This window comes from Drosophila sulfurigaster, chromosome 3, assembly GCF_023558435.1.
Source record: "Drosophila sulfurigaster albostrigata strain 15112-1811.04 chromosome 3, ASM2355843v2, whole genome shotgun sequence".
Taxonomy (NCBI): Eukaryota; Metazoa; Arthropoda; class Insecta; order Diptera; family Drosophilidae; genus Drosophila; species Drosophila sulfurigaster.
In genome coordinates, this window is record NC_084883.1 from 22,316,027 (window position 1) to 22,553,549 (window position 237,523).

General features: G+C 40.6%; 30 protein-coding genes and 1 long non-coding RNA gene across 37 annotated transcripts; 12 read left to right on the forward strand and 19 right to left on the reverse strand.

Annotated features, from left to right (window-relative positions):
* Positions 1 to 1,231: 1,231 nt before the first annotated feature.
* On the reverse strand, positions 1,232 to 19,996 carry LOC133842522 (uncharacterized). 2 transcript variants are annotated; one of them, XM_062275643.1, is made up of 9 exons: positions 19,842 to 19,996; positions 17,553 to 17,973; positions 3,805 to 6,237; positions 3,584 to 3,747; positions 3,077 to 3,199; positions 2,347 to 3,015; positions 2,129 to 2,283; positions 1,921 to 2,059; positions 1,232 to 1,854 (listed from the first exon to the last, which is right to left on the reverse strand). In XM_062275643.1, the coding sequence occupies exons 2-9, from the start codon at positions 17,746 to 17,748 to the stop codon at positions 1,654 to 1,656; spliced, it is 4,080 nt and encodes a 1,359-aa protein (XP_062131627.1). In that variant the 5' UTR covers positions 17,749 to 17,973; positions 19,842 to 19,996; the 3' UTR covers positions 1,232 to 1,653. The 2 variants fall into 2 exon arrangements, with proteins under 2 accessions (XP_062131627.1, XP_062131626.1); XM_062275642.1 differs by having other exon boundaries at positions 1,921 to 2,062.
* A 2,681-nt stretch (positions 19,997 to 22,677) lies between these two features.
* LOC133840148 (inner centromere protein A) lies at positions 22,678 to 26,474 on the reverse strand. The gene is made up of 6 exons (XM_062271814.1): positions 26,149 to 26,474; positions 25,916 to 26,084; positions 24,741 to 25,857; positions 24,581 to 24,677; positions 23,384 to 24,029; positions 22,678 to 23,318 (listed from the first exon to the last, which is right to left on the reverse strand). Exons 1-6 carry the CDS (start codon positions 26,215 to 26,217, stop codon positions 23,125 to 23,127), a joined length of 2,292 nt encoding a protein of 763 aa, XP_062127798.1. The 5' UTR covers positions 26,218 to 26,474; the 3' UTR covers positions 22,678 to 23,124.
* A 328-nt stretch (positions 26,475 to 26,802) lies between these two features.
* On the forward strand, positions 26,803 to 32,704 carry LOC133840147 (bromodomain-containing protein homolog). Its single transcript, XM_062271813.1, is given in 5 exon segments — positions 26,803 to 28,227; positions 28,284 to 29,542; positions 29,604 to 29,902; positions 29,957 to 31,517; positions 31,519 to 32,704. Coding segments are annotated over 5 exon segments (4,338 nt in total). The 5' UTR covers positions 26,803 to 27,089; the 3' UTR covers positions 31,600 to 32,704.
* A 4,587-nt stretch (positions 32,705 to 37,291) lies between these two features.
* Positions 37,292 to 39,736, forward strand: LOC133843049 (putative uncharacterized protein DDB_G0271606). Its single transcript, XM_062276407.1, has one exon. It carries the CDS (start codon positions 37,433 to 37,435, stop codon positions 39,446 to 39,448), a length of 2,016 nt encoding a protein of 671 aa, XP_062132391.1. The 5' UTR covers positions 37,292 to 37,432; the 3' UTR covers positions 39,449 to 39,736.
* Positions 39,737 to 42,412: 2,676 nt separating this feature from the next.
* Positions 42,413 to 43,301, reverse strand: LOC133843050 (uncharacterized). The gene is made up of 3 exons (XM_062276408.1): positions 43,083 to 43,301; positions 42,708 to 43,025; positions 42,413 to 42,653 (listed from the first exon to the last, which is right to left on the reverse strand). The coding sequence occupies exons 1-3, from the start codon at positions 43,149 to 43,151 to the stop codon at positions 42,492 to 42,494; spliced, it is 549 nt and encodes a 182-aa protein (XP_062132392.1). The 5' UTR covers positions 43,152 to 43,301; the 3' UTR covers positions 42,413 to 42,491.
* A 1,908-nt stretch (positions 43,302 to 45,209) lies between these two features.
* LOC133843051 (uncharacterized) lies at positions 45,210 to 46,157 on the reverse strand. The gene is made up of 2 exons (XM_062276409.1): positions 45,519 to 46,157; positions 45,210 to 45,462 (listed from the first exon to the last, which is right to left on the reverse strand). The coding sequence occupies exons 1-2, from the start codon at positions 45,780 to 45,782 to the stop codon at positions 45,277 to 45,279; spliced, it is 450 nt and encodes a 149-aa protein (XP_062132393.1). The 5' UTR covers positions 45,783 to 46,157; the 3' UTR covers positions 45,210 to 45,276.
* A 196-nt stretch (positions 46,158 to 46,353) lies between these two features.
* Positions 46,354 to 47,040, reverse strand: LOC133845661 (uncharacterized). The gene is made up of 2 exons (XM_062280168.1): positions 46,714 to 47,040; positions 46,354 to 46,657 (listed from the first exon to the last, which is right to left on the reverse strand). Exons 1-2 carry the CDS (start codon positions 46,975 to 46,977, stop codon positions 46,472 to 46,474), a joined length of 450 nt encoding a protein of 149 aa, XP_062136152.1. The 5' UTR covers positions 46,978 to 47,040; the 3' UTR covers positions 46,354 to 46,471.
* Positions 47,041 to 47,472: 432 nt separating this feature from the next.
* Positions 47,473 to 49,997, reverse strand: LOC133840285 (uncharacterized). The gene is made up of 3 exons (XM_062272036.1): positions 49,769 to 49,997; positions 47,857 to 48,177; positions 47,473 to 47,800 (listed from the first exon to the last, which is right to left on the reverse strand). The coding sequence occupies exons 1-3, from the start codon at positions 49,961 to 49,963 to the stop codon at positions 47,615 to 47,617; spliced, it is 702 nt and encodes a 233-aa protein (XP_062128020.1). The 5' UTR covers positions 49,964 to 49,997; the 3' UTR covers positions 47,473 to 47,614.
* A 1,859-nt stretch (positions 49,998 to 51,856) lies between these two features.
* On the reverse strand, positions 51,857 to 55,932 carry LOC133840286 (growth arrest and DNA damage-inducible protein GADD45 alpha). Its single transcript, XM_062272037.1, has one exon. The coding sequence runs from the start codon at positions 55,586 to 55,588 to the stop codon at positions 55,109 to 55,111; it is 480 nt and encodes a 159-aa protein (XP_062128021.1). The 5' UTR covers positions 55,589 to 55,932; the 3' UTR covers positions 51,857 to 55,108.
* Positions 55,933 to 60,243: 4,311 nt separating this feature from the next.
* On the forward strand, positions 60,244 to 61,668 carry LOC133842423 (adenosine kinase-like). Its single transcript, XM_062275499.1, has 3 exons — positions 60,244 to 60,416; positions 60,500 to 60,655; positions 60,721 to 61,668. Exons 1-3 carry the CDS (start codon positions 60,310 to 60,312, stop codon positions 61,580 to 61,582), a joined length of 1,125 nt encoding a protein of 374 aa, XP_062131483.1. The 5' UTR covers positions 60,244 to 60,309; the 3' UTR covers positions 61,583 to 61,668.
* An 856-nt stretch (positions 61,669 to 62,524) lies between these two features.
* On the forward strand, positions 62,525 to 64,250 carry LOC133842424 (adenosine kinase). The gene is given in 4 exon segments (XM_062275500.1): positions 62,525 to 62,924; positions 63,034 to 63,189; positions 63,255 to 63,270; positions 63,272 to 64,250. Coding segments are annotated over 4 exon segments (1,098 nt in total). The 5' UTR covers positions 62,525 to 62,844; the 3' UTR covers positions 64,118 to 64,250.
* Positions 64,251 to 66,725: 2,475 nt separating this feature from the next.
* LOC133845042 (odorant receptor 43a) lies at positions 66,726 to 69,117 on the forward strand. 2 transcript variants are annotated; one of them, XM_062279378.1, is made up of 6 exons: positions 66,726 to 67,602; positions 67,670 to 67,937; positions 67,999 to 68,098; positions 68,156 to 68,257; positions 68,321 to 68,502; positions 68,620 to 69,117. In XM_062279378.1, coding segments are annotated over exons 1-6 (1,101 nt in total). In that variant the 5' UTR covers positions 66,726 to 67,154; the 3' UTR covers positions 68,621 to 69,117. The 2 variants fall into 2 exon arrangements, with proteins under 2 accessions (XP_062135362.1, XP_062135361.1); XM_062279377.1 differs by having other exon boundaries at positions 68,321 to 68,428.
* Positions 69,118 to 72,455: 3,338 nt separating this feature from the next.
* Positions 72,456 to 73,094, reverse strand: LOC133846065 (uncharacterized; the record flags this gene model as incomplete). The annotated part of the gene is made up of 3 exons (XM_062280789.1): positions 73,029 to 73,094; positions 72,653 to 72,970; positions 72,456 to 72,599 (listed from the first exon to the last, which is right to left on the reverse strand). Coding segments are annotated over exons 1-3 (528 nt in total), but the record flags the coding sequence as incomplete, so codon positions are not given.
* Positions 73,095 to 74,074: 980 nt separating this feature from the next.
* On the reverse strand, positions 74,075 to 75,042 carry LOC133846069 (uncharacterized; the record flags this gene model as incomplete). The annotated part of the gene is made up of 5 exons (XM_062280806.1): positions 75,020 to 75,042; positions 74,852 to 74,913; positions 74,694 to 74,741; positions 74,272 to 74,606; positions 74,075 to 74,218 (listed from the first exon to the last, which is right to left on the reverse strand). Coding segments are annotated over exons 1-5 (612 nt in total), but the record flags the coding sequence as incomplete, so codon positions are not given.
* Positions 75,043 to 75,048: 6 nt separating this feature from the next.
* LOC133846075 (uncharacterized) lies at positions 75,049 to 75,697 on the reverse strand. Its single transcript, XM_062280816.1, has 3 exons — positions 75,632 to 75,697; positions 75,256 to 75,573; positions 75,049 to 75,202 (listed from the first exon to the last, which is right to left on the reverse strand). Exons 1-3 carry the CDS (start codon positions 75,695 to 75,697, stop codon positions 75,050 to 75,052), a joined length of 537 nt encoding a protein of 178 aa, XP_062136800.1. The 3' UTR covers position 75,049.
* Positions 75,698 to 77,667: 1,970 nt separating this feature from the next.
* Positions 77,668 to 78,205, forward strand: LOC133846076 (uncharacterized; the record flags this gene model as incomplete). Its single annotated transcript, XM_062280817.1, has 2 exons — positions 77,668 to 77,994; positions 78,053 to 78,205. Coding segments are annotated over 2 exons (480 nt in total), but the record flags the coding sequence as incomplete, so codon positions are not given.
* A 12,753-nt stretch (positions 78,206 to 90,958) lies between these two features.
* Positions 90,959 to 161,085, reverse strand: LOC133840980 (protein prickle). 3 transcript variants are annotated; one of them, XM_062273207.1, is made up of 7 exons: positions 119,258 to 119,911; positions 109,001 to 110,434; positions 96,430 to 97,075; positions 94,782 to 94,895; positions 93,612 to 93,740; positions 93,336 to 93,539; positions 90,959 to 93,242 (listed from the first exon to the last, which is right to left on the reverse strand). In XM_062273207.1, exons 2-7 carry the CDS (start codon positions 110,251 to 110,253, stop codon positions 91,347 to 91,349), a joined length of 4,242 nt encoding a protein of 1,413 aa, XP_062129191.1. In that variant the 5' UTR covers positions 110,254 to 110,434; positions 119,258 to 119,911; the 3' UTR covers positions 90,959 to 91,346. The 3 variants fall into 3 exon arrangements, with proteins under 3 accessions (XP_062129191.1, XP_062129193.1, XP_062129192.1); XM_062273209.1 differs by lacking the exons at positions 109,001 to 110,434; positions 119,258 to 119,911 and adding an exon at positions 160,042 to 161,085; XM_062273208.1 differs by lacking the exons at positions 109,001 to 110,434; positions 119,258 to 119,911 and adding an exon at positions 135,967 to 136,553.
* On the reverse strand, positions 126,635 to 128,347 carry LOC133840930 (uncharacterized). The gene has a single exon (XM_062273127.1). The coding sequence runs from the start codon at positions 128,279 to 128,281 to the stop codon at positions 126,635 to 126,637; it is 1,647 nt and encodes a 548-aa protein (XP_062129111.1). The 5' UTR covers positions 128,282 to 128,347.
* LOC133840928 (uncharacterized) lies at positions 128,387 to 130,657 on the reverse strand. The gene has a single exon (XM_062273125.1). It carries the CDS (start codon positions 130,612 to 130,614, stop codon positions 128,446 to 128,448), a length of 2,169 nt encoding a protein of 722 aa, XP_062129109.1. The 5' UTR covers positions 130,615 to 130,657; the 3' UTR covers positions 128,387 to 128,445.
* On the reverse strand, positions 130,650 to 132,965 carry LOC133840929 (uncharacterized). Its single transcript, XM_062273126.1, has one exon. The coding sequence runs from the start codon at positions 132,733 to 132,735 to the stop codon at positions 130,774 to 130,776; it is 1,962 nt and encodes a 653-aa protein (XP_062129110.1). The 5' UTR covers positions 132,736 to 132,965; the 3' UTR covers positions 130,650 to 130,773.
* LOC133841260 (antichymotrypsin-2) lies at positions 152,390 to 155,480 on the forward strand. Its single transcript, XM_062273630.1, has 3 exons — positions 152,390 to 152,595; positions 152,657 to 154,018; positions 154,081 to 155,480. Exons 1-3 carry the CDS (start codon positions 152,580 to 152,582, stop codon positions 154,224 to 154,226), a joined length of 1,524 nt encoding a protein of 507 aa, XP_062129614.1. The 5' UTR covers positions 152,390 to 152,579; the 3' UTR covers positions 154,227 to 155,480.
* LOC133841261 (serine protease inhibitor 42Dd) lies at positions 155,566 to 158,088 on the forward strand. The gene is made up of 4 exons (XM_062273631.1): positions 155,566 to 156,847; positions 156,914 to 157,064; positions 157,136 to 157,365; positions 157,992 to 158,088. Exons 1-3 carry the CDS (start codon positions 155,774 to 155,776, stop codon positions 157,252 to 157,254), a joined length of 1,344 nt encoding a protein of 447 aa, XP_062129615.1. The 5' UTR covers positions 155,566 to 155,773; the 3' UTR covers positions 157,255 to 157,365; positions 157,992 to 158,088.
* LOC133841263 (serine protease inhibitor 42Dd) lies at positions 157,391 to 159,783 on the forward strand. The gene is made up of 4 exons (XM_062273632.1): positions 157,391 to 157,643; positions 157,992 to 158,887; positions 158,949 to 159,093; positions 159,158 to 159,783. The coding sequence occupies exons 1-4, from the start codon at positions 157,625 to 157,627 to the stop codon at positions 159,277 to 159,279; spliced, it is 1,182 nt and encodes a 393-aa protein (XP_062129616.1). The 5' UTR covers positions 157,391 to 157,624; the 3' UTR covers positions 159,280 to 159,783.
* A 134-nt stretch (positions 161,086 to 161,219) lies between the features above and the next one.
* On the reverse strand, positions 161,220 to 164,644 carry LOC133840981 (serine protease inhibitor 42Dd). The gene is made up of 4 exons (XM_062273210.1): positions 164,482 to 164,644; positions 163,514 to 164,391; positions 163,311 to 163,455; positions 161,220 to 163,251 (listed from the first exon to the last, which is right to left on the reverse strand). The coding sequence occupies exons 1-4, from the start codon at positions 164,504 to 164,506 to the stop codon at positions 163,127 to 163,129; spliced, it is 1,173 nt and encodes a 390-aa protein (XP_062129194.1). The 5' UTR covers positions 164,507 to 164,644; the 3' UTR covers positions 161,220 to 163,126.
* A 13,872-nt stretch (positions 164,645 to 178,516) lies between these two features.
* LOC133846077 (uncharacterized) lies at positions 178,517 to 179,170 on the reverse strand. The gene is made up of 3 exons (XM_062280818.1): positions 179,105 to 179,170; positions 178,730 to 179,047; positions 178,517 to 178,669 (listed from the first exon to the last, which is right to left on the reverse strand). Exons 1-3 carry the CDS (start codon positions 179,168 to 179,170, stop codon positions 178,517 to 178,519), a joined length of 537 nt encoding a protein of 178 aa, XP_062136802.1.
* A 433-nt stretch (positions 179,171 to 179,603) lies between these two features.
* LOC133840661 (uncharacterized) lies at positions 179,604 to 180,394 on the reverse strand. Its single transcript, XM_062272613.1, has 3 exons — positions 180,271 to 180,394; positions 179,896 to 180,213; positions 179,604 to 179,756 (listed from the first exon to the last, which is right to left on the reverse strand). Exons 1-3 carry the CDS (start codon positions 180,334 to 180,336, stop codon positions 179,604 to 179,606), a joined length of 537 nt encoding a protein of 178 aa, XP_062128597.1. The 5' UTR covers positions 180,337 to 180,394.
* A 4,672-nt stretch (positions 180,395 to 185,066) lies between these two features.
* LOC133846080 (uncharacterized) lies at positions 185,067 to 191,129 on the forward strand. Its single transcript, XM_062280821.1, has 8 exons — positions 185,067 to 185,291; positions 185,353 to 185,863; positions 185,926 to 186,562; positions 186,625 to 186,783; positions 189,285 to 189,552; positions 189,612 to 190,119; positions 190,181 to 190,817; positions 190,880 to 191,129. The coding sequence occupies exons 1-8, from the start codon at positions 185,089 to 185,091 to the stop codon at positions 191,041 to 191,043; spliced, it is 3,087 nt and encodes a 1,028-aa protein (XP_062136805.1). The 5' UTR covers positions 185,067 to 185,088; the 3' UTR covers positions 191,044 to 191,129.
* Positions 191,130 to 191,778: 649 nt separating this feature from the next.
* On the reverse strand, positions 191,779 to 216,012 carry LOC133840660 (protein espinas). 2 transcript variants are annotated; one of them, XM_062272611.1, is made up of 6 exons: positions 214,512 to 216,010; positions 200,899 to 201,484; positions 199,679 to 199,792; positions 199,206 to 199,334; positions 194,534 to 194,737; positions 191,779 to 193,865 (listed from the first exon to the last, which is right to left on the reverse strand). In XM_062272611.1, exons 1-6 carry the CDS (start codon positions 215,639 to 215,641, stop codon positions 192,378 to 192,380), a joined length of 3,651 nt encoding a protein of 1,216 aa, XP_062128595.1. In that variant the 5' UTR covers positions 215,642 to 216,010; the 3' UTR covers positions 191,779 to 192,377. The 2 variants fall into 2 exon arrangements, with proteins under 2 accessions (XP_062128595.1, XP_062128596.1); XM_062272612.1 differs by lacking the exons at positions 199,206 to 199,334; positions 199,679 to 199,792 and having other exon boundaries at positions 214,512 to 216,012.
* On the forward strand, positions 194,733 to 221,805 carry LOC133840663 (uncharacterized). Of its 2 annotated transcripts, none has more exons than XM_062272614.1 (4): positions 194,733 to 195,338; positions 221,133 to 221,293; positions 221,353 to 221,526; positions 221,588 to 221,805. In XM_062272614.1, exons 1-4 carry the CDS (start codon positions 195,299 to 195,301, stop codon positions 221,735 to 221,737), a joined length of 525 nt encoding a protein of 174 aa, XP_062128598.1. In that variant the 5' UTR covers positions 194,733 to 195,298; the 3' UTR covers positions 221,738 to 221,805. The 2 variants fall into 2 exon arrangements, with proteins under 2 accessions (XP_062128598.1, XP_062128599.1); XM_062272615.1 differs by having other exon boundaries at positions 221,353 to 221,433.
* On the reverse strand, positions 205,199 to 211,484 carry LOC133840664 (uncharacterized). The gene is made up of 3 exons (XR_009894204.1): positions 210,726 to 211,484; positions 210,436 to 210,655; positions 205,199 to 210,378 (listed from the first exon to the last, which is right to left on the reverse strand). It is a non-coding gene; the product is annotated as an uncharacterized LOC133840664 (long non-coding RNA).
* Positions 221,806 to 221,966: 161 nt separating the features above from the next.
* LOC133846087 (uncharacterized) lies at positions 221,967 to 226,452 on the forward strand. Its single transcript, XM_062280835.1, has 5 exons — positions 221,967 to 222,300; positions 222,360 to 222,530; positions 222,593 to 222,730; positions 226,076 to 226,246; positions 226,303 to 226,452. The coding sequence occupies exons 1-5, from the start codon at positions 222,079 to 222,081 to the stop codon at positions 226,450 to 226,452; spliced, it is 852 nt and encodes a 283-aa protein (XP_062136819.1). The 5' UTR covers positions 221,967 to 222,078.
* The last annotated feature ends 11,071 nt before the right edge of the window (positions 226,453 to 237,523 follow it).

Below are 237,523 nucleotides of genomic sequence, written 5' to 3' on the forward strand. Positions count from 1 at the left end.
ACAAAGGTGTCGATTAATTAGTTGTGGCCGCTGCCGACGCTTTGAAGCTCCCCCCCCCCCAAACGGCATTGAACTTCAAACGCATCACAGAAAACCCAAACATTAGCCAGCTAATACCTAACATTTGACTTGAAATACATTTGATGGTTAAACGATGATTGAACGTGTTGATCGGTTGTAGATAATGCGGGACTTTTGACAGGCCACCCGCCGTAATACACCGAAAATAGACAGAAATAGAGTGGCGACTGTAGATTATAGATTGTATAGATTGTAGGCTGTATGTTAGGCTTTGGAGGTTACAGAGGAGGTACATCGTGAACATCGTTACAAATGGTAGACGCAGACGCAGCATATTTCTTGGGGTCAAAAGATATGTGCACGCTCATTGTTTATGAGCATGCCAGTCGCCTCGGCATTTGTTGCCAGTCGCCTTTTGGCAGTTACCACCTGTGCGAGAAATCACTTCAACTCTTGTGGTTGCATAAGAAACACCCGCAAAGTCCGAATACCAAGAGTTCCACTTCCACCTCCAAGTCTGAGCAGCGGTCAGTCTCGTAACACGCAAACGAAACTCACACACACGCACACACACGCATACTCAGTTCACTTTTCATTTTCTTTTTCTAATAATTTTAATTTATTTATGCGTGTGAACCAAAGCAACTACCGCATTGGGCGACACTCATAAATCATCAAGTCTCGTTTTCTTTTAGCCCAACAAAAATAAAAGTGAAATTGTCATAAATAAGTATATGAAAAGTAGTTGTTGTGTATGTTTATTATTGGTTTTTCAGTGACTCAACGCAATGCAAATAAAATATTGTCAAATAAATCAGTTGGAAAATGTTGGTTGTAAAACATTTTGCAAGGTAATAAAAACAGCAGCAATCTACAAGATTCAAATTATTTTAAACTGCGCGCCAAAGTTCACGACGCTTCTCAGTTTTAACGACTGTTCAACACTGCTGAGAAAGCTACAGCAGCTGTCTCGCTTCTGCACATTATACACGGATAGTTTTCATTTAATACTATGTGCTGTATGTAAAAGCGAGATGGTCGTCGTAGCTGACTACAGTTTGAGAGTCACTGCATAATGACGATCGGCGGTTATTTTCAAATTTATACAGTTTGAATTGAACCAGTGAAGATTAATGTATTGATTAGATTTGTATCAAATATTGGATTTGATTTCTGATTTTTAAGAAAATAAAACCAAAGGGAATTTTTAATTTACATTACTGTCTTTATTTATTTATTTAATCATATTTACACTCACACACATTTAAACTTAAAAGAAATCGATAGATAGATAAATACTAATGCTTGTTTTGTTTGACTTTCAATTGAAATGTAATTACTTCTAGGGTGCAAATAATTTAAGTAAGTATTATTAAAATTAATGATTAGTGATCGTTTACATTGTATTAAACTATTGTCATACTCGTATCTCTCTGTGATGCTTACTTAAACTAAGTCTTTATTTTGCTGGGATGCTCGAAAACGCGTCTCAGCTGCAGTCACCCGAAATCTCTTCGGACTGCAGTGGAAAAGTGTTTTAGGCGTCTACTTAACTAAACTACGCATAGAGTTCATTATTTACAGGCTCCGTAAAGAACTAGGACAGGGCTGGGAGAAGATGAAAGAGGCGTCTCACTTCATATAGTAACTGCTTGGGGCACGACCCGAGGTGTAGGTGCTCATGGGTATGCCCTGTGGGCCGGGTATATGATTGTTACCCGACGAATGCGTCACCGATTGATTTTGCGAGCCATAAAGATGATCGACACTGGTGTTGCCAATGCCATTGCCAGAGGGCTCGTAGTCCACATCATAGTAGATGCCCGACTGGTTCTGCAGTTCAGACAAAAGCAATTAAAAATTATATTGAAAAGATTGTTAGAGTGTAAATATGTTTACCGCAATGCTGCCGTTACTGCGACTCTTGGGGCGTGGCACTTGAAAGTTACGACCCAGCAGATCGGCACGATCCTCCTCCTCGCTGGAGCTGGAGTTTTCCAGCGTGCGCATTCCATTCGCACGTGGACCAAGGCCAAGTCTTCTGAAAGCAATGCAAAGAGTCAATATAATGTGCAAACAAAATGAAAAGGACCTGACGACTCATTACCTGGGTAATGGCACTGGCGGCGCCAGGCTGGCGCTGGGATGCATTTGCATGGTGCTCTGCAGCGACATGCCACCAATGGTGCCCATGCCTATGGCACCGAGATTCGGATAGGCAAACATTGCCGACGATGGCCTTGTGGGTCCAATGGGTTCCGCCTGTCCAAGCAAAAGAGAAAATTACATAACTAAACGGGGTCTGGGTAATATTTTTGAACTCACCCCGTAATGATTCGTCTGCGCCATCACATCGGCTATCTGTGCCCAGCGCATGCGATCCTCTAGTGTCACCTGATAGCCTGCTTGTGGTAAACCTGCTGACTTCAATGGCGCTGTGTTCATATAACCAAACACAGGCGAGCCCATGGCATTCTTCTGCTCTCGCTGCCAGCGACGTGACCACATGATCAAGCACACCAACGTCAGCACAATGATGATCACCGCGGCCACCGACGCACCAATAGCCACGCCCAATACCTCGCCATCGATCTCACACTGTGCGCCATAGTGACTGGAATCGCAGGCACAAGTCTGAGTGCCCTCGTCGTTGTAGCTGCAGGTGCCACGATTGTTGCAGTATGCATCCGGACAGCTCTGACACTCCCGTCCCGCACGCTGCGGTTGATCAGCCCAGGGATCACGCAGTCCAGCCTCGCAGGCGCAGTGGAAGGTGCCCCAGCTGTTGCTGCACGTGGCACTGGCGTGACAATCGTTCAGTTCCGGAGATTGGCATTCGTCCAGATCATGCAACGCAGAGACTGCGCCTTCAGGTGAGCTCACATACAGCACCGAGTTGCCAATGTTGTTGTTGCGACGATGCAGCACACCGAGCAGATGCTTCTGCACATCGCTGCGCAGATTGGGACGCAGTGTCTCCACGCTCTCATCAAGCTAGTGATAAGAAGAAGGGAATTGTTGATTTGTCAATTTAATATTCATTATTTTTGCTTACTTTCAATGTGAGATTCACATAGACGCCACTGCCGCCCAGATTGGGATCGCCACGATAGATATTGTTGACCTTGGCCTCCATGAACTCATCCGAATAAGGTGTCATTGACATGGCAGAGTCCAGCTGCGAAAAGGTTAATAAGTGATTAGTTTTATGATATTATTAATTAACAATTATTCAAAATATTATTAATGATTTTTAATGAAATCTTTTAATGTTTAAATTAAACAAAGCAACTTTATATAGATAAATAATTTTCTGTCATTTTAACCGATTAACTGTTACTTTAGAATCTCTCTTTACGTCAACAAAAATAACAATATATCAATACTTAATATTCATATTATATTTTATTAATATTATATTATATGTATATATACATTTTGCAATTCTGATATTAATATTAATTTAAGCAATCGCTTTATTTATAATTCGCAAGCATTAATTTTGTTTTAAGTATTAAATACTCATAAATATTATTTATTAACTATTTCCTTTGATACTTACCGCCCTTACTGATTCATAGCTCAGTTGTCCATAAGGTTCGCTATTGCGATCCATCAGCTTGTTGTCCCAGACGATTCTGTGCTCATAGATGCGATCCACACGCATGCCCAGATGGAAGGAGATGACACGACGACACGGCTCACGATGCTTGCGACGCGAATAACCTAAGGATTAACAAAGATTAATGATAAAACATCAATTTAGATTTCCATTTTACTCACCTGGTCGACAATGACAGCTGGAGACGCCGTTGTCGGTCTTGCAGCGTTCGTGCTGCGCCTGATCACAGGTGGAGTCATCGCCCACAATGCAGGTGTCAATCCTCACCGGTGGTTGCGTGGGTCGTTGGCGATAGTGTGGTCTCGTGGGTCCCGCATTCGTTGTGGCCGCTGTCGCTGGTTTACTCTGTGCCTGATTACCACCTGACTGTGGCTGCAACTCGACTACTTCGGTCTCGGGCACCACATAGCCACTGCTGCTCTGTGTGACACCATGATTGGGTGCAGTACCTCCACTTGAACCACTACTACCACCATTTCCAATTCCATTTCCAGCGGCTGCTTGTCCTGGCAGCTGAGGCAACCGTGTGGCCGGCGTTGTAGCGCCCGCGGGCGGATCTGTGGGATCACCAAATAGATTGATGTAAGTGCGTTTGCCATCGATCGAGACGAAGCCTTCGTCACCTGATGCCGACACTATGATGTCCGCCTGTGCTGCGCCACCAGCTCCAGCTCCATATGAACCATAAGGCTTAATATTGATCGTCTGCTGTGAGCCGCTGCCCTTCGGTCCAGGTCCCTGAATAGCCGACAATGTCACATCAAAGATCTCGCCATAGCCTGGTGGCAAATGCTGTCGAGTGGGTTGTATGGGTTGCTGGGGCGGCGGTGGTCGCTGGGCGGGACGTGGACGACCGCCGGGCTTGAATTCGGGATCGTCGAGCACGATGCCGGGTCGGGGATGATAGGAAGCGGGCGGAGCTGATGGATTGGGCGTTGTCGGGGCTTTTTCGGTGCTGGTTGTCGAGGTGGTACTTGAGGTGGTAGTTGAGGTGGTGGATGAGGTGGTGGTAGTAGTAGTAGTAGTAGTGGAGCTGGTACTGGTAGTAGAGGTAATCATGGGCAGATTGGAGGTGGGTGCAATGGCAGCCACATCGGGCAGCTCGCTCAGCGGCAACGTTAGAATGCTGCTCGTTGTGCTCGCTGTCGTCGTCGATGGGGTTGCTTCCAGACCGGGTGTACGATTGGCGGTCATAAAGATCACCTCCTCGGTGGAGGGATCCAGTTCGTGGCTAATGCTCTCCATCGGCATGGCCACATAGCTGGAAGGCATGTTCATGACAGTGTTGACTTCCGAGCTTGTCTCTACGATGGTCGTGTAGCCCACATGCGATTCAGCCTGCGGTTTCTTCTTCTCATGCTTGTTCTTCTTCTTGGGCGGTGCAGTTGGCGCTGGTTCGGGTGGCGGCTGCAGTTCGTCCTCCACCTCGCCACCGCCCTCTGTGTCTTGATCGGACACTTCGATGTATTGCGCATTGGCATCTTCGTTCGAGAACTCCGAGTCGTAAGTGGTGTCCGTGGGCTGCACTGCATCCAATGCATCGCCAGCTGTCTCGGGTGCCTGCTGTTCCGGCTGCTTAACGTCCTCCGATTGTGCTGGCGTTTGTTCGGGTGCTCGCTGGGGCGGCAGCTGTGGCGCTGGCTGTGGTTGATACTGCGGCAAGGGACGGCGACTGCCATTGACGCTGGTCGTAATCGGTGGGCGCGGCTTGTTGCGATACCAAGGCGGTCGATTGCTCACGAAACCAGGACGCACAGGCACAATCTGCTCGGGTATGGGGACGCCTGTGATGAAGGGACGTTCGGGGCGATCGAAGGGAAACGGTGGCGGTCGCATTGAAGTTCCCGGCTTCTGGGCCTCGTAGTCCACGGGCAGAGGTTGCACATCGGCGATGCGTGGCGGTCCACGATTATTGATGCGACTCGCCGAGGGACGACGCACAACTCCTTGGGTGTTGGCATGCACATTGACGTTGCCGTTGAGTAGCTTCACGATGCCTGTGATGATGTCCTGGATGTCCGGGTTGCCGTTCTGGCGTGCACTATGCGGCGCCTGTGTCGCACTGGCCGCTGCCACTGCCGTCGAGGTGGCAGTACTGCTCGGACTCAGGCTCAGGTTCGGGTTGATAGGGGACCCCGACGTAGGCGGTCGAAGGTCCCCTTGCACTAAAAAAGGCTGCTCGGTGCTGGACGTCTCTAGGTTGCCAGTGTTCCCGGTGCTGCTGCCATTCGCTGCCGCCAAAGTTTTGCCAGCTCTGATGCGTTGTGTGCGCTCGGGTTGCTGTTGCTGCTCCTGGTTGTCATATGTGCCCGTTGGCTTAATGTTGTAGTGGAAATAGCGTCCGGCAGAGACGTCCTTGTCGCTCTCCTGCCCGTAGCTGACATCATTGCGTCCCGAATAGTGTTGTTCGTGCAATATCGGTGATGCAGAGCGTTCCACACGTGCTCGCGTCTCGTTATCTTCGTGAGCCAGCGATTGCGCCTTCTCGGGAATGGTGTTTGACTCGGTCATCGTGCTCTCGATGCTGAGACGTGGCGACGAGTTGTGGCTGCTGGATTTGGGTGAGATCTGTGAGATATCATCGTGCTGGGCAACTGCAAGGAAAAGCGAAGAGAAGAAGCAGGTGAAAATCTGATGGTGAAATTCTTTACACAATTGAAAAGCTTCAATTTCACTAATTATTGTGAAAAGAATCTGATGCAAATGCTGCCGAAACAAAAGCAAAAGGCGGTTTCACTTTTCAGTTGTGCCCCACCTGCCACATGCCGCATGCCACATGCTTTGTCTTTGTCATTGTCACACACACATTACACACACACCCATCACACATACATTCTCAGTCTCAAGCCTTTCGATGCCATATAACATATAATATGCACATTTGCATTTCTTAGAAATCCAAACCCAGAGAGCGAGATCTCAGTTTCAGTCTCAGCCTCGGTCTTTAGTCTCTGTCTCAGTCCCAGTCTTCCATCACATCTACTGTATTCAGTCTTCAGTCTCTGTCGCAGTCCCAGCTGGCAGGCATCATTTATTTTCGATGTCAAGTTTGTGTCTTGAGTCTTTTGTATTCTTTTCACTCTCGCACATCTTGCAATGTGTGTAATGTGTGTTTTTGTTTTTGGGGCCTTGCACATATGTACTCTTATTGTTTGTCTAAGCAGCGACATCTGAAATTACTGGTTTCAACCTCTTCAAGCCAAGGCTGCGGCAACTCAGTATCTGTCACAAGTTTATACAGCCTTATTACTTATTACATTTCGCCAGAGCCATCATTCCCCTTCCCCTTCCCACTGTGCTCGCACAATTGCATAGCAAACTCCCACTTTGGAGGCCGGTGGAGCTTAAAGACAAGAATTTCACAAATTGCTACGTCAAGCGTTGAAAAGATGCCAACTTATTCGCATTGCTGGCAAACAAACTTAACGATAGCATGCCGCAGTAAAGCTACTTATACGATACGCTTACACACTTTCGTATACAAGGGGGATGTGCATGTTTGCGTCAGTTAATCAATGCAAATCAAATGAAGAAATATTCCTACAAGTGATATGGTCAATGAACGAGCCCTAACTGCAAATTAGATAATAAAGTGAATAAGTGAATGATAAAAAAACTGCAAAACATTTTTATTACCAGAAAATACTAAAGAAAGGAAGCAAAGCATTTAAAATCTTAAAATTTCTTAATGAATTTGATTTGAAGAGTAAATTACAGCAGATACAGGTGAATCAAATATTCTATAAGAGCTAAAATTATATAAATAAAAAAAAAGCTGAGTGTTGCAAACAGAAAGAAGATTCTCATTTAAAAATGAATTCTAATGAAACCATTACAATAGATAATAAGATTTTATAAGAGGTAAAATAATAATAAGAAAAATATCAAAAATTTTGGTAATTAAACAAAGTTGCGTAAATAAAAACAAAAAAAAAAACAATTTTAATCAAGTTAAATTTCTATGAGTTGAAAATATAAAAATAAAATAAAACCTACAAGTATAAACTTTCTTAAAAGTCTTTGCGAAATAAATTGACCAACTCTAATGTCAATACAAATATTTATATTACCTCTTCAATGGCAGTCGCTTTAACCAACTTTACTTCAAGCAAATAATTAAAATAAACTCATTGCAATTATGATTACTTTCAGTTCAAACTAAAACCTCACATAGGGCTTTTGTCTGTTGCTTTACGCTTAGGAATTTCAATCACAATTTAGTGAAAAGTGTGATACACAAACCCAAGATGTATAGAGAGGTATTAAAATAAGTGCAGTTCGCTTTCTACACATTCACGCTTCACACTAATTTCTAGCTACATATTTGAAGTGCTTTCTTTTGAAAAGCTTGAGAACGCTTAATGAAATTGACACCTGCTGATCTTCTGCATCAACTTTGACCCACTCGAGCTCAATATCTGTCTCAGACTCAGTTCGAGTGTGAGTTTTGTGTGCATGCATTCAATACAGTGATTTATCAATTTTCCACTCCTAAGAGGTTTTTGTGTGTTTCTGATAAATTTATTTGACTACAAACTTGCTTCGTTACTTTCTTTCTGTGTGTCTCTCTCGACGCTTGTGATTTATAACAGAGATCGTTGACTTGCCGCCGGCAACTTGCCACAACGCCAACACCAGCTTCAGCTTCAGATTTAGCTGGGACTCTTCGCAGGTGCCACAAGCATGTGTCAGGCTGCCAGACAATGCAAATGTTTAGCTGACATATTAGCGAGATGCTTGAGCTATTTGAGGGCTTTAAGGCCTGAGGTCTGGTGGCACGATGAGAAGTGGGCGCTGGTAAACACAACCAGTTTATCATAATATGATTTTAGGTTTATGATGCCGCTCATAATTCACACGACACGACAACAAACACGTTTAGTTATTGAGCTTAACCCAATTGTGATGCGGTTTTTTCTTTTTCTGATTAAAATTTGGCACACACACACACACTTTACTTTCACCTTCGCGCGATAAATGCGACAAGTGATGGTAAAAAAAAATAAAGCAAAAATGTGGATGTGGAGCAAAGTGGTTGCTGATTGATAACTGAAATGCGGTTGCTTTTGTTATAAATTCATTTCACTTTCTATCACAAATTCGTTCAAGTTTTTGATATAATTAGCGCTTCCTTCAACGACCAAAGCAAAACAAACTTGGCCCATAAATATTGCTATGATTGAGCACATCGCACATTTTCACTTTCGTTTTGTTGTTCGCAATTTCCACTTGTTTTCCAGCATATTTTGCTGTGTTCGCTTTATTATTGATACCAAAATTGAATTTGTTGCAGGCTCTGTGTGGCAAGGTAAAAGTGTCTGCTGGCGGCAAGTCTTCAATTACCAGCAGAGACAACTATGTATAATGCCAAAAGTGGAGTGGCAAGTGTAACACAATTTCGAAAAGAAAGAAAAAAATTGAATCTTGTGGCATGCAACACTTTCACGGACAACGAAAGTAAAACTTTAATTTTGCTGTCTCTTTAACATCAGACAACTCCCCAAACGTTTGACCAGAAGACATTCGAGTTCAATGCACCAAATCAATGATAGCTTCGGATCCAACTCTTGACAACGACAACAGAGCGAAGGCAAACAACAACAACGATGACAACTTCGACGACAAGAGAGTCATTAGTTCCAGCGCTTGCCTACACTAATTTAAACGCTACTTGGGCCCACGTCGAGGACAGGACAGAAGGCGCACGACTCGCAGCCCTCGATCCACGTCGTCGCAATCTGAATTGCGAGACAGAGACTGCGACGTCGACGGCAACTGTGACGGGGACTGATACTCAGTCTCTGCAGGCAACCACTCGTAACCCACACGCGGCACCAAATTGCCAATTTCAGCGCCTTCAAATTGCCGGCAGTCGCCCGGCCCGGCCCGGCCCGTCTCCGACAAGCAATCACTTTCTATTTCTAAGCCGTTGCACTCTTCAACATTTTCGGTCTGACGCAAATCTAAGCACAAAATAACACAGTCTGAGAGACAGACACAACGGTGTTTCACAATCACAGCATAAACATACTTATAGTACACACTGTTAGCGACAATAATTACATTTTCCACGCTTATGAAATGCAACCAAATTTTGATTTCGATATTTAAGACACGTACGCAAGCATTACGCATACGCCGTGTACGTCCGACTGTCAACTGACTTAATTTGGCAGCTGTTTGCTGTTTAAGCCCTGGCAGTAAGTGCTCCGTAATGTCAGCCTAATGTTCACGATTACATAACACTTCAGGTGCGAGCGGACTGTGTGATAATACGTTGTAATTTCTCTTTATTAATAAAATAAATTACCTAATAACAAAAGCAAAACAAGACTACGGAAAAATGTCAAAATAATACATTTATTTATTAAAATATTTTAATCTGTTTATTTTTTTGAGCATAGTATAATTTTATTTACCTTCAATTATAACTCAAAACAAATACATTTTTGAATATAAGATTCTTGTACTATTTTAAACTCAGATGAAATTACTTTTTCTGACAGTGTATTTACTTTTAGATAGAATTGAATATTCGATATAATGCGATGATATTTATTTGTTTTCACAGTTCGGCTAAGAAAAATCTACTTCTGAGAGAAACTTAATAAAAAAAAAAAAGGATTGAATATTGTGAATCAAATAATACAAAATATAGAAATAATATAGATAAAAACTTGTGTATTTTACTTTTTGTTAAGACCCTATTTATAATATAAGCTGCAAATTATTTCAGCTTAGATCTTATTTACTTTCATATGTAGCGCTTAATTTATTTATATTAATCTGCCAATATTTATTGTAAAGCAACACAATGCTTTTGTAGCTAATTCATTTTTATATTTAAATTTTATGTTAAGAATCTATTTATATTTTGAAGATAATACGATATGCTCCATCATACATTTAATTTACTTTCTTACAAATTTCATATTCATTTTCATCTACCAATAGCTATTAACAAAAATTCTTTTATAGCAAGCATTGTTTTTATGTTATTAACAAAACAGAAGAATGGCTTGATATTAGGCGTTAGAAAGTACTTTAGTTATAGTCCAGCATTCAGCTCCAAAAATAACTCTGCCATAATCGAGCTTGAACAATTTGATTTTATTTCGGAATTTTATTTGCCGCTTTGCAATCAAAACTCTTTCAGCTTGGTCAATTCAATTCTCTTTGATGCGGCTTATGAATAGCTCTCTGCTAGATCTCTCTGCTAGATTTGTTGTCTATAAGCCCCCTAAGGCACGTCCAGCTGAAAAAACATACAGAGAAGACTCACACACACACACAGATGTGCATTTCAAAGTCAAAGAACTGAAGGCAACGCCTCAACCATAGAAAAAAAACAGATATTACAACAAGTTTAGCGTTTCGCATCTCTTTCATTCCCTACGAAATATCGTTAGAGTTAAGCCGGGACTTTATAGACTGCGGAGGGCGTGTCTGGCAGCTGGCTTAAAACTGTAGCATTAAAATTTTGATTTAATGCTAATTGATTCAGGCATCTCCGGCAACGCTTGGCTAACTCAAAACTGTGGTGGGCGTCGGGCAAAATCTTGTTTTATGGCCAGCCAAAGAAAGTTTGTGTAATAAATATTTGTTATTTGCTGTGCTTGTTGTTTGCGTGTGTTTGTTGTTTGTTTGTCGCAAAGTCATGCAGAGGCCGAACCCAAAAGAGATTCATTAACAACGCAAACATCTATCCCAGCTGCGGTTGCACTTGAGCAATCAAAGCGTTTTTCTCGCTTTTGTTGGACTGCTAAAAGAACCCTAAAGTGCGGTTCATTGTCGCGCTGTCAGTTGAACCAACAATTAACAAAGTGACGAGAGTGACGTTGACTAAGACTGAGATCTCTGTTGTTTATCTTCAGCTCAAGTGAAATTCAAGAATTTCACAGCCAAAGATTTGAGGAGACCATGACCATGAAGGTGTGTCATATAAACTTTGTTTTGCCAGCGTTTGCCGCACGCGCGTGTCCAGCAATTAGATATGTTAATTTTCCAACTTGCAAAGCCTCACAGCGAGTGGAACTGCACCTCAGCGTCTCGACCTGCAACTGCAACTGCAAGCATTGTGTCAGCAGAAGCGAATGACCTTAATCAAGGTCTACGTCTCTAGCTCTCTGACTGTGGCTGCAACATCTACTAGACTCTGACTCAGTGGCTGCAAGTTGCATTTTAAGTTGGGGCCTGGCGGCTTTTGTTTTTTGTGTTGCTTCTCTTTTGCTTGTCTAAGCCGAAAAATTTATTAGCCGCCTTCTTGGCCAGGCTTGGCTGGACTTAGTTGGGCTAAAGCTTGCTGGGGAATCGTGGAAAGTTACGAACATCCATATCCACATCCACATCCACATCCGCGACTGAAAAAGGCCTGCAAAACTGTCTAAATAATAGACACACTTAACAGCATAATTGTCTGATATTTATAATTAAAGCCCAAGCAAAAGGCAAACTGGCAACTGGCAACTGGTAACAGGCAACAAACTTGCAACTTGTAACTTGCAACTATAACAGATTCCAGCGGAAAACAAAGCAGGCACTAATAAGCAGCAAATGCCAGGCAGATACAAGCAAATGCCTTTAAGTGGCTTTGCCAAGAACACACAACAGCAACAGCAACAGCAACCACAACGGCAACAACAATCGTGGCTTGTAAATTGAACTAGCTGCAATTTAGTGTAGATTGCTTATCTTCTTGCCACAAGACAAGGCAAAGCAAAGGCAAAGGCACAGACTCGCACACTCGATGCTAGGGCGAAATAGTTGAAATATTTGCTTTTCATATATAAACACGCAAAGCGAATATTTGTGTTGCGCCAAAGGGTTGCAGGTTGCATCGTGTTGCAGGGTCAGTGAACTGCAACGAGAAGCAAAAAGCAGTTGCAGCCGATCGAAGATATTGTAAAATAAAATCTATCAGTGGACTTTGCTCCATATACTGTGATCACTAATTGAACAATTAAAGCTGATTAAATGCCAGTAAAAATGGAGCAAACACATTGCTCAGAATGGGAACAGTAAGCGGCAGCAGCAACAGCAGCAGCAACCGCGTATCTCATACGCCCCTTTGGCAAGCAGCGCAAGCAAATCCGCAACTGGCCGCAAATTGTAGTTTGTCGTTTGCTATTGCTGTGACCAACATACAAGTCCGAGTCTAAGTCGCGAGTTGCGAGTATTTCCAGTCAAGTTCAATGCTAAAAGAACGCAAAATTTATTGATTGAAAAGCGTAGCTGCATCTCGCTCGCACTCGTAGATAAAACTGTGTCAACTTGCCCCCTCCGAAGAAAACGGAACAAGTTGCGGCCAATATGGACAAACGGGTGACTCGCAATGGCGAGTGACAAGTTCAAAACCAATCTGAGTCTGTTTTAAGTGTGTGTGCGTTTCGTTTGAAGCCAAAAGTTGAAAGAGGAACAAAAACAAATACGTTTAGGTTTTACAAATGGCCCACAGAACCGGCTTATATATTAGCCACAGCCAGAGTAGCAGTCAGTCAGTCAGGCAGCTTTTTATTAGGCTATCGTGTGAGTGTGCGTGTATATGTGTGTGACTGTCTGTAGATAACTGCACGTCTTTAACGGCATTCTATTTCAAGTTTTACACAATATTTTTTCCTTCCTTTTGGTGTCGACGACGCCAGCTGAAGTTCAACTTGCCACTTCTAAGTCAGTCAATTGGGCTAATTGTGTATGTGTGTGTGTGTGTGTGTGTGTTGTGATGCCACACGAATTTCTTGTCTTTTGGCCAGCAGGTGTCGCACCTACACATCGTTTGGGCCGAGTTTGTTATTTTAGAAATTTCGATTAAATCAACACAAGTCAAAAGCCAAGTTCGTTGCCTAAGTCTTTTGTTTATTTGGCGTAGATTCTGGTGATGAGGCCAAAGAAAGCTATTGCCACAAAAGCAATTTGGACACACTATATATGTAAATGAAATTGGCATATTCAAAAAGCAGACAAAAAATGAGAAATAATAAAAAAAAGCAGCAGAATTTCAGTTCAACCGGTTTTCGACAACTGCGAAATGTTTTCATTGATTACCATTCAATTGTATCACACACAGCATACAGACATTCTGTCTACCTGAAAGTTGCAGCTTCATCAACCGCACAAAAAAAAAGGTGAACGTCCAACTCTCTTCTCTCTCTCTCTCTTTTGTCTGTGCGGTTTTCGCTGCCTTTGTGCAATTTTGCGTACGCCTCAAGAGTCCTCGTGGCCAGGGCCAAGAACGAACTTGACCACAACCGAAATCAAGATAAATTGTGGGTTCGGGCTGCTGGGTGTGTGTTTATGGTTATGTAGCTGTGGCAAACTTTCGTTGTGCCGAATTTCATTGTACAATTTTTGGCCCTGTCTCCCGACTCTCTGACTGTGGCATGGGAAAGGGAAAGTACGAGCATGCGCATGCAGTTATTGATACGACTTTGGCTTTAGCTCTAATTGAATGAAAAGGGTGGAGAAACGTTTAACTTAATTGGATATGCTAGTCTGATCTGATCTTTGCCTTGTAATTGACATTTCTTTAAAGGCTAATGTTCATTGTTATATGGTGCGAACAGTTAGCGGAATTAGATTAATAAATTTTCGAAATTTTTAAATATAAATGTAAGAAATTTAAATGGATTTTAAAGAATTTATTTAAATCGGATCGAGCTTGTAGAGTATTTGAGTAAATATATTGCTTTATAATGAAGCAAAAAATAAATTTATTCAAACTTTTTATTAAGGAAAACTTGCGGATTTTTAAAATAATTGTATTACTTTGTATTGCAGATAAGAATATGAAATATGTAAATTCATTCGAGTAAAAAATTGAAATGAATTTTAAAGAATTTGTTTGAATTTTTTTTTTTTATCATATTTATTAACTTACTTATTTTACTTTATATTGATGTGAAAACTTAAATTTATTCGAGTTTATGTGTAAACTTGCACGGTATTAAAATAATTCTATTACACTGTTTTGCAGTAAAAAAATTAAATAAATTTCAAATAATTTATTTGAATTTATTCGAGTGAAAAAAAGAAATGAATTTCAAAGAATTTATTTGAATTACTTCGAGCATGATTGTTAAGCTAAACATGCAGCCAACTGTGAGCAGCTGTCATTAATAATTCCAGCACTTTTTCCCTTGCAACAACGCACCTGTTCTGCGGTTTGCTGCTGCATTTCTTTGTAATTAATTGCGTCAACATGCCAGGCAAGCGTGTGGCCCACCAGGAATGCAGTCAACAACAGCCAAATGAAACCTGCCACTTGACCCAATAAAAAGAAACGCGATAAATTTGTGAAGCGGCCAGAATCGCGGCATCTTCTTCAGTTCCTGACCAAGTAAGAAACTTTTATTACAGTATCTCACTACCCCCCCTTTTTCTCTCTCTCTCTCTGTCTTCCTCCTTTTGCGCTCATCATCATCTTTCACTTGCGACTTTGCTGCAAGTGGGCCATGTAACAGAAATGTGCCAAAAAGCAGCGTGGAAATGAAAGAAACCAAAAAAAAAAAAAAAAACTTTGTGTGGAATAAGCAAAGCTAATCTGAAAATTTAAGCAGCTTTAAGCATCAACAGAGCAGAGAGAAAACAAGGGAAAATGAAAATCAACGAAAATACACAACAAAGAAATATGTGTGAGTGTGTGTATGAAGGTGCAACAGGTTATTGTTGTCAATGCGGCTCGTGACTTTATTGCGGCCCAGCGATCGAACGTATCAAATCGCATCCCATCGAATGATGAATTGCACTCAACTCGCTGCTTAACTGTTTGCTAGGTTTTCTTTATAGATTTTCGGTACACACACACACACACAAACATAGACATGAACATGAACATATATTCAAACTCATCACGCTTTCTAATGGCGTTACCTTGACGATGTTGCTGCTGCTGCTATTGCTGCTGTCGATGCCTCGCTTCGACGAACGACACTTTTCCAATGCACACACCAAACGAATTTCAATTCTTTTGGCGTTAACATTTCGAAAGCCCAGACCTGAAGCCCCGTTATTACCGTTGTTACCTGTTACCTGGGCTAAAGAATCTCTCAATTGGTCGAAGCCGCCGTTTGAATTTTTTTTTAATTAAACTGCCTGGTTAAAATGATTTTCACTTCACCTAATTTTTGCGATCCATGAAGAATGCAGCTTCGTTTTTCTACTTCTTCTACTTCTACTGTTTTTATGTAAATTTCCAGTTGTGTGCGGTGCACTCAATGGACAAGACAAGACTGTTTTTTATGTTAATAAGGCTTATTAACTGCATGAAAGGTTTGCTTTGGAAATGCCAACATATTTGCTTTAAATGGCCCAGTAAACAGTAAAACAGTAAAGTAGTTGGCTTTAATTGATTCAGCGGCAAACCGTTGAGAACCATTCACTGCGCTGTTTGCTCATGTGGTGCATCTTAACGGCGCCCGTCAGCGGTTGTGTGTTGATTTATAATTGAAAATGCCTACACTAAAGTGCATAACAACACATGATTGTGGTATGTTCTTTGTTACAAGAAGCCAAGAAAGCGTGAGCGAAATTAATTAGAACCCTAAACAGAAATATATACGAAGGAAAAGTTGAATAACTATTCAAGTGACTTTTCCATTTTGAAGCATTGCATAAAGTTAATTATTCAATCAAACGATTATCGAACTTTAATTAGCTTCAATTCACGCATGTCACGCACTTACACAGTCAACTGCATATTAACAAAACCAAAAGAGGGTAAGGCCCAAGCTCAGGTCGCTGAATCCGGTATGAATAATCACAATTATGCAACAAAAGAAATAAGCGAATATACAAGACATGTTCAAGAGCTCTTGTCGAAGCTCTATGACGCATTTAACACCAGAGTTGAGCCACAGATGACACAGAGATGAGTGTATATAAGTAAGTTAGATAGCACAGTGAGTGTATTTCATCATTAGATATAAGCAGCAATATATCCTAAGTTAGCTGACACAGAAATGAAGGTATGTCGTACTTAAACTTTGGCTAATAAAACAACGACAATGCACAAAACTTTTATGTTACAGAAACGTGTATAAAAACAAACAAACAAACAAATAAAGAAAGAATGAACCACGACATACTCTAGAAAAGAAGTCACAGAGATAACTCATAAAGTGCCCTTAAAAAGCAAACGTAGATGAGCCATGAAATGCTCCAACTCTTCGAGTATGTGTGTCACGCGTTGACACCTGTCAAATAAAGTCGAAAAACAGCCAGATCAGAGTTTGGTATTCTTTTTTATTTTTGGGTCAAGCCCGTATATTCGAGCAAAAAAATGTGGGGGCAAATTGAAATTAGCATAACTCTGGTATGCCAAAAGAAGCGGAGATTGTGTGCGGACAATCGTAGTAGTTGTCTGTACGGGTGTCTGGGTGATGTCTTGGGTGCTGATGGTGTTCGTTGTTGGCATACTTTGGGACACAGCAAGCAAACAAACAAACGCAGCAAGTGCGAGTACCCATTCATGTGTGTGAGCATCTAGCTATCTGGCTTTATGTATATATTCATTCTGAGTAGCGCCCAATAAATTATGTAGCAGAGAGCGAGCTTTCTAAAGAGAAAGAAATACGAAACAAAAATTTAAAGAAAAAAGAAGATATGTCTAGCTCACAGCATGCGGCATTTTCGTGTTCAGCTTCATAACGAACTGTTTAATCTAATATTTTAATTGAAATTCCTCCAACAGCAATTGAAAGTTGCATAGTGGAATGTTTAAAGCTTTTGCAGTGTATCCCACATACAACTAAGTAGCTAACATTCTGCATTTTGGTGTTAACTTGTTTTGTTTGTCGACTGTGAAAGCGGCTGCGGCTTGGGCTGCTGCTGTACAGTGTGAACAACAATTAAAATTCGCATTATATGTTCATGTGAAATTCTTTCGGCGTCTCCCTTGTCAGGCGACACTACTTACCCGCCGTGTGGACGTGGAGCAGCAGCAGCAATGAAATTGACAGCACTGTCGCAGCTGAGAAGTGCCAAATGTGCCGCTGGTAACTTGGCATTTTACTATTGTTGTTGTTCTTGTTGTTCTCGTCGTTGTCGTTGCTAGAACTTCTACTTGATTGTTTATTTTTGTGTGTTAATTTTTGTGGCTTTCGTTGCCACATTTTTGCATAAATTTCTTTTGTTTGTCTCCTCACTCTTTTCTTTTTGCGTCACTTAAGTTCTCGTTGAATTACGAATTTTTTTCTTGCTGTTGATTTGTGTCTGAATGTTGCCTAAACGCTCCTCGGCCGATGTCCAATAACTTGTTGCTGCTCGGAACTTTGGCGTGGCATTTTTGACTTTTTCATTTGCAGAACGATTCTTCAAGATTTACATATTTTAATGAGCTGCAAAGAACAGGAAAAAAAGAGAAATGGGTTATAAGAAAGATTCAATGTTCAAGTTTGTTGCCTAAGTCTTTTGTGTGGCAGTCTCCCAAAATTCGAGAGATGACCGGCAGCTTTCATAGCTCTCAAATTCGCGTGAGAACTGACAGTGTCGCTGGTTTAACGGGGAGCACTGCCCATTTAAGTGCCAAGTGAAATAAGTAGCAGCATTACGTCAGCTAAAAAGGCCAAGACAAAAAGAAGCAAAGGCCACAGAAATGCGCTTATAAATCAGTCTGTGTGCTCCACAATTGCCCCCAAAGAAATACTTGTAAAGTGGCTTTCTAAGTCACCTTTACATAAGATAACATATGACACCTGCCTATGGACGAGCGACAGTTGAAAATGTGATTGAAATGCTAATTTTGATTGATGTAAAAAAGCATTCAAAATAGTTTTTGGTTTTTTTTGGGCCCGGCGCAGCTGCTGCAGCGAAAGTTTAAGCACAATTTGAACTGCGAGAGGTGTCAAAAAGAAAAGTGAAATTCGAACAAAATGAAACGAAACAACCGATAAATCAACTCTAAGTATATTAGCAAACGTTTACAAACTGCTGGCTGCCCAATGATCAGAATGGTTGGTAACAGTAACTTTGGATTACCCAATAGCTGTAACAGCAACAACAACCACAACAACAAGAGACACAACAACAGTAACAACATCAATAACAACAGCAACAACGACGCCCTGCAATTGTCGATTAGCGGCTAATCAGAAGCCAAAGCAACGATCGTTAAAAACGACCAAAAAAACAATTGCGAGTTCAACCTTAGCTGAAAGTGAAAGCACTCAGAAAGCAAGCAACCAAAAGAGACACAGACCGAAAGAGATGAAAAGGGAAAGATGTGGAGTAAAGGTTGCTTGGTTGCTTGCGACGTGAGTCGAACCGAAGACTCGAAACTTGAAACTCCGATTACGATTACACATACACAATAAGCGAAAGATACAAGATACAAAGCGAAGCCCAAAAACTGAGGCACAAACTCAAACATGTGCAGCTCAGATCCAAAGTTGAGTCATGGAAAAACACTTTTTGGCAGGGCTGTTAATGTTTTTATTGCTGTTGCTTCGAGTTGTTGCTGTTGTTGTTGTTATTGTTTACACCTCGAGTGCAGGAAGTTTTTCCTATATGCCGAACCTTGAATATTCGGCTGCCCCCAAAGTGAAATAGAAAGTTTTTAATAACAAAAACAGAGCAAGCACACAGCAAACAAACACTTTTCATCGTGGGCGTCTGTTGTTGTTTTGTTTTGCTTTAAGTCGTTGTTGTCATTAAACGACTCCATTTTTGTTTCCAATGACTGATTGCTAGGCAATGTTATTGTTGTTGGTTGCCCACGCACCGTCAAAAGGCGCCTGTCAGCGATAAGTTGAGCTGGGGATTTGCTTGCCAAGCTTGTTAAACATTCTGTGTAGAGATTGAAGACACGACGACTTCGGTTGTTATTTCAACGGAAGTGTTGCATTGGCTCATAATTAGTTGAGCTGTAAATGACTCATATGAATTTTGGTTGCCATTGCGTAACCCAAAATGAAATGAAAACGAAATGAATCCAAAACGATGCAGGTAACGCAAAGGGTGCTGAGTTGTTCGATGTTGTTGTTGTTGTTGTTGTTGCTGTGGTTGAAATATTGCCAAAATGCGCAGCGAAAAAGAAACGCGGAGACACGAAATTGCATAAGTCAACCGGTGACTGCTTAATGGTTCCTTTAATCGCAGCGAAAGACGCAGTTGGAAGTTCCCGCATTTCGATTTGTAACGGAAAAACTCATCACAAAACAAAAGACTTAGGCAACGAACTTGTTTCATTTTCATGTTTAGTGCTTACCTCGAATAGAAACGAAATCAATCATTAATCCAAATGCTTTATGAGTATTTATATTGATCTTATGATGGATTTGTTGTTTGTTTTCTTTGATTTTTTTTATTGTGTTTTCTTCTGTCTATCACGCTTTGTTTTCAATTACATTTTGCACAGATTTCACCAAAAAAAACAAATTGCCAAACTGCAAAAAAAATAGCAGAAATTTCTTTAAGCATAATGGTCGATTCAGAGACAGAGTCGGACAGTGGGACGCTGGAACTAAAGCCGTTTGACAGCCAACGAGTCAGACGCGGACGATGGATGCAAAAAATGCGGTTTTGTGGCTTCAAGGAATGCAGCTAAACTTTAAAATTATCGAAAACTGAAATCTACGGCTAGCGATAGCCAGCAACAAAACCAAGTGCGAGGGAGAGAGAGAGTGTGTGGCGCGGAGACAGCAGCTGTCGCCAGTGTTGCCACAGCTTACACAAAAAATTGGCACAAATGAGCAACGTCGCCAAAATGGAACAACTAACAGTATTCAGCTGAAGCTAAAGCTGTGAGCTGGAAGCTGGAACTTGAAGCTGGGAGTTGATGTTGCAGTTGCTGCAATTTAGCGACCGATCCCAATTGCAAATAGTGGCCAACATGTGTAGGCCGTATGACCGGCATTAAATGAAAGACAGGTTGAGGTTGTTCTCGTTGTTCTTGTTGCTGCTGGGGACAGCAAGAAATTTGGTTGGTGAATGAATCTTTTCTGATGTTCGCCTGCTCGGCATGGATTAATGGCGAGGTTTTATTACAGCCGTGGCTATGGCTATGGCTGGCATCCGGCATGGATACAAAGTTGCAACTGTCTGTCTGCGATGTGGCATAAACCGGATCGAGTGGCCAATTAGTGGAGTCTGCCCTTGTGCAGTTATGTGATTAAATTTAATCAACGTTTTGTTTGCTTCCCATCTGCTTCAGCTTCAGTTTTGGCTGCAGCGCCATTTATTTTAATTATCAGTGAAAATATGTGCACGAAAACAAATTAAAAATGCTTGCAACAAATTTCACAGCGCGAAATCCACGTAATTTGCAACAATAGCATAAAACAGCAACAACAACAACAACAACAACAACAAAAGCAAATTCAAATACGAAGACGGAGACGGAGACGCAAAGACTAAGTTTAATACAGTGGCAAAAGGTAGCGCAAAAAAAGAAAGTTTTGTTTTTTGTCTCGCTGTTGCTGCTGCTTTTGCTGTTATTGTTGTTTGCTGTTGTTATTATTGCTGTTGCTGTATTTTTGCTTTTCTACACACAGCTGCACACACACACACACACGCACACAGTCGAACACACGCACATTAAGTTGGATTCCGTTTACATTTCGCCTTTTGCGGCTGCTTCTTCTTTCATATTTTGAATTTATACGGCAACGGCAACATCCACGGCAGCTTTGAGCTCGTTTTAGTTATTCACTTTTCATAGATTAACGCACACATACACAAGCAAAGCTAACGCACACACTCATACACGCACGCACTCACGACTAAGTTGGCCGGCTTAGTTGTTGTTGTTGCTGCTACTGCTACTGCAGCGGCTTCTTTTAGTTGTATCTCTTGCGTTTTTTATTTCACCAAACGCTTTTCGCTTTCTCGTTTACCGTCAACAGGTGTGCAACGCACGAACGCCAAACGAAGACTGAAAACCGAACGCGTCGTGTTAAAACGAGTTGCGCTTGAGCTCGTGGTGAACTTGCGCCAAGCCAAGCGCCAAGTGGTGTGGTGTGGTGAGTTTTGCCACCGACTTCAAGTTGAACTTCAACTTGGGATGCCCAGCAACAACAATTGAAAGTGCCAAGTTATCGAATATGTTAGCATTGCAAGTTGCGACTGTTATTAGGCAAAAAGAAGAAAACCAAAAACACGGAATAAGCAGCCCATTTAAATTGTAGGCCCACTGGCCATCGACATTAGTCACTAATAGCACCCAGCTAACAAGTCGTTCATTCAAATTGCTGTTCACCACGCCCGCCCATCTGCCTTAAACTCGTATTGCTGGCAGTTAAAGCCAAGTCCAATCTTAACAATTACCAGCTAAATTGCAAACGCACGAGATCAAGATTAGGCATAGTCCAAGACAAAGACACCGCATAGCAATTGAAAATGAAAACTGCAAATGTGCTGTGCATAGTGGAAAGCCGCACCACAGTTACCCTAACCTACCTCAGAACGTACAGTGAAACTTCCCTAAGTGCACAAACTCATTTAGGTGTTCTAGATGGACCTCTTATATTTATTTTATTTTACTGCAATTATAAATTTTATTTAATTTTCAGCAATCGACAAATTTAAAGTTTTTATAATTAAGTTACAAAATAATCTTATTTGAATAAAGTATTAGTATTGTCTAAGGACATAATACAGATTTCACTGTATTGATTGGTGTAAACAAAAAGCTAGACGAAAGCATGAAGGCTGCTGCACATTCCCTTTCCCTGGCAACAAGCATGTCGAATGTTTTCCATTTCTTTGGCAGCTTCTATCGACTGCTGGCAATTGCAATTGTGGCTTACCACGAGTATTCGATTGCATTGTTGTGGCAGCGGCAACAACAGGCCACAGGCACTGGCAACAACAGGCGGCAATCACGAAGCGTTGGCGGTATTCGTTTTTCATGTCACCTCATTTGGCAGCCAAGCGCGCTCCGCTGGCAAACGCAAGAAAATCCCCCATCGACCAGTCGTCAGACCAGACAACAGACAACTCCTAAAGAGAAGCTGTCGAAATCGAACTGCAGCCAGCCAACAGCACATGACAGAAAACCATGGGCCATGACCAGTGAAATTGTTGTTTACTTATCATCTCTTCACTTATTCTCTATAGTATGGTATTTATTTTTTATTATTTTTACACTTTTCATATTTCATTGTTTGGCTAGCGCACCTGTTAATGGAAAAACTTGGCAATAATTGAGCACGTCGGCGGCTTTAATAGTTCTAAGCACTTGGGTATTAATGTCAAAACTATAAGCTCAATCTGTGACTGCGATTCCGTTTTGCGGTACTTCTCGTAACCCATTAAACAGCGGCATACTTGACCAATGCATTTTGCGGTCACTGGACGTATGTCCAGAGTTTGCTCGTATAATTAAGATAACTTAGTTATTAATGAATTAAAAAATTGTAATGAAAACATTTGGCTATTGCCGATAAACAATGTACGATAATGGGTGACAGCTTTTTGTGCATTCTAAATAGTAATAATAATAATCATAAAAAGATTGCTTACTAATTGCAAATTTTGCCTAACTCTTGTAATTAATATTTTGGCAACTCGGAGTAGCGCGGTGGCGTGGACCACAAGACACTCGAGTTGCGCTTCAAATGACTGGGATCGATGTTGGGGAAGATCTGCTTCAGATCCGGCGTGGTTGGTTCCACCGAGAAGAAGCTGTCAATGACATCGGTTGGACAATGACTCTGCATAGAGATTGCAGGACCACGAACGTGTGCTGCAAAAGAAAAAATTGGTTGTTAGTAAATGAATGATTAATCAGACATTTTAATACAAACTCACAGCGACTCCAGTTGGGCACAGGCGGACGCTTGTGGGACACCTTGCCTTCGTCGTCCGTGGAATCATCTTCGTGCAGCATTTCGAACGTATACTTGGACTTCGGTGGCGGTGGCATCATTGCCTTAGCTGAATTTTGTTGCATCTTCATGTGATGCAACATTTCGCGTTCTTGCTCTTTAAGCTTCGCCTTCTTAAGACGTTCTGCCTCATCCTGTTGCTGCATTTTACGCTGCAGTTCCTCCATTTCCTGTCGCTTGCGTTCTTCCATTTTTTCCTTTTTGAGTCGCTTCTCCTCGCGTTCCTTGGCCAATTTGGCCAAGCGTTCGGCACGTTCTCGTTCCTTGACCTCGCGTTGCTGAGCTGCCTGCAAATGTTTCTGTTCACGCTGCTTCTTCCTCTCCTCAGCCAGCTGATGGAGGCCCTTACGAAAATCATCGCCGCTGTTCTCTCTGGACAACGTTTTGCTCGACGTCGACATCGTGTTGGCCTTCATTAGTGGTGCCGCCTTGGCGCTCAATGGCGCCTTCTTGCCCACCGACGAGCTCACGGGCAGCGCAGTGGCGCTTTGAGTTGGGGTGAGGAAACGTCCCAAAGCAGGTGCTGGCAATTTGCCAATAACGGGAGTCGTGTTGCTACCGCTTGCGGCCTTTAATAAAATTGTGAAATTTATGTAAGTTTTTATATATGATGCTTAAGCTTAATGATTGTAATTATGTTTAAAAGACCTAAATCATCGCTCAAATGAAATTTCATACTTGCAAATTAACAAAAGTCAAGAAAATTGTGATATTTTCTTTTGGCTATGGATTATTGTTGTACTATACATGTATGTATGCAATTCATATATTAATAAAATATATCTCGAAGAATTTTAAGAAAAGATTTTTCGAGTATTTAGAATTACATTACATCTTAAGTGTTATATATGAAAGGGTAATTACTTTAGTCAAATGTTAAGAATTTTTTTGTCAATGCACATCCTAAACGGTATGAGGCAAAAAGCTACACTTTACAAACAAAACTAAAAGTTTTTTTTAATATATAAGAAATTTCTCAGGCTTTTCCCTGCATTTTGTAAACTAGTAGTCAGCAAAAAACCATTAACAATAATTAAAAATCTCCATATAATTTGATTCTTGCGTTATTTCTGAAGTGATTGCTCTATATTCTGTGATAATATATAAATAGGCAACTTACCACTTCTTTGACACGCTTTGAGCGAAGAGTAGACTGCGCATTGGCTGCATTTTCAAACGCTTCAACGCGCATTTTGACCGGACTCTGCAACAAAGGACTGCAACAATGGAAATGAGATTAGAATTGGCAGGCAAAAGAAAAAACACCAAGGCGGACTTACTTGAACAGCTCGTGAGCTCGCGTTGCCATCTTGGTGGCCTTGAGGGCTGCTGGTGGCATCTTGCTTGCCACATTTTTGCTGGGTTTCACATCAACAATCGATTCGTCATCAGTTAACAGACTATTCTCTTGGCCCGTCTTGGGCATGCTGCCCTGTCGCGCTGTCTCCATAGATTCTTCTTTCTCGTCATCTCCACGGTCATCTGCCACTTGGAATGTGGCATCAGAATTTAGTGTAACTGTGGCATTTCCTGTGGCCTCTACATTGCCCACATTGGGCAGGGTCATTGTTTTGTTGACAACAGCAGCCCCTTGAGGTGCTGCCTCTTCAATGGCATCCTCATAAATGGAACGCTGTGATGGCGCTTGTGATTCCTGGGAATTGCGTGCTCCTCCATTGCTGCCTTGACGTGTGCGCGAAGAGACGGGCAATGGCTTGTCGAGATCGCTAAAACGTTCCACTTTAATTGGCTTACACACTTCCTTCTTTTTCCGTCCCCTCTTAGCGGGTACTGCCGCTACAGTTGCCGTTGAATTGGCCACCGTTGTTGTGTTAGACAGCACGGTTGTCTCATCCGTGAGCGTTGTTTTCGTTGCCTCCAGCGTCGCCGATGAATCACAGCTGAGCTTCTCCCGCTTCACCATGACGCGTACTCCGGTTGTGTTAGCTGCGATGCTGGATTCCTTGGTCTTTGCCTGAGACACCTCCAAGGGCGCTGCTTCAGTGCGTGTGACGTTGGTCTCCATATGGGTCAGATGGGCTTGTGAAGCACGCTGTTCACACTCTAATTTCACTTTGATTAACTCATCGTTGCTCGGCCGACGTAATTTGCTATGTAACGATGGTTCCTTGAGGTTCTTCTCCGAACGTAATTTGGCCGCACGTTGTGGTCGACCGCTCATGCTAGTCTCAGCTGCTGGTGTTCCTGCAACTGGAGCAGAAACTATAGCATGAGCAGGAGCAGGAGCTGGAATTGGAGGCGGCGGCATCAGTGCTCCTGTTGTATTGAGCTCTTCTTCAGGCTCTTCTTGAGCCACGGCCAACAGCTGCGAATTGTTCTTGCGCAGACTCGAACGCTGTGAAACATTCTCGCCCGTGGCAGAGGTATCACTTTCATCTAAAGATGCGAACGCATTAATTATTGGGATGTCCTATTGTATTTTCATCATACTCACCATTGTCCTCATTTTCGGCCAGGGATGCCAAACGCTTTGGCCGCTTTTTCGTCTGCTGTGGTGTAATTGACGTGTTTATTGGCTTCGGTGCTACAATTTCGGGCGCTTCGCTGGCCGATTCTGTTGGAGTTATGCCATAAAACAATTGATCCAGTTCCTCAAAATAAGTCTGTGTGTCAAAAAGGAGGGGGAGGTAGTAAGGACTTCCAGTTAAACAGTTTATAATTAATTACCTGGCGTAACGAATTTAATTCGTCCTCCAATTTGAGGGAATTACGCAAAACTTCGAGTAAATCTTCCATTTTACAGCAGCACAAAAACACAATTTTTACTGTAAATGCCTTCCTTCACCGTTTATTTCAAATGGCGGCAATGAGAAGCGCGTCACCAGCCAAACACAAGCGCAAGACAATGTAAAAGCATCGATAAGCGTCTCAAATACCTATCGATAGATGGACTAGTCCTGGCAACTCTACAACTGAGTGTTGCTGAACACTACTGCCAGCTGTTTTCCCGCGCAAATCTATTTGTAGTTGTAATTATCGCCGCAATTTGCTGCTTTTCAATTGTTCGAATATTTGACGCAACGCTAATAATATTTTAGAATTCAAGGGAATGACATTAAAGCGGCGGCAATATTGTTAATATGAAATGTGCTCGTTGCAGCTGCTGTTTTTAATAAGTGTTGTATAATACTTTATTACACGCACTTAACGCGTGTTGTGGCTTAATATAGCAATTAAATTGCAACCTAAATTACTTAAACGCTAAACATACATTATAACGAGTATTCCTAATAAAATAACTCAAAATAAATCCAAATTCGTCATTCTCGATAGAAAAATATCGAGTAATCGAATGTTGAGCTCAGTGTTATTAGCGTGCTGATAGGCATGCTGGGGCCCAACCGGTGCTGTAAAATACTCAAATACATTGTTAAAATTCGCCAGAAATTCGCAAGCCAGCGAAAATTGAGGAATAACCAAAGGTAAACAACACAAGCCAAGTGCGCGCGTTGCGTTAACAACAAATTAACGATGTATATATGAGAAAAGTGCACGCGGCACACGCAGACGACACTTGTCACCACAGAGGAACCAATACTACAGCGTATTTAACACGCACACACACACAATCACGGAACACACACTCACACGAAAGCAGAGAATAAGCAATGGGCCTCGACTTTGATGTCGTGGAGTACTGTAAAGGTGTGAAAACAAAACAGTCGCAACCGCCATTTGGTTGTCCGGTGCGCGACTGTGATCGCAGCTACAAGACGCTCGTTGGCCTCCAGGGCCATCTCACCAACTACGATCACGACAATCCGCAACCCTTGACGCCCATACTGAAGCCCAATCGAAAAAAGGCGCGCTCATCTCGCGCTCTCCATTCTACGCCCAAGGGCAATGACAGCGGCAGCGGCGGTGGTGATGGCGGCGGTATCGGCGGTGGTGGTGCCACCAAGAACAACGATAGTGAATTTTCCAATGCTGCCCATCGCAACGTTCACTGCAATCCCGAATCCCTTGTGTCCTACAATGAACTGGAGGCCACGGTCACCTTTAACATCGATGGAAAGAGCGTGCGACTGGGCATCGATGATCCGCTGCCCATCGTGGATGACGAAGAGTTTGTGCGACTGGTGGAACGCGGTTGCATATTGAATGCGGATGCGCCGCCGCTGGAGGAGAAGGCGTCGTGGGCCAAGGTGCAGGTGCCCGTGGCGAATGTGCGTGAAATTGCTGACTACCATGTGCCTGATGCTCCAGCTCGTCCGCTGGCCTATTATCGTTTCATTGAGAAGTCCGCCGAGGAGCTGGATGGCGAGATCGAATACGATGTGGATGAGGAGGACTCCGCGTGGCTGGAGCATATGAATGAGCAGCGGGCCAAGCAGAATCTCAATGCCATTGGCATCGATACTATGGAACTGCTGATGGATCGCCTCGAAAAGGAATCACATTTCCAGGCAGCGGCCAATGGCACGCCCACGGGCGTAGAGGTCGATGACGATGCCGTCTGTTGCATTTGCCTCGATGGCGAGTGCCAGAACACCAACGTGATACTCTTCTGCGACATGTGCAACCTGGCTGTGCATCAGGATTGCTATGGCGTGCCCTATATACCCGAGGGTCAGTGGCTCTGCCGTCGTTGCCTGCAATCGCCCAGCAAGGCGGTTAACTGTGTGCTCTGTCCCAATGCCGGTGGCGCCTTCAAGCAGACGGATAACGGGCAATGGGCGCATGTTGTGTGCGCCTTATGGATACCCGAGGTGCGTTTCGCCAACACCGTGTTCCTGGAGCCAATTGGTAAGTGAAACTCTAATCTACTTTCATTCATTCAATACTAACGCAATCTCTTCTAGATTCTATTGAGACCATACCGCCTGCTCGCTGGCGTCTCACGTGCTATGTGTGCAAGGAGAAGGGCCTGGGTGCGTGCATTCAGTGCCATCGGAACAGCTGCTATGCCGCCTTTCACGTGACGTGTGCTCAGCAGGCGGGCCTCTATATGACCATGGACACGGTCAAGGATGGCCACAACGATAGCTCGGTGCATGTGCAGAAGTTCGCCTATTGCCACGCCCATACGCCCGCCGATGCCAAGCTTAAGACCAATGTGCCCGACTTCGAGGACACGCGCCTCAAGATGCGCGAGGCACGCAAGGCGCTGGCCAAGAAGCGTTCGACGGCGCCGGTGGTCTTGATACCCACAATACCACCGGATCGTGTGCAGGAGATTGCGAGCATGGTGCACATGCAAAAGAAGAAGGAGTTCCTCGATCGCATCATTGCCTACTGGACGCTCAAGCGACACTATCGCAACGGTGTGCCTCTGCTACGACGCCTGCAGAGTCAGGGCAATAATCATGGCGTGATTCAGCGCAACGGCATCGAGGGCTCGCCAGACACCAAGGAGCTGTACAGGCAGCTCAAGTACTGGCAGTGTTTGCGACAGGATCTGGAGCGAGCGCGACTGCTGTGCGAGTTGGTGCGCAAGCGGGAGAAGTTGAAGGTGGCCTTTGTGAAGATCTCCGAGGAGGTGGTAATGCTGCAGCTCAATCCCTTGGAGTCGGCTCTGGGCAAGCTGCTGGATGCGCTGGAGACGCGCGACACCATGGAGATCTTTCGGGAGCCAGTGGACACCAGTGAAGTGCCCGATTATATGGATATTGTGAAACATCCCATGGACTTGGGCACAATGCGAACGAGGCTCAAAGATTGCCGCTATACATCGCTGGAGCAGCTGGAGGCAGACTTTGATCTGATGATACAGAATTGCTTGGCGTACAACAACAAGGATACGGTGTTCTATAGGGCAGGCATCCGGATGCGCGATCAGGCGGCGCCATTGTTTGTGCAGTTGCGCAAGGAGCTGCAACGCGATGGACTGCTGGAGCGCAATCAGCGCTCGCATGTGGATCATGTGGAGGGCGAGGTGGAGCAGGAGTTGCGACAGCTGCTGGCGGCGCCACCCAGCGAAGATGTTGTACAAAAGCTGCTCATACTCGCCGACAAGTCGCAGGTGCTTAAGAATCCCAGCTATCGCACCAAGAAGATCAAGCAGATTCGTTTGGAAATCACGCGCATGCGCAAAGCGCTGCAAAAAGCGCGCTTTGCAGCGGTAAGTTGAAGATAGCTTTAACTTTATTCGATGTACAATTAATAATAATTACTATTTGCAGCGACATGCGGCACATGCGCATTCCCAGAGCGACGACGATGAGGACGAGGATACGGGCGTGACGCCGTCCAAGAAACGCACACGCAAACGCCTCAACAGCAGCGCCATGGATTTGGACGAGTCACAGGATATGCAGGTGCATCACAACGATGACGACGAGGACGATGACGATGACTCCGAAGATGATTCAATGGCCGAAGATAGTATCAGCAAAAATGCTGGCCACATGGCACAAACGCCGCCCTGCAGTCCCGTCAAGAGTCTCAACAACAGTAGCTCTCCCGTGGGCATTAATCGAAGGTAAGAAATCTAGTTTGTTATCTTGGATTAGTCTAACATTTGTTCATATTCTAGGACGGCAATACTGTTGACGCGCAAGGCGCAAGCGGCGCTCAAACGGCCCTCTGAGCAACTGACAACGCCCGTCAAAGAGGAGCACCACAATTCTCAGTCATCCAGCGCACAGTCAACGAGCGCCAGCTCGAGTTCAACAACGACGGCAGCCACAGCGGCATCCAGCATGCTGAATGCATCGCTTGCGACTGCCACGCCCACGGCTGCCGGCAACTTTGCGTTGACGCACAACAGCACAATGGCTGCCGGAGTTGCGGCCGCTGCAGCAGCTGCCTCTAACCTGACGCCCACGACGTTGTCGGTCAATAACAAGCTTAGCTTAAGCCTGGGTTCCAGTCTGGCGCTGGCCAAGTCACCGAAGCGACCTGCGCGCTATCGTCGCCTGCCCTCGATGTCGCCAAAGAAGTCACCGAATCCAGCAGCAACGCAACCAAATGCTTCGGCAATTGGATCAACAGCTGCAGCTGCCGTGGAAGCGGTGCCCTTTGAGCGCATACCGGATAGCTTTCGAGTCTATAGAGCGAACAATCAGCGCGACGTCAGTGATAGCGACGATGCGCCCTCCCAGTCAAGCAGTCCCTGCAGCAGCTGCTCCGACTTTAGCATGTCCGGCAGCTGCTCGGACTTTGACAGCGACGAGGCGAGCGACGGCGATGCGCATAGCGATGATGGTGATTCCGACAGCATGAAGGGCAATGTGATGAACGATGACTCGCAAGGGGATTGCACAACGGATGCCATGGACTTGCAGCATGCCACACTGAATAATACGCAGGGCAACGGCAACATGGCCATCAGCAGCAGTGACAGCAGCTCGGACAGTGATGATGAGAACAGTGCCGACATGCTGGATGCCAGTGCGTTGGCCAAACAGCGAATCACACGTAGCACGCCAACACCCACGCCCTTGCAGGGGCGTGGCGGTGCAATGGCTGCGGCCAGAGGACGTGGTAAGCGACGCAGTAATCTCAGTGAATCTACCAGCTCGACAGCGACGCCGCCGCCCCTCATACGCAAGGCCGGCAAGCTGAGATCAGCGACGCCGAATGCATCGCCACTTGTAAATAATATAAAATCGCGACGCAGCACGATGACAGCAAGCGGCGGTCACAACAATAGCAGCAGCACAGCCATGACAACGACGCTGACGAACAACAACAAGAGTAAACTGCATCATGAACTGGAGGAGACGGCAACGGTGGGTGTGGCTGGCGACTTGCTGGTGCGGCACAACAGCAGCTCACAGAAGGCATCGCTGGAACCGCTGCAGCTGGTGTGGGCCAAATGTCGTGGCTACCCTTGGTATCCGGCGCTTATCTTGGACCCCAAGACACCCAAGGGTTTCGTGTACAATGGAGTGCCATTGCCGGCGCCGCCAACGGATGTGCTGGCGTTGCGCAAGAATTGCATCGATGACGTTGTCTTTCTGGTGCTGTTCTTCGATGTGAAACGAACGTGGCAATGGTTGCCGGCGAATAAGCTGGACATCCTGGGCATTGACAAGCAGCTGGATCAGCAGAAGCTCGTTGAGTCACGCAAGCCCGCGGAACGGAAGGCCGTGAAAAAAGGCCTATCAGGATGCGCTGCTTTACCAGAGTCAGGTATCCGATCTAGAGGGTCAAGGGCCCGATCCAATCATGTGAAAGCTGTTTGCCCAACTGCATTTGACGGTCAACTATTAACCTGTTGAATGTGCCGCCGACGCCCCCCCGCCTTGTAATTATGTTAAATCCATATTCGTTCCATTACGAATATCATTTCGATTCGCTCTCGAAATTGCCCAGCCATATGCAGAGTTAAGACGTTGCTCGGATCGGATCAGATCGGTTGGAAGTAAGCTGAGCTGAGCTGGGAGCTATTTGTATTGTTACTGAAAAGGCCCTCCATTAGTGTATTTCGTTTACATGCATATTTACTTTACTCTATATACATATATACGATCATTTCCTGTTTTATGGGTATTTCGAATTCGAATACGATTTTTGAGTTTTCCACTCTTCGAATTTCCAATTTACACTGCAAGTGGCAATTTTCTTTGTTTTGCTTTTAAACTGGCTTCTTAAACAAAAATCTATTGAATTCTTCATTGTACAATTTTGTAAAGTTTAATTCTTTCCCTTCATCCTTTCGCATAATAGAGACAACAACAAGAACAGCAACAAATGGAATTTAAAACCTCAAGACGTTTCACTAAAAATCAAATCAATGTTTAAGTTAAATAGTTTTAAGCAAACAAAATTGAGAAATTAGAAAATAGTTAAGCGTATAAAAAAATTGAAAAAAAACAAACAAAAATAATGTAAAAAGCAGCAACAACATTTACAAATAGCATTAAATTGTGTATGTCAGTGCGAGTGAGAGTGCGTCTGTGTATATGTGTGTAAAGTGTATGTATGTTTTGTGTGTGTGTATGTCTATTAAGCGTGTTCCGTTTATAATTTCCGTATGAACAAATATGCAAAAGTTTGATTATTATTACGATGTATTACGACGACGACGACGACGATGACGATGATAGTGAAGATAACGCGACGATTATTATTACTATTATCATTATTATTATTATCATTATTATTATTGTCATTATTATTATTATAATTACATTGTGTAATTAATGCAAATTATTAGGGTTTAAGTGAAAAGCGTAGACAATTAAGTATTGTAGTAGTTGCCCATAACAAGATTGAATATTGTTTAAATTTAACGGTAAAGTAAAGTGCAGAAAATAAATGTTTTAAACAAAAAAAATCCAATGCATTTCATTCATGCTCAACTGGTTACAGTTTGAGGAGCGCACAGTTTGAGAGTCACCGCGCAGTGAGCGTCACACACAATCACTCGATATAAGCCAATTTAATTGGACAGAAAACGTGTTAAGCGAGCGAAATAAAAATACAGAAAAATGAAAAGAAACAAAACAATACAAGTACAGATCAGCATGCCAGATGACAGATTGGACAACTGGCGAGACGACGACGACGACGACGTAAAAATACGCAAACATACGAAATAATACAAATGTGTTTTGTTTTGTTGTTTTTCTTTGCTGTTTTCAATAAATTCAACGTAAAAGCGACGCGTCATTTATGGCTTGTGTATTTAGGCTGGCAAAATACGCGTAATCGAATTGCATTTGTCAAGTGTGACTTAAATCTGGTAAATGATTGTCTTGTTGTCTCTGTACATTTAACATATGTATGTATCTCCCCATTCGTGGCATCGAAAATCTCGTAGACAACAACTTAATAGAACGCCCAAAATCCCAGCTCCATTTGGCCTTAATTACTAATGCAAATTAATTTGCGACTGTCTGCGATTGAAGTTTATTGATGTGGCTGTTAAGTAGTTGTTGTTATTGTTGTTGTTAATCTTAGCTGCCGTTTTATGTTCGTTTGTAGTGTGTTCACTTGACAGTGTCGTGTAGGTCACTGTGCGTTGGCGCTCTAATTGATGTATTTATTTAATAATTGCTTGTACACGGGGCAACATGAAACAACATGAAACGGAACTGCGTCTTGGCCAGTTAAACAAGTGAGCGACAACAATTCAATGTTTCGGGCCAGGTTAAAGTGTGTCTCCGACAATTGGAGCACGCTTCAAATCGCTCAAATCGCCGCTGGAACTTCCCAAAAAATAAAAAGAAATATAAAAAACGAGTTCGCTGACAATTTCAATTTGGCCAAATGACGTAAATGCGACTACCAATGGACCGTAACAAAGGTTTAAAAAAAGAATATTTTGTGCATGAAAATAAATGGCCTTGGTTCGCGCTTTTGTTTTTCATATTTATTTTTACAGAAATTCCAAAATGATTAAGAACCGCTTGTATCTCACATAGTATACAATATTTAAGGCATGAGTGTGCCAGTTTTGCACGTTTCCCATTTACCCCGCCACTTATTAGCAAATTTACCCAAATTATTCATTTAGTTGTGAGTTAAATCCTAAATAAGCAGCTTAGCAAATCGTTGGTTTTTGCTGACGCTGCTTTTTTAACCATTCACAAATATATTCATTGAAGTCACAGCTTTCGCTCTCGCGCTTGCTGCTTCTTGTTGTTGTTGTTGTTTGCTTTTATTGAACTGAGTTGGGGGTTAAATGATTAAATTAATTTGCACGCAGAGCTGCAGTTCGGTCAAGTTTCCGTACTATGACGTCGTAGTGTGACTTCTCACAAAAGCGAAACATAAAATCGAAATTGGGAATTGGGTTTTTCTACTGCTCGTCTCGACGCACGTGAGACAATCAACGTGGCCACATAATAATAATGCGAATCAAAAAGTGAGAAATCAATATTTTTTTTTTAGGAATTTTGAAATTCGCGGTTCAAGTACGTTTATTGGCCATTAGCTTTTGCCTTGTCTCCGAATTCGGCAGAAATGATTTACATAAATTGGCAGACACTCCGGCTGATTATGTGTAAATGTGTGAGTAGAGGTGTGTATGTGTGAAGTTGTGTTGTTGTTCTCTTACAGCAAGGTTCAGCGACAGCAACAGCAACAGCAACAGGAAAAGTATCTCAAACATCGACAGATGCTGAACTTATGTGTTGCTGATTTTTTGTATCTGGCACGACAGCAGACGTCTTAATGAGTGCGCTAATTAAATGTAATTAGCGCATGTATCGTGCCACCGCTCACACATTCGCAACGCAAACGCTAAAACAGCACATACGACAAAAAAATTAGCGTATACGCCGCGTAGTCCGGAGCATGTCAATCGTCAGCTAAGCGAAGTTCTTAATGCACAGATAAGATAAGGAGCAACGTGCATATCTCACACGTTGTATGTAGTGCGAATAAATATGTGTATCCCACAATTGGCTGCTCTAATTAAATGGGACGTGCCTCCGTTTTCATTTCTCCAATCGATTTGCCTTTTATGTTATGGTAATCATCATCAAATAGAGCAGCGCGTGGACAACAGAAAAATTAAAATAAATTGCGCATCTGACGCACATCTCCCGAAAATTCTCATCCAGACCAACCATGTGACGTCGCAGTCGCTGCTGGCAGCGTCGTCTGCGTGACTGTGGTCAGTTCAAGAAGGCTACAATAAGTATGCTTATAAACAATAACAACAAAGAAATCTATATGCTAGATGGGCGAAGAAGCAGACACGAGGCGCTTGGCAACAAGATTTCTAAAGCTTTTTGAAATTGCACGCTAAAACTGAGAAAGTGGCTCAGCTGAAAAGTAAGCATTTTGTGTACCGTATGGATGATTACGCGGTAAGGTGAAATAAATGGTATAACAATGATAATACACGCACCTTGTCATGTGCTGTGTATTGTGTACGAAGATTGACATTGAGTAAGGAACAAGTGTGTCAAGTGAGTGGGGCATGTGATCTGGTCCACAGGATAACCATCTGATGGCTGGAAGGTGTAATGCCAACATTTGGCCACTCAATTCACACTTCTATTACACGTTTAACATTCAGCTGTGAAATTTACTTCAGTGTCAGTAGTTGGCAAGTAAATTGACGCAGTTCTCCATTGTACTTAAGGAACAACTGTTCAGCTCAAGTGTAAAACAATTTAGAATAATACATGTATTATAGCTGAGCAAATGCGAAAAATATAAGTGCTGTAGTACTTAAATTTAAACGTTAATTAAAAGGTAATAATGTATATATTTTGGTATAAGTAAATGAAAATTATATAGGTGGTTTAGTACTTAAATTTAAACGTTAAATAAATCAGAACAATTATATATTATTTTAGCATTTATATTTATAGGCAAATGCTAATGAAATGAGACTAATCTATTTGCTGAAGTATTTAGAAATAATATGTATACTATATTGTAGTAATTAAATGGAAATTTTCAGCAACTGAACTATAAATAAATGCAAATAATAAATAGAATATGAACTTTAGTATTATCATCTAAAGAATTGGAATATATGAGTTACAGTACTTACAATAAATCAAAGTATTTATATTTGTATGGAAATGTTAAGGAAATGAGAGAAATATAAATTTTTTGTAGTATTTTTAACTAAAACTTTAAACAGTATTAGTATGGAAATATAATGCAGTATTATTAATTACACTTATATAAATGAAAATAATGAGTAAATTTAAACATTACAAAATGAGAAGAATGTCGTTCTTTAATTTAAATATTTTAAAAATAAGTATAATATATACAGTGTAGTATTTATGTGTAAATGCTAAATGAATGAATTTAATATATACATATATACACCATACTGTTGTCAATTCATTGTAGTATTTATATGTTAATGCGTTAAGCAGCTGCTGTCAGCTGGAAGCCGCCTCATTTCATTGCGACTGAAACCACAAATATTTCCAATTGATTTTCACATTCTTTATGCCCGGCAATATAATTTAATTTGCATATTTTTATTGTCCACCCTTATTGCAAATTTTCTCTTGGCGACGCGTCGCGACAGCTCCCCATATATAGCATAATACACATATGTACAGTATATATACGATATTATATGTATGCAAGTCTGTGAATTGCCCATATAACGGCGCCGGCTGAAATTAACTTGAATTTATTATTAAAAGCGGCAAAAACAGTTGAATTGTTGTTGTTGCACACTAAACCGGTCGAACACTGAGTGAACTGCCTCCCAAAAATCATGGCACCCCAACTTCCAGAGAAGATCTGATCTCCTCACTGCCGGTCAGCGTCATGCAGGCGCGTCCCAACGGCGACTGTACAAAAACAGTTCCGGCTAAAAATACTTTTGCGAGCCTTTTTAACCATATTTGGGTCTCGATTTGTGCACTGCACTACATAACTGAATTGATATTTTGACAAATGCCAAATCGCATTTAAATAATTACCAAAGTAGAGAAAAAATAAACAACTGTACAGCTGCTATGCAGCTTTGCTGCCCTTCGCATCGTTTAATTTATGGATGCAGCTATCAATTGACAGGGCTGAGACTAAAAATATCCCAGACTTGACCTTCGCTAGTGAATGGAACGGGCTTGCTGCATAACGGAAGAACAAACAGGATGAACACGACAACAGATGCCAATGAAATGGATGGGCAGCCAATTAACCGCCTGCCTCGCCTGACAGGCTGACTGTCAGAGGTGCCTGAACTGCCTCAGCTTGCTAAGGAGCAGCTTAAAGTAAAGCGTTCAGAACGCACAGCATGTAAGCGATAAGAGGCCAGGTTGTGAATCTGAGACTCAGTTTGGACCTAGGGTAAGAAGATATTTATTGGACAGGAGAGAACGGGTTCAGTTCAAGGACAACGACAACGACAACGACAACGGCAACAACTCGACAGCTTGCGGTTCTTTTCCACGAAAGTACACAAGTATAAAAGCCCTCGACTGGCGTCCAGCCAGGCAACAGTCTTCCTCGACAGCGAGTCGAAGTTGTAGCGAAGTTTTGGTTGTTTGCACAGATCGCACACCAAAAGTCCTACAAGTCGTACTTCCAAATTTATAACACTTCGTTTGAACCAACCACATCCAACTTTAGGATGCGTCTGCTGATCCTCAGCCTGCTGGCTGTGGCCGCCCATGGTCATAGCATCAGCTATCGCAACAATCTGCAAGCCTTTGCCCCGGCACGTGGTGAGTTCCCAGTTCGGAGTGAACTAGCCCAAGGCTATCTACGCTATCTGGACAACACGGGCGCCGAGCGTTTGGTTGGCTTCAACTACCCGGAACCATTGTACGGCATTCGCAGCGAGATCTACACGCCGGAACAGTTACGCGTCGCCAGCAACAAATTGGAGGCACAACAACAGCACTTGGCTCTCTTCCGCGCCTGGTGCGAACAGCGTTACAATGCCCTGCGCGTGGAGCTGGAACGTCTGCGTGCCGAAGGCAAACAGCCCTCGGCCAACATTCTGTCGCAATTCGAACCGCTGGAGCAACTAATTAAGACCAACGCCTTTGAGCCTGTGCCTGGCCTGAGTCCCGAAGTGCAGCGTGCACGCGATGAACATTTGCGCATCTGGAATGAGAGTCGCCTGCAAGTGTTGCAAGCTGAACTCGCTCAAGGCGGACAGCTGCAGTCTATAGATCAACGATTCACACCCGAGGGCGTTCTACTGAAGACCACTCCAGTACAGCCAATCGCAAAGCAGCCACAGGCAACTCAGGCGGCTAAATTGTCACCAGAACCATTGCCAATCAAGCCAGCCACCAGCAATCTTGCAGCCCAGCAGCCCTATGTGCCCCTGGAGTCACCGAAGCCAGTGCAGGAGACCGCCGAAGTGTTGCGTGCTCGTGAGGAGCATCTCAAGCTCTTCAACGCAGCTCTGCAAGCTCAGCAAGCTCAACCTGCGCAAGCCATAACATTGAAGAAAAGCTCCTACATTCAGCCACAGCCGCAGCAGACACCACAGATTGCACAGATCGTTCCTCAGGCTCCACAGATTTCGCAGACCCCCAAACTCGCTCCTCTACCCGTGCCACAGATTCCACAACTCGCTCCTCTGCCCGTGCCACAGACACCACAGCAGGCTCCGATGCCCGTAGAGGAAACGCCCGAGGTTAAGCGCGCTCGTGAGGAGCATCTGCAACAAGTCAACGAGATTCGGCGTCAACAGCAGGAGCTCAAAAAGCTACAGCCTCTGGCCCCATTGTCAACTGCCACAATAAGTAGCGAGTACAAGAAACCTGAAGCGATTGCTCCCCTGCCTGCCGTCACCATCAAGAGCTCCATTCCCCAAGCACAGCCTGCAGCTGCTCCGATTCCCACTAAGAATATCCATGAGCAAAAGATACAGTTGCTGACACAGATCAAACTTAAAGCAGAGGACAAAGTTGCTGACTATGAGGACAGAATACGCTTCGAAGAGCGCGAACGGGAAGCTGAGCTTTTCCGTGAAAAGGAATTGCGTCGCGAGGAACAGAAGCAGGCCGAGTTGGAAAGGGAACGCGAAGAGTTGCGTCTGATCGAAGAGCAGCAGCAGCTGGCAGCAGAGCGTCAAGCGCTGCAGATGCAGGAACAGCAGCGACTCGAGAGTGAACGTCAGCAGGAGGCGAAGCGTCTGCAGGCCGAGCAACAGTTCATCTTTACCGTTGACTCCACACCCAGCCAGCCAATCAGCAGCTACAAGGTGATTGCCCCGACGCCAGTGAAGCCCCAAACTCAGCCTCAACCTCTGGTACAGCCTCAAGCTATTGCCCAGCAGCAGCAGGTGCAGAACGGTTTCTTTTTGCGCATTCAGGCTGGCGGCCAGCAGGGTGCTGAAGCTATTCCCGAGACCATTGCCCAGAATCCCTTCCTCATCCGTTACATTCAGCAACCCGAGCAGGCACAAGTGAAAGTACTCAGCTCTTCCACCGGCTCAAGCAGTTCCTCAGCCGCATCCGCATCGCTTTCAAGTTCCAGCAGTAGCTCCACTTCGATTACCACCGGACTCAGTGAACTGGAGAAGGCGACGCGAGAGCATTTTAAAGCCCATGAGATTGCCTTGGAGCAGCTGCGTCTGGCTAATCTGAAGAATCCTGAAGCGAGTCCGATTCCCTGCCAACACAATTAGTGATTTCTCGAATACATATTGATATACATATACACTCACACACACATACAGTTACACAAAGACACACAGACACGGATGCACAGACTCAACGATTAGTATTTGCACAATTCATGAAAATTCGATTCCAATTCATATGCATTCATTACTTTACAATACATTCGTAGGCTTAAATACTCGTACTCATTCACGTTCACGTTCACACTCATACTCGTACACCTGTACCGATTATTCGATTCAATGAATATAAGTTTTAAATGCATTCAGTTGAGAAACAACGCAAAAAAGAAATGAAGCGGCGATAAGTAAATTATCATTTGGGTATTGGGGAGACAAAGGAAGTTGCCCCCAAAAATGAACAGTTATTCCGCATATAACTAACAGAACGTTCTCTCTTCAAATGCAAATTGATTGACTGTCGCCAGTTTGTCGCCAGTTTTGTCTCCTGTTGCTTCCTCCTTCGCCTGTTTAAATTCGAAATTGAGAATGCGCATATTGAGTTAAGTGGAGCAAACCAACAGATGAATCTGTTATTCAATTGATCCGCTATGCGAGGTACACTTGCCGCATCTACGAATAGACGTGATGTGGGGCAGGTAACTAGCTACACAATAAATGGATAGTACGTGTATGCAAAGTGTGTGTATAAATTTGTCAAACCTAGCAGCAGCAGCAGCACCTACAAAATTGTGGCAATTAGCATGTCGAGCCACAACGACGAGCCGTAACTGACCTAGCTCAACGACAACGACAGCAAAAGTTACGGTATAATACAAAGAGAAGCAAAAAATCACCGTTAGTTTTGAATAGTACCGAGCAGTAAAATTGCTCGATGAAATCTGCTGCGATAGGCCAGCGAAAGGTGATTACGTGGCGTATGAGTAATCACAGATGGAAGCGCGTGCCCGTCAGCCTGTGACTAATTGTTGAGGAAACTCTAGTCAAAAATGTGTGTCGAGGTGCTTCGCAGATCTTGATGTAACAAGATACCGCAGCCGCAGCAGCTGCAGGTCTGTTGATAGAACAAATCATCTTATCAAACAGGGGAAAAATGTGTATTTCCTGTTCGCTGTCTCATCATCATCAGCAGCATTGTATTGGGGAGCAAAGTTCTCGCAAATGATTCATTATTATTTAAACATTTGATAGCATTTTGCGAAAGACACATCACACAAAAACTGGCAGTAATTGCCTTGAATTGTTTTCTACCTAATCAGCGGCTGGCAGAGACTAGCTAATCAAATGCCAATTTGAAACGTAATACGAATCATGTATCACTCATACTAGTTCGAATTGGCTGATGAAAGAGTCGTCTATTCCGGCACTAAGCCCAAAACATGTCTGCTGTCTGCTACAAATGGGGTTATGTCTGATAAGTTGGTCTTTTTTCATTGCCATTGTCCAACTCGTAATTGGATAAATGCGCAGTTTTAATGCTAATGTAGTACACGGGCCAACAATTGCTCTATATGATATGTTATGCCTTTATTGCTTTACGATATCTTCAAAATACTCGAAATATATGTTGACTATAAAGGTTGGCTTTGGCGATAGACTAAAAGTGAGCAGCATTACGTATTCTCCTGTCGGCAAGGGCAGTTTCACATCCGCTGGAGAAATATGTAGGTTTTTTGAGTAAAAGTTTCCCTTTAATAAAAGATTAAGTATTATGTATAGTTGAATCGCAATGAAAAAACTCCAACTCTCTTTACACTTACCACATATGGACATGGATGATTGACATTGGTTTTCTTTTTGATTGCCTCCATCAAAACCTTGGCAACGGGATGCGATGCCTTTACCAAGTTAGAGCAGAAATCAAACGAGTGTTTTACCAGCCATGGTTTATAGCCACTTGCTTTCTTTTGTATCTCAAAAATCATACGAAGTGTTTTTGCAGGGTACAAAATGGTCCCATTCAAGTTTAAAATCGTCAGATTGCGACTTATGGCTTTGAGACGGCACTGCTCGAAAGTAACCCACGATTTGTTGTATGATTCGCAGACAGCATTCGTTAGCTTCATCGTGGTTTTGCACTGAACGATGTGAACAACAGACACTCTTAATGTCCACTCTTAATGTCCGCTTTAGAAATTTACTTACATATCGATATTGCATTAGAGCTGAGAGCAGACCCAGTATAATTAGCCTTCGATGCATTTTATATACTGATCTATTGTTGACAAGATTTTATTGTTTATTCACACCGATGAGAATTATTGAATATTAGTAACGCATGAGGAAATTATTTTCGCTAATGCCCGATTTTCGCAGTTTTCAATAATTGTTATTTAATTGCCTTACGAATATTTTGCTCTTTGCTAATTAAGGTTTGATTTCCATCAAAGGTTAGAAAAGTACATTGACTAGCGAGCTTGACCCGCAGTTACACTCAGGATTTTTTCATATAAATATGCTTCGTTCTTCAAATTAGCTTGAAGCGATAAATTAGTTGTCATGATTGATACAACGATTATAAAAAGAAAAATATTATCAGTACTATTGCAACGAATGCATTGATTTATTGTTTTATATTTATCCGTTTAAATTGAAATTCATCATTATCAAGGGTAATTTCAAAGCACTATAATAACTACTATCTTTATGAGTACAATTTTATAAGTACTAATCAAATAACCATTTTTGATGTTATTTAAGAAATAAATTTATATGGTATACGGTATATTTTGAATTTAAGAAATATATAAGCCAAATATAATCTATGGTATAATTTGAGCATTTTTTCGGTATGCTAATTTAGTATACTTAAACAAGAATATATATTTCGATATGTTAATTTAGTATATTTAAGGAATAATTCAACTTTCGCGCTATTTTACTGTAATTAAAAATGCGTGACGGGTATCTCATAGTCAGTCAAATGCACTCTACTGCAGCTTTCCGTTTTTTTGCTTTTTTGATAAAGCCGATAAAGAATTGATAAAGCATTTCTGACAATTATGCATGATTCTTTATTATTTTGCAAATAACACAATATTTAAAACGTATGACTTTGATTCTCATATAAATATAAGAAATACAAAAATTATACATTGATAATATCCTGGTAGAATGAGAAGTAAATGTTGGTGAAAAACTGTGGTTTCTTATCGAGAATCCAAGTGAAAAGCACAACATAATCACCGCTTGGTATTGGCAGAGTTAAATTTGCTGGATCATAGTAAAAATCCTTTACAATTTGTTTACCCTAAGATGGGATTTACATAAATTTTGCAAGTTCAATAAATATTACGTTGCTTACCACATAAGGACATGTATGGTTAATGTTTGAGAAGTCCTTAAAAATACGCCAAAACATCATGAATACTCGATGCTTGCGTTGTCGTAGAAATGTGCAAGCATCGATTGTATAGTTGAAAATTGAGGGTTTGTATCCAAATGCCTTGGTTTTTAGCTCCAACCTAAGATCGATAACATGAGCGGGATGAAGAAAAGTGATATCAATGTTTAATGTAGTGATATTTCGACTGATCGCACGCAGGCGACACTCATGGATGAGGACCCAAGATGTGTTCATAGTCTCACACACTGCATTCGTCATTTTGCAGAACGTTTCCATCTATGCAAACAACAAATTTGTCATTTAATTTATTTATTTTTTTATTTAATTACATACGTTGCAATTTGTAATCAACATCAACGTCCAAATAACTGCACAAATCGCAAGCGACAGTTTTGATTTCATAGCTTCAACGTTTCTCGATATACTGACTGAATATATGATATAATATGAGTACTAAGTATGTTTTAATGTTACTAACCAATTATATATCCATTCACACAGTTTGGGTCATTGATATGCATCGTTAAATGTCTAAAATATTTCACATAATTTTTAAGTATAATTGAGTGTAGGTAAATGTAAATCAATTCAGAGAGTTTTATTATGGAATTTATTTTATTCATTTATTATTTAATAAGATATGTTATACTACCAGATATTTGCTTTAGGAATATTAAATATTTTCTGATGGTACATTTTTGATAACAATTACCTTTCTAAACGCATTGCAAGATTATTTTAATGCGCCTTAAATAATTAATTTTTAATAGCAGTACAGATAAAACACATTCCAAAAGAGGAAAACTTTTGACATCGTTATATAAATTATTAAAATACGGTTTCACTTGCTATTAAAATTACAATCATTCAAAGTATTTCGCCAGCTTAGTTAATATTTGATGTTGGCTTATTTTTAACTTGGCCACAAGAGGAAATGCCTCTCAAGTGATTCCCCTGACAGCCAAATTGCAAACAACGTCGCTTTTGGCTTGACTCTCTCTTCACTCTTTTGTTTGCTTGTCCTCATGCACTGGGGTTTTGTTTTTCTGAGGAACTGCGTCGTCTGATAACAAATACTTGATATATATACATATTCAATTCCATATATGGTGATATACATTTTCCGCGATTACTTTTTATTTTTAATGTGTTTTTCTTTTCTTCTTGTTGTTATTGTTTATTTTTTTATTTTGCGGTTATTTACTTAGTTCTTTATGCAGAAGTCGGGGGCTAATTATAACTTTGCGACAAGCTATTTTTATCGACCTATTTCTGTCCCAGCCAGTCTGTTAGCGTAATATCTCTCTTCAGTAGTTGGGGGCCACCAAAATGTTACTTTCGTCGCGAATCGCTGTTTGTTTATGCCGGTGATCAGTCAAGAATTCAACGGGTTGCTAACCCCACACAAGGCGTAAGGTGGAGATAAGGTTCGTTCACGCTATTATCGCAGTTGAGAAAGTGGGTCTGCAAGCATGCTTGAACTTGAGCATGAGACATCAACAGAACGGCAGAAAAGCAAAACAAACTCAAGTGATTAACTGATAAGTTATCGGCTCAATAGTCAGCATGGGTTGTCTTAATATTCGAGCGAATGCATTTTATTATGACATTTATGACAACAAATTTGCCAATCGAACAAATTCCCTGTAACTTTGTTGTTTTTAATTATAGCCACAATCGAGTTGTAAAAATAGACTTCCCATTATTCCCGGAAGGGATTCGTTATCATATATTATTTATACTCGTAGATGGTTAAGTGTAAAATTGTTGAGTATTGACGAATCTCGTGATATATTCCACAAGTACACTTCGTTTAACAAATGTAATTTATCTACACAAAAACGTTAGCTAATATGATACTAATATTGTTTGCTGTGATAAGATTTATGCAAGCTTTGAGTTGCTATGCAGCGAAATGTTTAATCATGTGGGTCGCTAGAAAAACGTGATGTGCGATAGTCACATGATTGCTATCACGTTTTTGATAAGCTTAAATAATGACATTAATTGCGATTACCATAAATATTTATTCAGAGCATGGGTTCAAAGGTTGTTTGCTTATACTATTCTATAATATATTGTGCGTTATTGTGGAAAGGTATCAATTTTTACTATGTTATATACCCGATACCGGTCTATATTTTTGTACCAGAGCAAATTTTTGTAACAGTCATTTAAATGTAATTGTTCAAAATATGGACTTCGGTAAATTTCAGTATTTTTCAGAATATGAATTTTGTGTATTTTAAGAATAATACTGACAACTGCAGAAAATATAATATGAAATTTGTATCTTTTGTAAATCGGACTTGGAATGCTTTATTTCATTGATTGATGATGGGATTGTTAGAAAAATATAAAGATTGTTTAATAACAACTTAACAACTTTATTATTGTAGAGTCAACTTTAAGTGCTTTTTATATTTCACAACAAAATAATACAGATAAGTGTTGACTTGAAAATTTAAAACTGTTCCATTTCTGTTCTGTTCTGTTCGATCTCTAAGACCTCAAAAAAAAAAAAACTTTAGTGCCCGGAAAGACTTTTTTCAGTGTCAAGACCAAAGTCCTCGACAAATTCAAATGTTACATTCAAATTTGATGTTAATTTTTTGTCTAAAATCCAAGATGTTGCCAGCAAATAAACGCCAGTTGGCAGAGGAAGCTTAAGTCGATCAAAATTCAGATTAAATCCTAAAACCGTTATATTTCCCTAAGAACAAATATTAGTTGGTAAGAGTTATACTAGTATTAAACAGATTAACTTACCACGAGAGGACACGTTTTGGTTGCCAAATTTGTATACTCTTTGAATAGATTAAAAATAAGAGTAAAAAGTCGATGGTTCTTTTTCTGTAAATATTCACAAAAGTTTATGGTATACTTAAATAGCCACGGCTTAAACCCATTGGCACGTTTGAAGATTTGAACTTCGGTGGAAACTTCTTTAACGGAATATCGCCAAATGCCCCAGAAATTAAAAACATTTTTATCCCGGGCAACGGCTTGAATTTGGCAAATCGGCATAACCATTAAGGATTCGTTGAATGATTTGCACTGAACATTTTTGAATTTAAATATTAGTGCAGACTACAAAAATATATTGGAAAAATTTAGTTAATATTACAAATTATCAGTATATTTTTAATATTTCGAACTTTCTTTACATTGTAGTTTAAATTTAGAGCAAGGATTAGAATAATAATAACACTGCGCTGCATTGCGAATGCCTTCGGAGTCTATCCATAGCTATAACAACTGAGGAAAATTTATAAATTGTTCCCTCCTATAAATATAACTTGAAATGCTTCAATGCTTTGATTAATGCTGGGGTTGTTAGACAAATTTATTAATAACCATCTTGATACGGTATGATAAACTTTAATTGCTTATTATATTTCACAAATATATTTACAAAAACAATAAATATTTAGGAATGCTACGCCAAATTTAAAATGAAAACATAAATAGCGGAAAAGTAATTGTATCTTAAAGAAAAACATTAAAATAAATTGAACATTATATACTGTCTGATTTCTGCATTTATAAATGAAGTTATTAGAGTTAAAAGTCTCCAAAATTGGATAAATTTAATTAAACAATTTATTTAAATCAAATTAATGTTTTAAGCATACATATCACAATGTCTATTATTGGTTGATTTAGTTCATATTGGTAAAAAGTCGAAATAATTATATATTTATATACTTCATTTTGTAAATTTAATGCCCATTGAGTCTCTTCTCGGCTTCAAGACCAAAATCTTCAACAAACTCAAATGTTACATTCAAATTTGATGTTAATTTTTTGTCCAAAATCCAAGATGTAGCCATCAAATAAACGCCAGTCGGCAGAGGAAGCTTAAGTTGATCAAAATTCGGATTAAGTCCTAAAACCGTTATATTTCCCTAAGAACAAATATTAGTTGGTAAGAGATATACTAGTATTAAACAGATTAACTTACCACGAGAGGACATGTTTTGGTTGCCAAGTTTGTGTACTCTTTGAATAGATTAAAAATAATACTAAAAAGTTGATGGTTCTTTTTCTGTAAATATTCACAAAAGTTGATGGTATATTTAAATAGCCACGGCTTGAATCCATTGGCACGTTTGAAAATTTGAACTTCGGCGGAAACTTCATTGACGGAATATCGCCAAATGGCCCAGTAATTTAAAACATCTTTATCCCGGGCATCGGCACGAATTTCGCAAATCGGTATAGCCATTAAAGATTCGTTGAATGATTTGCACTGAACATTTTTGAATTTAAATATTAGTGCAGACTACAAAAAGATATTGGAAAAATTTAGTTTATTATAAAAATTATCAGAATATTTTTAATATTTCAAACTTTCTTTACATTGTAGTTTAAATTTAGAGCAAGGATTAGAATAATAATAACACTGCACTGCATTGTGAATGCCTTCGGAGTCTATAACAACTGAAGAAAATTTATAAATTGATCGCTACTATAAATATAACTTGAAATGCTTCAATGCTTTGATTAATGCTGGGGTTTTTAGAAAAATTGATTAATAACCATCTTGATATGGTATGATCAAGTTTAATTACTTATTATATTTCACAAATATATTTTCAAAAATAATAAGTATTTAGAAATTGCATCTTATAATATAAATAAGGTAAAACATTACAAAAAATCGAACATTAAATCGATTTCTGCATTTTTAAATGAAGTTATTATAGTTAAATTTCTCAAAAATTCGATAAAATTAATTTAACAATTTATTTGAATCAGATCAAAGTGTTAAGGATAATACAATATTTTTAATACTTATATATTTAGTTTATATTAGTAATAAGGCGAAATATTTATATATTTAGATATATCAATTTGAGCAATTAATGCCCGAAAAGACTTTTCTCAGAGTCAAGACCGGAGTCCTCAACAAATTCAAATGTTATATTCAAATTTGATGTTAATCTTTTGTTTAAAATCCAACCTGTTGTCACTAAATAAACGCCCGTTGGCAAAGGCAGCTTGAGTCGATCAACCTTCAGACTAAATCCTAAAACTGTAATATTTCCCTAACATGAAAAATGGGTAAGAATTTAATAATTATTAAAATAATATACATACGTACCACAAGAGGGCAGGTTTGGGTGGCCAAGTTGGTGTACTCTTTGAATAAATTAAATACAAGACTGAAAAGCCGATGGTTCTTTTTCTGTAAATATTCACAAAAATTTAATTTATATTTGAATAACCATGGCTTGAATCCATTGGCACGTTTGAATATTTGAACTTCGGTGTAAACATCATTGACGGAATATAGCCAATCCGCTCTATAATTCATTACGTTCGTTTCCCGGGAAATAGCGCGAAGTTGACAAAGTGGAATTAGCATTAATGACTCATTGTATGATTTACACTGTACATTTTTAAATTTAAATAGTACTGCATCCTGTAAAGATGTATTGAAAATAAATTCATTTTATAATAGTAATTACTTAAATTTTTGTATTTTATAGAACTTTTATTACACTATAGTTTTTATTCAGAGCAAGAATGATGAAGATAATAGTAAAACTATACATTTTCAATGTATTCTGAATCTGCTCGGAACTACAACAATTCTGTGTAATGTATAATTTTTACTTTTTCGAAATAGGACTTGAAATGCTTCAATGCATTGGTTGATGGTTGGATTGTTAAAAAAATTTAAAAATTTATTAATAACAATAATGATGCCCTATTGCACAAACAAGTTTAATTGTTTTTATATTTCACAACAAATATATGTATATACATATATGAAAAGTTTGATAAATATTATTTGTATGAATATTTCTAATTGATAGCATTTCCTGACAGCTAAGTAATAAATTAATAGTGAATACTACTAATGGGTATATATATGGTATCTACATATGAGAAGATTTAGATTTAGTAATAAATAAATAAATAATAAATATTTAAGATTATAATAATTAGTATATATTTTAAATTATTATAATAATAATATCTGCAATGCACCGTTTTTTTAATGCCTTTAGTGCAGAGCCGCATTTTGAACAATTTCATTCAATGAATATTTTAAATTATTAATTTTAGAATTTGAACGCTTCAATAAGTTGTTTAATGACAGGAAAGTTTAAACCCATATTCTATGAAAATACTTGAAAATTTTCCCATTGATTTTATTCCGAATGAATCATAGTTGGAGTTGGAGTTTTGTGATATTTGTCAATCACTTTAATTAATTATTTTTGAAAATGAAACTTACTTTCAACCTATAAAATTGTCAAATATTTTGTATTAGTACAAATTTTAAGAAAAGTGTAGAACAATGAGAAATATTTATAAAGTTGAGTATTATTTAGTTATCATAAATATAAAAAAAATAAAAATTGATTTATAAATCAATGTTGTTTACCATATATTTGTATACCCAAAGGAACAATAATGTTTAGATAAATTCAAACGCGAATTGTGAATTATATAATCCATTTAAACACATGCAGCCGCGGACGCAAAGAAAAAGCTTGCGATATGATGTTTTGACGTCATTAAATTGCTTTCGTCATTAGTTTTGGTAGACTGGCAAAGCACACCATATTTTGCTTCTATTCCTTGCGTAAGATATTTATTGCTTCAAAAAGTTTAAAATATATTACCTCGTGGGCTGTTGTGGTTCCCCCGTTGAAAGTCTGTGGGGAAATGCGATTCTTGGAAAAAGTAGGTGAAATCTTAATTAGTTTGTTATTGTTTTTTTTATATTGTTATTTACCGCATTGAATTAATAATACGCCCCCACATACGCAGAAGCATTTAAGCATTACGATAAGCACTTTGAATAACCACAAGTGAGCGCATTAAAGAGTACCTGTAGTATGAATATAACTTTATTAAACATGCACTTAGCGTTATATAATCGATAAGAATCCATTTTTAATGCCGCTGTTAAGTCGTATTAATAACCGTGCGGAGACTGAACTCGCAGATGATCCGAGATTTTCGACATGATAAGTGAAGAACAAGAGATTTTGACTTACGTGAGAAAGTTTTATGACATTGACGCAGTTACGGGCGTTACTTCTGTCTCTGTCTCTCTCTCTCTTTGGGGTGGCTCCGGCTGCATAACGGTTAACGGCAAGCTGTAAGCGGTAACACGCTGCGTATGCGCAACGATTTGCGTAAGCAAACAGACAAATGACAACTGACAACAGGCACACAATCGTGCGCGACATGTGCACAATCCGCCGATTGTACAGGAATCTGAAACATTCTTTATTCATACGCCCCGCGCGATCAATAAAATAAAAAAAAAACATTCAATCGTAACTGTAACTGTGTATTTACAGCAGCGCAGACAAAACGTGCTTAAACTTGACGCGATCAGGTGCCGTCGCCCCACCGAGAGCCACAGACCTTGAGATCGACAGCCCTCGCTTACTCGATCACCCTCTCTCTCTCTCTCTCTCTCTCTCTCTTGGGCTCACATTATGAATTTCGCTTATCAGCGAAATGGCAACAACGTTTCTTTGGCCCGTCTCGTGGCACGCGCTTTGAGAGAGTTTCAAACTCTCACACAGTCATGCTTGTAGAGATAACGATGCTATCAGATATCGACTGGCTCTCCCAGTCGTCTGCGTTCTTGTGAAATTCAACGCTGTCATGTTAACTGGCGCCACACTAAACACCAACAAAAAAGAGTGCCCAATTCCTCTGCCCTTCGGCAAACATCTAGCCACCAACCAACCAAAAGTGAAGAGCAATCAATGGGGCCAAACAACAAAGCGAATGGAATTAAATATACAAGCACGACCAGACAGGCAAATTTGTATTATTATTATGGCTATTTATGGACACGCACATATTTCACAACTGTAAATGTGGTGCTAATTTCTCGCCCAAAGACTTTGTTTAAACCAACAAGGGAAACCAATTTGCTTTATGCGTCCTGCAGGTGCAATTGCGTTTCAGATATACAGTGTACTCGTAGTTTAAATAGACAAAGTGCTCGTGTCCATATTTGCATTGATGTTTATTTTTGTAATTCGTAGCTTTACTATCATTATCATTATCATTATCAGAGTGTGCAAGTTTTTGCACTTGATGCGCATTTTATGGCCAAGCTATAGAGAAAGAGAGAGAGAGAGATTTCAGGCAATGTGCCCCATGTGATAAATGTTTAGATAAATCTTTGGCAACTTGTCTAGTTCTCATATATACAAATCATTTTTCAATTGTTTATGTACATTTTATGCATTCCAGCGGAGATTTTCCTTAGAATTTTGCAACAATTCATTAACATCATTTCGGAATTTGCCAAACATTTTTTGCCTTGAGCTAGGGAATTTCCCAAATATTTCAAAATTTGCAAAATTCTTTTGTGTAAAACACAATACGAGTATTAAGCATTTGCCCCACTGAACAAATAAATCTTATCAGCTCTTTGCATACGTTTCTCGCTATTCATGATTATACACGATTTTGTTTTTGTTAAACCTTTTCTTAACAAATATTAACCTTTAGAAGTGATTTAGATGTTCCCTTTCAGGTAAATAAGTGCATTTCGAGGAATTGTTATTTGCTTTGCTTGTTAGCTGGGATTTCCCTCATGGCCCTTATGCAATTTAATGTGAGTTCCCAAACTGGTTCTCGAGATTTACAATTTTGAATTTACAATATTCATTCACAACAAACAATTCCACTCGCGTGATTCTGTCAATGATCTATTAGTCTCGTGTCTATTGCGCAGCTCTCTCTGATTGACTCTAATCAATTGATTAAGTTGTGGAAAGCTTTGGCATTTCGGTCACATACAAATTAGCTAAATATAGTAGTAAACAAATCGAAATGCGTGCTATCAGAAATAGTATGATAAATGATGGAAATTTTGGCAGTTATCAATGTTATGTTTTGCCTGATTTGCAAATTGAAGGTTGAAGTTGGCACAAAATGGCACAATTTTCTCCCAACGAGGGATGTTTAACTAGTTGAAATGCAGATGTGTATATTATTTTATTCCAGTGTAAATAAATCTACTATTTGATTGTCTTAAGAAATTCTGCAAATGCGTGAATAAATCCCTCTTGATATTTTTTTTGGGAAAAGTTTTTATGACTTTTGGATAACTCAGTAAACGGCACTCGTCTAAGCTTTGTTATCGTTTGCTCTGGTTTTAGTGTTCTCTTGGTTTTTGCCAAACAGCGACAGCAATTCCGTAGAAATCCCCAGAGATAGTACAGAGGCGTAATCCGTGTTTGGGAGCATACAGCAAATTGATAACGCGACTTGTTTTATATTCGCATTTATGAGGAAAACGCCATCAACACAAACAACAATGGCACGAACGTTCGTACGCAAATAATAAAAAAAAAAAAACAACAATAAAATTTATAATAATTCGTATTTACAAGTAAAAACAAGTTTTCCAGCTTAAAACGGAATTATTAAAATCAAAACAAATAACAGTTAAATACGCGTTAAATCTAGTCCCAAGTATATTGATTCTCTCTTGAAAAAAAAAAAATCGCTCAGCGCTGAGCTCAAGTGGTGCACGCCTCGTAATTAGCACGCTTTCATGGCAATCACATGTACATACAGTGGTTGGCATCGCTTCAGCTGGGTCTCACGTTGAGTATCGGTGTGGAGAGTTAATGGGTTTTGAGTCGCTGTTCGATGTTCGGTTTGCGTTTCTCGCTGAGCAATCACGTATCAAACTAGTTTGCTCTGAGCGGTATTTGTGGCTACGGTTATTCCATTTGACGTATATACGATCTCAGTTTAGAATATGCTAATTTTGGGGATAGCACCAAAACGGCAGCAGCGTTATTTATATGAATCATTTACCTTCAACGACATCACCATTGTCGTTTGTGAAGTTTGCACTCTGTCATGTTCAATCTTGTTCAGTCTTTGGCCCGGGCCAGGCCGAGACGGGCCGGGGGTCGTCTGCCTTGACAACTGCTGCTTCAGCCTCCGTTTTCATATCGATCATTTTGCATTCTCAGATTCGCATCGCAAGTCACGCTAAATGCTTCCCGCTATTGAGCAAACACAATTGAGTAAATGTGAACTACCCCCAGAGATTTCTCTGAGGTTAGGCCTCTTATACACCTAATGCCTTTTTACACCAAACACCGAACATTGAACAAGTGCCGGTTATTGTTTTGCAATATGGGTAAAAGGTATTCCCCTTGTATGCAAAACCAAATTCAATTCAGTTGCTCAGAGTCAATGAGCACATGTCTCATTACTCAATATATCGCATGACTCGGCCAATTCCAATTGAGATGAGAGCGAATCATAATGAGTGTGAGATCTTGTTCTTTGGAATTAACGCTAAATTTACGTGGATCCGCAGACTGTGAAGGTGTAAAGTCCGGCGTACTTCGATTGAATTATTAATCAAGTACCAAAGTCATGAGTATCGAGTATTGATAATTCAAACAGAGGGCCTTAGTTAACACTTTGTCTGGTGCTAGTACTTTGGATGCCGCTTATCTAATTATCAGGTTAGCGAACCGCTTTGAGTAAATCATTTCCTTAATTACATACAATTAGTTAATTTCCCATATAAATATTGTAAGTAAACTATACTTTCATTAGATACGTGTGAAACAGTAGTAAAGCTAATTAATGCACTCTTCAATTATTTCGTACCCTAGGAATGAAAATCAGAAAGATTTATTATATAATTATCTTTAAGAAGAGGTCGAATGATTCTGCTACTTCTTTCGTTGTCTCTAAGCGATCTGACCTATAATTTTGTATCCAAGCCAATCAAACAAGGGATCATATGGAAACGTTTGCTGAGCTGCTTAAAATTTTTCCAAATTGTTTGGCACGATTGTCTGAGCTGTCTGGACATTGATTAACATTCAAATCTCGGTGGCCGAAACGTGCCAATGCTCATACGATTATTTAATTGCCATGGCTGGCAATCTGGTAGCATTTTACGGGACAGCTGCTCGGATCCAGTTTGCTGTAGCGATTCCGAGCAATTATGTTCACTTAATTTAGCGAGTATTATTGATAAGAACGTGCCTCTGTTTGTCGATTCATTGGGGAAACACCGTTGATAATGTGGCCAATAGATGGATCACTTCCACCAGCTTTTGATATATCTATGCTTAAGAGATTTGTTATGCTTGACGTCAGGATAATTTTTGGTGTGTTCGTCACACCAGAAATATTGAAAAACTTCTATCTGAAAATTGGTAAAAGCGTCTAAAATGTTTTAGGACTTTATTTTCATTTTATTTCCAAGATATTGGGAAAATTTCAACATCATATCAAAAGGTACAAAGAATTCCCCAAATGCTAAAACAATGTTCTGTTTGTTCTTTGATCTTCCAAAGTTTTTTCCCCTAAACTTGGTCTTATCTGTAATTTTGACAGATAACCAATAAGTTCGTCATTCAAGCAAAGTTCAGAAATCGCTGTAAAAAAGAGCTGAAAATTTGAAATTGATAAGACTGAAAAGTTTTTGGTTTTTTTTATAATTTTTATTTATATTTTTTTTTTTTCAAAAATTCTTTTTTTAATTTTTTCTTAAAATTAAATAACATTTTTTTGTTGTACTTTCTTTTGTATTTATTAATACGCTGGTTTTTAAGAAAAGCTAACATAACAAAACTTTAACTTTAAAATACAAATTACAATACATTTTTTTTTGTGTTGTATTTTTCTTTTTGTTTATGTTTAACAATTAGAATGGAAATCTGTTCATCGTAAATCTCAATTATTTAATAATTTGTTTTACGCTTAAAGCGAACTGGATGAAAAAAAAACCAGCAGCTGGTCACGCGCTTATGTGTGTGCGCATGGCTTTGTGGTTGTGTGCGTGTATGAATTGTATTTGCCTCTGGTTGCGAAATTGCTGCCAGATTAAAGAGAGAGCCAGAGAGTGTAAGTCCCAGAGTGTGATGGTGTGTGTGAGGCGCACTTCCGCAGCAGCCGTAGTTGTTGTTGGTATTGTTGTTGTGACTGCTGCAAGTTCCATTGCATTCTCGGCTGCTGCTGCTGTTGATGCTGCTCCAACGAAGGTCGTCGGCTGCCTCTCACGATCTCTGCTCTCTCCTTCACTCTCCTTCAATCTAGCGTATGATAATTGGCCATCGTCGCAGCTACTCTTCTGATTAAGCCGCTCCTCCTATATACACTTATACATATGTATGTGTATGTATATTATATGATATATAATATGTATATGTAATTGGGATATGTCCCAATACGTCGGTTTCCGCAGAACTCTCCAAACGTTTTGGGTACATTAACCTTGTCTTAACTGGTTGCTGTTCTTATTGGTTGTTGCATCAATTTAAACCATGTTTTGCCCCACTGTAACGGGCTGTTCAATTAAATCGTCTGATCCATCTCATAGTTTATACGACTGGCAGCTGAACGATGGGATGTTGTGGTGCATCCCAATGGGCCTCGCAGTAGTCGACCAATTGATTCTCGGCCTTGTTCAGATGCTCCTCGATCTGATCGCCAGCCCAGGTCTTTTGCACCAGGCAGCATGATTCGATGCTTTCCTGGCCCAAAATGCGGCTCAGCTTGGTGGCGTCGTCCACCTTGATCACATAGATGTCGTTCTCGTAGCAAAACGCCTCCAGTAGCACCTCGTGCATGTGTGTGGCTGAATCGCCGTCCTTGGGCACGGCCATCAGGCAGAAGAGTGAACCCTCCGGTGACTTGGAGAGCACATTGATGGCTGCTGATAGTCCGACGATCACTCGAGATTCAGATTGGGCTCGCAGAAGAGCTGATTTGACGGTGCGACCGATTGGCGTATCGCAATCGGCCAATTCCATGTTGTGGTTGTGTGTGTAGTGCATGTTGACAGATTCCTCAACGACCATTTTGTATGAGTTGCTAATTTCGGAGCTTGTCACTTGATTTTGAGCTATTTTTACAGCTTCTGTTTGCACTTTTGGTTTGTGGCAAAGTTTTTTTGCTTCAATGTTTGTATAGTTTGTGTGTGGCACTTTTGTGTGTTGTGGTATCACTGCTTTGTTTATTGTTGCTTTTGTTGCTGTTATTAGCGTTTGCCCGTTGATTGTATTCCTCGGCAATTTGCGGTCTATTAACTTTTGATTATGAAATTCTTTTCACGTTTACGCAGCGCGCTTTAAAAATCCGTTTAACCGTCTCGGTCTGTGCTTGTTTCAATTTTGAGTTGCAATTTCACAATGAATGCCCAACGTTGGCGAGCGCGAGCTTTTATAGCTGCCCTCTCGCCGCCATTGAATTTCATCAGAAGAGTGCCTCGCGAGCACATATCGCTCTCGCTCTCACTCTCGTATTCGCTAGCGCTCTCTGTGACAAAAGCTTTTTAGAGGGGCCTGCTCACGCATACCGAAGCAACAGTTGGCAAAGGCCAGCCGGCGTAAATCCCAATCGACTGTCTCTCTCCGGCACTCTCTCTGATTTTATATGTGTGAGTTTTTTCCAAGTAATTTTCGCTTGACGCCTCCGCTCTCATTTCAAAAGTGAAGATTCAGCAAAAATTTTTTTTTGTGTTGTGCCAAGCACATTTTTGTACCTTTATTATTATCATTTTTTTTTGTGGGGTAGCAAAAGATTTCCGTTAATTTGAGGAATTAGCAAGTCTTTGTTTTTGGGTTTATTTTCTGTCTGTAGCCAGACTACGATCTTTGACGTGAGATGCAATATGCGCTATGAAACTGGCCTCTTATCAGTATTGCAGCTTTAACCGTATTTTTTTTCCATTTCACCTTTTGCCTTGATTCAAGAGTTTTTCAATGAAAACCATTAATGTTCACGTTTCCGTCAAATTGCATTTTGTCATAGGTTTTCGTACAAATTTTTCTCACTAAGTTTAATAAAGCTGCCAAGTTTATGTCAATTTATGGCTCTTTCAAAAAACGATATACTTTTTAAAGATTTTCCGGCAATTTTCGCATGCTGTTTTCACGCGAACTCAACGAATTTCGGCATAAGATGGTGAAAACCACGTTTGTTGGTCATGAACTTGGCGATGGGCCAAATGGTCAACAGGTCGTGTAAGTGAAAATGACTCAAGACATGCAAATAAAATATACGTATAAATATATGCTCGGGCCAATGTCTGTTCCTAAGCGATCACTCATGACAATAGCTGACGTCAAGAAGCCACCCCGCCAACGTTGCGTATACGCTATATATGTGTTATGTATGCCTCAACGATGTTTAATTAATGAGCGCGCGCGACAAACACTTGGGATTGAATACAAGTTTGTTATTGTGTTTCGCGTGAAATTTAGTGAATGAAATCGTCGCCCCCGTGGGGGGTATCATCGGGATTTGGAACATTGCCCAGAATGAATCCGTACTATTACCCTGAGCTAAAAAATCATCTTTCGGTGAACTGTCTCGAATCATAATAGTTGCCGGAACTGTTCTTTTGTCAACTTGACCAATTAACATTGTGGCGTGATGCTTCTGTTGAACAGTAAATGGGGGAGAAACCAAATACGCCATTGCCGGAGTTCAACTACCGCGCAATAAAAGTGGCGCGTATATTTTCAGATCGTTAATGCACTTTTTTAATGAATTATTTGGTTGCGGTTGATTTTTTGATTTGCCAAGCATATTTTTTTTTGTTGACGAAGGGTGAACTGTTATTGTTTTTGTTTACATATGTCGAATAACAAGTTTTATAAATAGCCACCTGCAAAACATATGTATGAGTGTATAGATGCAATATAATGTATGTAAGTGTATAAATAATTTATATAGTAGATACTATATGTAAATAAGTTGAATGTACTGTTGCAATTTCGGCGGATTGAGGTTGAAGTACTCTTTAACTCTTTCTGGGAATGGATACGGATACTGAGACCACACTCTGTAACACACACACGCCTTTGACTCATCTGTCACCCTCCGTAGTGAGCTTTAATCAAATCGAACCCATCATCTGTGTCAACAACAAATTCATTCCCACCTATAAGGAAAGCGTCAGCGAAGTTTAATGAACTTCTTGGAAAAAATGGGAAATGGAACTGCGAATTTGAATTGCATTTTCACACATGTATATGTAAAATTTGGCATAAACAACAAAGTTGGTAAACAACATGTAAATCATTGAACCCTGCTACCCAGAAAAATAGTTAAGTTGGCGATTTTTGTTGTGGCGCGGGTTAATCACCCGAGGGGCCAAAACTTCTCGTTGAACATCTGAGGAAAGGGCCTGCAATGAAAGCACTGACCTATCTGAAATCTAAATATAAATATTGTTAACTTGCTGCGCATAAACACCAAAATAAACACGGCTTGCAAAATTCTGCTTGCGATAGCTGTAAATACAAAACTGCAGCACTTGACGTATTTTCATAGTACTACGTACTACGTACTATACTATACTATATTGTATATCGATATCAGAATATCAGGCCATACAATTTGCGCGCCAATTTTGGCCAATGAACTTGGAACTGTCCCCAGCTCTCAGTTGTTTACTACTTTTATAGTTACATTTATGAGTAAGTACTTCAAACGCAGGCCTATTAAATTACAATTGGCCTAAGTTGATTCTGAATTCGATTCTTGCTCTGTTTCTGCTTCTGTTTCTAGCTGCATGCTTTCGCTGCATGGCGTGCAGTTGGTATTTGGGTCGGGGAAGCTTTGTTTTCATTGTCGATTGCGCTCGATTGTTTGGCACATAAACAAGTGGCCAATGCGTGGCTGGGAAATGCTGCACTTGGCTGGGGCAGATGCACAGCTCAAAGTGCTGAGTCATGCTAGCGAGCCAAAATCCAAAAGCTTTACTAAAAATATGGTCAGCATGACTCAAATTCACGATTCGCTTGTCACTCAACGGGGCAGCCACAGTACTGCATGGCGACCAAAACAGGTTTTAGAATTCCTCGAAGCACACATGAAACAGATACAGACAGGTATTGGACATTGAGTATTGGCATGAAATACATTCCGATGCGAAAGTCAGTCCAAAGTTCGATTGTAATACATGATCGTCACTGCGTATGACTCTGACGAGCATCGCGTTTCGACTCACGTGCACAGGTTTGGAGACCAGTTAAGAGCCGAAATGCGTTAAGAGCGTGCCATGGTTACTGCAAAGACATGCAGCTAAGGGGGAATTATTTGTTGCTGGGGAAATCCAAGCAGAAGTAGAATGCTTATATGTTGGCTTGGGAAATACCCCATTGCCTTTCAATTTGAGTGTGGTTGGATAAAAACTCAATTTATCTACGCACTGATGTGTGATTTTTCTGCTTGAATAATGATGTTGAAATTCAAAATAAGTATATTTTTTGTGTGGTATAATTTACAGCATTCAAATGTGCTTTTTCATTAAATTAAAACATGATTAAAGTACCATCTTCGGGTTTCCCCACACCGCCAAGCCTTTCGCTTTGAAATTGGGATTTTCTGTTGATTAGCTCTGCATGATATAATAATATATATCATACAACAACAACAAACACATTTATCTGCACACAAAAGTGGATTCGAAATATAAATACAAAACCGGATAGAAATATTAATTTAAAAAGCCCCTCTAACGGTCATTTGAAAGCGGCACAGGTTGGCAGCACCTTAGACAAACGAAAGCTCTGGCAAAGCTAATTAGAGCGAGAGAGAAAGAGAGAGCTTTAGCTTTGTTTTTTTTTCCCGTTTGCCGGCATTTGAAAAAGCGTATGCTTCTTCTTCGTAAATACTCTTAACAAACAGCTGTGCGCATTGGAAAGCCAAGCCAGTGTTGAGTAACGACAAGTTAGCACGCAAGCTTTTGCACACATTGAAATAGCTCCGTAATACACACAGTTACAAATATAATTAAGCAATTTAACGCATTCTTGATATTTGAAATTGAACTTCAAAAAGCGTCACAGGGTGACCTACTGGATAATAATTAAATTAAGTACAAATTCCATGAATTAATAGTTACTAATTATTATTTGTACTTAATATTTTTAATTATTAATTAGAAAACAAATCTTTATTTAATGTTACGGTCACATGCTGGTCTGTCATACAACTAGGGAAGTCACAAACAACACACTCTATGGCAGAAGCCAACCGTTCAGATGAAACCGAACTACCAGGCGTGATTAAGTAACTTAATGCCACCCTCGCTAGCACGGGCATAGTTGACATTTGTGAGATCAACAATTCCAACGGATTTGTCACCCAACTACAAAATGGCACACTAAAGAAAAGCTGCACTTGCTTTCATTCGGAACTCTGGACTGCCGAGTCTGGGAGTCCTATGGTTATTTTGTGCAGATCTAGAAAACTTTCCTGTACGCCTTTCAACCATCTGTTTAATACGTGAAGAGGCATATCAAGCATAGTAGTTTTCATCAGTATGTTATTCTGCAGCAAATCACTCAATCGGAAATATCATCTCAAAAATATCAATATTGCCTATTTTTGCCCAATAAATATCGCGATGATATTTTTTTAAAACGAAAAATATCGATATATCGCTATTTAGATATTTTTCCGATATCCCTATCACGGACCAGCATAGCAACGGACTGCGGAGAAACTCATTTGAAATAGAGAGCGGCTATTGAATCAACAATTTTCAAAAGCGGGAAAATCACATTTGATGAATCGACGACGCCAATCCGAAACAATGAAGAACCTTCGTTATGCTTATAAGAAAATTATGAACACTAAAAGCTCGACAGATGTCACGCAAGTTGTCTACGACACGTGAGTAAAGTTCTTTCCCATTGCAAGTGTTCCCCCACGGGATTTTCCCATTTCTCAAATCCCTCTCTTTCTCGTTTCGGCAGACCCCGCAAAGTGGTCTGTTTTGGCAATGTGCTCCTAGATCGCGTCGTGATGTTGGACAATCCCAAAGTGCATGAGAGTTACCAGCTAAAACTGGGCTCCAAGGGCGAATTGGATCTGGAGATCGCAATTAAAATCGCCCCAGAGGCTGCCGACGGGTAGGTGACAAATGCCATTGAGTTGTTAATTATTTGTTTGTGTTAACCTATCGTGAATTCATTAGCTCCAGCTGCCTCTCCAATCCCGGTGGATCAGCCTTGAACACTGTGCGCATACTCAAACTCTTGGGCACAGAGGCTCAGTTCTTTGGCGCTGTTGGTGATGACGGAACAGGGGAATATCTGCGTGCCATTATTGCCGACCGACAGATCGATGCGCGTCTGCAGGTTATTGAGGATATGCACACAGGACACTCTCTCTGCCTTATGCGCAACGATAATCCCACATTGTATACCAATATTGGTGCCTCGGCAAAGTTCTCGTTGCAACAGCTGAAGCATGCCGCACTCCATGGTCATGAAAGTTTTCTGCGTCCCATCGGACGCAAACAGATCTTCTACATCGAGGGATTCTTTGTCCCACATCGAGCTGAGGTTATCGAGTATATACTGCGTGATCTGGTGCGGGAGCGTCGACATCTGGCTGTGAATCTTAGTGCACCCTACATAGTGCGGGAACATTCGGAGGAGATGCTTAACTTAGTCAAGCGTGCGCTCTTTGTGTTTGGCAACCGTCAGGAGTTCGAGGAGCTGGCCACCGCAGCTGGTTGCAAAAGCGTAGATGAGTTGGGAGAACAGCTGCTGCAGGCGGACAATCCAAAGATCATACTCGTCACCAATGGAGCGAAGGGCGTGCAGCTGATCACCAACTATGTGGCGGAGAAGTCTCCAGCAGGTCAATGTGTTTTCGAACAGTACCAAGGACAGCGTGTGGATAAGGTGGTGGATGCCACCGGAGCAGGAGATACGTTTGTCGCTGGCTTTCTGCATGCCTGGCTGGAGAAGCGTTCGCTGAGCGAATGTGTGCGTAAGGCCACCGATGTGGCTGCCAAGGTGGTCACACAGGTGGGCTGTAATCTGCCATAGATGCCTTAACTCAATACCCCGACTTACCCCCTCCCCCCACATATGTATGACGCGTTCTTGCCTTAGATGTCTATTTTGGTGTGCAGGCCGAACCAAAAAAAAAAACAAAAACCACACAATGCGGGTGTGACGAATCGAATACCAGTGACACCGACCCTTACTATTAACTATAATACTATTTATATACATATTATATGTACATATTTATAATTACTCTCAGTTTTTTATGAAGCAATGCACTTATTAATCTCGTCTGAAATAAAGCAATCGTCATAGATTCACAAGCGTATCATACTTGCTCTCGCTGGTAATTATTTCCAGAACTTTAGCATAAATATGTATTTATAAAATTTTGTTTACATATTTTATACTTTTTTATGTTGAGTTGCACGTTGGATTGCACATTCTATATAATTTTGTTGTTATTGTTAAAATTGTACAACCCCTCCAACGGTCATTTGAAAGCGGCGCAGGTTGGCAGCACCTTAGACAAACGAAAGCTCTGACAAAGCTAATGAGAGCGAGAGAGAGATAGAGAGCTTTAGCTTTGTTTTTGTTTGCCGTTTGCCGGCATTTGAAAAAAGCGTACGCTTCTTCTTCTACGTAAACAAACACAACGAACAGCTGTGCGTATTGGAAAGCTAAGCCAGTGTTGAGTAACGACAGTTAGCACGCAAGTTTTTGCACACATTGAAATAGCTCCGTAATAAACGCAGTTATAAATATAATTGAGCAATTTAACGCATTCTTCTTATTTGAAATTGAACTTTAAAAAGCGTCACAGGGTGACCACTGGATTATTCAACACAGTTGAATGTGCCAAAAAAAACAAAGAGAAAAAGCTCAATGATGTAATAAGTACAACAAAAATCAAAGAAGTCCAAATAAAAGTTCCAAAAAAAGCTAACAACCAGAACAAAAAACAAAGCATTATCAAGATTGCCAAACGAAACAACAACAACGCAAAAAGGTTTGCTTTGTAAAAGGTAAAACAAGAAGTTGCGAACTGGAAACTAATTGCTTCAAAAGCATGGGAAACGCCACAACAACTGAGATAAATACGCCGGCAGAAACCGGCTTTAGCATTCAGTGTGTCGCTGGCTGACGGATGTGACGGATCACGGACCAGCAGAGCAACGGACTGCGGAGAAACTCATTTGAATTAGAGCGCGGCTATTGATTAAACTTCGCACAGTGTGAATCAACAATTTCCATAAGCGGGAAAATCACATTCCGAGAATCGATAACGTAAATCCGAAACAATGGAGTACCTTCGTTATGCTTATGAGAAAATTATGGGCACTGAAAGCTCGACAGATGGCACGCAAGTTGTCTACGACACGTGAGTAAAGTTCTTTCCCACTGCAAGTTTTCCCCACTGGATTTTCCCATTTCTCAAATCTCTCTCTCTCTCTCTCTTTCTCTCTTCTCTCTTTCTCTCTTTTTGGTAGTCCCCGCAAAGTGGTCTGCTTTGGCAATGTGCTTCTAGATCGCGTCGTTAAGTTGGATAATCCCGAAGTGCTTGAGAGTTACCAGCTAGAAGTGGGCTCCAAGGGCGAATTGGATCTGGAGATCATAAATAAAATCGCCACAGAGGCTGCCGACGGGTAGGTGACAAATGCCATTGAGTTGTTAATTATTTGTTTGTGTTAACCCACCGTGAATTCATTAGCTCCAGATGCCTCTCCCAATCCCGGTGGATCGGCCTTGAACACTGTGCGCATACTTAAACTCTTGGGCACAGAGGCTCAGTTCTTTGGCGCTATTGGTGATGACAAAACAGGGGAGCACTTGCGTTCCATTATTGCCGAGAAACATATCGAGGCGCGTCTGCAAGTCATTGAGGATATGCACACGGGACAGTGTCTCTGCCTAATGCACAACGATAATCCCACATTGTATGCCAATATTGGCGCCTCTGCAAAGTTCTCGTTGCAACAGCTGAAGCATGCCGCACTCCATGGTAATGAAAGTTTTCTGCGTCCCATCGAACGCAAACAGATCCTCTACATCGAGGGATTCTTTGTCCCACATCGAGCTGAGGTTATCGAGTATATACTGCGTGATCTGGTGCAGGAGCGACGTCATCTGGCTGTGAATCTCAGTGCACCCTACATAGTGCGGGAACATTCGGAGGAGATGCTTAACTTGGTCAAGCGTGCGCTCTTTGTGTTTGGCAATCGGCAGGAGTTCGAGGAGCTGGCCACCGCAGCTGGTTGCAAAAGCGTAGATGAGTTGGGAGAACAGCTGCTGCAGGCGGACAATGCAAAGATCATACTCGTCACCAATGGAGCGAAGGGCGTGCAGCTGATCACCAACTATGTGGCGGAGAAGTCTCCAGCAGGTCAATGTGTTTTCGAACAGTACCAAGGACAGCGTGTGGATAAGGTGGTGGATGCCACCGGAGCAGGAGATACGTTTGTCGCTGGCTTTCTGCATGCCTGGCTGGAGAAGCGTTCGCTGAGCGAATGTGTGCGTAAGGCCACCGATGTGGCTGCCAAGGTGGTCACACAGGTGGGCTGTAATCTGCCATAGATGCCTTAATTCAATATCCCCACCCCCAATATATATGCCACGTTGTTGCCTTAGCTTTCTATTTTAGTGTGCAGGCCACACCAAAAAAAACAAAAACCACACTATGGGGGTGTGACGAATCGAATACCAGTGACACCCACTCTCACTTTTAACTATAATACTTTTTATATACATAACATATTATATGTACATATTTATAATTACTCTCAGTTCCTAATAAAGCAATGCACTTAGTAATCCAGACTGAAATAAAGCAATCGTAATAGATTCACAAAGCGTAATTGCTCTCGCTGGTATTTATTTCCGGAACTTTAACATAAATATTTATAAAATTTTGTTTACATATTTTATACTTTTTTTATGTTGAGTTGCACGTCGGATTGCACATTCTATATAATTTTGTTGTTATTGTTCAATTAGTACAACCTTGGAGATAACCTTTTCGTCTCTAATCACACTGTTTAAAAAATCTTATCTGAGCAAAAGCCCATGATACTTTCTACAAAAAGATTAATTAATTTAATTAGGATTAACTAAGAGAAGCTGCAACGCAAAAACAAATATTAAAATGGTTTGATGTACACAAATTCTCTGAGTGTAGGTTTCTCTATGTCTGAAAGTAGATGTTAATTGAATGAGAATGATTCGCAAAAACATTTGGCGAATGTTAATGAACGCCTACTTTTGAAAAATATTCAATTGTGATTGATTCAGAGCATTCACCAAGTTACAAGTTGCAGTTATAATAGCATTTTAAGTGTACAAAACTTTAGGGTATTTTATTGTTGTGTACACAATCGCATTTTATTATCTTGGAGCGAGTTACTCATCTCGGATCAGTCAGAGATGGCGATATGACGACATATAGTAGTTATTTATTTAGTTCAGAAGCATGTGGCATGCCTAGATATCATCAAAGCGAAAAAAGAAAAATGTTCGTTGTTGTTTATCGTTCTCAGCTTCAAAGGGGGTTGCTCCGGCATTCGATTTGGACCTTTGCTATGGGAGTCACACTCACACGTGTTTGCAAATCGTTAACAAAACTAAGCCGCATTAGCCATGCCTCGCTTGAGTTTTGGGAGGGTAGCAAAGCGAATTCAGTTCACAGCTGATGCAAAAATTTCATGCTAAGTATATATAGGAATTGCCCAAATTAGAAGCTTAGCAAAGCAATTTCAGTTTTCAAGGCAAAGGCAAAGGCAAAGGCAATTCGCCAAGTAAGCCAAGTGAGCTGCTTAATTGGCAAAAGCTGCTTACGCTACGCCCCCTCAAGCACCACAACTACTTGCTAGAGTTGGTAAAGTCAATATGAGAACGCCCACACAATGGAAGTTGGAGCCTAATAACGGGCAGTTGACTCGCTTAAATCACGTATAAAGGAATCTGTTGTCGCCGTTGCTGCTGCTGCTGTTAATTACTTGGTATTAATTTTGTAGGAGTACAAGGACCACAAGAAGGTCCTGCAACTGAAAGTATACGTAATTAATGTCATCGTGTGGCTTTTAGGGTTAACAGGCACTCGACATGGGGTTTGCTGTTGCTATTGCTGTTGCTTTGATGTGTGCCACATTGTTCGAAAGTCTTTTGCTTGAATGTGATAATTAAATGTCGTCAATTTGCAGGGCTTAGCTTTTAATTTATAATAAATTCTGCCCCTGGCAAATGTGTTGTGTTCTGTTGCCATGCAACACGACAAGAATGCATTTTTGCCATGCAACCCAAAAAGGGAAGCCCTTTGATTTATGTGCAATGCTGTCGCATGAGCAGCTGTAACTGACATTGCATATTTGCCGGGGGAATGGGAATGGGATTGGCCTGGAGTCTGCTCGAGGCTTTGGTATTGCCCATGTTTGCACAAAATATTGCGCATACGCCACCGATGATGACGACGACGACACACACACACACACTCACTCACACACAAAGTGGACACAAGGACTCTAGCTACCATTTGTGCTGCTTGAGCTTTTGGTTTTGTCCTTTGCCTTTTTTGCGGCATAACGCGCGGTTAAGTGGCCATAATGTGTGCCTTTATGGGCTTGGTCGGTACATTGGTTGGTCTCGAGGTTTACTGTCCTCATCCCTCGTCCCTTCTGGCCTTGGCCAACTGCTGTATACAGGTCTCATTTTAATTCCCCGCCGTATTTGCTGAGCTGGCATTGTTGCTGAATTATGTTATGCCGAGCGCTTGTTGATTTTTATATTGTTTTTTTTTTCGCCCGTTCGTTTTTGTTGGTCTGTTGTTTGTTGTTGTCTCTGTCCTTAATGCATGATAAGCGGTCTGGCCAAAATATTTGGCTGTGGCATGTTTGCTCAGTTGTTTACGGATAATCCGGTTTTATTGTTTAATAAGTCATGCCAGGCTAGCCTGGGCAATTGTTGGCCACGTTTGCGCCTCGTTAACATGCTGACTGCCACATTAAAACCATTTTTTGTAAACCAATATTCTAGATAAAAGTGTAACAAATGAAAAATTCAGCATTAAAGCTCAGCAGTTGCAGCCAGAATAAATTGTATGAAAAAATCTTTATTGCATATGATAGGTTTTTTTCATGCAAACAATATATACGTATACTTAATATGAAAAAATATTTTTTATGTCAAATAATTCATGAAGATTGTATTACAATGTTCACATAAAAATATTTGGATTTTATAGTATATATAATAATGTAAAATTTTGCATATGGCAAAAAGTCTTTAATTCCCTAGAATCTCATTTCAATTACAAAAGCAATTGACACGGATAAATGGCCAATTTGAAAGTTGTCTTCCATCGCCTACGAATTGTATTGACATCTGCAAACGGAAATCCAGCTGTTGGCTTAATACTTGCTTAACAATCAACGAGAATTGTCAGCAAGCAATTTGCCAAATTATAGGCTATGTCATGTCGATTACATAGGGAACAATTGGCCAACGCCTTCGATGGCGTCAATTGGCGAAATAAAGGAGGTTTGCCGAGCACTTTGTGGCCACAGTTTCAAGTGGCATCCAGACAGACAGACACTCGACACAGACTCGACAGCAGCTGAAGATGGCAGAGAACGAAGATATTGCATTAGTGGCCATCAATGTGCGCATCTGGAGATACTTTGCAGTGCTCTATCCAACGGCACAGAGCAATTGGCGAAAGTACGCGTTTGTGTTGCCCGTTTGTCTGATGAACGTGATGCAATTCCTCTACCTGCTTGAGATGTGGGGCGATTTGCCCGCCTTCATATTGAATCTATTTTTTCTATCCGCCATTTTCAATGCTCTGATGCGCACCTGTTTGGCCATCTGGAAGCACAAGGAATTCGAGCAATTCCTGGCCAAGCTAACGCTCTTGTATCGCCAGATTGAGGCATCAGGCGATGAGTATATCCAGAGCATTCTGTTCGAGGCTGTGCGCGAAGCACGTCGCTTGGCGGTCTTCAATTTGTCGGCCTCTTTTCTGGATATAACGGGTGCATTAATCTTTACATTGTTCCGGCAGCAACGCGGTAAGCGAGCAACTTCCTTACAACGGAATTGAGTGCGACCAATAACTTGCTTCCTTTTTGGGTGTAGCGCATCCTTTTGGCATTGCGTTGCCTCCGCTGGACATGCAGCGTACGCCATTCTACGAGATTTTCTATTTATTGCAAATACCCACGCCCGTTGTGCTCTCCATGATGTACATGCCCTTTGTCAGTCTGTTTGCTGCATTTGCGCTCTTTGGTAAGGCGATGCTGCAGATTTTGGCCTATAAATTGTCGTGCATTGCAGAGCAAAGGGAAGAGGAGGAACGCTATCAGATGCTGGCTGCCTGTATTCGTTATCACATGAGTATCATGAGGTATAAAAGGACGTAATGTTCAAGAGAGTACACGACTTTTTTCACTCTTTAAATCTTGCAGCTATGTAAAGGAGTTTAATATGCTAGTCACATTCATTATAGGTGCCGAAGCAATTATCTTTGGCTCGATCATCTGTCTGCTGCTCTTCTGTTTGAATATTGTGAGCAACTCTTTAATGTTGTATGTAGTTAACTCATAATTTAAGTGAACTTTGTAGATCGACTCGCGAACTCAGATGATCTCGATAATCATGTACATAGCGACGATGCTGTATGTGCTATTCACCTATTACAATCGGGCCAACGAGTTGGTTATTCAGGTATGTCGTTGTCTATGTTTCGCGCATTCGGGCATCTCATTTCAATTAGGCTCTCATTCATAGAGCTCACTGGTCTCGCAGGCTGTTTACAATGTGCCCTGGTATGAGTGTGGGATGCGTTTTCGTAAAACTCTCTTGATCTTTCTGATGCAGACGCAAAGGCCTTTGGAGGTGAGTCCTGAGTGTGGTTCGAGTGGTTCAAGCGGTTGGTTGGTTGGCTGGTTGGGTGTGTCCTTTTCGAATTGGTATGCATTTCATTTGGCAGATTCTAATCCCAGCCTTTATGTGTGCGCTCCATTTCACCATTTCATCTCTCGTTTCGTTTCGTTTCGTTTCGGTTTGTTTCGTTTCGCCTTTTGCAGATAAGAGCTGGCAACGTTTACCCCATGACTTTGGCCATGTTTCAGAGTCTGTTGAATGCATCCTATTCGTACTTTACCACGCTGCGTGGCGTGACCAACAAATGAGCTGGAAGCCAAAACTTTTTGGCAACGCTTGGACTACAGAGCTGCAGAGAGTTAGTTGTTGGAGGTGTAGCTGGTGTGTGTTGATGCTGGGCAACTTGCAATCTGAGTAATGCAAAAAGTTGTTGTGCTTGTTTTATCCCGGCATTTGCATATGCTACTCGTTTGCGTAGTTATTTTGAAAGGATTTAATCTGGCTGTTTGTAGCTGCAGCTGTAGTGTTGGCATGTAGACATGCTCATAGTTGTAGTTCCAGTTGTAGTTGCAAGAAAATAGTTTGTTGCATTAAGGCATGCACTGCATAGCTTGTTGTGTGTTGTTTGCTTTAAATCTGTTGAATGTGCTTAGAAATATTTCACTCAGTTCATCGCAATTGTATTTATTCAAGAAATACTTGGTAATACGAATTAATACAAACTATGTGAAACAAAAAAGATTGCTATTTAGCGTCAGCCTAAAAGTAGGCAACAATTATTTAAAGTCCTCTTAATGGATTGTTTATGGATTAATTGAGAATTACTACAGTAGTTTATGTAAAACACAAATAATAACAATCCTTTTTAATAAAATTTAGCAGCTTTTAAAACTATAAATCGATCCGTAAGTAAATTTATTTAATTGAATTAAACAAAAACCGTTGCATATTTGTGGCATCTAAAAGTAAGGTTAGTTTATTTGGTTGAACAAAAACTGTTGCATACTTTTGTGCTGCACTTGAATTTAATTCCATGAATTTACTATCCTAGTGAATGCAGTTTTTAATTAAAACCAGTAAAACTGTTCTATTAATACTACTAGTCTGACGCAATTTAATTAACATTACTCATGTCCTTTATTATGCAAATAACACAGCTTCCACAACCGAAACAGGGCGACAGCGTTTAATGCTGGCAACAATAACAACTTAATTTAAAATTCATTATAACTGACACCAACTAGTTAAACAATTGCCAGGCAGCAGCAGCAGTAGCAGCAACAGCAGCAGCAAAATGCCCAGCAACAAAGGACAATAACTAAAACACGAAGAAGCAGAACAACAAGAACAACAAAAATAGAAACAACAAACTGGGTGCGCTTGAATATTGAAATGAGTGGCGGTCGCACTTGAAATACGCAAATAAACTTCAAAGGCAAAACGCTGAAGGACTGCACGCTGAGTCCTGGCTCTGTCTCCTCCGGGCCTCCCGGTGAGCGCATAAATAACGGCAGCAAGCAGAAGCACAAGGCAGCACAACTGCTTCGCTGAGGGCATTTGGTTGGGGCTCGAGTGGCGTATACTTAATTTTATTATGAGGTGTCAAGTGGGCCGTCGACTTTGCAGCGTTGGACGCCTTTTGGCCTTTTGTTTGTGTAATTTATGTTCTTGCCATTTGGCGGCAGGTGAGCGCCTACCATCCAAAGAGGCGTGGCCCGTTCCGCCAATGGGCGTATCACTTGCCACCTGCGGTTGCTCGCGTTATATTGGCAAAATGTAAACTTCCTTTAGGCATTTGCTTTTTACCCACCGACTCCTGCATATCGTAGTTTTAAGCCTTGATTTTTATGGTTAACAGAAAGAGGAATATGCAAATGCCATCCGAAGTGTGACTGCGGCGCAGAGACAGACACAGACAGAGAGTCCTTGCTGTCTGGGTGCTGCATAAAATTAACAAGTTTTGCCGACTGCTCTCCTCCGCCCACACAAACAAAAGTTTGGCAAAAAATGTTTCATTAGAGCCACGGCCATGGCCATGGGCATGTTATTTACCAACAGCTGGCATTGCCACCGATTCTATTGCCCTCCCTCACCCACAGTGTGGCTGCTGGCTTTGTTGTGGCGTCGCGTCAAAGGTGGCGCTGTTTTATAATTGAATTCATATGCATCAATGGAAGCGGCGTCGGCAGCCACAACATTAAGCTTGGGGTTGGACTGGGATTGGGCTTCAGTTGGGGTTCGGGTTGAACTTGGATGTGGCATCCCTTAGCTGAAAAGGGAAATATTTTCAACTCGTGTGTTCGCTCTTGTCTCACTGCCATTTGGCGGCATTTCATTTAAATGGATTTTCAATTGCGGTTTGAACATTTTGCATAAATTGTTGTAATGAGTTTATATCGTTCCCGGTGCCACGACAAAGTGGCTTCGTTTGGCACTGTCCTCGCTCCGCTTCAGTTGCCTCATTTGCAATTGTCAGCTGGCTGTCAGCTCTGGCAGTTATATTGACAGTTTGCTTTTGCTGTTAATTTTAATTGTGGCATTTTGGTTTCAGTTGAGTGCTGATATTTGATGAAATTACAAATGACATTTTATTTACTAAGTATTGTGATAATGGAAACAATGCCGAAGTTGTCAATACTTCAAATCAAATAGTTTAATACGTTAACTAAACTTTATTTTAATTTTTTTGTCCTATCTGAAATTTATTTTTACTTTGCCTTCAAAAAAATGTTTGTTGGAATTAAATAGATTGATCAATAATATTCTTAAGAGTAAGTTTTACCTTGGTAACATTTAAATCCTAAAATATTTTTAATTTGTGAAACATTTTAAGACAGAAGTATACGGGTTAATTTAATTAATTTCAAAATTGAGAACAATCACAAATATATATTTTATAAATAATGAGGTTAAAAACCAAAAAAAGTACAAATCAATCATTAGACGAATGTTAAATATAATTTAATGTACTACAGGCCAAGGGAATAGGGAATCTTGCAGTCGAGAACTCTTAACTAACTAATTCTCACTTATATTTTAAATATAATAATGAAACTTAAGTACTTAAGTACTTAGCTTATTCAAGCGATAAATATAAAACTATTTTTTATTTCTGAATATTAGTAGAATTTATTAATTGTGTTAGCGGTTCAGTCGAAGCTTACGTAATGCGTGCTATACACATCAGTTGTGGAATTTTGCTCTTTTGGGTTTTTTACAAATTGAACTACAATGTGAGTAAGCATCTAACCAATTGTAAGTCTGCGATATAATTTTAGCATATTGACAGGCTGCAATCGTATTTAAGTTCACAAATGCAGTTTGTGAGTCTTACAATGAATCGTGGTTTCTTATTCACAAATGCCGTTTGCGCGCTATTAGTCGCAATAAGACGGTGTTTAACTTTAATGGAACTGTTCTGCATCCTGCTTACAACATTTCTCTCAATGGTCAAATCTTAAAAAAAGCCAATGGATACAAGCCATGGATTTTAAAGACATCCGTCGATGTCTGTCGATTTGTGAACAGGCCTTACGATCCAACAGCAATTCTTTTTTTTAATCTCTTCAAGGAGTACACTAATTTTAATCACTCTTGTCCTTATAACGTAAGTAAAAAATATAATAAATTGGCTTTAATTGTAATAATGCTTTATTCTTTATGATAGGGCACACAATTAGTTAGAGGAATGTATCCCCGTCTTGAATTATTACGATTGCCCTTTCCAAGTGGTGAATATTTAGTATCAGTGATATGGTTATTCAACAATAAGCCGCAATTTATTACAAATTTGTACTTTACGTTTACCGAAGACTATTAAAGACTTGATGTTGTTTTAAAGAAAACCCCATTTTCAATATTTATGCTTTTTTAATTTTAATAAAAATAATCGATTATTGATTTTAGATTTTTTTTTTATAATTTATTCAGGATTTATAAAATTTATAGCATTATGTTTACTAATTTAATAACGAAAACAAGCTGTTGCAACCTCGGCTATCTATAATAAAAATTGCTTTTCATATTTTTTTTATGTATCTTCTGTGAAAACAAAATATACATCTGTTTTAAATTGAGGTCTTCTATCAAATAACCAATTTATTGCTAGTAAATATTCGCCAGACGGTAAAGGCAGTTTCAATAGTTCATGACGAAGATAAAATCCTTGAACTAATTGCGAGCCCTAAGTAAATAGAAATAAATAGTCTGTTAATTAAGTGCAAGTTATGCGCTTACCATATAAGGACATGAGTGGTTAAAGTTGGAGAAATCTTTAAATAAATTAAAAATTAATTTAAAGAAGGGGCTGTTTGGCCTCTTTATATATCGACAACCATCAACAGTGACATTGAAAAGCCACGGCTTGTATCCATTGGCCTTCTTGAATACTTGTAAATGAATAAATATATCGTAAGCAGGATAAAGCACAGTTCCGTTGAAGTATAAAGTATTCACATTGCGCTTAACGGCCTTGATTCGACATTGGTGAATAAGAAACCATGATTCATTGAACGACTTACAAACGACATTTGAAAACTTGAATATAACAGCTTCCTGCAAAGGAAAGAGAAAATATTTTATTTATAATTTAAAAGCAGGTTATTGGGCTTACATTGCAACTTAGATCATAACAAATCCAATAAAAGAGGAAGACAACGGTAATTCGAGTGATACGCATAGTATGTGGCGTAAATAATCTATGAAAGCTTTCAATTGAATACAACATTTTAAATCTAATCGATTAATACAGATTTAAAATGTTGCATCACAACCTATTTAAAAAAATCCCATTTAAAAATAATTTTATATATTATATCTATCATTAAAGCTAAACGAGTTTTTAAAGACATGAACATAGCCAGACGCATGCATTTCCGACCCCATAAAGTATATATATTCTTGATCAGCGTTAACAGCCGAGACGATATAGCCATGTACATTTGTCCGTATGAACACCTAGATCTCAGAGACTATAAGAGATAGAGCTATAATTTTTTTTTCGACAGCATTTGTTATGTTTGCACGCAGATCAAATTTGTTTCAAATTTTTGCCACACCCACTTCCGGTCCCGCAAATCAATAATAACAAGTAATATTATATAACAATGGCGATTCCTTGAAATTTATGATTCCTGAAAATTTGGTTGAGATCAGATAAAATTTTTTTTAAGTCATTAAAGAAATAGTATTGTATGGGCAAAAACGCCTGCAATGTATGTATTGTATGTATGCGTATACGTAGATACATGTTCGCTTCTATATTTGTATCTGTATGCATAGAGGGTTCATAAGCAATGCGATAGCTTTGGTGGTAGAGTGCAAGCCGAGCGTGTTGTGGTGCTCGGACTCGAGCCCGCTCGGGGTACGAACTTTTTTTAACCACCCGGTCGGTGGTGCTTGAGTTCAAATCCTGATCGAGCATTTTTAATATTTTGAGATTATTACCGAAATATTTTGCTTTTATTAAAAATGCGTAGCGGGTAGCTTCCTTACTTGTTTTACTATAGATTATTTATAATTTTTTCAGATTTTATTTGTATCGCTCTGTTAAGATTATAAAAAGTATAGCATTATGTTTACAAATTTAATAATGCAATCAAGATGTTGCAACCTCAGCTACCTATAATAAAAATTGCTTTTCATATTTTTTTATGTATCTTCTGTGAAAACAAAATATACATCTGTTTTAAATTGAGGTCTTCTATCAAATAACCAATTTATTGCTAATAAATATTCGCCAGACGGTAAAGGCAGTTTCAATAGTTCATGACGAAGATAAAATCCTTGAACTAATTGCGAGCCCTAAGTAAATAGAATTAAATAGTCTGTTAATTAAGTGCAAGTTATGTGCTTACCATATAAGGACATGAGTGGTTAAAGTTGGAGAAATCTTTAAATAAATTAAAAATTAGCAGTGCGACGGGACTGTTTGGCTTCTTGATAAATCGACAACCATCAACAGTGACATTGACAAGCCATGGCTTGTATCCATTGGCCTTTTTAAATACTTGTAAGTGAACAAAAATATTGTAAGCAGGATAAAGCACAGTTCCGTTGAAGTTCAAAGTATTCACATTGCGCTTAACGGCCTTGATTCGACATTGATGGAAAAGAAACCATGATTCATTGAACGACTTACAAACGACATTTGAAAACTTGAATATAACAGCTTCCTGCAAAGGAAAGAGAAAATATTTTATTTATTATTTAAAAGCATGTTATTGGTCTTACATTGCAACTTAGATCATAACAAATCCAATAAAAGAGGAAGACAACGGTAATTCGAGTGATACGCATAGTATGTGGCGTAAATCATCTATGAAAGCTTTCCATTGAATATAACATTTTAAATCTGTATTAATCGATTCATTACAAGCTATTTAAAAAGTCCCATTAAAAATACATTTTGTATATTATATCTATCATTAAAGCTACACGAGTTTATAAAGACATGCACCCGGTCGTTGGTGCTCGAGTTCACATCCCGATCGAGAATACTTGTTTTAGATTGTTTATAATTTCTTCAGATTTTATTTGCATCGCTCTGTTAAGATTATGTTTACAAATTTAAAAATGCAATCAAGATGTTGCAACCTCAGCTACCTATAATAAAAATTGCTTTTCATATAATTTTTATGTATCTTCTGTGAAAACAAAATACACATCTGTTTTAAATTGTGGTCTTCTATCAAATAACCAAGTTATTGCTAGTAAATATTCGCCAGACGGTAAAGGAAGTTTTAATAGTTCATGACGAAGATAAAATCCTTTAACTAATTGCGAGCCCTAAGTAAATAGAATTAAATAGTTTGTTAATTAAGTGCAAGTAATGTGCTTACCATATAAGGACATGAGTGGTTAAAGTTGGAGAATTCTTTAAATAAATTAAAAATTAGCAATACGACGGGACTGTTTGGCTTCTTGATAAATCGACAACCATCAACAGTGACATTGACAAGCCATGGCTTGTATCCATTGGCCTTCTTAAACACTTGAAAGTGAGCAAAAATATCATAAGCAGGATAAAGCACAGTTCCGTTGAAGTTCAAAGTATTCACATTGCGCTTAACGGCCTTGATTCGACATTGGTGAATAAGAAACCATGATTCATTGAACGATTTACAAACGAGATTTGAAAACTTGAATATAACAGCTTCCTGCAAAGGAAAGAGAAAATATTGTATTTATAATTTAAAAGCAGGTTATTGGTCTTACATTGCAGCTTAGATTATAATAAATCCAATAAAAAAGGAAGCCAACGGTAATTCGAGCGATGCCCATAGTATGTGGTGTAAATCATTTATGAAAGCTTACAACATTTTGAATCTGTATTAAGCGCTTCATTATACAAACTATTTAAATAATCCCATTAAAAATACATTTTGCATACTATGCCTATCATTAAAACTACATGAATTCATAAAGATATGAAGATAGGCAGAAGCATGCATCTCCCACCCCATAAAGTAAATACATTCTTGATCAGCGTGAACAGCCTAGATGATATAGAAATGTCCATCTGTTTGTCTATCTGTCGGTGTGTCCATATGTACACCTAAATCTAGAAAGGTAATTCGGGTGATGCGAATATTAACATATATGGTGAAAATCATCTATGAAAGCTCTCCATTTAATACAACATTTTGAATCTGTATTAATCGATTCATTATACAACCCACTTAAACAATCCCATTAAAAATACATTTTATATTTTATGCCTATCATTAAAGATACATATGAACATAGTACAACATTGACATTGGAGCTTATTGAGCTCTTAATAAAGCACTATTTGAAATTTAAGATTTTATAATAATAAAACATACTATATAAAGTGTTAATTGCAAATGAAACAAAAATAACGAGCTTAATGGTATGCATCAGAATAACTTGAGATTGAATTGTTGCCTACATATTCAATAAAAATGTTTCATTTGTCTTAGCAAAATCATGTCAAGTATTGGTTATTATTGCTCAAAAATAATAGTAAATAGTGATTTTAGTGCATGGACTTAATAGTTTAGTATTTTTTTTGGTACACTCGATTGTATATTTTATAGGGTCGAAGGGAAACGTAACTTTGTGACGGCAGGAATGTATCTAACTGACAGAAGCATGCATCACCGACCACATTAAGTACATATGTACATTCTTGATCAGCGTGAACAGCGTAGACTCTATCTGCTGTTCTCTAAGTGCTGTTCAAAATTATAGCTCTATCTCTTAATATTATATTATATACATAAATTTGAAGCAAACTTGATCTTCGTGCAAAAAAGTGCTGTTAAAAAATTATAGCTCTATCTCTTACAGTCTCTAAGATATAGGTGTACATATGGACACACCGACAGATAGAGGCTAGATAGAGATAAAGTCTAGGCTATTCACGCTGATCAAGAATGTACTATACATATATACTTAATATACTTGGTCGGAGATGCATGCTTCTATCAGTTACATACATTCCTGCCGTCATAAAGTAATAACTATAGTATTTATAATTTCTGTTTAATGTTTTGAATCTATTTAAAATCGATAGCGGGTATCTCACAGTCGAGCCTAGTCGACCGTAGCTTTCCTACTTGTTTTAGGCTCTTTTTGGTGTGCCTTTCCTTTTTAATTGTGCTTTAAAAGTAATTTGTATTGTAAACAAATTAGAATGAAAAATTGTTACAACGATTATTTCATAATCTTGGTTGAGTTACTAACATATGCATTTATCGAACATACAATACTTTAAGCAGAATTATGAACTATTAAATGACAGTTCTTATCAATTATGACTACAACAAAAAACATAATAAAATCTTAATATTTTTTAATCTGCTATTTAGAAAATAAAAACCAATCTATAGTTGCAAAAAAAAAAAAAGAATAATAACGGAGTGATGTCCATGTCATCCACCTAATACCAGACAGAAAACATCACTATGCATTTAAAAAGCTTTCAAAATAGAATACTACAAAATAATTGCCATAAAAAGGTGTTTTTTTTAGAATATTCTGATTAATGTCAAAACTAGGCACTAATTACCGTATTGTTATTATTTGGTGTGTTGATGCGAATAATTTTTAATTTTTATCAATGCCATCCAGATTTCTGTTATTTCACATTCCGATCTGTCGCAATGCGTATTATTTTAACGTCTCTTGAAATATGTTTCTTTTTGGTATCCCTAAAGTTAAGTTATGATGTAAGTTAATGATTTTTCTTCACAAAATATTGTTAATTAATTTAATTTTTTAACTTTCTTCCGCAGCAAGCAGTTGTGTTTAAGTTTTCGAATGCAGTGTGTGAGACTTACAATGAGTCATGGTTTCTTATACACAAATGCCGAATTCGTGCTGTCAAACGTAATATAAATACTTTTAATTTTAACGGAACTGTGCTCCATCCTGCCTATGATATTTCTATTAATGGGCAACTCTTTAAGAAAGCCAATGGCTATAAGCCATGGCTCTTCAAGGCATCTATTGATGGTTGTCAATTTATCAAGAGAGCGTATAATCCAGCTGCAATACTTATTTTTAACCTCTTTAAAGAATATACAAATTTTAATCACTCATGCCCCTATAATGTAAGTATATATTATAAAATATATTCCAATCAAAAAATTCATATTTTTTTATGCAAAGGGAACTCAATTGGTTAAAGGTTTTTATCTTCGACCTGAACTGCTAAAACTTCCAATACCAAGTGGCGATTATTTGCTGTCATTGACTTGGTTATTTGATAAGAGACCACAATTTGTAACTAATATATATTTTGTATTTGAAGAGGATTTATAGTGAATATAACAATTATATTAATAATTATCTTTGTAACAATATAAATATGAAATATATGTTGAATAATTGTGGCTAGAATAAATTTGAATTAAAAAAAGAATCTGTTACTTTTATTTTAGATTGGACTATAACAAAGTTGAAATACATTATTAAGTAATTGAAATTAAAGTATTTAGTAATTTAAATTTATTATAGATAAGATAAGATAGAAAAGATTTATAATCTTTATATCGGTATTACAGGAACTAAATTATTGTCACAACTTGATAATTGTATTAATAAGGCTATGCAATATTATTTTCGCCATTATATTTGTCATTTCATTATCATTCAGATAACATTACACTAGTTAAGTTTTGCAATGTGTTTTGATAATACCAATTAATCTAACAACAACTAAATTTGTTAAATTCCTTAGGTCATTAACCATTAAATGTATTTCAATTGAAGTCTTACCTTGTAATATAATTAATGTAGTATTATTATTTTTATATCGATGTACCATTTATGACATTCGATTGAGTTAAGTATTTTATATGTATATTAAGACGGTATTTTTTTTTTTAAATAATACCGCAATATTTTCCTTTTATTAAAGACAGGCAGCGGGTATCTCCTAGTAGAGCACTCACGACTTTAGCTGTCTTGCTTATTGAAAATCAAATGTTTGGTTTAGTGTTTAATATAAAATTGATTTTTTGGAATGTGAACTTGATGAACTGTGTTGCTCAATAATCAAAGAAGAAGTAAATCGTCGTCTAAATACATATATAGAGCAATTGCAAAATGTGCGTGAATATAATATGGAAAAAATGGTATGGTTGGAAGTACACAATAAATGATTTCGATTCAAAATTTTAATCGATAGATATTGATATTTGACATTAAATAACTGTAATATTGACGTTTTCACAAAATTAAATACCCCAATAATATCGTCAAATTAATAATGGTAGCTTTCATACATCGTAGCAATTTTAGGTAAATTTTGCATATATAGTATAAAGTTTACTGTTCATATAATAATACGATCAATATTATTTCTTGGCCAGATCATAAAGTTTTCTGGTACCAATTGGTTATTGTAAAATGACTTTTGACTTCGTTCCGTTCGTAATAATAATAGCTTTATTTACCTTGTACCTCAACTGTTATGTAAGTATTAAGACTTTCTGATATTATATGAGATAAAAAATTATAATCATTTGCAAAAGGATGCTATTACCTTCAAAATGACAAATGCAGTGTGTGTCAGCTACAATAAATCCTGGGTTATTATTAATGAGTGCCGAATACGTGCTATAAGTCGGAATAAAACAATTTTTAATTTTAATGGAACTATCCTCCATCCTGCTTATAGTATAACGCAAGACATTCAACTCTTTAAGAAAGCTAACGGATACAAACCATGGATGTTTAAATTTAGTACAGATTCCTGCAAGTTTATAAATAAACCTTATCATCCAATTGCTCAGCTGATCAATAGTCTATTCTTAGAATTCTCAAACATTAACCATTCCTGTCCCTATGTGGTAAGTAGTCTAGTATTGACAAATACATATAACTGAATTATTTTTTAATAGGGTCCACAAATAATTAAGGGTTTCTACCTTCGGCACGAATTATTGCGACTTCCATTCCCAACTGGAGACTATTTATTGGCGATTAATTGGACATTTGGCCAAAAGTTACAATTCAGTACAAATGTGTATTTTGTATTTATTGAAAATTATATTGATATGTAAAAAAAAAAATTTCAACATATTTAGAAACATATTGGTGAAGGTACTTAAATTTTGAAACTGACCGTGCAAGGAAATAAATTTAATATTTGTAACGAACATTAAAATCATGCGAAACGTTCGAGCTTTTGACCGGAATTACGTACGATTTCGTATCTTGAATTTTTGAGTTGTGTATACATATTATTAAACCTTACTTCAAACAGCTATAAATATGATAAGTTTTAGAGTAAAGAAATACATATAATATTTAAAGATGATTCATAGTATCAGAGTGACATCAACACATAAAACTGAGACGTCTATTTATCTCGGATAAGTTTACAGTTATAATATACGGCAACAAATTGTCTACAAAATGTATGTAATAATGTCTGATATATGAAAAGACTAAGTTTCTGTTTTAGTTTAGAAACCCTCTTTTTTTTACATTGTTGTGAATATTAACATTATTATGAATATGAAGAACTTTGTTTTCGTTCTGCCACTGGGCGATGCGATTTATACACGCACATCTAAAAGTGCATATGGACAGCAACAATATATTCAATAAACATATATAGCATTTTCTAGAACGCAATATCGTTGCGATTATACAAATATTTTATATTAAATATTAATCCATTTTTTATTGTTTTCATGTTGAAATTTAAGTTTTTGTTTTCAATAATTATTGAATACAAAACCAACTTTTTTATAACTGAAAACATTCCAGAATTACCTTCAACATTTTGTCTAAATATAATATTTCGGTTAAATGTTTTGTGACAAGTTTAATTTAAAAATGACGGAGCTTTACAGAAGAATAAATATTCTGATGTCTGGCTTTAATTGAAATTTATATGGGCAACCTTTAATTACTATAATTTGTTGTATATATTGTTCTATTTTTTCAATCTGATTGAAAAGTAATCACTGTCATAATTGGGCAAATCCATAACAAGATCATCTACGATAAACTATGATCAATTTTTAGAAACCGTTGGGTGCCTATCCTGGTATTTTTTTTATTTTAGATATTTTGCAATTATGTTATTCATTTTCATGCTATTTATATAATCTTTAAAGTATGTTTTGTTTTTATTTTAACGAACACATGATTTTATCAGCTTCTTCACAGAATCAAAATACGATAATTATGCTTTGCACACGCAATTAAATAATGTTGGATTTGTAGATCAATTGTCAAAAAATTTCTATTGACGTGATGGTTAGTAAAGTTAGTGACTATTTTTGTGTCGGCTGTATAGTTTAAAATGCGTTTAAATATAGCTATTTTCGGAATAATGATATGTTTATTCATCATACACCTCAAGTACAATGTAAATATTAAATATTTCCTGAGAATTTATGAAATAAAATATATATTTATTTATAAAAGGATGCAATTACCTTCAAAATGACAAATGCAGTGTGTGTTAGTTACAACCAATCCTGGGTTACAATGCACGAGTGCCGAATACGTGCTATAAGTCGGAATAAAACCACATTTAACTTCAATGCAACTATTCTCCATCCTGCTTATAGTATAACGCAAGACATTCAACTCTTTAAAAAAGCCAATGGTTATAAGCCATGGTTGGTTAAGCTTAAAATAGATGCTTGCAAGTTTATAAATAAACCTTATCATCCAGTTGCTCTGCTTATCAATAATCTATTCTTAGAATTCTCAAACATTAACCATTCCTGTCCCTATGTGGTAAGTTGTCTAGGATTGATAAATATGTATAATTATATAATTATTTAACAGGGTCCACAACTAATTAAGGGTTTCTATCTACGGCACGAATTATTGCGACTTCCTCTGCCAACTGGCGATTATTTATTGGCAATCAATTGGACATTCGGTCGAAACCTACAATTCAGCACAAATGTGTATTATCAATTTGTTGAAGATTACATTAATATGTAAAAAGTATAATGATTATATTGCCAATTATTATTTAGAGCACTCGATTTATTGTGTGGCTTGTTCATAGCTTTATTAGTGTCTTTTTGTTAAGTCTCATGCATTGGTAGTAATTCTGTAAACAGATTCTACTGCTAAATGTAATGCAAAGTGTTAGGCAAAAATGATCGATGAATCCATTTTTGAATTGCAAATTTCACGACTTTTATTATTATACAGGTAAAGTTCTTATTTGTTAACCAAGCAAATGGAATTGAATTGTGTATGCATGGCTCCATTATGTCTGCGGGCAGCTGCAGGCCAGTCTAAACAGAACTTGGGCATTGTTAGTATTGGGGCCATTTTGAAATCTCTCATAAGCAAAGCATTCATTTTCCAATTATTTATTGATAAGTGTGTGCAGCCGGCAAGTAGACCATTGCAAGTGGCCTCCGTTTCGCCCCCTTCGCCAAGTCAACAGCAATAAATCTCTCATGCCCTTGCTCAGGACTCATCTGCGTTGGGGGAAACAACAACAAGGTCTGGGCCAGAGACAGAGACAGCGACAGATATAGAGACTGAGTCTGCGTCTGCATTCTCAGTGGCCGTTGTCTGGCTGCCTTACAACCTGCAGCAATGTCTGGTAGTAGTTGTTGCCGGCAAAATATTTGCATTTTCACTTTTGATTTATTATTGTCATTGCCATGTGTAAATTGCCAAAGCAAAGGTGCAAACAAGCATCAGCCACAGCCACAGCTTCGGCTCCACCTACCTTACAATACACTATACATTTATCTATCTACGTATCTATGTATGCATAGAAGTGTGTGTGTGCTGCGTTGACAAGGACACATTATGTTGGCCAAATGAATGGTAATTGCGGCACTGAAACAAGTAATTGAAGTGCAACTCAGTGAGCTACTCAAATAGATACGTTGCTTGTGGCTTACCCCAATCCCCATGGATACAGTCTTGCTGTCTCTTGATTTAGTTAGCCACACTTCGATTTGTGTACCTTTTGTTTCTCTGTTGCATTTAAAGTCTAGCTTGAAGTTGTCTTTGCCTTTTCGAACTTCATGTTCCACAAAAAGGTCATTAGAGTTGCTAATTACAAGCCCAAATTAGCCTGGCCAGAGAAAGAGCAACCTCAACTTCTACTTCAACTTTGACTCTCCAACTCCAACATTAGTTTAGAGCTCTACCTCAACTCCTGCTGCCGCCAGAACCAATTACTTCCGCTTCTATGCAATTTCCGGTTGCGAAGATTGGAGCGATGCCTAAGCAGCTTTGCAGCAAAATGTCAAACAGCGACAACTTTATATGGCCGCAAGACGAGGCAAATGGCAATATGCCATACAATAAGCGACAATGACAACGAGCATGAGAATGAGAATGAGCATGGCAAAAGGGAACGAAAGGCAGGGCAAAACGTAAGCAGATAATTACACGGCAGCCCTGGACCCGGAACTGCTGATGTCCATGGCTCGCAGACTGCGCCGAAAGCGCCAACCACAAAGTAGAAAATTACAAAATAAAAAGCCACAAGCGGAAAATTAACAGAGCAACTACAATGACAACAACGACAGTATCAACAGCCAAACGTATTTGTCAAAGATATTAACGTCTTTCTCGCATATGGCGAGCGTGTGGAGCAATGACTCAAAGTGCTCTTAAAGTCACATTCAGTTAAAGACGAATTCGATTTGGAATTGAGGCCGCAGGGGCAACAAAGAACTTTATCAAGATGCTTATCGCTCCAAATGCAAAATTCCTGTTTACCAAAAATTCCAAACAAGCAACCGACGCTTCGAGCTGAAGAAACATTTCCAACATTTTTGACTGTCTGCAAAGCTGTAAGCGAAAACCAAACAGACAACACTTGCTTCCTTCCCCAAACTCTATCAGTCTCGCTTACATTCTCTCGCTCTCTCTCTATTCGTGCGTTGTGAAATAGTCAATGTAAGCCCGGCAGCTACATTTAAATGTGCCGTCAACTTTTGAGCAGCGGCTCGACGCCGCAACCAACCGAAACACACCACCTAACGCCACCTCAGCCCCCAACCAAGTGACTGTTGCCGCTGCCGAGTCTGGCACTGATTTTATGCTTTATAACTTTCGATATGCGAATGGCAAACAACGTTTAGCGCTTTGCCAGCCTCGGCAAGTGTTGCTCTGCCACCTGAGGGGCCAAAGCACACACAGCTCTAAATCCGTGGCGTATACGCAATATTTACGATTGTGTGCGCTTTTCCATATAGATTTCTCTTCATTTTTTAACTGCCGCGAGGGTTGTAAGTGCTCTGCCATATCTGCAACTGTATGTGTGTGTGAGTGTTTTCTTTTTTTACATTTTCATACATCAAATATTTATGCCATATTTTAGCTATTGCGACAATGAGTCAAATCTGATGGAATCCAATGTCTGAGCCCCTCACGTCTAACTCGACGTCGACGTCGACGTCTACGTCTGCCTGCCTGCCTGTGATAATAAAGTTTAAAGCTGATAAACGATTTTGCAATCAAATTATGCGCATATCGAGATTAGGAGGGGTTGTTGCTGTTTGTAAAGGTTGTAAATTTTTGATGGGCATTGACTTATGAAAGCTATGTGTGAGTGTGTGTGTGTGTTTCTGGTAAATTGAGTGAATGTAACCGAAACTAGTTTAAATTTGCCACAATGTTACGCAGTTGCATGTTGTCAATGGTATTATCTATTGCTGGCATCTTTTGTCGGTTTTTCCAACATTAATTCCCTTTGGCAGTGACAAATTTATGCATTTATCTAAAGCCAAAAGACAAATTGAATTTGTGCAGCAAGTTTAAGGCATTGCGGTTGCTGCTACCTTAGAGCTCTGAGAAAATCCGTTGTCCTGGCAATCCTTTACACATGATATTGTTATTTTTGTCGTAATTAAAAACCCATGAAAGCGACGACCAAACAACTGGCCACAATCGCATGAGCAGACAGACTGTCTACACACATACTCACATGTGGGCGAGTGTGTGGTAAAATAAACATGAGCGTATTGATGGGAGCAGCTCTGACAGCAAAAACTTTCATATCAATTTTAAGCCAAAGTAATGAAAAAGTAGCAGCGAGGAGTTCGAGCTGCTGCAGTTGGAAGCAAAAAACCAAAAAAGAAATAAAATCAAAAGAAACGTTGCGAAACGAATGCCATAGACAAAGCATATTTACACAAGCTACGTTCAAGTGCACGCAGGACGAGACGCTGCCCGGACCTGGTATCCTGACGATGATGATGATAACGATGACGATGGCGTCGATGTTGATGATGATGATGATATTGTTGGCAACATACAAAGCAACGCTTATGACAGACAGCCCCAAAAAGAAGAAGCGACTCCCACTTCTAAGGATGCTGTTTACATTTGAACGGCAGCAGCAGCAGGACTCTCGGTGTGGACGCGTCTGTGGCAACGAAATTAAAAACCAATAAAAAGCTGCACGCCAAATTAAAAATTATGTTTTCCTTTTTACATTTTATTACAAACATCGCTGCACAACAAAAAACAACAACACCAATAAAAAGAATGGGAACACGCATTTGAAAAAAAGAAACGAAAAAGTTGAGAATATAAAGCATAACGTTGCCGCTTTAAAGCCGTTGCAACTTTGTAGATTTCCACATTCTGCAAACTTTTACAATTAGGCAAAACAATAAAAGTTGCCGGTGCCTAAAATGTAGCAAAGCGTTTCGATAATTGAATAATTTAGCCGAGAACTTTAACAGCAAAAAAGTGTAGCATACATTTCAGCATATTAGTTAATTGCTGCAAAGTATACGAGGAACTCGCTTCTATATATACTATATTCGTAGTTTATCATAGGTACAACTTTCACTTGGCTGCCTTCAACCGTTTTCATTTTCTCCAATTAAACGAGCATTCAGCCAAGTCATTCACTTAATTTACTACCTGTGTTACTGCACAACACCTTTCTTTCCCTCACTTTAGCCATAAAGCAACTGTATAGCAATGGCTATGAATAATTTAAGCAAATCGCTGGCTGTTTTGTCTGTACGTGTCGCTGCGCCGGATTAGGCGGCATTTGCATATTTTAATTATTTAGATTGTTGTGTTGAGCTACTTACTCCTAGACCAGTCGCTCGCTCTCTATCTCTGCCTCAATGCGTTGAACCGGATGTGAAGCGGAAATGCTGGCGACGCCATTGTCGAAGGACAGACAGATAGACAGTCAAAACAGGCAAAACTTAATTAAATGCCACTGTTTTTAAAGGTATTCCTTTGAACAGCCGAATTGCAATTGAAATTCCATTCATATGAATATTATTAAGATTTAATTAATTACTCGAATTGCAGAGATTCCGATGCTATTGCAAAATCAATTGAACATTTTGCATAGCACAATAAGAAATGAATTCTCTATTAAAGGGATTCCATTGCCATTGCATTTCAACTTGTTGTTAAAGTCAACACAAACATAAAGTAAACATTCATAAGCATTTGCGGCTGGCTTTTGCCAATAAACACATTACAGTTGCCAGAACCAATCATAAATTCATAATGAAATATGGGGGCGACTGGCCAAAAGATAGTCCAGAAGCCAGTCCAACTATGACTACAACTACGACTACGACTTTACGGCAACAACAATGTATAGTAATAAATACGCACAGGGGAAGCATGAGGGGAGGAGGAAGATACAGTTGCAAGGTCTGGTTTTTGGCAAGCGTGGAAAAGTGTAGCAGTAAACCAGGCGCTGGAGACCGACCGGCTGTGGCATTACTTTTATGATTATTTGTGTCGTTTATTGTGTATATACTAGCCAGCAAACTAAAAGTGACTTTAACAACTCACACATATGGCTGGCAAAGACTAAAGTAGAGTCAAGTCGAGTCTAGTCCATGTCCGGTTCAGCGGGCTGCTTTAATTAGATTTGCACATTAGACGACAAACGCTGCGCGCTGAGGCTAATGACATCTCGCTTTCAGTATGCGATGCACGCAACTTGCTCTCTCGCTTTCTCGGTTTCTCAGTTTATGACCGTCGTTGGACTTACTAAACGCACACACTATGAGGTGATAAACACCAGACCGTAACAGCATAAGACGAAGCGAGTGGAAAAGCTCCATCAATAAGGCTTAATTTAATTTGAGCCTCACTCATTGCGTCGCTATCTTTAAGCCTGGCAACAGCAACATCGCTGTCCAGACTCAGCACGTCCACACGTGTCCTGCACATGATTATTATTATTAGCTGCGATGATGTATTCTTTTTGTGTGTGTGTGTGTGTGTGCCTGCCTGTGTATTGGTGTGTGTGGGTGTGGGCTGGCGGCCTGGCCTGGCAAATATTAATAATTGTTGCCTTTTTTTTCTATTTTCGGGCTCGTCGACGTCTGCGAAACACGCTAAAAATTAATTAAACGTTCTTGCCTAGCGGGCGTGGCAGTTGGCCGAGAGTTTGCGGGGTTGCGGGGCTTGGGGCTGAAGGGGAGGTGTAAATATTTTTGCTCGGCCATTTCGTGGTTATTTATGCGCTTGATGTTTTGGCCGTTTTTACAGCCACACTCTTTCCCTTTCCTTCGCTTTCCCTCATAATGGCATACGCTCGACACTTGATTCATGTCGTTGTTGTTGCTGCAGCCTGTCGTTGTTGTTGTAGTTGTTGTACAAACAGCACGCACTCATATTGGCAATTTATATTTGTATTAATTAATGGGCCAGTAAACAATTGCTGAAAGCAGCGCCATTAGCACGCATCAAGGGTTTGTGTATCCACATGGACTCGATGGAATCATTCTGAATACCCATCACAAATAGGATACGTATGGATGGCCAGATGAACATTCCTGGCTGTACACAAAAGGGTTCTGGGTCACTTTTTTGGTGAATTAATAACATGTTTCTGTTGCTGGCATTTTGCTGGCCAAAATTGACTTTAGTAATTTCATAATTTTACAGCAGACATCATAAATCTGCAGTTATTTAGCAAATATTTGCGCATGAATTTTGATTAACAAAGTTATGGAAGGAGAATAACAAGTTGTTGGGTAATTTGATAAAATATGTTGAAGAGATAACTAAAAACAATAAATAATAGATTAAATTAAATTACATTATATGCGAATCTAAAACGAATTTGCTCTAATTTATTTTGCAAATTCAAAATTATAAAACATACTTTTAGGCTGAACTAAAATAGTTCGAAGTGCTCAAAATTGATGTTGTGGAAATATGTAAAATGGAATGGGAAAAATTTAAATGTAAATAATTTTATGGTTATTTGTAAATGAGAATAATTTAAGAATTATATGCGTTTGCAAATTGAATTGAGTTTATTTTATTTATGCGAGTGTGCACTTAACTTATTTGCCTGGCGATGGTAATAAACCGATGGCTGCACTATATTGTGTTGTGGAGCCAAACAATTGCATTGCAAATAAACTTGAATGTAATTTCGTAATAAAAAAATGCTCAAAAGCGTATTGAAAACGCGTGGAACAATCGCTGAAACGAAATGCGCAGCTACGTTAAGAGCCAATGTCCTGCAGCCTGAACAATAAAAGTCCCCAATGTTCAAGCGGAAGCGGATGTGGATGTGGATGAGGCCTGTGTGTGACATTCCTTGGAGCACTGAAGGACCTCTTGCCAGTGTACTTGTCCCTTGTTTGCAAGTCGCAGTCCTGCAGCAGCGCTTTGGGGGCATTGTAATAACTGCAGCTGCACGTTCACAATTTGTACGTGGACGTGTGTGTGTGGTTTCGGTTTTGGTTTGGACTCAGTTCAGTTCGGGCTTGATAAAAATGAGCGTCGGAAATGCGAATATAAATTTTGCCATATCTGATGTACAACTGTGTGTGTGTGTGTGTGTGGCAGGATAAACGTAATGGCTGCATTGCATTGCCAGGAAGCCGGGCAGACAGCAGACAGAGACAGCAGACCAATCATCAGAAGTATGCATCGGGCAGACCGACAGACAGCGGGGACAGACACACAAAAGAGGAAACGGAAATGACATGCAATAAAACACAAAGGCACACGCATGTGGGGGGAGCAACAACTCGATCGCTTTCTATTTCTAGGGGTCTGAGGTTGAGGTCAGCTGTTGTGCTGTCCTGTCCGTTGTGGATTATAACACACAAATGGCATCTAACAACAGAAATCTATCTGGTAAATGCATCGCCAGAGAAACTTTTACAGAAATTACAATTGCAAAAGTTGCGTACTTAGGCGAGAGATGAGAGAGCTAAACAGAAACAGAGCAACCGAGCTAGCCCGCAGCTGCTGCTGTCCAGTCGCATTACCTCACTCTCTATTAACATTCCTTTCACTCTCTCTCACTCTATTCCTGTCAGTGAGTGCGTTGTCCTTTGTGTGTATGTGCGTTAACGCCAAGTCATTTGGCTTATCAATGCCAGACGCAGACAATTTTGGTCGCTTATCGCTTGGTCGCATCGCGCCCTTCATGCAGGTGGCCAACGACTCAGGCTCAACTCAGCTCAGCTAAAATCGATGCTCATGCCCATCCTGATTTAATGCCACACTTTAGGGTTTGAGTCTAGTGTATTATTAAGCAAGCATTTAGCCTGACATCCAGGCGACAAACTGAAGCTAGTTGTGAGCTGTTTAGGCGCAAATTGCAAAGGGAGCGAGCTATTGCTGCTGCAGCTGTTTGGCCAATGGTCAGCCCATTGACATGTATGCAAACATTGCACTAATGATGGTCAACCAAGTGGCCACTAATAGCCGTTTCTAACGAACTCGCCTCCTCTTCACTCTCCACTCTTCACTCTTTCTCGTTCGTTTTCCTTGACAACACAAGTTGGTGCCTGCTTTATTGGCTAATTACGCCCTGCAGCTAGCGGGTTGCTGCTGTTGGTTGCATGCATGTGATTGCTCGTTGCAGTCTCCCAGTCTGAGTCCCAGACCCAGTCCCAGTCCCAGCCACAGTGCCAGTTGCACTCTCCACTTTCGATGGCTGTTGCAGCCTGCCATAATTTGCCATAAAATGCTGCTGTTTTATTTTCGATTTTAATTTCCATGCTACTGCCGCCGCCTGTGGTAGTTTCGTTGTTGCATGCATATGCTCGACATGCGCCTAATTTATATTCATTATCTGATGCATAATTATAGATAGCTTGCATATCAACATAACCCAACGCGTTCCACACACCGCGACACTTCACTCTTCCATGTTTGCCAACTTACTTCTCCAACTTTGTCGCTGGCATAATCTGGGTCTCAGATTTTGTTGCTGCCTCATGTTTATCCTTGAGCTTATGCGCCATCCGAGCGGATGCTGATTCACAGTCTAAATATTTGGCTAACGCAATTGGAAGCGAGCGCTGGCAACCCTGCTCCCCCTTCTATTCCTCCAAGCGTTCTAGCCAACTTCTTAATCTTGTTTGAACTTATCTCAATGTTGCCCCCCAATTTGTGCTGTTGCCGCAAATAACTGCCAACAAGGTGCTACAAAGGTAAATCGGGGGAAAGGGTGCACAAATATTTGTAGCACGAATCATGTAAAATCTAATTTAAACAATCTTTTCGTATACTTATTTGAGAGTGTAAAACGAATTTCGTTAAAGGGGAACGGAGCTGGTTATGAACGTTTAATACATGTGATAACGTAATGTTTTGTAGTATTAATTGCAAGATTTCATAATATTGTCAGCCTCAACTAAAGTGAAGATTCAATAAATAAAAATAAAGTATAAATAAATTTATAGCTCAGCCATTTTCAGAAATGTAAATACAGAGAAGCGTTCATTTTTATTAACTTTATTGTATTTAAAAGTATGTTTTGTTAAAAGTATAGTGTTTGCTTTGAACTCTTTATTTATAATCGTATTTGTATATTTAGAACTTAGTTTCGTACAGTTGTTGGACTTAGTCTAGAATTATTGTAAGTTTCTTTAGCCAAATCATATCGCATCGTGTTTCCTACTTATGCATTATGCTACATAATTATATTTATTGTTGTAAATAGTTGTAGTAAATAGTTGAAACTTATGCGAAATAAATAGATATATCCTCAATGATAGTTTTCATCAACTTTAGTTTATATGTATCTTGTATAAAAATATAATTAAATTATTTATGTATAGTATTTTGTTAGTTTGATTCGCTTAACTATGAATGTTCTCTTATGTTTGTTTTTTTTGGAACAGCATTGAGACCCACTTGGTAGGGGGTTCCATATTGTGATTTGGGGTCTTAACTAGGCGCCTTAAACTCAAGTTGAACTTTATTGCTTTGTTGAGTGCGGGATATGAGAGTTCTCTATTGCTATTTGTAAATCTGTATCTGTAGATAGACTTCTATTTGTATCTCGAATGCTATTTGCATTCGTATTTGTATCTGCCACTGTCCATAATCCTTGTGCATTAATAATTGATGCCCACCTGGTGGCTGCTTCGTTAGCAACCTGGCCCCTGGCACATCTCATTTATTAACGACCACAAACGCGCCAGGTTGCTGGCGCAGCTGCCGCGCAATCAGCGCTAATTAAAATGGCTGCCGGCGACCATCACGAGATTATGCAGTTCTTGTCCTTATCGCCGGCCATGTCCGAGGGCTTGCGCTTGCGATCGTAGGCGAGCGCATCGTTGGGCACATAGCTGACGCGAACGCCGCCATAGTGTCGCCGTTGCGGTAGCTGGTACATCATCATGTAATCCTCGGAGCTAGACGAACTCGATGAGCACGTGGAACACACATCCGACTCCTCCGATTCTTCGCGTTCTCGTTCTCGTTCCCTTTCTCGCTCTCTCTCACGCTGATGCCGCGGCGATTTGTGTGGCAACGTCATCGCCTCGCTGTCTGCCATTGTCGTTGTCTGCAGCACCGATGGCGGACCTTGGTAGGAGGAGGACAATGGCTGGGCCGGCGCATAGGTGTCTGCACGGGTTGTGGAATGCGAGCGATGACCGCTGCCGCTGCGATGATGACTCGACGACTTGCGACGTCGACGCCGACGCGACCCATGTCCATGTCCATGTCGATTGCCATCTCTATCACGCTCCCGATCTCTGTCTCGTTCACGCTCTCGTTCCCCACCGCTGCCGCTGGTGCCGGCGCCATTGCCCGAGTAGCTTCGGGAGCGCGGCAAGGTGTCGGGAATGCCCTCGAAGCGGACGCCCTTCTTCTTGCCCGGCTCACCGCTCATGGGCGAGGATGAGGAGCCGCCGCTCAGTATGGACACGGGATGCGTGGGCGGCTGTGTGGCCGACTGCGTGGACAGTGGCGTGTTTAGCGAACGATCTCCTGCTGAATGCGTAGGCGAACCCATCAGCTCCGGCGGCAGCGCCGTGGACGCAACACTCAGATTGGGCGTGGGCAGCTCGGGTAGCTCGCCGCACGTTGTTGGCGGCGGTGGCGGTGGATGCATAATGTCCGCATACTCATGCTGCGACGCATGGAACTGCTGAGCGGAGGCATGCAGCGGTGGAGCAGCGGGCAGCGGCTGGCCAAAGTGTGCCATGTGCTGCACTCCGCTGACGCCCAACTCTGGCATGCTGGAGGTGATGGAGTTCTCCATTTTGGAGACCTGTTGCAGCTGTCGTTGCATCTGATAGCCATGTGCAGCGCCCAGCGGCGGCTTGGCGGGCCACGCGGCATCCAAATTGGTGGCCATCTCGTTGAAGTTGTAGACGCCGTCGCGTTGCAGCTCCATGGGCTTTGGCATCAGATGCGGTTGAAAGTCGCCGGGCGAATTCAGCGGCGACATATTTTGCGAGCTGGAGAAATCGGTGAAATCGCCTCCAGCATTGTGTCGACTCTGCTCCAGATCCTTGACGACGCCCGCATCCGAATCCGAGGTGGGATAACTCTGCTTGCCATGTGACACCAACAGACCGCCGGCTGCCTCGTTGCCAACGCCTGCGGCCAGTTGCTGGCTCTGCAGCTGATACATGGCCTGATTGAAGCTGGCCTGATGCTGTTGCTGCTGCTGTGGCGACATGGGCGGAGAGCTGGAGGCGTGGCTGCTCGGTATGCGCGTCTGCTGCGGCCGCACACGCTGTGCAGGCGGCGTGGGCGTGGTGTACATGCCAGTGCCGGAGCTATCCGAGGGCGTTGGCGGCTCGCCCTTGCTGCAAGCTATCGAACAATAGATGGCGCCACGGCGCGGTAGGAAGGCGCGACCCAGCAGCGAGCAGCGGCAGGTGTTGCACGAGAAGCACTCGTCGGTGGCATGCCAGTGCTGACCGTCGTGACTCATCTGGCCCTGGTCGACGCCAATGGCCTCGCCGCAATAGTCGCAGTACTCGGCGAACATGGCGTCGAAGCAGAGCAGACAGTACGGTTTCCCCTCGCGCATGATGTAACGCTGGCCTCCGAGTTGCTTGTCGCACTCGTGGCAGGCAAAGTGATTCATGTGCCAGGCACGTCCCTCGGCCTCGGTGCACTCATCCGCCAGGATAATCTAGGAGTGCGAAAGTTATGTTAAACACGAAAAGTTATGCACAAGTTGCACAAGTAAAAGTTGAGCTGGTTGCAATGTTCCCCTCGCACTTACCTCATCACAGGCAGAGCAACGCGGCTTGAGCGTCTCGGCATGATGACGGCCACAGTACATGCGTCCATCGCGATGAAAGTAGATGAGATCCACGAGCAGCTCGCGGCAAATGCAGCAGGTAAAGCAGCCAGGATGCCAGCTGGCATTTGGTCCCAGTCGCGTGGCAAACACAGCGATGTCGCCAGTGGAAATCAGTTCGTCGCACTGCGAGAAGGAGAGAGAGGGAAGAAAGTTGTAGTTTTCCTCAGTTGCTGGGGGAATTGGGGGCTGACTTACGCCATCACAGGGACGGGCACTCATCAGTTGTCGGACATTGCCGCGACCAAGTGCATCACGTTTGCGCTGTGTGGAGAACAGGCGCAGCTCCTTGCGCTCCTCATCCGTCAGTGAGTGACAGTAACGAACCTGCAATGACAGAAGGTAAGAGAAAGAACCGTTTTGTTTTTTTTTTTATTCTTTATTTTTCTCCAGACAGCCAAATCATATGTTCAAGTTGAGTTGCGTTGAGTTGAGTTGAGAGATGGATGCCTTGGGTAGGCAAGGCTGCAACTTGAAGCACGCCCCGTGGGCAGCAACAGCAGCAACGAAAGGTAACGCAAAAGCTTAAAGTGATCTTTCCCAGAAGTCAACTCAACCCGAAGATTGTTTGTCTACAACAACAGCTGCTGATGCGTGGCTCAAGTGGCCAGTGGGCAGGGCACAGACAACCGCAGACAGAGACCGGTAGCTGGCAGACAACGCTGCCCATCAACTCCCAACTGCTTCTAGTCCATCTCTCCATCCAGCCAGCTCCAGCTCCAACTGCGGTCAGCAGCGTCTCGTTTGTGTTGTATGCAAATTTTTCGGCTGCCTCTTTTTTGTTTGCTGCACATTTTGATTTGACTTTTCGGCTTGGAATTTGGGCATTTGCCACACATTCCCTCAACGCATCGCATCGCAGTCTGCTCTGCTCTGCTAACTGGTCGTTAACATGGCAACCCCCAGTTAGTGGCAGTGGTTAAAATGCTAACAAACGGTAACTGATACTCGTATTTGCAACTTGCAATTGCGAATCCGCTCAACGTACTTTTTGTCGTAGTTTTTTGTGGTTTTATTTTTATTTTCGTATTTTTTTTTTGGGTTCAGTTAGTTGCACTTGTTTCCTTGATTAATTAAAAGGCAAGCGGAGCAGCAGAAGCGGTGAAAATGTGTGGGAAAATCGCTGGCATTGACTTTGATATGCCGTTGCCGTAATTTGAGTTGTCGTTGTCCAGGAGGGACATCGACTGCGACATCGACATCGGCTCTGGCACTGGCCATTCAATCACGATAAAACGCGCACACATTTAAATAAATACCAGGAAATCGACAGGGCAGTCTCTCTCTCACCAGGGACACAGCACCACTACAACAACTACTACTACTCGCAGAGTCGTAACTGAATACAAGTATTGAATATACACTCACCTCGTTATCATGCGGCGGCAGTTGATGCAGCAATTGTCGCACACGATACTGCTCTCCGGGACTGTTGACGTATGGCACTTTGTCGTCGGGTATTTGGGAGAAATACAAGCGTACCTGCAATGAGACCAAACAAGAAGAATGTTGAATGAAGAATGAAGCATGTGGCATGAAGTATGGATAAGCTGGAATGCAGTCGGCAAAAAGGCAGAGCAACAGAGCGCACAGCGAACAGAGGTCACACACTGTGAGCGAGGCGAGATAAACTCAAGCTAAAAAGGGTTAAGCCCGACAATTCCCCTCAGTCAAGTCCCCAGTTGCAGTCGCTTCATCATCATCATCATCATCATCCTCATCGTCATCGTCATCATCACGTTGATCAGTGGGAATCGGAGAGGTAGCCCGTCAACTGGCCACATTGCCTTTGCTTGGCACACAGCAGGCAAGCTGCCAAAAGATTTTTGATTTTATTACGTTGATTTTCCATTTGGCCAGGTTGAAAGGTGCTTAACGTGCAGCTCGGTCAACTTCTAAGCACAATTCTTTATTGGCCACGTTTTATGCAAGTGCCTGTTAAAGTTTTCAAATGACCGCAAACTCTCAGAGTCCCATTCCATTTCCCCATCTCATTTTCAGCAGCATCCGCCACATTGAAGCTGGCCAACTGTTCGGCGACTGGCAACTGACTGACTGCCTGACTGACACATGGCTTATGCTGCGTCAACGTAAATGGCTGTAAATAAATTTTCAATTCTGTTTGTAACGTTTGCCAAAAATACAATATGGCATTGGCCATGGCAATGCCAATGGCAAAACAAAAACTTCGACTGCGACTGCGAGACATTTGATAGGCGGCGTTGTCAGTGCATGTTGAGCGAGGATTAACGCGAGTCCTCATGTGTGTGTGGTGTGCTGGAGATTGGTGACTGGAGACCGCCAAACGTCTTTCTCACTCCTCTCTCTCTCTCTTGGAACTGCCAAAAAAATTTTGGTAGCGAACTTTTAGGCGAGCAACGGGTCGAAAGATTGCGCAAGATTTATACGCCATTGGCGCATATTTTACGCAAATAATTTATGTGGCGTTTATGTCAGCCGAAAATAATTGAAAAAATCGGCTCAAATGGTAGCCGATTTTTTACAGCATTGAATTGGCCATAAAAGTCGCAGTCACATTGAAAAATTGCCAAGCCAAAAAACTAGCGCAGCTGCGACTGCGAACACGAGTGGGAAGCTGTTGCTCCGATTAGAGTTTCATTAGCGCAATCTAATTCACAATACTTGGCAGATATAGTAGGCTTTTACTTGCAACGTGTGTCTCGCCAGAAGATGCAACCAAAAGATGCAGTGACATTCGAGGCGAGATGCGTGAGGGTTTCGAAGCGTTGCGATGCCAACGCCTGACTGACTGGCTGACTGATTTATGGCCTTGTATTGCATATTTATTTACAGCTGGCCCTCGACAACGTTGACTTCCACTCTGTACTCTGTGCTTTGTGCTGTGTGGTGACGCACAATAAGTCAAGTGGAGCGCTTGCCGCTTATCGGTGGTCACAAATCAAGCATCAACAATCAGAGATCAAGCGAAAATTTCAAAATCTTCTTCTTTGCTGGGCTCTGGGGACACAACAACAGATCAGACCTGTTCACTTACCTGATCTGGTCGCAGGCCAGGCGGCACCCAAGTGTACTCCTCGAGCGCGCAGCCGCTGTCATCGTCCGAGTGCGATTGTCGCTGGATATCCATGTGCGGGCCGGCCAAGAATGGTGCATGTGCCGACGCTGACGAGGAGCCCGCGGCTGGATGATGCAGCAGCGATGGTGGCGAGGGTGTCGATAGCGCCGGTGACAGCTGATGATGGCCATGCTGTCCATGTTGTTGATGCTGCTGATGTGGATGCGGATGACCATGCGTTTGCTTCAGCGAGGAATTCGAATACTTGGAGTTCGAGGAGCAGCCCGAGGCAGCTGGCGAATACTGTGTGGATGCGGCACCAGGTGGACCAGCGGGCAACTGCATCGGTGGCAGCTGCTGATGATGGGGCGGCAAGTATTGCTGATGTCGTTGCAGCGGCAATGGCGATGTGGGCAACATGTTGCCCGCATTCTGTGCCCCATACAATGCGCTCGCCGATGAGCTGCTGGGCAGACCCAAGTTGCCCAATGCCGGGGGCAACGGCAGCGGCAATGTGCCAGCACCAACACCAGGCTGTTGGCCATGGCTGGGCGAGAAGTGACGCGGCAACGTTGGGATCTTCTGCAGATACGAAATCTGCGTTAGCGGCGTTCGGCTGATGGGCCTAAAAAACAGAAAGAGAGAGAGAACGAAAGCGGAGATTAGTTGTGTTTAGCAATTGCTGATTTTTGTGGCGTAGCTAATTTAAACTTAATTAAAATATTTCCGATATGGCATGTTGGGTTAAAGGTGCGCATAGTTGGGTCTGGGAACCAAATTATTTAAGCTGGCAAATCATATTTTTAATGTAATATAAAACCACATAAAATGTGTTTTCCCTTTGGATTTTTTTACTTTGTTTTATGGTGCGCTGTTGTCTTTATTCCTTTGTAATTCGCCGGGTTGGATTTATGCGGTTTTGCACTTCCTATTCATATTTTTTTATATGTTATTTTACATTTATATTGTTTCTTTTTTTCGCCAGAGTTTCATTTGAACAAGCTGTCAATTTTAGTTAATTTTTTATGTGTTTTTTATGCGTCGCTCAAAAAAGGATTGTATTTTTTTGTTGGTGTGCTGCGAAACGTCAAAATGAAAATACAAATACGCTTCACAGCATTTGCACAAACAAATCGACAGTTTTGTTGTGTTGTTGTTGTTGCTGTTTGTTGTTCGTCTGATATATTCGTGTGTTTTACTGTTGTCTGCTTTCCGGGCCCTTGGGCTGTCGCTGTTTGTCATTTTGTTGTAGCCTGACATTGTTATCCTAGCAAACGCCCTAAATACTCTGCAAAACTGGTCGTGCTGTCTAGTTGACGTTGTGTAGGAGTGACAGCGTATGTATTAATGTGTTTTTTTAAAGCTTAATAGATCATAGACACAACATTAACAAATGAGCCTGTATAAATGAACTTTCGTAATAACATACTGAATTATAGGTTAGCTTTTAAAAGCGTCACTGATCGCAGCAACAAAATTAACAAAATAAGCTATCGGTATCAAAAGCATCTTTCGTGTTAACATGCTGATGCATTGGTCGGCTTTTAAAAGCTTCACTGATTCTAGCAACAAAAGAAGTGTCCATGAGATTTAGTCGTAGAAAATAATTTATTATACAATAGTATATAAAAAAAGAGTCACTTATTTTCATATCATTATTATTATTTAATACTCGTCATTAATTAAAGAAACAGTATTAAAAGGATTTTAACATAGATAAAAATAAAAAACAGACATTTTCGATATTGTATATTCACCATTTCGCCCCTGGACCTTAACTTCAATTTAAAAGTTTAAACTAAATTTCAATTGTAGCGCATACACAACTCGGGTTGTGGTGGCATTCAGCCGTTGCATGCACCATTTCATGCCAATGGTTGTTGTTTGTTGTTGTAGCTATCAAAGGATAACTGTGCATTGTCTGCGCATATGTAACTGTAGCTTCACTCGATTTGGTATGGGCGTAACCGCCTCTGACTCCGACTCCCACTCCCACTGAATATATACTATAGTATTCATGTGAATGTGTGAGTGCATTTGTGAGTAACTCACAACTGACTGTGTGTGCGTATGTGTGTGTTGCTGTGTGCTCATGCGGGCTTTTTATCAAAACAATGTGGCCGCCCTTTTGTTGTTTTTTCGGGGCCATGCGAATTCTTTTTGTGTAGTCGCCATCCCTTTTTGCCAGTTGCCAGTTGGCAACGCTGTTTCCGTATCCGTATCCGCTTTAGCGATTGCAATTCCATTTCTAGTCCGCTGACTCTCTCTCTGTGGAGCTGCTGATGTGTCAATATTGTGCGAGGCGGTTGCGTTTGCGGTTTGCCAGCAATTAATTGCGCAGATTTTGGCTTTTAACTGGCTGCGAGTGAACCCGCTCGGTCTAAAATGTAGTTTTCCCATTGTTTTATGGAGCGTCGACATTTGCATTTTTAAAGCGCATAACACACTGCGAACAGAGGGTAAAGAATGCGTGGCATCGCATTGCGGGCGTGGGATTGCCAAAAGGGAAACATTGCACGTGCAGCATCAGCTTCAGCTTCAGTTTCAGTTCGAGTTCCAGTTCCAGCTTTGCAGTCGCTGTCCCAATCGCAGTTGCAGTCACAGCTGGAGACAGATGCCAACGTCGGGGACCAAAAGTGTTGGCTGCTGTCAAATCAGCCGCATTCAAACTCAAATTACAAGCCAAACAAACGGCTGGCGGCACTCTCTGGCACACAGGGATTGCAATTGGGATTGGGATTGGGAGACTGCCGATTGTCCGACTGCCGGCAACACAGACCACAGACTGCCAGTTGCTGGTTGCTGGTTGCCAGTTGCCGTGCTGCAACTGGGGACTGTTCGCTGGCTCTTTTCAAATGAAAAGCGCACCAAATGGCATTGCACAAAAACTGGGCCTAAACACAAATTTGTTGCATTGGAAAATGAGAGGATAGCTGCGCTGTTGCACTGTTGTACATTGAAGTCTTTTGAATTTATTGTGCGGTCAGTCAGCTGGGGCCGACTGTGCGGGCTCCAACTACTCCAAGCGGGGCTGGGCCGGGCCGTTTGGCGACCTGCATTTCTTTTCATTCGCGCGGCATTTTTGCAATTTACAAATTTATTGTTGACTGCAACGAATTGCGTAAAATTGCCAGCAATTGTGGCAAGTTTCAATTTGGTCTGCGCGTGTGTTTTCCGTTGAGTTGTACAGCACTCTTTTTTATTTTTTGCTCTCCCGCTCTCTTCAGGTTTATTAAGCCATTAAAGCTCGACTCGGCTCGAATTGCCTTTGAAAATGGAAAGTGGCAGACTACACAGCACAGAGAGCGGGAGATGCTTAACATGTTTGCCTGGCTTAGGCATTAGTGCAAACGCACAATTCGCAACAATGTTGCTGGCAACATGCTGCTGGCAACATTGGCATACCAAGAACACCCTTGAGATACATATGTACATACGTAAGTTTGCATAAAATACAACACAATAAATGCGGGCATTGCCTGAGGGCAGCTGTTGCCAATGTTTGCTTTTGCATTTACCAAACTTTGTTGAGGCAGGGGAGAAGCAAAGGGAGAAGTTGGTAAAGTTGAAGTTGAAGGAGAAGAAGGGTTCAGTTTCAGGCTCACTTTGGCAGTCGTTGAACCAAAAAAAAGAAGAAAAAAAAGAGGCATAAAACTGGTTTGCCACTTGGCCGATACATGCCGTTGATTTCTCTAGGCCCAATGCTTTTGGGCCCTAAAACTAGTTCAAAAGCGTTGCCATTGATAACCGCAACATTGCAACAGCGCTGCTTGCTGCTTGCAGCTGCCCCCAGCACGATCGTGTCAAGTGTGGCAACTACTACAGCCGTGGTGGCTTAAGCACTCGCCATCTCCATTATGGCTTCAGCCTGAAGATCTCTCTATACTATATTTAGCTGGGCTGCTTATCGCTTGGCTGGCATCTAAATGAATGATCATTATATACGGCACGGCGAACGCGTTGACAAATTGCAATGTCGATGCCGCATTCGTTGCCTCAGCTCTGCTCTGCTCTTGATGGACGCTTCAATGACTGCTCCATGGACAGCCCAAGCAACAATTGCCAGAGTTACTCAGTCAGTCAGTCAGTCTGTGCGGTTTCTGACTCATTTGTTAGCTAGGCCACAAATTTAGGTTAATGTCGAGCAACAAGCACAGCGAAAGTTTCCATTGATGCTTCTGCAGTCGCTACTGCCTACAAATACTCAAATTATTTTCCATATCTCTGACCCCCACTATCAATTGCCAGCGACACATCATCTACCTACAGACCGACAGGTGGTCCCTTAAATGCCACAACGTCCTGGTATTTGACCGGTGAGACTTGTTTAGTAAGTTTTACGATGTTGCTGCGACACAACAATTATTACTCGAGTTCCTGACGGGACGACTCCTCCTGGCAATGTTTAGTGGCTTTTATTGTTTCACAACAGCAGCAAATAACAAAGGATGATTTCAAGATACCGTGTGCTTAGATAAATTCTAATAAAGGGCATATACAGTTTGCGTATTGAAAAGGTAAATTTATGTGTTTTAAAATTGCGAGTAATAAAATAAGATATATTTTAAATATTTCTTTTTGAAATCTTCAACTTTAAATGATAAAGAAAAATGTTCATTTAATTTTAGATGTATTTCCGACATATTAAACATTTCTCATTGATCTGTTTGTCATTAAACAACATTTTTTCTCGTAACCATTTTTATTATTATTTTATATTCTTTAAATAGATATCTCATGCATATATTTCTCATTAAATTTTCAAGCGTTTTAAATTACAAAACCGCCTATGGTCATTCTTTTAAAGGGTATTCTCGTATATATGAATATAGTATCTGTGTAAAAGTTTTAGTGTCTGTCCATAACGAACTATTCGTACACGAACTTCAGCAACTGCAAGTGGCTGGCTTTATTAAAAAAATCCTGCCGGCAGCAAGCTCACAACTAGTGCGATTGTCATAAACGATTTTTGAATTGACAATAAAAATTGCCGTAAACTTTATGGCGAACATGCTGAACACACGAACACACGTACACACACACACACACATACACATATTACTTGCGTCTAGAGCAGCAGCCCCCAGGTCCTCTTACAGCACCTAGATCCCAACTTCCAGCCTCCAGCTCTCTTGGTCCCTTCTCCCCTTCCCGGCTGCTGTTGTGCATTGTGTCTGGCAGCAACGAGATACGTTACTCGGCATTGCAGCTCTATGTGGCACTGTGGTTGTCTGCCTTGTCAACATGACATTTGGCGTGTTGACATTTTTATTGACTTTGGCATCTACTCGTACTACGTTCCCTGGCAAACATTCCAACTTGTTGTTCTGTTCGCTCGTTCGTTTATTTGTTTGTTTGTTTGTGTGTGTGTTGCAGCTAAAAGTTGATTAAGAATGTCTGCCTGTCGAGTTCTATAGCCAGTCAGCCAGCCAGGCTGCTGATGGGATTGTGACTGGCACTAGAACTATGGACTGAGAACTCTACTACTGCTAGAGTGCAGGGACTGCGTGTGGTCAAGTATTGCATTTATTGCGTATACGTCAAGTGGCACTAATTGCAGCTAGCTGCGAAATGAGCATGCACACAAATAGAAATCAATTAAACGGTTAACTGTATATGAAAGTCAGCTGTTAATTTGTATGTTCAATTTAGAAAGTCGCGCATAAGCAAAATAATTGCATAATTTGTTCGGATCACAGGCAATTTTCACACCAAAGCACCGAAGCCCATGTTGTTGCCCGCCCAAACGAGCAGACGAACTTGTTGCTCCCAGGCTAAGAAGAGTCGAGAGACCAAAGAGCCAGAGTGAGAGGCCTCTGGCAAGAGAACAAATTGTTTGCTTATCTTTGGGTAACAAAGCTGACCAATTAATGTTGTTCCCTGGCAGCGTCAACAATGTTGCTGCAACATTTTCGCAGTGTTGCATTTTGCGCTTTTGTTGTTGTGCTCTGCTCTGCTAACGGCAACGAAAATTGTTTTCTGAGCGTGCAAATTTTCACAGCTGCTGCAACAGCAACAGTAACAGCAACAACTATGCCAGTAATTTTCCAACTGTCTGTCTTAGTATCTGTGTTGTGTTTGTGTTGTGTGCGCCAAACATCGAAGCAAAAGATGCCCCAACACTTCAACTTTAGCTTCGGCCTGAGACAACAGCATGAACAACACGAACAGTAACAACAACAACAACAACACAGCAAAGACAACAACTTGAATGCGGGATCTCTTCAGTGCTCGCCAGAGTGTTCGTTGGAAACAAAAGCAGGTTTCAGAACTCATCTCTGCCGGAAAATGCATGGAAAACATTGAAGCGCAACTTGACTCCGTTCGATTCGGTGTTTTGTCTTGTTGTTCGTTGTTCGTTCATCGTTCAACGCTGCTTTGGCAGTGAAATTGCATCATCAATGCAAATTTGGCGCGCTAAATGCTGGTAACAGAGTGCTGCTGACATAACGGCCAATAATGTTGACCATGGTAATTGATTCGCAACGATTTTCTTTTTTATTTCTCCCTCTTGCAACTAGCCAGTTTCACTCGACGAGTTCTAATTAATTTTTAACTCTTTGTAAATTCATCAAAATTGAAACGCATTTGTCTCGAGACGCCCACAGATTGACTGTCCTGCTCAGTCACTCTCTCTTCCTCTCTATCTCGTGCCCCCTCCTCGTATTTCTCTCTTGCTCGCTGTCTGCGTGTGGCGGCCAAGTTGAAGTCCACATTCAGGCTGGCCCACGGGCAACAAGCAACCACCAACCAACAGCCAACTACCAACAAATACAGAAACAACATTCGATCGGTCGTTGTCTTTGGTCTATGAACTTGTTTTCTCATCTCCTCTCGTAGTTTTAATTGAAGCTGTGTCTTTGCTTTTTATGCTTTTTGTCTTCGTCGCCGTCGCCGTCGTCGTTGTCGTCTTCATCTTTGTCGCTCGTCGTTGTCTTCCTTTTCTTTTGCTTTTTTCGTGCTTCGTCTGGCTATTATAAATTATGCGGCTGCTTCGATTTTTATACATTAATGTTTCCTCAGTGCGTGGTGATTATGCTCAATTTTGTTTTTGACCATAATTACTTTGACGCTTGGCCCATCCGTGTATCCGTTAACATTTCGGTCTTCATCTTCTTCTCTTCCACTTTTTTTTTGTAGTTGCTTCGTTGTTGCTGTGTGTTTGTACAACAAATTGGCATTGATTGATATTTATTCCAGCTTTGGCACTCCAAAAACCAATTGTTCAACATGTAAGCACATAATCGTACGGGAAATGTTCAACGTTTTCATGCTGTGAATACGAGTGCTGATACTCAAAACTTATATTCATACACACAGTGTTATTTGCAGACCTTGAAATGTTGCCAACAATAGTGATACTCTGAGCACTATTTAAGTGTTTGACTAAAACTATCGAATCGCGCTTTGAAACTTTTTGAAGGTCAAAAAGATTGAACACTTCTCGAGGTCAGATGTGGGAAAAATGAAGCAAGCCCCATGGCTATTAATATCACAGTCAGGCGAGTTATTAACTCTAACTTAATTTCAACATTGAGTGCAGATAAATCATTTGATTAGGTAAGCCAAGAGAGTGCCAATAGCTTGGAGTCCGCCACAATTATTAATGACATATCCAGACGTTAAACATGTCCACCCCACCGAACAACAACAGCAGCAGCAGCAGCAGTAGTAGTAGAGTCAGTTCGGCTGTGGATGATTTATGTGCAACGCTTCTTAACAAAACTGTTCACAAATTAACCGTAATATGATTTACAGAAAAGCCGCTTTGCTGCTGCTGTTGCTGCTGTGGTTGCTGCACCTTTTTCCCAGAGTGCAAGTTGCATGCTTTGATTTATGGCCAACTGCAATCGGAATCTAATTTCTTGGCCATTAACAAAACCAAACCTTGCTTCGTCTGGCCAAAACTGAGTCAAAGCAGTGCGGCGTCGAGTCTAGTAGGAGAATCTGCTGCCTACGCAGCATGAAAGTCTCTGAAATTTAAACTCCAACTGCGCAACATCTCGTGCTTGATGTTGTTGTTGCTGTTCGGGATGCAACAACACACGACGACGACGACGACGACAAGCTCAAAAATTAAGCAAGAACTTTTGGCAAAATGTTGACAAAGTCAACGGTAACTTTAGTCTCTTGAACTTGGTTGTGTGTAACTGTAATGCTGTTGCAACTTGTCAGCAGAACATGGCAAATAATTAGCTGCTAATTGCTTTTATGAGTGCATGACATTCCCAATCGATGGCTAATGATAAACGGAAGAGGCTCCTCGAGGATTCACTCGACTGCCATGATTGGCAGTTTAAGGGGCAGTCATTGCTAACGGTAAACAATCATACGATTTGCGGCTATTACGAGTGGTAGCTTGATAAGGTCGCCAACATATCAAATGCATATAAACAACGATAAAGCGCAACACCTTGTTGCTGTTGTTGTTGCTGGCCCCAAAAAAAAGCTCTTATCATGATTAGAAATTCACCGCCTTGTGCTGCACTTGCATTGCAGAAACCAGAAATCAACTGAACAGTGGCCATCAGCTTGGGGCAAGAAGCAGCAGCAACAGCTGGAGCAGCAAGTTCAACGGCTAACGAGGCAGGAATGCAAAGAGTGTTAAAGCTGTCCCTCTGCCTCACTTGCCACTTTGCAACTGCAGCACTGACCAGTGCCACTGCCACTGCCAGTGCCACTAAGTAAGTGGCTCGTCGAGTGGCATGCAGGCAATTTAAATGCAAAGCCTGCAAAAGCCGTCTCCAAAGTGAAGCTGTCAATGAAAATTACGCGCGGTTTTTCCTTTCTTTCTCCATCTGCCTCTGTCTATCAGGCAATAAATTTATTGCACTGCGTGCGTGTGTGTGTATGCGTTAAATGTTTAATTAATTAGCGAGAAATGCATTAAGTGATTTGTTGTCTCTTAATATGCGCCATCAAGCCATTAAGCTGCTCCTGGAATGCCGCCGCCTCGGAATGTTGCCCAAACAATAAGCCATATCAACGAAAATGTAACACAGATCGTTGGTCTGTCATTCAACTGTCAACTTTTTGGCAACAAAAGCCAACAGCGAGCAATCTGCATAATGCCAAAATACGCACTTCTCTTCGAAGAGTTTAGCTGTGTATTTCACTCCATGGCCAATTGGTTTTGACGTGGGCGCAGACAAGTTGAAGCCCAAACAAAATGTATCATGAGTCGGCAGAAAGGGGAATTCTACACGGATTTTTGGTTTTCTAAACTGATTTCAATTTCTTTAGAGCCTCAGTCGAATCAGACACGGGCGCTCTGACACTTTGACAGCTGCTTAAGCGCTTTGAAAAATGCTGCGAGGCAAAGGCAAAGGCAAAGCCAAAGGGCTAACTCACTCTTATGGCCATTATCGCAGCTTCAAATCACGCTTAACAAAATCTACAATTAATATGCGACGCAATTGTTGAGCCTCTCTCTCCCTAGCTCCGTAATTAGCATGGTGAGCATGCGCGAAAGCGACGGACAGAGAGACAGAGGGAGACGTAGCGAGGCGGCAACATTTCGCAAAAAATTACTTTAATGGCCTGTCTTATTTTCACATTACTACGGCAGAGCGACAAAAAAAAAACAAAATCATATTTTATCGCTTTGCATAAATAAATCACGAGGCGGCTTCACTTGTTTGTTGCACCTCTCACTCGCTCTTGCTCCATCTCTCTCGCTCTTGTCTGGCGCCGTCTTCGTCTGGCGTTTGTGGCAAGCAAATGGCAAATGGAACTCGGCAAGTTGGCAACTTGGCCAATTGTCTGGCAAGTCATACAAGTTTCCAGCACACTCACAAGATTTGTTGCGTTTTGTTATTGTAATTAAGTTGCATCTGCAATGACCGCATGCCGCATGCCGCATGCCACATACAGAAATGCCTCAGTAACGCCCCAAAGTCATTTGTCAGTCGCTTTTGGCTCAAGAAACAAAATGTGCCAGTGGAACTCTTGACTCCGAGTCTGAATTTGTTGCAACAGTTGTTCGTTCAACAACTGCAGCGCCGAGTGCCCTTAATGGCTTTGTTAATTAAAAACAAAATCAATATGAATGTGTGTGCTTGCCAGCGTGGTATGTCGAGAGGCGTTTGCAGTGACAAATAACTCTCTTGCCATTGCAAATTTATGCCGATCTAGGATTGATAAGATCCCACAAACCACACAAATCCCACAAAACTACAATTTATTCATAATAAAAAAACTGCAATTCAATTTTTATTACCAACTCTTGGTGCACATTTTATTACACTTCGCGTTGTTTAATAGCTCACTAGTAAAATCTATGTACTCCGCTTTTCTAGTTGATGTGGTAAATCAGTTGGTTGACACTGCACACAATAAAATGGCAGATTATCTAAAATTCTCTTTTAGTTAATTGCTACGAGAATTCTTATGCAAGTACTTAATATTCGTCTTTGGCTAATAATGTTTTGAGACATCATTTTTGTCATTTAAAAAAGCAAATGAATCGAGAAAAAAGGTAGCTAACATGCTATAAAACGAATGACTTGAGGAGATTGCTTTAAGCCAAGTAAAAGACGAAGTAAAGCCAGAGATTTATGCAACTGTCGATGGTAGTTAAGATTGAATTGAATGCTTAGACACGAGCTGAGCACAACTTCATTGCTAAGCCAACAGCAGAATGTGGATGCGACTGCTAAATGCAATTTCTGGAAAACCTGAAGCTATTAACAAGAACAACAACAACACGATGGCAATGGCGATGTCGACGACGACTTTAGGATCAAGTTGGACGACCAGAGCAAGTAAATGCTGCAACTTAAATGATTGGCTGGCAATTTTTTAATAACTTCATTAACAGTTGCGCCGTGGCCAGCAATTAAAATGCTCGCTGTATCAGTGGGTGCATTTAAAACTGGTGGCAAACGCGATTTGCACTTGCACAGCAGCAAGTTAAATGCCACTGCCAAATCTGATCTGAGCGAACTAAGCCAGACAGACGCTCTCTCACGTCTCTCACTCTCCGCGCCTCACCGCGGGCTAATTTGCTTATTCTCGCGTGTGGCAAATAGCAGCAGCGGCTACTGAAAATTCATAGCCAGATTCTTAGTTTGTTGCCGCTGTTGGCAGTTGGCTGTCAGGCTACATCAAAACGGCGTCTGTTATTATTATTAATTATGCTTTGAGTGCGTTTTGTACTACATACATAAAGCTCTACAGTTAGGGTTACCTTTCCTGTTGGCAGTCCATTTGAAATGCATTGATTTGGCAGAAAATGCCGCGAGAGCCTGTAATTTAAATACTCCTTCTACCTTTTCTTTTGCAGTTCATGTTGCTCACACGGCAACAGCATCAACTAATTGAGCTGTGTTTTTTGTGCTGCTGCTGAGCATTAGCTTTAAGTTTGCCCCGTTTGGTCGCATATATTAACTTTGACTCAAGTTCGTTGCCTAAGTCTTTTGTTTTGCCATGCATAGTAAATCAACACAAAATAGAAGCAGCGGCAGCAGCACAACGATGACAACGTCTATAACGTCTGGCCTCAGAATATATATGCAATATTTTTGCGCTCGACTGCGGCCAAAAAGGAAATGTCATGACACTGAAAACAATTGCAGAGCTTTGGGCTCCTCAAAATGTTTGAATGAAATACTTGACTGCAGTTCCACCAACGTTCCAGGCGCTCTTTTTCAGCCTGGATGTCTGGGCAGCGCCCATATTTCATAAGCTGCGTGCTGCACAAACACAATAACTTAGGGCCAACGATATTTGCATGGCATTATGCACAATCATGACATGAGCCGTAACAGCAGCAACAACAATAACAGAGGCAACAACAGCAACTCCTGCTCATGTTTATGTAAAGCGAGCCGCGCCAGACAAAGGCACTGGTAAATCACACTTTGGCAATCGTTGTTGCTATCGCTTAAATATTGCTATTGCTGTTGATATTACTATGGCCATTGTTGTTGTTGTAACAGGCGGCGTATGCGTAACTTGAGAATGAAACGCCATTGTCGCTATGGATGTCGCTGTTGTTGCTGCTGCTGTCGCTCAGTTTGCTGCTGTGAGTGATGCGCATGCACGGCAACAGCGCGTTCAATAAACAAGCGAAACCGGCCAGAAATTCAGCCAGCCAAGCAAAACAGCAAACAGCCAAGAGCCAAGAGACATGAGACACAAGACAGGAGACAGTAGACAAGACACAGGAGACAGGAGACAGAAGACAAGAGACAAGAGCCACGAGAGCTAACAGTCAGGCATCTCGCAGTGGTTTCAATTTCAGCCAAACCTATAGAGAACAAGTTGTTGTTGCTGTTGTGCGTTGCTGTTATGCGTTGCTGCTGCTGTCGTTGCGTGCAGTTTGTGGTTTCGTAGCGAAGCAGAACACGCAATGTGTGTTCATTGACTTCTGGCTGCCAACTTGCGCAACAAGTTGTTGCTGTCTCTGCGGCTGCCGGGTAATCAATCATTATTTGCACAGGGCACAGCAGCAACCAACGGCAGCAACCACTTGAAAAGTTATGCATTTAAATTGTCAGGGGGCTAAAGCGAAATTGCATCTGACAAATGATCAGCAAAAGTTACTCACTCATTTGGCTCCTGCTGAGAGGATCCATTGGCTGCTCCTTCAACTCCGGCCGCTGCTCCTGTGGCCGCTTCACAATTGCCGACAACCACTTCCGGTGTCAGTTGAGCGGCCTCCGAAATGACGGAGCTGTCCAGCTCATTGAAAGTGAAACTGATATCATGCGGATCCTTAAACGGCTTCATGCTGCGCGGCAAACTTCGCTGTCGCAGGCTCAAATTCAGAAACTTAAGATCACTGTCGGTCAACGGTTGCAACGGTGCCGAAACTGTTGCAGTTGCAGTCGCTGTTGTTGTTGTGCGTGCGGGTGGCGGTGGTGCTGCACGTTGCTGCTTCTGCTTCGGTGGCAACGCTGGCTTCGGCTCCTCCAGTAGCTCCTCCTCCGACTGCTCAATGATCTCCAACACCTGCGCCGTGCACGCCGATTCAAGCTCCATGCTGTAGTACTTCGCTATGTGCTCGGTGGCATCGGTTGGATTGTAGTTTTTGCCACGTATCAGATCGCCCAAGTGATCTGCATCGATGCCAAAGAGAAACGGGTCATCGAGCACCGTCACCTTGGCATTCCTCTGAGTTGGTTCATCCTGCGACTGCTGCTGCTGCGATTGTTGCTGCTCCTTTTGTTCCTTGGACTCTTTCGAGTCTTTGTGCTTTCCCTCGCCCTTGACATGGGCACGCAGCGAGCGTAGCAGCTTTTTACTGCGCCTCGGCGTTGTTGTCGAGGTTTCGCATTTGGCGGGAAACAGCGGACGATTCGATGTTGGAGCTGCAGCAGCAGTTGCAAGGCGCTTTTTGCTGTGGCTGCTCGTCTGTTGGCCGCTATCGCCCAGATCGATGCCATCGTCCGCATCTTCGTTGGCATCTAATTGCGCTGCGATAAAATCGCTAAAGCCATAGCCAATGCCAACCGTATCGTAGTCATCGACCGTTCCCGTCAATTGGCAGTTATTGTTGTTGCTGTTGCTGTTGCTGCCGTTGGCATTGTCATTTTCATGATTAGCCTCGTTGGCGCTGCCGCTGGCCGCCAGTCGCTGGGCAGCCGCCTTGCTATAGAGCTGTCGATAATATTTCTGCTGGTCGCCATACAAGAAGCAGACGCGCCACCATTGTTTGCATGCCAGCAAATTGGCGGTACGTGGCACCACCGCTGGCTCCAGGTTGCCCGTTGTTGCAGCATTTGCTGTTGTTGTTGTGGCTGCTGCTGCTGGTGCTGTTGCTTCTGTGGATGCTGCTGCTGCTGCTGACAGGCTGCTCATGTTGCCAGCTCTGCTTATTATTATTGTTCTTGACTTGTAATTACTTTCAGTGCTTCACTTGGTCTGCTTACAGACCTTTGCTCGTTAGCATCTTACTTGTTTTGCTTTCTTTTTTTTGGTTAACTTCGTTTTGGTTAATAAATTTTCATGTTGTTGTTTTTTGTTTTTATCGTTTGCTTTTCTGCTTGGAAAATTAATGTATATTTAAATTTTTATAGCTTTATTTTTTCGTTCGGCAATTTATTGGCCACATTGTCACGAGTTGTCAGGCGATACACAAATACCACACTAATTGCCCTGAGCTCAGCTCACAATTTATTATTAAAAGCTTTTTCCACTTTCACACCGAAGCTGAAAAGGAAAATTGAATGCAACTTTGATCGATCGCCCCAGCGGCCCATACATAATCGACTTTCGAATGCCAAAGGCTCATTTGGTATTCAAGAGGCTTGGCTCAGAACAAAGCCGAAGTGGCCAACAGAGAATCTAACACTTTCCAACTGGCATCGATAGATAGCATCGCATCGGAGTCTGCCTGTCAGCTAGAATGGAAAACAACACAACACAACACGAAGCGAGTTGCAGTTCAAGTTGAAGTTGCTGCTGCACACGGAAGCAATCGATCGATGCAGTTGCTGCTGCTGTTGCAGTTGAAGCTAATCAAATTTGCAGACATTGCCTCCGTTTACACAGCGAAAAGTGCTGCAGAGTCGCCTAATAATGATGGCTTGACTTCACTTCTTTTTGCTTCGCTTTGCTTTGCTTTTGCTTTGCAAATAGCAAAGTGTACACATTTACCACTAGACGATGGTGGGATGGAGGGCGATTAGTCACGCCTCTAATAAAGATAGCAAGCATGTAGCTGCTGATGCTGGTGCTGTAGCTGCTGGATAACTCTGAGCCAAGTCAGTCTTCCATGCAATGGCGATGCCCTTGTCAGATAATAATAACTTCATCTTCATCATCATCATCATCGTCATCATCCACCGCAGCAGCAGCAGCAAGAGCATCAACAGCGGGTAGCATCCCATAAGTTGCATTGGCGGCCACTTTGAGTGCTGACCAAAAGCCTTGGCAGCAATTGCAGCTTAGCAACTGTCAGCCAGTGTATGCGTGTGTGTGTGAGTGTGTGTGTGTAGCGTGTGCATTAAGCCGCTTTGCGCTTAGTGCTCTTAGTCTCTCTTTTTGAGCCATCAGCAAAGAAGGCGTTGTCCAGGCGACTAATGGATCCAGCTCATATTATTGGCATTAGCTTCGAGTTATGAATGCAACTACAACAACAACAACCACAAGAAGAAAAACTTTAACAGCTCAGCATGTGTAAGTTGTGTGTGAATAAGATATGAAGTGAGTTTGACACACAGCTGCCCATCTAGGCAAGACACAACAAAACAAAACAAAGAATTCAACTTCTGTTTGCGTCTGACTTAATTTCTGTGAAATGAACTCGTCTAACCGAGTTAGCTGGCATACGTGCACATAATTGAATTATAAACAACAATAACAACAACAAGAGAGCGGCAAATGCAATCATAACTGGACGACGCCTACATAAACAAACCAGAAACTGGCATTTGGCTTCCGGTAAAAACAGAAACTGAAGATGATTTCCAGCCAAACAACTGCATTTCAAATAACAACATCAGCAACCACCACATTGAGAGCAATAACGTCAACAACAATAACAACAATGTGCTGAACAAGCAACAGAAGGAAAAAAAAAACCACAGCACGCGATGTGAATGTGGGCAGTTTTTTGAATTCGCAGTTAGAGAACGATGCAACAAGCTTCACTTGCCGCAGCGGGTGTGATTAGCCCGCTGAACGAGAGTTGTTGCTGCTGAGAGCTGTTTGCTGCTGGTGGCTGGTAAACCAGTTCATCCCCCATCCACCAACCAAACAGCCAGTCTGCCAGTCAATGATTTCCCAAAGAAATGCCGCAGTCTAGGAGGCATCTCTCTCACATTCACATGCAGCTTAGAGTCAGAAAAGAGTCTCAACTACGTTCAATTGCATGTGATTAAAACGCGATCACACAATAATCATATAAAAACTGGCAACTTGAAGAAAATTTGTATGCTTCGCTTCACATCGAAGCACTAATACACTTTAAGCTTTTAAATTCATTAGATGATATTTATATTTTCCCGTTAAAAACATATTTTCCACACTTCATTTAAAAAGATGCAGATTATGGCAGACTTTTATGTTGCAACTAATTTAATAAACAACTTATCTCATCCTATAAATTTAAAAGATGTTTAAAACCAAACCATACCATAATAAAACCATACCAATATAAAAAAAAACACTCCCATAGCTTATAACATCATTAATGCAAAGAATGCCATTAAAGCAGCTATTTATTTGATTGAAAATTCGGCGCATATAAAAGCCATATTTATTGTTAATTTCTTTACGTGAAATACGATCTATTATTCTCTCTTCGATTTATTGAATTATTTTTGAAGAAAAGCATAATAATAATTAATAGCTCGGCATTTCTTTTGGTTCCTTTTTGTGTGTGCTCGATTTCAATGACCATCGACATGAAATACCTTTGAGAGAAAATTGCTGTCAGCAGCAAAAATAATAATTAAATAAAATAATATTGAGCATCGTATGTATATATCCGGTAAGAAAGTTGGACATAATGTGTTACCAACATAATGATGAAGCTGTTTTAACCCAGTCTGGCCCAACTAAATCGAGTCGAGTGCTTTGTGATCTTCTCAGCAGACAAACAAAAAACAGCAAACGACTTGAGCATTTTGCCGCACAAAGACTTCCGGCGGTGCCTACGTCGATCTCGATGTCGATGCCGATCAACTTGATGCGATGCTGTGTGTCCAAGTGTGTGTGAGAGAGATTGGGAGGGGTTAGGTGACTGCAGGCACCGTTAGTATTTATTGATACTAGACGGACGGACGAACATGTGTAAGCGACGCGATCGGTGTCGCGATAGGCAGTGCATAATTTATCAATAAAATACGATAGTTTATGTTAAGTGAGTTGACCCAATGGCCGGCAACGGCCAACTAATTGATTGGAATCGATGCTGCTGTTGCTTTAACAGTTGCCGTTGCCAACGAGTCGTATGAGCTATGCAACATTTTGCATTTGCACTAAATATGATACTCAAGTTTTGACAGAGCAAACTGAAAGCAGTGGCTAGTAACTTTTTTCTCCTACTTTAGCTCCAACTTCATTGCTGGCGGCGCTGCCATCAATCCCCAGCTGCAATTGCAGCATGTCTGCTATGTCTGGCTAGTTTTATTGTGCCTTTTATTATTCTGTACTTTTATTATTATTATTACAATTGTTGTTGTGCAGTTGCTGGTGTTGCTGCTGCTGCTGCCGCTGCTGAAATGAAACATTTGTCAAGCTTCAAGTTGTTCAATGCTGCTGGCGGTTTTCTCCTTGCGTGGAAAAATGCGTGGCGAATGCAGACAGGCAATTAATATTATTGTTATTTATGCATATTTCTGTAAGTGCAGCTCACTTAATTTGTGGCAATGCAGGTTATAAAGTCAATTGCTTTGTCTTGGTTTACTTTCAGCCACATTCGTAATGATGCCAAATTAAGGCAGACAGACAAACGATTAGCTTAGAGTAGACCGGAAATCTACGGTGGCTTCATCAGCTTGAGGTCAGTTGAAGATTATTATTGTAAGCCGGAAATCTCAGCTCATTCACTCTCTCTTCGCTCTCTCTCTCTCTAAGCCACTCTCTTATCTAGGACATCTAGCAACCTGAAGCATTTGAAGCCCACGCCTTTTCACGACTTTGAACTAATAACGCCCTTTTGTTGCAGTTTTTTGTCTCGAACGCCCACTCGAAACATGGTCGCCAGCCAACGCAAAGAGCGCAACAGAAGCCGCATCGAGTAACGACAACAATACAATCCTCAGACTTGACTATAAAAAAAACAAGTAAGAAAGCTACAGTCGAGAGTACTCGACTGTGAGATACCCGCTACCCATTTTGAATAAAAGCAATATATTTTGCGGTATATTTCTCAAAATATACCAAATATACTACAAAAATACTAAAAAAATATACCAAATGGTATATGTGGTATATCGATATAGTACCGCATTCAAAATATACCATCGACGGCACAATATACCAGATTGTCAGCCAAAGCAACTCAGACCCTAGTAAGTAGGCGTTTTTGCCCATACAAAAGAATTTCTTTAATAACTTCGACAATTTTTATCTGATCGCAACCAAATGTTCAAGAATCATAACTACTATAGTAATTATTGTATATACCAAAATTCGTAACTCTAGCTTTAAAATTACGCTTGTTATTCGATTTTTTTTGATTTGCGGGGGCGGAAGTGGGCGTGGCAAAAATTTGAAACAAACTTGATCTGCGTGCAAACATAACAAATGCTGTCGAAAAAAAAAAAAATTATAGCTCTATCTCTTATAGTCTCTGAGATCTAGGTGTTCATACGGACGGACGGACAGACGGACAGACACACAGACACACAGACACACAGACACACAGACACACAGACGGACAGACGGACATGGCCAGATCGTCTCGGCTGTTGACGCTGATCAAGAATATATATACTTTATAGGGTCGGAGATGCCTCCTTCTACCTGTTACATACATTTCCTGCCGGCACAAAGTTATAATACCCTTCTACCCTATGGGTAGCGGGTATAAAAATGGTAACCGCAAAGTCGAATTCTTAGTATGTGAAGTGGCAACCTAGAAAGCCGCACTTATGTTTGACTCAAATTGTGTGTTATCAGAAATCTCTCATTTTCGAGTCAGACAATGCCACAAGCTGCACAAGTTTAGTTATCGGCTTAGGCCCAATGTGACTCTAGATTTGTAGAAAGCCGCAGACATGACAACTCATTTAGCCTCGACCTCTCTCTCTTTCGTTCATTCGGCATTGGAATACTCTGTAAAACTGTAAATTTCATAATTGTATACAACGCAGAGAAGTGGAGTTGCAGATGGATCAAAGTCATAACTGCGAGCCCCCAAATGGTATGGAATAGAATAAGAATAAAGTGGCAGCAGCAGCAGCACACAGAACGCTACAAACAACCAGCTGACACATATTCGATATTAACATACGAATGCCATGAGTACAAAGAGAAATATGTATTTAATAACAGGCGCTACAATGCACAATTTTCCAGTTATAACTTAACTGTACTCCCCAAGCTACAGAGTTAGTTAGCTGCTGCTTGCTAGAACAGATCGTCAGAGTGGAAGAGTTGAAGATGAAGACGACAACCGCGCCCGCTAATGGATTAACTTGTTTGTAGACTTTATGTGGCTGCGCTGCTTGAACTATAATTTAAGAGTGTGCCCAACTCTGGTCTCCCAACACACATACACAGAATGTCTGCTGTGGAAATTCTAATAGCACAGTTTAGACTTGGGCATCGGCTTAGTCTTAATCTTAGGCCCAAAAATGCTTTTAGCTCGCCTGGCCAAACTAGTTTCCGTCTGAAGCGGTCTAATGAGCCATTGTCTTGCTGGCGTTTGTTGCTCTTGGCTCATATTTCATTTGGCTGATAATAATCTAACGCCTCTGCTAATGGCCGAGGCCCCCAAGTTGGTCATTAAGTTGTAGCAGCGTGCAAAACGCTTAATGTTCTGGCAAATTGATTGCATTTTAAATGAGTTCGGGGATTTTAATTGAATTAAAGAAAAAGACAAATACGGAAAATCGCATCCAATAAAATTCACACTTTCAGCGAGTGCAGCGTGGGCGTTGTTGCAATTGCAATTGCCGTTGCACACGTTTTAATTTAATTAAATGTTAGGCAAGTCTCTTATCTGTTGGAAGACGAGCGCATCCGTGTAGAATGTCAACTGCAATCAAATTGCAAAACATGCGCCGAGTCGCGTCTGCTCCATTTACACATTTGAGCAGATTGCTTGCGATCTATTTGCGTTTTGCAACAAAAAAAACAAAAATCGGCACAAGCCGCCCAGAGCGATGGATGTGAACCAGTTGTTATCTATTTGGAAGATGATTTGCACGCTAACACAAGCTGACAGCTTGACAGCTACAATTGCACTCGACTCATCAATGGCGATGATCATCGCATCGGTGATGATGATGATGATGATGTTGGCTGGTCAGTCTGGTCAATTGAAGCAACGGCAACTTGTTCGAGTTGACTGCAATATCATTTATCATCGCTCTAGAAATTTGCGCCCATTCTCAGCAGCTCATAGTGGGGCATCATTAGCGGTCATAAGATATAACTTCCTCATTTAAATAGTCGTAATGTTGCCTATTTAATTTACGAGCAGTTTTTTTTTTGTCTTTTTTTGGTCTCTCTTTATGATTTATGACTACACAAAGCAGTTTTCATGAAATTCGCTACCAAAAATAAAATAACAATAGCAACATGTTGAACAACGCCAAAGACAACACAATATTTGGCTAATTGCGTGTGTTGTTGTTGTTTTGCGATGGCCACGCCAAAAGACCAGCTCAATTAGCGTCAGAAAAAAATAAGAAGGCATACATACACATATGATGGCAATAGCAATTTTTATATGTAAATGATTAATGCGTTGTGGCATTTATAGATTGCCAAGAATTTGTTGAGTTCTTTATAGAAATAATGCGATGTCTGAAACAAAAGACTTAGGCAACAAACTTGATGACGATGCTACGAGATTGCCTCTTTTGCTGTTAAACGGTTGTTGACCCACTCCATACACACATTCTACATATGCTCAACATAACATACATCACACATTCACACACACTCGCACACTCTCAGATTCTGTAGGCACACACTCACTTCTTGCACCTCGCGCTTTCAATCGCAGAAGCGGGCGCTTTGTTATGCTAAAACTATGGATAACTGTAAACGATTTCAAAGTTTGCCTCGCGATTGAAATGTGATTGTTTGGCGTCAGATAATAAATCTGTTGAATTAATGCCATAGATTTTTCACGCTTCGCTCTGGCAATTGCGTGAAACGTACAAATTAACACAGCTGCTTAGACAACTGCAATTGGGGTTAAGCAAACCAAGTGAGGGTGCTCAAGCGGAGAAAGTCGATCGGCAGCCGTAATTGGCTGCCTACCCCGACCAGTTGTGGCAACTTAAAGACTTAAAGCCAATGATCGCTGCCATAAACAACAGCTTTGCGGTGCTTTTTTTTTTGGTTTTTTCGCCGGCGGCTGCAGCGGGCATCAGCTGCATAATTATCGCCAAAGCGAAAACATTTGCCGCAAAGAATTTCTAAATTAAGCGCAGACCAAAACGCGAAACAACACAAATTTTTATTAGCAAAAGTTGTTGTTGTTGTTGCTGCTGCTGCTGCTGGTGTTGGAGCTGCGTAATCAATGTGCGGCCGCATAAAATATGGTCGCAAATTGCAGGCCAGCTGCCTTGGCACTTTCCTCTATTGGCGTCGCCTCACTAAATGGACACAATTAACCTGTATCTAGGCGCGATGGTCAGTCCTCTCTCCCTCCTCCACCCCATCACGATGCTGTTGTTATGGGTTCCGCTTGTCAATCAAATAGACACCAAGAGGCTGCTACTGTAGATTTACACTCGGGCTGCCCAGCTACTCGCACTTGTCGTGTTGTCGTGGTGTCTGCTTTTAATTAAAAAGTTAGTTGCCAAGAAGAAAATGGTAGCATCCACAGTTGCCAGTTTTAATTAAGGCGTTTCGGCTTCGCTGACTCCCATCCCGTTCACGCACACACATACGGGGCGGGCGGACATGCCACCTGCCTCACAACTTGTTGCTCAATAGACGGACGCATAGCAGAGCAGAGTCTGCATTGCATTTTGCATAAGCAATAAGCAAGAAGTCTATTTCAAGTCAATTCACACTCTCGCTGAAAATGTCTTGCCATATAGTGTAGTGCCATTGCCATTTAACCCAATAAAACTATTGGCAATTGCCAATGGTCAAAACCGCATTAATTGGCATGTCAGGCAATTAGAAATCACAGATAATTTACTCAGCGCCCACACGCGAATAACTGAGTTGATTTTGCGATTTGAGTCAAGTTTTCCGCTGTTGTAGTTGTGTCGTTGCCGTTGCCGTTGCCGGGTCTGGGGTCTGGGTCCATGTCAATAAGGTGTTCCAAGTCTTTTACATGTTTCACTGCAGCCCACACACAGAGAGCACAGTGTACACACATGTCAATTGGCAATGGCTGCTGGGCTAACAAGGCATTGTTGACACATTGCAGCCATGTTAGCCATGTCATTGCATTCGGCAGCTGCTTAGCTTGTAGCTAGTACATGACTCTGTTCGCCTCGAATTGCCAGTGGGAGTTTGGTTTTTTCGTCGTGTAATTGGATCAAGATTCCCAGAGAAAGCCGCCGCAATAATCAAATTTTGTGTTTTCGTATTTGTTATTCGTTTGCAAACTCCTCTTATACTTATATGGATGGACTGCATGCTTAGCGACTAGTTGTCGTTGTTGTTGTAACAGGTCGTTTAATCGTTTTATGGAGCTCAGCTATAGCTTGTCCAGTTCGCTAGCTTATTTGGTTATGACTTCATTTGCTGACGGTGAAAGTGCGCGAGATGATTACAAATAAAATTTGAGCGCATCAAAATAAATCAAATAAAGTGCGCTGACGTTGCGCATAATGTGCATGGCTTTATGAATGTCATTAACTTGATGCTGCTGCTGTTTGTTTCGTTTTTTTGTATGTGGTAATATTAAACATCAAGTTCGTTGCCTAAGTTATTCGTTTGCCCAGTGCACACTAACACACAGCCCAAAAAAAACACAAAATTTCATAATGATCGTTGGATTCTCAGCTCTTGATAAAGACGAGAAAAAAAATCGTTAAGCCAGCCGAGCCGACGCCTGTGCTTGGCATTCCAAATCAGTTTCGAATTTCATTTGGTTTTAATGTAATTTTTTTTTATGTGAACTTTTTTTTGTTGCTTGTTTGTGTTGTCGATGTTGTTGGTGCTTGTGTATCATACTGTGACTGTTGACAATGTAGACAATGCCCGGACGACGCACCTTTAACACTTTGCCCCTGGACAGCGACTTATCCATGCCGCGGCTAAGCGGCTTGTATTGCTTTATGAATCGAGTTACTTCGAATCGAATTGGCTTCAATAACTGGATCAGCTATTCAATTTGCGAGGCCTTAACCAGAGTCTGGTTTTCGTATATCCTTAGAGCTGATTTTCACAACACTGCACTGAGCCACTATTCGGCGTAAACGATTTTTAATTTTCCGGTCAAATTTCATGAGTTTTGCTTGATTGGAAATTTGGAGGGCTTATTATTATTTCTTTTCTTTTTTCGAGATATAACAATTATGCTGCTTCTGATGAACTTTGGCACTCAAGTACGTAAGCCAACGGTAAACGACAGATCTGGCGCACGACAACATGAAGCGTGATCGACCCCGAGACCCGATCCACTACAAATGATGTTGGAGTAAAAAAGCGCGCTGGCAACAGGTGCAAACCGTTCGCGTTCGTTGTCGCTCTCAAACTGCGGGCACTCTCGAGCAACGGCAACTGTTAAGCTCATTCTCAGAATGGCACTTCTGTTAACTTTTTTGTTGCATACTTTTCAGCTGCACATTATGTTTGGGTTCAAAGAGAAATGTTAAATGTACTTCAAATGTATTGCATACTTTTGGGCTGAATTCATTAAATGTGCAATTAAAAATAATACTCTTGGAAATTAACTCAATTAAATTGAACAAATCGATTTTCTATTATTAATTATGCATTGTCTCCGTTTCGCTTTACTACAAAATTATGTTTTTCGCTCTCTATTATAATCTTTTAATTAATTCATGTACTTGACAATTTTACGCTTGACTTTTAACAAGTAAATTTCCTACAATTAAAAAAAATAATGTCACCGCAAATAAACGTCTAATTGTAAAGCGTATATTAGAATTATTGAAGCATAACATTATTGAGTATAAAATTGAATGTAGCATAGGAATATTTAAAATTGTCAAGTTCTTTCACAATGCGGTTTCAATTTATATCGATTGGGATTCTTTCCGTTTTTATATTGAAAATGTATACTAGTGTAAGTGACTTTTGAAGAATTTAAAAAAATATATACGTGAATTTTGACTTATTTCAGAAAGCTGTGCAACTCAAATTCACTAATGTGGTGTGTGTGTCCTTTAATAAATTGTTGTGGGAAATACATTCGTGCAATATAAAAGCAGTAAATCGTTACAGAAATACATTTAACTTGAACTCAACAATGCACTTGCCAATTTACACGGAGCGAGTTAAAGCTCAATTTTTCAAAAGAGCCAATGGATATAAACCTTGGCTTTATAACTTTCAAATCGATGGTTGCAAATTCCTTAGCAGACCATATAATCCAATTTTTCTAAGTATCTACAAGCAATTTAAAAATTTTTCTAATTTTATGGATATGAGATGTCCTCTGCTGGTGAGATTACTATAAAAAAATATAGTATTACAATTTAAATTAAGCTGTATTTCTATTTCTCATATAGGGGCCAGCCATAATACACGGTTTTTATCTCAGATCTGAATTTCTTCGAGTCCCGTTGCCAACGGGTGACTATTTATTATTTATGGAATGGCATTTCAACAAAAAGCTTTCAGCTCATACAAATATATCTTATCAATTTATCGACGATTTCAACCCTATGGATGCCGAGAAGAGCCTTCCTCGGATCTAGTCGAGATGCACTATTATTAAAAAAAAATTTAATATACAAAAGTTGCTTGAATTTTTTGTTTGGGTTTTAGATGGCTCACCGCCGTCAACTGGACTAGGCTCAGTCAGTTTAGGTGTTGAAACTATTGTTGTAAACACATTTAGCTTTCAATAACTTTCAATTTATACATGTATAGTATGTACATATATACATATGTTATCCACACATTAGTAATTTATATAATTTATTAAAAGAAGCAATATATACGTAAAATGTTGACATAACTGATTATGAACGACCGAAATATCCACCTATTTGAAGACCAATCAAATATGAGAAAATATAATCAACTATTTGGATCATTAGTTATTAGTTGAGTCTTCAGCTAAGTTAATTTAGGATTCTGTCTGATAAACTCATACTATCTTTATATTTATGTTATTAAAATTTGTTCTCTGATCACAATAAATTTAACTTCAATTACATTAATAAACGCACATAAATTAAGGTCAAAAACTATTAAAAACTATTAACATATTTAAATATGTTCAATAGTTTAACAAAACAGTTAAATTCTTTATAAGCTCTATTCAATTATGTCATCAATTGGAGTGTAATTATGCAACTTATATTACAATTATTGAAGCATGACAAGCTCAGAGTATAAAAATGGATCATGTATCATAGGAATATTTAAAATTGTCAAGTTCTTTCATAATGCGGTTTAAATTTATAGCGATTGGGTTTCTTTGCGCAGTTCTTATATTGAAAATATATACTAGTGTGAGTGACTTTTCAAGACTTTTAAAAAATATATACGCAAAGTGAATTTGTAATTATTGCAGAAAGCTGTGCAGCTCAAATTTACTAATGCGGTGTGTGCGACTTTTAATAAAACGTTATGGGAAATACATACGTGCAATATAAAAGCAGTAAATCGATACAAAAATACATTTAACTTGAACTCAACAATGCACTTTCCAATTAACGAGGAGCGAGTTAATGTTCAATTTTTCAAAAGAGCCAATGGATATAAACCTTGGCTTTATAACTTTCAAATCGATGGTTGCAAATTCCTCAGCAGACCGTATAATCCAATATTTCTTATTATCTACAAGCAATTTAAAAACTTTTCCAATTTTATGAATATGAGGTGTCCTCTCCTGGTGAGATTATTATATATTATAATCCAGTATTATAATTTAAATTTAACTTTATTTCTATTTATCATATAGGGACCAGCCATAATAAGCGGTTTTTATCTCAGATCTGAATTACTTCAATTGCCGGTGCCAACGGGTGACTATTTATTATATATAGCATGGCATTTTAACAAAAAACTTTCAGCGCATACAAATATATCTTTTCAATTTATTGAGGACTTTAACACTTTGGATGACGAGAAGAGCCTTCATCGGTTATAGTCGAGATGTATAACTATTATTAAATAATTTTAAAATATAAATGTTGTTTGAATTTTTAACTTTGGGTTTTAGATGGCTTACCGCCTTCAACTGGACTAGCCTCACTCAGTTTGTCAGGTGTTGAAACTATTGTGGTAAACACATTTACGTTGCATACTTTTTAGCTGCATGTTTATTTGAGAACATAACTTAGTAATTTATACAATTTATTTAAAGAAGCAATATATATGTCATTCACAAACATATTGCAAAATGATGACATAATTAATTATGAACGACCGAAATATCCACCTATTTGAAGACCAATCAAATATGAGAAAATAGAATTAACTATTTGGATCATTAGTTATTAGTAGTGTGTTTTTAGTTAAATTAATTTCGGATGCTGTCTGATAAACTTATACTATCTCTATATTGATGTTATTAAAATTTGTTCTCTGATCACAACAAATTTAACTTCAGTTACATTAATAAACGCACATAAATTAAGGTCAACAACTATTATTTCATATTAAAATATGTTCAATAATTTAACAAAACAGTTAAATTGTTCATAAACGCTATTCAATTATTTCATCAATTGGAGTGTAAACTATTACTTTTATAATTGTATAAAGCAAAAAGAATATTAATCAAAGTTACATCGATGTTAAACGAAATTAAAATCATTTTAAACCATTTTTTAGAATGCAAAACGACCAGCCAGAGAATAGAAATATATTTAATAAGAAAAATATCCCCTCTCGTTTTAAAAAATAATATTTAAATTTAAAAATAAAATAAGCTAACAACTTCTAATAATTTCTGGTAAATTTTATGTTTTAGATATGTTAAATGCCAAGGCCACTATTTTCTTTGAATGCAACTCAGTTGCGTTACACGATTACCCAGAAAATGCCATGGGATCATTAAGCCACAAACGAGATATTAACACTTGATGATTGTTGAGGTCTGTGGGTTAATTAGTAGTCAAACGCACTGAGATCGTGAGCGGATGTATTTGTGCTTTTTTCCAAGCATTTTGTGAGTGGCCTTATGATTTATGGAGCATCTGTTAAAGCGGTGCAGCGTGTGAAGCTAGCACCTAAGGGGCCGCCCATCATGGCGGTGTCTACTTTTATGGCTTACCAAGAGTACTGAAGTATTTTAATGGGAATGCAATTCTTAGCTTACCTGCAAGTGAAAAGAAAATGAAAATAGTATATATTAAGTGAAAAAATATCAGTATGAATATGTATAGAGTATTTCCGATGGGGTTGTCTTAACGTTATCAAAAAATCAATTTGGCTAATTGCAAGCATAATGGCCTCGTTTGTCGACACATTTCAACAGACACCCATCGAGGGAGGGACGGAAATGTGCAGACAACTTTTTGACACGCAAAGTTGCTTTGGTGGGAGCGTTTATTAGCCAAATAAAATAACCCCCAAAGTGTCATCAAATCAATGCAAACTAGCAGAAATCGAAGCGGGAATCGCAACCCAAAATAATAGATACAACACAGAAGCCCAAATGGGAGGCGAAACTTTTTTGTGCAACATTTGCTACAGCCATTAAAGTGCTTTGGTCGAAAATGGGAATGGAATTGGAAGTATGCTTCCCGGATAGCCTCTAAACGAGAATGGGCAATTCTGTTGCTCATAAAACGTCGTAATAATGGGAAAAGTTTGGGCCCCAGCACGCTTCTAGGACACAGGTGTGTCCTTAGGCATGAAATAGTTTTTGCTCCCCTTTGCTTTGTTCGCTAATAGATTTTTTTTGTGTCCGTCTCACGAAATCAATAGGCCATCCCCAAGGAGTGTGCCGAATCGCATAAATAAGTTCGATTAAAGGTGATTTATGAGTAATTATCTTTTTAAATATAGAATTAAGAATCATTTTAAGAAAAGATTAATAGCATAAATCAATAAATACAAATTGTTAAAGATTAGAAATTAATAACCATTGCACTTTAAAAAATATAAATATAGAAATTACTCTTTATTACTCTAAAATTTTTCTTTGGCCACCTAAAAGTATGCTACATTTTATGTGCAGTGTATACTTTCTTAACCCTTAAGCACACGGTACAATTTCACTTCGCTTCGCAGACATTTTTTGTGTACATGCCAAAAGAACAACAATTCGGGACAATAAAGTCTACTCAAGTCAAATATACTCGGTGCTCTCGATGATCGATACGATGTTCTCGGCAATATCACACATTAATGTATACGTCTGCATATAGAGCGAATCTCTGTAGTATTTCTTTGCCCGCAGTTGCGTAAGCAGACACTTGTGGATATTCTCATATGTCAAGTGCAGCAGACATGGCTTTTCGACTTCCTCCGTTAAGAAGTTGGCATATTCTGATTTTAAACAGCTGCTCTCTATGGACAACATAAGTTCCTCCCATTCCTCAATACCATTGGCAATGCAGCCTCGCACATAAATTAAACGTGTGCGATTTCGGGCATTGCTATGATCAAAATTGTCAACGTGTTTATCACCACAAGATTTCATTAATTCCTGAATGTCGATTAGCTTTTGAAAGTACTCTGCACGAACCTCAGCCACAGGCAGACGCAGAATAGTCTGCCTAATAGTTTCCAAACGCAGATCCCATGCTGGAGCACGAGGTACTTTAATGCTGTTATACAACGTTCGCAGATCTTCGAGATCTTCATAGCGGTCGCAATGGTGACCCACATTCTGAGCATTGAATATCTCTCGATCATCTAGAGCTCGCTCATAGGGACACAGTAACTCCGGCGACTGGATGCTTGGAGCCAGTTTACCCTGTCGAATGGGCAATCTACTTAGCGACTGGTAATTGCACTTATCGACTACAGTCCGATGAAGACGCTCTATTTTGTTCTCATACATTGCAGATGGCACGCACTTGCCTTGCAAATTTATGAAAAATGTTGGACGTCGTATGCAAAAGATATTTGGAAAGAGTTTCAATTCCCAACGCTGTTTGCCTAGCGATACGACACGGGGACAAAAGATGGCCTTCGCTATGTAAACTTCGCCAGGAAAAAGCATAGTTAGACTGTGATCGAATAGAAAACATCGTTCGCATTCGTTCCAAGCATATCCTGGCTTCAAACCATCATAGTTTCTTGTCCAATCACAGACCATCACTTTTTTGCCAACATTCTCCAGGCGCAGCACTTCCTTCACTTGAATTTGATACGGTTCGCATTCAAAATCGAAATACAAATCACCAACCGGAGGATAAAGTTTGGAATTCGTGCTATATATCGTGCCATTGATCTTCAGGCCCACTTTAATTTCTTCTGGAATAGGAGACAACTCAGGAGTAGCAATATTCTCTTGTCTCGAGTCTGAACTTGAAGAACTTGTTGTTACGCTACTAAGTGTTCTCAGATCTTCAGAATCAATCAGATGAAGAGGTTCTGTTTCATCGATACTAACACCATGAATGCCAACAACCTCAAGTTTATTGATATCCGGACAGTGGGGTAATACTCTCTTTATGTCCTCTTCCTTTCTTATCAATTCCTCTTCGAGTACTTTTGAGTTAAGCCACTTGTTCTTCTCGTTGGGAGCCTGTTGCCTGAATGCTCGAGCTGGCCAAAACAATTCTTTTTTAATCGATTTGGGTATTCCACTGACTTCCACATTAACTTCGCCAGTTTGTTCAGGTGTGGGCAACGTTTCCATCACTTTGGGAGCATACATACAAGTGTGTTCATTAAATACCTCCGGCAAAGTGGACGGTTCTTTCTGACTTAAAGCTGCGGGATTCATGCGAGCTGCATAATCCATCAAACGTTGAATTGTGCCTTTATCACGCTGCTCAATAGATACAGGCAGATTGAATAACATTTCGTTGGGCTTTTTGCCCGTCTTGTGCCATATTTTCTTCTGAATCTTGAGACGATCTCTAAGCACATTCTGCCAACACTTTAAGCGATCGTCCATATCCTCAGAGCCTTCAAACGCGTCAGTGATCGATACTCGAGAACTGGAGACATTTGCCACGCCTGTATTGGTGTTAAACATACCATCAACAATGCCCTCTACTAACACTTTGCCATCTCGCAATGTAACTTCTTTCAAGCTGCCAGTTTCATGGTACATTTCCATGGTGCTAGTCGACTTCATGGAGAAAGTGTTTTCCTTGGATACATTGCCCGACTTCTCGACGGTTTGCAAAAATGATATCATACGCGTGCTGTAGGGCATTTTCAAGTTTTTCTATATTTTTTCGCTTATGTGTTATATTTTTTATTTACTTTTAACAAGTATTGGTGTGTTGTCAAAGTAATTCTGTGTATGTGTGTATTTTTTTATTTATACATGCTCAGTGCTTTCAATAACAGATACAATATCCTCGACAACATTGCACAGCTGTTCGTAGGTGTAAATATATATTGAGTCTCGAAGTCGCTTTGAATATATCAGACCCTGTAACTGGCCGGTCTTCAGCATCTGGGCGCCTAGTGCCCAGATCTTTTCCTCCCACAGCTCAATGTTGTTGGCAATAACGCCACGCACATAAATAAATCGTGTACGTCGACGCTCTGCTAATTTTGTTGGTTCATCGCTTAAGCTAAGAGGCAATGATCTGCCACGCAAATTGTCTAAGAGAGTCTTTAGCTCAGCGAAGAGCGCAATACGCTGTGATTGCTGCTCATTGCAACACACCAAATGAATCAGCATGCTAACGCTAAAGTCCCACGGAATGTCATATGTTTTGGGCTTGACTTGTTCAAAGAAGTCTTTGATAACACACAAGTCAGTAACACGATCACAGTGGAAGCCAACATTGCGTCGATTGAACGCCTCCCTCTCCTCGATCTCCCGAGTAAAGGGACATAATCCAGTGTCCTCATCTGGTGGAAGAGATCGAGTGAGCCTGTGCATTTCAGAGAAGCGCCTACACTTTCGAATAGGAACCTTCATCATGCTATCTATCCGTTCCATATACTCCAATGGTGGCTTGCATCTGCCATGCATATCCAAAGTAAGAGCGTAGGGATGAGCTTGGAATATTTTGGGCTTGGCTGTGAGCATCCAGCGTTGCTTAACTATGCCCACTTTAATCGGTCGAAACAACACATTAACCTTGCGAATTTCTCCCGATCGTAGCTGAAATGGTTCCGTATCAAATACAAACTCATCTCCCGTACCAGTCATAAGTGTGTCATTGTAGGCAAAGAACTGCGAGGATTTCCAGTAGAAATTAATAGGTCGCTGACCATTATTCTCAATAATTATTATAGTGCGCAAAAAGTTTTCAAAGGGAGTGCAGACAAACATCTTTTCAAGTATCGGCGAATAACCTGGATCGTTTAGACTAAAATGTATGCCATTGATAATGGCTGATAACGTTGCTGTCATTGTGCCCCTATTTTGCGTAGAGTACGGAGTTGAATGTAAGCGCATTGTATTTGACGTTACACTGGATATAGTGTGCAAAGAATCACTTCCAAGTAGCATTTTGCTCCAGCAATTTCTTCCGATTACCTCCAGCTTTTTAATAACTGGAGAAGACTTTGGATAATGATCAGAGCTTACTTCTGAACTCCTAGTTCCCTCTTCACCCAGTAACTCTTGGGTGGTTCGTCTAGGTACTCCCACAATTTCTAAGCACTCCGCACAGTCAGGAGACAGAGTTCGTCTTATAGTTTGATGTTTTCGATAATCCATATTGAAGAGAATCTTTTGGGGTTGTTTGCCTATGTCCTGTGTCAGTCTTTTTTGCAGTATGCGACGTTGGCGCAACATATTTTTCCAGTACTGCAATCGTCTGTCTACAAAGCACTTTGAGGAGTGAGAAAGGGGTTGCGAGTCAACTTCCGAACCGGATTCCTCATAGTGACCACGACGCAACTGCAAGATATCGTCCACAATGTCGTTGACCAAGTCATCGCTTTTTCTTGACTCATTACCCGATTTTAGGTTGGCAGTACTTAAATTGCCATTTTGGCAATTCATAATTCGCCCCAAAATTATTTATATTTATGTGTGGTCAGTCAGTCGTCGAATATTGAACTGACAGAAAATAAAAAGCAAGCCATAATAAAAGCAATACAAATGAAGTAAAATAAATCTTTAGTTATACTCGTTTTACAGCAATTAATTTAAAATTAATAACTATTTCAATTGGGAACATCTTCGGTGCTTTCAATGACCGACACAATATTTTCGGCAATGTTGCAAAGATGCGAATAGGTTTGTATATAGAGAGCATCGCGAAAGAATTTCGAGTGACGTAGACTCTTTTGGACCTCAGCCAATACGTTATTATCCTCTTTATCCTTGCCAGCTAAAAGTGCTGCAATTTTCGCCTGTATGTCAGTATCACCCTCCCCCTCCTCCTCCTCCTCTTCACCTTCTTCCAATTGATTGATAAAGTATTGCTGCATCTCCGACTTGAAGAAAGACTCCTCAATGGTTAGCATGAGATCCTCCCACTCTTCGAGGCCATTGCAAATGGCGCCACGCACATAAATCAAGCGTGTGCGATGCTTTTGCACCTCCAGTTGACCCAGAGACTCCAAGCTGGGTGCACCACCCAAAAGTGGTTCCAGCACAACCATAAAGTTTGCAAACATTTTCTTGCGCAAGTCTACGCTTTCGAGTCGCATAATCAGCATTTTAAGTGTGTCCAGTCGGAGATCCCACTGCGGTTCGCGTGGCTTCTTTAGCTGCTTATGCATGGCCTTGAACACCTCCAGATCATCGAAGCGCTGACAATTGTAGCCCGGATTTAGCGAGTTGAACAGTTCACGCTCATCCAAGGTACGTTCGTAGGCACAACAGGTCGCAGGTGGCACAATAAGCGGTGCCAGTGAAGCCTGTTCATTCATTATATTAGTCATAACTTTGGCATTCGACTTGTCGATGACTATCGCTTGCAGCTCATTCAATCGATTCATATATTCCTGTGGAGGCGTGCAGCGACCGTGGAAACGCAGCTGAAGCGATCCCTGATTGCTGCAGAAGATCTTTGGATCACTCTGCAGACGCCACAGTTCCATTGCCATGCGAACTTTGCGCGGCTGATACATCACTATTAAATTGTAGCTCTGGCCGTGTGTCAACCGGAAACTGTCCGTGTCGAAGAGGAATTCATCATCCTGGGCGAGCAGCAACGTGGGCCTATTGTAAAAGTATACGCCCTGTTGCCAGTTAAATGACAACGTTTGTTTGCCAATATTCGTTAGCTGCAGTATGTGTTTGATGCGCTTTTGAAATGGATCACATTTGAACTTGGTCATCATCTCAAAGCAGTCTGTGAATGGCTTATCTTCGACAATGTAATCCTTGCCATTGATTTTAAGTCCTATTTCGGGTATCACGGCTTCACTTGAATCCGGTTCTGTTATCTCGATTTCAGGTTTCGATATTGTTTGTGACTGTGTTTCCTGGACCTCCAAGAGCTCGTCATACTCAGAAGTTCCGACCGGATTGCTGCTACTGATTTTGAGAAGTCGATCCTCCTCAAGAAATGTGCAAGTGGGCTTTGGTGGATTCTTTTCAATTTTAGTGCCCTTTACCTGCAAGGTATTTAGATCGGGAAAAAACTCGAGCACACCGTGAATCTCCTCGAACTTCTGCTCGATGCGTTCCTGCAACACCTCCGATTGCATCCAGCTATTGGGCAGTTCCTCTAGCCTAGTCTTGGCGCCCATCATCTCCTTTTGTATCACACTTGGTATGCCAATAATCTCCACATCCTTCAAGTTCTCCTGTTCTGCCTTTGGCCATGTCTCAGCAATGCCATCAACGATGTTGCAGGTGTCGGGATCAATCATTTGTCCAAGCGTACTGACCGGCTTTGTCGATAGCGTCTCGGGTTTCATGCGATCCGCATAGTCAAGCAGTCGCACCATAGTTTCCTTATTTCGATTGTCGAATGTTGACCGTCGATTAAAGAGCATCTCCTGTGCACTTTTGCCCGTTTCAATCTGCAGTCGTTTCTGAATTTCTTGACGCTTCGCGAGCACCTCGTGCCAATATCTTAGACGTTTGTCTACATGCAGTTCTGACTTAATGGTATCATGAACTTTGCAAGTCGACGATGTTTCGGGGAAGAAACCACGACGCTCGGCAAAAATGTCATCGAGAATCTCATCCACAATGCGTCCGCTGTAGTGTGTGATGCTCGGGCCAGCCTTGCCATCGAGCATCGGCAATTGTAACGACGATGGATAGAAAGTGAAGAGATTTGTATAAGTTAATGGTGCCCAAGTCACAGGCTTGGAAGTTTCAGTGATTTTGGCCGATGAATTGGCACAAGTCGAAATTTGTGTGCACGGCAGCATCTTGTGTGGAATTTGTTATAAAAAACAAGCTCAAGTGAAGACAATCTCAAATATATTTAGTTAATGATTTTGAATGGAAGCTCATGACAGAATAAAAGTTCGTACAAATCCCTAGAAAAATGTCAAGGGTTACAAATAGAAATAGAAATCGAAAGACCCCTAAAGATGGACATTGCTCTCGATGGCACTCACAATATTCTCGGCAGCATCGCAAAGTAATGTATAGGTTTGTATGTAGAGCGCATCCTTGAAGTATTTGCAGCTATTGACCCGTTTCGAGACATGCGCATCTATCTCCTCTTCATTGGGCAACTCCTCCCCTAAGTCGTTGACGCCAATGACGAAGCGATGCGCTTCCGATTTGTAAAATTGCTCGCCCAGTGTTTCGGCCAATACTTGCCACTCTTCGAAGGTGCTGCTGATGATGCCGCGCACATAGATAAAGCAGGTGCGCTGCCTCTCCACATTGTTGTCTATCTTGCTGAAGGTCTCTTTTGAACTGCAACGCATCGGTTCAATAATGTCCAGCAATAGCTTCTGCAGTGTTTCACGCTGCTTCGGCTCATGCTGATAGATGCATTGACGCACCGTCTCAATGCTGTAATCCCAAGCCGGTTGACGCGGCTTTTTCACCAGCACATATAGTTCCTTCAGAGTCTCCAGATCCGTAAAGCGCGAACACTGGAATCCCAAGTTCTGGGCACTGAACAGTTCACGCTCGTCGAGGCGACGCTGATAGGGACAATCCATGTGAGGTGGCTGCACAATAGGCGCGAGTTCGGCATGGAATTTGGTCAATCGGTCTGCAACCTGCTGATTGCGCTTATCAACCACCAGCTGTTGATCCCTATTGATGCGCTGACGAAAGCAGGCTGGTGCAGTACAGACACCATGGAGGCGAAGAGTAATGCGACGCATGCCACAGAACGGAGAACGCTGCAAGTGAAGCATCCAGCTCTGCTTCTTCACGCCCACCGTCATGGGCATATACATAACATCGATGCGACGTGCATGGCCTGGCAGCAAAGCAAAGGGACGGGCATCAAACACGAAGTCTCCAGTGCTTCCTTGATGTTGAATTAGCTCCTTGTTGTGCATTTGGATCTGCTTCCATTTTCCTATAAGAAACTTATCGCCAATATTCTCCAGATAAACGATCGTCTTGCGCATGCGTTGAAATGGATCGCACTGAAAGACCAAGTGCAGCTCGCTGCTCAATGCGCCCTGCATATCGCCAAAACCATGCAGAGTGCCATTGATCCGGATCTGATTAGACGAAGGCGTATGCTTAATGGGCGCTGGCTTCTTCTCCACTTTCAGCTTGGGCAAATTGCGTTTGAGAGCATGCTCGCTGGTCTCGGGCGACACCACCAACAGCTCATCCTCGCCCAGAAGCTGTGTGGTCATCAGGGGCACAGTGCGTGGCTCGAAGCCGGGAGCCACCTGCAGATTATCGAGCTGTGGACAATAGCTTAACACCCGCTTGATGTTCTCCTCGTTCTTGTGCAGCTGCTTGGCCAATACTTGCGAACGCTGGAAGCCGCTCTCAGGCGGATCAACGACGCCAGCCAATTCGAGTTGTGCGACTTGTGGCAAACCGACGAATTCAAGTGTCTTCAACTTGGGATCCGTTGCTTGCAGTTCCCGAATCTCGCGGCAAGTCTGCTGATCAATGCGTGTCTTCAGTACACTATACACATGATCGGGAGCGTGTTTCTCACTGCGCTTGGCACTCTCGAGCACATGTAGCAACATTTTCTTGGTCTGATTGTCGATGGTCACATGACGATTGAAGAGCACATCCTCCGCTCGCTTCCCGGTGCAACTTTGTATGCGTTGCTGTATGGCCTTTCGTTGCTTCAACATCTTGTGCCAGGATGCAAGACGCGGATCCATCATGTCATCATCATCAGCTACTTTATGCTTTGTCTTGACAATGGGCATATTAATGAGGCAGGCACTGCTGCTGTACTTGCCCATGCCCTCCTTCTCCTTCATGGCATCGAAGATTTCATTGACCAACTGATCGGCAAAGAACGTTGGCGTCTCGAGGCGTCCACTGTTGGTCAATGGCTGAAAGTTGACTTGTGAAGGATTCACTTTAACCTCCTCGCGATCCATGTTGTTATTTATCGTAGAGATTGTTTACGAGCCGCAAATGCCTTACGTGTTCGACGCAACTAAATTACAAAATACAAATGTCTACAAATTCGTATATATAGAAGAGTATATATATCGTTTAATATTGGTGTGTAGGAATCCTTGTGTATCCACTTAACCCAGAGCAGAGTTCAATTTATGTGCCCCAAATTGATGGGAGCTGTGCTAATTTGCTAAACAATTCACAAAAGCAAATTAAAGCCTACTCAGCTCGTGTGACAAGTCATCGTAATTTTCATCAGCATTTTTTTTGTGGCTCGGCGAACGTTGAATGTCGAATTTCCATTCCTGTTGCCACATTTACATTTCCCTATGGCGGCGTCCCAACGACGACATTGACGTGCCGCCTTCACACAATTCAAAATTGCGATAGTTGTTTCTGTTGTAGTTTGTTGTTGTTGTTGTTGTTTTGTGACTGGCAACATAGCAAAGTGAAAGGAATCGTTGAGCTGTCAGCGTGGAACAACAAACGAACTTTACTGCAGCCAAAAGAAGGCCGAAAATAAAGTTGATTTATTGTCAATGCATGTGCAAAATTAACAACAACTACAGCTCTTGATATTCATGATTGTCGCTAGGCTCATTAATAATTGAAACTTGCCACAATTTGCAGTAACTATTATCGAGAGAATACTTGGCTAATGCTTTTTCTTTCTACCTTTTTTTTTTGTTGTAAGCTGTCAACTGGCAACTGGCAACGGAAATGCAGACGTACAACAAAAGGCATATCAATTACCCAGGCAACCAGCTACAATGAAATGAAATACAATGAAATATAAAATAAAAGCACACAAAACACACAAGGAAAGAAAAGAAAATAAAGTAATTTAGACCAACAGTCGGATCCTGGCCGAGTTGCAAAGCCAACTAACCGCAGGCGAGGAAGCACGGCTCGTTGAAACAACTGAGTTGAAAGGATGAATACGTGGGTAGAGGGGCAAAGAGAGGCGAATAAAGGCATTGCTGCTATTGTTAGCAATTTCAATACTCATCATTATTATAAGACACAACTCTGAGCTGTGAGTTCTGTTTTCTGAGTTCTGCTGAGCTGTGAGCTGTGAGCTCTCTGGAGCATGTGTTTCATTTACGTGCCTGAGCGAAATGCAATCAACATATTGTAATTTCTGAAATGCATATTGAGAACGTGCAAAAAGATACGCAACACAATGCAGTAGAAGCAGCAAACAGCATGCAATCTGAAACTTTGGCTGCACTTAACGGGCCGCCGGACAAAAACAAAAAACGAGCCGGGGGACATCGACATCGACAACCACATCAACAACGGCATCAGCTTCGTCTTTGGCATCGGCGTCGGCATCGGCATCTTATGCTGCTGCACTTGATGCAGCAGTGGCAGTTGAGGCAGCTGTGGCAACTGTGGCAGCAACAACAGCAGCAAAAGCAAAAATCTGGCAGCGTTTGCATTTTGATTTCCATTTCGCATGCACTCAAGTAACGCATTTATTATTTACCAAGCCTGGCAACAGGCAGCACCAACGTGCAATGTGCAATGTGCAACGTGCAACGGGCAACAGGCGGCTGAGGCTGACGCTGAGGCAACTCAATTCAATTCCGCAGACTCATGCTGCAGTTGTCAACGTTTGCAGACGAAGACACTTGTGAACGAGCCCGTTGCCCGTTCCCTCCTCCTTTCTACTCCCCATTCCTTTCGTCCACTCTCTAGCCAGCTCTAGGCGATGCTGATCCAATGTTGCACATGTTGCATACCACTTGGTGCTGTTGACAGGCAGCCAGCCAGCAGCAACTCTCAGACGGCAACTGTTGGCGCTTGTTGAGTGAAGACAGACGAAAAGACGGGCACTCAAACAAATGCATAATACATACTCTATCCCGTTGGGACACGTGCAGTTCAGCATTCAATTTGCAATTGATAATTAAATTTGCACATTTTATATATCAAGAGTGAAATATTAATAGCAATATCTATTACAAAATCCATTAATGCGAAGGGAATGGGTCAATATAGGAGTAAATGTGAATATAAAGTGAAAATTATTAATTGGTGATTTATATCATTTATATTCAACCAGTTGTAAACAAGTTAAAAATGTATAAACTCAATTACTGTGAAAGGAGCAAATAATTTTGCAAAAGAAAAAGTATATAAATTTTATCATGTTTAAAATATTTTGTAAGTTTTTTAACAAATCAATTTGAGTTCCTTTAAACGTCTAATAAAGTTAAGCTACTTTTATGTTGCAATTTCTTGCTAAAAAGTATTGTTAAATATGAATAAGTAAAATATTTATAAATTAAGTTTCTGCTATGGGAATAGATCACATCACGTACATATGTATGTATCATATATAGTGGATTTGAATTTGAATAATTATTGTTATACTCAATATTTTAAACTCTTTCTTATAAATACTCAATAAAGTGTAACAACTTTTAAAGCTTCTTCACTTTCATAAGGAAAAAAAATTATAAATTGAATTACTGTTAAGGGAATTGACCAATATACACATACATATAGTCATTTATTGAAGCACAATTTCGTTAAAAATTAAACATACTCTGAGTATGTCAGTAAATAAATTTGAGATCATAATGCTTCATTCAACTAAGCGACATTTAACCTTGCTTATTTGGTAGAGTATCTTTAACTGCAGCTAGCCAGCTTTGTCAGCTTCTTATGCCATACATGTTAAAATAGAGATTTATTTATTTTTGCCTTGCTGCCGTAGCTGCGATTTTTTTATGCAAATGTTGCATTAGATGACGCCCATAATAATCAAAATTTTATTGAATGAATTGTGCGCTGTAAATTCGCTGCATATTCAGAATTCATTAGAGGCCAAATCCATTGAGGCAATGGAACGGAGTCCAGCTCGGAGTCATGTGGGTTGGCAAGTCGGCAGCCAATCGCAATGTGTGGTCATAAAAAAAAGTGCGTTACAAATAACTGCACATTTATTGAACGGAACCGTTAGAGAGGCTTAATGGCCGACAGATCGTGTTTGGATCGAGTTGATAGTATTGCGAGTTAATTGCTGTGCAATTTGTGCACCAACAAGCTGCTGCAGCAAGTGGAATGTGCTGTCAAATGGTGGCACTTAATTAAAGCCCATTCAACAGCAATTGAGCGCGACAATGTTGAGGCTGCATATTGCATATTGCATATATACTGTATTTTCCATATTGCAGTTGCAGATTCGATTTCGTAATTACCTCACTTCGGCTGACTTGATGATCGCCTTGGGGGGCGCATCCCAATAGTTGGGCGCTGGTGGCACCCATTGGCGCAGCACTTGATAGTTGCCCTCGAGCAGCTCCATGCCCTCGATGACCTCCACATCCGAGTCGCCATCATTGTTTACTGCAACAATGTTGCTATTGCTGTTGTTATTGTTGCCGCTGCCGCTGTTGTTATCAGCATGCAAATTATCAATTGATTCGCTCATTGTCTTTGCTGCGATTCGATTTTTTGGCGCCGCTTTCACTGCCAGTTCGCTGTGGCTCCAAGGTAAACAAAGATGCGCACATCCATTTGCGCTGAGTCACCCACAAACACATACACACACACGGACACCGACACAGACACAGACACAAAGAACTATTTGCAAGAAGAAGAAGAAGAAGCAGCAGAAGTAGCAGCTGCTGCTGGCACCAAAACAATAACAACGAACACGAATCTCGCCGGCGTCTTGAACTTTTGCCGGGGTTTTTTCTCTCGTTTGATTTCTTTTGCTTTCTTGCAACACTTTTCGTAGAATTTCTTAGGGTTTTACCCTTTGCATTTGTTTAAACACATTATATTTTTGCAGTATTATTATCAGTCACAGACAGAGCCTCGTTTTGGCTGGCAGCGGCGCGCGGCGCTCACGTTGCACTCACGAATTGTTTCTTTCTAATCGGCGAAAATGTTCGTTGCGTTTGTTTTGGCACGGAAAATTGACAAGCACGGCGAAAACACATCGCACAAAGCAGCACACAAACACATGCACACTTATATACACACACATATACAGTGAGGGGTTAATATCTGGCATTCGCTTTTGCATCCCTTGTGGAACAGAACAGAACTGAACTCGGCGACCGAAGTCGCCCCATTGTGCCGTGTCCTTGGTCCTTGCCCGATTCTCTGTTTCAGTTTCAGTTTTGTGTCTCGGTTTTCTTTCGCCTTGCTTGGCTCGCCTGGCTCGACAGCTTTTATTTTTTTTTTTGCTTTTTCCTTTTTTAGTGTGTGCAAAATAAGGGTTTGTAATTTAATGTTTTTATGTCTGATTTCGTTTTCGTCGTGCAGGGCGGGGAGGTGTTGTACTCAACACACGCATATTGTTGAAATTATGTAGCCAAAGACTTGGGCACAAACCAAGTGGGCAGGGAAGAGCAGGCAGGGAGGTGAGTGTTCACCTTTTAAGCTCTTGAGTGAAGTTCGAATGTAACTAGCACAGTGAGTTAAAAGCAATAGCTTCATCATGAGTTAACTGGTAAATCCCAAAATATTCAAAATACATTCTTGTATTCGAAATGAATTTGAAACTTCATTATCTCAATAGAAAATTTTTATCTTATAATAATATTCTGAAATTAAATATAATAAAAGCCATTTTACATACTTCAAAATAATTGACTAACAAATCAATTTTTTTTTATATATTATATATTCGAAATTAATTTAAATTCAAATTCAAATTTGCTCAACAACACACTTAAAATTTGTTTTCATATTATTTAAATATTTCTTTGTAGAAACAATTTGTCTTCGAATATTTCCTTACTTTTTGTTGCCACATTGACAATTTTGACTTCCCGTATTCAATCGTACTTGTACCACTGTGCTCGGCTGCTCACACATAGGTCTGACGGCACGATCCCCGTGAACTCATACTCACTCACACCGATGAACACGTACAAGGAGCGCAACCTTTTACGGCCACTCACTCACACTCGCACAGTCGTGCAATGCGAACCCCAAAAACAGAGGCATTCACAATCGCATCAGTAGGAAGGAAGGAAGTGAACGCTCGAACGTATGCTCAAATTTTGCTACAAATTCAATCTGCTAAAGTAAGGAAGAGAGCGAGAGAGCACCTGGGAGAGAGAGAGAGTGAACTGCTCTCTCAGCACTGTGTGTTGCTCTCTTGATTGCCAGGATTTATTTTTTTAATTCACTCACTCAATTTGAATGTCGTGCTCGTTTTCATGCTCGTTCTGTAGAATTCACCCCTAAGCGTCTTCACGGTAATTTGAACACGTGCCGAGCAGCTGAGCGCATTCCTCACCCCTCAGTTTGCCATCCTCACCTTGCCACCGATGTCGATGGGTGGTAGCTGCTGCTGCTGGTCAATACAAATACAAGGCAACCCCCTTCTGGGGGTGGCTCTGCAGCAGAGCAGACAAACAGACGATCGTAAATTTTTATGATTTCATATGCTGCTTATGCTTCGAGGCATGCAGACAACAACTAACAACTTGCTCGCTTTGAGCTTTTCAGCAATTAGCGAACGAAGTTGAAAGTTGGATGTACGAGTATCTTTGGATGACTTGGACTCAACGGTACTGTACATGTGATGAGACGAGTTCACCCTCGGGCGCCGCAAGGTATGCAATGCACTCGTAAAAAACAATCAACTTGGCAACACTTACGAGGCCATGGGGAATAGAAACACACACACACGGCCGCGGCCGTGCAAGGCAGTGAAAGTGAAATTTGTTTGTGTGACGTCAAAGCGACGGGTTACGGGTTGCAGACTACGGACTACAGTCAGTCCATGGGTTACGGTATTTAATGTGCAAATAGCTCATACTCCCCACTCGATGTCAGCCAGTCAGCAACAACCATTCCACGTGTTATGGTTGCTGTCGCTAGCAACAAATTGCGTCGTTTGCCAAATCAACCCTGCAGACAGACCAAACACATACATTCCAAACCGTTCGGCCAGCTATAACAACAACAAACAAGCCCAGCGACAACAAACAAACACAGTTCAGAGAAAAGAAGTGGGAGGCAACACCTAAACGACAACCGACAACACTTCAATAGCCGCACACGATTTCCGTTGCAGCATCCTGTGGATACATTACAGTCAGTCAAAAATTTTAATTAAAATGCACCCAGCAACATGTTGCTAGCAACATTTGTAGCATCTATTTGTATTCATAGCTAAACCGAGCATAGTTAGCACAGCTCAAAATACTTGAAAAATGACAGAGGGCAGCTTGTGTCAACCCTCGAGAGATGGCAGAGATAGACCATGCGGCACACTCCTCGTTTATGGCATAAAAATAATTATATAAACTTGATGCCCTTTGCTTTGCCGTGCCGTCTGGCAATTCTTTGATTGTTAACCAGCGACAACTGCTATGCATTTCCACCCTCGAATAATGTTCCCCAAATCAACGCCCACACACGCCGCACTCCCCTCCCCACAATCTACTAACCGCACAGTTTTGAAAACACGCAAAACCAGAGAGCGGTATAAACAGCACGCCCGACAACCGTCGAAGCGGCCGGCGGCGGCAGCGGCGGCAAAATTTACCTCGCCAATGGCCCAATCGGCCAACAACTGACTTCGTTTGGGTCGGTTTTAACATGATTTGTTGGATTTGCCAAGATTTCCTAATTCCATTCGTTAGCCCTTACCCCGAGGGTTGGACTCAGCTGACTGACTGACTGCCTGTCTGTCTGTCTGTCGCTCTGTCTGCCACGTTGTTGTCGCCGTTGGGTGTTTTGTAATTTGTTGGTTTTGCGGCAATGCAGTTTAAAGAGTTGTCAAGTGGGTGACAGAAATTGCACAACACTTTTGGTGGTGGCTGCAAATGAAACTCGCAAAATGCATACAGATAGATACCAGATACTTTACGAAAGGGTTTTAAGCTAAGATCTTTTTATGTAGCTTTTAGCTTGGCAATCGAAAGACTTTTAATTAAATTTGCTTAACGCGTTTCCGGTATTTTGGAAACTACAAATTGTTTAAAGAATTTCCGTTAGAGCGACGATGCTGTTCCCGATTTCCCACCATTATCTAGAATTTAGTGATTTTTATCAGGAAACAAGACAACTAAACACACATTACGGTGATGCGTGTAATTCTCCAACTTTAATGAAGTGTCGTCGCCCGCCAATAGCTTTGTATCGCTGTTGTTGTCTTGTCGTGGCCAAGTTAGTTAGTATCTTGTGAGTTGACATGGCAGCTGGCAGTCGGCAGTCGGCATTTTCATTAGCAGCTCTCTGATATGGCTTAGCACTTCATTATGGGACTGCTATTAGTTGCGAGTTGCTTGCATGACTTTGATATGCCATTGTTGGGTCCCCAACTTGATGTGGGAAATTGCGCCCAACAGCAATTTTGATGGCCACACACATTCAGAAGCGGCTGCCATAAAAAACCGCTGAGCACTCACTACTAGTTTCATCTATTTTTTTCTTTTTTTTTTTGTTGTTGTTGTTGCTCTGTCTCTTAATGGCGTACTATTTCAGGTCTAAGTCGCCGTTTTGTGGGTCGTTACACTCTCGAGGCTCGCAATTGTTTTTTGTGCCAAAAAGCAAGAAAAAAAAAAACAGAGAAGAAGAAAAGAAACCATATGCAAATGCTCATAGTCATATAGCTGATGTTGTTTCTTTTGGACTGCTTGACTTGTCTGTTTGGCAACTTCCTTTCCAGCTTGTGGCGTTGTTGTTTATTTAAAGACTTTCTACGCATCGTTAGACAGCACACAGCCACATGTTGATGTAACGAAATCCAGGGGCAATCCGACCACATCAAAGGCGTTGCTACTCGCTAGTTGCTGATGAAAGCCCCCCTCCACCGCCTCCTCGAGAATTCTCCTCCTCCATTCACCACCCAGCAGCGACAGCATTTATTACGCCTTTAACTAGACATTTATTTGGACAACTCGCTTAGAATTCCAGTTAAATGTTTGCTTTGTTTGCTGCTGCAGGCAAAGTCGAGAGTCAAAGCATTTTTGGCCACAGAAATAGCTGGCGGCCAAGAAGCAGAAGAAGCAGAAGCAGCAGCAGCAGCCGCAGCCGCAACTCAAACAAATGCTACACATTTAATGCCTATTTGTATTTATGTAAGTTTGTTTGTTTATTATTAAAATCAGCTTGTTTGCCCCCAGCCTACCTTTCTCTCCCTCTCTGGCTTTCTCTTAATCTCTTCAGCTCATAAATATGCAAGTCATTAATAGAAATATGATGTACCCATCGCAAGTAGAACCTGCAGAGCACACATCAACGTCAAAAAGTCAAAGCAACAACCCCAAAAAACAGAGGAAAAGCTGTCTATCTCTCAGTCTGTGTGGTGGGTGTTGGAGTTGGAAAAGTGGGCGCAATGTGGATTGACAGCCTAAGCGTTCCGCTGGAATTGGAAGTTGGCATCAGGAATCGGAATTGGGGTTATAGAACGACGCCACTAGAAATGGTAACAACGAGTCCTTGCCTCTGCCACTTGCCACATAAATTGAGTAAAAATTACGCTTCATTTGATTTAACACAATCGGGTTTTTGTTGTTTCCCTTGTTGATGTCAAGGCATTTGATGTTGTGGCATCGGCATGGTCATAACATTCCGACTCTTAACTTGATATGGGGGCCGCTCTTCATGCCTTTAGCAACAATTGGATTAAGCACATTATGATGATGATGATGTTGACGAACGGTTGAATGCATTTCGGGGTGGCATAACGCAGTTTAGGAATTTTCTAGCTGCGTGTTTTCCCCCCATCCGTAAATCAAACGAGTGCGCAATAACATAATTAAATTACAAAAATTTCCAGTAAATATAAACACACAAAAGATGAGTTGTGAATCACACTCTCGCAATGCACTTCGTTATTATTCTTGGCCAGCAATTAAAATTGACTTGAATGTGCGTGAATGGCGTGAAAAAGATTTGAGCCAAATCTTCGTTCAGCTGCACTTTCCATTTGGCTTTGGCTAAAATGCAATAATAAACACATTGTCTTTACTCTCTTGCTGTTGGTGTTGGCGTTGGCGATGCACATTTTATTGCCTTCCTTTTTTTTTTTGCCTGCATCGGCAGCCAAGCAGCAGGCTAATATTTCCGCTATTGGCGGCGATTTTCTTTCACTTTACCGCGGGCCACTGCAACTTGCACATGTTTTGACTCACTTTGCTTTATTTTCGCCTCTTTTTTTTTTTTTTGTTGCTTTTGTTATTTAGTTTTTATTGACAGGCAGACTTGTTACATGGAACAGTCAGCGCTCCTGAGAGCGAGCGAACAACGAACGAAACGAAGCAACGTTTGCCTGCTTGCCAGCGGCTGCAACATCCGCACATGTGGCATGGTCCACAAGTCTGCTGTTGTGGCATGAAATGAGAATGGGAATGGGTTGGTCTCTTTTGCAACAGCAACAGCAGCAGCAGCAACAGCAGAGATCTCGGGATCTGGATCTGTTTTGGGACTATGCTTTTCCTGTTTCGTTTGCACCGACGGCAGCATTGTTATTGTTTATTGATGCACTACTTTGCGCTATTTTCGTGTGGCCAGGCCAGGCCAGGCATATAACATGCCTCATGCAGCAGATGGCGATGCTAGTTTAGCTAGTGGGCGTCCAAGAAGAAGCAACTCAGAGAAAGAGAGAGAGAGAGATAGAGAGAGAAAGAGAGAGAGAGAACGGAACCAGCTAAAGCTGTGGTAACAACAGTTTGAGTTTTGCGTTCAGCTAAAAATACATAAATTGTTTCAAACTCCGCTGCTGCTGCTGCTACAGATCTCCAGATGTGCCTGCCACACGTTGAGGGGCAGGAGGTGCATGTTGCATTTTGTTGTTGTTGTGTGTGAGAGGCGCGCGTTACGCCCAAGTGCAAACGTAATGAGCGAAGTGGGCGGATCGGGTCATGCAAATTGTTTGGCAAAGTGTAATTCAATTAGTTTCCAGTTGTGGTAAACGGTGCAACAACTACAACTGCAACTGCAACTGCAACTTGACAACTTTCGCCCATAAAGCGCACAGATTCATTTGCAAAAGTCGTCGGCGAAATTTGACAATGGGCAATCACATAAACTCAACAGCATAATTAGACTCCAGCCGTTGTCAGCTGGCAACTGCAACTGCAACTGCAACCGCAGCCGCAATAGCAAAAGGTAACTTCTGTCCAACTGTCGCAGTTTTATTGAATTGTCAAGCTTGTGGAATATATGGCCAAGAGATCGACTTGCTCTTGGCTGCCTTTCCTGCCAATTACTGCTGCCAGACAATGTTGTTACCGCTGCCGCAGTTGGCTGCAGTTGCTGCAGTTGACTTTTTCTTTTTGCTCATTTTTGTGTGGCTACAATTACGTATACGACCTGGTTGCCAGATCTCGGCGAGAAGAGCGCGCGCTTGGCTTTTACTTCGGCTTTGCCATTGCTTTTATGTCGCATGTAATTAGTCACGATGTTGGCAGACATACTGCAGTCCAGCTGATGTCGTCGTCCTCTGTGTCTCAGTCTCAGTCGCAGTCGCAATCTTCGACCCTGTCTCTGGCACCGTCTTCGTCTTGAACTGGCGTCTTGGGTGCCTTGCACTCGATTCTTGACTTGTGAGTTGGCCATCGATGCCGCCTGCTGCTGTTGCTGCTGATGTTGCTGCCTTTTGTTGGCTTTGTTGTTTGCCGTTAAGACCAACTGAAGGTATTGTAAAAAACAAACTAAAGAAAGCCAACTGCAAACTCTGTTGCTGCTGTCGATGCTGCTGTTGCTGCTGCAATCGCGGAAGTGTGAATTGCCATCGCTTCAAGCCGCTTACTGTGCAATTTATGGGCTGCTATTGCAGTTTGCAGCGGGTAAACTGCAGCATAATTAGCCCAATTAGTTGGCAAACTGCTCATAAATTACTCGAATTTCAGCTAAAGGCTATCTATGTACATATCTGTTGCAGCTGCCTGTCTGCCTGCATTCATCATATAGAATGAGAATGAGAAGGAGAAGGCTAACCATCATTTAACATATTCATTAGAAGTTTAACGCCGACAAGAACACAACACAACAAATAATTTATAGTCACATGCAGCGCCTCAATAATAGAGTATTAATCAAAACACAGTTAATTTTAAATTGCTTCAAAATGCAAAACCGGTTCATAGCTAACACTCATTACCCAGACAGCGATAGCGAGTGAGCGAGTGAAAAATGAAACAAAATTTCAGAGTTTCAAAAGTTTGTAAGCACTTGAAAACTCGAATTGCTGCGTAATGTTGCCAACAACAGCAACAACAAGAGTAACAACAACAACAGCAATAACAATAACAGCCAAATACATACATGAAAATAAAAATATAACAACAAGAGTTTTGAAATAAACTGAACAGAAAAAAAAAAAAAACACCGTCAGGTCGGATGTGCTTGGCTCTTTGGCACTTGAGACCCTCGCATATCGCGCACTTGAATCTGTTACGCAAATGTGCGTAATGCGCATGAATATGGATGGATACATGGAAGCCAAGTATGAATACACTCAGTGCTCAGTGCTCAGTACTCAGTGCTGGCTAAATGTGTGCCCACATGCAAAAGTCCAACAACAACAATAACAACAAGTAGGAGAACAGGCAGTAACAGTAAAGCGTTCCGCTAGTCAGGCCTTCAGCTTTTTGAAGGCGCGTGGGCCTTGGCAACAAAACGTCGCTGGCTAGGAACTTGAGCTACTGCCTACCAAATAAATGAAAAAAAAAAAGCCAGCAGATATTGAGAGAAGAAGAAAAAAAAGGTCTGAAGTGTTTTGTGAAGTGGCCGAAAGCAAAGTTACAAAATGTGTTGGCCATAAACTTAAGCAATTTGTTAGAGGAATGCTTAAGCCAAGTTTCTTTCGTGTTAACTTCACGACAACTGCGACGCGTTGAATGTCCCTCCCTCTCTCTCTCTTTCTGTCTCTTTCTCAGATCTTTGCTATTTTCTACTGCTATTAATATTGCTGTTTAAATTGAGGAATTTTATGGTGAGTTCAATTTCAAATCGCTGCTAACGATACAAAAACCCCATGACGATTGCGCAGTTGATTTTTCCCCCGACTCTCTCACTCTCAGTCTCTCTCTCTCTGTGATTCTTTCTCTGTAAGTACTGTCGAATTGCCTGGCAGCAGTTCAATGGTCTGACAAGAGAACAACTTTTCCAACTGGCATTAATTGAACGCTGTCGGCGACCCCAGGCAACAAAGTGCGTTCTTTCGCTCCCCTCAGTCCTCTTCTTCAAAGCGATTCGAATTGAGTTTAACTCGCACTCAAGTGCAGAGCTTTCACAACACGAAACATGTCGTCGTTGCCTTCGATTTAATTCGATTGGAGTTTGTATCAAATGATAAAGAGAGTGAGAGAGAGAGAGAGCAGTGCAGATTGCAGGCATTTCATTTTTATAGTTTTAGTTTGATTGACGCACTGACACAAAGCTGTGGCGCAGCTTGATTGTGCGCATGCGCAGTCAATCAGGCGCCAAAGCCTGAACAATTAATCCTTTAAGCAAGTTGGGAGAGTACATAAACTCAATTTAGCGCACAGGCTGTCACACAATTCGCAATCAGCCACGAGTAGATACAACGTACTAGATGTGTAGATACAGATACCGAGCTGCAGATACCAAGATACAGCGAGAGCAAATGGCTGTCCTAGGCCAACTAAGCTGCGACATTGCGCGACGTGTTGGGTAATTTGGAGAATTTATGACAAGCATTATGGCAACACTGGTTTCACTAGAGCACATTACGTCTATCACGGTGTGAGTGAGTATGTGTGAGTGTGTGTGTGTATGAGAGTGTTTGTATCTATGTTTGTGTCTGCCAGCAATTCTTTGCGAGCCGCCCAAACCAGTTTCATTATTGTACACATTTTGATATTTATGCAACGCGTTTAGCTTTCTGATTACTCACGCTCAACTGGCCACAAAACAAGAACTTGCTCGCTCGCTCGCTGGTCGTGAATTCTATGCGGCAACAGCGGCAACTGCAACAGCAACTGCAACTCCCGATTGCAACTATATAATAAGTTAGTCGAGCGAGAGAGCTTTAAGTTGGTAGCCGGCGATTCCTCAATGCGATGTGCGGTAACGTCGGCGCATTTTGAAGATTTGAAAAATTAGAAATGCCAATTATACAAATAGTCAGAAGTTGTTGCTAAATTGTCAAAACTGTTGCTGTTTGTTGTTGTTGTTGCTGCTGCTGCTGCTGCTGCTGTAAGTTGGAGGTTGATTGGCCAGTTTGACGGGCCGCCAAAGGTGCGGCTGAAACTCAACCACAATCTCGGTTTCAGCCTCTGTATCAGTCTCAGTCTCAGTCTTGGCGGCCTTAATACAGTTATGGCCAAATCCCTGTAGCTTTTAAATTGCTTTTGCTCTGTGGCAGTTGCCAGCCGAGTTGCCAGAGAGTCGAGAGGCCTGCCAGCTGCCTTTGCTGTTTGTCTAAATGTCAAATGCAATTGCAGTTCGCTTGGGATGCACATTGGCAAGCCGCCATCGTTGCCGCCTTTGCCTTTGCCATTGCCTTTGCCTTGCTCTTGGGCGTTGCGGCCAGTTCCAGCTTTAATTGCGCAAATCTTCAGATCTGTGGCAAAATGTTAAAGTGCAACAACAGCAACAGCAGTCTCGTTTCTTGCTTTTTTTTTTTTTGGGTGTGCATGCAACGGCTGCAAATGAGAATTAGTTCAAGCTGTGGCCGCATTTGCGTATACTTATTCAGCGTGTTGCGTATACGCCACGTTGTCTGCCTTTCCCAGGCCTAATTCAATTAAGTTGTCGGAAAATTGGCCAACGCTACGTGTCGCCCATTTCTTTGTGAGCTGCCTCGCTTTGCAATTTAAATAAATCATCATCGCTTGCCGCAAGGCCAACACAAGAATACAAAAGTTCTATGCCGTTGATGTCGATGCATTTTGAGTACGTGCCGCGTGTCTAAGACCTGCATGAGGTACGCTCTCTACTCTCGATACCCGCAACCTTCGTGCCAGTGTCTGCCAATTTAATATTTGTCTTGGGCTGGCTCCATGGCCCCATGGCGGCCTGCACTTTCCAATGTTCGTGCGGCTGCTCTAGTTTCGATCGAGTTGCCAGTTGCGAGCTCTTCTACTCTCTTTTTTCTATTCATCTATTTCGGTTTTTATGCCTAGGCCATGGTATTACCGTGCGATAATACCGCAATTCATCATTATTATACTTGTATTGTGACTGTCTGGATGTCTGGCTGGCTGGCTGGCTATGTTCTTGGGCCATGTTTGCACGTCAGACTTTGCTTTGCTGCGGCTCTAATGAAGGGGTTCCGCATTTTGATATATTGACATGAAATCGTTGGCGGCGCACACAAACACAATAGTACTTTTTTATGTGGCCAACAAAACATTGGCAAAATACGACTATTAAAAAGATGGAGAAAACAAAACAAAAAGCGTTACGAGTATTCTCCTAGTCGCACATCTATTTCTTCCGGCTAATCATGACTGGAGTTCCAAGTAGCCATACATACATATGTATTCTATGCTATGCTATGCATGTGCCTCAGACGTGTTGCGTGCCTAGTGGGCGTGGTCGTAGCCACCGCCTCAATTAGGCGTTAACTGATTGGAATTCTAACGGCCATTCCACATGATTGCAGCAAATCTTTGTGCTCATTAGGCGCGCGTTGCTTTAGCTGCCTGCTTGTTGTTTATTTAAATCGAAATATAAGCATTTACTCCAGCTACAGCCAAATAACAGCAATTGCCTATGCTGCAGGCTTTACAGCGACTCTACCGCAGTTAGGAAACAAAACAAAAACAAAAAAATGAAAAAGAGGCTGGGCAGCAATCATTGGGCTTAGGCCATGGCCAAATGGCCAAGGAATGCTGGCGATAAGAAAACGCTTACGTAACCAAATTACAGCCTCAAATTTAGATCAATAAAAAACACGCAGCAAGAGATATTCAAAGGGAATTAAAAGTAGAAACAGAAGCCATAAATATGCACCGATCTTTGAATATGCTCAAAATGAATTCGAATGGTTTTTTATTACAAAACGATAAACAAAAGTTGATGTAAGGAAATCGTGAGACTCTTATCCAATGATTAGAAATAAAAATGAAACCAACTTTTAAAATGTTTTTATGTGTAAATAATTACATTTTATTTCTCTATTGAAAATTTTATCACTTTTTAAATGTAATAACATATTTTCTGTAAAGATTTTTATGTATTGAATGCGGGAAATCATCTAATCTACTAGAATATAAATATTAGCAAATCCTTACATCATTTATGTGTATTTTATTTCTTTTTTACTTCAGTATTAAATGCTTTTTAAATGTAATAACATATTTATTGTACCCTTTGAGAAAGAGCATTAATACCACTTGGCTGCTGACCAACCCAAAAAGCGCACAGAACAATGCCAAAAGCAAAGCTGACCTCAGTGCGACGAGGCATTCCCCAACTGTGTATGTGTGTGGGTGTATCAGACTATAAATGTGTGTATCTATGTGTGTGTGTGTGATTGTGTGTTAAGCTTAACCCATTATGGCGCCTAACGTACGAAACGTTGCACACGAAACAGACTTGAGGCTCGATGCAAGCGACTTCGCTGCGGCCTAAAGAAGAGAGTGAGATAGACACACGAGTAAAGTGCATGAGAAGGAGATAGAAACAGAGCTAGGGACAAGGACTGGCTGTTGCATCGGATGCTCATCAAAATGATTGCATCACGAAGAACAAATTTAAACGGCGATTACCGCCCAGCCACCTCTCGCCCCTCAGTTTAGTCTGTGCTGTGTTGCTGTCAGTTCGATGCTGTCCACTTTTGGGGCTGGCAATTTCTATAACTGCAGCTAAACGCATAAATGCAGCAAGAGCAACAATAACAACAACAACAACAACAATGACTATGACGATGAGTTGAGTTGGTTTCATACCCGGAGACGGAGCCTGGGCCGGATTTATGGGCTTTCACAAAATGCCGCTGTGATTAAGTTGCATGAAAATTATAGTTTCGCTAGAACTTTTATGTCGCTTTAATTGATGCGTCTCCGGATGCGGTCCAGAGAGTGGAGGAAGAGGCAGCTGCCCAAGAGAGGGCCACAGCGTCCACAGCATTAGCTACAACGTCAGGCGGTTATGAAGTCTGAAGCAAGAGTTGACAGATGAGCTCGCAGCATGCAGCTTTACAGCTTGCTGCTTGCTACATGAGGCTTGCATTCGACTTGGAGCCCATCTTTCAACATGCTCGTTAAGATGGGAAAGCAGTTAAAATATGTGAGTACATACCTTCCCTTATTTATACATTATATCTATATGGATTTATGCTTTTATTTTTATATATATTATTTCTTGTTGCAGCTGCAGCTGCTGTTGTGGCACGCATACTCGCAAAACTCGTTGTTGTTGTTGTTGTTGTTGCACTCATATGGGGAAGCGAACAACAACTTTGGCGATCATGCTCTGCAATTGTCGCAACTTGTCCGCCTTCGCCTACAACTGGGCAACTTGGCAAACGAGGCAAATTGGCAATTGCACATTTGAGGGACAAGTGTAAATATTGTGATTGCAAATACGCTTTCTGATTTATTGCCGCAATTATATGCACATATGTACAATACATGTACACTAAAATATATCATATTCATATTCGAGTATTCGTAAACGTATTCGTTGTATTCATATGCAAAATCAAATCGTGCGGCAAACGTGTAATTTAATGCGATTTTGCTGTAAGAGACGCCAACAACGTCGCCGACATTGACTGCGAGTAGGAGCAGGAGACGAAGGGGCAGACAGTGAGCGAGGAGAGGGAGGAGAGCGAAGAGAGTGAGAAGCTGCAGGGGCACAAATGACAAAGTTGCCTGTGCATGGCTTTTCGCGCCTTTTATTGTCGGCCAGTTGCCGCTGCAGTCTTTCCAAGTCTGTCAGTCTGTCCAAGTGTCAGTTTAATGCTCGACTGACTTAACACGCAAATTAATTAAATGCGACTGCCTCTGCCTCTGCGACTGTGGCTTTGACTATGTGTGTGTTTGTGTTGCCAACAAATTGCTCTGTGGTTACTCAGAGTGCAACACCAACAACGACACTCAACAGATTGTTGCGTACAAATTGTGGCAGCATGCTGCAATTGCATCTCATAACATTCCCATGTGATTGCGTGCGCCTTGAACCTTAAGGTGACACTTAGTTAGTTGATCTTGACCTTGACATTGAAGCTGTTGAAAAAAAATAAATTGTGAAATTGCTCGAGATTCGCGCTTATATAAATAATTCATTTTTTTCTTTATTTTATTTGTTTTTATTTCGATCATTTCCAGTCATAACATGAATTGTAAGATGATGATAGTAAAGTTGTATCGCAAATGGGTTTATATTATATGTTATTTTAAATTCTATCTAGCTTTTTCTACATATATTAGTTTTAATATTTAATTTATTGAGTATTTTGATAATATTTTATGCCAAAACTAGGCGACTTACATATAATTCGCAGACAAGTTTATTCCTTTTTTGGTGACTCAATTTATGAAATTGTTCTGCTCTAAAAGGAGACGATTGATCTTGACAATTTGTAATCAATTAAACTGCAATTGCACTTTGCAATGAAAAAGGAATAGTCATTAAATCAAGTAAAACTTGATTTGTGATTCACCAATAAACTTTATACTTCAATCTTTCAGATATTAGAAATCGTTGCTTGCTTGTAGGGAATACTTATGAATAATAAGAAATGCAATAGAGGTGGACTCTAGACCATATCGGTATCAGGTGGCATTACGAAATCAATAGGCACGAAGCTATCGATGTCATCAGTGGTCAGAAGTAGAACAGTAGCAGTGGAGTAACTTCCACTCGATGTTCTTAGCAGTTTTATATCAATGTGCTTTCGATATAATATTTTTAGGGTAATTTCTAAATCTGTGACTTTTTAGCCGGTTTTATAGATTTCGATTTGTTTTTATTTTTAACAACTGTATATTTTAATAGATTTCTCACAGTGTAGCAACTGTATCAGTAAATGCTCGAATTTACATTACAGCTGAAGGCTACTGTCAAAATGTGACATCAATGAGAACAAAAAACAATTACGTATGTCACTTGTCTACATGCAACAGCAACAGCCTCTTTATAATTATCTCTTTTTCGTGTATGTTTTTTTGCAACACTCTTCAATCAGCTGTCGGTTTTTTCTTATCGATTTCGTATGGAGCAGTGGAATTCTTTAGCCTCCAATTGGCGGCACATACAAAAATAAAAGACGACCCACCTGACGCTCTGTGTATGCTCGTAATTAACCGAGGTGGAGTCAGCTCTAACTGCGCCTCTACGAAATTAATTGATTGCATTTTATGCTCGTTCATATCTCCCAACTTGCAACTGCAAACTGGAACACGAATTCCGAGTCGGAGTTGGAGTCGGAGTAGGAACAATTGCCCCAATTTCTTGCAGGCGGCGGCATGTGGCTGACAACAAGGGGCGGAGACATTGGCAGCGTCTAATTGGAGTAAATTATGTTTACACATTTGGCCGTGCAATTAGGTCAACTCACTTAAACACACGAATGAGTGTGAGTGTATGCGACTGTGTGTGTGTGTGTGTGTGTGTGTTATGATATCAACTGCATTTTGTGGCTTGATTTTACATAATTAAGCAGAAGAAGGTTGAACGATAGAAGAATGAACTGCATTCAACTTGAGCGCGGGTCGTGTGAGGTCTCTAACCGAGTTTTATCGTACATTTAGATTTTTTGGAATACTTAATTAGTTCTCGCGCTACGATTTATGGTGGGGAATGCTGCGAGAGAGTGTTACGAAATAGGGAAAACGACTTTAAGTAATATTTATCATAGGTTAAACTTGCCATGCGACTCGATGATAGCATAAAAATGTCAGCAGGCAGTTTATAAGAATCATTCGACGTCATGGGTTAGTCAGCACAGTCATTAATTGCAGGAAATCGAGGAGTTATGAGTGTCTCCATCTCCTTCTCCTTCTCTTTTCTTTATCTGTGACTCTCATAGCATTCTATAAATAAACTAACAAGCATTCAGCTGGTTTTTCTAACATGATAACACACTCAACTCAAGTTGACTCGACTGCGACTGCGACTTTGGCATTCTCCGGCTTACTCACGCTGGTTTGGTCGTGTAATCGCAATTGAGATTGCACGTGTATCAAATGCAAACCCACGCGATTTTCAGCAGCACCACCAGAAGCAGCTCCGAAGACAACGCCCTGGAAAATCACAACAATCACAAATGACAATACTTCGAGTACTCTCCAAGTACACGTACTCGTACTCGTATTCATACTCGTTGTATTCGAGTCACTCTCGTTGACTCGTTGTGCATATATTTTCTTTATGTAATTAGAATCAACAATGCCGGGGTTTTTCCAAACGCAACCTGGAACATACACTTGATGCCTCAACGCTGCTCAATGCTGCTGATGACGACTGCCGGCAAAAACGAGCTCGCACTCAACTCAACTCAACGCTGAAAGCTGGAAAGCTGAAGCAAAGTGCAAAGTGGCAACTGGTTTTTTGCCCGCAACTCGCACCGCATCACCCACTGTGCAATGGGACAACAGCGCTCGAAGCGTTCTAGACCGGTTATCTCGACAAGCTCATCCACAGCTTCAACTGCTGCTCAGTGCTCAGTGCTCAGTGCTGTTTGCTGCTGCTTAACGCTCTCAGAACTAAGTCGCCTTTGGCTGTGCTCGACACTTTTTGCAATGATCAGTTTCGTATTAAAGCTACGCCCGAGCTGAGCTGACTTCACAAACGGCCGGAGCCCAAACGAACGCAACGCAAACGCAGAAATTAAAAAGAAGAAAAAAAAAAGCACAGCTCGTCAAGCAAAAAAAACGAAGAAAATAAACAAGTTCCCAGGGTAACAAAGTAATTGGCAGCCATGTCGTGCAAATATTGTAAGCAACAACAACAATTGTGTGCTGCTTTTTGAGAGTTCTAACCAAGTCCGCTTCACAGCTTCCACAGCATTGTTGCTGCTCCTGGCCAGCTGCTGCCTGTGTCTGCAAAGCGGAACTGTCGCCTCCACTGGCATCTATGCCCGCATCAACAACGTAGTCTTCGGCACCCGTAGCTGGGCACCCAACGAAAACAGTGGCATTCAGACCAGATCCGGCGTAGGTCCTCCATTGGCAGCTTCGGCTCCGGCAGCGCAAGCTGCGGACTTACAGCGTCCACAGGCGGAACAATCAACCTACAATGAACAGCGCAATAATGTACGCCAAGCGGCTGCTCCACGTTCCGATCAAGCCCCAACTCCCGCACCCGTTGTGCTCACTGGCCAAGGCAGCGTCGACCGCGAGATTGCTCCCGCGGGTCCTACGCGTCCGCCACCACAACTCAACAATCGTGAACGCTTCAGCTCTGTGCTCTTTCAGCCCATCGCTCTCAGCAATCAGCGCAGGAATGTGGTCTACTCGCCCTCCTCCGTTCATGCCATGCTCGGTCTGCTCTATTGCGTGTCACATTTCGAAACAGCCAATGAACTACGTCGCGTCGGTCAATTTGTCGATGATCAGGCCTCCGTGGGCAAGGATTTTCAACGCTTAAACGCTCAACTTCAGCAACTGGATGGAGCTCAGTTGATTGTGGCCAACAAATTGTTCTACAACCGTGAACACTCCAGCCTGAATCCCGACTTCAGACGCTATGCCAATCAATTATTTGGCACCGACATTGAGGCTGTGGACATGAGGCGTGCAGATAACACAGCGCGCAAGATCAATGCCTGGGGAGCGGATGCCACGAGGCAAAAGATACGTGAGCTCGTCAGCGCGTCGGACATTGATGAACAGACGCATGCGTTGCTGGTTAATGCCATCTACTTCAAGGCCCGCTGGGCCACCGAATTCTCTTCGATGGACACCAACCCGGAGAAGTTCCGCGTGAGCAACAACGCCGTCGTCACAGTGCCCATGATGTACAACGATGACATTTTCCCCTATGCCGATCTGCCCGAGCTAAATGCCAAGGCATTGGAGTTGCCCTATGCTGGCACTCAGGCCACCATGCTGCTGATACTGCCCAACGAGGTGGAAGGTCTGCCCCAGCTGGAGCGTATGCTGGCCCATCCCGATAATGATCTGAATGTGATTGCCTCGCGTTTGCGTCGCGAAACGGTCACAGTGCGTCTGCCCAAGTTCCGCATTGAGATGGAGCAGGATTTGATGCGTCCACTGCAGCAGCTGGGCGTGAATCGCATGTTCACCGTTGACTCCGAGATCGATGCCATGCTCATGAAAAAGGTGACAATCTCGAAGTTCTTGCAGAAGGCTTACATCGATGTGAACGAGGCGGGCTCTGAAGCAGCCGCCGCTTCCTGTGAGTAGCAAAAGTCAACCAATTCTCAATCGGTTTGTTAATAATCTCTTGCCTTTTTATAGATGCCAAATTTGTGCCGCTTTCGCTGCCGCTGAAATCGCGCGAATTCACTGCCGATCATCCCTTCATCTTTGCCATTCGCACACCGGAGACAGTGCTCTTCATTGGCCATGTGGTGCTGCCTACACAGCCGACTGGAGCGCAGTGAAAAAGGTCGAACTCATCGAATAGCTCTTAAGTTATACGCATTTTGATACTCTATTCTATAAACGTACTCGTAAATATTTAACTAAAATTTCATCTCTACAAATTCACAAAGAAAAAAAAAAAAAAAAGAAAAAAACGTAAGAAAAAAAAATTTAATTCCGACTTGTCTTTATTCATGGCTGATAACCTTTGTGCAGCTGATTGTTCATTCAGCTTCTGTACCTTTTCCAGATGCAGCTGCTGCTGCTGTTGTTTCTCTCAGTTTACGACGATGTGGAGCTGTTTCTGTTTGCTGTATCTGGCAAACCCGTTTTGTTCGCCGTGATGGGCACCCCGTCTCGCCTCCCCCTTCTAATGGAAGCTACAACCGCGTTTAACCAATGCAAATTTCTCAATCACATTGGCAGCTAAGAAACAACAAAAAACTTCCTCATTGAACACGGTCGAAATCGTACTCATATTCATATTCAGGTTCTTGTCGGGAAGCCCAGCCTCATCGAGAGTAGTATGTTAACATGTCGTATGAGTAATCTAAAAATCCCGTTGAAAATCCAACAGTTTAACTAATGTACTTGGTTAGCATTGTATTGTTGTATTGCGTCATAAACGACTACTAGGAATTACAATATCACGTAGAATGTGTGTGAGAGACTTGCGGAGAGCGAGAGCAAAGTTCTTGAGAGAGAGAGAGAGAGAGAGAGAGAGAGATTCACATGCTATAGGCTGCGATCTTGAGACAATAATGTGATGCCTTATTTGTTTATTTCAAAATTCCACTGATAACAATAAACCAGTTTCTCTTTTAAGTAATAGTATACAAAACAAACATTCCTGTGGCTTCCAATAAATAATAATACTAATATTTTATTGGCGTGTGTTATCGACGGCATTACCCATAATTAGACAATATTATGATGGGAAATGAATTACACTTAATATAACTTTAGCTTGAGAAATGCTTCTTATATTTCGATGAATAATAAGTACTCAAAAATAATTTTTTTTTATTTTTGCTGTCGGGTTTCACATGCTTTTTTCGACAGTCTGGAATATTTTTGTATATGGTATATTTTCAATTTAATAGCATTTTAGTATTTTCAGTATACTAATTTGGTATACAAATTTGGTGTATGTATTATTTATCTAAAATGTGTAGAGTGTATCTTAAAGCCGAGCACTCTCGACCGTAGCATTCTTAATTATTTCTATACTCTTCTAACTATCTTATGGAATTAAAAAATAGCTGCCAAAAGAATTAATTTTCGATTTATTCTTACTCCATCAACCTAAGCTGTTGACTTATAAAAGTCAAGAATTCTCTCAGTCCGAGAGAGCTGCAATTATCTAGATTCGCTTGTGCTACCAATTAGGTCATTTATTTTCGTTGAACACTCTGATTAAGTTGTTTCATTCTGGGGCCTATCATCTCTGTCATTCAGCTCTCGCATATCAGCTAAGAATTTCAATTAAAAACAAATGTCGAGAGCTTTTTGTTTGGACTAAAACCGGCTCAATGCCAATTGCCCGACTGTGTGTGACTGTGTTGTGATGCTTGTGGTGTTGTGTGTTTGTGTGTGGAACGTGAGTCGCAGTTTAGTTGTGAACGAGCCACAGAAGCAACAGCAGCCAACCCAAGTAACGAAAGCTTGGAATTACCCAACTTTAAGCATGACCACCGACAACTGGAGACGACTTCTAATAGTTTCCGCCTCGCTGTTGACACTGCTCGCCATCAGTTGCCCGGCGAGCGGCAATCCGGCAGCGTTGAGCTCGTCCAGTGAGCGATTTGCACTGCGTCTGGCCACAAGTCTGGGATTATCGCAGCCCCACAGCAATGTTGCCGTGTCGCCACTGCTACTGCAATCGGCTTTAACGCTGCTCTACACCGGAGTAGCGGACGATGCCACAGCTGTGGCACGGCAACTGCGTGTGGCACTGGATTTGCAGTACTTGGGCACAGGGGAGCAAGCGTTGCAACAGTTTCAGCAGCTGATTGCGCAACTGAAGGAATCGTCGGCGATTGGTTGCAAATTGCGACTGCTCAGTGAATTCTATACGGATGAACGCTACACTTTCAACTATCGCGATGCGTTTATGATGCGTGCCGCAACCTTGGGCATTGGCATGCATCGCCTGGACTTTGACAATGTGCCGAACTATGAGTTCCTCGCGCGCAGCAACTACAGCGTGGGCGAGCTGGTTACCAGCTCCATGTTGCATGCCACAACGGGCAGCGACACGCCTTTTCTACATGTCTCTGCACTCACATTTGACGCCCCTTGGGCCCAGGGCTTTGATCCGCAGCAGACGCAGCGTATCAACTTCTTCAGCCATGGCCACAGCCCGAAGTTAGTGGATGCCATGTTCGTGCAACACAGCTTCCGGTATGCGGAGTTGCCAGCGCTCGATGCCTGCATCATTGAGTTGCCTTATGCCAGCGCTGAGCTGAGTCTGTTCATCATCTATCCCAATCAGTTGGAGGGTTTGGCGAAGCTGGAGCGTCAATTGTCGACCTACGATTTGCAACAGCTGCGACACGCGTTGAGCGAACGCAAGTTGGCTTTGACGCTGCCCAAGTTCAGCTTGTTGGCGCACACGGAACTGCACCAGATACTGCAACATGTAAGTGTGGCAAGAAGCAGTGTGGTAACTCTTTAATATCAACTCTATTCCTCTCTGTACTTACAGCTGGGTCTGGACAAACTCTTTAGCTCGGAGGCGCAGCTGCACAAAGTGTTCAGCTCGATATTGGCGAGCTCTGCGCCACATTTGACGGCTGTGCCGCACACGGCGTTGTTTGAGGTGAAGGAGGCAGGTGGCCAGAAGGATAGAACATTCGGTAAGTGAGGCAGCACATTGCATAAGCTTAGAACTGTCTTTGATCAGCTGCTGCCCGCTCCTCCATTGCAGCGGCAGCCTTTACCGATCTATTCCGCAGCACTCTCTCGCTGGTGATCAATCATCCGTTCTTCTACGCCCTCGGCAATGGCAAGTCTGTGCTGCTCGCTGGCCATGTGGTCGACATCTAGCCATAGACATAGTTCCACTTCCACCTCCACCTTCACATCCACTGCCGGGCCAAGTACGCTACAGCTAGAGGTTATCGCCTTATCAGCGACTCAATAAACAACATGCCAAAGGTGATAAATGACGTGTAAACAATTCATCATAAAAACTAAAAACTCAGCTGTGCTCTGAGTGAATTTGAATCGAAATTGGAATCGGAATCTCAATCTAAGTCTAGGTCTAGCCTCCACAATTGCTCACCAGCCAGTGTTAGATTCAGTTCACATTCAGACGCTCAACGACGCCAATCAAAATAGTGTAAAGCGCAAATTGACAATAAAGAAAAAAAAAACACACAGAAACATACATATATATATATTCATTTAGCTGATCATGGCACTGCGCCTCTTACGTAAGCCTCAATTATTGCCTAGAGCTTGGCGAAAAAAAAAAAAAAAACAAAAATCGCTGTGATCTTTATATGAGTTTGTACTCGAGCATGACAAAGAGTGACAATATTTATGGCTCAAAATCCAGTTCGGTAAAATCTCAATAAACTAGAAGACGACTGTTGGCACATCTCAAGGTTCATTGTATTGTGCTGTCATATGAGAGAATCCAACACATAATTAAATTGGATTTTTATGCCAAAATATTGTAGCTCATTCGTAATGAATGCGCATACTTGTCAGCTCATTATGTGCTTGATGTGTTTTTTTCGTAGTGAAAATGATGATGTTTCCTCTGTTGTTATTTGCAGTTTCCTTGACGATCGTCGTCTGCTGTCAGGCGAGCACTACATCCAGCTTGGATGCATCTGTGGATCGCAATCTCTTAGCAGCACAGCTCTACAATGCCGTGGGTGCGGAGCATCTCAATGAAAACATTGTGATCTCACCGGCAGCGATACAGACCTCCATGGCATTGGCCTTCTATGGGGCCAAGGGACAGACAGCCATCGAGTTGAAGGAGGGCATGCGACTGGGTATCGGGGATGGCGATCAGGTTGCCCAGCGTTTTGGCAGCTACCAGCAATCGCTGACACGCGACAACAATCTGCGCCTGGCCAACAACATTTACATCAACGAGAATCTGGAGTTCAAGGGCGCCTTTCGTGAAGTGGCCCAGCGTCAGTTCGACTCAAACATTGACAAACTAGATTTCCATCCGCCCTACAACAAGCGCACCGCTGAGGGCATCAATCGTGCCATTGCCACCAAGACCAACGATCAGATCACGGATATACTCAAACCTGAGCTGCTCAACGATCGCACCGAAGGCGTCATTGTCAACGGTGTCACTTATTCGGCACCCTGGCAAAAGGCCTTCAAGCTGGACAAAACCGAGCGTCGGTCCTTCCGCACTGGCAACGGTCAGTCCGTCCAGGTGGAGACCATGTGGACACTGCAGCACTTCAACTATGCCGAGGTTCGTAGTCTGGATGCCAAGGTCGTGGAGCTGCCGTATCAGAATTCTGAGTTCTCCATGCTGCTGGTGCTGCCCAATCGCAAGGATGGACTTCGGGCGCTGCAACAGAGTCTTTCTGGCAAGAATCTACTTAGCGAACTTGGTGAAATGTCACAGCAGAAGGTCGAGGTGCAGCTGCCCAAGTTTAGCGTTACTTTTGGACTCAGTCTGGAGCAGCCCTTCAAGCAGGTGAGTCAAGGTTGTCCCAATGAAATGAACACTCTTTAACCCAAACATTATCACTCTGCAGTTGGGTATTACGACCATGTTCTCACGTTCTGGCGACTTTGGCAACATGTACCGCATGTTTGTCAGTCATTTCATCAACAGCGTCGAGCACAAGGCTCACGTTGAGGTCTCTGAGGCAGGCTTGGAGCAGCCCATCGAATCCGGAGGTAAGCTACTTTAATTACTACTAAATACTGATTAAATAACATATCTTTAAATTCGTTTTGGCAGTTCTGAAGAGTCTGTTCTCGCGCAACAAGAAGTTCGAAGCCGATCATCCATTTGTGTTCGCCATTAAGCACAAAGACTCCATTGTCTTTATGGGCCACATCGCCAACTATGCCTATGTGTAAAGTGTTAACGCTTTCCTCCCCTGAGGTGTTAATTAATCACGCTAAATGTTTGTTTTTCTTAACGAATGCAAATTTGTTCAACACTCAAATAAAGTTTTGACAACCTTTTTGCGCAACATCAAATAAATATTAATTAATATTCACCTAAAAAAAAGAGGTAGTTTTTTTTTAAGCGAAAATTTTTAAAAATATTGTGTTGTCTAGTTAATTAAATTTCGCAATAATACAAAACAGATTCATATTTATGATGATAAAGTATAAAAATGCTGCCAATATTTTTTTTTTGCATATTCAACACATTAAATAATAAATTGGATTAAATAATAGCAGCGGAAATTAATGCCTGATTTGAAGATGCTTAATTGACTGTCAATTAACACACTTTGGAAATGGAAAATTGAGCAATTAATTAACATAAATATAAAAACGCAAAAATATTAAATTTATTATATAATGAAATTATAAAACGATTAACAAAACAATAAAATTGAACCAACATTTTAACACTTAAAATGCAAAATAAAATTTATTAAACCTGTAACGTATAAATAATTATTAAAACTAAGTTATTATTAAAAGAATCACTAAATGTTGAATTTTTAAAGGGTATTGGAGATCAATAAAATAAATTTATTAACATTTTGTCAAAAGATTCATCGATATTTCGGCACCCTAAAATATTTTATAAATTTGCCATTTAATATTTGCGCTTTTAAGGCCCAGCTTATAATTATCAAGATTTGGCATCGGGCTTTGACTCACCTTTCGAGCTCGACGGGCATTTGATTTGTGTTATCCATTTTTGTGTGTGTTGTTTGGCGAATCCTTTTTCTCCTTTTTATAGCTATCTAAGCGGTTTATCAGATGATTTTGTGTTTTGTTTTCGCTTGATTTACATTTATCTTTCACTCTGCACAAATGCACACATAAATTAACATTAACCGATTGCGATTTATTTTATTTTGTATTTTTCTTATTAATTTGCCTGCCACAGACTGTGGCAAATTTGCAGATTGGACTGTGCGCAGGCGCAGCCTTTTGGCATTTGCTTTAACACATTTGTTTCTTATTCTCTTTTTTGATCTTTTTTTTCTTGTTGTTGTTGTGCTTAAGTAATTTATTTACTTTTTGTCGCTGGTTTTCTAATCGCGCACATAAATCAACTCACAACTACAACGAACAGACAACTGGTAACAATTTGAGGCAATGCGTTTATGGTTTTACTTTTAATATCTTGCTTATTTTTTGCAGTTTTTATTTCTTTTATACTCTCCGAGTATTTATGTGCTTATGTGTAGTTAAATAATTTTGGTTCATTGCCTGTCGATCTGTGGCATGGGAAACTGGTTCAATCGGGCCGAATTACGTTTGGTTGTTAGCCGTTAAGCTTAATTGTATATAAAAGTAATGCGATGATTGGTAAATTTTAATTTGAATATGAATTGGGTATCCAAAAGTGGTGAAGAGGGAAACGGAGGGGGACAAGCAATTTTGATTAACACGATAAATTAATTTCAGCTTTGCTTGGCAACATTTTGATGGACATCAATTAAATGCGAAATTATCGCATTGCGGGGCAATCGTTGAAGACATTTTAGGACCATTTCAAATAATTTATGCACATTTTCCGCTTTTACTGCTGCCACAACACACACACACACACACACACACATGCGAAGTGGTCACTTATTTTTTGCTTGCTGGGCAATTTAATTCCTGGCTAGCTGCCGTTTTATAAGGCAGCTTGAACCACGCAAAACGGCACCAAAAACAAAGCAAACAGCTACCGCGATTCTTTTGGCGAGATAAACGCAAAACACACACGCGTGGGCGGCAGTTAGAGGTCTGCAAAGGGGGGCGAACGGGGGCGGGAGGCAGCTTCTGAGCGACACCGTTGGGTCAGATCAGGCTGCAGTTTTTATTTTTTTCGTTTCTACGAGTACGATTTTCGCTAGTTGCGCGCAACACGCACGCACATGCACAACAGGAAAATGCGAGCCAAACGACGGCAAAGCGAACGCGATAAAAACTCTTTTGCCGCCAAGCCAAATTCGTCTGTCTCGTTTGACACCAATACACAGACTGAGCGAACGATCCTCGTTCGTATTCGCATGCACGAAACGATGCGATCGTTAGCTCTCGCTCTCTCGCACTCGCTCTCTTTAGCGCGGTGGCTCCAAAACGCCGCAGCGCGACGCCAACTCCAAACCAACAACAACAACAACGCCAAATGCAACTCCGACAGCAGCTCACTGTGCTCACTAGTTGCTCTCTCTTTTCGTCTCGCTCTCGTGAGCAAGAAATACTGGTTAAGCGCTGTGCGCTGTTGAGAGCAAATACTGGGCACGCTTGCTTCAGTCTGGTTGCTTCAACTGGCACTGGCTGCATGTAATTGTCGTTGTAATTGTAATTCTTGCAGCGCGCCCTCGCTTCGCCTGCGGTCAGTCAAGCACTGTCCAAGTGCACGTCTGCGCTCCATCTCGCTCCCTCGCGTGTCCCTTTTTGTTAGATTCGTTTGTATTGCTTGACAAGTTTTTCTTTGTTTCATGTTCGCTTTGTGACTGGAATTTAAAGTGGGTTCGCTGACGCCCTCTCTCTCTCTCTCTCTCTCTCTCTCTCTCCACTGCTTGATCAACTGGCAGCAACAGGCACCAGTTGCAGCAGGTGCAGCTAAAGGCGCAGGCGCTTTTAAAACAAATGCAACAAATGCCACAAATGCTTCAAGGGACAGACCATTATCTGATCGCTCCGAACTGAAGTAACCCGAAACTCGTTTACACCCCAGAACTGACCTCAACTTAGCTAATCCTAATGTCTTTGGCTACTTAGTGATTCAATTAGATGCATCTCGGATGACAACATCGAATGGGTTCCGATGTCCAATGCGTCTATATATCTTCTTGGTCAGGGCGATCAACTTTTCGAAGTGTAAGCCAATCCCCCAGCTTAAGATCTTGGCTCAAATATCGAACGCAGTCGGTTGAAGTAACAGTCTGAAAAATAATATAAGATCTCTCCCCTCTTGACTGATCATATTTAAATATTAAGCAAATACTTTTCGAGTGCATTACCTTTTGTTTTGTTTGAGTTTTGAGTTTACCTTTATTTCTTGTTTACCTTATTACCTTATGTTTTTTTCATTTTTTGGGTCGCACGTAAGCCCATTTGACTCGAAAAAATTTCTTTTGTTTCCATTGCTTATGTTTATTTTTAGCTTGACATAAGCAGAGGCTTCAGATGTCGGCTATAATCGCCGCTATGCAAACCACGTAATTTGATTATGAAGAAAACAGATTTGCAAAGTGGAAATAATCAATGTAATTCCCATTATATATGGGACACTCATCCAGCTAGCAGTCATAGTTTTCTCTGAGATTTCAAGATGAAGTTCGAGCTGTTGCTGCTAACACTTCTAGGTCTATACTCGATACTTGAAATAATTCATATAATAATAAACTTAAATCTCTTCTCTGTAGCACATAGAATTCTGCCAGAAGAAGTGAATCCTATAAACTGTAGAGTGAGCTTGAAGCCAATGCTTATCTGCGCTTTTAGTGGGTGTTTCCTGAACATCGACCAAAAGGATATTGAATTACTAAACTGTGAACGCAAGCAAAAGGGACTCAGCAGTAAGATTTCTAATGGATTCGACCTGTACATCTACTTTAACTCTTTTAATCACCATAGATATCGAATTCGTCGCTGAGGGAGAATGCCCAGAATCATTTATACCTGCTTGCAAAACCTTTGATTATAAATAAGTATCGAATAATTGGAATTTATTAAAATGCTTTCAAATTATGATTATATAATTGAAGTGTGAGAATAAATGAATGTTGTGCTTAGCCTAAAACTTCACAATATGACCCGTGAAATAAACCGCATGCTGATCGCGAATGATGAAAACAAATGGATGATCGGCCACAAAAGTCTTGGGATCCAATGGCAACGACATGGGAACACCAGCAGCATCTAAAGGGAGAAATAAGATAATAGTGGAAGGGTTTTGCAGAGAGATTGAATGAACTTACAGCTGATGCCTGCTGCCTCGCAGCCAATCTCATTGACATCGATGAAGGTCTTGTGCTGCAACTTGGTGATGCGAGTGCCAATAGGCGACTCTTCGAAGATGTTGCTGAAGTCAGCTCCCGCCGAGAACATGGCATTGATGCCCAACTATAGAGAAGATGATGGATGAGCTTTAGAAGATTCCCCTTACCCCTAATTTACTTACCTTATTGAGTGTGGGCTTCAGATCGGTGTCGAACTCAAACTTGAACTTGGGCAAATAGACGGCGACACTTTGCCATTGCCAGCGCTCCTCGAGCAGCTTGAAGTCCACGCCCTTGAGTTGCTGTTCCAGCTGCTGGAGACCGCTACGCTGGTTGGGCAGAATGAACCACATGGTCAAGTTGATGTTCTCGAAGAACAACTCAATTGCCTTGGCATCCAACTCCGGATAGTCGGCATAATAATACCAATTATCGGCAAACATTGTGGGCACCTGCACGGCTTTGTCTTCACTCAACCAGAAGTCGCGATCCTTGGTGTCATCGTCATTGAAAGGACGTGCCCAGCGAGCCTTGAAGTAGATGGCATTGATGAGTGCCACATTCGTATCGGGCTCCAACTTATCGACCACATGCTCGATCTTTTCCTGCGTCTTGTGCTTCACCCAGTCGTTGATGCGTTGCACCGCCTTCGATTCTTGCTCAAAGTTCATGCTCTCCACCTCGGAGTCAAAGTACTTTGCGGCCACATCGCGAAAGTGTGGCGCCACCTTGAGATTCTCGCGTGTGTACACTTTGTTGGCGATCTCCAGCACCGTCTTCGATTTGATGTATGAGTGCAGCAGTCGATGGTAGCTCTCGGCCAGCCCGTCTTTGCTCTCCTGCGCCGAGGCATGCAACGTCTTCTGCAACTCGGAGGCCGTCTTGCCCTCGGCGCCGTAATAGGCGAGACCCAGGGCGAGTTGCACGGATATGGGCGAGATGATCACATTCTCATCCTGACGATCGGTGGCCAGGGTCTGAAAGAGTTCGGTGGCAAACAAATTGCGTTCCTTGATGGTGTTTGCCACACAGAGCAGTGGCAGCAGCTGCAGCAGCAGAACTGCATGAAAATCGAGGCATCATTAGTCAAAAGCACTGCAGGGAATACACAGACAGAGATACATATATAGAAGCAGAGAATCCAACTTACAGCTCAGCCAGTGGTGGTTGTTCATTGCGCCTGCGTTGACACCTTGAGACTAAAAGTGAAAAGGCTGCAGAGGCTGTCATTTATAGCTGCGCCAGGAATCGAGCGCAAGAATCACGACGCGGCTGCGCAATGCGCTTTGCATTTCAAGCAGCTCCCTCCACACATCACACAAAAAGAAACGAAACGAAACGAGCCAAAGCGAACCTAAAAGAAACAGTGGAAAAGAAAGAAAGGCTAGCTAGCACAAACAGCAGGAATCGTCTGTTGCTTCTGGGCGGTTCTCGTTCTGGGTGTGCGAAATACTGGGAACACTCTTTCTCTCGCTCTATCACTCTCTCACTGCTCACAGCGCACTTGAGTTCACCGTTTTGTCTTTTGCACTTGTCTGCTTTGTGCTATCTCTGTCGCACAACGAGCACTTGAGTGTTGTTGCTTCTGCTGCTGTTTGGAAGGGCTCGACGTGGATTCACTCGTCTGTCAAATTGAAGCTGCGCACAGTGTGATCAATGTGAGAAAACTGCCCATGCCATAAAACTCTAACTCGAACTCTAATTTTGTGTTTTATGCGTTGATTTTAATGAGGCTATTTTTGGTATTTGTTTAGATAATGCATCCATAAACAACACACACACACACAAACACAGTACATAATATCAGCGCAGCAAAACAAACAGGCAGTTTCATAAATTGTTTATCGACTGACCCCCAACTCCTCAAGTCCATGCACACACACACATGCACACCGTTCCAATTAAACGCAACACGCACACATCAATTTCTGAGTAACTAAAAACGCAGCAGGGCCAAGCAATTGCTTGTTCGCTTGCTCCCTCGCACAGTCTCGCTCGCTCACTCACTCAGTCTTATCCAATGTTTTATCGTTGAACAGTAGAGTGGGGAAAGGGGAAGGGGAAGTGGAAGGGGAGGGAAAGAGGCACAGTGTGCTGTTGGGTATCAAAGTCCCGAAATTTGTTATTTATGCACAGTTTGTGTGAAATGCTAATAAATTTTAATGGAATTTTAAAAACATGCTTTATGGCCTGGTTCGCGGCATGCTGCGAGAGGACTACATAACATAAATATAAATCTTGACCAGGCCAACTACCTTAACTTGGCCAATATCGTCTGCCTTTCCACCGCGACTTTGTTTTATTCTTCTCTGTTGCTTTTTTATGTGGTAGCGCAAAATTATCTTGGCTACCGTATGAATGATTTGTTATTAATTGTGGGTGAAGGCGTCGCGTTGTTGCTCACTTTACGACTTTCTACGAGTCGATAAACCAGATTCCAAATTAGCCAAAGCCTTATATAACTACGATTATACACATGTGTGTGAGTGTGTGTGTGTGTGCGTGTGTGAGGCTGGTCCTGGCAACGACCGAAGCTGCCAAAGCGTTGACCGTTCTGATTGAATGATTTCACTGATCGAGACAAAACATGTTAAAGATCGTGATCGCTGTGGCTGCCAGGCTATAGCTAAGGCTAAGGCTATGGCTGTGGTTGTTGCTGTGGCTGTTGCTGTGGCTAAGCGGCAGGCTGTTGTCTTTATAGATACACAACACGGCAGCCAGCAACAGGCAAAAAATAAAAACGGAATGCCGATAAAAGAGTTTTGCGACTGGACACAAGGCACAAGTTGATGCAGCAGGTCGACACGAGACAGGAGACAACCCAACAGACAACAGGCAAAAGGCAGGGGGCAAGTGGCAGGGAGAGGCGGCAACTGGCGACAGAGCTAATGCTTTGGCTTTGGCTTGAGCTGCATGCAACGGCAGCAAAATGCTGCTGATAAAAATAACTTGCCACAAAACTTCTTCGTTTTTTTTTTTTTTTTTGAGCCGTGCGGAAAAGCACAAGAATGATGAGCCAGCAACAGCAACAGCAACACGAATTATGTGATCGTTCCAGCATCTCTCATGGATGGAAGAAGCATCTCTCGGTGCACAAGACACACACAGAGAGTGTTGTGGGTTTGCCTGCGTGCAAGAGTAACCCAAAACCAGTTGATGATAGAGCAAAAAAAAATACAAAATAAATACAAAAAAAAAGTAAAGAGAGAAATAAGAAGGCTGTAGAAAACAAAGGCCCCCAAAGTGAAAGAAACCGAGCCCAAAAACAAAACAATGGCAGCAATCGCTTAGATCCCCTCCCTTCACCCTCTTCGCCCACACTGTTGCCCTTTTTCTTGTTCTCTAAGCGCAAACAATAAATTTTCACATAACTACACAAACAAAATAATTGCAATTTGCATAGCAACCACGATCAACAACAATCAACCATCAAGATCAGTTTCCCCATTGCGTGAGTTCATCGCAGCATTTAGAATTATGATTGTCCTGTGCGCTTTGGGGGAGAAAAATGCTATTCACTTAGTCAGAAAGTTGCTTCAAACAATTAAAATGTTGGCGGTGCAGAAAGTTGGCCACAACAATTAAGCCAAACATACCAAAGAGACATTGGATTAATTTAAATAGAGAAGTAAAGATGTTTTATTATGAGTTGCTTAGATTACAGACAGAAGCTTGATCTGTTGTCTGAGAACAGATTTCAAATAAAAGTGCCACTCATTGATGCTTACTACTGAATAGGAATACTAAAAGTTTCTAAAATTTAACAAAATTTAAAGTTAATAAATAAAATAATTAATAAGTTTAGGCACTCATATGGCTTTTCGTACCAATGTGCAGACAAAAAAGACAGTTTTTTTTTGCATTATTACCACTTTTGAAGATAGAAATATGAAACTTTGTACATATACATATGAACTTAAAAAATAAAAATAGAATTTCGGATTTATTTGTTTTTTTTTTTTTTACAGTTGGATCACGCCTTTTTTTCCCGCCCAACTTACTTTAAGATTGAGATTTTAAATAATAGAGCCAATAATTTAGGTTGTTTATAACCTTTTGTCTTAGTTTTGATATCAGCGCATTACATACCAAATGTAAAATAAATAAATAATGTTTAAGTAAATAACTACAATAGATTACAATTCAATTTAAATAGATAACTGTAATGCTTCAATACAGATATGCATAGACTTACCTACTTTGTGGCTTGTGAATAGATTGCCTAATTGTAGATAATAAACTTATTAGGGATTACTTTGAAAATTGAGATTTAATAAAATGGTTTAGGCTTAAATATTAGCACTTAACATTGCCATAAAGTTGTCATACTTTCTTGCAAATTTTAATTGCCTATAAAAATTCCAATATTTCGGATTAGTCAAATATGTAAATGCATTTATAAATATTTTCAATGACAAAGCGTTAACTTTGTCAAACAGTTGTAAAACACAAGTCAACAATTTTAAATGGCATTTAACATGCATAAAAAACACTGAGTTATTTACAAATTTTTGTAGCTAATGAAGTGAAGCCATACAAATAATTGACAATCTAAACAATATATTATATATTTCTTCAACATTTGCGATTTCCTGTTGCGATAAATACAGCTGCAGCTTTAGGCAACAATCGTTATCTTGTTATCATGGTAAATTCAACTTCAGGCTATGTCTTTAACTAATATTGCTTATTACGCCTGTAGTAAAAACAACTGTAAATTGCCAGCCACAAACTTTCTTGCCTGCTGCTGCTGTTAGACAAGTGCAAGGTGTGTGTGTGTGACTGTGTATAATTAGCCAATTGCAGTGGCTGCTGAAATGCTGCAATGCTGCAATCTAATCGACAGTTTGGCCAGCACTTTGCAGTGAAAACAAGGCAGAAAAACTTTCATTCAATTTCAACATCAATATCGATATCGACGACCGTCAATACGACGACGACGACGACGACAACAACAACAGCAGCAACAACAGCAACAACAACGGCAACGACAACAAATCAAGCAAATGGAGTTTTATGCAAAACCAAAAGTCGCCACGCTTCACGAGGCGGCGACAAACATGGGACCGAGAGACACTCAACCACTTGACCACTGCAGTGGAGAGAATCGAACGACCAGCCAGAGTCGCTGACAAGCGCAACAACGACAAGAGCAACAAGAGCAGCAGCAACAACAACAACAACAACAACTGAACGACAACACGGATGACACAAACGACACGTCAATCTTACCCGCTGCCCACATGCGGCATGCAACATGGAACAGGATTTTCCAATTCGAGTCGTTGCCGCGACAAATTAAGCTGGAAAAATGCAAGTACAACTGCAACAACAACAACAACAACAGCAACAGCAGAAAAACAACAAGTTGAGCCACATTATGCGTATTTAGAACTCGTTGTACTTCTCGTTAATTAGCACTAAAATAAGTGAGACTGGCGAGACCCTTGAACGCTGCACTCTGCACGCTGCACGTTGCACGTTGCATGCATCATGTTGGCTTGCCATTTGTTTTGATCGCCATCTCGCAGTGCGATCCTTTCAGTTTCTACGAAATCGGCGACATCTTTAGCTGAGTCAAATAAGGCGACAAGGCTGACGCAACATGTTGTTAATGTCCGTTAAGGCAGCTGACAGACGCCCAATCAATTGATAGCATCATCAAAGGTTCATAGAACTCAAAAAATCAACAACAACTGCGGATCGATCAATTTAGCGAATTCATAACATCAATTTGACTGGGCTTTTGGGCAGCCTTCAATCGATTTGATGTTGCCCATCGATCGATTGATTTGTGTCGCAATCTGCAGTGAAAACAGTCTGTCATAAAATGTCAATTAGCTGATCAAAATCAGCGTATTTTCTACTTCAATTTATGGCCATCGGCAAATTACGTATTTGTAGAATCAATGCCACAAGGCAATAGTCAAACTTAAACTGAAAGCAACACAATCCACAATGACAAGATCAAGATGCTGCGCCTACTTTGTGTGGTACTTTATGTAACGATCAGTCTTTCAAACGTTTTCCGCTTTTGAATTGCAAATGAAAATGTTGCTGCTTGCTGCTTGCTGCTTGCAACCACAACAATGGCACACGCGATCATCTTCTTTTTTTTTTGCAGCTCTCCAACAAATGATGCTGTATGTAGGTGCTGCTCCTTGGAATTCATTCCTCTTTCCCTGCGTATGCTAATTTTTATGTCGAAACATCGATCACAGCTCCAAGAATCTGCAAGAGTAAAAACCTGATAGCTAGAATGAGACAGATAGATTGCTACATTAAACTGCTCCACACGGTTTTAAGTCATCGCCTGAAAGTAGGCAACACTTTTTGTGCGCGCCACCAACTAGACAGGCAATTTGGCAACCGCTCAACTCGCGCCTAAATTGAACTGTCAGTTTTAGTTTTTTTCTATCTCGTTTCTTTTTTTGGTAGCCTCCCTCTAGCGTGTAATTTATTGACGTATTGGCAGTGCTTTCACACGGATTTCACAACGATTTTAGAACGATTTTAGGCGAGCGTGTGAACGTCAACAGCAGGCAGCTATGCGAGGCGACAGGCAGATGGGTAACCAGGCAACGAGCCAGGACTGTCTCCTTCGCTGCCTGCCCCCACTTAATATGCAAATAGAATGAAACAAAAGCCGCTTCACTACAGCGGCGGCACATGTGCGTTTTAAAAGCGGATTTCCAAAATTGCCGCACACACAACTCGCGTTATTTTCCTCGTTCTTTCTGCTTTTTTTTTACGAGCATCGCAGTTGTGGCGTGGGGAGCGGAAATTTATTGTGTGACACGCCTGCGAGAATAGTTTTAGAGAGTGCGTTTTATGACGCTGACTTTGGTGTTGTGCCCCAAACTGTGAAATGTGTTAATGTGCGAGATTCGCATGGCGACTTTTAGCCGCGGAAATTTAAGTTAAAGCAGCCGCCTAAAAGTATGCAACGTTAGCTACAGCTGCAGACTTAGGATTCCGGGGGCGTGGTCCACTCACTCACGCAAAGTTAACAATTGCAAAGTGTAAAATGTGTTAAGCCAACTGAAATGGGGGAAAACGAAAGCTGAACCCATCTCTCCACCTCCCTCCTCCTCCTCTAGGTCCTGCACTTGAAGCTTAGAAACTTTTGTTGCTGCCCTGCGACTTAGTTTTGCTTTGATGGATGTAAAGCCCCATTGTGTTGTGTGAGTGTATGTGCGTATGTGTGTGTGTGTGTGTGTGTGTGTGTGCGTGAGCAAGCATGTGTGAGCGTGTGTCTGTGTTTTCTTGTTGGATTTATTTGTGGCAACACAAAGATTTTTTTAATGGCATCTTTTGTAGCTATTTTTTTATACCACTCCAAAAAAAAAGAGAAGAAAAAAGAAAAATAAGAAAAGCCATTTCATAAGTACTCATGTGTGTGTGCGTGGGTGTGTGTGCCTGGGTTGAGCACTTGATATGGGTGCAGACAAGGGTGGGTGGTTGGAGAACTCTTTTAAGCACAAATAAACTTGCCACATTGTTGCCCTTTCATTCTGTCGCCACCCCGCTGGCATCTCGGGCGGGGACTTGGCGATTTCGTCAGAATCTCCGGGAAGAAGCAAGTGCGAGGAGTGTGCACTCAAGCAAGGTGTTTGCCTGTTAAATTATATAACAATGCAATGAACTGTAAAATACGCAGCTAAGTGCTGCTGCTTAGTGCGCGCAGCTCTCTCAAAGCTGCCACTGCAAAATGCCATAAATGGACACAACTCACACACACACACACTGCTTAGGAGGTTGAGGGAGGGGGGCTGTCACAAAGCCATTATATGGCTTAATTATGATGCAGGTAAAAAGTGACGCAAAACTGCTCAGAAATGGAGCTGGCATTCATAGAAATTGTGCACATTTTGTTGGCTGCACACAATTGCTGTCGCCGTTTATTAATGGCAAGTTATTACATGAAATGTTAGCTATGAATTAAATTTGACAGGACTCATAAACAATTCTAGTCTTATTTTTAAAGTGGAGTACTCAAAATATAAAAAATAGTTGTGATTTTACTAGTATTAATATATAATGGCAAAAATAATAACAAAATATATTAATGTAATTGAGAAACTTACGTGCTTGTATAAGAACTTTGAGACTTCTTAAACATGTTTAGGACATTTCACATTTGAGCTACTCTCAGATAATTAAAACGCTTAACGGAATGAAAACGTAATAAAATATGTAAAAAAATCTATTTCAGTTTGATTAATTGTATCAAACAGCAGTGAAAGTATTCAACAACTGGGGAGTAATTATGAATTGTGCATGATATCATTTGTCTTCCGGTTGATGAATCGCAGAGCACGTCAACATTTGCCACTAATGTCAAGGTCGACCACTCCTCAAAGCTTAACACGCTCCTCCAAAACATAGAAAAGAATTCTACCAAAACACGCCACAAAATTGTGTTAAATAATGAAAAACTAAATTTCACATTTAGATAAAGCAAATGTGAAAATTATGCAGTGCCTGAGCCTAATTTATAAAACAAACAGCAGAGCAAACACACACATATATACTTATATAAGTATACTGCTGCACACGTACGTGAGTTTTAAATGTAGGCTAAATATGAATTACCGAGAAAATAGTGCGTAGTTAATTAAAACATAATGAGCATTTAACATGCAGCCAAGCAGTCGGAGTCTAAAAATCAATTAAAGCATAGCATACTTTCGGGCTGCGTGCGTAAGTGTATGTGTGTGTGTGTGGGCTGCCCCATAAAAAGTAGCTCACACTCAGATACTTTGTGGTAAATGCTTTAATGTGTGATAGCAAACGAAGGACGAAAGCAGTCGCAATTTAAATTCAAATCGAAATGAAATGACTTTACTTAGATCTACTTATGTGAAAGATACTTATGAGGGGAAGCATGCTCTGGGGGATGCCCCCAAATGTCCCCCTCGAAGTCTGTGGCAAACACCCTGCCTGCCTGCCTGCCTGCCTGGTCTCCCCCTTAATTTAAAGATTACTTTTCCGCTGCTTGCGTTGCTCTCCTCCTTCCTCAGTCCAGTATTCTGTTTGCGTTCAATTGTTTTTATCAGTTTACATTTAAAAACAAAACAGTAACAAAACAACAAAAAAAAAGAGAAGAGAATACGACAAACAAATAAAAGCCATGATGGTTTTTTTTTCGAATGCTCGCAGAGATTTAGCTGTGATTTAGCCAGCAATCGCTGGAAAACACATAAACTTTTTGCCTCTTTGCTTTCATTTTATTGGCATTGCTTTTAGGGGTTTTCCCCCAAACTCTGTTAACTCTCTGTTCGAGAGGGGGGAGAGTGGGAAGATGCTGAGCTTTGTTTGTATTTGCTTCGATTTGTTTCAGCAAGGGATTGGAAACGAGCTTAGACGGAGGCAAGTGCAAAGCCTTCAATATAATTGAAACTTTGCTCATTAAATGTTTTCAATGGAATCGCAATGAAAGCCTTGAATATAAAAAGGGTAGATTTAAAATGTGGTTTGCGAGAGTCATATTAAAGAAGGAGAGACAGATATTTGCAACATATCGATTAAGTTTAAAATGTTGTTGAAAGCATCCCATATTCAATTCCTCTCTCCGCTTGACTGTTATTTTTGCATGCCAACGACAGGCGACAGAAGTTGAGCTCCCATTACTCATCTTGGTCTTGGGGATATTTGTCTATGGGTTGCCAAGTAAGACGTTTGCATTACACGCTTGTATGTCTGCAGTCATGAAATATAATGAATGATGTCAGGAGCTTGTCAAGAACACATGCGTCTGTCAGTCTGTCTTTCTCTCTGTGTGCTGAGGTGCACATGAGTCTGCTATGACTCCGGTATAACTGTCAATGTGGCGTATGGAGCGTCAGTCAGCGCCCTTAAAAGTAGACAATGATAATGATTGCTGTGCTGTTGCTGCTGCATCATGGCGGAGAAAAAACTTCCCTCTAACTGTAACTGTTACCGTTACACGGTACGCTCTTGCAAGCATCTGACGGATGAGACAATTTGTCATTCGCCGTTGCAGACGCGACATGGCACAAGTCTCAATTCAACATTTCTGCCACTTGCTGACAATGGCAACCAACTATGTAGTGGAGGGAACACAAAAAAGTTACCCTCAGCTTGTGCCCCATGTGTGGGGCACGCCTCATTGATTGGGCGTGCGCCACACAGGTCGCAGCTGTTGCAGAAAAGTAATAATAATGCCCAAGCAACTATGAGGACAACAACAATAAAACTCAAGTGCGGAAATGCAAATAGCTGCGAGACTTCTTTGGCGGCTTTAAAGCGGCTTTAATAACTGCCCAAATAGCTGCAGGCGCAAGGCGCAGTCCCTGGACAGCCACAAAGGCGATTATATCAGAGAGAACGCGAAGCGAGTCCTGAATAATTATAAAATTTCAGAGCACAACAAAACGCACACAGTTACATATGCACACGCACGACATTCATAAAATTGTATAAAAATGTAATGGCATTTAAGTGGCCGTTGGCGTCGCTTTCCTTTTTTATTTGCTGCTGCTGCTGTGAATAGCAAGGCACAATTAATATTATGGCGTGGCACCAAAAGTTGATGTGCCACCTCAGACCACTTGCAACACTTGTGAGAGCGAGAGGGAGGGAGGGAAGAGTGGGACATGCCCGACGGCGCGGCAGGAAGCACTTAGCGTCGCAACATGCAAAATGAAAAATTGTGCTGCCTGCTTTTATTTTTCGGTGGGGCGGAGCGCACAGCCATTGAACTTGTAAAGCCCTGCAAACAAGGCACACAAAATAAAATGAAGCATAAATAAAAAATACTAAAAATTCATAAGTGCTTGCCATAATTCATGACCTGCTGCCCTGTCCAATTACTGTGTCCATGAAATTGCCTTTGTTCGTTTGGGGGGCACTAAACTTGTGTTATCAGACGACGCGTTTATCAGAGCTGCAACTGCCAGATATACTACTATATAGTCGAGGCATGCATATGGCTGGTTTGAGTTGCGACATTCTAATTGAGCTAATTCCGTTGAATTCAAGTCGCGAAAGCTGCGAGTTTTCAAGCTTATGCAAATAAATATGGCAAACGTACGTGACCAAGTGCGTAATATGGAAAAAGTTGAGCTTCAACAGCAGCTCCAGCAGCTCCGAACAACAGCCAAGTCATCATTACGCTGTGCGAATTTCAAATGAATGTCAGCCAAAGGACACACACACACACACATACACACAGACAGAGACAAGGCACACAGCCAGAGACATGTAGGCGACAACATTTGAATTCCTAAGCAGACAAACATCGTTCACTTGCTGTCTCCCACTCTCTCTCTCTCTCTCTCTCTGGGTGTTTGTCTGGCAAAAGTAAAAGTTTTCATTTAATTTCACAATTTATTTTAATTTGCAGCAAGTGAATGACGTTGCTGTCGTTCAATTAGTGCAAACGCAAAGGCTGCTAAAAATAATATAGCATACAATTAGGCGAAGCATCCACAAAGTATATGCGTGTGTGCGAGTGTGTGTGTGGGTGTGTGTAGTCCAGTGTTGACGCTTGACGACAATTCCCCAGCTGTGCATGCATCATGGCAATGCAAAAGTCTTCCACTACGCATGGCAACACGGTGCGTATGATTGATGCGGATGTGCCACTGTGGTGTGCCGGGCAGACGACGCAAATGTAATTTGTGCGACTCTTTGGGGAACCAAAGTTCGAAAGCGACTTTGACTGATGAACTTTGCATAGTAGTGTGGCAAGAACTTGAAGCTTAAAGCTACTTAAAGGCCAACTTATGGAAGACCATAGACAGTCGAGTCAGCGCATCGATCTTCATTTCGGTTAGCATGGAATTCAATCAAGTTTTTCCATTTGCTGGCAAATTGAAAACATATGTTCCACACACACACGCACACTCATATGCTGCGACGACAAGTTAAAACAAACGCCGCCATAAAACAAACATACTTCATGCCCAAGGAAACAGGAACAGGAACTGAAACAGGCAGCAGCAAACACGGAAAGAAAGGCTACTTAAAAATGTTGCACACGTACAGCCAATTGTGAGCTGGGCCAAAGAAAAGCAGCCCCAAGACTATCACACACACATTCACATGTAGAGTCAACAACTTTGCCGACAACTCCCCAGAGCCTGGGAGTCCAAGACCCACAGCCAGGCAATGGCAACTTCATCAGTCGGTTTGTTATGGCCTTGGCTTTGGCAGCATCGTTGTCATCATCATGATGACGATGATGAGTCTCATCAGCAGCAACATGTCTAAGGCGTTTTTGCTGTCCCTCCAATCATTCACACACACATTCACACACACACACGCTCAAGCACTACTAAATTTCACGCAATCACGACTGCACATGGAGTTTTCCTTGTTGTTGTTTTTCCTTGTCGTCGTCGTTGGCAGCCTAATAAAATATTTAGTTGGTGCTCATTGACAAGTTTGCAGACACTGACAAGGTCCTCAGCTCCTCAGTTGTGGCTTCTGTGGTCTCTTTATGCTCGTGTCTGACATTTGTGGCAGGTGTCGCTCACTCGCTTAGCCCAAATCATTTACATGCTGCCAGGATTTTCTTTCATTTACGACCCACACAATCAATTCTATTAAACGCACATCAAAATGCTCGAGCTTCGCTCGCGGCGCGCGGAAATGATGAAAAATGCAAAACCAATATTTAAAATGCCATTAAATCAAACAAAGTGCAACAATGTGTGACTCTGGGTCAAATGATAGGGGCAAAAATATTCAAAATACTCAAGGGGAATGAGGGAGGCGAAGCGAGCTGCGCATAAACAACGTTTAATATCTCATCAAGTGTTACGCTTTACGACTACTTAAAAACACATAAAAAATGCCAAACAAAATCAACGATGAAAGCCATAAATTCTTGTGAATAGAAATGAAAAGCCACTGAGCGCTGTTCGGGCCAGAAAAACGAAAGCAAATGTAAAAGCGAAATGGTGAAAACCCAGCGACAGCAGCAACAACCACATTCCACAACCCACACAGCGAACAGATTTAATGATGCAGCATGATTTGCGCATAAAAAAAGAATGGCACAGACAGGACTAGCATCAGCAACAGCAGCAGCAGCAGCAGCAGGAGCAGGACGAGCACCAGAAACAGGATAAAGCAGGACTTCGACGCCAACTGAGTCTGAGACTGACAGCAACTGGTAACGGGTAACTGGGCGCTGTCTTGCTTTGATAAACTGCACTTTCTCACACATACAACAACAGCAATATACACACACAGATACTAACTCACACTTACACACACACACAGGGTCTGTCGCTTTAGTTGCGCATAAAATGTTAAAGGCGTTTATATAAAAGCCAGCAACAACTGCTTGCCAAACGAAAGTTACGAGCGAACGGGTGAATAAACCTTATGTTACACACACACACACACACACACATTTATGTAACACTGGGAGAAAACCTCGAGAGTTCACAATTTGTCCCTGTGGAAAATTTGGTAGTATTCATATATTTATTTCGGTAATAAGTTTTAATTTTACACAATAAAAGTAAACAACAATTTTCCTCTTCTTTATTTATAAACATTAGAAGTGGTTTTTATGTTGATCGTAGTTAAATTGTTAAAGAAATGTAATGTATATTTGATTAACTGGTGTTATGTTACCAAATTTTTTAATAAATGAATTTTTCTTTGCAAATATAGAAACGTTCGGTTAATTTTGAAGTTGTAAATAGGTTTTTAAAATGAAAAGCGAACGATTCCATCATCAGCAAGAAATTTAGCAGCGTGTTTCCTAACTCATCGAGCCATTTATAAAAACTGCACTGCATTTGAATAGAGAAACTCAAAGACGCTTTTTAATATTATGAAATGGCAAGAAACACTATAGAAATGAGTTCCTCTTGTGAACTTATAAGCATTTAACAGGAGTGATATCTATCTTCCAGTCACAAAGATTAGGTAAATAAAAAAACAAATAAATTCGGTTTTGTCGAGCTCAATTCACAAATTTCTATGAAAACTTTAATCTTCATTTGCTTATTTCTAGATATGAAAGTGCATTACAATTAAACATTTCATTAGATATATTGCATAAGATCAAGACTTTCATAAACTATACCAAATTCTCTTTAAATGTAAAGTAAAAGCTTGTCAAAGCAATTGGCTTTTTATTAACATCCCACGTTATATTCATTAAATATTCGCCAGTAGGAAAGGTATGGGGTAAAAGAGTGTGTCTAAGATAGAATCCTTTAACGATCGTGTGGCCCTAATTTTGTAAATTCAAATTATAAATAAGAATTTATTTTAATTTAAGAATATAATTCAATATCTTACTTACTGTATAGGGACAGGAATGGTTAAAGTTGGAAAATTCTTTGAATTGATTGTATATTATTGCTACAAGTGGATTATAAGACTTTTTCAGAAATCGGCAAACATCCACATCAGTATTAAGTATCCAAGGCTTATATCCATTTGCCTTTTTGAATGAGTCAGCTTTAGCTCTGATTTCATTCGCACTGACAAGAAGTGTTGCATTGTAATTAAATGCCGTTATATTACGACTAACAGCTTTCAAACGACATTGGTTTATAATATAACGCGATTCATCCAAACTTTTACAGACTACATTGGAAAATTTGAATTCAATTGCCTCCTGCAAAGGTCATAATTATTCACTAGTTAATATAAACTTACATCAGTTAACATACATAAAATGTGAGTTGATAGGTTGTCCAAGTATAAAATACCACTAGCATAATAGAAGGAGCTTTCATGGTGACTGCCCATAAAATGAGCTTCAAACATTCCGCTTGGTTTATTTTAATAATATTATAATGATGTCTCTGAATTGAATTGAGATGCTATCGGCGTTTTTTGTTTGTATATTTTTTATACGCTGCGCATAGGGTAGAAGGTTATTATAACTTTGTTGCTCTAGAAAATGTTTGTAACAGGCAAAATGAAGAATATATACTCTTTATAAAGTATATATATTCTTGATCAGCGTTTCCGTACTATTTTTCTTTTTTTGAAGATGAGTAGCAGTTATCTCACCACACTCAACTGTACCTCTCTTAACAAACATATACTTAATACTCAAATACTTAATACTACTATTAATCATACATGATATTATCTTCATCCTTACTTAATTACAAGATTTAATTATCAATCGATTAGAAAACTTTTTCTCGCATGTAGAAATGGGTGTTAACAAATTTATTATATTACAAATCCTCTACATAAGTGAAATATATTTTAGTTATAAATTGTGGTCGTTTATCAAAAAACCATATTAGCGATAATAAGTAATCGCCAGATGGGATAGCATGCGGCAGAAACGTCCATCTTAGGTAAAATCCATCGATTATTTGAGGACCCTACAAATGATCATTATATTGTATTACTGGAATTGGGTAAAAGTCACATAAAATACGTACCATATAAGGACACGAGTGATTAAAGTTGGTAAATTCCTTAAACAGATTGAAAACAATTTTCGCGAAAGGATTATACTGTGTCTTCACAAATCGGCAGACATCAAGATGGAAGTTAAATAGCCAAGGCTTGTATCCATTCGCTTTTTTCAACATTTGGACTTGTATTCCAATATGGTTGGCTGGATGTAAAACTGTACTGTTCACATTCATTGTATTTACAGTTCGGTTTACAGCTTTTAGCCGACATTTGTGTATAACAAACCAAGACTGGTTGTAGCTCTCACAAATTACGTTCGTGAATTTAAATTCAATTGCTTCCTGTGAAAAAATATAAATTAATTTAAAATTTACTGAGTAACTTACCATTTTCCTTACATTGTAGGATAGCTTGAAAGCTATCCATAGATAGAGAACTCCAAAAATAATATTTGTGGTGCGCATTTTAACTACTGGCGAATAAACTGACGGTACTCAAGTCTATATATAACACTTAATAATAACATTTAAATCTTAAAAGCTTTTTCTGCTTCAATAGACTTTGCTTTTTAATATCAAAGCACTTAATTTGTACTCAACCGACTGTTGATCTACAAAAATGAATTACTCATACAAATATTTCTATTGTATGTATGTATATGATATCCAAAAGATGGATATTTATTTACGATTTACAAATAATCACTTCTTAATAATTAAATATACCGTATTTTGTGATAAATATATTATATAATTTTATATTATATTTGCTCATCCAAATTCATTTACTATTGACTTTTAAGTACCACAACATAAATTAAAGATTCTTAAATATATATGAAATATAAAAATATATAACATATTATAAATATTTGTATTTTTTATTTAATTTTTAAGTTTACAAATCTTCCATATAAATGAAATATAATTTCGTTATAAATTGTGGTCTATTGTCAAAATACCATGTCATGGATAATAAGTAATTGCCAGATGGAATGGCATGCGGCAATGATTTCGGCCTCAGGTAAAATCCTTCGACTATTTGATGACCCTGTTAATAACCATTGTATTGTTTTTACAATCACAAACATATATTAATACCCTGTACCAATAATTAACAAACATAAATTGCGATTGAGTTATTCATAAAATTGTATTGGTTCAGGGTATAATTCACGTAAAATACTTGCCACATAGGGACAGGAATGGTTAATGTTGGAAAACTCCTTAAAAAGACCGAAAACAATTTTTGCAAAAGGATTATACTGTGTCTTGATAAACCTGCACGCATCAAGATGGATATTAAATAGCCAAGGCTTGTACCCATTAGCCCGTTTAAACATTTGCAGTTGTACTCCAATACGATAAGCTGGATGTAAAATTGTACCATTTACATTCATTGTATTAACTGTTCGATTTACAGCTTTTAGCCGACATTTGTGTATAATGAACCAAGACTCGTTGTAGCTCTCACAAATTGCGTTCGTGAATTTAAATTCAATTGCTTCCTGTGAAAAAATATTATTTAATTCACAATTTATTGAGTAACTTACCATTTTCCTTACATTGTAGGATAGCCTGAAAGCTATCCATAGGTAGAGAACTCCAAAAATAATAATTGTGTTGCGCATTTTAACTACTGGCGAATAAACTGAAGGTACTCAATCCAAGTCTATATATAACACTTAATAATGTCATTTAATTCTTAAAAGCTTTTTCTGCTTCAATAGACTTTACTTTTTAATATCAAAGCATTTAATTTGTACTCAAACGAATGTTGCTCTACAACAATGAATTACTCATACAAATATTTCTATTGTATATATATGATATCCAGAAGATGGATATTTATTTACGATTTACAGACAAGTAACTGACATCTTTATTTAAAAATGAATTCGTTGAGCTTATCGCTCAATTCTTTATTTGCTAGTTTTGCAATCGGAACTTCAAATAATTGATCAATATTTCAGATGGATAGTATCATTCAGATGCTGCTGGCAGTAGATACGTATTTCAACTTTCAATAACTATTTATCTCTGAGCACTAAAGGTTCTACAAATAATCACATCTTAATAATTCAACAAACCGTATTCTGTGATAAATATATTATATAATTTTATATTACATTGGCTCATTCAAATTCATTTACTATTGACTTTTAAGTATTCTTAAATATATATAAATTCTAAAAATATAAAACATATTATAAATATTTGTATTTTTTATTTAATTTTTAAGTTTACAAATCTTCCATATAAATGAAATATAATTTCGTTATAAATTGTGGTCTATTGTCAAAATACCACGTCATGGATAATAAGTAATTGCCAGATGGAATTGCATGCGGCAATAATTTCGGCCTCAAGTAAAATCCTTCGACTATTTGATGACCCTGTTAATAACCATTGTATTGTATTTGCAATCACAAGCATATGTTAATACCCTGCACCAATAAATTACAAACAAATTACAAACTTAAGTTGCGATTGAGTTATTTATAAAATTGTATTGGTTCAGGGTATAATTCACGTAAAATACTTGCCACATAGGGACAGGAATGGTTAAAGTTGGAAAACTCCTTAAAAAGACCGAAAACTACTTTTGCAAAAGGATTATACTGTGACTTGACAAACCTGCACGCATCAAGATGGATATTAATTAGCCAAGGCTTGTACCCATTAGCTCTTTTAAACATTTGCAGTTGTACTCCAATACGATAAGCTGGATGTAAAATTGTACCATTTAAATTCATTGTATTAACTGTTCGATTTACAGCTTTTAGCAGACATTTGTGTATAATGAACCAAGACTCGTTGTAGGTCTCACAAATTGCGTTCGTGAATTTAAATTCAACTGCTTCCTGTGAAAAATATTAATTAATTAAAAATTTATTGAGTATTTTACAATTTTCCTTACATTGTGGGATAGCCTGAAAGCTATCCATAGATAGAGAACTCCAAAAATAATAATTGTGCTGCGCATTTTAACTACTGGCGAATAAACTGAGGGTACTCAATCCAAGTCTATATATAACACTTAATAATGACATTAAATTCTTAAAAGCTTTTTCTGCATCAATAGACCTCATTTGTTAATATGAAAAAATTAATATAATATATATATATTTAACCGAACGTTGATCCAAACAAAAATCGAGCCAAATCACTTACATTTAGAGATATTATGTACTTTTATATTCTATGTTGAAGAAATCCAAGATTACAACATTTTGCTAGCATGAAATAAATTGGCAAAAATGTGTTATCACATATATAGTATAATCAATCAGCATTCAATTGACTTATTACTACAGATCCCAACAATGATTAAATGGGAAATACCCTGTACTTGAATTGCTATCGCTTCCGCGGGGAGGCATTGTGATATAATGATGCGATTAAAAGATATTGTCCAAAACTTGACGTTAAGATAATAGTATACGAATATGAAATTAATATAAACTTATGTATGCCCTTCTATAAATTCAGTAAAACCTTTTCACGAAAATATAAATGTTTGTATACTGAATTCCAGCATGTTTAATACAACCCTTACCTAGCCAACGTATATTTCATATTATTATTATTATTATTATTTTTTTGATAACTCTATAATCCAAAAAATGTTACCGTGTAGTAATCTTTTTTGCTCTCTAAAAAACAGAAAGAGAGCACAAAATTTTACCGTGTAGTAAACTCTTGTGCTCTCTCTGTTTTTTTATATCATGAGTGTGGAGATAGCTCAACAGCTTAGCGGTAGCCAATCAAAAAAGCGAGGCATAATTATTTGTATTCACTAGATACTATCTACAAAATCTTTAAAAATACTCTTCAAATTTTAAGGGACTTCAGATTTCTTTCTTCTTTTGTATAATAGACAATTGCTGGATATGACAGGTATTCTCGAAAGAGAATCTCTTATGTCCTATCTGAGTTTTATACAGCCACACGACAGCCAGTCAACTTTTGGTTGAACATTTGAAGCTGCTTACCAATATGATAGGCTGGATCAATTTAAATGCAATGTGTTGACTATTCGATTCCCAGCCTTAAGCAGACATTTGTGTATAAGAAACCAGGATTTATTGCAACTCTCACATTTTTAGTTTGAGAATAAATGGCTTTCTTTGAAAGAATATTCATTAGTTAAAATTTAGTTCATTATTTACTTCCGTATTTTAAGATAGGTTGAAAGCTATTACCAAATTAAGCGCAAAAAGAATTAGAGTGTTGCGCATTTTAACTATTGGCTACTAAAATGTGGGAGTCAATCCAAGTCTATATATAAAATTTAATACTAAATATTTGATACTCTTAAAATCAAGCTTTTTCTGAAACAATAGAGCTTAGCTGTTACTATGGAAACAATTAATATGTATTCTACCGAAAGAAACATAAGTTTATTCCTATTTGGAGATTTTACATATTTTTAAATGTATCCATAATTTAAAAAAAAAGTTACAACTATTTACAGTAAGCCATCATATCAATCAGTCGAGCTCATTTCGCTTATCGCTGAAATGTGTATTTGTTATTTGTATGTAATCAAAAGAATTACAATTAGAAATATTGTGTATTTTCTTATTTTATATAGTAGAAATGGAAAATTGCAACATTTTGCTTGCATGAAATGAATTGGCAAAAAAGTGTTATCACAAATATAATCAATTAGCTTTCAATTCACTTTTTACTACATATCCACAACAATGATTAACTGGAAAATACCCTGTACTTGAATTGCTATTGCTAGCACAGGGGAGGCAATGTGAAAAATTGAAACGATTGAATGACATTGTCCAAAACTTGACGTTAAGATAATCAGTTTACGAATATGAAATTAGTAAAAAAACATATTTAGGCCCTTCTAAAAATTCAATGAAACCTCTTTAAGAAACTAGTAATGGGTGTATAATGAATTCTAGCATGTTTAATAAAACCTTTACCTATCCAACGAATATTTAATAAGCACGTGCTGCATTTCATCAGCCAAATTATTATCAGTTGGTTGATAACTTTATAATCGCACAAATATTACCGTGTAGTAAACTTTTGTGCTCTCTCTCTGTTTTTTATATCACGAGTGCGGAGATAGCTCGACAGCTTATTGGTAGCCAATCAAAACAGCGGGTGATATTTACTTATATTCTCTAGATACTTTCTACAAAATCTTAGAAAATACTCTACAAATTTTAAATTACTTTTCAAATTTCCTTCCTTTTTTATATAATTGAAAATTGAAGGTTACAATATGACAATTATTTTCAAAAGAGAATGTCCTGAGTCCTATCTGAGTTTTAAACAGCCACACGACTGCCAGTTGTCTTTATCTTTTTAAGTTTTCCATTTAATTTTTAGTATTATTTTATTACTCTCCGAAGCACCGGCACATATTTTTTTAAAGCGCTTAAAATATCAACGAGGGAAGCACATGCAAGACACCTTGTTCTTAACCTTTACTTCTGCTCAAATGCGCAACTTGCTTGGTCTAATAAACGAGAGCCTCGCTGAGAGCATAGCTGGGAATAACTAGTGAGGTAACTGGTCCTCTTCGAAGTCGTTAAGCCTCTTATATGTTTGCAGGTTAACAAGTATTAGAAATTCATGTATTTAAATTGAAAGAAATTTTAAAATATATTGTAATACAATATTTGACCAAAAGGGAAGAAAAAGACACAAAATTGCCGCTTATTCTATATCACAGAAAACACGAAATCATATATGTATAATTTCAAGGCTTTGCTATGTAGTTCATTTCCAGATTTGCAATGAACAGTATAAAATATACATTTAAAAAGCTTCATTACAAGTATGTAGATATGAAAGATAATGCTCTCATAATAATATTGACGTATTATATCCCTAATGACGTTAATAATAAAAAAAACTTAACGCAAAGAACTTTGCTTCCTAAACAATCGGTCCCTATTTAACAAACTAAAATATGAATGAACCGTTGCGTCAGGAAAACGTTTTTTGCTACCACTAATACCACTTACTATAATACCAACGCATATTCAACATGGTGGGTATATTAGTTCTTAATATAGTTCGATGTTCATTTATAAATGTTAACAAAACCGGTTAGAATGCACCAATCAATTTCGCTATTACGTGGTGCAATGACGTACAATAAAATATAAATTTATATTTTGCAAGATACTAAGGAGCACATGCTGTGGGACTTTCAGTCTTGCCTACCCAACATTATTCAGCAAAATTTGTGCTTGAAAGGTTTTACCTTTATCTATCGATGCTTTTACTGATAATTCTTAAAGCTGTACATATAGTCGGACTATAAAAGCAAGCCCTCTGCCTACCTACAATTCAGTTCCAGCTGAACAGTTCGCGTAATAACTAGAAAATCGTTAAGAACAATTAAAATGGAAATACTTACTATATTGTCTGTGGTGGGGGTTTTGCTTTTGCTTTACAAATTGATAACTGCAAACCATAATGTATTCGAAAAGCGAGGATTGCCTTATGAAAAACCCTTGCCAATTGTGGGTAATAACCTGGACCTAGTCCTGGAAAGGGGCTCATTTCAGAAGGTCCTATCTGAGTTCTATGCCCGCAATAGAGAACAGTAAGCACTTTTACTTATTTAATTCAAATTTGAAAATTTCTAAAGTGATTAAATATTTTAGCAAACTAGCTGGCTTCTTCAGCTTTCTTACACCGATTATTATTTTGATTGATCCTGAGGTTATAAAGAAAGTTACCGTCAAGGACTTTGATCACTTTCCCAATCACCAAACGATTTTCCCAAAGAAAGAACGCCTGGTGCACGAAATGATGAGCTCCTTAACCGATCAGAAATGGAAAAATGTACGGAACACTCTGTCGCCTTCCTTCACCGCATCCAAGATGCGGACCATGTTTCCCCTGATGAACGAATGTATTGCTGAGTGCATGGAACACCTGGACAAGAAGGGCAAGACAACTGGCAAGACTGGCGGAGGCTTCGAATTGGAGATGAAGGAATTGTGCAACCGAATGTCCAATGACATTATAGCTTCGACTGCTTTCGGTCTGAAAGTCAACTCCTACAAATCACCCAAAAATGATTTCTATGAAATTGGTAAATCGATTATCTTCCTAAGAGGGGTGCCATTCTACAAATTCATGTTGGCGCAGTCATTGCCCTGGCTAGCTGACGTAAGTAAATCTATTAATTTTGTAGAATAACATCTTTTTAAGATGGCAATTTTATATTTCAGTTACTGAGTGTCAAAGTTCTACCTCCGAAGAGCATTAATTATTTTTCCAAACTTGTCATTGACACGATGAAATATCGCGAGGAAAACAATATCGTCAGGCCGGATATGATTCAAATGCTTATGGAAACCAAGAAGGAGGTTGGAAAAGATTTTACTGAGGATGAGCTTGTGGCTCAGTGTTTCGTTTTCTTCTTTGCGGCTTTCGAAAACAACTCTTTATCAGTTTGCACAACAGCTTTTGAGTTGCTTCAGAATCCGGATGTGCAGCAGAAACTTTATGAAGAGGTGAAAGAGACCCATGATGCGCTGAATGGGGAGCCACTTAGCTATGAAGTGGTCATGAAGATGAAATACATGGACATGGTCTTGTCGGAATCCCTGAGAAAGTGGGCTTTGGCCCCGATCACTGATCGTATTTGTTCCAAGGATTATACACTGCGCGATGACGATGGTTCTACGCTGTTTCAGTTCAAGAAAGGTGACAGAATATTTGTGCCAATTGCTGGTATTCAATTGGATGAGCAATACTTCCCCAATCCTCATAAATTCGATCCTGAACGCTTCAACGAAGAAAACAAAGATAAAATTATACCTTATACTTACATTCCCTTCGGCTCAGGACCACGTCTCTGCATTGGTGAGCTTTTATAATTTAACTAAATAATATTTATAATAATTATTTTTTTACTTACGATGCAGGTAATCGTTACGCCCTGATGACAGCAAAGTCCATGCTCTTTAATTTGGTGCTGAAGTATAAAATCGAGCGATCTCCCAAGACATCGAAGGATATGTTGAGCGATTCGGTTGGATTCCAGTTGGGACCCAAGAATGGTTACTGGGTGCATCTTGTGCCTCGATAAACTTAAAAAAAAGCCAACAATTGTGAAGATGTCGATGACAATTAGTATGGGGTTTATTCACATATAGACTTTATCAGCTTGAAGACTGATTAAGATACTTATATGTTACCTATACTAAAATTCAGCTGCCAACCTATTGCTTGGTAATACAAAACAATAGCTGTCTGGTAAAAGATTATAATAAGTATATAATAAAATAAGTAATTGGTGGATTAGGTTATATTAAATCGGAAATAAATGCATTTATAAAGCAATCATTCAAAACTTGAATTATATTTTATTATTATAAAGAGCTGCAAATTGTTTTGTTTGCCGACATTAAATTTGAGCATGTCATGGACTTTAAATGTACTTGCTTCTCCCCTATAATCAACTCAACTTGTCTGCTGGCGACACATGACAAGAGCAGTTTGTAAATTTCTAAATTCGAAATGTGCCAGTCAAACTCCAGCAACGAAGCAGTCGAGTAAACGTCCATCTTTCGATGGGCAGCTAAGCAAACCGACTAAATATTTAATTACACACATTTTGCTACAACGCTCGGGGCTAATTTGCTGTGTTAACTGTTTACGTTTACGTTTGCCAACTCCAACTTTGTATTAGGTTTGTCTTTGTGCTATTGCCTATTCAAGACGTATTCCATGTGGTAGGTATCGGTCAATATGCTAAAATATTCAAACCGTAAATGTTGAGCGGTTTCTTGACTAGTTTTATTTGTTTTGTTTCGGCAGAAGTTTATGTCATAGTTTTAGAGTCAATAATATGAATAGCACAACTTAAGCTTAAAGTTCTCAGAGATTACATCAGCGTGAAAATTGAAAGAAAGGCCAACTAGAATCAGGTTTTGATGAATGTCATATTCCAACTGCAATTCAATTAATCATATGAATAGAACAAGCGCTCCCACTTGTCTCAAGATCATTGGCCTTATATGAATGCTTTAAGCTATATACAAACTATCCCCAAAAGTTGACTATAATGTGATAGTCCTCCTATCTATATAGCACATTAGCAACTTTCTGTTTGGCAACAATAACTGGTTATCAATCAATACACAATTGAAATTTTAGAAACTGACCTATCTTAATTTAATTTGCAAAAAGCTATTGACCATTGCATCAGCCATTTATTTTATCTGTAGCTAGTAAAAAAATTACTATTATCGTAAAATCGTTCTTTCTTTTTTCTTATCGGTGAACCTCTTTTGTTTTGGAGCACCTCTTGAACTCAAAACATTAAAAGCTTCAAGTGGTATATTGTCAGAGGACTTAATTGCAAGGTACTAAACTAATTTTAGATTTATGTGGATATTTCTTTATAGCTTTACATATACAATTACAATGTGGATGTAAATGTTATTACATTGTTTTACATTTAATAGATAATAAAGTTATTATTTATTTTATCTAAACTCAATCGTTATTGCGTAGATAATCAAGTAATTTCCCCGCCAATTAAAGGGTCTTAGGCGTAGGTGATTCTGAGAATTCTTAACGCGTAAAATGAATTTATATTTAAACAAACTAATGTGTACATACAGCGAATTTAAATGAGTGTTCTCAATTTTGTGTTGTCAACAATCAACAGAGAGTTTCATATATGAGAGAGCAACTCTCTCGATCTCGTAATTTATTTAACTAGCAGCAATTGATCAATTTGTGAGAACGACGATTTGTTGCTCTTTACCAAACTATTTTAAATGCTAGTAGCTGATAAAACAAGTGGGACATTTAAAATTTTGAAATCAATAAATTTGCTATCGTATAGTAGTAAAATAAAACATATTTCAAATGTACTGATTTATTATCAATTATAAGTACTTCAAGAGGTTGGAGCACTTGAGTCACGTGGGAAAAGCTATGGCTCAGTCATTGCATAGTCATTTATGACCTATACATACGATTTAAATTAAATTTAGCTATGCTCAACAATGATTAAGGCCATAACTTACCAAGGATAAAAAGTATCATAAATTAACCATTCTGATACCCTTTAGCAACAGTGTATTGCAAACAAATAAATATAATTGCAAATTTTTAATTTTGTATAATATATTTTTCAATTATATTGATATGAATTGATTGATATCTTCAATAAAATGCCTGTCAAATGATTCAGAAATAGTAGCAAACACTCTTATCTATATTTGACACTACACAAAGAGTATAAGATAGTCGAAAAGTTCTGATTGGCTCTTTCAAATAGAGCTTTGAAAACATTGTGCGAGAGTGCGTTCTGCCGGCAGAATAAAGTAACATTTGGAAACAACAAAGTATCAACAAATTCTAAACAGGTTTTTTTTGTTGTTGCCTCGATCTTGAGACTAGGCGATTCAAGTGCGCACATTATCGCGACAAACCCAATCTACAAACGAATAGATAAAGGTATATAATGGATGTACATATATGGATGTACATATGTTTCATGTTTGAAAGCACAGAGAGCCGACGTATAAAAGCGGGTTAGCTCATTTAATGAAATTCAGTTCGATTTGAGCATTCTGTTTGGAATCAGTTATTATTGCCGCACTTTTCAAGGTCATATTCAATTTAACGAATATGGATCTGTTTATTGTTTTACCCATTGTGGGCCTGCTTTTCCTATGGGCCTACAAATGGTTAACTGCTGGCCATGATGAATTTATTAAGCGTGGATTGCCATTCGAGAAACCATATCCTCTGGTTGGCAATAACCTTGATATCTTTCTTGCCAGATGTTCGTTTCAAAAGCTTATGGCAGAGTTCTATGCACGCACAAGGCAACAGTGAGTAAAGTCAAATGTATGCTTAGTAACTAAAAATTAAATATAGATTCATATCACAGCAAACTCGTGGGCCTCTTCAACTTTCGCACTCCGGTTATTCAATTGAACGATCCAGAGATTATTAAGAAAATAACCATCAAGGATTTTGATCACTTTCCGAATCATCAAGTCTTCTTCAGCACCAAGGAGCGCCTTGTCAATGATATGTTGAGCATAATGAAGGATCAACGATGGAAGCACATGAGAAACACTCTGACTCCAGTATTTACAGCTGCTAAAATGCGCACCATGTTCAGCCTGATGAACGAGAGTTTTGCCGAGTGTATGGATCATCTGAAGGAGAAGGGAACAGCTGCCAAGTCAGGCGAAGGTTTCGAGGTGGAGATGAAGGAAGTTTGCAACCGATTGTCGAATGATTTGATTGCAACAACAGCATTCGGTTTAAAGGTTAGCTCTTATAAGGAGCCCAACAATGAGTTCTTCAAGATTGGTCAATCTATTGCCTTCTTCCGTGGCAAGGCTATATACAAATTTTTACTGTCAGCCACTTTACCTCAACTTTTCAAGGTAAGACAGCTCCTAAAGTATGCGATAACTTTAATTGCTACATTTCTAATTTTCGCAACAGTTTTTGGGATTCAGTGTCTTCGATCCGAGTAAGACCGATTATTTCATACGCCTCGTTGTCGATACCATGAAGCAGCGGGAGGAGAACAACATTGTGAGGCCAGACATGATTCAGTTGCTTATGGAAGCTAAGAAGGAGTCAACGGAAAATTGGACTGATGATGAGCTGGTTGCTCAATGCTTCATCTTCTTCTTTGCTGCATTCGAGAATAATGCCAGTCTCATTTGCACCACATCTTACGAGTTGCTATTGAATCCAGATGTGCAACAAAAACTCTACGAGGAAATCAAAGAAGTTCATGAATCACTGAAGGGTCAGCCACTTAATTACGATGCTGTCATGAAGATGAAATACATGGACATGGTTGTCTCAGAATCTTTGAGAAAGTGGGCATTGGCTGCTGCTACCGATCGCTTGTGCTCCAAGGATTACACTCTCAAGGATGACGATGGCAACGTCATCTTTGAGTTTAAGCAAGGCGACCGCATTAACATTCCCATTGGTGGTCTGCATTGGGATGATCGTTACTTCCCCAATCCGGCGAAGTTTGATCCAGAGCGTTTCAGTGACGAAAACAAAGACAACATCGTGCCATATACGTATCTACCCTTTGGAGCGGGTCCTCGCAATTGCATTGGTAAGTCCATAGAATAGTTTTTAATCGGAATGCATTATTTTTAATACTACTTTTCGATGCAGGCAATCGCTATGCTCTGATGCAGGCCAAGGCTATGATATACAATCTGTTGCTAAAGTACAGAATCGAACGTTCACCCAAGACAGTCAAGGATCTGATGAGCGACTCCCGCGGCTTCCAATTGACTCCTCAGAGTGGTTACTGGGTGCATCTGGTGCCCAGATAAAAGCTTCACTTTCCCCACAGAAAAAAAGACAATTTGTTGAATTCTTTGATTTTTACGTTAAAATACACATATATGTATATATATAATTTTATTTTTGATTATGTTTCCATATACACTGACTTTAATTTTAATGATACAACTTAGAGGATAGTCGAGATGATAAACATAAATTACAAGTACACACTATAAGTCATCATATGTATGCGTTCCATGCATTGCTCAAAACATCGTAAACTTCGTATTTGTTATAGGCTTAAGCAAAACTTTCAACACAAAATCTCATTTTTAGTGCGCTGTGCTTTCGAGCAATAAATTTTATTACAAAACTTTCAAAACATTCTTGACACATGCCTTTATATAACTCTTTCACTTTCACGCTTGGCGAAAGCTGAAAATTACATAAATCCGAAAAACAAAAGAACCTCTCTGCAAAAGCTGCTCAACAAACGAAAAAAGAAACCGCAAAACAAACCGAAAAGATATCTTTTTTGCTTTGAATATAGATTTGTGATCTATACATATATATATTTATCTATGTAAATTGTAACTGGGTGACAGTTTTTGGAAGTTCGTTCTGTGTGTATTTATACTATATATGTTAGATAAAAGTTATTGCACATTTGCGAAGCGAAGACTTTCGCTCTCTTTTTTTCGTTGGTTTCTTAATGATTTCTTGGACATTTACAAATTCTTTTGTTGGCAGTTTGTTGTTGTTTTCGATTTAGCTTTAACTCATTTGTTTATCAATTCGATTATTGTTCGTTGATTGCGTTTCTTGTTTTTTTGGTTTTGCGTTAAAAAGTGGCAGATTCTTAGCTTAACAACTACAATACTTAATCATTTAATATTTGTATAATCATAGTGTATATAGTATATAAAGTTTAATATTGTATGTAAATGCATCATTGATATATATTTTTGCTTTGTACAAAGTTCTGGTAAAAGTCGAGACTTTTTACCTCATATGTTGGAATACTTGTGACTTACGACATTTGAACCAAGTAGGAAACAATTAAAAAGGGCCAAAGGAATGTACAGTAAACTCACGCTATAGTTACCCCACTCTATAATACATTATATTCGATATGTGTTTATTTACATTATGCAAACGATAAGTCGACTTCTGATTTGCTTCCCCTTTTTTTTTTTTAGACAGTGTACAGGCGCTGTCCGTTGCCAGCACGCGATTTGCCGAGGCCAAAGAAGTTCCACACACGCCTCAGGCAACCGGGTTTCTTTTCGGGCAACAGACTGAGACTCTGCTCCTCCAGTATGGTGTCCAGGATGTAATAGCTGCTGAGATTCAGCGGCGGTGGCGGCAACATGGGAGGTGGTCATGATATGGTGCAGTTCTTGCTCTCGTGCATAATTGCCGGCATTCCACCAGCTGGTGCCCCCAATCCGCTGCCAGCTCCCGAGCTCAGCATTGTGGCATCGCTGGCCTGAGCCTGTTTCTTTTTGCGTTCATAGGCGAGTGCATCGTTGGGAACATAGGCGACCCTCACGCCTCCATAGTGCTTGCGAGCTGGCAGCCTATAGACATAATCATCCATGTCGCTCGAAGAGCTCGACGAGCAGGTGGAACAGATGCTGGCCACATCACAATTGTCCAGATTGTTCAGCAGATTGAGTGCTCCGCTGCCCGCCTGTGTCTGAGCATTGTGCAGTCGCAGATTAGTCTGATTGATTTGCATCTCCGAGGAGCTGCGCGACTGATTGCGACGCCGGCGACGACGTCGTGCATTCGAGTTGTCCGTGTAGCTCTTAGAGCGCGACATCGTATCCTGAACGCTGTGGAAGCGCACCTCCTTCAGCGGCGGTCGATTGTCCAGCTGCTCTTGATGTTCCTCGTCGGGCTCTTCGTTGCAGTTACTGCGGTTGCTGCGATGCTTGGCGGCAAACAGCTGCTCGTAACCATCGTGTGGCAGCTCCTGCTCTCGCACCGACTCGTTGTCCAGCTCCAGTTCATTGGCCAACTCCTGGGTACTCTGCGTCATGTCCGAGTTGCTGGGCGAGTTGAGATTGATCTTGTCGATGCTCTGATAGCTATGTGAATCCTCCGCTTTTGACAGCAACATGTCTGGCATCGAGGACGTCAGCTGTGCATCGCCAAAGATCGACTTGTCGCCGGCGCAAATGTTGTCCAGACTAATGCCCAGCTCGGTGAGGTCAATGGGCGGCGGATGGGCGGGGCGTGGCATGCCTGGCACACCGCCACCCAACAGCAGATCAGCCACACCTGCAGCCTCCATTCGCTTGCGCTCCTGTCGCTCTAGCAAATCGCCAGCGCTGCCCGCACTTTTGCCCCCATGACCCGCATAGGCATGGCCATGGTTGCCATGACTGCTGCTCTTGCCCGCCGTGCCACGCCCCGTCGAATCCGCCGTGCGCCTGGGTGAGCGTGCTATCTGACTGGATGTGGAGGCGCGATGCGTGGGCCGCAGCTGTGGCCCCGAGCTGGTGTCCGACGGCGTTGGTGGCTCGCCCTTGCTGCAGGCAATCGAACAGTAGATGGTGCCACGACGTGGCAGGAATGGGCGACCCAACAGCGAGCACCGACACGTGCAACAGGAGAAGCACTGGTCCGTCGCATGCCAGTGCTGACCGTCGTGACTCATCTGCCCTTGATCGACGCCGATGACCTCGCCACAGTAGTCACAGTACTCGGCGAACATGGTGTCAAAGCAGCCCAGGCAATAGGGTTTGCCATCCCGCATGATGTAGCGCTGACCGCCCAGCTGATGCTCGCACTCCTGGCAGGCGAAGTGCTTCATGTGCCAGGTGCGACCTTCGGCCTCCGTGCACTCATCCGAGAAGATAATCTGTGTGTGTGGCAAGAGCAAAGCAATGCGTTGGCAATGAGAATAAAGAGTGAAATGTGTTTTATGGAATATTTTCTACAATCAAGAGTTATTTGACATATGTAAAGGTGGTTGCAATTTCAATTATTTTTGGTTGGTATCAAATAGGAAGGTAAAGCAATTGTGAGAATCGTACCAATTGCCAAAAGGGTATAGCATAAAATGTACCAAATTTATATAGAAAAATATTCTATAAATATACCGAAAGTTCCAATTTCATATCAATATTAATACGGTATTTCGTTAAAATGTACGAAATTAGTATACAAAAGAATTCTAAAAAATACCGAAGGTTATATTTGATATATTAATATCAATATAATATTGCGTCAAACTATTCTAAGTTAGTTTAACCAAAATATACTGAATATATACCGAAGGCTATAATATGTATAATATACCACGAAAATTTTATATTTTTGTAATTTTGAAATAAAATCTTTCATTAAACATAAAACACATTATAATTTCTTTGCTTCCGTTTTAAAATTAACATTTAAATGCGAAGACTCTTCTTTTAAAAACATATTCATTTAGTAAACTTAAAAATGACATTTTAGTTTTACGAATGTTGCTCTACTCTTTCTATGTACATATGTATGTTGTAATGTAATTTAAAGTAAACTTACCTCATCGCATGCGGAGCAACGCGGCTTCTGGGTCTCGGCATGATGGCGGCCACAGTAGAGATTGCCATCGCGCTGAAAGTATATCAAGTCGACAAGCAGCTCCTTGCACACGCTGCACACAAAGCAGCCGGGATGCCAGCACAACTGGGCGCCCAGTCGCTGGGCAAAGACCACAATGTCACCACCGGATAGCTGCTCCTCGCACTGTCCGAGCATAAAGAGAATAACGAGAAGAGAGAAGAGAAAGGTAAAGAACGTATAAATAACAGAAATATGCTAAAGTTGTACAGACGTCAGGCGATAGAAATCTGCAGCGTCTGCTTTGCTTGGCCAAAAATATTTAAGCGGCTATAAATGCTAAATAACGGTAATAAAACGCTTAAGCCCCCCAAGCGAGGACATGGCAAACCAACACGAGAACAGTTCCCATCTACGACCTCGGCTTTGCGGTTTTGCTTTTTCACAACGGAAATAATGCAAAAATAGCTGAAGGCCATGAGAGAGGAGAGGAACAAAGTGGAAGGCGGCCAAGTCCACCAAGTGCTCCCTAGAGAGTGCGAAATAAGAGACTTTAAACTGGCGAACTGAAAACGGCCGCAAGGAAAATGGAAAATGGAAAATGCTACTGCCACTCGTGTTGTTGTCACGGAGCCGTGGCGGAAGCGCAGCTTTTAATGACTCAACCTCAACTCGTTAAAGCCAAAGGCATTCGCATAATGAACTCATTTGCGTATAGCATGGATCCTAATAGGGTCAACAAAGCTGATGACTTGCCCGCAAACCCTAAAGACGTTTCAGCTAACAGGTATAGCATACTATGTATATAAATATATTTGCTAGGAAATCAACTTGTATTCACAGTCGCTTTTGGTTTGCGTTTTATGAGCGAGGCAAAAGCAATTAGCGCAATTGCCTTGATTTATGAATGCTTTTGGCCCAAAAAAGTTTAACACATGCGACTCTAACTGGCAGCATTTTGTGGCCTAACTTCCCCCATCCCCCTCCCTTCAGTCAGCACTTAGAGTCCTGACAAAGCCTCTGCCAATTTGCGCCATTTTAGCCAGAACTTCCGCCAGCAAAGTCGTCGAATCGTCGTCTTCATTTGGCGCACGCAAATTACCCGAGCAGCGAGCAGCGCCACAAAAGCCACAAGACGTTGCAAGGACACGTTGGCTGTATGCTGTGCTGTGTGCAGCTTCTTAACTTTCCACGCTATTAAACCTCAGTGTGGTGCCGCTCCACCAGTGTCCCCCGCAATCAGCATTTACTTTTGCAAGCCATTAAACATTGACAGCGAATGCCCATCCCGCCTGCTACAGGGTTGATAATTTCCATGGCAACGTTAAGGCCTTGCCCCACGCCCCATTCAGCTTGCCCCCGTTGCCATGTACTTTAAGTAGCTCCTAAACTTGGCCGCACTGCATGCGTCGTTAATTGTTGCCAACTCCAGAATTTATCACCCAAAAAAGAACTTGCCAAGGAAGCAAGGCACTTTAATTAGGCTCAGCTTCAGTTCTTCTGCCACTCAGTCGACGCTAATGATGTATTTGAAATTGTTGCTCTTCCTGTTGTGGTTGCGGATTTTCTCTTTTTCATCGTCTACGACTGTTCTTCTCTTTTTTTTAATACTCTTGTCGGTCAGCACTTTGCTGTGGTTTTCCGCAGAAAACTTTTGGGCAGGAAAAGCGCTCTAAGTAGTTTCTGTGGTGACGACAATGCAAGTGCAAAAGTTTTCGCAGCATTGATTGCAATTGCGTCCACTTAAAAGGACATTTTTCACACAGCTGTGCTAAATGTCATGAGAATCACAACAATCGCTACTCATTTATCTTATCAATCCAATTAATCCCAGTCGGAGTCGAAGTCGCAGTTGTCGACCCCGAACACGATTGCGACCTGCACTGCAGACAATTATGCTATTGACAAATTGACGCTGGCTGCCACGCGGAGGCGCCACCTAACTGCTGTTGCTGCTGCTTGGTCCTTGTTAACCCATTTCGTGAGTGTGTGTGTGTGTGTGCGCCCTAATCCAACTTTTACAAAACTTCCCTGCAGACAAGCAAGACAATTTCCTGCCCAGCCGATTCATACTTTTTACCCATTCCCCGTGTGCTCACTGTACAGTGGCTCAAATTATTAATGGCACTCGTTATCGTGCCCTTTTCAGTACATAAACTTTTCGCTTAACGTGCACAGACATTGGCAGCGCTCCAGCGAAGGACGACAGACGAGTGTATTCAGTTTCTACCTTTTTTGGTTCGGCAACTTTTTGCTTATTTCTTATTATTTTTCTTTTTTTTTTTGGGCTCTTCCTCTTTGCCGGGTGAAAGTATATTTCATGCTGCTGCCTGGCTGGCTTTCTAATAATTATTTTGTATTTCATCGTTGGCAGGACGACCTTTAGTGTCACATCCTTGTCAAGTTGTGCTGTCACATCCGCTCTGGCCATGCTTCAATTCTGTTGACTCCATTGTTGTTCGTGTGGAAAATCGGACTTGGCCAAATCAGTTGCCACAGTTCGCAGTTCGCTCTCTGACTATCTGACGCACGATTCATTTACAGTTGACTGAATATGAGTGCTTCGCTCTCTGGATCATTGAGCGTTTTCATAAATTCCCTTTAAGTATAATTTCTGCTCCTTCGCAAAAAGGGAGGACAACCTTTGCTTTGTTCGCATTTTAGCGTCCGTTTAGCAGCTCGGTTATGGTCTGTGAATTTTAAGCAGCAAACTCGAGTGGTTCGCTTTGGTTCGTCAATCTCTCTTTGGGGAGGCATGAAATCCGATTTGGCTTATCAAAGATTTCATTAATAATGCATAAATTCAGCGTCGCACTCAATCGAATTCGACAAATATTCACGACTCAAATGTGCATATACAAATTCAATTAAACGCCAAATTCGAATGGAAATAATCTATCCGCAATTTAAGCCTCGAGATTAGCTTGAGCTGAGATCATTTATCAAGTGCCAAGATAATTTCGGCATCTTAAAACCAGTCTCAGTCGAATGTTATCTCATTTTTTATGCGGCTTGCCAATGTTTAATCAAACTTAATCTTGTTGATTGGCTACCGAAATAGTGAACACCTGTTGCTCATTAGCTCACTGATTGATTTAGTAAGAAATGTTTAGAGTGGTAAACAAATATAATAATTTCATCATACTGAGACTCGCTCGTTAATGACACTTTCTTTGGCAACTTTCGGTCATAAATAATGCAAGACCCTTGGCCCGACAATCATTGATCAAACACATGAACTCAAATATTTAGCTGCACTTTGACATTCAACATGAGTTCCACACAGAAACTTATTGGAAACTTCACACGGTCGCAGCGACTAATGAACTCGAAACTGCAGGCAGCAAGTTCTGGCCATAAAAGTCGATGTGGCAAAGCGTAATAAATGCAACTTTCGTGCCAATTTGGGCTGTCCGCAAAGCCAAAGCAAACGAAATCACTGAAAACTTGGCCCCAACTTTAATGCGGCAAACACCTCTCTGGCATCTTGGGCCAAAACGCCCACGCACGTAGCTCAAGCTCAAACTCTGACTGAAGTTGAAGATGCCACAGCCAAAATGGACAAATGGACGTTGCATGTAGTCGAAGTAGTTGCGGCACGTTGCAGACACAGACACAGACACGCAGCTCGCTGCGTGGCAGCATGCGGCATAAACTTTTTAATAAGTTTTACGAGTGGCGAATGTGAACACAATAAAATCAAGCTGCACAACTATCTGTGGCAGGCAGACAGCCAGACAACCAGACTCCCAGACTGGCCAGCAACGAGGATGCAGTGTCAGTTGCAGTACAACTTGAAGCGGGAGTTGATATTGAAGTTGGTTAGCCAGCACGCACCAGACGAGACTCGAGACTCGGAACTCGGGACTCGGAACTCGGGACTCGGGACACTGCCAGCTAATAACAATGCAAATTTTGTGCGAGGACAATCGAAGGGAGATAGCAAAAGTGGCAGGTTGAAAGGGTAGCTCTCACTGCCACGGCCACTGCCACTGCCACAGCTACTATTTTATGCCACTTCAAGCATTGTGCTTTAGTGCCATTTCACTGCGTTGCACAGTTTTCTCTGTGTTATGTGCACATTCACTTTTCACCCCGGCTCAGACGAAAACATCAACTTGCAACAGTCGTAGTAGTTGAAGTTGGAGTCGCAGCCTTTGTGTTGCAAGCGAGCAAGCGAGCAAAGTTGCTGCAATTGTTTTTGCAACAACGTTTTTCATTTTCTTACAGCACTTTGCCGTTGCCGTTTGCTAAAAGTGTACTTAATGAAATCTTTTTGTCATCTTTTATTTGAAATGCTGCCAACTTGCAACGTGCCTTCAGTTCTTGCCTCAACCATCGCCCCATCGTTAGCTGGCTCGCTTATTGTTTCTGTCAGGCGCCATTGTCAATTCCTTTTCTACTTTTTTTGGGAACCACCCACGTATATATCTATATATATAATATATATATAGGGATTTCTTAAGCTGCAACCTGGCCCCGGACCTGTCAAACTTTTGCGCAAAACTTTTGCCTTGGCCTGGCGAAAATATGAAATCGAAACTCGCCATCTTGAAAGGGAAGGAAAAGTCTTTTGTTGCGCATAATAAAATGCAAATTTTGTGCTCACAATTAAGATGAAATACTTGCGAGAGTATAGAAGAGTACAACTTACCCCCTTGCAGGGTCTTTCATCGGACAGCAATCGCACCGCACCACGTCCCAGAGCCTCGCGTTTCCTTTGGGCCGAGAAGATGCGCAGCTCCTTGCGTTCCTCGTCGCTCAGCGAGTGGCAATAGCGCACCTGCAACATGGGGCAAGAGAAGGAGCAAGTTTTTTGTATTGTAAATTTTAATTAAAATCTCTTTTACAGCAAACTCAAAAAGGCAACACAGCGATGGCAACTTTTTTAATCTCGCCCCTTTTCGCGTGGCGTTGGGCGTGCTTTGATTTTTATACAAATTTATTTCAGTTTTCCATTTCCTTTTGTTGTTTTTTGTCTGAATATACGCGATTCTTTTTTTTTACAACTTGGCAACATTAACTGCATTTTTATGCTTCAACTTGCTTTTGTCGCCATCGCCATTGCCATTGCTATTGAGTGCTCCCTCTTGGCCTGGTGCTTTGGCTCTTTTGGCTAATACTCACTTCGTTATCTTGCGGCGGCAGCTGGTGCAGCAATTGTTTCACGCGATACTTCTCCCCAGGACTGTTGACGTAGGGCACTTTGTCGTCCGGCAACTGGCTGAAGTACAAGCGAACCTGTTAACGAGCAGAGTAGAGCAGAGAGCAACAAAGTAGAGAGTTGGATAAGCAAAAGTGGTCTAAAGAACTGCAGTTATTTGCCATAAGCTGTTACTTAAACTTGGGCTAAGACTCCCCTGTCCCCTTCCCATTAGTTAGCCAACTTTATTGACCCATTTGACAGGGCCATTTCGTGACATCATGTTAATTCGTTGTGACGTTGTGAGAAGACAGTCAGATAGACAGACTGACAACTCATAACGAATTAATCAAAGTGACAAAACGCTTTCACTAACTTGGCGAAAAAACAACAATGAACGCCCACAGCTGGACCACGACAACATCGTGGCCAACATCGCAGAAAAACAGCTACAAAAATTGATGTGAAACGTGCGAAAGTGGAAAATGTCGCAAAAGTCATGATGCAGACAGAATGCTGCCTGCAACATGCAGCCGAAAGAGCCACAAAAAAAAGTAAAAAAAAAAATCATTGCAGTTTTTCTTTCCCAGCGTTTTTCTCTGTTTGCATTATGTAAGCGGCTTTTCCTTTTCGTTTCGTTACAATTCGTTGGTTGAACGTCATTTGGGCCACCACCCCGACAACAACAACAACATCGACAACGACGACGACCAGGTCTCGACCGGGTCTAATTGCAGCCAAATGCGGCAGCGATTTAATTACAAAACGCTTTCGCTTTCGATCGATTGCCAATCGATTTGGAGCGATAATTTTCCAAATGCCCAAAAAAAAAAGACGCTTAGTGCGCCGCAATTAAAGTTGTCGCTGCATTTCCTTAAACGTGCTGCATGTGGTCACTGTCCAGGCATTGAACTGGATTCCACACACCGCAAACGCAAACGTAAAAAACGAAAGCAAGAGTCCAGCCCATGAACCACAGCAGGTGGCCAAAATCAAAGCGGGCGAAACGAAAATGAAAATGAAGACGAAAACGAATATCGAAAATGGAAACCGAAAACCGAAAACCACATGGAAATTGCACCCCGTTGGCAAAACTTTTGATTTCACCTAATTAGTTGTGACAAATTGCTATATGTGTTGCCATTGGCACGCCCTGTCAGAGGTTTGCCCCATGCCCCATGCCTCGACTCTCTCGCTTCCTCACCTGATCTGGCCGCAAACCCGGCGGCACCCATGTGTACTCCTCCAGCGCACAGCCGCTGTCATCGTCCGACTGCGAGTTGCGCTGAAAGTCCAACTGCTGATGGTGGCTATGGTGATAGACACTGGCTGTGGCCGCTGCCGATTTGTAGCTGGCGGTGCGCAGCGGCGATGCCACCACCGAGTTCAGTGGCAAATGATTCGGCGGTTGGCAATGGCGTCGCTGCAGCGGCGATACAAAATGCGCTGGCGTCCCGCTGCTGCTGGCCGTCGATGGTGGATCCAAATTGTTGCATGTGGCTGTTGCAACTGTCGCCTGGCTGTTGCCACCAGATTGTTGCTGCTGCTGTTGCTGCTGCTGATGTTGTGATGTGGATGCGAGCAGCGTTTGGTCGCCACGATGTGGCGGAAAGGGCGCACCACCGCCAGCCTCTAGTTGCAACAGCTCACTTTCCGTTTGCGTGTAGTAACTGCTGCCGGGCTGTTGCATCTTGCGGTGTTGTGCGGTTGAGGTGCTGCAACTGGGATTTGTGGTGCCGGTGCCGGTGCGGGGAGCTGGAGTGGGCTTGTACTTGCTGTCTGGCTGGATGCTACAATTGAAAGATTGAGAAAGCAACACTTTAGTATAAGCTTATATATATTTTTTAGGATTGTTTATTCATTATTTCTCTAAAAGATCATTAAACTTATTATGTACAAAATTTCTTTTAATTTAGATTATATTTTTGCACATGCATCATTATTATTCATTTATTCATTGTTTCCTTCACAATGCTTAGATGAAAAATGTAGTATATTATTGTATACACCAAACCAACAATATATTTATTATTGAAATTTAACTGGCTTTAATTATAATAGTTTGATTCTTGAAAGTTTCTTTAAATAAATTTTATGATGATTTTTGTGCTGCTTGTTGCTGCTTTGAGTTTGTCGGAGACCTGTTGTATTTCCAGGAACAGCGACACAATATTAGATACAAATGTATTAAATATATTTTTATTTATTTTTCCATTTTTTTGTTTAAATTGACTATTGTACACAAAAAGCAAAGCTTTAAATATGTTCTGCCATTAAATCATAAATAATCAAAATAAATATACTATAATAATAATTACATAATTCTCATAATATTCAATCATAAGTTAAGACAAGCTTCTTAAATCCGGCTCGCCTTCTTTAAATAATTTAATTATAATTTCTATAATTTCCTATATTTCTTCATTTAAAGATCACCTATGTTTTATATATTAAATAATCAACATATAATATAATAACATCAAAACAATTGTAGAAAATGTTTTAAGATATGCTTCTTATATCCGGCTCGTCTCCTTTATAATTGCGATTTTTAATTTACTTCAAATTTGATTATTATTTATTTATTTAAATTAATTTCTTATTTGTTTTGTACATATTTATTTTACATAATCACCACATAATAACCACACAATAATTGCATAAATAATTAATATTTAATCCGAGCTTCACACATTCGCCGCGGCAATTTTGTCGTGCCAAATTGCAATTGCTTGGCCCGCTTTCTGGCATGCCACATGTGGCATGTTAATTTGTAAGCTTAAAAATTGATCATACATAATATGTTGCACCGCCATCAAGTAATGGGAGTAGTCATGCGGATATGCATATGAGTATGATGAATGCTGACACAACTCGAACTCCATTTGCAATTAGCCAGCTGAGATACAAGACTCATTCGAATTCAACGTTTTGGCCATTTCTAATGCGTTCTGACTGCAATTGCAAACGAGTTGCAGCAGTTTCAGTTGCAGTTGCTTTTGCTGTTGCCGTTGCTGTGGCAGTTGCAGTTGCAGCTGCTGCGCATGCGTGTTGCTGTCCAATTTATGAAATTTTGAAATTGCCAGCGCATGTTTTGTTGCGGCCATCAGCATGTGGCCATCAGCAGCAACTCGTACACGTATAAAGTTAAAGCCTCGACCAGTAGTGGCCAGCAGTGAGCAGTGGAATCTTCTTTCTGCTTTCTGTGTACTTTCACTCTGCATCGACTCGATTCGGCGATTATGCAGCCAAGCAGAAGCAACACCAGCAAACAATTTAGAAATTCCAACAGCGACTGCATATGGCACCTCAACTCGGCTCAGTTTTAATTTGCCTTTTTTATTTTTTTTCGTTTTTTTAGCCGCTGGCAACAATTTTGTTTTTAGTATGTTTTTCGTTTTTTGTATAATTAAAGTCATTTGTGTGCGTTAACGCCAAGTGCTTTATGCGTTTTGTTAACTGAAATTAAAGATGAGCTGTAACACATGTTTGTTGTCCGACTGCTTTTTTTTTCCATTCATAGAGCATTTTGATTGGTATCAAATTGCACAACATTTGGAGCATGAATAACAAAGCAACAAAGTAGTAGTCCAAAGTTGGATTAATCAATGTGGGAAATAGTAGCTGAAAAGTTGGACGGCAATTTGCCAGCTCGCTAACCGATTTATCAGCATAACTTGTAAATTTATGCAAATTGACAACAATGAATGAAAATATGTCTGCATAGAGTTAAGGAAAAGCTGCATCACAACAACAATAACAACAACAACAACAAACAAGGCCAAGACGCATTTTTTGACCCTTTCGCTGGCTAAGCCAAATTAATGGGCTCGCAAAAGTGAATGGGCTGCTGCTGCTACGGCTGCAAGTGCTAAGTATGGCAGTAAGTGGCATGTGGCAAGTAAACATATGCTGCAAGTGAGTGATGGACAGTGCCACAATCATTAACACGCTAATGTAGTTCAACAGAGAGCAGCGAGCTGCCATTGTGATGGGCAGTTTGTTGTGTTCGCCATGCGTTGTAAATACGTGGGGCGCTTAGTGAAAGTTATTCCGAATGCAAATTCATTTGTTTTGTGTGCCAAAAGTATTCAGAGACCTGTCTGCCTCAACAATCTGCGTGCGATCAATCAAAAGCTGGCTGGCAACGTGCTGTTACATGCTTTCTAAATCGCTCGTCGATTGTCCACAGTCATCATTGTCTGAGGCCGCAAACATAGTCAAGGCATAATCTGTCACAAATGAATTGGGCGACTGTTGATTGACTTCTGATAGCAGCCAAACAGTGGCCAATTCAAATCTACCAAATCTAGCAAATCTATCAAATCTCAAAAACCAAGCCCGCCTTGCCAAATACGGCTTAGATTGTATGGACATATTCGCAGTAGCAGCAGCTTTAGGCTTGCCAGACACTCTCAACTCTTGGCCAGGCTAAGGCGATTTACTGTCTGGCTGGTTTTCTCTTTTTTCGTGCCAAAATCAAAACAAAATAAAATCCGAAAAACAAAAAACCTGTTGACTCTTTGACGCTTGATTTTCTATGCGGCATGCAATTTGATTTGCTGCCCCAAAATGCGACATGCATCTGACCAACTATGGTCACATCTCTGACACATGCATAAATTTGGGTTAAGAAGATTTTCAGTTTATTTGGCCTGATGTTTGTCATTTCCTTGATGCTTTCGCGTTACAATAATTAAAAGTTGCTGGCCATTAATTGCTAATGGTAATGGCAAATACATTCAGTTGGCAATAGAATCAAGAAACAAGTTTGCAACGTTGTGAGCAGCTTAACTGAGTTTTTTTTTTTTTTAATGAACATTTGCTGTCAAATTTAATGACAGAAAAATCTCCAGTTGGGTCTTTAGTCTACATGATACGTTGCACATTTCACAGCTTTCTTATTGATATCTTACAGTTTTATCTACACTTATCATTATAGTATTAATTTAATACTTAAATTTCCCCTATGCAACACGCTATAAATAACATTAAAATTTAACAGTTCTTTTTAAACTTATACATATAGTGGAAGTTTAATATTCATATTTTGATAATAATAGTTTCATAAAGATATATTGATATCTTTCTTTTATTCCTAAATTATCGATATTAATAAAATTAAAATTTCCCGTTTTCTACACATTGAAATCAATAGCAACATTTTCTAGATTTTTCGGATAATGAAAACTGTTTGTTTTTATCTATTCGCTTTAAGTAATATTATTTTTAAACTTTTAAAAGCTTCTTTAAGCTGTTTAATCAAAAATAGTTTTATTAAATTAAATTTTTGCAATTCTCACTCATTGTTAACAGCTTTAAAACTAATTTCTGCATTTGAACATAATTTTATTCATAAAAAAACTTAACTTATAAAAAACTTATTATGCTCTCTAATTAATAATTGAATTATTTAAGCAGCTCTAATTGCATTTTTCCAATTCTCACTCATTGTTAACAGCTTTGAAACAAATTTCTGCACTTGAACGTAAGTGTATTCATAAAAAATTTAACTTATCCGTATTATCCAAAACACTTGAAGTCATTTTGCTTCACAATTGTCCTGCTTTAATTGCTTTTTTCTCACTTATTATAAACTCTTTTGAGACTAATTTCTTCATTTTGACATGCAAATAGAGTTATATGCATATAAAATTTGACTTATCCGTTTAATCCGTAACACTCAAAGTCATTGTGTTGCATTCAAGATTGACTCATCGAGTTAATTTGAGCATTTGTAGTCTTATGCAACTCAATTCATAGCTCATTAGGCAACATTTCAGCAGCACGTTCAATTCAAAATGCCAATGCCGTGCCGCCTAACATACATACATAGCTAATAATAATATCTCTCAATTATCCACAGCAGCAGCAGCAGCAGCAATAACATCGAGGCTGATTGGCAGGGCATTTGAAGTAAAGCAACGCGAATGCATTTCAATGTTGCTTTCTTTCCTATTGGATATTACCGCGATTTCATTAAATTTTAGACACGCAGTTTCCACAGAACTGGAAACAGCAGTCGTAGACGAAGTCGGAGTCGGAGCAGGAGGAGCAGCAGTTACACGTAACTGGTTCAAAATCATTTAGGCACACAACCAGTTTCCCAGAAAGAAGTGCACTACGACACGCAGAAACGGAGAAGTGGAGAAGGAGACTGAGACGGCAATTGAACTACGTGGAAATTAAAACGAAACATGCAATTCTTTGTAATTGAAAAAAAAGAGAGGGAGATACAACGAGAGAGAGAGAGAGAGATAGAAGCAGCCACCGAATCAATCCGCATTAAATTACTTTCACAATTGGTCAAAAGATAAACGTCAGCTCCCAATTTAGCCAAGACTATGAGAATTCGAAGGCCAATGCCAAAGCTTGAACTGAATCCCAATCCCTGTATTATCTGCATGGCGTAGCACACGATCTTTCAAGAGATCGTAGCTGCCATTTAAGAAGATTTCATGGAGCACGCCTCGTCAGTGTGGGGGCTGCTCCAGAATCGAACGCTGTTAAATTAAAATGTTGTGCTGTGGGCGTGTCAAAGCAGGCTACTTCTGCTCGCTCCCTCCCTTCTTCATTCCCTCCTTCCCGCTCTCTTTCTAGACCCATTACGAAATCGCTGGCCTTAGTCTAAGCCACAGTCTTAACCTTAGTCGCAGTGCTCTGACCTTGTTGCGTGTTTCTCTGTTTTTTTATAGTCTATCTTTTTCTCGCCGTCTTTCATTGTCTTTCCGAATTGCCCCCAAAGTGGGCGGGGTCATGTTGACTGTCAAAAAATTAAAAAATAAACGGAACCAGTTGCAGTAGTAAAAAGCGAGCGTATAATATTTAAAAAAAAGCTCTTTTTGTGTTGTATAGTTTTTTTGACTTGGGGGCAACTGCTGCATTTGACTGAGTTTACGTCACACACGAACAATGGCCTAGCGACAACAACAGCAGCGATAAGCGTTGTACATGCAACCACGTCTGTAGCTGTGGCTTTGTGTGTGTGTGTGCAACACGTGTTGATGTCGCTCAAAAGTTTATGCATTTTTTATGAGCATGCACACATTTTGTGTGCGTTGTTTGTTGTGTTGTTTGTTGCCTGTCTGCGCCTAACATTTGAGTGCTTCATGGGCCGCCAACCTGTAGCTGAACTGGAGCCCGTTGCACAAGTTTTGTGTGTGCAGCAACAACAGTAACAGCAACAGCAACAGCAACGCCTCTTTAAGTACCGCGAGTGATTTAGTGCAAGAGTGCCGTTAGACAGGCAGCAGCAGCAGCCTAGGCGCAGGTTGCCGATAAGCTGCATTTGCGCAGTCGCAACATGTAGCAACTGCTGCATCAGCATCGGCATCAGCTTTGGCATCAACAGCGGCAGCGGCAGCATCTCAGCATAGTCAACAACATTGGCTAAAATGCATAATTAATCTGACTGCAGAAGAAGAAGAGGTGGAGAACTGCATCTTGAGTGTCGGCGTTGTTGCATGCACCATGTGGCATTAGTCTCTCTTTCTCTAAACTTAACTCAAATCGAGTCGTTTCGATTCGCCGCTGTGTTGAGTTTTTGTTGAGCGCGATTCCTCGATTCGCAGTCTCGCTCTGTCATTAACAGCTTTTGGATAATTTTATGCGGACTCCAACCACTGCAACAAGAACAAGACGGAGAACAAGAACACTGCCCTTGCCCCATGCCCCCAATGCTGCATGCGCCACTGTATGCCACTGACTGCTTGTCAGCGACTTTGGACACGTTTCAGCGATTTCCATGTTGCATGTGCTTCGCTCTAATTTATGCAAAATGTTCTTGTTCTTCTGCTGTAATTCAATCTCCCCTCACAAGCTCAACATTTTTGCAAATTCGAATACCAAATTCAATCTATGAAATTCAGTTTCAAGTTCATGTTTCACCAACTTGATTGCCAAGTTTTTTTCATTGTTTAAATTTATAACAATCAAACTACCAAATAAACTGGATTATAATGAATAGTTTGGTTTTTATTCTTTTTTTCGAGCTGTGAAATAGTTAGCCAATTAGTTGGCAATTTGGAATGAAAAAAACAAACGTTACTGCTGCTTTTAAGTCTTATTAAATTAATGGCAGTTAGTTCCCATTCCCCCAAAGACAATTGGAAGCCAGCTCTCAGCTTAGTATGTAATTGCTGTAGATTGGGTGGCAATGATATGCGAACTGAAAAGTACGTGTAGATTTCGTGGCTGGAAAAACTCCCACAGTTCTTAGACATAAATTAGATATTTCTCTTTAATTTGATGAGTTGAGATGGAGGAAAAATAATACGAGTACAGCAGCGAGAGATGCTGTGCCGCTGATGTGACGATGATGATAAATGTAATTGTGTTGGCTTCACATCAAATTAAAGCACATCAAAAAGATTAAAAAAAAGAGAAATAAAAAGCGAAGCAAAGTTGATTAAATTAAGAATGAAAAAGCAAAGCAGAAAAATTGTTATAGATGGGCAGCAAAGAAAATAAATATAATTGACACAGTAAATAAGAAATTTTCGTAGAAACGAGAAGAAAAGAAATCGGACAACAACAAGAAAGTGATACAAAAACACAGACAGAAAATGCCATTAAATTTATTGTCTGGTCTCGTATGACAAACGCTGGCAGCGAATCAACGAAGCGTATAACATCATCGCTGATGGATGTGTCTGGAACTTGAACTGAGACTCACACTCAGACTGAGACTGAGGCGCTTTACAGGTGCCACAACCTGTTGTAACGTGGGAAACTGGAAACTGTTTGCGACCCCTAACAAAACGCGACAATTACCAAAAAAAGAAGGAAATACAACATGCAAAGAAGTGAGTGGAACAGCTAGGCTCAACCCTGCGGCAGAAGAACCTGGAGGCCAACCCCATTGTTCTTGTGGTTGCAACGCGACGCAAGAGGCAGCTGACCATGAAGCTAGAAGCAACAACTCGGGTCAGCCAAGTATGACCAAATGGGTTGGATGCGCTTCGTGTGATGTGTGTTGCACTTGCAACATGGCCGGGGGCCAGGCCAAACGGAAGTGTGGCATATAATTAATGACGGCATCATATGCATCACACATACAACTCGACTAGCAATAGAACTTTGAGTGAAAGATACTTTCAATACTTTCTCACAGTCGTTCTGCAAAGTTGTGCAGTGAGGCATAAAAGGATTAACTTGAGCACACTTTGAAATGCCGCATTGCTCCGATTGCATTTCCTTGTTAACTGTTAATGGACTCGTGCAGCTGTGTCTGTCTGTGTGTGTGTGTGGGACATCAAACAAACAGCAACATTTCAATTAACCAAAAGATGCTAGGGAACAGAATTGACTCAAGTCTAATCGTCGCCTGTCAAAACACAGCTCTCTCAAAGGCCAGATGTCTGCATCTCTCGCTCAGTCGGTGTCTGGGTTTGTCTGTTAAAATGCGCAATTAAGTCATCATACGCATACGCGAGCATCTCTCTAAGGCAAGTGCATCGCATTAGCCAAAGCAGCCACAGCCACAGCACAGCAGCCAGTTAACCAGACAACCAGGAAGCCAGCCATCGCAACTTGTTGGGAACTTTTACTATTTGTCCAAGTCATACGCTGGCTAATGAAGCCTGAAGCGCAGATCTCGAGCACTTCTGAATAGGAATTAGTGGACAGGATCTTTCTTGTTAACAAAATGCCGTTAGTTGACGCGCACATAGCACATAGCATAGCATAGTTCCTCGCCCAGTTTTCTGGCCATAATTCGTAGTACGTCTGTGTTTTCTTTTTGTCCATTTTGCGCAATTTATCAAGTGCAACAACTTTGCGGGGCTCATTAACGTGCCACTTGCAACAGTTGCAGCGGCAAGTACCGACCGCGTGGGCGTCACTCGAAGACGTCGCTGTTGACCTGCCTGTTAACTTCGTACTCGAGTTGGAGTTACACATGTTTCTTCAGCTTAATTGTGATGCGAACGCGCAGACTTGAATAACAAATGCAACGATCTCAGCGGCATTAGACTGCACTTTTTGACCAGGCCTACAGCGAGAGAGAGAGAGAGAGAGACGAAGAGAGAGAAGGAAGAGTCTTGTGCGCAGCTGCTGTTAACAATTTTTACGCGAAATCTAGGCTCACAACGATGTCCGCAAAGTGGCAGAAACATTTCAAGAAAATCACGATTTTCAACTCGAGATCTTTTTTTTCGGCTACCGTGCGGGTGGAAAGGTGTGTGTGCGGTGCGGTGCGGTGTGGTATGCGGTGGTCTGAGCTGATCTGAGGTGGCATGCTGTGGCGTGGCTGTGATTCCAGTTCGATTTCGACACTTTCACAATTCGCGTAAAAGTGCTGAAATATGGTTTAGACGACATTTGTTCCATTTTGCCGTGATATCAAAGAATTTGCATGAAATTTCTATTCGACAGACGGACGGACAGAAAAAAAGAGAGTTGGCTGCCTTAATAAACATTTATTTATAGATTCATAGATTTTGATTTGAAGATTAATCGATTCAGATTTTAAATGCAATGACAAATCAATTTACGACTGCAATTACTCTCAGTTAATTGCCGGCGCTGCCCTCGGGCCAAAACATTTGGCTACTTTTTGGCCACAAAACTCAAGTTGATAATGCGGGGGCCCAATTTTTAAGAGTGGGCGAGAAGCAAACAGTAAGCAGCCAACAGCTTTATTTATTCTCTTGAATGTATGTTTTTGATTTGGCAAAGTGCTGGGCTTTTGTATTACAAAATGATGGCCATTAAATTAATTAATTTTCGCTTAATGCCTTACCTCAATTTTCAATTAAACGTTGATTACAAAAGTGGCCACAAAACTGGTTTTCGACTCTATTCTTTTGTTTCTTTATTTTCGTTTCTCAGTCGCTTTTGCCGCCGCATAAAAATAGCCGCATAATCGGCGTTTATCTGCGAGATACACGTACTAAACAAGCCACGACCTCTGACTGACTTATGGCCACTAAATTGCGTCTAGATACATGTGTTGGCCTGGCCTGGGCAGTTAGAAGAAGTAGACAGACTGTAATAACAATAATCAAAGAACAGGAAACATAATAAGCTCACAGCAACGCCCTTCAATTTTCCTGTTTACTGCTTAACACCCGCTCTCTTTCCGTCCCAGCTCAACGCTAATTTCATTTGCGGTTTTTGATTTTATTTTATAAACACATTTTGACTTTGCTTTTCTTCTTTTTTTTTTTTTGCCAATTATTGCCCGTGCTGCTTCAGTGACTTGTTCGCAGCATTTTTGATTGATTTTTGTGTGTATTTCAAATTGAATTTCCCAAAGCCAACAAAATCAATCAGCCAACTTGTTGTCTGCTCGTCGTCGCTGGCTGTCGCTCTATTCACTTGTAAATTTCTGTCATTCTTTGGCTAATGTATTTTATTGATTCTGGGGCTGTTATGCAATAAATTGTAGCCCAAAACGCTGACGGGCATTACATCAACCTCAACACCTGGTCAGCCAGACGAGAAGCGGACCAAAACGGTACGCCCATTAAGTTATCATCATCATTGTGTTGCTTTGGCCAAAATGTGATTCGAGGCATTGTAGAAATTTATGCTTTAATTGTTGAAGTGTGTTGGCATCAATTCTAGTCCTCCCATTTATTTTGCTAGCTTTGCTAGTATTGATGATTGTGGCACGTCTCGTTTTACGATTGGCCGTAAAAACAAGAAGAGGCAATTATGAAATATGCGTAATTGAAATTTTACTTCGTCGGGTGGGAAAAGTGGAGGTTGAGCCGCCAATCACAGCTGATAAATGGCAGACAGTTAAGGAATGCACAAATGTGAACGCCCCGCGTGCAAAATAATAAAGAAAGAATAAAAAATTACTCATACGCCCCTTTAGAAAGCCAAAATAAAAAATTAATTGCAAGAAAGAAAACTATTTGCGTTACGCTTCTTTCTATTTTTGGGGGGCGGTCATTTGATATGTCTGCAAATCCTCACTCCCCAAATTCCCCCTCTCTTCCATCTTTCGCAATTTCAATTAAAATGCCATATATCATCAGCGCTTTGTGCGCACATCGAATGCAATTAAAATCAAATGCTTGGCTCCGCTTTTTAAATCAAAGCAAATCGTAAAACGATAAGCCTTGCCGCCAACCAAAGACCACCCAGCTAAAAAGGCAACCAGTCTAGTCGAGTCGAGTCACTCGCAGCTCCATTAGCTCCATTCCCATTCCTCTACCACATAGCTTATTTATATAGTACTTATATTTTATTGTACACATTTCGCTACTATAATACAGGAATTCCAATGCAAAGTGCCGATCGAGCTGCCGTTGCTGCTGCTGCTGCTGCTTCGCTTAATTACACTTTAAGTAGCCGTAGTCAATGGAAATTCAATAGGACCCAGTGTCCAGTGTGCTAATGAGTCGCATGAATTCATTCCGAGGATGAAAAACATGCTAAGCTAATGAGAGATAAAGTGAAAAGAAATCGAATGAAATGCAGGGCTCAATGAAAATACATAAATAGAAGCATTCGCAGACAGCTCGAATTTCGTGGCACGTTTTTGATTTTATCAGATGGCAAATTTATGCAACACTTTGAAACACGAGCAAGTGGCAAGTGGCCCTTTCAATCAGTTCTTTATGACCGGGCCAAGAGTCATTAAACGGAAATCTAATTAAGCAGCTGACAGATTTATGAATATCGCCAGTTTACCTGTTCACAATTTCACAACTCTGTCGAGGCATAAATTAGTTGTTGGCAAGGGGCAAGTGCAATGTGGCATGCTAACAAAAGATTTTTCAGCTACTGCAAATGATGCGATAAATGAAGCTCACATCTTTAGATAGTGTGGATGCTACATCGGGATCTTTGCATCTTAACGACGCGATGCGATGCGATAGGATGGGAAGTGATGTGTGCGCAGTCATGTGGCAAACGCAGAGGTCTCAATGCATCAGAAGGCGGCCTCTTAACGAAGGGCATCCTTAAGCAAGAGGTTATTAAAATGACATATGGAATTTACGTGAACAAAGAATGAGTTCGTACAAAATGACAACAGAAGATGCAAAATGCGAAGAGGGAATTAAGGAAGGTCCGAGGCGATGTTGGAGCCTCGAAAGTTGTGGCAACTTATTTAAGTCTGGGCCACTTTTGAGAACTGCTGTTGCCACTTAGTTGCATGCAATTCATTTGCCTGTTAACAAAACTTGACAACAGGATTTTCAATGAGGCACAGCCTGCACTCTGAAGTCTCTGAAGTCTGGCAAGCTGGAGAGCAGTTGTGCGTTCCTCTTTGTGGATGCCACGTGCTGAACTGAACTGAACTGAGCTGTTTGATAAATAACTCTTGGTGTCAGTTTTGCAAATAGCCGTGCATTAATAACGCCCTTTCAGTACCAACATTGTTGTTTATTTGCCTGCTTGGGGCAAGCAGCTTGCCTTGGAAATATGAAACTCTCTGTTCTGTTGGCATGTGGCAAGACTTGAAAGTTGAAATTAATTTCCACTGAAGATTACTTTCAATGAGTCATTAATGTGATTAAAGGCTGATATTACAACAATAAAGTGTCATCAATTTTCAATCGATTTATCTACTAAACAGAGGAGATATGTTTACACAAATATTATTTTATTTGCAAATACTTAAAGGCAAATTAGTTTTTCTAGTACTATGTTAGAATTAAAATTCTGTTATTTGTACAATTTCCTAAATAAAAAATCTAAACAATATTGACAGAAATTTAAAAAGCACAATATCTTAAAACAACTCAAAATTTAATTCCAATATTTATCACAATATGAATCTTAAGATGTTTATTTATATACCAAAGAATAAAAATTCAGTTAGAGAAGTAAACTTCAAAAATCATTGTGTAGTATTTTTTTTAATGAAAAACCTAAACAATATTGTGAAAGCCAGAGACATCTATTTTGAAGCAATTGAATATCTAAATAAACTTCAAGTCAGTTGCGATTTAAAGACTTTTGCTTTGATCGAGCTTTTAATTAAATTCATAACTTCCATAAACAATTTGTAGTATTTCAAACAAGAGGCTTATAAAAGTCATGGAATTAAAACCAAAAATATTTGAAAACAACTAAAAATGTAAATAAGCGTAAAGATATTTCTATTTGAATAACGTGCCTCAATAAAGTTTTAAATTAAATGCAGATTCAAATTTTGAAATTCATAACTTCTTTAAACATTTTATATTACTACTGAAATAAAAATGATATCGTAAAAGTCTGGATAATAAAAATCAATACATTTTAAAACAATTGGAAACTTAAAGAAACTTTAAGTCCATTTCTATTTCAAGACTGTGCTTTAATCCAGTTGTTTTTACGATTTCCTAGTAACGACAATCTACAAGTAAATCGAAAGGATATTTGTAACAATTTGAATGGTAGCTCAACAATACAAACGAACATTCATAGTGAATGTGTAATAAATGAATCTGTTGGTCAACTCACACCACAGAGCAATGTGACAGGCAATTCTGGTAGCTTTTACGAGCATTTAGAAGCCAGGCCCATATAAAGCTATTAAAGAGCCATTAAACTAGCCCATAAACTGTTCTATATACAACTCGAAAAATGTTCCCCATGTCATCGTCGTTAATTTCTGTTGAGATATTCCCACAGGTTTATCAGAAATTGAAATCGGAATTAGAATTGGAGTTGAGTTGGAGCTGAGTTTGAAATTGGAATGTGAAGCGCGTCAAACGCATTTCAAATTAGGCTTTTTGGCTGCCGCTCCAATTAAGTCGATTTCCCCCCGCTGCCCCACTCCACCTGCTGCTGCCACAATTTGGTGGCTTATCTTAGGGTTCTGGCCAAAAGAGTTATGGCCATTGAGATTGAGGCTCGGAAAGTTGAACTCACGTTTTGGCAGCTTTGCAATGTTGTTGCTCGCGTTCTCGTTCTCGTTCCAATTGCTGTTGCTGTTGCGGCACCTTTGAGTGGCCATCAAACTTGGCCAATTGTTCTTCAATATCGCTTAATTGTATATCATCAGCAATGGCCGCATTCACGTATCCAACGACTCCAGCCATCTCCAATTGCGATTCCGTGCTCCGTCGCAGCAGCTGTTCCGTATCCGCATTGTGCAGCCAAACAGCGCTTCGATTCCGGCAAACATTCAGACTACGCAGCGCATTCAGGGGCAACAACTGTGAGGCATGTGGCATGCTTTGTTTGTGCTGCTGCTGTTGCTGTTGCATGCGTTGCAACTGCGACGCACTGAGGCTGCCCGTGAGCATCGCCACCTCGACATCATCATCCGTCTCGCCGTTGCACGATATGCCCGATGAATGGAAATGCTCCTCCTGCTGCCTCTTGGCCGGCGGACTGCAACCGAGGCTGGAAAGATCGCTGCTGATCAGACTCGATTGCTGCGAGTGCAGCGCCATGGCCAGACTAGGAGCAGGTTGCTCCAGGCTCGTCTGTGCCGGCAGCTCCAGGGCAATGTCGTAGGGTGCCAGCGTAAGTTGCTTTGGCTTCGTTTTGGTCTTTACCGCTGCCTTGACTACGGCAGCGCATCGTGGCGAGCTGGAGCTGCTGATGGGCAAGGTGCGATTCTTGGAGCAGCTGGCCTTCATTTTGCGAGGCGTCAATTTGGTCACCGTCGACAGACGCGACTGATGGCCACTTCGCTGCGGCAGTTTGGCGGGCACAGCCACTGGAGGAGGAGGAGGAGGAGCTGCTGCTGCGTCCTTGCGTTCCCCGGAGGCGGAACGGCGACGACTGCGTCGTATGCTGGGCATGTTGCGTGGAAACAACTTGCCCGCATCCGGCTGCGAACTCTTTGAGGCACTGTCGCAGCTGAGACTGTTGCTGCTGGGACTGCCGCTGCTGCTGGTGGTGCTGCTGCTGCTGATGTCGGTGATGGCCAAGACGGAGGCGCATTCGCTGTGCATGATGACTTCGCGATAGTTTTTCGCCGCATCTTGTTGTGCACTGTGGTGTGGCAGGCACTTCTTCCACCAGTGTTTCTTCGATAGCAACTTGGACATATTTGGTTAAAATGGGAACTGTTGCTGGTTGTTGTTGATGTTGCTGTTGCCAATTAGCACATGGCCCACACCCCTTTCTTGGGCAATGGCTCAGCACACGCGTCAATCACAATCACAAATCAATTGACACATTAACGAGACAGTGCAACGCGGTTGCAAGTGCAGTTCGATGCTGGTATGCGGCATGCACAGCAATTACTGTCAGCTGCAATTAACGGCCAATCCGTTTGTTCTAATTACGTGCGCAAAATCAATGAGAAATCACTTCGACTCAAACGGCAGAAAACGCACGAGAAACGCGCGCGATTCTCCAAAAACGCGCACACGGCAGTCAAACGAACCGTTCGCTTTGAAGTTGCGTTCACAACTGAAGTCGCGTTGGGCGCGTGTAGAAAGTTGTTAGCCCGATCTGAGCAACAAGCAAAGAGCTTCAGAGAGAGAAAGAGCGAGAGCGTAAGCGTAAGCGAGCGCTATTGTTGTTGCGTTGAGAGCAAAGCAAATTTCAACAGCAGCAAGTGAGGCAGACAGGTTGGTGCAGGTCAAACTCAACACAGGTGATGATGATCACCGGCTGAAACTCACCACTCATTCGTTCGCTCACTCTCTCACTCTCTCGCTCTCACAGTGAGCAAGTGCAGTGGAGGAAACGAACACAAAACAGGTGCCGGCTGCCGGCGCGAAGTCAGCACTGAGCACATTTGAGTGGGGGTTGAGTTATTGAGCTGATGAGTTTTTTTATATTCGGTGTTTGAGTGCATTTCTGGTTTGGCGGCCGCATTCTGTGCGCTTATTAACAAGTTATTGGTGTGAGTCGTGAACGTCAAGCAGGCGCTACTGGTTGCCTGATTGGCTGCAGGCTGTTTGACACATTTCAAGCACTTTAGTGAGCTGACCCATTTCATCAACCCAAGAGACAGCGACAGCTGCAGGAGTGAAGCGGAACTGAGAACTTAAAGACAGCAAGCAGCTCAGCTCGAGTTTAATTTCGAGTTTTGAGCGTTTTGTTGCCACATTAGCATCGTCATAGTCGATCATTATTATCAGCCGGAAGGGTCGCTACGAAACGAAAATGAAACAAACACCTCGCGATGAAGGCGAATGAAAATTCAAAGAAATTTCACTCTTGGCCATCTGTAATAATTCACGTATGTAATAGTGAAACTTTTCCGACTTTCTAAATTTCATTTATTTTCTAATCAATGCTTTTATGATTTAGCTTTGGTTTTTGTCGACCATTTAATGTAAACATAACTTACTTTGCAAACTTGCCAAAGAGCGGTCACATTTTTGCCATCCAGCAGTGGAAATGATTCACAAATTGTTTGCCAAACTGTAATGAGAGTAAAATGCCAAAAAGCAAATAAATTAGTATGCGTTGTTCAAAGTTAAATATTTGTAGAGCGGGCGAACAAATTAACCAAAAATGTGCAACTAATTGTGGAAAACAGAGAACAGTCAGGAACATAAACAAAGCGAGTGCGAAAGTATTTTAATTACCAGCATTGCACTGTCAAATACAAGCCACGCCTCTTGCCCACGCCCATAGCCGAAAAAGTGCGTCAAAACTTTATTTGACAGTTCCAGCTGAACAATTCATGAAGTGAAATGAAAGCGCAGAACGAAACAATTTTGATTAAAACTGCGACACACAGTTGGCAGTTGGCAGTTGAATGTTGGTTGTTGCCTGTTTACTTCTGGCTGCTGGCTGTTGGAAATGTCAGCCAAATGTAGTTGGCAGTTAGCTAGCGGGGGGTGGGTGACAGGCGTTTGCTACGTGCAGAATCTCTGACAATTGCCATTTGTGCTAAGTACAGACTGGGGAAGGGCAACAGGTAAAAGTCAACGTCACATACAAAAAAAAATAAAAAAAACGAAAACGAAAACAACAAAACACGTAAAACAACTGAAAAAAAACATTCGTAGGACAACGACAAAACGACATTGCCAACGAGTGTCCCCCGCGATGCCGCTGCAAAGGTCGTAAAAGTTGAGATTTTAACGTGCGCTCTACACGTGTACGCTGCAGTACTAGGAGTGGAGAGTAGCAAGTGGAGTAGTGAGAGTGAGAGTGTAAGTGCCAGTGTGAGTGAGCGAGAGTGAGAGTGAGAGAGTTGGTGCCAGGAGTCAGCAGTCAGCAGAGCAGCGCACTTTGGCGCAGCTGACGCAGACTAAAGCAGCGCTAGCAACGCTATCGCTACCAAGATGGCGTCATAAAGCACTAAAAAGTATTAAAACAATTTACACTTTGTAAAAGTAGCAGCAGCAGCAACTACAGCAACAACTGTTGTGTGGCTTGTTGCCTGCACGTGTCCAAGCTGAAAGGTAGACAGGGATAAAGCTAGTGCGCGTACACTGTGGGATAACTGCCTCGTTCTCTCACTCTTGACATGTTATTAACTTTTCCATCTGCACACAACATGGCGCCTGATCCCCCACTACGTATGTATGTATGTATGTTATGTACATCTCTCTACCAAGTCTGTGACTGTCATAATCATAATCTTGCTCGCATCTCAGGGAAACAACACAATATCGAGCCTGGGCGTTGACAATCGCGTTAACGTAATTCTTTTCGTTAAATTCAAATAGCATTTGACGCTTATTTGCATAAACAACGTGAAAGTCGTAAAGTGAAAAATTGCATAAAATATAATAAGAATGGGGAATTGAAGTGCTAACAGCAGGCGGAGCGGAGCAATGCCTCAAAACGATGCAATTGTTGTGTAGAGAAAGTACGCACAGTGGACTACATTCCATTTGAATATCAGATATGGAAATTAGTTTCGAAAGTATTTATGGAACAAAAGATAAAAGTCAGGAGAAAAAGGATTTCAATGCGAAAAACAAAACGTATTGTTTATTTACTATAAATCTAGTTCAGAGCAAACATTTACTCCACTGTGCCTCATATTGCCAGTCATTCGTTGGCAATGAGGCCACCGTTACATCCGTTCATCCGTTCCATATGAAAGGCGCACAGTGTGCGTATAGAGCCAGAGCCAAGCCCTATGGCAATCCCCTAGTATACCCCATGCATACATATTGTGTTCAGGGAAGCTGCTCTTAAGACAATAAGCACACAGTGTAAATTCTGGAGTTGTGGCAAAAAGCAGCGGGAGCCGAAACAATCGCATCCAAACGCAAAAGCTCTTGTCTCCAGTTTTCAGTTTGCAGCTTCCAGCTTCCAGCTTCCTGCGTAGGCGGCGGCAATGTTGCCCTAATGATGACGTCGCTGCTTGAAAACTGTTTGCTTGCTGGGGAAATGTGGCAAAAGTCTCAAGTGCCGACAAGAAGAAGAAGAAGAAGCAGTTGAAGCCCCATAATATTTATGAAAAATATTCGTTTTTTGTATACGAAATGTGATGACAAAACAACCAGGCGCAATCATTGCGTTGATTTGCAAAATGGCGCTGATGACAGTCGTTGAGGAAAAGTTGCAAGAATCGTTTGGGGTAACGGATGGGGACGAAAATGGGGGAGTCGCCTGCTGCCTACTGCGTGGGTCTACTGATTTTTAATTAAAAAACCAACAAGAAGCAGCAGCAACAGAAGTAAAAAAGAAAAAAAAAAAAAAAAAAAAGAGGAATACAGAACAGTACAGAACTCAAAGTGCGCGTCACAAGGTTTCCTTTTGTTAATCGACTTGATTGTAAATATTTTCTTGCCACCACCCAGTCCCGCCCCCTCTGGCCGCAACGTGTCTGTTTGTCATGGTGCGACGACTGTTGCTGCTGTTGCTGCGCTTCTAACGGCACATTCACCCAGCCCCAGTGACAGGCAAGAGTTCTCCCCATGCACCAGTTCCATGCCGCACCTGTCTCTTCCCAGCTTCCTCCCCTCGCGAGTGTGTCGCAACATTTGCCTTTGTTATTTATGGCAGCATTGTTCGTGTTCCCCATGTTGTTGCTACTGCTGCTGCTGCTGCTGTTGCCTGTGATGGTGTTGGGTGTTGGTGTTGATGTCAGTGTTGCCATCGTCCCTGCTGATGCGTTGCGCGTTTTTTCACGCGCCAAACATCAGCTCGAGGGAGGCGAGACTTGGGGGGCAGAAGGACAGGTGGGCGGTGTCAGGTTTGTTTTTGTCATTGCGTTTCTGTTTTTTTAATTTCGACTTTGACACAGCAACAACAATAATACCACAACGTCTGTCAGCAGCAGATGGGCAAATGTTTTGCTAACAACTTGTATTTGTCTGCTTCAAAGTTGCAAGGGAAGTAGTATTAATTTACTCATGATGATTATTAATCTCAAAAATGAAATCTAAAGTTCCTTAGTTCATAGATGCTTTTAAAGTTTAGTAAAATGTGTAGTTGTTTTTGACAATAATTTTCAACAATGTGCAAATCGCGTCGAGTAAGTTAAAATCGGCTAAAATGGCAACACAATAACGATAGTAACGTCACTTGATTGCAGATTTTGAACAGATTGCATTAATCTGTTTTAAAATAATATAATGCGAGTCTATTGATTTTTAATTGTTGCTTATAATATTGTTATACCCACTACCCATAGGGTAGAAGGGTATTATAACTTTGTGCCGACAGGAAATGTATGTAACAGGTAGAAGGAGGCATCTCCGACCCTATAAAGTATATATATTCTTCACCAGCGTCAACAGCCGAAACGATCTAGCCTGTCCGTCTGTGTGTCTGTCCGTCTGTCCGTATGAACACCTAGATCTCAGAGACTATAAGAAATAGAGCTATGATTTTTTTCGACAGCATTTGTTATATTTGCACGCAGATCAAGTTTGTTTCAAATTTTTGCCACGCCCACTTCCGCCCCCGCAAATCAAAAAAATCGAATAACAAGTGTAATTTTAAAGTTAGAGCTACGAATTTTGGTATATACAATAACTACTGTAGTAGTTTTGATTCTTTTGGTTGCGATCAGATAAAAATTGTCGAAGTTATTAAAGAAATACTTTTGTATGGGCAAAAACGCCTACTTACTAGGGGTCTGAGTTGCTTTGGCCGACAATCTGGTACATTGTGCCGTTTATAGTATATTTTGAATGGTGTACTATATCGATATACCAAACATACCATTTGGTATATTTTTAGTTTGTTTTAGTATTTTCGGTATATTTTGAAAATGATATCGCAATATTTTGCCTTTATTAAAAATGGGTAGCGGGTATCTCACAGTCGAGCACACTCGACTGTAACTTTCTTACTTGTTTTGACAATAATTTTCAACAATGTGCAAATCGCGTCGAATAAGTTAGAATCGGCTAAAATGGCAACACAATAACGATATGATAACGTCACTTGATTGCAGATTTTGAAAAGATTGCATTAATCTGTTTTAAAATAATATAATGCGAGTCTATTGATTTTTAATTGTTGCTTATAATATTGTTTTTATATTATACCAACTGCAATCTAATACTACCGTTCATGTCACGTCCATACATTCAAGCAGAAAGTTCACTTTCCCGAGAGAAATGAAACTTATAGTATATACAAGTTTTTATTTGTCTATCCTCACAGTGACAAGTGGAAATATTCTAAGGGTAACTGGATTTAAGTGTCGAGTTGTCGATCCATCATTTTGTTATTATGAACGTTGTGATATAAAAGCAATAAATCGTAATGTTAAAGATTTTAACGTGGTGGTAAGATTACTTCAGAAACCAGTTAATAATGTTACGGTAAGTGCGATTCGAGTTCTCATTATCAATCCTAATGATATTTGCCCTTTGAATTGCAGGTTCGTCTAGAAATAGTGCGACGTCTTGCAGCCTCCACTCAGCCAATTTATCAGTTCGAAATTGATGGATGCCAATTTATGGTGAGCAAACGGCGCAATCCTTTTGCCAAAGCGATCTACAAGTACTTACGCATCGAATCGTTCTCCAATTTGAATCATTCTTGTCCCTTTGATGTGAGTTTTACAAATAATGACTACAATAACAATATAATCAAGTTGTTCTCTTCCTTTTCAGCATGACATCATAATAAGTCATCTGGAGTTACAGAAGGAGTTAGGTGCGGGAATCATGATTGGAAAGGGTGATTATGTTATCAATGCAAATTGGTTGGCCTACAATGTCCTCCGCTTTATTACAACTGCTACTCTTGAAGTTACTGATTAAAAATCCCAATAAACATTTTTTAATTCAAACGAAATAATACAGAAAATAAATTCGAATAAATTCAAACATAGTATTAACACACATTATGATTACCAAAATCACATCGAGAAGCAGCGGACAAAAATTAAAAATCGCTACACATTCACTCAAATGTCAGAATAATCTACATATAGTATATGAGTAAATTACATTTTATATTAACAATTTGAGTTGATATCTATGTCGATTTACATTTCTGATAATTAAAAGCCAAATGAATTTTTAATAACTTCAACTATTTAATGTACTTCTGCCTTAGTTTCATTTAAACAGTTCAACAGTTAGCTTTGTTCTCTCGCAAAATGAGACTAAAATCATATATAGGAATACTCCTTTCTATACTCCTTATAGATACGATTACTCGTACTTTGGGAAAACTGGTCAGGATTACCGGACTTAGTTGTCAAGCTGTTGATCCAACGTTTTGTCGTTATGAAAATTGTATTCTGAAAGCAAAAAGTCGTGACTTTAAGGAACTTAGCATGGTGGTCAGATTGCTTCAGATTCCTGTGGATAATATAACGGTAACTAGAATAGAATTTCACATATCAGAGTATTAATTTATATCTGCTTCGTATTGTAGCTACGTGTTGAATTCTTTCGACGTAGCTACACATCACAACCAATACTTCAATTCGAAATCGATGGATGTCAATACTGGAGAAACAAACGTCGTAATCCCATTGCAAAAACGCTCTACATGTTATTTCACTTGGAGAAGTTTACTAATATAAATCATTCCTGCCCCTACAATGTAAGTCATTCTAATCCTTTAAAGATTATTTAATTGAATGTGATTTTCTTTAAACCTTTCAGCACGATATCATTGTAGATCGAATGCAAATCAATAGGAATTTAAATATGCCTTTGCCACTCGCTAGGGACGATTACACCATATTAGCTTATTGGTCGGCTTTCAAAGTTCTACGCAGTATTCTTTCTATTACTATGCAAGTGGTTGACTAAGATGAAGTTAAAATTTTCTAAAATGACATTCTGCATTTTATTGAGTACGCATGAATAAATAAAAAGAGTAGCATTAATTGCTTATGTAAATTAAATGCAATTAACAATAAGTTATTGATGTACGAATATTTTCAATAGGTTTGAAGTTTAGCAAATTGAATTATTGTATTGCAAAAGTCACTCTATTACTATTTTTGTAGTTTATAAAGTAGGTATATTCTATAAATAACACCGCACTGTTAAAAAAAGGATTACTACTTTTGATAACAAAAGATGGAATTATATCTATTATAAAAACCATTTATTATATTGCAAAAGTCACTGAATTACTAAAGTTGAAAGGATGTGATGTGATGATAAACAATACTCACAACGAAACTGGTTTTAACTGCACTGCCTGCTGCACAAATATCGTTTTAATTGTTTTGAACTTAATACGAATCAATTATTTGATAGAGAAAACATTTTTCATTATTTGAATAATAGACTTGCTATCGACTAAAAATAATTAATCATTCACCAAATATTTTTCGACTAATTTTTTAGTTTGATTCAAACAGCTGAGCAGAGAGCTTTGTTTTCTCCAAAAATGCGCTTGATTTCTTATATTGGATTTGTTATTTTTATACTACTGATTGATATGGTTGAACATACTTGGGGTGGCACGCTTATAAAGGCCGCTGGCATCAGCTGTAATGCTGTAGACTCATCATTTTGCAGATTTGATAAGTGTGTGCTGAATACCAAAAATCGAGATCGTCGAGAACTTAGCTTGGTGGTCAAATTACTAAAGATACCGATTGATAACATAACGGTAGGTAACTCCCAAATACTGAAAGTCAAATTTTGCCCACTTTCTATTAAAGATACGTGCTGAAATCAAGCGTCGTGGACATAATGCGCAAACAATATACCGCTTTGAAATGGATGGATGCCAATTTTGGATAACCAAGCGTCAAAATCCTTTCGCAAAAGCTCTTTATACTTTCTTTCGCGTTGATACCTATACCAATATGAATCATTCCTGCCCCTACGATGTAAGTATATGTTTTTAAGCATTCCACTGATCAACGTATTTTATGGCATTTCAGCATGATCTGATTTTTGATAGAATGCCATTAATTGGGTATTTTAATATGCCTTTGCCACTTCCGAAGGACGAATACGTTTTAGTCTCTTACTGGTTGGCCTACAATATTCTTCGGGGTATTGTGTCTATTGGAATGCAAATCGTTGATTAACATCAACTGTATTTACTAAATAATTCTATAAACAACATTGTGTATTTTATATAAATTAAATACAAAAATACAAGAACTATGGCAATGAATAATTTGAGTAGTTTACATAAAATGATTTAGATATATTTTTTTAAAGGTATAATTTGTTTTTTTACAAAACACTTTCCAAAAGTGTCCAATTAAGTATGCCGATAGGCTCATAAAATTTTGTTTTTAATTTCCATGTTCCAATCATTACACTTGAAAAATATTGATTCTTATTGTTTATTGCAGTATTTAAAATAATAAGCACATATTTATAGCTTTCATGACATTCAAAATGGTTGCCATTGTCAAAAAAGTTATTTAAACTGATTTAGTTTGTTATAAATACTGAATCAGCGAGCTCTATTTTTTTAACAATGCAAAAAATCGGAAATTTACGTCTTGGAGCTCTTCTAATTATAATCCTGATTAATTCGTTTACCTGGGGAACTATTGTAAGATTAAGTGCAATTAAGTGTCACTCTGAAGATCTAAAGTTTTGTGTCGTCGACAAATGTGAAATGAGAACTTTAAGTCGACACACTAAAGAAGTCCATGCTGTGGTCAAACTGCTCAAAATACCAGTTACCAATGCTTCGGTATGTGAATAGTAAATATCAGTCAGTAAAGTAACTTACAAACTTTGCTCTGTAGATTCGAGCAGAGCTTCGGCGTGGCAGCCTATCATTGTACAATTTCGAATTTGATGGCTGTCAATATTGGTCAAACAAACGACGCAATCCATTTGTTACTGCAATCTACAAGTTGTTCAACTTGTATCGCTACACCAATGTGAATCATTCGTGTCCCTATTCTGTAAGCTTCTACTACTTTAAGCTGAAGAGACAAATTCTATTAAATTACTTTCTACCTTTTCAGCACGACATTATTTTAAATCATATGCCTTTTGATACGAATTTAAATACACAAGTTCCACTAGGCAATGGAAATTATGACGTGGTTATGTATTGGTTCGCCTACAAGGTACTTCGCGCAACTGTAATTGTTTCAATGGAAGTTGTTAATTAAAGCTTCATATAAAAGTCGACAAAATTAATAAAAAAAAATCTGCAGCTAATATTTGTATATGCATTATTATGCCCGATAACGATGGGGAAAAAGGGTAATGTATGTACCAGTCGGAAGGATTTATAATTTCTGATTAAAAAAATATTTGTATATCACAAAAAACGGCTGCTTTAGTCGGGTCTAAATGGCTTTGGTTGCCAGTCTGGTATATTTTTAACCCTATGGTATATTTGCAATGTAGTAGTATATCGATAAACCAAATTTACCTTTTGTCATATTTAAGTATTTTTTGGAATATTAATTTGTTATATTTTAACAATAATTTCACACGTTTTTGCTTATATTCAAATTGCGTATCGGGTATTTCATAGTCGAGCACAATTGATAAATAAATTATCAACTAAGCGAACAATGATAAAAGCTTATCATTAATTCAGAATTATGAATATACAAAACTAAGATAACTTTAATAGTAATAGGCTAACTTTAGGTTATCCAAAACCAACACATTCAGTGTGAATTACATTTTATTTAAATCTTTACATTTCCCAGATACGTGAACTGTGCTGATGGCTTACAAATTTTGTATTAATTGAAGTAATCTAAACTGACCAACAAAGTCAAAAGCTTAGCATTGATGATTACCTATTAATTGGAATTTCAGTAATTGTAATTTATTGCTGCCTAGTCAGCCATATAATTCAAAAACAAAGCTGAACATAATTCAGCATATTGAAGTTGTAGTTCAAAAAAGTAAGTTCAGTTTTCTGGAAATGCGACTGAAATTATTTATGGTAGTTGTCTTGATTGGCATCCTTCCAAATAACACAACACTGTGCACATTGGTGAAAATTACCGGTCTTCGGTGTATCGCTGTGGATCCAGTGTATATAAAATTTGAAAACTGTGTCTTGAAACCAAAGAGTCGCGACGTTAAGGAACTCAACATGATAGTCAGATTATATAAGCTTCCCATTACGAATGTGACGGTAAGTTTGAGAAGCCTGTCCGAATAAATAATCTCTGAAGTCAATTGCAGATTAACGTTGAAATCTTTCGACGTAGTTACAGCACACAGATTCTATTTCAAACAGTTGTCGATGGATGCAAGTTTTTGACTAATAAGCGACGCAATCCAATTGCAAGTGCAATCTACAGATTCTTTCGCATGGATGAATTCACTAATATGAATCATTCGTGTCCATACAATGTGAGTTTTTGTAAACATTTAACTGATTTATTATAAATATTTTTATTAATTTGCAGCATGATCTTGTTGTTGATCATTTGCCGTTTGATAAGAGCTTGAATCTTCGACTTCCTATTGGAAAAGGCGAATACGTTCTTAAAATGCATTGGAAAACTTATAATGTTCTGCGTTCAATTATCGATGTTAATATTCAAATTACAGATTAATATTAGAATGTAATAACAGACTATTCATAAATTATTATTTTTATGTGGTAAATAATTAAGAGCGTATGCATTAATTACCTCGTTTTTTAGTGGTAATTAATGTAAAATTCAGAATCAATGGAGTGAAAAATTGAGCATTATAATTAGGACTTTTCTCATTTTAAATAAATGACAGCAACATATTTTATTTACATAAACTAATGATGAATATTGAACAGTTTTTTGTAAGTAATGTTTACTTATTTAGCAGCAACTTGTTGACACGTAGTTAACTACGTATTTTTTGTGTGACAGGTGAAAGCAAAAGCCAACGAACGCATCAAGTGCCACAAGCTCTTGTGTACACAATTAAATGATGTGTTGCATGCCCCAGTCTCCACACTTTGAAATGCTGCCCGGCTGGTTCAATAAACAGTTAAACAGGCAACACCCTCAATGAGGCAAACGTTGACATAAAGGCAAACAAATGAAATGGACAAATGAATACGGTTAAGTCCAAAAGCAAACAGTTGCCGTTATTAGGACAAACAGGTTCAAAAGTGCAAGCATCCTCCACTTCCGCTCTCGAGAACGAGGACTCAGCCTTTTGTGAATATGAAGAGTTATGAATATTGAATGCAGCCAAAGAACTGAATGTGCCTAGGCTAATAAATGTCTGTGCCTGTGTTTTGTGTCCTTCCTCTGTAAATAATTAAATTGTTAATTATCTCAAACCCCAACACATACAGCAACAACGTATATGAGGAGAGAAAGCGAGTCGTAAACTCTTGTAATATTTAGCTTGAAGGCGGCACATGATTAGCCACATTAAACTTCATTTGCACTTTCAGCTTTTACCTGCAGTTTGGGCCGAAAAATCTCAGCTGACATTGCGATTTAATTAATTTTAATAATTTATACCTTGCAAATTTCCCACACATGGCAAAGTTGTTCAACTTGTTGTGTGTTCAAAGCAAGTTGAAAGTTGAAATAATGTTTTTTGTCTGTGGTGTCAGCGCGTTAATGAGCAAATTAGTATTCATTATTAGGTGTCGCCTCCAGGCGATAAGCTATGCTAGAGCAGCCTTGTGGTTTTTCTCAGCATTTGCATAATGCCACTGCTTATCGGTGACGCCACTCAGCATAGAGAGTGAAGTGCGGTGAGCGGTGGGCGTGACAGTGGCTCATTTCACGTTTGCTGCCAAGCAGAGTGAGCAAATTAAAATAAATGTGCTTGCAATATTGTTATTTTAATGCTCGTAGTTGTAGTTGTTAAGTGTTAATGATACATGGCCAAGTTGCGTGCCACAATTGTCTAAGGGCACATCAAACTCTTCCCCAAAGGCATCACACAAAAATTCGACTGAATCCTAAGCTGGATATCAACATTGATGGATAGTTACAGCCTGTGAAATTGGATGCCAACACAAATTAAGCATTCGTATCACATGACACCTTCCTCGACTCATTAAAAGGCCTGGGCCAATTAGTTGGCGTTGAACCTTGGACAATCTTTTGTCTCGGCAAATACTTAGCTAACTTGATTGACAGAGAGTACCACTTGGACTTGTGAAGTTCATTATGTTATGCTCACCTCGCTGGCGGGTTGTTGACTCCTAATCCAATTAGAAATTTACTACTGGAGCACGTACTCGAAGAGTTTTGCAAAGTCTTGGACTTGGCTCGTTAAGCAATTTACAATCTTACTTTACGACCCCCACCGCAGTCAGTAAAACTTTGGGGGCAGTTTCGAGACGTATTTGATGGGTCGTCGGAAACAGTACAAATTCAATTTGTTAACATTTCAATTTTCACCTTCGTTATTCAATTATGCATAAATGCAGACACACGCGACTCACACTTTGCTTTAGTTGACAAGCAACGACGATGACGCGACGTCATTAGAAAATTACCAGGCGTAATGATATGCGATGCTTGAATTTTAACTTGCAACTTCAACCCTTTATTTCAGAGTCGCTGAACTTGAAAAATCAGCACAAAGGCGCAAAACTCAAATTATGCATCGAAGCGGAAATTTGTCGCGTCCTGTTGCAAAAGTGCAAACAATTTTGATTTGAAGGCTCGACCAAAAAAACGCACGCGAACTCAGAGCGAACAAGCGAAAGAAGCAATAGCGATAGCGTTGACGTTAACGTTAACGAGAACGCCCCGTTGTTTTTCGTTATAAAATCCCGCTTGCACGTTGTGTTGTGCCGCGTTTGCAAACCGCAACTGATTCGCCAGACCCAAAAGCATGACACAAGGACACGCTGTCTGGCAGGGCCAACTTGCCTGGAGACGCCAAGTCTGCCATCGAACAAGTGTCTATGGATGTGTGTGTTTATGTGTGAGTGTGTGTCTGTGTGCATTACTTTGTAACTCGTGGCGTGGGTGGTTGGGCTCATTGTTTTGGTTTGCCTTTCAACCGGCTTCGAACCAAATCATGTTGCATACGCACAGGCGCAGAGTAAAACATGCTCTTCACTCGCATTTCGTGCGCTAGCTTAAGAGCGTGTATATCAGAACGTTTCTCTTTCGTTTTTATTTTGCTTTTCAAGTGACGTGATAATTGTTGTCATTGCCTTTAGTTATTAAAATATTAATGAATCCTTTGTTAGTTAAGACTACATTTATTTAACGACTTTTGAACAGAATAAATGTAAAATAAATAAATGAATTAATAATAAATTTTAGATTTCAAAATAATAATAAGTTAAATTGAATTAAATTAATGTTAACATAAATGACTCGTCGACTTATTTTGACAGTGTTGACAGTATTGACTTGTAGCGATAAAAAGGCAAATAAATAGAAAATAGAAATATAATTAATTAATAATTGAATAAAAATCGAAAATTGAATAAATGATGAAATTACAACCACGTGCACATTTATTTATAGTAATTAAGCACGAATGTCGGTTTATATTTAAAAATTCATATATGCAATACAAGAAAAATGATGTTTGTAATCATGTGGTTACAAAAAATATTTTAATAAATAAAAAAACGCAGCTTCATATCGAATTTATTCAATTAAATTAATTGATAAAAAACTTTTACGTACAGAGTTCATTCAATCGTATAGTAATGTTTTTATAATGTTGAGTATTTCATTCTTCAAAAAAAGTTATTTATTAAAAACACGCACAAGAAACTAATAGTCAAATAAAATGTGAAGCAATACAAATTTAATTTAATTTTTTACTTTCAATTCCATTCATAAATTTGTATTTGCGCAAAAATGCGGAGCAATTTCGAATTTAATTAATAACGCAATGGAATGCAATCAATCAAGTTGCACGCTCAAGGCACATCAGAGTTGGGTCAATAAAAGCTAATGAATGTAAATGCATGAAAATTAAAATCAATCAGTTTTAGTGTTAGTTAAACCCCGACAATAATGCAGCCACTTAAGCTATCAGCCAGGACAGGACAGCAGCGAAAGGAGCAGCAGCAATAACAACAATGTGAATAACAACTACCAGCACTAAGTACGAGCCATGGCCAGCCAAGTTGAAGGACAACATTTATGCCACCCTTGAGATTTGGCATTTACGAGAGGCGTCTCCATCGTCCTTGCGGCTACACCCAAACTCCATGAAAACAAGCAGCAACGATGACGATGATGATGATGAAGACGATGATGGTGGGGACAAGGCAAGGAGTGCGGCCAAGTGGGCAAGAAGTGGTTGTGGCTGCTGCGACTCTAGCCGGGAATGGGAGATGCCTTGTGGCCAGCACAGTTCAGTTTCGCGGTGACTTGGCAAAGAGCTTGAGCTCTCGGTCGTGTGCCCGAGAACTTTGCTTAAAGTTATTTGCAATTCTTATAAATGTGCATGCGTTACGCACCGTTGCCCAATTTGGGACGAGGGTAAGAAGATCTGCGAAATATGTTTGGGGGAGTCGAGGAGGCAGGAGGCCAATGAATAAAATGTGAGCATACTTAGTGACATTGGCTGATGACGTCGCGACGTCGACGACGTTGAGAGAAGGTGAAACATGGCATCGCATGGCACCCTCGAGGCAATTCAAGGTGCATTTTATTCTCCCCCATCACACATTTGATTTGAATGCTTTTTCTCTGACTTGGCAGCCTTTTTTTTCCTACTTCTATTTCTATTTTATTCTTCTTCTCCTTTGTGGGGTGACTCGAGGGGGTTGTTCTCAAAATCGAAAATCTGAATCTGAAATTGAAATTACTTTTGGCATTGGCGACTTTTATTGTCAGCTAAAAATGTCAATAACGCACTTTTATAACTCGGAAAGCTGCATTCCCCGCTGTGGACTCCAAATACTCAAATTAATGTGTGAAAAACGCACAGCAAAATGGCCGACTTCCTGTGCCGCGCCGTGTCTGTCATAAAAGCTGTCTACTATTAAATAGTAATAAAAGATTGCCAAGTTCCCATAACATCAACAACTGCAACAACAGGAACAAGAACAAGGGCTCAGTAGTCAACACTTTGTTCGCATGTGTCAGTCGCAATTTTACGAGCGAAATACTTTTGGCAAAAGTTTTTACGTTCGGGCTCGGTCGGCAACAAGCGGAAATGGCATTTTTACTGGCCATCTAAACAGTTCCTCAGCTACAGCTCCAAATGCCGCACAGATTGTGTCCAAGCTTCCAGCTGTGTGTATGTGTGTGTGTGTGTGTGGAGGGGAAAATTGAAAACTAGTGGCGAAAAGGGAAAAAGTTTTCCACTCATTGGGGTTGGAGCCATGTGGGCAGCATTTTCTGCTGCAATGGCACAAAAATTGATTTGTTGTCGATTTCAGTTTGGACACTGACCCTTCTCTCTGTGTGCTGCCCTCTTTCGATGTTACAGCTTCGTTTTCAATCTAATTTATGAGACTGCAAGTGCAAGTAAACATGTGCGACAAACGACCTTATGAAGCCAAAGTTTTTGGGCAAAGCTGTTAAATAAAAATACTTTTCTCATGGTTTATTGGAATTTGAGTTGGCATTGAGTCGACCTGCAGCTGGAGCTGGAGCTGTAGCTGCTGCAGGATGTTGGTTGCCCTGTCAGCAGCAGAAGCGCATGCCATTTGTCTTCTTTTGAATCATTTGAGTGCTGAAAACGTGTTGAGTGTTGTGAGTGTTCGGTGTAGTGCAGTACAGGGGCGAATCGAAGCGTTCACAGATTGAGATTGCAGATCGTCGTCAGTGATCGATTGGACAGCAGCAGCAGCAACAGCAGGGACACAAGAGTTATCTGAGCTCTCCACAACTTGCAGCTGGCAAAATAAAAAGTATAAAGTAAACGACACTCTGTCCGACTCGATGAACATTTGGACTAGAGATACTTATTTTTTGCCTACTCATTAAAGTGCCAAGGCAAAGGCAAAGAGGTAAAAGATATGCTAGATTTGCTAGACTTTTGTGGCATGCGAATTCCTGCTACGCCTTGTCTCATTAGCCAGAAAAACGAAATTACATATGGTTAACCCCCGTGGGGTATTCGCATTCATTCTCAGCTCTCATGACATTGCCCTTTTAACTCATTAACCATTTACCATTTACCACTTTGCCATTTGCCATTTCTCATTTACCAATTTTCCTAAGCATTTCCTTGGTTTGCCATTTGGCTTTGACTTTGGCTTTTCCATGTCTGCGTCCACCTACTTAATTATTTGAAGCATTCGCACAATTTTCACAAACATGTTCTTCTTATTCACTTAATTCACTTTTTGCTGTCAGTGTCTCTCGCTCTTGGCTTTTTGCTCTTGGCCAGTTGAGAACAGGTTGCTAAGGTGGTACACCCAATACACACACACACTCGCACACACACATACACACTCGTACACACACTTGCTCTCAGTCTAGATAGTAGCCGCACATTCCTTCGTTGGAAGCTTCACATTTATGCCAAAGTTAAGTGAACTTGAAGCCTTTAGCCAGTGTCTTCAGCTTCAGCTTCTGCTACTGACTTCGACTGCCCTTATCGCTCCCTCTCTCCCCCTCTCTCTCTTCGCCTTCCTTCCCGCTCTTGTCGCATAAGTTGTGAGTTTTTTAATTGCAGTCTAAATGGACTTCAATGAATGCAGCAGCAACTGGGCAAACTGGCAACTTGCAACTTGGCGACTGCAACCTGCAACCTGCGACTTGGCGGCAGTTTATCTTTTGATTGTTGCTGCTTCTTCAACTGCTGCTGCTACTTCTGTTCTGTTCTGTTCTGTTGCATTGGAAGCACTCGAAGTCCTCTCGAAAAGCGAAACAAAGTCACAAACGGAAGAACGATGACGCCTTTTTCAGTCAAAGATTTTAATTACTGCAAAAATGTTTTTTTCTCTCTCTCTCTCTTGTTTTTACAAAGTGCACTCTACGCTCCACTCAAAGCGCAACACTCGAGTGTTGCAGTTGCAGTTGCAGCCAGTTCTACAATATGCGTTTATTTAAAAGAAATTAAGAGTTTGCTGCTGCTGCCGCCGCTGAGCCTTCGTCATCGATGGGGCTTAATGCAACGATTGATATGGCACATTAAAATCGCCGGCAACTGGCATTCGTAAGGCCCCAAAGATTGATGATGCCGCACGGCAGTCGCTTCGCTTATCGGGCCAACGAGTTGCAACCGCAGTCAGCAGCCACCGCAGCAGCAGCAGCAACAGTTGGAGCAGCAGCTGCCCCAAAGTGCACGTACTTTGTCTAACTGCCAATGCAGCATCCAAGCATGCCATTGACCATTGGCAATGGCAATGCGATGGCCACATGCAGCGCACGGCCACAATTCGTAAATTTATTAAACGTCAACACGGCACTGAGCCAAATAAACTTGTCTCACGACAACTGCTTGCTGCTTGGATGCCCCGATGCAAGAGTCGCCCCAGCCACAGCCACAAGTCCAGGATCAGGTTCAGTTTCGAGCACGCAGCAAACGGTTAAAATTAATAAAGCATTTTTGCCTTGGCTTTATTCGTTTTGCTTTCGCCTGCTTACAAATGTTCTAGACAGCTCGCAGAGTGAGACAACAAGCAAAAGAGAAGAGATATGGGAGAGACGAGAGACGAATCAAAGATGCAGCCAATCTATGGCTCGTCTTACCATTTCTGTTGACCACTTTTGCCCAGAGTGCGCGCACAAACAGCATCAACTTGGCCAGAAAGTTGCCGTTCGTCGTTCGCTTCTCGCTGTTGCTGTTGCTGTTGCCGTTGTCATTTGCTATTGCCGTTCGTCGTTGTCCACTCTTCACTCCACTCTCTCGCCCCTCCTTGCAATTGCAGTCATGTGGGTTTTCTAACAGTGATATTTATCTGCGAGTGCAATTACCGTTGTATGGACTCGATTAGGGTCTGGTGGCATACTCATAACTTGGCAATAAGCTGCACTGCACTGCGCTGCGGTCGCAGCTTGATGCTTCAGCATCATCAGCCAAACCATTTGTAATGCATACATATTATGTATCTCTCTAGCTGCGACTGGTAAATTGAAAAAATCTTTGCCATTGCCACATATTTCCTGCACTTGAGGAAGTACTCGTATCTGTTGCCTTAAAAAGCGTCAGCAACATTGCAAAATCGAGTCTTACTTTCTTCAGGAGTATGTGAGATACATAAACGTTGTGGCATATAAGGTTAACACTAAAATGTGAACAATTTTTATAGCCATTTCGAGTTAAAGCAAACAGGACGGTATTATTCAGCAAGTTCATTGATTAGCAACTTTATATTGTTGTCAACTATTTAATTCTTCAGCCATTTTATCGGTCCTTGGATTTATATTTACATTGACAGTTAGGAATTTAACGCAGTAGTTGTAGCTCGTTCTTTTATTATTTTCCAAAACATAAATATATATGAACGTATTTTATTACGGCCATATCTTAATAAATTCTATACCACCACTTTTACGAATTTTATTTAGTGAAAGGAAATCTGTTATATAATTTTTTATTGTAGTTTTTTTTTGACACTATCTATAAGATTGGCGCCGAGTGCGATCATGTTCGCTTGAGCTAAAAATGCAACACGTATCTGAATGTAAATCTTAGCCAATGATTAGAAATTTAATAAAGCAACTACAACAAGCGCAACATAACATAATAAGTGGCAAGTAGAAGTAGACTAAGCAGAGGTAGAAGATGAAGGAGGGGGAAGAGAATAAGTAGAGAAGTAGCTGCACACATAAACGAAAACAGATCTTAACTTGTGGCCTGGGTTTTGTAATTGCCTCTGAGAGACGTTCGTTCGCTCATGTTGCTCCCCGTCTTGTTTATGCAGCTCGTTTTGTTAGTTGTTGTAATTAAAGTACGAAAATGGACGGTTTGCAACAAGATACAAGCTTGCACACACACACATACACGCAAAGAGAAATACATTGAAGCACGCGATTAAAAAGGAAAATTTTCTGCAGAAGCAGAAGAGTTGAAAGCGAAGCAACACACAGAGACTCCAAGGGAGTCCAGTTTGATGATCATGGTGATCAACTGCAACTGCAGCCACAACAAAAACATCTGCAACATCAGCAGCAACAACAACAGCAGCAACAACAAAGGCGTCTCGTAATTAGACTAAGAAGCAATTTACAATTTCAACTTTAATCTTGTTAGTTTAATACGCTTCGCAGTGAAGCTCGGCAGAAAGTGTGAGTGCAGCTGCGATTGCGTGTCCCGTGGAGGCCGCCATTAGAGGATGTGGGTGTGGCCGGGCCAAACACGGCCAGCGGCCACGCCCCGAACAAGCGCAGCCAGCTACAGATGAGGTCAGTCTGCGGTTATCCAGCAGAAGCAGCAAAAGCAGCAGCAGCCAAGGAGTAAGCACAACATTATAGTTACTCATTATTATACAAATTATTTAGTTGCTGATGAATTCGCTTGCGAAGGAGTTCATTCCTGTTATACCCTCTGCAGTTGCCTCACATTTACAGGGTATAAAATTGAGCTGTTGGTTTTGGCCTGTCAGACAGTCAATGACTGTGACTCTCTGTGACTTATGTGGCAAATTACAGCGCCTTGGCTTCCAAGAAATTGAAAAAAGCAAACCAAGCGCCAAATTATCTGCATTGTGTTTTATTGCCCAGCAAGCAACAATAACAACAACTCGAGCAACAACAACTCTTTCGCCTTGATGCGCAATGTGGCACGTCATGGACGCCTAATTGAATTTCACATGACGCAGTCTCTTGGTCCTTTGCACTAATCCTTGCCAGCTCTCCACAGTCGCTCTTTGTAAGTGATAGCTTTGTTTTGGCTTAAATATGGCTGCTGCCATTGAGAGCCCCGATTCGGAGTGGGAATTGCCAAAGGAGGAGTGGCAATTGGGAGTGGAGGAGAAGTTGCCTCAAGCTGGAGACGTCTACATAGACGGGCAACAATTAATTTCACACAGGCACTTGAACTTTTTGGCTGCACAAATCCCAGCCACTTGCATTGCTCCCTATCCTCCACTTCCCTTAACTCCTTCTGCTGAGCTCCACGTAAAGTTTTTGCCACACTGTGAGCGAGAGTGTGGAGGGGAAGAGAGTGGAAAGTCTTCCCAATGAGTGCGGCATAGTTTTGTGTGTTTTGTGGCTTGCGCCAGCTTTAGCCAAAACAATTTACAGGCTTCCCAACTTGCCTGTTTATTGTTTATGGCATCATTGTGCTCCATTGTTGCCCTTCCCTTCCCTCTTCTCTCTCCTCCTCTGCTGCTGTTGGTGTTCCTGTTGCCAAACTTAAATCCTTTTAGTACTTTGTTTATGAACTTGCGTATAAATTCAACAAAATTTTCCACTACAACTAAAGTTGTTGTGCTCATTTTTTTTGTTTTTGGTATTGCAGATAATCCCCTTATTGCCACTATATACACGTGATTTACGTACGTGTGTGCGTGTGTGTGAAATTGTGGCATGTTGTTGCATAAGTTAGTTGAGATTGGTGTACGAAAGTTTACGGCAAATATGCCATAATCCAGCTTCAGCCATTAAACAAGAATCGAAATTGGTCTAGAAATTCAGACGAAAATTTTAATAAATTGTAGATTTTATATACGAGAATTTAGCATTTAATAATTAATTTTGCATAGAAAACTGAAGGGCTATATTAAAACCAAGAATAATTTATTTAATCATGAAGAAATAATGTCAAAATATAATGAAGAAGATAGCAAAATAAAAATTGTAAAATAAATAATGAAAATGTTCTTAAAGATTTGAAAAATGCTAAATTTGAACCCAGAAGGAATCGCCTCATATAAAATGAAAAGGTTCTTAAATTTAGATTATTTAAAAAAAATATATAAGAAATTTGTTCTTATGGTCTGTCTTATATTTTGGTGCGTTACCTAACAAATTTATATATACTTCTAAAATGAATCTCTATATTTAGTTGAGGAATTTTTCATTTTGGAATTTTTGCATCAAGAATTTTTTCGATCGAATAGTTTTAAAACTTGCGATTTAAATTATAGTTTTTACAACGTCTTTTTTTCTTTTTGTCTGTGTCCTAAGAAAATATCTTATAACTATGACCCATTGTCTGTATGACTTAATTCATATTAATCGGAATGCCACCTATAGAGGATCAGGTAATTCTAGTTCTCTCACTGAGAGAAACTAAGAAACTGAGTTGCTGAGAGAATTGCAACTTCTTAGGAAGATCAACGCTGACAATTGAGGGTCACAGGTGTCTCAGGATTACTCTCAACATTTCAGCTGCAACTACAATTCTAGGGCTTCCTTTAGGTATGGAAGACGTAAAGACTTTTATGCGAATTGTTGGGCTTGTGGCAAAAGGTTTTGATGCGATTGGTTGTAGTAAAAAGGGTTGGCAGAAGTTCGCATGTTTGGCATTAGCATAAACTTGGAATCCATTTGCCTTTAAAAGAGGACATTAATCCGCGGCACAACATCGATGACTCGCCCAGCGACATTCAAAGGATGTCTGATCTGCAATGCGAGGAGAGGCGCGGTGAGGACTGTAAATTCAATCTAGTTGGTAATTTGATGGCTGCTACGCGTACGTGTATGAAGCTGACATGTGCCCAAGTTGTTGGCCATTGTCGCTCGTTACTTTCATTAAGCACCCGGCACTTGACAATGATGTATCCGAAGAGTATGTGAAAAATTGAAGATGCCTCGCAACCAGTCAAAGCAACAACAACAACAACAACAGCAGCAG

Bases quoted from the DNA above. Each gene is read 5' to 3' on its own strand.
- LOC133842522 (XM_062275642.1), bottom strand. From the start codon at position 17,748: ATGTGGCAACGAAAGCCACAAAAATTAACACACAAAAATAAACAATCA. The intron at 2,063-2,128 runs GTAATGAGTCGT...CATTGCTTTCAG, and splicing joins CCGCCAGTGCCATTACCCAG to AAGACTTGGCCTTGGTCCAC. The intron at 1,855-1,920 runs GTAAACATATTT...TCTGAACTGCAG, and splicing joins GCAGTAACGGCAGCATTGCG to AACCAGTCGGGCATCTACTA.
- LOC133840148 (XM_062271814.1), bottom strand. From the start codon at position 26,217: ATGGAAGATTTACTCGAAGTTTTGCGTAATTCCCTCAAATTGGAGGAC. The intron at 26,085-26,148 runs GTAATTAATTAT...TTTGACACACAG, and splicing joins AATTAAATTCGTTACGCCAG to ACTTATTTTGAGGAACTGGA. The intron at 24,030-24,580 runs GTAAGTTGCCTA...ATTTTATTAAAG, and splicing joins CAAAGCGTGTCAAAGAAGTG to GCCGCAAGCGGTAGCAACAC.
- LOC133843049 (XM_062276407.1), top strand. From the start codon at position 37,433: ATGCGTCTGCTGATCCTCAGCCTGCTGGCTGTGGCCGCCCATGGTCAT.
- LOC133843050 (XM_062276408.1), bottom strand. From the start codon at position 43,151: ATGAAATCAAAACTGTCGCTTGCGATTTGTGCAGTTATTTGGACGTTG. The intron at 43,026-43,082 runs GTATGTAATTAA...TTGTTTGCATAG, and splicing joins TGTTGATTACAAATTGCAAC to ATGGAAACGTTCTGCAAAAT. The intron at 42,654-42,707 runs GTAAGCAACGTA...ATCCCATCTTAG, and splicing joins ACCATACATGTCCTTATGTG to GGTAAACAAATTGTAAAGGA.
- LOC133843051 (XM_062276409.1), bottom strand. From the start codon at position 45,782: ATGGTTATGCCGATTTGCCAAATTCAAGCCGTTGCCCGGGATAAAAAT. The intron at 45,463-45,518 runs GTAAGTTAATCT...ATTTGTTCTTAG, and splicing joins CCAAAACGTGTCCTCTCGTG to GGAAATATAACGGTTTTAGG.
- LOC133845661 (XM_062280168.1), bottom strand. From the start codon at position 46,977: ATGGCTATACCGATTTGCGAAATTCGTGCCGATGCCCGGGATAAAGAT. The intron at 46,658-46,713 runs GTAAGTTAATCT...ATTTGTTCTTAG, and splicing joins CCAAAACATGTCCTCTCGTG to GGAAATATAACGGTTTTAGG.
- LOC133840285 (XM_062272036.1), bottom strand. From the start codon at position 49,963: ATGTCGCGCACGATTGTGTGCCTGTTGTCAGTTGTCATTTGTCTGTTT. The intron at 48,178-49,768 runs GTAAGTCAAAAT...ACATCTTTACAG, and splicing joins ATGTCATAAAACTTTCTCAC to GATGCAGTACTATTTAAATT. The intron at 47,801-47,856 runs GTACGTATGTAT...TTTTCATGTTAG, and splicing joins CCCAAACCTGCCCTCTTGTG to GGAAATATTACAGTTTTAGG.
- LOC133840286 (XM_062272037.1), bottom strand. From the start codon at position 55,588: ATGGTCGTTGAGGAATCTGTCAACATGCACTACACACACAACCACAAC.
- LOC133842423 (XM_062275499.1), top strand. From the start codon at position 60,310: ATGAATCGACGACGCCAATCCGAAACAATGAAGAACCTTCGTTATGCT. The intron at 60,417-60,499 runs GTGAGTAAAGTT...TCGTTTCGGCAG, and splicing joins ACGCAAGTTGTCTACGACAC to ACCCCGCAAAGTGGTCTGTT. The intron at 60,656-60,720 runs GTAGGTGACAAA...TGAATTCATTAG, and splicing joins GCCCCAGAGGCTGCCGACGG to CTCCAGCTGCCTCTCCAATC.
- LOC133845042 (XM_062279377.1), top strand. From the start codon at position 67,155: ATGGCAGAGAACGAAGATATTGCATTAGTGGCCATCAATGTGCGCATC. The intron at 67,603-67,669 runs GTAAGCGAGCAA...TTTTGGGTGTAG, and splicing joins ATTGTTCCGGCAGCAACGCG to CGCATCCTTTTGGCATTGCG. The intron at 68,429-68,619 runs GTGAGTCCTGAG...CGCCTTTTGCAG, and splicing joins AGACGCAAAGGCCTTTGGAG to ATAAGAGCTGGCAACGTTTA.
- LOC133846075 (XM_062280816.1), bottom strand. From the start codon at position 75,697: ATGGGCATCGCTCGAATTACCGTTGGCTTCCTTTTTTATTGGATTTAT. The intron at 75,574-75,631 runs GTAAGACCAATA...TTTCCTTTGCAG, and splicing joins ATTATAATCTAAGCTGCAAT to GAAGCTGTTATATTCAAGTT. The intron at 75,203-75,255 runs GTAAGCACATTA...CTATTTACTTAG, and splicing joins ACCACTCATGTCCTTATATG to GGCTCGCAATTAGTTAAAGG.
- LOC133840980 (XM_062273207.1), bottom strand. From the start codon at position 110,253: ATGAGCAGCCTGTCAGCAGCAGCAGCAGCATCCACAGAAGCAACAGCA. The intron at 93,741-94,781 runs GTGAGTGTATAT...CTGTCATTGCAG, and splicing joins TGCCGCCGCATGATAACGAG to GTTCGTTACTGTCACTCACT. The intron at 93,540-93,611 runs GTAAGTCAGCCC...TCCTTCTCGCAG, and splicing joins GTGCCCGTCCCTGTGATGGC to TGCGACGAACTGATTTCCAC.
- LOC133840930 (XM_062273127.1), bottom strand. From the start codon at position 128,281: ATGAATTGCCAAAATGGCAATTTAAGTACTGCCAACCTAAAATCGGGT.
- LOC133840928 (XM_062273125.1), bottom strand. From the start codon at position 130,614: ATGCTGCCGTGCACACAAATTTCGACTTGTGCCAATTCATCGGCCAAA.
- LOC133840929 (XM_062273126.1), bottom strand. From the start codon at position 132,735: ATGGATCGCGAGGAGGTTAAAGTGAATCCTTCACAAGTCAACTTTCAG.
- LOC133841260 (XM_062273630.1), top strand. The intron at 154,019-154,080 runs GTGAGTAGCAAA...GCCTTTTTATAG, and splicing joins TGAAGCAGCCGCCGCTTCCT to ATGCCAAATTTGTGCCGCTT.
- LOC133841261 (XM_062273631.1), top strand. From the start codon at position 155,774: ATGCTTGTGGTGTTGTGTGTTTGTGTGTGGAACGTGAGTCGCAGTTTA. The intron at 156,848-156,913 runs GTAAGTGTGGCA...CTGTACTTACAG, and splicing joins TGCACCAGATACTGCAACAT to CTGGGTCTGGACAAACTCTT. The intron at 157,065-157,135 runs GTAAGTGAGGCA...CCTCCATTGCAG, and splicing joins CCAGAAGGATAGAACATTCG to CGGCAGCCTTTACCGATCTA.
- LOC133841263 (XM_062273632.1), top strand. The intron at 158,888-158,948 runs GTGAGTCAAGGT...ATCACTCTGCAG, and splicing joins TGGAGCAGCCCTTCAAGCAG to TTGGGTATTACGACCATGTT. The intron at 159,094-159,157 runs GTAAGCTACTTT...TCGTTTTGGCAG, and splicing joins GCAGCCCATCGAATCCGGAG to TTCTGAAGAGTCTGTTCTCG.
- LOC133840981 (XM_062273210.1), bottom strand. From the start codon at position 164,506: ATGAACAACCACCACTGGCTGAGCT. The intron at 164,392-164,481 runs GTAAGTTGGATT...ATTTTCATGCAG, and splicing joins CAACCACCACTGGCTGAGCT to TTCTGCTGCTGCAGCTGCTG. The intron at 163,252-163,310 runs GTAAGTTCATTC...TTCTCCCTTTAG, and splicing joins CGAGGCAGCAGGCATCAGCT to ATGCTGCTGGTGTTCCCATG.
- LOC133846077 (XM_062280818.1), bottom strand. From the start codon at position 179,170: ATGCGCACCACAAATATTATTTTTGGAGTTCTCTATCTATGGATAGCT. The intron at 179,048-179,104 runs GTAAGGAAAATG...ATTTTTTCACAG, and splicing joins CTTTCAAGCTATCCTACAAT to GAAGCAATTGAATTTAAATT. The intron at 178,670-178,729 runs GTACGTATTTTA...GATCATTTGTAG, and splicing joins ATCACTCGTGTCCTTATATG to GGTCCTCAAATAATCGATGG.
- LOC133840661 (XM_062272613.1), bottom strand. From the start codon at position 180,336: ATGCGCAACACAATTATTATTTTTGGAGTTCTCTACCTATGGATAGCT. The intron at 180,214-180,270 runs GTAAGGAAAATG...ATTTTTTCACAG, and splicing joins CTTTCAGGCTATCCTACAAT to GAAGCAATTGAATTTAAATT. The intron at 179,757-179,895 runs GCAAGTATTTTA...GGTTATTAACAG, and splicing joins ACCATTCCTGTCCCTATGTG to GGTCATCAAATAGTCGAAGG.
- LOC133846080 (XM_062280821.1), top strand. From the start codon at position 185,089: ATGGAAATACTTACTATATTGTCTGTGGTGGGGGTTTTGCTTTTGCTT. The intron at 189,553-189,611 runs GTGAGTAAAGTC...TTCATATCACAG, and splicing joins TATGCACGCACAAGGCAACA to CAAACTCGTGGGCCTCTTCA. The intron at 190,818-190,879 runs GTAAGTCCATAG...TTTTCGATGCAG, and splicing joins GGGTCCTCGCAATTGCATTG to GCAATCGCTATGCTCTGATG.
- LOC133840663 (XM_062272614.1), top strand. From the start codon at position 195,299: ATGACTTGCCCGCAAACCCTAAAGACGTTTCAGCTAACAG. The intron at 195,339-221,132 runs GTATAGCATACT...CTATCCTCACAG, and splicing joins AAAGACGTTTCAGCTAACAG to TGACAAGTGGAAATATTCTA. The intron at 221,294-221,352 runs GTAAGTGCGATT...TTTGAATTGCAG, and splicing joins AACCAGTTAATAATGTTACG to GTTCGTCTAGAAATAGTGCG.
- LOC133840660 (XM_062272611.1), bottom strand. From the start codon at position 215,641: ATGTCCAAGTTGCTATCGAAGAAACACTGGTGGAAGAAGTGCCTGCCA. The intron at 199,335-199,678 runs GTGAGTATTAGC...CCCATGTTGCAG, and splicing joins TGCCGCCGCAAGATAACGAA to GTGCGCTATTGCCACTCGCT. The intron at 193,866-194,533 runs GTAAGTTTACTT...CCACACACACAG, and splicing joins GTTGCTCCGCATGCGATGAG to ATTATCTTCTCGGATGAGTG.
- LOC133846087 (XM_062280835.1), top strand. From the start codon at position 222,079: ATGAGACTAAAATCATATATAGGAATACTCCTTTCTATACTCCTTATA. The intron at 222,301-222,359 runs GTAACTAGAATA...TTCGTATTGTAG, and splicing joins TTCCTGTGGATAATATAACG to CTACGTGTTGAATTCTTTCG. The intron at 226,247-226,302 runs GTGAGTTTTTGT...ATTAATTTGCAG, and splicing joins ATCATTCGTGTCCATACAAT to CATGATCTTGTTGTTGATCA.